The sequence below is a fragment of the Dreissena polymorpha genome, chromosome 1 (assembly GCF_020536995.1).
Source record: "Dreissena polymorpha isolate Duluth1 chromosome 1, UMN_Dpol_1.0, whole genome shotgun sequence".
NCBI lineage: Eukaryota > Metazoa > Mollusca > Bivalvia > Myida > Dreissenidae > Dreissena > Dreissena polymorpha.
This window is the reverse complement of record NC_068355.1, coordinates 53,090,928-53,323,605: the sequence shown is the minus strand read 5'-3', so window position 1 is coordinate 53,323,605 and position 232,678 is coordinate 53,090,928. Positions and strand designations below refer to the sequence as shown.

General features: G+C 35.3%; 3 protein-coding genes and 2 long non-coding RNA genes across 19 annotated transcripts; 4 read left to right on the top strand and 1 right to left on the bottom strand.

Moving 5' to 3' along the window:
• Window positions 1-7,046: 7,046 nt before the first annotated feature.
• Window positions 7,047-172,365, top strand: LOC127881013 (nuclear hormone receptor E75-like). Of its 15 annotated transcripts, none has more exons than XR_008049866.1 (13): window positions 11,825-12,101; window positions 35,668-35,696; window positions 56,759-57,018; window positions 114,896-115,028; window positions 117,340-117,481; window positions 151,704-152,471; window positions 156,619-156,845; window positions 159,601-159,709; window positions 163,131-163,272; window positions 164,474-164,604; window positions 165,391-167,543; window positions 167,596-167,630; window positions 167,683-172,365. XR_008049866.1 is itself a non-coding variant. In XM_052428594.1 (11 exons), exons 1-11 carry the CDS (start codon window positions 12,092-12,094, stop codon window positions 165,642-165,644), a joined length of 2,205 nt encoding a protein of 734 aa, XP_052284554.1. In that variant the 5' UTR covers window positions 11,825-12,091; the 3' UTR covers window positions 165,645-172,365. The 15 variants fall into 15 exon arrangements, 7 of the variants coding, with proteins under 7 accessions (XP_052284601.1, XP_052284609.1, XP_052284554.1 ...); XR_008049869.1 differs by having other exon boundaries at window positions 167,596-167,682; window positions 167,995-172,365; XR_008049861.1 differs by having other exon boundaries at window positions 167,596-172,365.
• On the top strand, window positions 94,467-97,273 carry LOC127881071 (uncharacterized). Its single transcript, XR_008049883.1, has 2 exons — window positions 94,467-94,645; window positions 96,554-97,273. It is a non-coding gene; the product is annotated as an uncharacterized LOC127881071 (long non-coding RNA).
• Window positions 172,366-176,703: 4,338 nt separating the features above from the next.
• LOC127881067 (gelsolin-like protein 2) lies at window positions 176,704-205,394 on the top strand. The gene is made up of 14 exons (XM_052428685.1): window positions 176,704-176,825; window positions 179,645-179,659; window positions 181,038-181,118; window positions 184,655-184,728; window positions 185,264-185,338; window positions 186,496-186,567; window positions 188,252-188,379; window positions 188,860-188,968; window positions 193,678-193,788; window positions 194,944-195,030; window positions 195,374-195,456; window positions 202,761-202,839; window positions 204,148-204,243; window positions 204,732-205,394. Exons 2-14 carry the CDS (start codon window positions 179,653-179,655, stop codon window positions 204,825-204,827), a joined length of 1,098 nt encoding a protein of 365 aa, XP_052284645.1. The 5' UTR covers window positions 176,704-176,825; window positions 179,645-179,652; the 3' UTR covers window positions 204,828-205,394.
• A 2,081-nt stretch (window positions 205,395-207,475) lies between these two features.
• LOC127879259 (streptavidin-like) lies at window positions 207,476-209,643 on the top strand. The gene is made up of 3 exons (XM_052426057.1): window positions 207,476-207,628; window positions 208,345-208,453; window positions 209,042-209,643. The coding sequence occupies exons 1-3, from the start codon at window positions 207,614-207,616 to the stop codon at window positions 209,419-209,421; spliced, it is 504 nt and encodes a 167-aa protein (XP_052282017.1). The 5' UTR covers window positions 207,476-207,613; the 3' UTR covers window positions 209,422-209,643.
• A 1,484-nt stretch (window positions 209,644-211,127) lies between these two features.
• Window positions 211,128-211,834, bottom strand: LOC127879150 (uncharacterized). Its single transcript, XR_008048950.1, has 3 exons — window positions 211,761-211,834; window positions 211,452-211,605; window positions 211,128-211,235 (listed from the first exon to the last, which is right to left on the bottom strand). It is a non-coding gene; the product is annotated as an uncharacterized LOC127879150 (long non-coding RNA).
• Between the last annotated feature and the right edge of the window lie 20,844 nt (window positions 211,835-232,678).

The following is a 232,678-nucleotide window of genomic DNA, read 5'->3' as shown; positions in this document are numbered from 1 at the left end:
TTGGAACAAACTATTATCGTTTTTGTCTAATTATCTTTCTGGTCGTAAACAAACGGTAATCGTATCGGGATCGTCCGGATCAACCCCAATGGAAATTCTCGACGGAGTCCCTCAAGGCTCTATTTTAGGACCACTTATGTTTCTAGTATGTATTAATGACATTAGTGCTGACATAAATGCACACATACATTTGTTCGCTTATGATACCAGTCTTTTCATGGTAGTTAATTCGCCTAACGAAACTGCAGTACTGCAATCAGATATTGATAAAATTTCTAGCTGGGCTAACAAATGGATGGTATGTTTTAACCCTTCAAAATCCGAATCGATGATTATTTCTCGCAAAATAAATATACCAAATCATCCACCATTGACTATATAGAACGTTAATATTCTAATTGTTGATGTCCATAAACATGTTGGTGTTTTTATGTCTAAGGACTGTACATTGCATGCGCATATATCCTTCATAAAGGAAAAGGCATGGGCACGAGTTCATATAATGCGTTGATTAAAAATAATTATTGATAGAAAACTCTCGAGAGGGTCGCGTAGCAATTACTCATAAAGAAATTCGTCACATCTGCAGCCAATTCAAGTGCGAACGTTACTGTATTCAAATTCGTTTTTACCGGCCACTGTATCCGAATGGAATAATCTTTCCGATGACGCCAAAATCGCTGAATCGATCCATTCCTTCAAAAGGCTAATTAACATTGATCAACCAATTCAAAATCCCATATTCTCGTACGGAGAAAGACGCTCTCAAATGTTACACACGCGTTTACGTACAAAGTGTAGCGCCTTAAATGACCATCTTTTCAGACTTAACATTACTACATCCCCGTTATGCCTATGCGGTCTTCAGGAAACGACGTCACATTATTTTCTCGAATACACTCCGTATGCATATGCTCGCGGCGAACTTCTTAACACAATATTCGTATATTCCGTCACCTGCATTGAAACTATTATTTTTGGAGAAAACACGCGTGACTACCTAACCAATTTAAAATAGCTGATGCTGTTCACAAATTTATACTTAATAAATAGTTAGTGATTTGATTGAGCTACAGAACGACTCTTAACCCTTTTCTCTTCTTTTCCCATATCAAATATTTCAAAACTACTTCTATCTTCTTCCCAGAACTCTTACACTCTACCTTTCACCTTCAAAAGTCAACTTTAAACTTGTTTTTTCCCAATTGAAACACTATAAACGGAGTTTGTCTCTTTCTTATACTGTTATTATTGTGTAATTATCAAAATCCAATCATGTTCGCCTGAAAAATATGTAATTGTATTTGTATAGGGAGAAGAATTATATAAAACATTGTCTTTCGTTCTAATTCTATTCAGGACCTATACAAACATAGGTCCCTTCCCTATTCAAACATGTTCATTGTTTCAATGTTACATGTAATGCTATGTAAAAACAATGCGTATTGCTTAACGTAAATATGTTTAAACTAATGGTGTAAGAAATCTTCTTTTCCAACATTGTATAAAACTGTGCAAACGTGCTATTTTGCTTTGAAAATTTAACTCAACATTTTTTATAAATCTTCATCAAATATGATGTCTAACAGTTTAAAATGTGTTGTGTCCCACTCAAGTTTGTACTTAGTTTTAATTGAGTGTGCGCTATATTATATTGTTTGAACTTATCCATATCAGATTTGTGTTGTCAAAGTTTATATTAAATCTAGACTTTAAAGCAAAACTATGTAATAACTGCAAAATAGTATTAAAGCGGGTATATACGATTTTTATATGTGTAAAATTGTAATATATTGATACAAATATGTTATCATAACACACAATATGCAAGAAAAATGATACATTTAAGACGAATTTCATAAAATGCAGCAAATACAAATTAGCGCCCCGAGCCGATTGTGACGAAGATAATTCGTACATACTTTCCTACAATAACCGATGCATTCGTCTTTTTAGTGAGTGTTCGTGTGTCGTATGAATCGATATCGCTGCAGGTATTTAAAATGAACCGTTAAACTAAATTTAGATTCACATCGTACATGCATTATATACATGCTGGCGAATTCGGCTGTACAGCCTTTTTCGATTTCAGAATTAAAAATATGGCTAATTTCGCATTTTTCGACACATGTTCTTCTTAACTTTTATTTTAGTTTATATTGAAATATATGTATAATAAGTTTTTTACACATGTTATATTAATTAATAAATATTTGACAAGATCGTATATACCCGCTTTAAGCGAGATATCAGAACCATCTAACAAAAGAGAGATGTCATCTGCAAATTGAGTTTCATTTATTAAACATTTTTTTTGTATTGCTTTTATGTTGTTGTTTTTTTGTATTTCGAATTAGAATAGCCAACATGTATGCAATAAAAATAAAGATATATGAGCTAATTGGGTCACCTTGACGGCAATCTCCTTCAATTTGTATGAAATCTGATAGAAACCAATGTATTGTGCCCCACTGAAGTTTGTACTTAGTTTTAATTGAGTGTGTGCTATATTATATTTTTTGAACCTCTCAATATCAGATTTATGTTGTCAAAGTTTATATTCAATCCAGACTTTAAAGCAAAATTATGTAATACCTGCAAAATCTTCTTGTATTCAACATTTTCTATTTTTATTGTTTTTATGTTTTTTGTGTTTCGAATTAGAATAGTCAGAATTTCTGCAATAAAATTAAAGATATGTGAGCTGATTGGGTCACCTTGACGGCAATCTCTTTCAATTCTTCTGATAGAATGAAATCTGATAGAATCCAATTGATCTGAATAGTCGTCATGGTGTTATATAAGAAAAGACGGACCCGATTTTTGAGCATAGTACCAAAATTAAAATGCAATAAGGTTTTTTCAATAAATTTAAAGGAGAGTGTGTCGAATGCCTTTTCAAAGCCCAATGTCATTAAAAGTCCACGAATTTTATTGTGATATGTGTATTTTAAATATCATATAGTAGTCTTGTGTTTTCTCCTATATATCTCCATTTAATAAAGCCGGTTTGGTCTTTGGCAATACGTTTATATAGAACAGTTTTGTAATCTATTTTCAATCGTATCTGAGGCTATCTTATAAACAACATTTAAAAATGCTTTATGTCTAAGATTTTGTAAGAATTGCCTTGGTATGTTTTCTTTTGGTATGCATCTTATGATTCCCTGTTTTTGAGTAATAGACAAGGCCCCTGCTATGAAGGCATAATTTATTGCCTTGGTATGTTTTCTTTTGGTATGCATCTTATGATTCCCTGTTTTTGAGTAATAGACAAGGCCCCTGCTATGAAGGCATAATTAAGTCTTCAAAAAAAAAAAATAATAATATCCTTTCAGAACATTTTGAAAAACTGTGTAATGAAGCCATCTGAGCCTGGGCTTTTCTCATTGTTCATATGTGTTTAGTGTAGCAGAGATTTCTTCAAGTGTCAGCAAGCATTAGAATGACTGAGATTCATCATTATTTAGTTCAACTATTTCTATTTGTTCTAGCTCATAAAATATGTCGGAATTACTATTGGTTTCATTTGTTACTGTTTCTGTATATAATATTTTGTAATTTATTTTGATCATAAATATTTTTGCCATCATTGTTTATAATATAAGTTATAGTTTTTCTAGATGAATTTTGTTTTTCCAAATTACAAAAACATTTTGTTGGTTTTTCATCTTCATCGATCCATTTTGCTCTTGATCTTATAAATGATCCCTTTAATTTTGATTCACGTATATTTGAGATTATTGTTGCAATCAGTTAGGTTCATCAATGTTTCTTTCATTAAAGGGGCCTTTTCACAGATTTTGGCATATTTTGAAGTTTGTCATTAAATGATTTATATTGATAAATGTTAACATTGGATCTTAAAAGCTCCAGTAAAAAATCAAGAATAAAATTTAAAAAAGGAAAAAAAAGTAGCCGGTATCAGGGCTCGAACCAGTGACCCCTGGAGTCCTGGAGTTACTCTGAAGTAAAAACGCATTAGCCCTCTTGGCTTTTCCGCCGGGTATACACAGTTTAAGTATTTTATACCTTATATAAGCAATCTTCGTAGTTACGTAAATTTAAACGACAACAACAGAACTCTCCAAATTATTCAATCGTATCGCGTTGCAGCGCTTTATAATTTTTAGGTTTTCAAATCGTCAAAAGATACATATAATGGCTATATTGGACTATGGTAAATGTTCAGTAATACTGTTTTCCCACAAATATCATAACTAAAACGAAAATTTGCGAATCCGAAACAACTTTTTTCAATTTTGTCAATTTACCAAACCGTGAAAAGATCCCTTTAATATTGTTTAGTGTTCCAATTTGATTTATAAGAATCAATTCCCTATCCTTCCTCTGTTTTGACTTGTTAGATGAAAAATATATTGTTTTTCCTCTGATTTTCATTAGAAGAGCTCCTACAAACAGTTGACCATTTAAAGTAAACTGCAGCAATTTATCATCAATCGTTTTTAGTAATTCGGTGTTATAATCAGGTTAGCAAAACTGTTTTTTAATTTCTTTTTTTTTTTATTTAATAATCTTTAGATATTCTTCATCATGTAATAATGAATTGTTGAAATTCCAAAGTTTTTTACCATGGGTTACCTCACAGAGATTTAAATCTAAAGTTATGACTGAATGGTCAGATTTGTAGCTAGCTTTAATTTCAGATTGTCTTGTGTGTTGCGGAAGAAATTTAGTCTGGCTTGGTGAAGAGTATTCGGTTTTCTTCATGTAAATTTATAATTATTAATTGGGTCCTTATAAAGTTCATATAGTAAATATGTTTGTATCAAATGTTAAATCTTTTAAACAATATGCATTTGCGATTTTTTACAGACCGAATGCTTGAGTATAAACTATTTAATGAGATTAACAGTTATATTATACTATTATTTCAAGTTCACGCGCGACATAAAACCGACTGGGAAGTAACTGCTGCGCGGAGTGGAACAATACGTTGGTATTGTGTTTTCTTTCTCTCCCATTAAGCTTTATAAATTATGGATGGCATAGAATAGATAGATGGGAATGTCAATACGACAGTGCTCGGGCAATTGTTTTAACCGAACAACCGAACATAGTTAGTCATCGTTAGCAAAGACCGTTGTATACACATTGGTCACGCAAAAAGCATAGTGTACACACCGTAGTGACGTCACCATCTATGTATAGAATGCGCAAAAAGAACATATTTCTATGGTGTACCCGTTTTGTTAAAATTATTATTTAAGTTGAATAATGGAATCGAAACGGCATATGGCGCGAAAAAAGCACGCTGGCCACCTAATTGTTTATTTGTCAGCGTGCAGGATCACGTGTCTTTGTGGGGTTCACTATTGAACGTTAAGGGATGTAAACACACCGGTATGTGATGCTTTTCTTCAAATAATTTTTTGTCCCCTACCGGTTTCATCAGAGGGAACTTCTGTTTTTCGCTCTGTGTGTCTGTCTGTCTGTGAGTCTGTCACACTTTTGTGGATGCTGCGATAACTTTAGAAGTTCTTAATATTTTTTCATGAAACTTGAACCATGGATAGATGGCAATATTGACATTACGCACGTCATTTCATTTTGTTCCTACGTCAAAAATTCTGGTTGTTATGGCAACAAATAGACTACAAATACAGCTGAAAATGGTGGTTTTCTGGATCCTGCGATCACTTTAATAGTTCTTTACATTTTTTTTTCATGAAACTTGAAACATGGATAGATGGCAATATGGGCATTATGCACGTCATTTCATTTTGTTCCTACGTCAAAAAATCTGGTTGCTATGGCAACAAATATATATAAAAAGTCTGGCAATGATGGAATTTTTGACAATGGTGCAGCCGGTAGAGGACATATATTGCTTGGCAATAGTCTTGTTAAAACATGTTTTCTTAAGAATTTCAACTAGTGCATACAACATGAAATACACCAGAATTTCTTTAATTAAAAAGCGTTCTTAGCCAAAAAATAAATGTGTAACGCATTCAGGTTCACGGTTATGCTGCACGCAACTTGAAATTGCGGCTACGATTTCAGACCTAGTCAATGATTAAAGATATCGTCACAAAATGCAAAAAAAACTGTCTGTTATGCACTAAAGATTTTTGCACATGTATTTCAATAACTTGGGGTATTTGCAAAAATAAAGTTGGAAACGGTGTGTTAACATTCATTGCAGCCCGTGTGTAAACCGTGTGTTGATCGTGCACCCTGTTATTGTAAAGCCAAGAAACGCTGCATCGAAATTGAGTGCCGTTGGTCATTTTCTTGTGTATTTTCTCATTCTCGAGTATCGGGTCGTGTGTCGCGAGTGTTTTCCAATGTAGGCTTGTCACGAAATTCAACGCAGACCTCTTTTGAAAATACGTACCATAGCTAGTCTGGTACTGGGCTTGCTCCGCCGTTAAAATTTTAGTATAATTGGAACGTCGTAGAATCAATTTTGTAGATCTATTATATAAGTACTACTACTTCTATTGCTACTTCTACTGCCGCTGCTGCTGATGCTGCTGCTGCTACTGATACTGCTTCTGCTACTGCTTCTGATATTGCTACTACAACAACAACAACTTCTACTACTACTACTACTACTGATATATACATTTCCGGAATATGAATATTAATTTGTCAACTAATCGTCTAATACCTTCGTGTCAATTCTATTATTATTAAAACGTAAAAGGACTCCTAATTTATATTCTGAATTCATAGTTAATTAGTTATCACGAAAGAAAACTCCAGAAAATGCAGTTAACTTCATGCAAAACGCTGAGAAGTACGTAATACTTAGCATTTTACATGTATTAGTCATCATTCAAGTGTAAAAGTTTAAAGTGTAATACAAATGTTCTAAGATGCAATTTCACAATCTATGTAATTAGAATGGAGTATAATTTGTGCAAACATAAAATTACTAATTCATGTTTTATTTCCGCAGCTGTGTACCAAATGCAGATAAGTATATGTGAATAATATTCGTACCGTATCAAATGAACATCAGCACATTCTTTCATAATTAGATGTATACAGTTTTTTTTCTGTTTTCATAACACATACTCCTATCTGTCAGTGTACTATCAGCAAGGACGAAGTACATATTATTTCAGTTCTTCGTCATATCACAGATACTTGACATCGTGTGAAGAAGGTATGTCGCATGCAAATCGTTTTTGAGTGTAAAACAGAGTGTAACATTTGGATCGTGCTCTGGGAAAAGGGGGTTTAATGCATGTGCGTAATGCTTACCCAGATTAGCCTGTCCAGTCCGCACAGGCTAATCAGGGACGATATTTTACGCCTTTATGATATTTTTCGTTTAAAAAAGGTATCTTCTGAGCAAAAATCCAGTCAAGGCACAAAGTGTCGTCCCTGATTAGCCTGTGTGGACTGCACAGGCTAATCTGTGACGATACTTAACGCACATGTACATGCATTAAACCCCTTTTTCAAAGTACGCGGTTCATTTTCATCTAGTGCACATGGATTCTTCCATTTGATCATTGTTCCTAAAGGACTTATTGGATGGTTACGGGTGAAACTGCGAATCTCGGAGTACCTCTTTTCCGGAAACGAACCTATAAGCACCCAGTGTGGATCACCTAGATCACTAGTGTGTTGCACGTTGTATATAATAACGAAATATAGTGGTAAGGGTCAGCGTGTAATCGAACCTGCGAACTGTAAATATTCGATACTGACGCTAGTGTGGAGCTACTAAACAACGGATCTGCTCAAGACGGCATTTTGCGGGTTTTAGTTGAAAAAATACGTAAACAAGTTAGTGGTTATTTAATAGCTCTTGGTTTAGTTCATACGCAAAATAAAGTCAAAACGACATCCACCAATCGAAAATGATCAATCGAAAAGCATGTCTTTATTGTACAACACTTCATGATCATTATTCATAACGCACATTTGTAAAGCTGAACGTGTGTACATTTAATTAATAATTATTTCCTTTAAGTATTAATAATATAGTATTTCGTCGTACACTTGTTGTAAGATGTCGAGAAAAGTACAGACACTACAATTGTTTTCTATGCAGCTTGTATCCCACTTATTTTGAACTCTGAATTATCGTTCCAACCTTAGTAAATTCGTGCCAACAACACTGGTAAATCTGTCACCCACGAGTTAAAAACCCGTACCCATTTTGATTGATCAGCACATTTTTAGTAGTCTATTTTTTAAGGCGTGACATTGTGCTGTATAGCTATATTTGTTGAAGCTCGCTTTCGCGTTTTGGTAGATTGACAAAATTAAACAAACAATTGTTCCAGATTCGCAGTGTTTTTTTTTTCAAATATTATTTCTCGATCCATACAAAGATATCACAATTTTTATATACAGTAATATGACTTTAATTTAGTAAATATAGCAGAATTTAACACACCAACAGTGTTTTTTTTCAAATAATATTTAGCATTTTCGATGCATGTCACAAATTACGTATACATGAATGTGATTTTCATCTATAGGAAATAGAGCTTCCATTAGGAATAGTGAAAGGAAGAATCCGTTCAAACTATTAACATTTGGCCTTTTTGTAGTAAACAATTTTGGCAAAATATTTTTTAACGTAAAAAAGATACACAAAATGTGAAATCGTCTTGAAAATAAAATACAAAAAAATGTAGGCAAAATAACGTTGGTCGTTACAGTCTATACCATTTTAATCGTCAATTTATTAAAGTGCTAACATCTAATTATAACAAACTCTTTTATGGATCAATTATCTAGCCTTAAAAAATGCTATTAAACTTTTATCTGGCCAACTGAGAAAAAATACATTTTGAAGTATTCGTTTTTTTACACCTTCTTTAAATGGCACACGCGGTTTGTGTATATACTTTGCAAACTGATCGAACATCAATTAAATATGTGATAATATACCAGTGCCGAAGTGACTAACTGACTGTCAATGCCGATCTGGTTAAACCCGAAAATAAATAATAGATCTAACTACACGATTTTGTCAACAGCTCATGTATTGTGTTTACATCGGATAATGCATATATGCTGAAGCGATATACCGTAATAATTCTAAGTTTTCGGACACTCTAAGTTTTCGGACACCCAATTTTTTAGCAAAAATAATTATTTTTCGTGACTAAATGTTCGGACATTCGGGTTTTCGTCCATAATTAATGTCTCTTAATTTTTGGACAGTATATTTTACCGCGCTTTTGTACAGACTTCGGTCCTGTTTTCGCTGATCTTGTGACACTTCGATCATGGATTTTTACAACGGGATCATAAAACCTTGCAGATTCATGCCTGAGGGCAATGGGCCATTACATTCGCGTAATTTGGTAAATAATCATGTATACCGGTAGAAGTAATGGATTCACCCAACAGCATTTGAAACCATTTCGTCCTATTAGGAAGCAGAATGCTTTCTGTTTTTACGTTTTTGTTCATTTCAAGTTAGAGTAGGCACAGCTGTGAAGTTGTATTTATTATTTTAAACAGAAAAAGAAGAGTTTATCACAATAAAATCATTTATCAGTTATTTATTGCATTTATATCAATATGATTATAAGTTTTGGACATCTTAATTTTTGTCTCTAAATTTTCGGACACCGGTATTTTTTGAATATTTTCGTATCTAAATTTTCGGAATGTTTTTTATTTTTAAGTGTCCGAAAACTTAGAGTAATTACGGGTTTGATGTTTGATGCACTGTACTACACTATATATACACGGTGATAAGGCGATTACCACAACTATTCCGCTCACCGTCAAAATTGTATACTTCTGACAAGAGCACCGTATCCTTCTGACGAAAAGATACATGGCGGACGAAGAAATATCCGTTAAGTGGGTGACACAATGTTTTATTATAATACACTGTAAAATTATTGCCACTTACGAAGCACTCCATTGAATTTCTGAACCAATATGTCGTCTATTTAAAAGTTTACCAGTCGTGAAATATTTAGCATGAATTTGAAAAAGTGTTTACAAAAGGCCGTGTCGCGCTCGACACCATTCGTACTTGTGAGAAAAAATGTAATAATCAGATGATTGTCGATGTGTCAGACCTAATGTGACAGACTTAAATCAGTGTATATATATAAAGAATATGCCATACGAACCTGCTTGATTCAATATCTGTTAAAGGCCTAATTTTTTGGTGAAAACATGCATCACTTACATGAATATCGACGCACCGCGCAACACTGATTATATGCACCGTTTTATATTCCGTGTAACTGAAATTCGTGGCACCGCTAACTTCTGCACATGGTTGTAAATGATAAGCTAGAACAAGCCATCGTGGGCTAAATTTATTTGAGATAATCTTCCATTTATCAAAGTTACATGTCCGAGAATTGATCTTGAAAATGATGGCATGCATGCACCAAAAAAGGTTCACCAGGATCGATTGTCTTGCTTTCCAGTACGTGGAGGGCACATCTTGAAGTCTCATGTTTCAATTTATCTATATTGTTTCGGTAAAATACAATCATTATTGATAATTATTATTTATTGATTTCAGATTTATAATCCATAAAAAAATGTCCAGTTACTATTGTATAAGCAAATGTTGGTGTAAAACTAACCGAATGAAATAATAAATTTAGTTATGTTTAGAGTGTTGCATTGGTTACATTTACTGAAAAATGAATTTGGCCAAAACCAAAGATATATACCAAAGATGCTCTCGACTACTTATATCAGAAACAAAGGGGTTACAATTATAAAAAAAAATGTTTGAAACTGTCTAAAGAAGCTTGTGAGTGCATGTTTCCATAGATAAGACATTACAGCGCGGTCTGTTTTAACGAGATGTAAAGGGTTCGAATCATATATAGTTATTTCCGTCGAGTATAAAAAGAATCCAAGGTGAAAACCAAATATTTTCAAAGTACATTGTAATATTGCTTTGAAACCGTTTGTACACTTGTTTACCATCGTATGTCAAATTATGAAGCCATTATTTGACATTGTTTTAATATTTTGCTTTATATTTGTTAACATCTAGTATCATCTTCAGCACCGGGAGGAAAAAGTCTCCTTTTCTTGTTTTTTGGTTTGTTCAAACATAAATTTGAACGTCTCTTCTTTCTGAAAGAAAAAAATATCAGAATAAAGCGGTGCCAAAATATCATAAAGATGCGGTGCTTTTACGGACATTGTGGAGCAGTGTCCATATTTCTATAATGTCAGTGTTGAGCGGTGCATACTTGCTAACACGTGTACATGTAAAAATCACAGTTATATTCAATAAAGCATGCCATAATGTGTTGTAAATTGATTCTTCTACCATAAAATACCGTTTAACACAAAATATTTCATTTAAAATGTTTAAAATCTGCAAAAAATAGGATTTTTTTGCGTCATGAAAGTCACTTCTTTCACGACATTCTCAAATTGTTTTCACTATTTTGAAGTTAACAGCGACTCAATTTTGATGCGGTAAACGGCAATTAGATGTGAAGTATATACTTCGTTCGATGGAATATCATTTTATTATCAACTAACCTTCTTTTCTCGTTTTTTTCTTTCATTTCTGGACTCGCCAAAAGTTTACGGCCATGTTTTTGACAGAAGGATACGGTGCTCTTGTCAGAAGTATAAAATTTCGACGGTGAGCGGAAAAGTTGTGGTATTCGCCCTATCATCGTGATATAAATATGTAACGTAATTGTTACGTAAATAAAAAAATGTCTTCCTTTGTTAAAAAAGAAATCATTAAATACAAAGGGGAGTAACCGCGGGAAGTAAGCGCTGAAATATATTCATCAGTGGTAACCTTATCGGAACACCATACTGTTCAAAGGCCTTCTGTTTACGCCTATTCAATTTAATGAACATCATCATGCCACGAGCGCATTGCTTTTGAATTGGAGCTCCGAACAAATCAAATGAAAATGCGTAATAATTATTAACTAAAAGCTTGATGATATTTCCTTCAACATATTAAGTCGGCGTTTTGATTAAAATGGGTTTTCCAAACTTTCGATTCGAATGTTTATCAACCATAAAACTAACGACCTTGACATGATTACGGAATAGTTGCCCGGATGATGCTATGTTTCGATGTAGAAAAACGTGTGGTGTTGATGGACATATTTCTCTAAATTTACCCTCTTAAATGTTAAATGGTAAGTTTCAAAGTAGTTTTATTAAATCCTATCTTAAATGGAGATAAGTTTCATTCAGTAGTTGCACTAATCTATCGTAATTCATGCTCAAAATTCGTGAATTTGACTTGACTTTTTCAATTTCATAGACACAACTAAGACGTTTGATAGTTAAACAAATGACAAACCTTTAGCAAACCTTATCAAAAGAAAAAGGCTGCTCTATTGCAATTGAAGCTTACTTTATCTAGCGATGGAATTGGCATTTCCGCAGTTGTATCATGGACGAACCATCTTTCGAACCTCTTAATTTTTTGATATGTCAATGTGACTCAAATATAATATTGAAAATAGTGAGACATATTAATAAGTACTCTATTTGATAAATAACTTGTTTCTTCATGGCTGGCAACTTTAATTGCTATGTAAATCCTCTTTTGATAACATATTTTTGCAAGTTTCCAGCACATCCATAGCATGTAAAACTATCAATGCCGCTAAAACAACGAGTACCTGCTTTCGAACCCTTCAGTGTACACCATTAAAAATAAATAAGTCACATGTTTAGACCAAGGTCACGTGACATATTGAAGCAGCCAAAATATGTAAATTGTCAAGCAAAGTTGATAACAAAAATTAGACAATGTTTAAAAAGCATAAAGAAATACGATGAATTTTACGTGTTTAATGATAATTACACTTATTCTTACTGTTTTTGAAGCATTTTCGTCGATTTGCCGCTACGTATGAGTCGTCATAAACAAATGACATATACACACAAAAACGGTGACGTAGTACGCATGCGCGTATGCGAATAAAATGTAAACAAATGAAGGGTTCGAAAAGAGGTGAGGTTCGAGAAGAGGTACTTTCACGATATAAATGTGATTGGCTAGCACGTGATTGGCTAGCACCCATTTCCTTGCACCATTTTCTGAACTCTTGTTGCTTGTGTTGTTGTTCCTAAATCATACCAAGTGGTGCCTTAGAGTATATTTAAGTTTGTTTTGTCTGACTATTGGATTTAGTATGATGCAAAGTTTAAGTCAAATCCCAGTCACACCGAGGGAATTGTCTTGCAAACATGCAGAATGCGCAGTTTAAGTCCATATAAAGCATATATATATTTTTGCATGTCTCTTCTTGATAAAAATATTTTATATGATCTCCAACAACTGAGATCATTCCTCGACAACCTAACACAGTAAAGTAATCAAGGTATACAAACTTACAAAATCATTATGAATTTTGCTAAATTAGCATTCGATAAAGTACCCCACCAGCATATCTTATACCATCTAGAATTAATACAATGAAATTGATTCAAATGCTTTCTTCTGGATATCTGACTTCCGAACAAATAGAACTCATACTGTTTTCCTGGAGGGAACCATGTCAGACAAGGTACCTGTAACCTCTGGAATCCCAGGGCTCAAATTTAACTTTTTTTTTCTACTTGCCTCAAATTTCGAGCAGCTTTAATACCAACTCGCAAAATCAAAAACATTCTCGCAAATTTTGATGGAAACATAAAAAACCTTGGACATTAGTTTAGTACTATTTAAACAAAATAAAGTACTTTACATGTATACACATTTTATTTCTGCAACCATACAAAGATATCAGTTCCTTGGACCATAAGGGCCCACATCAGGTTGATTGACCATCTTCATCTACAGCAAGTTTTAGTCTTATTTTAAGTTATTTTTTCCAATAATTCAATGTTTTCATAGAGGGATTTAAAATCCGTTTTTTCTAACTAAACGGTTAACTTTGCTTTATCTTTTGTATTATGTATATTTTGTGTTATTTCCGTCTGTGGGAATAAAGTGACAAGTTATTTTTCGCTTTAATGAACATGTGTGAATAGTCGACTGTTTCACTTCCTTTGTACCAATACCATCGGCGTATCTGTCAGCGCCCTCACACTACTTTGGGGGAAGGGGTCCGCAACCCTTAGGAGGGGGAATTTTCACAGCGTTTCCCTTTTTGGGGGATTTTTTTACTTACTCTCTCATTATTACATTTGTACATGTTTGCACTAAATTCATTGCATTATTCATAATTTAGTATGTTTAAAAAAGATAAAATTGAAATAGAAGAGACACATCTTTCTATAAAAAAAAAAAAGATTTGATCGATTGAGGGCCCTGTCTGTTTATACCAGTCTACATACAAGGTGCGCGCTTACGCATAAGGGTACTTGGGCGTTCTTTAAATTGACATAAGATTTAGCGATCATGACGTCGAGCAGCATTATACCTACTCATTTCTTTTCACTATTTATTTACTCGCAAAAAAATACTAGTGGCTTAAAACTTAACTCGCAATCAGTATTTTTTACTCGCATTTTGCGAGTGTGCGAGTGTTAATTACGAGCCCTGGAATCCCACAGGGCACTGTCTTGGGGGCCCCATCTTATTTCTGATCTATATAAATGACTTAGCTGATTATATAAATTATACTGGTTAGCTACCTATTATTCGCCCGTACCTATTATTCGCCCACCCCCTTAAACCAGTCAATGTAACGCTTAATCACAATTTTCCTTGTCACACATTTACGGACGCTTGTTTCATTGACGTTGACAGCAGCAATTTGTTAAATGCCAGTGTTATAAATAGACAATTGCGATGTTTACAAATTTCATCGCAATGTAATGTGACCTTTTCGCGGGATATATTAATGAATGTAAAGCCGCTTGCCCAAACATAAAATATCACATTAACTGTAAATCTCATATTTTTTTTAATAAAGATCAAAATGATACACCAAAAAACCTTTTTATGTCCCCCACTATAGTAGTGGGGGACATTGTTTTTGCCCTGTCTGTTGGTTTGTTTGCGCCAACTTTAACATTTTGCAATTACTTTTGCTATATTGAAGATAGCAACTTCATATTTGGCATGCATGTGTATCTCATGAAGCTGCACAATTTGAGTGGTGAAAGTTCAAGGTCATCCTTCAAGGTCAGAGGTCAAATATATGTGGCCAAAATCGCTCATTTTATGAATACTTTTGCAATATTGAAGATAGCAACTTGATATTTGGCATGCATGTGTATCTCATGGAGCTGCACATTTTGAGTGGTGAAGGGTCAAGGTCATCTTTCAAGGTCAAACGTCATATTGGGGGACATTGTGTTTCACAAACACATCTGGTTTATTTTTGAAGATTAAACAAAATGATTACTGCAATTAAAGTCTAATGAATGTCTATATTATAACATGCTCTTTGTTCTTTTTTGCACTTGCCCAGGCGGACAACTAGATTATAAATTAGCTTGCCCGGACCCAACTTTTACTTGCCAGGGGCAATAGGACAACCGTTAATGTTGAGCCCTGAGTTAGTGTTTGTGTGTCGTATGAATAGACATCGCTGCAGAAATTTAATAACAACCATTAAACTAAATTAAGATTGACATCGTACATGCATGATATACATTCTGGCAAATTCGACTTTACAGACATTTTCGATTTCAGAATTAAATATCTGGCTTATTTCGCATTTTTCGACACATGTTCTTTTCAACTTTTATTTAAAATTATATTGCAATGTATGACCTTGTTAACACTCTAGAGGTCACATTTATTTTCCAATCATCATGAAACTTGGTCTGAAGATTTGTCCCAGTGATATCTTGGATGAGTTCGAAAATGGTTTTTGTTGCTTTAAAAACATGCCGATGATGGCCACCAGGGGCGGGGCATTTTTCCTTATATGGCTATATATGGCTTTAGTAAAAACCTTGTTAACACTCTAGAGGCCACATTTATTGTCCAATTTTCATGAAATTTGGTCAAAAGATTGGTCTCAATGATATCTTGGATGAGTTAGAAAATAAATATGTTTGCTTGAAAAAAATGGCTTCCAAGGGGCAGGGCAATTTTCCTTATATGGCTATAGTAAAATCTTGTTAACACTCTAGAGGCCACATTTAATGTCGGATCTTCATGAAACTTGGTCAGAAGATTCATCCCGATAATATCTTGGTTGAGCTCAAAAATGATGCCGGTTGGTTGAAAACATGGCTTCCAGGGGCCGGGCATTTTTCTTTATATGGCTATAGTAAAACCTTGTAATACTCTTAGAGGCCACAGCGATTTTTTTCATTCTTTATAAAGTACCAGTAAACGGCACTTTCCCAATTATGAAAAAACTACAAATTTCCCAATTGCTGGCCAAAAAATTCCCAATTTAAGGTAAAAAAACAAAAACATTTTTTAATTTTTTTTTGGAAAATGCACATTTTGTTAGTTTCCCTGTGCAGCTCTATAGTTTGAACCTAGGTAATTGTAATATTGACAGCTTGAAAACACTTTATATCAATTTTAAAGTATTTGGGAGCATAAAATCAAACACCAATTCTTAATTTGAGGGTTTCAGGGCTCGATTTTTCCCAATTTGAGGGTTTTCACGACTCAGTTTTTCCCCATTGGACCGGTACGGGTACTTTTCCCAATTGGACAAAAAAAATCGCTGGTATATCTGAATTGCTTGCAAAATATACATTTCAAAGAAATTGAAAAAAAATCCCATTTCTCGCTATAAATCCACTGTTTGGATTTTCTCCCTTGAAAAAGGATAGCTTTGTTTGATCAAAGATCTATAAATAAACATGTTTATTTATAGATCTTTATTGCAGTGATATTGGAAAACAAGTTACCTGGTACAAGTCCATTTAACACAAGCAGAAGATGACATATTGCGACATCAAATAAATGTATTTACGTTATTTTAACGTTAATATTAAGAAAAGTTTCATTTAAACTCTTATTTCTTACCAAATTTTCAATTTCTATAAATGTTTGGTAAATACTTCTGTGCAGTGGGAAATTACCTCCCTTTTATGGCCACATATACGGCCCTTGTACATACGCAAGCGCCTATTAAACAAATATTTTGTAGGTCCAGCTAAAATGACTCCGTGAAGGGGCGTGGGACCTGTTAATAAACTCTTAAGAACAACACACAACGCAGTGCTCCAGCTAGGCCTAAATCGAAGGGCGCCGCGCCCTGCCCTCCCGAACCTCCGCCCTGCCCCCCCCTCCCCCCCCCGAACCTCCGCCCTGCCCCCCCCTCCCCCTTCAAAAAAAAAAAAAAATTTTTTTTTTTTACATATGATAATTCCTAAATCTCTTATTACATTGTAATTAGTTTAATCCTCATTGTAGACATTATATTTGAATGGTTTAATAATAATGGAAATAATACAATTATTTATAACATATAAATGAACATGCAATAGAAAGCATTCCAGAAACACCCGCACGCTCTAACGTGCCCTTTTCACAAAATACTGCGCGGCGAAAGTGCCCTTTTCACAAAATACTGCGCGTCGAAAGTGCCCTTGTGACAAAAAAGCCCCCTGTCCTTTTCAAATCCTAGCTGGAGCACTGCAACGAACACCAATATTTTGTTTACATTCGCTTGTAGATGACAAACCCAGGATGTTATCAGTAAATTTTTTATAAAATAGTTAGTATAATTTAGAAAGTTATTTAATAAAACCCCGACATTTCGACCAAGAAGTACTCGCTTACCTGAGTACCAAGTACTCAGTGAGACTTCTTTTCAGTTTGTTTGCACTAGTTTTGATTTGAATTTCACAATTACAGACTGTGTAGGCATCAAATATTGTTATGAAATAAAAGATCAACTGGATTTTAGCAAAACCTTGTTTTTATTAGGTGGGCGGATAATTGGTACAGTTCCAAGCATTTTTTATGTAAATATAGGGGTGTTTTTAAAGTGACAGTTCTCTGTTACATTTTTAAGATTTTCATAAAAAAAGTAATACTAAAATTGATGTTGGTTGTAAATCATTATTTCTGCCAAGTTTCAGTAAAATCGATCTCATTAAACACTTGTAAGGTGGTAAAAAGCTCAAATATATGGGCGAAAATGGGTCGCTAACCAGACTCTAAGCACTCTAATACTTTTTGCAGATGATAGCATCATCTACAAAAATATCAACAACCTCTCCAATGCTGAACCTCCACCTAGATATTGAAGCTTCTGGTCAATTGGATGAAATTCCTCTCTGAAAAATGCAACATCCTATGATTACTAAAAAAGAAACTCCATAATCTTCTCATATAAAATACACATATCCTTGGAAAAGTAAATCGTGTCAAATATCTAGGTTTCACACTCCAAAGTAACCTCAAATGGAATAAACATATTAACTCAATCACTAATAATGCAAACCAGTCACTAGAATTTCTTCGCCGCTTTCATCAAAAGTTAAAGATCATGCTTACAAAGCAATCGTGAGGCTTAACTAGAATATTCCTCCAGTGTCTGGGATCCACATACAAAAGCTCAAATAAATCAACTGTACAAATGACAAAGACGTGCAGCGAGATTCGTAACAAACAGAAATCACAACACAAGCTCAGTAAACAGTTATTTTATGGATGCGCGGTGAACAGTTAAAACTGTTGTCCCAAGGTAAGGGGCTGACTTTGGAACTGTTGCCCGAAGCCGACAGACCGAGGGCAACAGTTCCAAATGTCAGCCCTAATACCGAGCGAGGGACAACAGTTTTGACTGTTCACCAAGCATCCATGTAATAACTGTTTTATTACCTAATCGAATTTTAAACATAGAAAAAAGAACAAATTATAGATTAAGATCACGTAACCACTTGTTTTTATTTCGGTAATACCGTCGCTTTACTTACAACATAAGTACATATAATACTTCGGACATTCGGACAAGGAATTGTAACGGAAAATACCGAATGATGATAACGTAATTACTAAAAAAAAAAAAAAAATGGGAAACACAGGGTTACTCAGCTGGAGGGGGCAAAAGTTCAAACTATTGACCGGTCAAAAGTTCAAACTATTGACTGGTCAACAGTTCGAAATATTCACCAGTAACAGTTTAAAACATCGCAACATTACTTTTTCAACGAGGAAATAGCTAAACATAATTATTATTATGCCCCCCTTCGAAGAAGAGGGGGTATATTGCTTTGCTCATGTCGGTCTGTCGGTCGGTCTGTCGGTCGGTCCGTCCACCAGGTGGTTGTCAGACGATAACTCAAGAACGCTTGGGCCTAGGATCATGAAACTTCATAGGTACATTGATCTTGACTCGCAGATGACCCCTATTGATTTTGAGGTCACTAGGTCAAAGGTCAAGGTCACGGTGACCAGAAATAGTAAAATGGTTTTTGAATAATAACTCAAGAACGCATACGCCTAGGATCATGAAACTTCATGGGTAGATTGATCATGACTTGCAGATGACCCCTATTGATTTTGAGGTCACTAGGTCAAAGGTCAAGGTCACGGTGACCCGAAATAGTAAAATGGTTTCCGGATGATAACTCAAGAACGCATACGCCTAGGATCATGAAACTTCATAGGTAGATTGATCATGGCTTGCAGATTACCCCTATTGATTTTGAGGTCACAAGGTCAAGGTAACGGTGACCCGAAATAGTAAAATGATTTTCGGATGATAACTCAAGAACGCTTTTGCCTAGGATCATGACACTTCATAGGTACATTGATTGTGACCCGCAGATGACCCCTATTAATTTTCAGGTCACTAGGTCAAAGGTCAAGGTCACAGTGACAAAAATCGTATTCACACAATGGCTGCCACTACAACGGACAGCCCATATGGGGGGCATGCATGTTTTACAAACAGCCCTTGTTTATATAAGGCATCAGGTAATAATAACTAATATGATAGACACCCTAAATAAGCCTACTCTTGAAACACTAAGAATTTTTTTAACTTTTTAACATGTTATATAAAATTATTACATTAAATCCACCACATAGTTACCATCACTCCTCCAGATAATCTCCTTGTTCCTGTCGACCACAGATCCAGACTTAACAGTAACAATTGTTTTAGTCACAAGCACATTTAAAAAACTTCTAAAAAATTCTCATTCTACCCAAGATCAGTAATGCAATGGAATTTACTACATCTCTGCATACATGAGGCAGCCACACTATGGGAACAGTAGAAGCTTTCAAAACCCTTACTCCTGTGGTTGTCATTGTCAATCTTATCCAATTGTAAACACTTACAATGTAAATGATTTTAAACTTTAAACTTAAACACCCAACTGAGCACCTTTTGCACAGTTTCTTCCCCCTTAACCAATAGGCGCCAGCACAAAATCTTTTATTTAGAAGAAGCGCTGTATCAAAATAAGAAGGACTCCCAAAGCCTTTGATAATCTTTGCTATGACGACTCTGGGAGTCAATATGCAACCCTTCATATATCAGTCATCCTTAGCCCTTGCAGTGGTGATCAATAATTTTGTTATAATTTAATTATTTATTATTCAAAATGATGTTTTCACTAATAAATATCATAGTCACACGCTAACCACCTGTGTTATACATGTAAATACGTAGTTTGTAATTCTACAATGTATTATCCATTGTTAATAGACTCATGGATTGAATGAATACCTACTACCTTTTTGATGCCCATCATTTAATTCAATTGTTATTTAACATTTTTGCAGAAAAATCAATTTCTTTTCTCCAGTGTCTGTCAGCTAGTAATTGACATATGCAACAAGTGTGCATAGCACTATTTGTGCATAGCAATATTTGTCATCTCACATTTCAAAATTATGGAACCTATTGTGTTTAACAATAATTAGATTCAGATCAATATATTATCAGTAAGTATGGACCGGCAAAGAGTTGCCGTCGCACATGTTAATACCTTTTGTCAAAACATCGCAGTCTACATAATACCGTAATTACTCTAAGTTTTCGGACATTAATAAATTTGTTTCATGTCCGAACATTTAGATACGAAAAATATTAAAAAATTACAGGTGTCTGAAAATTTAGAGACAAAAATTAAGGTGTCCAAAATTATCATTATATTAAAATTAAAGCAATAAATAAATGTACAATTATTTAATTGTGATTTACTCTTGCATGAAATGATATAGAACAAAAACATAAAACATTCTGCTTCTCAATAGGACGAAACTGTTTCAAATGCTGTTGGGTGAATCCATTGCTGTCTATTCATAGCATTTTGTAAACCAGATTACGCGAATGTAATGGTCCATTGCCCTCAGGCATGCATCTGCCAGGTTTCATGACCTTAATTCGGTTGTAAAAAAACATGATTGAGGTGTAAAAATATAAGCAAAAACAAGGCTGAAGTCTGTAAAATAGTGCTGTAAAATAAACTGTCTGAAAATTAAGAGACATTAATTAATATGGACGAAAACCCGTACGTTAGAGAAAATTAAGTCACGAAAAAAAATTACATTTGCTAAAAAAGAGGGTGTCTGAAAACTTATAGTACGGTTACAAGGTCTGTAGACTTTCTAATCATGTTTTTACAACATCCAAGACTTAATCCAATTTTGTCTGGATTTTCTGTCTAATCTGTCAACAGTGCAATAAGTGTTTTAATGCTAATGTATCTAAAAGACTAATGATTATGATACAGCGTATTTTATTTGAAATAAATTAAGAGCAAATATAAATTTCAAGCCATGCACGATTTTTTTTCCAAATTAACTACAAAATTTTTAATGGAAATTACAACCAACGTTCTTTATGCTACATTTTTGTATGCAGAAATCAATACATGCGCGCTTGTTTGAAGTTAACGTGACATACATTTACCACACAATTTTTCGCGCTCTTTTTATTGGGACACAGGACCAACATGATATACATGAGCTAATGTTGATTTAAAGCTATAATTTGTTAATGTCGCGTAAACATTAAAATGTATTAGTGTGTGTTGGATCAAAGATTTAATTATGCTCATTGAATTTTCTACAAAATATTAACAGTTGTGTAAGGAATTCAATTATGATTTGTTTAAACGCTTTACGTCTTGAAATAAATGTTTTGAAAATATCATGCATGAAATGTGCAATTTCCACAAGGATTACGTCCGTTTGCCATTATGAATCTCTTAAGTAACTAACCATGATTTTATATAGGAGGTGTACACCACACGGAAAGCAAACAATAAACCACTGAAATTATGGAATTACATTGACTGGGGGTTATGCATGACTGATTCACAACCGTTGGCATCTTCAGTGCCTTGGGACCATACTCTTGTGCTATTCGGCTAACAAGTTCTGTCCAGAGGCAATAAAGATTCTATTGGTAAGGGCATGCTGCGGCTTTTGCCTATGAAAAGGGCAAAGTGACGCTTCAGATCAGCGGCGTCGCACAGCGCCAAGCTTAAAAAGGGCATGGGGAAATCACAAGTCATTATGATGATAATGAGTATTATATTTTTCCAAATGATGTGTTCCTTTTTAGAAGATTAATATTGATTATTTTATTTAGAATATAAGCAGTGTTAAAGATTTAAATCTTTGTGCCCAAAATATTGATTTTTTTTTTTTTTTTTATTCCAAACAAATTTCACTAAATTGTTCTTGGTGTAAACCATTTTTGGAAATCAATAGAAACTTATTAAAAATCTAAATCTGTGTGAACAAATTGGAATATTCTATCAGCTTTCAACACGTAATTTAATTTACATACCATGCTGTTAACTTCCCTTTTCCCTCCTAAATCTATTTGAGGATTTGTAATTGACCAAATAGAAACAATCTACTAGCACATGAAGTTTTTGTTGTAGGGCCATCATTTTCTATGATCACTCTTGAATTAAAATCGATATTCCTCCAAATCCAACAAATATACTCTATTTCATGAACTTATAATTTACTTATTGATAATCAGCGGTAAGGGAATTTTTCCAGAAAAAAAGGAAGATAAGAAAACAAGCAAATCTGACCACAAACGGTTGCCAAAGTTCTATGGCTCAATTTATCCCTGTCAATGACTACATGTATCTTGTATTCAGAGAAGAAAGAGTTTTGACGATGCTGCGAAGCATCGTCTAAGTTATCATATCATGAAAAAATTCTTCACAATGGCATCCTATGTAAAAGACCGAGCCAGTCCGATTTAGATAGCTCGATTTTTCTAATCGGCATACCTCGCTGATTATCATTGATAAAGGTATAGGAAGCTCAGCTATAAATAGGACAGCATATTCTGGGAAAAGATTTAATAATAGTTTGAAAACGTTAATTTTAAATCAGTTATATTCAATCCATTATATGTTTATAGATCAATTAAACAACTATGCATTTTCTGTATTGTATTTGACATTTGTCGTGATTCAGTAAATAAATTGCCAATTAAAACGTGTATAATTAACTTGCAACGCGATCATGAGTGTAAAAAAAACGAATTATTTCGAACCTGCCTTTTGTAAACGTTGTAGCGACTATGGTATATAAAAAGCATAATAGCCGTATCATAATTGTGATACTCGCTCTTCTGCGTGTGTTCTCATTTTGCATATTTTATAAACTTTTTAAACATAAATTACAGAGCCACATCAGTGCACATACTATGTTTGACAATTCATTCGTTTGTTGGATATTGTTTGCTGTTTTAAACACATATTAGGTCATATCGCGGAGATTTAGTTAACCTTACCATGTGTTCATGGGCGAACTCACGTATTCAAGTGCTCTTACGACTATGTGCTCATACCCACTTTCGATCGGGAATCATCATGAAATTATTGCCGTACTTAACGAACAAACATGTCTAAGCTTATTGAATTAGAGAAAAAGAACAATAATCAAAGGAGAAAAAGTATATGTTCATGCACATGGGATTGTGAAATCACGTCCGTACACATAGCATCATTAACTTAGGAAAGGAAACAACGAAATATAAAGTTTGGTATGATATACATGTGAAATTAAAGAGCATGGTGTAATTAAAGAGCATGTCGAGTTTTGAATTTATATGCTGAAACGTAATGTTACAACCCACAAATGTTTTACTGTAACAGACAGTTTTTTAAGATAAGTGGTACAGTAAATACACGTCGAATACCTTTTTAAAGATATTTCTTGTTATATTTGATCGAGAATGTAAGCCGCCTCCCAGTTTCGCTGAAAGGATCAAGTTCCCCACAGGTACAACTTCCCCGTACCCCCAATGTTTTTTTCGTACCCTACATTTTTCGTACCAATTTTTTTTCGTACCCAATTTTTTTTTTCGTACCCAAATTTTTGCTCGTAACCAAATTTTTTTCGTACCCAAGCTTTTTCGTACCCAATTTTTTTTCCGTAACCAAATCTTATTACGTACTTAATTCTTATTGGCATAATTGTTGTTCCCAAAATTTTCGTACCCATTTTTTTCCTACCCAAAATTTTCATACCCACATACACAATTGTGGTGATGTAGATAAGCTTAAATAGATGCTTTTATATCAATCGTCTTCAAAAGCATTGTCACACGAGTACTGTCAGTACTTTGATTATGAATAGGATCATAGGTTGCATAGTGCTATATTTAAAAAAACAAACTTTTTTCTTGTGAATATTTGGTCCCTGGAAAGGGCCTTGTTGTCAATTTGATGTTGTGAAAATGTTATTATATTTTTCTGCGATTTTGTAAAGATGATGGCAAAAGAATGTTTAATACAACACTGTTGAACTTTCAATATTTATTCACACTCAGCGCCTTCACAATACTTTGGGGGAAGGGGTCCGCAGCCCTTAGGAGGGGGAATTGTTTGTAAATGGGGGAATATTTATAATGAGAAACAGCAACTGTGTTGAGCTGTTATAAACATATATTTCTATTTATGTGACTGTATATAGGACAGAAAGGTGGACTTTTACTCAATCTATTTAACAGTTATCTTACTTAAAAGTCCACCATTATGTCCTTTTTGTTCCTAAAACAAGCTAGCACTGTGTCCAGTTGCATGCAAAGTTTGTCTTAAACTTGTATTCATACACTGCAACTCCAATATATCGCGGTTGAAGGGGTCCAAAGATTGCGACCGTAATATAACCGGCATGGGATATAAATAGTCAGGTTATTCATGCATGATAATGTTTGCATTAGCATATTTTGGAAATCTCAAAACATGCTATTTACCTACCTTATTGAAGTATGTGTTATATCCATATGTTATTCATTGGTGTAACACAAAACATTAGTCCATGTAAGTATTTTCAAATGCGTATAATTAAATTTGTAATACGAAAACAATTGCCAAGTTTTATTGTTCAAAAAAGCATGCACAAATGAGACCCATGTACAAAATGACGTCATTCATGATCATGGAAAGCATGGCCTTTAATAGTAGTCCAACTGAGGGATTTTTACCTCTAAATCAAAAGCAAGTTGTTTACACTGTATCTTACGCGCAAAGATTGTTGAGATAGGTCAGTATTGACTTGTGACATTTACTGTTATAATTGTACACACCTTCATGTGTGGTGTGTTTCGGCAGTTAAATTTTCAAAGCAAATTCAAGAGAGAATAGCAACACCTGAAATGACATGTGATGTTTGACAAGTGGGGTTATTGTTTATCGCTGTACGCAGGTGTTAAAGTGATGTACAATCAAAGGAAACAATCTGGTCAAAACTGGATTATGAATGTCGGATTAAACAGAAAATTAAAGTGGGTGAAAAATAGAGTAAAATACTAGCTTGAAACTGATTTTATCTCAGCAAATTCTCAATTTAAAACATGTTATTATGGGATTATGCTACAAAATCGTAACCGTGATATACTGGAGTCCATTTTCAACTATAAATCAGCGATTTTGTTTTGTTTTTTTATTTTCTGAACGGGAAAAAAAATCAGTTCTGAGGGGAAAAAATATACTTTTCAGGTGGGCGAATACCGCCAAAATTCAGCGGCAGATTTTGTAGATTGAGGGCCCTGACACTGAGGACTGTAATAGCATATTTTCCAATGTCAATTACAAAAAATGTAGTGCTCACACCTTCTTTTACCCATGAAAAAACAAAAACTTGTTTTCACACCTTCATCTTCTGTTATCCATCATGTTGACAACAGCGCTAACAAATGCTTTCCAGGCAGTAGTGTACAAGCACAAACAAAGATATTTTTGCATATTTTATTCAAACATTTATTTTTTGTCCAAACAGTTTTACCCCATTCATACCGAACGTTCGCAATTTAAGTTGTTTCGACAACAGCCCATTTTTAGCCAGTAATACAGATAATAGGCTGTAGTATTCTGGTATATGGAAAGTTACTGGCAGCCAGGATAGCGTTGCATCAATATGTAACGATCAACAACTACTTAAATTGTAACGTTTGCAAGCTTTTAATGATCTGCAATTACGAATTGTTTTGTTTTTTAAAAAGGCAGTGTGTTTTTTTCACCATTTTGGGTCAGGGTGCCTTTGGATTAGGAAAACTCATAATGTTTTGACTTAAATTGGGACATTCGGGTTTTTTGGCTTACAAATAAGTTGATATTGAGAATAAAAGTGTTTTCAATATTACATGTACATGAACCAAGGTCTTACTAAAAGAGGTTGATTGTAGATAAACTAAATGTTGAGACTTACTTGTAAAAAAATATTAATTATACTTTTTTTTTTAGACATTCAATTGGAAAATTGTAGGTCCCATTTGGGAAAAAATACTTTTTTTCATTTGGGATTGGTTCCTTCTACAGCCCCATATTTGAATGAAAAAAAGCGTACTAAAATGAAGCGTTACAGAAGTCACTGTCATTTAATAATAACTTTTTAGAAACCAAGAATGTTTACACGAGATTTGGCAAGTTTATTTGTATGATTCTTTTTTTTAGCTTATCTATTTTTTGAAAAAAAAACTATGAGCTATTGTCATCACCTTGGGGTCGGCGTCAGTGTCGGCGTCCGGTTAAGTTTTGCGTTTAGGTCCATTTTTCTCATAAAGTATCAATGCTATTGCATTCAAACTTGGTACAGTTACTTACTATCATGAGGGGACTGGGTAGGCAAAGTTAGCTAACTCTGCAGGGTCTTCCCCAGGCCATTTAAGCGCCCCTTGCCGGGGCGTTTGAATTTCGAAATCAGAGTCCCCGGGGCGCTTGAAATTTTCCGATCAGTGTATTCTTCAGTAAACGAAAGTGGAGAATGTCCAAAAAAATCAAGGTTTCCCTATCAATGTATCAATATTCCCTGTTTTAAAGAGCACTCGGTACCTACTTTCACAAGTAATCGCCATAAACACCACATGGGGTAATGGATAATCCACTGATAAGAGAATAGCATGACGCGCGTATCGATTATTCTAGCCACATTACACGGTCATTTAAATGCTGACAAGGATGTATCTGGTAACTTTCCAGTCGTCAAACTGTGAAATTCATCGTCCAATCGGTTACGCGAATGCTTATGAGGGCGGGGTTAACTATCGACCATTATTTTTGATTGACGTCGGGCATGAAGAAAGAGTTTATCGCAGCTTGATTAGCAAGAAGTTGTACCATTTGAGTAATATAAAACCGGTAATTAGTACAGTACAGAACATTAAAGACGGTTTCGGGCATCATCATCACACCTTTATACTGTAAACAAGTGTTACCGATGACTCATAATTAATACGAGAAATTAATTGCAAGTGGTAAACAATTAATTATTATAGCGAGTAAGTTGTGCAAATGACTCCCAGTTACAATTATGTGATAACAATTAATTTAATTCCAGTACATGTATATTTCGACATGTCCATTTATAGAACTGATTCACCTCGTTTTTCTGACATTTATTCGACACGTGATGCGCTTTAACAAATTTTCGTTGAATTAATTACGCACACTTGTAAATGTTTCGTCCGATAATCGATAGTTAGAAGACTGATGATGGCAACCGGCCGTGATCCTCGTGGACATTGTGAATTTCATGCATAATTCCGTCAAAACAATTATTCGACTCGTAAAGTGTGTAAACAAATTATCGTTGAATTTATAACGCAACGGTTAATATTTGTTGAAATCTCAAATGGTAATAATAAAATTTGTAATCCCAAACCCATTACCGTAAGTCGATGTTAACGCGTTTTTAATTCGAAACACACTTCCGAATGTAAATGTTACCGCAACGTTAAATATTTTTGCTTCAAATTAGCAGTGCAAATTAATTTTGTGTCGAATCTTTTTCTCGATTTAAAAGAGCGCGAAAATTATGCAGCATGTACAACGTCGCGTCGACAAATGACGTGTATTGAGCGTTTTAACAAGCACACAACAGGTCAGGGGATTGACGCATATTCAGAGGCAATATTTCATCAAATCTATAAATAGTCACTTAAAAAATTGCAAGGTTTGTGTTAAAGAAATAACTGAAAGCTTTTATCGTAAATATTTACCAGAAAGAGATTGATAAAAACGGAATAAACGGGATTATCGGGTAATAAATAGAAACTTGAAAAATAGTAAGTACACAGTAATAGAGTCGGGTTGAAACGGATGTATTGGGGAATCGTTCGAGTCGGGATTTAACTATTTGTGCGGAAAAGTTTTAAAACAATTAAACAATATAAAAAAAATATATTTTTAAATGACTGGGGGATTTTTTTGAAGAGTCATAGCGCACCAAATGACGTCTTTTGATGCTGTTTTTTTTTTGTTATAACGCACCACAGAACGTGAATTGACACGTTGAATTAAAAAAATCAAAGCGCTGAAGGCACTGAAGATGTTCGCTATTGCATAATTTAACACGCAATTCATTTTTCAAAATCAATCGCAAGTTTGAAATGAACACACGCCATTCAACTTTAAAAAGTGTGTGTCATAGCGCACGGGTCGAGTTTTGTGTGCACTTTTTATCATCCTTTTTATTTCATAGAAATAACTAAGACAAAATAAAAACAGCATGCTTTTTTGGAAGTTCTGAAAGCAAAGAAAGTATGATGAAAATGGTAATGAGAACCTAATATAAAGAAAATTTGCAGTCACCATCATATTAAAGGAATATTTTTTCTAATATCAAATGACTATCTCACCAAGAATATAAATTCATAATGAAAGTTCCGTGTACAAAACTTTTGATTTTTGACACCATATACAAATTCAAAATATACAATAATCTTCGTATCTTGTATATGGAGGAATAAAAGTATATAAACATTGCTTTTTATGCTTTACTTGTTACCCGAGCAGTTCACACGGTGTCAACAACGCTAACATAAACATAGGTATAGAGCACTAATGCGCTTTTAGGCGAAGCTGTTTCAGTTTTCATCTTAGTGACTTTAACATAACGCCAACAGACACGCATGAATATTTTCGAATATTTAATAAGCTGATTCGAGATACAACCTCTGAATTTTTGCTACATCACTGCGTATGTGCTCAATTCAAAGGATGTAGCACTGTTCAGTGTAAGGAATTCCGGACTACTCTCTGTATGCTCAAACGACACAAATTGTGGCCCTGTTACAATTACGCGTTACAATCCATCTCGCAGAATTTCAATTTCGCCTCCAAGATGAGAAAACAATCATTAGCGAAATAGTATAGTGTCACGATAGGAGAAAATCGTTTAATTATCATACCACAATGTTTGCCGTACTTGGTCAGCACGTCTGGAAATCATTCCTTAATGCGTCGATAGGCTGCCATTATTAACAAGTTTGCTATTTTGAATTCAATTTTGTATCAAAAAGCATTGTTTTTAAATGTGGGATTTTCAATTCGCAATGAGATTTGTAATGACCCTCGTCATGCGAAAATGGGTCTTATTCCATATGCGCCCATCATATAAATAGCCCACTCAGCTATTCCTCCTTCTGGTAAGGAGAAACATAACATATTGAGTGATTTTAAAGCGAACAGCGTCGCCTATGGCCTGACTGCGCAAGAGCACATGTTGGGTTTAACAAACGCTTGCCGAAACGCATAAGACCCATTTTCGCATGACGGCGCTATTGACGTGTGATTTAAATGTGACGAAAGAAAACTGCGTTTAAATCAAATATAAACATACGATATATTTCGATAATGAAGAAAGATACTCATAACAAGGCATATGAGGACACATATGAAGTGCTCTCCCGTAGTATATTTTTTATTTACTCACACTAATGTGTGGTTTGACAATGCTAACACACATTTCATGCGGTGAATATGCAGCTTACAAGTGAAAAACACAACACAATAGTTTAACTTTTGTTTAATTGTATTCAATTATTTAGAAAAGTAAATTGCTAACTTTATTTCAAAGTCGGCGTATACGCCGACTACATTTTTAAAAGACATGTATTGTTATAAATATATTTAATATAATATATTTAGTTGTTTTCGGTTTTAGCGATTATAAAGCATTTTCGAGGTTGCCTATAGTATGCCTGAGTAATTGATGAACTCATATCCAACTGTCAATGTATTGAGAACTGTGAATATAAACAAGCTAACCCTTCTACTAAGCTTCTACTATTGCGTTGCTAGCACCCGTAAATACAAAAGATCGCCGCTATGTGTTGAGAACCAAGAACGCTTTCCAGAAATACCCGATGTAGTAGCTTCAACGAGGTTATGAAACAGGTCATTCGTATTATTATTATAAATTATTTGTTATATTCGGGTTAAGTGATTATGATTTTTTTAGTCTATCGTATCGCTGAAGTTATTGTTGAACTTATGTTCAACGTTTTATAAATTGAGAATATAAATAAGCGTCAACTTTTTCCCAAATCTCTCAATTTACGACCTGTACTATGTCATTGAGTTGTATGTGAGAGCGTAACCTATTGCGTTGTTATCGCCCGTAAACTTTCCTTTGTTTATCGACAGGCGCATCTATTAATAGCCTCATATCATGAATGCCAAAACACCCGCGAAAAAGAACCACGTGACCAAATAGGACGCTAAACGCAAATACCATGCGACTACGACTTTAATTATGTAAGAACGCTCCGCAATTCCTCTGAAGCCGGGGCCTTGTGATTGCTTTTACGTAAAGAATTGACCTCTAACTGAAGTAAGCAAAGGAAACGCAGCACCTAATTGACCCATTCCTTCTATGTGCGAAGGCAGATTGAATTTTACTAATGTATGGTTTGCCTATTATAACACACATTATAATGCGGTAAATATGCGACTAAAAGTAAAAAACACTATAATTAAACTTTTGTTTTTAATTAAGTTATTTAGAAACCAAAATTCCAAACCTTATTTCAAAACAGCAAGACTACATTTTTTAGAGAATATTCTTGTTATATTTAAATGTTTTTTAACAGTTTCAGCGATAATGAATCATTTTTATGTTGTCTATCGTATCCCGGTAATAATTGTTGAACTCGTGGTCAACGTGTTATTAATTGAGACCTGTGAATATAAACAGAACAGAACAGAATAGTTTATTTTTTGACTTAAGCATGTGAAGCTCATCGTCATTAACATACATATAAATAACAGCATGCGTTGAAGTACACACAAAAACACACATCATTTTAAAGAATAAATAATCTAAATAAACACGAAATAAACATAGTTCGTGAACATATTTCGTGAGAATGGTACATGGATGGGTTTAATACACAGTGGTCACACAATGTTATGCATATAGGTTTACAAATATAGGTATAATTACATATTTCTGACCTTATTTTTTTTTTAAATGTATTTGTATTTAACACTACATATATATGACATTTTCTCTTATTTTAAAGCATGTTAAACAATACATGGCTAGCTTTCTTAATACAGTTTTGTTTGAGCTATTAAGTAGTTTAATAAACTTGAACATATTTGGCCGGATTCTATAATAGTTCGGAATTAATGCATTCCTAACATCATTATAATAAGGACATTTAAGAACAAAGTGAAATTCATCCTCGATGTCATTAAGGTTACATAATATACATTTGCGTTGATCTCTGTGAATATAAACAAGCGTAACCTTATACTAGTGCGTAATTCTCACCCGGACTCCCCTTTGTTTATCGCCAGCCTCAGATTTATGAATGAGATGAGCGAAAATACTACGTCACGCAGACGCAGCAGAAAGTGGACTATTTTAATCATTCATAAACAATCTCCTCCGCGACACGTGCAATACGATCATTGTTTTTTTTATTCTTTTCTATAAAACACCATTCTAAACTATTGCATTTAACACGATATTAATATAATGTTTCCATTTGTGAATAAACATAATTGGAGAACTCAAACCTCTTGCATAAATTATACAACTCTTTCTTCGCGCGTAGTGTAAGCGGGAATTGGGCTAATCATACCCAGGCCGTATCGACCTGAATTTTACATCAAGCACATTAGACGGTCGCTTAAGCGACCATCTAAAAATCAACGTAGGGAGGGAACACCCCTCCCGAACCCACCCCCGGGGCGCCTGAACAAATTCCTGGGGAAGGCACTGCAGTCTGGCTTGCATTTTGACAGAATTATGTGCCCTTTTTATACTTAGAAAATTGAAAATATTGGTTAAGTTTTGTGTTTAGGTCCATTTTATTCCTTAAGTTTCAAAGCTATTACTTTCATACTTGCAACACTTACTAACTATCATAAGGGGACTGTGCAGGCAAAGTTATGTAACTCTGACTGGCATTTTGACAGAATTGTGTGCCCTTTTACTTAGAAAATTAAAAATTTTGTTAAGTTTTGTGTTTAGGTCCACTTTTTTCCTAAAGTATCAAAGCTATTGCTTTCATACTTGCAACACTTACTAACTATTGTAAGGGGACTGTGCAGGCAAAGTTATGTAACTCTGACTGGCATTTTGACGGAATTATGGGCCCTTTATACTTTAAAATTTGGGTAAGTTTTGTGTTTTGGTCCACTTTACCCCTAAAGTATCATACATGTAGATATTGCTTTCATAATTGGAACACTCACAAATTATCATAAGGGAACAGTAAAGGACAAGTTTCATAACTCTGGTTGTCATTTTTACGGAATTATGGCCCTTTTTTGACTTCGTAACTTTGAATATATGGTTACATTTTGTGTTTAGATCCACTTTAGTACTAAAGTATCAATGCTATTGCTTTAAAACTTCAAATACTTTCATGCTATCATGAGGGTACTGTACCTGGCAAGTTGAATTTTACCTTGACCTTTGAATGACCTTGACTCTCAAGGTCAAATTATTTAATTTTGCTAAAATTGCCATTACTTCTTTATTATGATTAGATTCGATTGATACTTTGACAAAACAACTCTTACCTGACATACCACAATAGACTCCACCCAAACCATCCCCCCTCCCCCCGAATCCCCCCTCAATCCCCACACCCATTATTTATTTTAAAATTAAAGATCATCTAATAAATTACCACCACACCCTCACACTATACCCACCCCCTACCCCCAAAAAATAATTTTTATGCCCCCGGTAGGGTGGCATATAGCAGTTGAACTGTCCGTCAGTATGTCAGTCAGTCTGTCCGTCCGTCTGAAAATACTTTAACATTGGCCATAACCTTTTTCACTTTTGAAGATAGCAACTTGATATTTGGCATGCATGTGTATCTCATGGAGCTGCACATTTTGAGTGGTGAAAGGTCAAGGTCATCCTTCGAGGTCAAATGTCAAATTTATGGTGTCTGTCCGTCGAAAGCTTTAACATTGGCCATTACTTTTTCAATATTGAAGATAGCATCTTGATATTTGGCATGCATGTGTATCTCATGGAGCTGTACATTTTTAGTGGTGAAAGGTGAAGGTCAAGGTAATCCTTCAAGGTCAAATGTCAAATATATGGCGTTTGTCCGTCCGAAAACTTTTAACATTGGCCATTACTTTTTTAATATTGAAGATAGCAACTTGATATTTGGCATGCATGTGTATCTCATGAAGCTGCGCATTTTGAGTGGTGGAAGTTCAAGGTCAATGTCATCCTTCAAGGTCAAAGGTCAAAAATAATAATTTCAAAGCGGCGTTCTCATGAAGCTGCACATTTTGAGTGGTGGAAGTTCAAGGTCAAGGTCATTCTTCAAATTCAAGTCATCCTTCAAGGTCAAAGGTAAAAAAAATAAATTCAAAGCAGCGTAATCATGAAGCTGCACATTTTGAGTTGTGGAAGTTCAAGGTCAAGGTCATCCTTCAAGGTCAAAGTCAAAAAAAGTATAAAAAAAATTCAAAGCGGCGTTATCATGAAGCTTCACATTTTGAGTGGTGGAAGTTCAAGGTCAAGGTCATCCTTCAAGGTAAAAAAAAAATATAAAAAAAATCAAAGCAGCGTTCTCATGAAGCTGCACATTTTGAGTGGTGGAAGTTCATGGTCAAGGTCATCCTTCAAGGTCAAGGTTATCCTTCAAGGTCAAAGGTCAATTTTTTTATTATTTCAAAGCGGCGTTCTCATGAAGCTGCACATTTTGAGTGGTGGAAGTTCAAGGTCAAGGTCATTCTTCAAGGTCAAGGTCATCCTTCAGGGTCAAAGGTAAAAAAAACAACAATTCAAAGCGGCGTTATCATGAAGCTGCACATTTTGAGTGGTGGAAGTTCAAGGATAAGGTCATCCTTCAAGGTCAAGGTCATTCTTCAAGGTCAAAGGTAAAAAAAAATAATTTCAAAGCGGCGTTCTCATAAAGCTGCACATTTTGAGTGGTGGAAGTTCAAGGTCAAGGTCATCCTTCAAGGTCAAAGGTTAAAAAAACAAAACAATTTTTTTTCAAAGAGGCGCAATAGGGGGCATTGTGTTTCTGACAAACACATCTCTTGTTTTTTTCAAACATTGTTAAAAACACAAATATTTATTTTTATTATTTTATTTATGAAATACCGTCCAACCATCCCACCCAAGAATCCCCCCCCCCCCCCAAAAAAAAAAATAAATATTTTTTTGCCTTTTTTTTTCATTTTGGGAAGATAATGTAATAAATGACCACACCCCCACACTAAACACCCCTCTCCACTCCACCCCTCCCTCCTTTGTGATTGAAATTGAGATAGGTCCCTACACCTTTAAAAAGAAAAATAGATGAGCGGTCTGCACCCGCAAGGCGGTGCTCTTGTTCTGGGTTTTATAATTGCATAATCATATAAAGCTTAGTGTGAAGCCATGTTCTTTAATTGGTATGCTTGCTATTTACCCAAATAAAGCAAAACGAACACAATGCTGACTTTTATGACCATCATTCTATTGTATGTACTATTTGTTAGTCAATTGAATCACTCACACAATTGTAATAAAACTTTTCAGGTTTTATGCTGTTTGCTGCTCATCAGTATCTAAGGGTGTGACATGAAGTCTTAAAATCTTGGATCTAGTAAGAAAGGCCTTTGATATAAATTAAATTTCATACATGTAGAGAGTACAAATGCGTCAAAATACGTATCTTAGTGGTAAAGGGTTAACACAGTCAGAAAAGTTGACAAACTTAAAAAAGAAGCATAGTTACTGTTCCACATACATCTACATGTATGTAGACACTTAATCATGCATGTTGTCATCAACACAATTGTGTCTCTAATACATGTAAGATAAAATGATATCTTTTAGTGTTTATTACATAATTGTGCACGGTCTTATATCCTCTAAACAGAAGCTTCCTGCTCATGTTTACGTTGGATTTGATTTGTAGTACTATAGAAGGTTAGAGGTCACATTAACCTGTATTTCAGCCATTTAGAACACAGTAAAGTTTGTTTACATTCAGTTGTATGAGTAGCTGAGTTACATTACTGGAATGTTGTAGTGATTTTGCACAGGGTTTATCATATATTTAAGGTGTATTTTTGAGAAAATATTGTAAATAATGTTGTGTGCTGCCAATTTTGTGAATTTTTCAGTTTCATTCATCAAAGGAGGAAGACAGAGTGTGAGTCCTTTTTGTTTAAGTATTCACACACATATATATATATATATATGTATATATACAAACTGTATATATATGCTATTATAAGCCAAATACATTACATGCTTTTCACATGTTAAATATTTTAATATGGATGTACAATTTCAAGCTGGATTACAATGATACAAAACATATCATAATTGTACCAGACAGTCAAGCAGATTTATGTTTTCTTAAATTTAAAAGTGTGATGCTTAAATTGGTTGCATCATTTTGAGAGGGCAAAGCTGGCATTAAGGCATATTATAAGTAGTTTACTTTTGTTTTCTCCCTTTAAATGCCCCAACTAATTCCTGTACTTCCTAATCAAAAAGTGTCCACAGAAAATTTTGTTTCTGACAAGTTGTTATGATAATTCCCACATAACCGTTTGTTGAAGGGACTTGTTTACAGATTTTGCGTATATTCTTTAAAAATATCATTAAATTTATAAAGAAACAAAATCCTTTTTTATGTATAATTATGCAAGTAAAAAAGATAATAATTTCCTTCCCGGTATTCAAACCCAGGACCAGTGCTTTCCACAGGCAAATTAACGGCCCCTCAGTGGGGCGCTTAAATTTCGAAATCAGATTCCCCGGGGTGCCTGAAATTTTCCGATCAGTGTATTCTGACAGTTATTGCAGCTCAAGATCAAAGTGATATCGACTTCGCCGAAAAATTTTAAGGCCAATTTACGATCCTTTACCAAAGTTTACCCAACTAAAGGTGGAGCGTCGCTGTATTAGAAAATAAATATTGGCCAATGAGAGTGCACGCTTTGTATGAGCGACAGCAGTAGGCAGGCAATACCTGCAGTTAAATCATGCAGACTACTCGAAACGTACATGTAATTGCCACAGAAATCTTAGCCAGTTACTTAGAAGACTGATGCTGGCAACTGGTCGTAATCCACGTGGACAATGTGTAGTGTTTTTCCCAGGCCATTTTAGCGTGGCGAAAAGCCACGCCAGCCTCCCGAATCGCCACGCTGCCCTTTTCAAAGGCAAATTTCGCCACGCACCCTTCTTTTCAAAGGCAAATTTCGCCACGCACCCTTATCGATAACCTCTTTATTGCCTTACGATCTAACTTGGTCCGCAAAATCAGCGTCCTTGATTGTCTGTGACGCTCCGACTGTGCTTGATTTACTCGAGAGACGGCAACGTCTAATCAATTATATTATTTGAGCAGATTTAATCTATTACAGTATTTGATTTATAGGTAGACTGCTCCAAAGCCGTGAATTAGTCATGCGTGAATAACCCCGTGTCAGTATCAATCAATAATGCCAGAGGCTATGTCAATCTGAACGCATCGGACAGTGGGCTACACCACACCGTCAGACGATCGCCGTTATGGCGGAATTGTCCGAGGAGTCCGAGGAGTCCCGATTGAGGCTATGTTATACCAAGCGCACTTTTCGGTCGGCAATGTGTATTCCTTCCACGATAAAATCGTTACTTCGGAGACTTTTGATGAAAAACTCGATGTTATTCGCGTGACAATTGTGCATTGCATGCATTATTCAGTTATATCAAAACATATATTTTTACGCATAATTACATTTAAAAACACAAACAAATTTATTCTTTATGGCTTTCGTCTTTAAGATAATTAGATCTAATTATTGAAATAATTACTGAGACGCATACTAATTGAACAAAATGGGAATCGCGTATACGATTTAACGTTGCTATGCGCACCTGTCGCTTACATCATTTGACATTTGAACAACATGGCGGACTATACAGAATTAAAGGGATCTTTTCACGCTTTGGTAAATTGACAAAATTGAAAAAAGTTGTTTCAGATTTGCAAATTTTCGTTTTAGTTATGATATTTGTGAGGAAACAGTAATACTGAACATTTACCATGGTCTAATATAGCCATAATATGCATCTTTTGACGATTTTAAAACCTCAAAATTATAAAGCGTTGCAACGCGAAACGATTGAATAATTCGGAGAGTTCTGTTTTTGTCGTTAAATTTTGTGAAACTACGAAGATTGCTTATATAAGGTATAAAATACGTTCAGTTTGTGTACTCGGCGGAATAGCTCAGTAGGCTCAAGCGTTTTTACTTCAGGACTCTGGCAGGACTCCAGGGGTCACTGGTTCGAAACCTGCTCCGGGCAATGTTCTTTTCCTTTTTTTGATTTTATTCTTGATTTTTTACTGAAGCTTTTACGATCCAATGTTTATATTTATCAATATAAAGCATTTAATGAATAAGTAAAAAAATGCCAAAATCTGTGAAAAGGCCCCTTTAAATTGCGACTCGGCAAAAATGGCAAATAACGTCGTAAACGATCGAATTAACGATGGAGATTATACATTAAGAAGGAATTAATGAAATGTCTGTGATAATCAACGATGCATAAAAATGTTATAGATAGCAACAACATTATTTATTTATTTGTAATCTACTTGGTGGATGTATGTCACGGAAACAAGTGTTTGCATATTGTTAGCGATCAATTTACTCGCAATGTTATTTTAAACATCTGGCAAGATTATTGTTAGAAAATGGGATAAGACAACATGGTTTCATTTATATGTTAGTTCTGTGTAGAATCAGATTCATATGCATATATTGCTTTATTATGTTTGTCGTGCTGTACAGTTTATTGAAACAGCATGGAACTTAAATGTACATTGCAAGGTAAATATATTAATTAGGGATGGCAACGAATACCGATTTCGGTATTCGAATATTCGGTCACCCTTCCGAACGAATATTCGGATATTCGGTCAACATCTGTTGGAAAAAAAAGTCAACTTTGTTTACCGTACCATTACTCCATGAATTCTACTTTCGTTTTTACCGGAAGTTCACCGGAAGTGACTAAATATTGACACAGCGTTGCCTTCGCTAATTCGAAGCTGATTTTGTTGATTACTTTTTATTGTTAAAATTGAATGACAAAAACTGTTTTTAAACAATTAATATCGTACATCAACAATAGAACGAGAAACATAATATTACATGACGACAAAATAATTACATGACAAAACAGTTAGATCTACATATAATTAAAGCTGAACTTAATCGAATTATGTACATAGCCACAACACACTTTGAACCTGTTTAACATACTAAACAGTCAGTCTTTTAAAATTGCAACGTTTAAAAGACACTTGGATCGGCGACTTCTTATCGGATGATGTCGTGAAATACTTCCAAGCAGCGGAAGGCGTAGGTGGCATTTTGCTTGGACAGATATTTACTTTATGCGTGTAGCAATTATAATATTTTCAATTAAATGAGGGTGCAATACCAAAAACATTTTTTTAAGTATAATACCTGATTGAATATTGAGTAATTAATTAATGTTTGGACCATACGATCCGCAAATACTCATTAGAGGTTGAGTAAATTATTTTCTAAAAGCTTTTTTGATTGGACAACGTGATTATAACCATACGATCTGTTTTGTTTTTCACACCAAGTCGGCTCTTTCTTTACTCATTTAATCTTTGATCATGTTAAATGTAATTCGAGTTATTAGATCAAGACGGGTCGGTGGTTTAATTGCCATACGGTCTTATTTGTTTTTTACACAAAGTCGGCTTTTCCTTTACTAATTTAATCTTTGATAATTTTAAATGTAATTCGAGTCATTGGATCAAGTGCAGGTCGGTGTTTTGATTGCCGACGCGATTTGCACCTATCATAATTTTGACACAAAGTGTCTGGCTTTGTTAGCAGGATTTATGACCGGTATACTGTCATCACCATAGCGACGCATTATCGCGTCAATCGGAATAAACATTATGACACGAGGAACAACTTTTTTGACAATGTTTGAAGCAAATTTTACGAATACAAAGTCTTTGAAATTACTCGATTTTTTATTTTTTCTTCCGAATATTCGATTAGGAAAACAGTATCCGAATATTCGGTCCGGGACCGAATATTCGAATATTCGGATATTCGTTGATATCCCTAATATTAATATAAATCATAGTAAGTTAAATACATCAATTACCATTAAATGTGCTTGTTTATATGTTATTTTTTCCACAACTGCATCAGATGCGATTACATGTTGCCCCGTAATTCAGGTATTCAGGGAACGTTTTTGCCCTTTTTTGCCTAAACTGCGCGCTAAAATGCCCTTTTTGAAAGTAATGCGCCATGCCCCTTTGCCCTCCTGGGAAAAACACTAATGTGAATTTCATGCATAATTCCATCAAAACTTTTTATGGACTCGTAAAGTGTTAAAACAAATTTTCGTTGAATTTATACCGCAACTGTTAATATTTGTTGAAATCTCAAATGGTAATAATTAAATTTGTAATCCGAAACCTATTCCTGTAAGTCGTTGTTAACGCGTTTTTAATCCGAAACACACTTCTGAATGTAAATGTTACCGCAACGTTGAAATATTCTTGCTTCAAATAAGCAGTGCAAATTTATTTTGTGTCGAATCTTTGTCTCAATTAAAAGAGCGCGAAAATTATGCAGCATGTGCAACGTCACGTCATTTGCATATAAAGCGTGCGTGTATTGAGCGTTTTAACAAGCACACAACACGTCAGGGGATTGACGCATGTTCAGAGGCAATATTTCATCAAATCTATAAATAGTCACTTAATTTATTTGATACTGTAGAAAAATGGCAAGGTTTGTGTTAAAGAAATAATTGAGAGCTTTTATCGTAAATATTAACCAGAAAGTTTATTTTTAAAATGGAATAAATGGGATTTATATCGGGTAATAAATAGGAACTTTAAAAGTAGTAAGTATGCAGTAAATAGTCTGGTTGAAATGGATGAATTGGGGAATCGTTCAAGTTGGGATTTTACTATCTATGCGGGAAAGTTTTAAAACAATTAAACAATATATATTTTTTAATGACTGGGGGATTTTCTTGAAGAGTCATAGCGCACCAAATGACGTCTTTTGATGCCGTTTTCTTTGAGTTATAACGCACCACAGAACGTCAGTTGACACGTTAAAAAAAAACAAAAAATCAACGTCGGGAGGGAACACCCCTCCCGAACCACCCCTATCAGCCCCGGGGCCCCTGACAAAAATCCTGTGGAAAGCACTGCCCAGGACCTACTTGTTACCACTGCACTATTAAAGCCACAAACTTTGCCTTTGACCTTGAAATTAAATGCATGTAAATCAATACATATAGATGCAATTTGAAAGTGTGCAAAATTGTCATTAAATCTATAACCTAGTAAGAAGTTTAGTAATTTATTATTTTTCAAACGGTACCGCTTTTAAAACCAAAAGTAAGATTTCTATACGTATACGTCCATTTCGACAAATGCGATTATTTTAAAGTATTTAAGCGCAAAAAAGACTGATTGTTTTTAAGTTTTATAACGTAAAAAATACGGATTTTTACCTTGTAACCAACAGATATATTTCTATTGGATAGATAAAATTAAATATATAGCCTAGTTAGCAAGTAATTTATTATTTTTCAAACGGTACCGCTTTTTAAACCGAATGTAGGATTTCTAGACGTACACGTCCATTTCAACAAACGCGATTATTTTAAAGTATTTAAGCGCAATAAAAGACTGATTTCTACCTCATGTAAACACCAGATATTCTAATTGGCATAGATAAAATATGTTTCTTATTTATACTTAAATTTACTATGTCAAGTTGAGTGGCTTAAAAGGGGCCTTTTCACAGATTTTGGCATGTATTGAAGTTTGTCATTAAATGCTTTATATTGATAAATGTAAGCATCACATCTAAAAAGCTCAAGTAAAAAAACAAGAATAAAATTATAAAGAAAGAAAAAAATTAACCCTCAACCGGACTCGAACCATGCACTGACCTCTGGATTAGAAGTCTATCGCTTTGACCACGTGGCTATCCGTGCTCATGCAATGAGTAACGTATTTTTTACTTTATATAAGAAATCCTCATGGTATCACACAATACACTACGCGACCCTTGATTTTTGCCTAATTTGCGGAGTCACGGTGGACAGTTTGATTTTTTACTGGAAAATCACAGAGATTTCACGTAATTCGTCACTCTGCCGTCGCGCAAGAGCAAGATAATCTTCGCGGTGATTCTCCGCAATTTTGTGGTGTTTCGCCAAGATTAGATTCACCGCGATTCCCTGTGATTGCAGTGGATATCGGTGACATCCGTGTTTTGCCAATTCATGCATATAAACCGAATCATATAGATAATTTTTATACATACCACATTTCTAATGTTAACAATTATCTGATAATACAACATAATTACATCACTCATAAACAAATAATCTTAAACATTTATGACGACAAATATGTTGAGGAATTTCAGAAACACAACATATGCCTACGCCTTTTTTCAGAAGTGTAAAAGAGTACAGTGCATTATGGGACACAGCTTTCATTGGACTAGCGAATTTAAATTTAGATTGAATGCAATACAATCATGTACAAAAAATGTTTTATGGCGTCATACGCAGCATGTAAAAAAATGTGCTTCCTGTGGACTTTTTGCTAACGGGTAAAAATGAAAGTGAATATTTGTTACAGTTACACTGCGTAAGCATGTAAATAAATCGTCTGGATTATTTCATCTATTTTTCTTACATGTACTGCTCTGATAGGGAATACATATTGTAAACCCTGACTCGCAAGTTTTTCACACCTTTATTGATATTACACAACAGATCAACACCAATTAGCTGTCAAAGGTTGTTTAACCTCTAAGCGATTAAAATCGGTTAAACTGACGGTTAAAGCAATTCAAGCTGTGATCGTCGCAATCTTTATACTGGATTTTCGAATTTCAGATTTCCAGTTTGCCAAGTCATTTTTTACCAATTCCCAATGGGCGGAATATTTTTTATTTAGTTTATTTACAATGTTTCCTATTGCGTTTGTGGAATGCATATTTCCGATTGCCATGTTGTAGAATTCTTTGATTTGGCTACTTTTTTATTTTAATAAAAAACAAAGTATGTATAATGTTAGTGTACATTCAATCTTGTATTTAGAGACCACTAAAGGGAGTAACCAAATGTGGTCTCTTAATAAAATAGTCTTTAAATAAAAAAAGGCCATTTGTGATGAATGCGGACCTTTGATTTTAAATCCAGATATCGGATTATCTCCTTTTGACACAGTGATTTATGCTTTTGTAATCAAATGAATCTAAATATGAATAAAATGAATAAAACAATTTTTTCCTTAAAATAAGTTGTATTTGTTCTCTTTTATTCTAAATACAATGTAAATGGTTTGCAAGGAGAATGGGTTTTTCCGATTCCAAACTCATTTGTGATTAAATTTACGTGCACTTTTACTCTTTGACACTTCCAATACCCGAATTTTCTCATTTAACGTTAATACTTTCTGTTTTGACATTTTAATTTCTGCATGTAAGCTTATATATATCTGACTCGATTATGGTACATAGGGATATAAATAAAACACCTTGATTGAAAACTAAATAAACACGCCTGATTGGAAAATTTGCTGACACAAACTAATAAGCATAATAACAATTACATTTGTAATGAACAGATTTCGCTACATGTTACCGATTAATAGTAAATTTTTTACACCTCTCGAGAACACTGTGAAAATGTTTGTCGCATCGGCGCATTGTTTCTGCAATAAAATCGGCGATCAAATTTGTCACTTAACGTCCCAGATAGTAAACTCTTTAATCCGTAGACTGTTGGCAATACCTCACTGCATTATTCGACAACAAAAATTGATACGCAGTCAGCATTAACTCCGGTCAGAACCGGTCATCGAGACAAAGGAAAATGGCTGGTGTGAAATCAAAACAAAGTTGTAATCTTTCATGTTATCGGCTTAGATAAACAATCAACACTGATTTGTCTCTGAACGGTCAACAGATTGACCACTTTTACCTTAAAGCAGTCGCTTAATTCAAGACTCGGGCATCAAAATACAATAAAATCAGCGGTCGCTGGTCGCATAAGATAAAAGTCGCTTAATACAATATGAAAATTTAGTTAAAACACTCGGGCGGGATTTAAAGTGGTCGCATAAGACAAAAGTCGCTTAATTCAAGTGGTCGCAAGCACAAGATTGACTGTATATGTTAAATATAAGTGTAACAGTCAACACAAATCACGAAAATGGGGAATCATGGCGGTTCATGGTGATTCGTGCTGATTGCCTTACAGCGAGATACATAGCGCAAGGTCAACATGGAATCGCCGAGACATCACCCAAATGTTTCTTGTCGCTCGGAATCACTGCTATTTGTAACGTTGCATCGATCCCGGTGATGCGAGAATCACGACGAAAATCACAGGTTGCGTAGTGTACCTTTTTTAGCTCACCTGTCACGAAGTGACATGGTGAGCTTATGTGACCGTGTGATGTCCGGCGTCAGTATGTGCGTGTGTGCGTGCGTGTGTCCGTCAACAATTTGTTTGTGTAGACAGTAGAGGTCACAGTTTTCATCCAATCTTCATGAAATTTGGTCAGAATGTTTATATTGATGAAATCTGGGTTGGGACCGTATTTGGGTCATCTGGGGTCAAAAACTAGTTCACTAGGTCAAAAACTAGGTCAAATAATAGAAAAACCTTGTGTAGACAATAGATGTCGCAGTTTTCATCTAATCTTTATGAAATTTGGTCAGAATGTTTATTTTGATGAAATCTGGGTTGGGATTGTATTTGGGTCATCTGGGGTCAAAAACTAGGTCATTAGGTCAAACACTAGGTCAAATAATAGAAAAACCTTGTGTAGACAGTAAAGGTCACAGTTTTCATCCAATCTTTATGAAATTTGGTCAGAATGTTTATCTTGATGAAATCTGGGTTGGGATTTATTTGGGTCATCTGGGGTCAAAAACTAGGTCAAATAATAGAAAAACCTTGTGTAGACAATAGAGGTCACAGTTTTTATCAAATCTTTATGCAATTTGATCAGAATGTTTATCTTGATGAAATCTGGGTTGGGATTGTATTCGGGTCATCTGGGGTCAAAAACTAGGTCACTAGGTCAAATAATAGAAAAACCTAGTGTGGACAATAGAGGTCACAGTTTTCATCCAATCTTTGTAAAATTTGATCAGAATGTTTATCTTGATGAAATATGGGTTGGTATTGTATTTGGGTCACTTGGGGTCAAAAACTAGGTCACAAGGTCAAATAATAGAAAAACCTTGTGTAGACAATAGAGGTCACAGTTTTCATCCAATCTTTATGAAATTTGGTCAGAATGTTTATCTTGATGAAATCTGGGTTGGGATTGTATTTGGTAAGTCAGGTGAGCGATTCAGGGCCATCATGGCCCTCTTGTTTTACTTCTCTGTTAATATCTTTTTCTTGGTCAAGAATGTTATAGTTTTTTTAAATAAATAAATAAATAAATAAAATAAAAAACATTTTACAAAGTCCAGTTATGAATGTCAATTTTAATTTCATAAGCATACCAATTATCCTTATTTGTGAAATATATTGATTCTTTTCAGTGCTTTCCAAAGGATTTTTCAGGCGCCCCGGGTCTTATAGGGGTGGCTTCGGGAGGGATGTCCCCTCTTTACATTGATTTTTTTTTAATTTAATGTGTCAATTGACGTTTTGTGGTGTAGTTGACAGAGAATCGTAAATCGGCTTAAATTTTTTCGGCTAAATCAATATCGCTCTGATCTTAAGAATGGATAGTTGCCATGCAGTAACAGCAAAAATACACTGAATGGAAGATTTCAGGCACCACGCGGACTCTGATTAAGAAATTTAAGCGCCCCGGCGAGGGACTGTTAAATGGCCTGTGAAAAGCACTGCTGCTCACCTGATTGCCTGATAAGGGATAATTTTAGGTCTGCGTCCTGCGTCCTGGACGCATAGAAATTGTGGGGGACGCAAACATTTGCTATATATGCGTCCCGTGGACGCACAATCCTAAAAAATATGATACTGAACAAAATTTTGCGAACGGAGAAAAAAAGAATTTAAGACCGAAAATGTCTGTCATTTTACTATTGTGCAATCAATAATCCGGGTCATTGGAAAGCTTAATTTTGTATTCAACAATAGGAAGCGTCATCATGATATGGTCCATGGGTTGCATAGCACTATATTTTTCTGACAATTTTGTAATTTTCTAGCAACTAATGAACAGTCATCCTGCATTTCATGTAAAACATGTGAAAATAAGAAATACTGTAATTTATCTCTAGGAAAGCCTGGGCGTTTAATTTGAATGATAAATACAAACTCGTTATGCTTTGTTTTAAATTGGAAACTGTTTATGTTAATTTCGTTGCATCTAAATGGCTAATGTCTTTGAGATATGTCAGTATAATTGAAGTTAAAGTATCATCACAGCAACAGATTGACTGCGGTAAAAGCTTCTCCAGTCAACTAGCATACTTGGGCATTCACTCAAAAAACAATTAAGACTTAGATCAAAAGATGAAAGGGAGTGTCATTCCGCTGACAGTTTTGATAGTTTTATGTTCTGCAAGGCACAATTTAGTACACTAGGCGGAGTTAAGCGGTACATTAAATTCGATTATAACCAATTAGAACTCGCGCATTGTATATATGCAGAAGTTTACCTAAGCGATGAAATAACGTCGTTATGGACATGCATTTACGCGAAAAAAGTTAACACACGCAATTCATTTCCAACAGTAAATATGAATACTATTTACATGTACTTTAGTGTGTTCTACTGTTAACGTGTTTCTTGTTTCAAAACTCTTAAACAATAATTATCAAGTCAATGCGCATTTTTTTTTAAATTCATAACCATATAAACAGAAACTAACTCACCCATGCATAGTGCCTATTTCATTATTTGATATGTTGATACGTTAACGACTTTATTTTATATCCCTGTCAGTGTATTATGTAAGTAAATGCATACAAATCAAATAGAAGATATTTTTTCATGTCAGTGTAAGATCGTTTGTTATTTCACGAATGATCATAGAATTTTTTTTTCTATGATCACGAGTGAAATTACAAACGATTACACTGACATGAACAAATTTTCTGTTTCTTTTATGCCCCTTTTTCAAGAAAATAATTAACAGCTGTTTTCCTTTTGCTGAAAAGTTACCCTTTCTCGGAGTTTCTCCCGTGGCGTGCCTCAATACATTGATATGATGTCATTTTGTTGACGAAATTACGTCATTTTGTTGACAAAATTACGTCGTTATTCCAGGGATATTCTTCAGTTAAACTCTTTTACAATGTAAATAAATGGTAAAAAAGCATAAAACTAAAAGAAAAGTGTTGGATTCTGTGGAATATTGATTTTGCTTCACCCGTGATCATAGAAAATATAAACAAGGATATAAACAAGGGAAGTACATCTTTGATATGATAATCTAAAAATAGAAAAAAGAAATTCGAAAATTTGTTCTTTTCATCGGTGAAAAGAACAATTGTGTTATTTTCACTGCTGTTATTTCACTGCAGAAATGTCATATTTTATCATTAGGTATAAAAGAAAAATAGTTTTCAAAATATAATGATCAATTGAATCAAAACACTTGAACTCAGAAAACAAAGTTTTAACATTCTAGCTTATATGTGCACATTGGGTCTTATTAAACAAGACACGTGGGTCTGTAACGAATGTGAATAAGTGTCGGTATCGACGTAGTGCAAACAATTCAATACACCCTCGCTCTCCATGCGGCTAACGTAACTTTTGCACATGTCCCGCATAATTTTCGCACGAATGTTTTTTTTACGTCATGTAAACAATGAAATTCGGAAGTGTATTTTGATAGAAAATTTATTCATGCATGAAATGCTTCATATCCACGAGGATTACACCTGCTTTTCATCATCAATCTTAAGTAACTGGCCATGATATTTTCGTGGATGAATAAACCCGTGGTATATTTATTAAAGCCTGTATGTGACAGAAGAAATGAACACGGCAGGTATTTTGCCTGCTAATTAAAATAACAGTTTTCAATGGAGATTTTTAATTAGACACACACTCTACAATATGTAATCATCATGAACATTGATTATAATGTGAATAGGGTGTTGGATTGTCATGACAATATTAAAGTACTGTTGATTTTTATGATGCACATGGCAATCAAAGGTTTAATTTGCATTTATTTATTTATGTGACTTAATTTGTAAGGATTTATTGAATTTGAAAATAGTATTTGTTTGTCATTGATGAACATAGGCTGAGCCATGAAATTATTATCATTCCACTATGTTTTTCTTCTGCTCATAGATGGGACCCATACTTTTTCTCTGGGACCCATAGAATTAAAACCTATCAATCGCTGGGACTCGTACTTTTTATGTCCCCCACTATACATGTAGTAGTGGGGGACATATTGTTTTTGCCCTGTCTGTTGGTTGGTCTGTTGGTTGGTTGGTTGGTCTGTTGGTTGGTTTGCGCCAACTTTAACATTTGCAATAACTTTTGCAATATTGAAAATAGCAACTTGATGTTTGGCATGCATATGTATCTCATGGAGCTGCACATTTTGAGTGGTGAAAGGTCAAGGTCAAGGTCATCCTTCAAGGTCAAAGGTCAAATATATGGGTCAAAATCGCTAATTTAATGTACACTTTGCAGTATTTCAATATTCAAGATAGCAACTTGATATTTGGCATGCATGTGTATCTCATGGAGCTGCACATTTTGAGTGGTGAAAGGTCAAGGTCATCCTTCAAGGTCAGATGTCAAAATTATGTGGACAAAATCGCTCATTTTATGAGTACTTTTGCAATATTGAAGATAGCAACTTGATATTTGGCATGCATGTGTATCTCATGGAGCTGCACATTTTAAGTGGTGAAAGGTCAAGGTCAAGGTCATACTTCAAGGTCAGAGGTCAAATATATGTGGCCCAAATTGCTTATTTTATGAATACTTTTGCAATATTGAAGATAGCAACTTGATATTTGGCATGCATGTGTATCTCATGGAGCTGCACATTTTGAGTGGTGAAAGGTCAAGGTCAAGGTCATCCTTTAAGGTCAAATATATGGGTCAAAATTACTCATGTAATGTCACTTCTGCAATATTGAAGCTAGCAATTTTATATTTGAAATGCATGTGTATCTCATGGAGCTGCACATTTTGAGTGGTGAAGGGTCAAGGTCAAGGTCATCCTTCAAGGTCAAACTTCATATAGGGGGACATTGTGTTTCACAAACACATCTTGTAATTTCTAAAATTATCCCTGCTCAGGTGAGCTTTTGTAACCGGTCTTTGTCCGTCTTCCGTCTGTCCGTCGTCCATATTTGGTTTGTAAACACTCTAAAGGCCACATTTCATGTCCGATCTTCATGAAACTTGGTCAGAAGATTTGTCCCAATGATATCTCGATCAAGTTTTAAACTGGGTCATGCTGGGTCAAAAACTAGGTCACTAGGTTAAAAAAAAGAAAAACCTTGTAAACACTGTAGAAGTCACATTTCATGTCCAATCTTCGTGTAACTTTGTCAAAATGTTTGCCTTAATGATATGTTGGTAGAGTTAAAAAGTGGTTCCGGTCTGTAAAAAAACATGGCCGCCAGTGGGCGGGGCAGTTTTCCTTATTTGGCCATAGAGAAACCTTGTAAACACTCTAGAAGTCACAATTTTTGCCCAATCATCATGAGAGTTGGTCAAAACATTGATTTTATTGATTTCTCGGACGAGTTCGAAAATGGTCTAGATCGGTGAAAAAACATGGCCGCCAGTGGGCCGGGCATTTTTCTCTATATGTATATAGTGAAAACATGCGAACACTCTAAAAGTCACATTTTGGCCCAATTTTCATGAAATTTGGTCAGAACATTTGTTTTTCTTGATATGAGAGTTGAGTTTGAAAATGGTTCCGGTCAATTGAATAACATGGCTGCCAGGGGGGGGGGGCAGTTTTCCTTTTTTTGCTATAGAGAAACCTTGTAAACACTCTAGAAGTCACAATTTTTGCCCAATCATCATGAAAGTTGGTCAAAACATTGGTTTTATTGATATATCGGACGAGTTCAAAAGTGGTCCAGATCGGTGAAAAAACATGACCGCCAGTGGGCGGGGCATTTTTCTCGATATGTATACTGCAGGGATGTGAATTTTCCGCGGATTTCCGCAGATCGGGTTGTCCGGGGTCATTTCCGCGATTGGCGTAAAATTAAAAAAAAAATGGGTGAAAGTACGACCGAATCCGCGGGTGTTTTTCATAAGCGGCTCGAAAAATCCGCAAACTGTGAAACATCAGTGTCCGACAAATCCATTGCCCGGAGCCCGGGGGCTACCGAAATTTTTCATCGGGCTACTATAAATCCATAAGAGCGGTAGCCCGGTTTATTGACAGACATACGTAGAATAAACACGCTGACCATGTGTTTATAGACTGTGTATTGCTTAAAATCCGATAACAAAGTGCAATCAATTATCTAATCAGTCACCAATCACTTGTGGTAATGTCTTAAACAGTAACAGTGTATTTTAATCATCCAATCAGAATCAACATTTGTCGTCTGCTAATAATATAATGAGAGCCGGTTGGATAGTTGGCGCACACGATGCAACATCATTTCGCAGTTTGGAATTCTTTGTTAACCGCAACAATGAGTTATAGCGACAACGTTTTTGATGTCGTTCAATATCCAAGGACGCCGAACATTAAATAAATCAAAAGAATAGCGGATTCTTCAAAACGGTAACGAAACCGAAAATGAATATTAATAAAAAAGATGTGAACGCGGTTAACACCTGCTAATTAGTTTGCATTGTCAATTAATAATTGGATTAATCGACTGTTAATCAATAATCCCAGGGGACAAAAATTCCACTCGTCCGCTCGTATTGACGAGTGAAATCTTGAAAGTACGAGTGAATTTTCCTAAAGCTCTCGTCCTATAGGACGAGTGAAAAAAAACTGATGTTAAAATATGTATTTTCTGACCAGTAAGACTCTTTTTCATTAAATAAAATCATTTCTTAAAGCATATCTATTCCGAAAGTAGAACGAGAATGAACCGGAAATCGTAATTGTAAATGTTTATACAGCAGGTGCGCGTTGTTATGCGAGACTGTGTCCCGAGTAAATATTGGCTTTTTGGTGTAAACTCTGCACGTCCATGTTGACAGGGAACCATCTGACTTCATTCACTGTAAGTATTGATTTTTTTAAAGAATTATTTTACTGCGAAGTACGGTTTTAAACCAGTCTAAATTTCATCTGAAAAATGTCTGACATACGAGCGTTCTTTAAAGGGGGGCAGGAGCAATGTTCAACCATCCGAAATGGAAAGCACGCAAGCATTAGAAAAAGTAAAAAAAAATATTGTCTTCATTTATTTATTTTGTGTTCCTCATAAATAAAGTAAGTTAAAATTTCTTCTGTGATCAGCTGGCATGAATAACTAAGTAAGCAGCATTTTAGCAGTGATATAGGAAACATTGTTAGTAATATCAGTCCTTTGCCATCTTTCTTTCACACATATTTAAAGGACAAGTGCATGTGTTTGCAGGACGAGTGAAAATTTTAATGCACTTGTCCTGCAGGACGAGTGCAATTTATAAATATTTTTGTCCCCTGAATCCCATATATGCCCGATTTATATTTTTAAAACCAAACTACGGGTGGGTAATATAGACGATACGAGTCATAAACACAAACGTTTGAAATTTTCTAAAGCGTCAAATGAATTTCGGCATATGGTTCTATTTAAAGATATGATGAAATAAGCTCCCAATCAGGACCGTTGTATTGCAACATGCGTAAATCACCTGCCACGGTTTGCACGCGTTGTGTACAGCTATTTTAGGTTACAAAATTCTACATTTAAGAAATGAATTCTTTTGTCCAGATAAAAAGCGCGCGAAAATTGGCGTGGGTGTATTTATTTGTAAATAAAAATTTCGTAGCGGGTACAACATTGAGATCATTTAATTTCCATTAAAAGTTTCGTTGTGAAATTCAACTAAAGTACCGGGGTATCTCGCGAATAATTTTGCATTGACATTTCCTCTGAATAAAATATAATGTAAACACGCTGTATGGTTACCGTTACGCTGTATCAGTTCCTTCATTATTGAAACAATTGTTGTATTGTATACTGACTGCACACAAGTGTCGTAACATACGGATGCAATACGTAAATTCGGACAGTACTTAAAGTCAGACACGAGTAAATAAATGATTTAATACTCTTTATTTCTTGAAACTCGGTATTTGTTGTTAAAAAGGGCAATTGCATTGATTAACACCACACAAGTCAATCGTATTGATCATCTAAACGCTTTATTTACGTTTACGACTTAACGTGCTGTCCGAATTTAAGTACACATACATGCGCACATACATGTAATATCTACATGTAGTATATGATTTTCTTTGGTACATTTACATTTACGTACATAGTGCCTGTACTGTAACATTAATTTACGATATTGACTGTGTACATCAGACTTCTTGCTTTTTTATGTATATGTATGTATACATATTATGTATATGTAAATGAAGAAATAAAATAAAGATGAAAACCTGCCTCTTATCATTTTGTAGGAAATTTTTTTTATGGGCTACCAAATATTTTTATTGGTAGCCCAGTGGGCTACCTGAAAAAAAAGAAATTTGTCGGACACTGGAAACATCTCCGCATTTTACACTGGTATTCTGTCATAGCATATTTTTTAACGAGCGATGTCATTGGCTTTCATTTCCCAATCTTCCAATTAAAATTGGTCTTTTAAAATGTGTTTCATATTTCGATTGCAAATGGCGCCTTTGTGAAGCATTAATGAAGACGAACGAACGAATCACTCAAAATCTCGGAGATTTAGCAATTATTGAAAAACAAAATTAAATGGGAAAGAGAAGAAACAACAGTGGATATAAATCAGAAAGCGCTGAATGGGTACGGAAGATCGACTGTCTTGGTAAGGCTGAAGTCATATTTTATTCAAGTGAAAAAATCTTGAACTACGTAAACTCAAACTGTAGTAAATTGTCGTTAGTTGAACACTGTAACATTGTTGAGCTTATGTAGAATTTAAAAGCATTGAGCTCAAACGAAAGATTGCCGCCATCGTTCACAGGTATGATGGAACACTCATTGATTTTGATCACAATTAATACTGGTGACTTTGCATAACATGTTTAGTGATTTTAAAAAGATTTTCATAAAAGAAATCATGTTGATAAGTTTAAGATGGTGTTTGTTTAAATATCTGTTTTATATACGGTTCGTCATTGTGTTATGCATGCGATTCGGTTAGTCAAAATCAGTCTACAGAATTTTCCTCCCCTCAGACACAACCTCAATCACACCCCTGATAGTGAAAACATGTGAATACTCTAGAAGTCACATTTTTGGCCCAATTTTCATGAAATTTGGTCAAAACAATTGTTTCTTTGATATGAAAGTTGCGTTTAAAAATGGTTCCAGTCAGTAATATGGCCTGCAGGGGGGGGGGGGGGGGGGGGGCAGTTTTCCTTATTTGGCTAAAGAGAAACCTTGTAAAGTGTAAACACTCTAGAAGTCACAATTTTTGCCCAATCGTTATGAAAGTTGGTCAAAACATTGGTTTTATTGATATCTCGGACGAGTTCGAAAATGGTCCAGATCGGTGAAAAAAACATGGCTGCCAGTGGGCAGGGCATTTTTCTCTATATGTATGAAGTGAAAACCTTGCTGTGAACACTCTAGAAGTCACTATTTTGGCCCAATTTTCATGCAATTTGGTCAGAACATTTGTTTCCTTGATATGAGAGATGAGTTCAAAAATGGGTCCGGTCAGTTGAATAACATGGCTGCGGGGGGGTGGGTGGGGGGAGGCAGTTTTCCTTATTTGGATACTTTGTAAACACTCTATAGGTCACAATTTTTGCCCAATCATCATGAAAGTTGGTCAAAACATTGGTTTTATTGATATATTGGACGAGTTCAAAAATGGTCCAGATCGGTGAAAAAACATGGCTGCCAGTGGGCGGGGCATTTTTCTCTATATGTGTAAAGTGAAAACATGTGAACACTCTAGATTTAGTCACATTTTTGGCCCAATTTTCATGAAATTTGGTCAGAACATTTGTTTCCTTGATATGAGAGTTGAGTTCGAAAATGGTTCCGGTCAGTTGAATAACATGGCTGCCGGGGGGGGGGGCAGTTTTCTTATATTTATGTAGTAAACAAAGCTTGTGAACACTCTAGAAATCACATTTTTGCCCAATCATCATGAAACTTGGTACAAAGATTGGTTTTATATATATCGCATAATTAATGCCATAATTATTGCCCTTAGATTGTCCAAATTTTCATTATGTTATACAAAATCCTTGTAAACACTCGAGAGGATGCAATTTTTTCAGATTTTATGAATCTTGGTCATAATATTTATTTTTGTAAGCAAAGTTTGATGTTTAGTAAGGGGGGGTCAACTCAAAATATAGGTCACCAGGTCAAATATTACAAAAACAAAAACACTCCATATGCCAGAGTTTTGGTTCAATAATGATGAAACTTGACCAGGATGTTTGTCTGGACAATATCTAGGTCAAGTTTGACGTTTGGTAAAGATTAAATGAACCGACTATTCTCAGGTGAGCGAACTAAGGCCATCTTGGCCCTCTTTTTAATATTAATTGTGTTTTAAAAATTATAGTGCAATATTTTTAATTTCTGCCCTTTATATATTCATTTCATCATGCGCATTTATAACAACCACAAATAACAAAATATTAACTTCAGTTCTTATTTCAGTGTTGAGAAATGTGGTTCTAATTTGGTACAACACATTTTACAGGTTAATAAATATAATACATTCTGAGGGAAATACCCACTAAAAGCTTAATGTGCAATTCTTTGAAAATGACTCATAGGTTAAAGGCTGTATATGCACAGGTCATGTACAAATGTAAGTGACAATATGTGGTTTTATTATTTCCTTCCCTTTCTTTATAGTCAGGAAAAAAATGATTCAATGTGTATTATTAGCAATGTGAAGTCGCTACATTTATCAAACGATGTATCTACATGTACATGTGTATATGATGCAACATTATTTCTAGGAACATTACAATTTTTGTTAACATGTAGTTTCTTGTTTAAATTTTTAGCCGGATTTTTTTCGAAAAAATCTCGGCTTATAGATTGATGTTGTCGGGCGGGCGGGGGGGCAGGCGGGGGGGCGGGCGGGCGGGGGGCGGGCGGGCGGGCGGCGTGCTCGAAAATGTTAAAGTTCTTATTTCATGGTATAACTTTTGTATGCTTGGACCTAGAGTCTTCAAACTTGACATGAAGGTTGGCCAGGATTAACAGATGACCACTGGTCATTTCAAGGTCATTCATTTGAAGGTCAAGGTCACTGTGACCTTCAATATAAAAAATGTTAAAGTTGTTATAACTTTGGTATGCTTGGACCTAGAGTCTTGAAACTTGACATGAAGGTTGGCCATAACTAGTTAGTAACCACTGGTCATTTTAAGGTCATTCATTTGAAGGTCAAGGTCACTGTGACCTTGAATGTAAAAATGTTAAAGTTCTTATTTCATGGTATAACTTTGGTATGCTTGGACCTAGAGTCTTCAAACTTGACATGAAGGTTGGCCAGGATTAACAGATGACCACTGGTCATTTCAAGGTCATTCATTTGCAGGTGAAGGTCACTGTGACCTTAAATATAAAAATGTTAAAGTTGTTATAACTTTGGTATGCTTGGACCTAGAGTCTTGAAACTAGACATGAAGGTTGGCCAGAATTAGTAAGTAACCACTGGACATTTCAAGGTCATTCATTTGAAGGTCAAGGTCACTGTGACCTTGAATGTAAAAATGTTAAAGTTGTTATAACTTTGGTATGCTTGGACCTAGAGTCTTGAAACTTGACATGAAGGTTGGCCAGAACTAGTAAGTAACCACTGGACATTTCAAGGTCATTCATTTGAAGGTCAAGGTCACTGTGACCTTGAATGTAAAAATGTTAAAGTTCTTATTTCATGTTATAACTTTGGTATGCTTGTACCTAGAGTCTTCAAACTTGAAATAAAGATTGGCCAGTACTAGAAGATGACCACTGGTCATTTCAATGTCATTCATTTGAAGGTCAAGGTCACTGTGACCTTAAATGTTAAAATGTTAAAATTGTTATAACTTTGGTATGCTTGGACATAGAGTCTTCAAACTTGACATGAAGGTTTGCAAGCACACTTAGATGACCACTGGTCATTTCAAGGTCATTCATTCTAAGGTCAAGGTCACTGTGACCTTAAATGTTATTGTTGTTCATGTATATGCATGCATTCAAAACATAACACAAGGTTTGCTCATGCCTTGAAAAGTACTTACATTTCATTTTGACCTTTGAACAATATTTCAGTAATTTAAGTATTGCATTGACAAAAACACGAAAGGTACTTTCCTGTCATTTAAATCAAAAATCCGGCTTCAATGCGGTCATCTCCGACCGCGGAACTCTTGTTTATTTAATATTCAATATTACATGTATGTTAGTCCAAGTACATTCTGGAGCTCAATGTGGTACTTAAATGCATTCATGTTATTTAAAATGTTGTTGTGTTCATTTAAGGCTGAGCAATGTACATTGTGTTATGGATAAAGTAGGATTTATAATGCATTACAGTTTGTAACCTTTTAACTTGTTTGCATGTTTGAAATGTTAATTATTCAGTTTTTTTATCTGATTTTGGGGAAATGACCTGGCCTTTTTTGAAGGGAAAAAAAATCGCGCGGAACATCAGATTTTGGGGAAAATAAGGAAAGTCTTAAATAATCAAATTTAACATATATTACTTCTTTTAAAACAAATTCAAGGCAACAGATAATTTAATTATGCAATATTTTTTCTATTTTCTACACTGGATCAGGTTAACTTATATAATTAAAGGTTTAAAAAAAATATAATAATAATAATTATTTTTTTTAAGATATCATTGTTTTTGGAAAAATCGCTATTAAAGGGAAAAAAATTGTATAGGGGAAAGGGGAGAAATTCGGCTGGTCTCAAAGAAGGAAAAAAAAAACAGTCATTGAACCTTTTCAATGTCATACAAGGAAGGCATGTTTCAGATCTATTACATGTATAAGCTGTAAGGCATTTTACATTCAATACATGCTATCAAAACCTTGTTGGTTTCAGGTCAACGGCCTTCCAACATGTGAGTCAATGGTTTTGTATCAGTTGAATAAACCCTTGAGCACTGAAGCCATGGATGGGAAAGCACCGTCATCATCATCAACAGCAGCAGCACTGACAACATCAGCAGGTCTAGACCTCCCAAAGAAGTTGTCTCCCATTATGCCCTCTATTCTGTCCCAGCAGATCGAGAGCAGTAAGCTCCCAACGCAGCTAACCTTGGCAGTTGTGTCCAGTTCCTCGGCTGCATCAGCCATTAATGGGTAAGTGTCAGAGATGTCTTAGCTAATGATCTATGTTTTACAACAGGGATCCAGGCTTCTTTTCCTTTTGTGAGAATGGTCGTTATTCACAAATTTGGGAAATTCGCGACTCAAATGTTCACAATTTCAAGAAGTTCGCGACTCAATTTTCACAATTTTAGAAAGTATGCGACTCTTTTTTCACAATTTTGAACAGTTCGCGACTCATTTTTTACAATTTTAAATAATTTGCGACTCTTTTTATCACAAAGTGGGGGGGCCAAGGCCGCTTCACAAAAACAGGGAAAAAAGCCCTGGGGATGCAAATTATAAGAGGCTGAATATCCAGTGACCGTAAATCACTTATGGTTAGGCTCCTAGATTTTCAAATATTCACAAATTGGAACTTAACAGCTGCACCAGCAAGAGAGAATCATAATTGAGGGTGTGATTCCATGCCTAAGTCTCTAACAATGTCATTCAGGGGTTTTTCTGCCTATTTTGGAAAAAGGAGTCTGACCAAATTGGGAATTTTTTATCGACAAAATTGTCCATTTTGGGAATTTTTGCTTTGATGAAACGGCTCATTTTGGGAAAACATTGTGAATTTATCATGCTTAAATAAGTCAGTGGTTTAACAAATAAATTTGTTTTTATTTGTTATTTTGTCTTCTTTATATAAACACATGCAATATTGGGCATGATAAACGTTAATTCAAGTACTGCAATTTTGTTTTTCAGTTACAGTTACACTCTGAGATAAGAACTGTACAGTCAAAAACATTTAGCAGATATTTTTTACCAAAACACACTGGTTAGTCACACAAGTTACAGCATAATTTTTCTCTGCGTTTTTTTTTTAAAGCGTCACACAGCTCCTCCAATGTTTTGTCAGTAGATCTAGACCTTCAATGCAGGTAAGCATCAGATGAGTAAGGCCAGAATTTTTTAATCAAATGATTTTTGGACCCGCCGACTCCAATTTTTGACAAAACCAAAAAAAAACAAACTTTTCGGATGCCAAAAGATGGCTTTTAAACACCAAACGCTTGCCGGGTTTTAGAAAAAGTTCAAATGAGTTATAAATCATCATAATAAACCCAGTTTTAATTACCCACATTTATACGTGAACCTCCTTCATCGTGTACATGTGCTGGAATTTACCAACAGCTACGCCATCATTGTTTGTGCAAGAAGTTGAAGAACCCTACAACGCTTTCATCAGCAAAGTCTGCTAATTTCCCAATAATTATGCAACTGTCAAATGAAATCCAGAATGGAATCGATTTGTAAGTAAATATTTTATTATTTCTTTACAATTTTATAAAATTGATAGTATTAAAATGACTAAAAAATATTATGAAAGCAATAAGAAAAGAACGATTTTAATTTAACAGGTGCTCGCAATGCGAAACCCATTTAGGCCTATCAACTTTAAACATTCCATATATTACGCACAAATACGGTCATATTTTAGAGAATACAATTTTATGAATTGTTTAATGTAGTTGAAGTGATGAATTTGTGCATATAATATGTGTTTTTTCGTTATTTTCAATGGGTACGAAACTTCGGTTTGTTCCGAACTGGTTCGTACCAAAAGTTCAAAAATTGCAAAATCAACAGTTTTTAAAACGATTTCAAACCATGAATGTCCAAATAAAAAAGTCAAGTTTATAGGGGTTTTTATCGGATTAATAGCTCCTTTATGACATTGAACTATCAATTATGTTATCCTGGGATAAACTGTCACGAAGATCAATAATTATAACGATTATTAGGGACGCTATTTCTTTAATCAATACCATAACAAAAACACATGTTAACTTGTTTCAACAGTCATTTGTGTTTAACAGTTCTATTATTAAAATGTTCTGGGAACAATATATTTTAATTAAGATACCAACTATTTCTGAAATCAAAAGTAGGTCCTTCACTCTATGTACTATATTTCGGATAAGTTAAAATTCGGACATAGATAAAGATACTGACATTTATGTGTTGATTTGTTGTATATAGTTTGTACAAATATGTTTTGTGTTATTTCAGACAACAAGAATGGATGGTGGCAATTATCCTGGGCCTTTCTGTCAAGAAATAGATGTGAACAAATATTCATTTAATTGAACCTGGAAATCAACCACCACAACTAACAGAAAACCTTTTAACAAAAGGTGTTGTTTTAGAATTTTTAAAATTTGATAATAAACAGAAGTTGATGTATATCATGTCCAAATGACCAAATGTATAAACTGTTTAACAATTTGAATTGAGATGCTTTATTTTCTGATGTATGATTTATTTTTCCTTTCAGATGATATATATTTGTGTGATTCTAGGTTTTAATAAATAATTCTCAAACATTTATGCAGCATACTGTTACATTATTGTTATTCTATTATGTTGGTTATCTGGTTTATCAAGTTGAAAAAATTTTATTTATATAAAAATAAAGCTTTTAATATTAAGACATATGAAGGTACTAATTGTTATTTATGTATTAACATACTTCTCAGAGTAATACAAATATAGTAAATGCCATTATTCATGAATGTAGTAAGGTTCCTTAAATGATTGTCCTTATTGAAAAAGTTTGAATTACGGGCGGTTTTTACACCACGATAAAGTGGCGACAACTTTTTTTGGGCCAGTGAAACCCCTGAAAAGCGTTCTATTATGCTATTTGTATTTGTCTGCTGTAATGATTTTTACTGGACAATAAACTATAAATGTTTCTTTTAAACCTCAATAGCTTATTGGTTGTTTGTTGAGATAAAGTATTTTGATGCAACATATGGATTCCTTGTGAAAAAAACCCATAAAAAAATCACCAAAAAGTTTATAATAGACAAGTGAACAAATTGCATAACTTTTGAACTAGTTAAGATATTTTTAAAATTCAAACTAATTTAAAAACTGCACATCAAGACCTACAGTCTGATTATGATCATTTTGCACATCAACATGTTTGAAAAAAATCACTGTGGTTGCTTAGTAAAAAGAACTTCATACAATAACATTTTTAAAATGAGTGCATATTTGGTCACCCATCTTTTTTTTTTTTTTCCATCCTCCAACCCGACACTTTTAGAAAAAAATTTGAAAATCATTTTAATAAAAAAATTTGGCCTAAGTTTGGTTTGTGTGAATGTGCTGAGTAATGGGGAGCACAGCTGCAGGTTCATGGTGCTGAATCCTCGCTCAACCACAGCAGTGCTTGTTGGTATGATACACATCAGCTGGACATTAATAATCTAATAATCATAAGTCATAAGACACTTCTTTCTAAAAAAATAAATAATTTTTATTTTTTTTTTTGGAAATTGGGATTTTTTTTAATAATTTCGGTTTGGGATCGGGCCCGTTTGCTTTGGGAACGCCTCCGTTTTCCCGAGGCGCAGACAGTGCTGAAAACCCCCTGTCATTTTAGAGAACTACCATTATGTCTCATCAGGCTCCTAGATTTTCAACAGGGTTTTTTCTTTTGTTGCTACCCCAGTTCATGATCTGCTGACTTGTTGTTGTTTCGTTCATGATCTGCTGACTTTTTGTTGTTTCGACAGCAGCTCCTTCATTCTGTAGGATTATAGGGTGTAGTTTTCTGGATTAAAAAAAATGCTATTACTAAAATTTTGGATTAAGAGATGAATTTTTCTCAATTTAGCAACAAGGATAGCCTTGTATACGTAACAACTTATGGTAATAACAAACTTTAAAACATGCCAAAATCTGTGAAAAGGTCCCTTTAAATGCAGTATTTAACATTTAATAAATGTATGACTTTGGATACTTTTCCAATCTTCAATTGCATAGGCATATCATGTTATTACCTGAAACAACCAAATGTGCTACATTTATTGATAAATAGGCTTCCACAGATAATGGTTGATTATTATTGGCTGCTGTTTGTTGATCAAAACGTGCAAATCTGTGTGGGAGGTCAAGGTAACTGGATTGGGTTAAAAGTAGATCAGCCTGGTGTTGCCTAGACCCTACAATTTGATTATAAATGAACATTTTCTGAAATGATATGGAAGGTGTAAATTACAATTCGTTCTGTGGCGTCTCATCTGGATCCAAACTGTTTGCAAAGGCCTCCAAAATTTCGTTCCAGCACTGAAAGAGTTAAATCAACCAGTATTTGGACACTTGATTATGAGGCTTATTGTTGGTCATGAGTCAGTAATTTCTTTAATGTTCTCAAGCTACATGTATGTGAACTAATAGGCTATTATGTAAATAATACGTAACATATATCATCGCTGACATGTGGCCTATTTATAGACCTTGGCTACTCTATGTAGATAGCAGCATGTTAACTGGCCTTGTGCTAGTTTGATAGCTATGTATAGCAAAACAGGGGTATGCATGATAAATAGAAATATTCAGAAAGCTTTAAGCTCCATTGTGCGCCTTGTTTAAATTCTTGTTTAAGTGTGTACATTATAGTTTTATACATATCCTTTTCAAATAATGTTGCATAACATTATTTGAACAAAAATTTCTACTGTTAAGTACAGAGGCACTTATGCAAACACACAAGCAAGTTTATATATTTCTTTTGAACTTTTTGTTTACAAACACCATGCTAATTAGAGAGGTGACTTGACTAAGGATCCCCTGACCTAATTCACTCACTTTTCTAATGCCAAGCGGACACATATAATTACTAAGTATATTGTGCAAGATGGTTGTGATAGAACTTTGAAAGTTTGTTTTGGAACTTATTAACGTTGTGACTGACCATGGTAGTATTCATCTCTGCGTAATAAGGATTTGACTATAATACTTAGTAGGCTCTATAAAAATGGTTGAATAATTATGGTTGAGTGAAGTATTTTTGGTTGCCAATAAAGGGAACTTCGTCATGTTTTGAAAGCTTAAACAGAGTTCATTACCTTATTTCTTTGGGAAAGTTCAGAAACGTATAACAATAAAGTTGCTGAAATAAAAAATATATGAAAAAATCATATTATCAGTGAACATAAGCAAAGATGATACAAATTGGATATTCAATTTTATTGCTCATTCCCTTAACCATATAGTCTCTGATTGTTGCATCTACATTCTTGGGTTTATTTCATACGCTGATATTGATTGGGCAATACCATACTGTTACAATTGCATGCTTTTCATCCATATAATCTTGCAGAGTGTAGGAAATATTGTTGTTATTTTGAGATGAGTTTCCGTCTCTGCCAGCCTCTGCCTTCGGTGATTGACTGAGCTTGGAAATCAAATCCAAGAAATTGTGACTGGTTCAATATTTTTGATGCAATCCAGGGCTTCAGTTTACTTGTCCTTTGTGGTTTTTCGGTAATAAATTTTACACGTGTGTTTAAATACAAAATAAACTGGAGAACTGAAGGCAGTTATATGAGATTATCTTTTTACAAGTAATTCCTACATTAACAAAACAACACATACACTTGCTTAACTTACATGTAATAGGTCTATTTTGAGAAATTGGTAATTAAACCTTTAGCTTTAGGTTTTGAAGAATATTAATTTAACATAATAATGTCAAGGACAACCAAAACAATTTATTATTTGGGGAAAATTGTAGGACTTAAAAGAAATTTAATTTGTATCTGCAGACAAAAATTGCAAATGTCATGCTTTTAGGTGTTGATACAATGTTTTATTATGGTAAATTTAAATTAAAGTGTACAATGTGCAACCTCAAAATTGCTGAATCTTATTAAAGAAGAACCGCTATGTGCCAAAAACTTACACATAAAAGCCTGCTCAACAACTTTTCTACTGGTTTTGCAAACACATTGTGCTTAAAAAAACCTTCAAGCAGAATTGATGTTGAATATTAATCTTGAGAGATAAAAATACAATCGCTTAAATTAAATGATATGTCTTCGATATATAATGTATAGCTTTAGACACATTTGGGAGTAGTCCTTGGAAGCAACAAACTGTATGTGTGTACTTAAAGTTCACATAACCTTGCATGTCTGGTATTCAGGTTTTACAAGTTTATTCACATTGTTCAGTGGTTGAAAGCCTTGCAATATTGTTGATCCTGCCAGGAATTTAATGGAATCTAGCAGACCATAATCTGTTTCTCATTCTGGCTAGCCATCAGGAGAAGTCGTGGCTCCGGCTATTACAAACTTAACAATCCACGTGTTTAAAGACATATATCATGATTGCTGTCTTGAAAAGCAACAAGAAATCTTAATGACCCTCTGTAAAAAGCCTCCTGCTTAGGTAGAAGGGCTTGTTTGCCCATGCAATTGTAGCCCACATATTATTGACATTGCTAAGTGCAGAGTGCTTGTCTTTATCTAGGACAGAACAGTCTATTTTTTAACCTAGCTCAATCAGCTGTTGATCATCTGTTAAACACAAGGGAAGTCAAGGGCATTAGCAAACAGGGCTAAAAATAGACCTGCTAGTAGTACATTGAGTTGCTTGTGTTAAATTAAGTTTGATATTGTGTGGAGCAAAATGAAACCAGATAGATAACATTTAAGTTTCATATTTAACCAATTGCCAATGGGCAATCTTCGGGACATGTTTACATGTTTGTGTGTTTAACAATTCCCTGTTTAGACATGTTAATGCTTACACATTGCTCAAGTTAAAGTCAAAGCGTTGAATGAACTGCAGTTGAGGCCAGCATTTTTATGCCCCCCTTCGAAGAAGAGAGGGTATATTGCTTTGCTCATGTCGGTCTGTCGGTCGGTCGGTCGGTTAGTCTGTCGGTCCGTCCACCAGGTGGTTGTCAGACGATAACTCAAGAACGCTTTGGCCTAGGATCATGAAACTTCATAGGTACATTGATCATGACTATCAGATGACCCCTATTGATTTTGAGGTCACTAGGTCACAGGTCAAGGTCACGGTGACCCGAAATAGTAAAACGGTTTTTGAATGATAACTCAAGAACGCATACGCCTAGGATCATGAAACTTCATGGGTAGATTGATCATGAATCGCAGATGACCCCTATTGATTTTGAGGTCACTAGGTCAAAGGTCAAGGTCACGGTGACCCGAAATAGTAAAATGGTTTCCGGATGATAACTAAAGAACGCTTAGGCCTAGGATCATGAAACTTGATAGGTGGATTGATCATGACTCGCAGATGACCCCTATTAATTTTCAGGTCACTAGGTCAAAGGTCAAGGTCACAGTGATTCGAAATAGTAAAATGGTTTCCGGATGATAACTCAAGAACGCTTAGGCCTAGGATCATGAAACTTGATAGGTAGATTGATCATGACTCGCAGATGACCCCTATTGATTTTCAGGTCACTAGGTCAAAGGTCAAAGTCACAGTGACCCGAAATAGTAAAATGGTTTTCGGATGATAACTCAAGAACGCTTATGCCTAGGATCATGAAACTTCGTAGGTAGATTGATAATGGCTGGCAGATGACCCCTATTAATTTTCAGGTCACTAGGTCAAAGGTCAAGGTCACGATAACCCGAAATAGTAAAATGGTTTCCGGATGATAACTCAAGAACGCTCATGCCTAGGATCATGAAACTTGATAGGTAGATTGATCATGACTCGCAGATGACCCCTATTGATTTTGAGGTCACTAGGTCAAAGGTCAAGGTCAAGGTGACCCAAAATAGTAAAATGGTTTCCGGATGATAACTCAAGAACGCTTATGCCTAGGATCATGAAACTTCGTAGGTAGATTGATAATGGCTGGCAGATGACCCCTAATTATTTTCAGGTCACTAGGTCAAAGGTCAAGGTCACGATAACCCGAAATAGTAAAATGGTTTCCGGATGATAACTCAAGAACGCTTATGCCTAGGATCATGAAACTTGATAGGTAGATTGATCATGACTCGCAGATGACCCCTATTGGTTTTGAGGTCACTAGGTCAAAGGTCAAGGTCACAGTGACCCGAAATAGTAAAATGGTTTTCGGATGATAACTCAAGAACGCTTATGCCTAGGATCATGAAACTTCGTAGGTAGATTGATAATGGCTGGCAGATGACCCCTATTTATTTTCAGGTCACTAGGTCAAAGGTCAAGGTCACGATAACCCAAAATAGTAAAATGGTTTCCGGATGATAACTCAAGAACGCTCATGCCTAGGATCATGAAACTTGATAGGTAGATTAGTCATGACTCGCAGATGACCTCTATTGATTTTGAGGTCACTAGGTCAAAGGTCAAGGTCAAGGTCACGGTGACCCAAAATAGTAAAATGGTTTCCGGATGATAACTCAAGAACGCTTATGCCTAGGATCATGAAACTTCTTAGGTACATTGATCATGACTCGCAGATGACCCCTAATGATTTTCAGGTCACTAGGTCAAAGGTCAAGGTCACGGTGATTCAACATAGAAAAAATGGTTTCCGCATGATAACTCAAGAACACTTACGCCTAGGATCATAAAACTTTATAGGTACATTGATCATGACTCGCAGATGACCCCTGTTGATTTTCAGGTCACTAGGTCAAAGGTCAAGGTCACAGTGCCAAAAAACGTATTCACACAATGGCTGTCACTACTACTGACAGCCCATATGGAGGGCATGCATGTTTTACAAACAGCCCTTGTTTTTATTTGTATTTGTCGAAAAAAAGGGTCGGGCGCTCCCGTAAAACAAATAATAAAAAAATGCTGGCCTGAATGTATACACTAGCATTTAAAGGTAATGAACTTGAACATTTTATAGTAATCAAACAGCCATGAACAATACAAACATACTGGTAAATGTAATTTCATCTGTCAACAGGGGGCAAGATTTTGCTCTTACAGGGATGAGATTTTGCTTCTACAAGGGTGAGATTTAGCAAACACCTCAAGGGAGAAAAATTTCATTTGCAATCTCTTATAATTTGTTTCAGGATTCACACAAACTTTTTGTGATGTAAAAGATTAAGTTTTAAAAAATACTACAAAGTCATATACAACTGTACTGCATCTCAAAGGGAGGAATTAGAATCTTCACAGTGAGGATATTGTACCCCTGTATTTAATAAGTAGGCTTAGTAATGCTTTCATAAGGTAAATAAAAAGAAACAAACTATTACCTTCTATTATATGTATTGTAAAAATTTCACAAAGGTATGTGAATTTATCAACAAAGATATAGGTCTAAATTGCTTGTTGTTTATATAAATAAACTTAAGAAAGTGAACACCAAGTCTGTCTTTGACAAGAAAACTATAATATTAACATGATATTATTTGTCAAGATAATAAAAATTGCACATTTTGTTGGTTTTGGGTGAGCTGTACTATGGTTTTGGATGAGTTGTACTATGGTAACAATTCTCACTTAAATGTTTGTTGGAGAAGTACAAGAACATAAAAGTGCTGCAATAGGAAGTTCTATATCATAATGGAAAACAATTTATGTAGCTGCAAATTGCTTGGTTTTGATGTCACAGGATTCAACTATACTGGTGCAGTTCAGTGCCTAAATCTGCCACATTTAGAAATATTGTAACCATATTTTGTTGAAGTTGTTATATGATTGTCTAAAAAAAGGTTCGATATTCATTTGCCGGCATATTTTTGGAAATTTCTACCATTATATATGATATAGAAATAAAGTACAAATCAAGAACCGGCTGATGAACTTATATTACTTAATGTTGACTTTTAAGTTATAATGCCCTTGGAAGGATGATATTTGGCAATCAGTCAGTCAGTCAGTCAGTCAGTCAGTCAGTCAGTCAGTCAGTCAGTCAGTCAGTCAGTCAGTCAGTCAGTCAGTCAGTCAGTCAGTCAGTCAGTCAGTCAGTCAGTCAGTCTGTCTGTCTGTCTGTCTGTCTGTCTGTCTGTCTGTCTGTCTGTCTTTCAGTCTGTCTTTCAGTCTGTCTGTCTGTCTGTCTGTCTGTCTGTCTGTCTGTCTGTCTGTCTTTCAGTCTGTCTTTCAGTCTGTCTGTTTGGCTGTCTGTCTGTCTGGCAGTCTGGCTTTCCAGCTTTCCCTTTCTGGAGATGTTTTCTTTAGCGCCTCAAGATATTTACCAGATTTTTGGTATATGAGTCTCCCTGCTGGACTTACAGATTAAGAGTTTGCACTCACTTTATATTTAGATGCTGATATTGTGTAGCTGGGTTAGTGAAGGCTTATCAAGCGAGGGATTGCATTTGGGTAGGTTGGTTACAGGCTGATCTAACTCCATCAGTGGTGGAACTGAATTTTGAAGGCCTTTGCAAATAGTTTGGATCCAGATAAGATGCCACAGAACGTGGCGTCTCATCAGGATCCTAACTGTTTGCTATTCTAATAGTATTCTTTGAAAAAAATTCAAAGAAAATGCTAAGTTTAGAAATTCATCAGACAACATTTTACAGTACAGGCAACGTGTACTTTGACAAAAACACGTGTCCGCGGTGTTCAATTTTGCCGATGGGTGACATTTCGCGGGGGGCGGACACGCTACTGACCGCGGTGTTCGGCGAACACCTGAAATCGCCGCAATTGCACGCTATCATTAACTGGAACACCCGTGATCACCGCAATGCCGCGCGGCCATTGATACATGTAATACCTGTCTGCGATGGTCATTCAAGAGTTTTAAATTTACATGTACATGTACAATGTACAAATGAACATAATAAACTTCATGTATGTGCAAATTTATGCGTACTTAAAGTGATATTATGGGCAACTAACAGTATTTGCAATATACAATGTAGGTGTGTATCGTAACCGTTGTTTATTTTTTGTGTTTTCGCTCGATATACACTTGTATTTGTTAATGCAGCATCAACATAATTAAACAATATCCTGAAAAGAAAAATAATCCATTTGAATATCAACCGTACTTTCGTTTTGACAACTTACGACAGAAATGAATCGATGTACGATGCGAGTCTAAATGTAGTTTTCTAGCAGATTCTTTCATACGACACAATGACACAATTTGGTTTTACGGATCATTTCAGCTTAGAAGGATGGGTGAGTCATGTAACATATCGAAAATAATATATATTTTTTATAAACAACGGGTAACAAGATGAGTTGTAGATAATTTCAGATACCACATTCATTATAACTTATTGTTTTCACCCGTTTCTTTTCAGCTCAATTCAACAGTAACAAAATGCCCATCACTTTAAATTCGGACAGCACGTAAAGTCGGAAACGTAAATAAAGCGCTTAGATCATCAAGTCTATTAGCTGGTATGGTGTTAAGCAATTCAATCGCCGTTTTTTAACAACACATATCGAGTTATAAAGAAAGTGAGTATTAAATAATTTATTTATTTGCGTCTGCCTGTACTGTCTGAAATAACGTACTGCATCACTATGCTACGAAATTTAGAAATTGTCAACTGTCGATTGCAACGACTGCAATCATAAACTGTTGGTTTTTTCTATTCATATTATACACATGTATTTTAACAGATTATATTTTGTGTCTTTCAGGTTTCTTCCATTTCAGAACTGGACTCGTTTGTTGAAATAACGTTCTTTAAGATCTTTGAAAGAAGTTCAAAATTAGTAAATATATCGCACAAATTAGCGCCCCGAGTCGATTGTGACGTACATATTTTCCTACAATAACCGAAGCATTCGTCTTTGCATTAGGATCGAAGTTAGTGTTCGTGTGTCGTATGAATAGATATTGTTGCAGGAATTCAAATAAACCGTTAAACTAAGTTTAGATTCACATCGTACATGTATGGTTTACATGCTAGCGAATTCGGCTGTACAGCCGTTTTAAAATTCAGAATTAAATATCTGGCTTATTTCGCATTTTTTGACACGTTCTTCTTAACTTTTATTTTAATTTATATTTAAATATATTTATAATAAGTTTATTACACATTTTATATAAATTCATAAATATTTGACAACAACGTATATACCCGCTTTAAATGAAAGGGATCAATAATTTACGTTTATATTTAATTATTTTATTTTTAGCAAACACGATGAACACCGCGTTAGATATAATGGGTCCGCGGTGATTCGCGGTGTCCATCTTATTGAAAACGGCCCCCGCGAATATTTGATCTGAACACCCATCGCGGGGGTCGTTTGGTAAGCGAACACCGTAAAATGAACACCGCGACGAGTGGCGTTTGTCAAAGTACACGTTGCCTGTACTGTAGCTGACGACAAATTTCCCAGCATGCAAAGGGTTAATATTATATAACTAATATAATGTCAATATAGCTGTTTGCAACTTCAAGTAGGGTTGATGTGCAGAATCTGTTGCCATGAACAGTGAAGGCTAGTAAATTGTGACAAGATTGTCATGTTACACTTCATGATTAATCTCCCTTGAGTTAAGTTTACTTTTATAAGTATTACTCAGTATGTCAGTTTGTTATATAATTGAGTGTTGTGCATTCTTGTTGTAGTAAAAATAATCAATATAAAAGATTGGTGCAAAGTAATACATTTCCAGAAGGTATGCAGAAAATAGTTGCAGAATATATTCTGCAAATAAGGAAGTGGAATGAGATTAGCAATTTATGTTTAGACAGTTTTGCAAGATTATAAACTTCATGCTTTTACATAAAGGGTAACATGAACAGTGTTCTTTTGTGGTCGAATGGGTTCCGTCCTGGCCCAATTTCCAATATCAAAAAGGGAATATGTGCCCAAATGATTGCCTTTAATTTCAATTGAAAGATTTCCGCACAAAAACCTATATTTTGTTGTAAAAAAAATCATTTTGTCAATTTACCTATGCAGTTCTATGGGTTGAATCGTAGTAAATAAAATACTAAAAACACTTATCCTCAAAGTATTTGTGAGCCAAAAATAAAGTACACCAATTGACCAATTTTAGGCAAAACAAAAGGCCTTTGCCCCATTACCAAACTGTTGAAAAATACACACCGATTAAGCAAAGTGCACTACTCTGTGGGTAAGCAGAGAGTGTACATTACAGCCAATGCAGAACAAACATATTTCATGATCCGCGGAGTCAAGGCGCAACAAGTCGCTGCCGAGTCGGCCGTTGGAGCCACATCAGTATGCGGCGGCACGTCACTTTTCGCCTCAATGCTTTGCATCTGTCTGCCGAGGCAAGCTGCGATATGATGCGCCGAGTGATGCGCATCATAAAATAAAAATCTTTAAAAAATTATAAGTCAATAAATTTTAAAAGAACAATTATAATAATACTTAAAATCATAATTAACTTAATGTATCTATTACTGCATACTTAATATTTTTCCCATTGCTACTCATTACCCGATAATCCCGTATACTCAGTTTTAAAGTAAATTCTGGTAAAGATTTACGATAAAAGTGCTCCAGAACTTCAAGAAATACAAACATTTGCCATTTTTCTTAAGTATCAAATAAATTTTGACTTTTGTTTCTATTTAAAGATCTGATTAAATAACTTCCAATCAGGGCAGGTTTTTTCCCACTGAACACGCGTAAATTGCCTGACATGATGTTCATGTTTTTGTACAACACAAAATACACACACACTTTCCATGTGATGTTCTACATGTCTGCATAATTTTCGCGCGCTTTTTATTGAGACAATGGATAAAGCAGTGTTTATTTGACGCTATAATTTAATTGTTAATGTCACGTTAGCATTAAAATTCGGAGAATAATGCTCATTTTAGAATCGAATGAAACATTAACAGTTGTGCGTAATTAATTCAATGACAATTTGTTAAAGCGCATTATGTGTCGAATATTTTTATGCCCCCGGATCGATAGATCGGGGTATATTGTTTTTGGCCTGTCTTTCTTTCTTTCTGTCTGTCATTCTGTCCCAAAACTTTACTGTACAGTAAAGTTTTGCAATAACTTTTGAAATATTGAACATAGCAACTTGATATTTGGCATGCATGTGTATCTCATGGAGCTGCTCATTTTGAGTGGTGAAAGGTCAAGATCATCCTTCAAGGTCAAAGGTCAAAAAAATTATGTCCCAAAACTTTACTGTACAGTAAAGTTTTGCAATAACTTTTTAAATATTGAACATAGCAACTTGATATTTGGCATGCATGTGTATCTCACGGAGCTGCACATTTTGAGTGGTGAAAGGTCAAGGTCGAGGTCATCCTTCAAGGTCAAAGGTAAAAAAATAAATAAGCAGCGCATTAGGGGGCATTGTGTTTCTGACAAACACATCTCTTGTTTAGGACATGATATTATATAAATAGTCAATAAAGCATCATATAAAAATCATATCCGCTTATTAAAACATGAAAATAATAACTATGAAAGTAGCGTAAATCTAGGTTTGGACGCTACAAAAATGTACATGTAGGTGTATATCTTTGCACTCGATCGGCCGCGTACGCATGCGGCGGATTTATGCTGAGAAAGTACACAAGGTAAAAACAGACTCAGCGTCGTTGCGCGAATCGATGCCGCGTGCCTCGGCAATAAGCCGCGTTAATACACGACGCGGCCACCTAGTACTTATGGTTCTGGCCGTGGCGTGACAGAGGATTATGTTTGTTCCGTGTTGGCTGTACTGTATGTCTGCACATTGCAATTTATTGTCTAGCCATAACTTCCTTTCTTATCAGATAACTTTAATAACAACTTGCCAGAAATGATCACACTTTACAAACTGTTTGTCATGACACTCATTCAAAGGTCAAGGTCAATCCTAAAGTAAAAAAGTCTTATGCATTCAGTAATGCATATTTTCCTGGCTGAATCATTTATCGTGCATTTTGCAATATCTGGTTACAAAAATGGCATGTCGTATGGGACACATGTTCTAATTTAAAGGTCAAGGTCACAAGTAAAGGTATTTGTAAAAAGAGCCTTATTGTAGTTTGGCTGTACTTCATCATTTATCATGCAATTTTAAAAGGCCTGCGTTCAAATGCAGTCAAGGTTTAGGTTACATGTAAGCTTTCAAATAACTTGGAATAATTGCACAGTATGTAAATTGTAATTGTCACAAGAAACAGATCCCCATGCATATACACGACTGTGTAGCCTCAATAACAGCTCAATGTCAAAGGTTGAAATAAGAAGTCAACTTTTTGTCCAGCTGGGTAACTGCTTAAGGTCAAAGAGTAAAGAAATCAAAACCTTACTGTTTGTAGAGAGCATAAATTTGTCTAGCTTGAATTTAATTAAAAATGACTAAGCAAAATCAGAATTGGGCACCTGCAGTCTTATAATGTGCAGGAACCCAGTTTCTAGGTCCAAGGTAATACTCTAGGTTAATTTTTTCCAGAATCATTGGATTTTTACTGACCAAGGGACAAGCATGGTGAAATCCAGGCCCACGTTTAAAATTACAGCACAATGTTACATGTTGACCCCTACTTTTTAGCTCATTTGAGCACAATGTGCTCATGGTGAGCTTTTGTGATTGCCTTTTTTCCGCCGTCTGTTGTGCGTAGTGCGTCGTGCAGCGTCAACATTTGCCTTGTTAACACTCTAGAAGCCACATTTATTGTTAGATCTTCATGAAACTTGGTCAGAAGATTCATCCCAATAATATCTTGGACGACTTCGAAAATGGTTTCAGTTGCTTGGAAAACATGGCCACCAGGGGGCGGGGCATTTTTCCTTATATGTCTATATATATGGCTTTAGTAAAACCTTCAGGGCTCGAATTTAACTTTTTTTTCTACTTGCAAAACATTGCGAGCAGCTTTAATACCAACTCGCAAAAACAAAAACATTCTCGCAAATTTTGCTAGAAACATAATTTAATTTTTTTTTTTTTATATTCAACAGTTAACTTTGCTTTATCTTTCGTATTGTTATTTTCATCTGTGGGCAAAAAGAAACTAGTTATTTTTCGCTTCGACGCCATGTCTGGTCAAGTTTAATGAACACGTGTGAATTATACGACTGTTTAACGTTCTTTGTACCAATACCATCCTCGTATCTGTACTATAAGTATACTAGTCTATATACAAGGTGCGCGCTTCCGCATACTGGTATTAGGACGTTCTATGACCTATGGTTTAGCGTTCAGGACGTCGAACGCATTTAGCAATATTACTGTTTTTTTTTCACTATTTCTTTACTCGCAAAAAATTACTAGTGGCTTAAAAATTAACTTGCAATCGGTATTTTTCACTCGCATTTTGCGAGTGTGCGAGTGTTAATTTCGAGCCCTGACCTTGTTTACACTCTAGAGGCCACATTTATTGTCCAATCTTCATGAAACTTGGTAGGAAGATTTATCTCAATAATATCTTGGACAAGTTCAAAAATGATGCCGGTTGGTTGAAAAAAATGGCCGCCTTGGGGTGGGGCATTTTTCCTTATATGGCTATTATAGTAAAACCTTGTTAACACTCTAGAGGCCACATTTATTTTCCGATCTTCATGAAACTTGGTCAGAAGATTTTCCCAATGATATCTTGGATGAGTTCGAAAATGGTTTCGGTTGCTTTAAAAACATGGCCACTAGAGGGCGGGGCATTTTTCCTAATATGGCTATATATTGCTTTAGTAAAACCTTATTAACACTCTAGAGGCCACATTGATTGTTCGATCATCATGAAACTTGGTCACAAGATTTGTACCAATGATATCTTGGATGAGTAGAAAATGGTTCCGGTTGGTGGAAAAACATAGCCGCCAAGGGGGCGTGGCATTTTTCCTTATAAAGCTACATGTATAGTAAAACCTTGTTAAAACTCTAGAAGCCATATTTATTGTCCAATCATCATGAAGTTTAGTCATAAACTTTGTCCCAATGAGATCTTGGACAAGTTCGAAGATGGTTCCAGTTGCTGGAAAAACATGGTCACCAGGGGGCGGGGCATTTTTCCTTATATGGCTTCATGAATCTTCATGAAACTTTGTCAGAATACACTGCAACGCCGATATATCGCGGTTGGTGGGGTCAAAAGATTGCGAAAAGATATCCGCCACGCGATATAACTCGAGAAATGTCTAACTTAATTGTATTGCGGTTAATTTGTCAAATTTCCCCCAATGTTTTCATTTTATATACGGCGCTGCTACATATTTGTTTAGTAATAATTGCAAACCAATTCTACAATAAACATTTTCATAACTGTATAAGTATCTGTATTTATTATAAAAACCAAAATGTAATTTTTTATATTTTATTTTCATGTACAATCGCTCGCAAATCAGCCAAAAAGAAGAATTCTTGCCGTAAAAAACGTGTAAAATATAATTGTGCATAGATTCGAATTTACCCTTATAAATAGTCCTAATGAAGGAACTGAAACAGCGTAACGGTAACGATACAGCGTGTTTGAATTATATTTTACTAAGAGTCAATGCCACATTATTGCGAGATACCGCGGTACATTAGTTGAAATTTACAACGAAACTTTTAATGGAAATTAAATTATCTCAATGTTGTACCCGCCATGAAATTTTTATTTACAAATAAATAACCCACGCCAATTTTTGCGCGCGTTTTATCATAACAAAGAAATTCGTGACCTGTACTGAAATTTAACGATTTATATACCAGTAAACTGCCATTATTACCTTTGCAATGACGCTAATTGGTTATTTCCTATATGTTAAAAACAACCCCAGCTGTGTGTAAACAATACTGTCACTAATGGACTGTTTTTCACGCTTCACTGCGTGCCATAGTAAGCCGCTAAATATAGGTTTTTAATACAAGCTAGAACTGGTTGTTTGCTTAAGTTAGCGAATTCTCAGATTAAAACATGTCATTTAGTGATCATGCTCGTCGGATTTTTGGGAGCCATAGCCAAAGCGCGATATATTGGACAGCGCGATATACCAGTCCGCGATATATTGCGTTGCAGTGTATTTGTTTAATTGATATCTTGGATGTGTATGAAAATGCTTCTGGTCTGTTCATAAACATGGCTGCCAGGGTGTTGTGTTGTAATTCACTAGTCAGGAAAGTTGGTAAGAACATTTTGTTCTAATGACAGCTTGGGCTGCACAGAACAGGTCAGTTCCTTTGAATCTCAGGTGAGCGACTTTGGGCCTTTGAGGCCCTCTTGTTTGTTCTTAGCATTAACTTGCCAATATCTGGTGGATTTTATATTTGGTGGTTACGATAAATGACTCAAGCATTAAAGTGAGAAAGAGTGTTGAGCGCAAGAGTCAGTGCCAAATCTGTCTTTTACCATCCTTGATCATTGCATGTTATTTTAACTCTGATTAACAATTGCAGATGTGCACAAAATGGGTTAACAGCCAAAGTGAGGTTTTATGATAATCATCAACATTTTTCTGATGATTTATGGAGAATTATAATTTTCAATTATCAGATAGACACTACTACAATTTCATCTGTTCTAAAATACATGTACCTGGCAGTAGTTTTCCTCACGGTCAATATAATTGATTTGCATAGAATAAAACTTTTAAACCAGATGCTGATACCAGGTCATCATATTTTTATCTCACCTGTGCACAAGGTGCTGAAGGAGAGCTATTCTGTGTGATCACCTATGTCCAGTGTCCTATAGGATGCTGATTGCGTGGTCAACGTAGCTTCAAATCACTCTAGAGGCAACATTTTCATCCAATCGTGATGACACTTATCAGAATGTATGATATATCTCGATAATAAAAGAGACCCATTTTAAATCTGGGTCAAATGCAACCAAAACCTAGGTCACAGGGTAAAATCTTGGAAACACCTTTAACCACATTTACATTTGTGACTAACTTGATAAAAACTGGTCAGAATGTTTTATCTTGACACTTTTAATGCAGAGTTTGAATCATGATCATGTGCATCAAAAAACTAGGTCACCTGGTACATAACCTTAGCTACCTCTGTTGAGATGACATTTATAACAATGTCTTAGAGTTTAAATTTTATCACAAATCTTCTTACAACATAGTCAGAATGTTTGTATTGACAATATCCAGAATGTAGTTTACTTGAGTCAAGTTCATCAACATACAAGGTCACAGGTCTGATCTTTAAAAAAGGACTCAAATGGGCCATATTTATGACTAAATCTTAATGAAACTTAGACTGTTTATTTTTGCAATTCCTATGCTGAGTGTCGATCTAGTTCATGTGCATCTAAAAAATAGGTCACCAGGTCAAATCATAGAAAAACCTTATTACACCTTTTAGGCAACAATTATGACTCAATCTTGATGAAACTTTATCAGAATGATTATGGTGCCAATATCAATGCCAAGTTCAAATCTTGTCATGTGTGTCTTGAAACTAATTAACCAGTTCAAATCTAAAAGAACTTCTTACTAATGTAGGGGGAAACGTTATGCTTCAATCCTAATGAAACTTGTTAAGAATGGTTATATTGACAACATCTTGGCCAAGTTTGAATCTGGGTCAGCAGCATCGAAATACTTGGTCACCAGGTCAAATCATAAAAAACTTAATTCCTCCATATAGGCCACATTTTTGTAAAAAAATCTTGATGAAACTTGGTCACAATGTTTATCTAGAATATATTTAAATCTAGGGCGAGTAGGGTCAGAAATTAGACCACCAGGTCAGGTCTTCAACAATTGATGTGCATGAACTCCGGTGAAAGCTTAAAAGCCATCATGGCCTGTTTGACCAAGATATTGGTACATATAATTACATAAGTCAGGGGTGTGATTGAGGCAAAGTCAGAGGGGAGGAAAATTCTGTCAACTGATTTTGACTACCCGAATCAGGCAAGCATAACGCAATGACAAACCTTAAAACAGACATTTAAATAAACAACTTCTTGAACTTTATAACAATATTTCTTTATAAAAACCTGTTAAACTTCAGATTTAACATACTGAGGATGCAAAGTAAACAGTTAAGTTAGTATTTATTGTGATCAATAGCAGCAGTTTTTCAATGTATTGAATTACAGTTAATGGACTAAATATAAACAAACACACTTGAGTGTTCTTCTTGTGTTAATGATGTATTAGAAATGTAACTGAGTTAATATATTTAATTTGTTTACCTTTCAATATCTTGCATTTCACATCTTCACTCAGTTCAACGCTATTTCAGTTAACTGAACAGAGTGACACACATTATAAAGCAGAATATGCATATGAATCTGATTATACACAGACCCACAGACATATAAATCAAATCATGTTTGTCTATTTCCATGTTCGAACGATACTCTTCTAAATTGTTTTACTTCGCGAGTAGACTAAACTCCAATTTGCAAACACTGGTTTCCGTGACACAAATTCAGTGGGCACATTTCTTAACAAAATATTTGTTGCTTGTATCTAAAACGTAGTCTTTTATGTTGACAAACACATTTCTTTATTCCTATCAGACTAGGTGATGTCAGTCGTTTGTTCGATTGCTATTGGTCATTTCAATAATCTTAATTTTCTCTGCACTTGGGCGCCATTTGCAAACAAATCAGCTGAGTGCATTTTAAGAAAACGACTTTAATTGGAAGATTGGGAAACGACAGCCAATTATATCGCTCGTTTTAAAAATGCTTAGGCAGAATCTACCAGTGTAAAATGCGGAGAGATTTCGCATGCTGCTGATATTTCGGGCCGCTTATGAAATACGTCCGTGGAATCGGTGGTAGCCCCTCTCCCCCACATTTTTTAAAACGGATTTACGCGAATCTCAGAAGTGACCTCCGGGACAACCCGATCCACGGAAATCCGCGGAAAAATCACACCCCTGTAAGTGGAAATCAATCCAGAAATTTGCCTTTATGGTAATTGTTTAAAATCATCATAAGCAAGATACTGGTACATACAGTTACAAAAGTGGAAATCAATTAACAATATACAAGGTTTTGTAATTGATTGCAATCTTATGACATGCTGATTGCAATGTCTAACTGCTCCAGTTGGTTTCATGTTCGTCCTGCACTTTGGCTTAGTGAACAGTGTATCAGTAATGTCAGATTTGTTTACAGATAGAGGCAAAGAAAAGTTCAAGTGCATGATACGAAAATATGCGATAAAATAACATGCATGTTTTGGATGACATCTTGTGTACTGTTTAGCTCACCTGAGCATAATGTGCTCATGATGAGCTCTTGTGATCACCTTTTGTCCGTTGTGCCTTGTGCCTCAAGCAGCGTCAACATTTGCCTTGTTAACACTCTAAAGGCCACATTAATTGTCCAATCTTCACGATATGTACATTTCCAGATAGGAAAATTCATGCATTTCTGCGTTGAATAAGACTGAGTTCATGAAAGTTGCTGCAAAATTCATGAAGAAATGGCGCTGTTCAAAGCGATGCACCCTGTTTTGGGGTCATTTCGAGTTAAATTGCTTGTTATATATAAATAATTAATATTATACTTGACTGTGATTTATTTTTCTGATCAGTTGATTTATCATTATAATTTGCTTATTTTTCATTCAAAATGATGTTTTCACTAATTAATATCATAGCCACACGCTAACCACCTGTGAATTGACCGTCACCAGAAGTTATTAAAACTGTCACGAATCCAAATCCATCCTGAGATAATATTTTATAACATTTTATTTAGAAATTTTATTTATTTTCAGAATGAATGCAAAAGTTTTCGTTATAACGTCGCAAATCATACTAAACAAAACAGATCTTTGCAAACTACCAAGATGAAATTGTCCAACTCAAGGACTAAATTGACTCAAGGGCCAGTAACCCTACACTGTCTAACAGCTACGGAGCTTTTGGCTGTCCCTATGGAATTATTATACCCCCTTTAAACAAAGTTTAGGGGGGTATATAGCACAGGTGGTTAGCGTGTTGCTATGATATTAATTAGTGAAAACATCATTTTGAATGATAAATAATCATATTATAACGAAAAATTAACTTTTCTGAACAAAAAAAAAATCACTATCAAATATATATATATAACAAGGTATGCAACTCAAAATCACCCCAAAACGGGGTGCATCGCTTTGAACAGCCATATCTTCATCAATGGTGCAGCGGTTTTCATGATCTCGGTCTTATTTAACGCAGAAATGAATTTCCTTTCTGGAAATGTAATGTCTTGCAATATGTTTACAAATGCTGGGTCAACTTTTAAGAAATAACACCATACACAACTCACATGACCCAGTTGACAATGATCATGCAGTCTTTATTGATGAAATCTCCAGTTGTAAAGTCACACACCTCCGCATTGGACCAATGAAATCACTCGTTTGTTTAAAATGTCAGTTAGTTGAAATGTATGTAAACAAAGGTTTCAAACGGCGCTGGACAGTTAGTCTTGATGCATAATGTAACGACAAGAAGGGTAATAATGTTTTTTCATAAGTTTAATTGAATTATGGTATTGAGGTACATGAACTTTGTAGGGAAGATATCCTTTACTCCATGAAGATTTCAGTCTTAAAGACTGCATGATCATTGTCAACTGGGTCACGCGAGTTGTGTATCGTGTTATTTCTTAAAAGTTGACCCAGCATTTGTAAAAATAGTGCAATACATATACATTTCCAGTAAGGAAATTCATTTCTGCGTTGAATAAGACCGAGATCGTGAAAATTGCTGCACAATTGACGAAGATATGGCTGTTAAAAGCGATGCACCCCGTTTTGGGGTGATTTTGAGTTGCATACCTTGTTATATATATATTTGATAGTGATTTTTATGTCCCCCACTATAGTAGTGGGGGACATATTGTTTTTGCCCTGTCTGTTGGTCTGTTGGTTGGTCTGTTGGTTGGTTGGTTGGTTTGCGCCAACTTTAACATTTGCAATAACTTTTGCAATATTGAAGATAGCAACTTGATATTTGGCATGCATATGTATCTCACGGAGCTGCACATTTTGAGTGGTGAAAAGTCAAGGTCAAGGTCATCCTTCAAGGTCAAAGGTCAAATATATGGGTCAAAATGGCTCATTTAATGTACACTTTTGCAGTATTTCAATATTCAAGATAGCAACTTGATATTTGGCATGCATGTGTATCTCATGGAGCTGCACATTTTGAGTGGTGAAAGGTCAAGGTCAAGGTCATCCTTCAAGGTCAGATGTCAAATATATGTGGCCAAAATCGCTCATTTTATGAGTACTTTTGCAATATTGAAGATAGCAACTTGATATTTGGCATGCATGTGTATCTCATGAAGCTGCACATTTTGAGTGGTGAAAGGTCAAGGTCAAGGGCATCCTTCAAGGTCAGAGGTCAAATATATGTGGCCCAAATCGCTAATTTTATGAATACTTTTGCAATATTGAAGATAGCAACTTGATATTTGGCATGCATGTGTAGCTCATGAAGCTGCATATTTTTATTGGTGAAAGGTCAAGGTCAAGGTCATCCTTCAAGGTCAGAGGTCAAATATATGGGTCAAAATTGCTCATGTAATGTCACTTCTGCAATATTGAAGCTAGCAATTTTATATTTGAAATGCATGTGTATCTCATGGAGCTGCACATTTTGAGTGGTTAAGGGTCAAGGTCAAGGTCATCCTACAAGGTCAAACGTCATATAGGGGGACATTGTGTTTCTCAAACGCATCTTGTTTTTCCATAAAATTTAATTTTTCGTTATAATTTGATTATTTATCATTCAAAATGATGTTTTCACTAATTAATATCATAGCCACACGCTAACCACCTGTGGTATATAGGAGTGAGCTTGTCAGTCGGTCTGTCTGTCGGTCGGTCCGTGTCCGCTCTCTAATTCAAGTAGTTTTCATCCAATCTTCACCAAACTTGGTCAGATGTTGTATCTAGTTGATATCTAGGCCAAGTTCGAAAATGGGCCTTGCCAAAAACTAGGTCACGGTGTCACTTAGTGCGTTTTAAACATTGAGCATGGTGTCGGCTCTCTAATTCAAGTAGTTTTCATCCGATCTTTACCAAATTTGGTCAGAAGTTATATAAAGGATGCTAGATCAAGTTTGGATATGGGTCATGCTGGTTCTAAAACTAGGTCACTGGGTCACTTAGTACGTTTTACACATTCAGCATGGTGTCTGCTCTCTAATTCAAGTAGTTTTGATCCGATCTTCACCACACTTGGTCAGAAGTTGTATCTAGTTATTTAAGTAGAAGGACTGATCATAAAGCAATAACCATAAAGCGAGGGGTAAGGGCCAGAACGTGATAAGTGCAGTTTTGAAGGAAAATCTGGTTTTGCAAAAGAAATATGTAATATTTACTGCCGCATCTTTTGCCATCAAAACCAGGCTTATATTCAGTCATTTAACATAATTATTGTATAGAACTCCATTGCACTAAGTGTTATGGAGTATTTTTGTATTATGCCAGAACGTTATATATCCATTCCTGATAGAACCAGACTGTAGTAAATGCACTTGATACAATCTGGCTGGAAAAAAATAAATGAAAATGAGACAGAAAGTAGGAACCAAAATGATATAAGTGCACTTGTATACAAATAGAAAGAAACATACAAGGATTTTTCAGAGGCATAATGTAATAAGTACACTTATGCCTGTTTAGATTAATATGTAAGGCAACACTTGCAGTGTGATAATGTTTCAAGTGCCTATACCTAATTATCTGATAACACCTAAGTATCAAGTTAAACAATTAAACAAGATAGCAGATGTTTTGTCTGGTACCTGGAATGGAATGTGAACATAAAAGCTTATGTTTTCATCAAGTAAGGAAGGCAATGTATTAAATAATAGGTGAGTATTGATTTAGTTCTTCAATTATTTAGTAGTTTTTACTTCATTATTTTGTATAGTAAATGTAAATTAAGTAAATCATGTTATTAGAGCCTATCATTTTCTTCGAAATGAATAAAGTTTGTTATTACAGATTGATATTAAAATATTCTTAATTTACGATTAGATAATTATTAAAATATATTTGCAGAAATAATGCAAAATTTACACTGAAAAGAAAACGCAAGGCACAGCCAGAAAAGTGGAAAAAAAATATTAGAAAGAAACGACGCATGCTTGGACTACAGTACACAAATACAAAAGGGAAGACTGTTGAAGCAAAGCGGCTTTTAGATGCTCGTTGCAACTGCAGATATAAATGTAGAAAAATCTTCACACATGAGCAAAGAGATGCAGTTTTTCAAAACTACTGCAATATTGGATCCTACAAACGCCAAAAGGACTTTTTATGTTCCAATGTGAAGGAAAACACTCCTGAGAGAGTTCGTTCAAGTGCAAAGAAGAGACGTGTGTGTTCAAGAAGCTTCTACCTTGACAATAAGCGAGTCTGTAAAGATTTTTTTCTTAGAACGTTAAATATTGGAAATAGGGTGGTAGAAACGGCTTTGAAGTCCTCATCCACTGGAATATTTGCTGCATTTGACAAAAGAGGGAAACATACACCACACAATAAGACCCCAGAAGCAGTGATTAACCAGGTTAGACAGCATATTGAATCTTTCCCTACGGTTGAGGCCCACTATACAAGGCAAGACACAAGGAGAAAATTTCTTGGAAGTGATCTTAATATCACATAGATGTATAGGTTATATAAAGAGAAGTGTGTAGCAGAGAAAAAGAAAGCTGTCAGTGCATCAAAGTACAGAACAGTATTCTGTGAGGAATATAATTATTCATTTCATGTACCTAAAAAAGATCAATGTCAAACATGTGTCGTATACCACCAGAAAGAGACAGATGGTGAATTAACAGAAACCATCAAACAGGATTACGAAGAGCACATTAAAAGAAAGTTAAAAGCAAGAGCTGAGAAATAAAACGACAAAACTAAACCCAAAGAAGATAAATCATACTGTGTTGCTACTTTTGACTTGGAAGCGGTGTTGCCAGTTCCGTGTTGACTTGACAGTCAAGTCTACTATAAGCGGAAACTAAGTTGTTTCAATTTGTCGTTCTATTCTTTGGCAGATGCAAGTGTGACTTGCTATCTGTGGAATGAAACCGAAGGCAACAGGGGATCGTGTGAGATAGGAACTTGCATACAGACTTACATACAGTCATTGCCAGTGACAACAAAACATCTGTGCCTTTACTCAGATTGTTGTTCAGGACAGAATCGAAACAGGTTCATTTCATCAGCTTTGCTACATGCCATCAGTAAAAGTCCTAGTTTAGAAACAATCGATCAAAAATATCTAGAAACAGGACACACTCAGATGGAGAGTGATTCGGTGCATGCAGCAGTAGACAATGCTAAGAGGCGTACTTCAGTCTTTGTTCCAAGCGAATGGGACACAATCGTTAGATTGGCTCGGAAGAAAAAATCCTATACAGTTGTGCCTATGAAACACTATGACTTCCATAATTTAAAGTGTCTAGCAAAGTCTGTATTTCCACAAAATATCATTGATCTTGAAGGAAGAAGAATTCAATGGATGAAAGTTAAGTGGCTCCAATTTCGAAAAGCAGACATAAGCAATATTTATGTCAAGCATGACTTTGACGAGGAATTCCAGTGCATAAAAATCAAACAGTCACGAAAAGGTATTTCTCTCAGTTCAAAGCTACCACGACTGTATACTGAGAAACTGCCAATAACAACTGCTAAAAAGAAAGATTTAATTTCTTTGTGTAGAAATGGAACAATACCCTCGGAGTATCACAAATACTACGAAGACATACCAGATGACAAAAATGTGAGAGACTGCTTACCAGATTCTGACCACTGGAAAGTGATAGAGACTCCGACCCAGATTAAGGATCAGCTTGATTGAGTTTTGTTACAATACATGCATAGGTGTTGTATTCAGTGGACAGTTGAAATCAGTAGACAGTTAAATTGGTACAAAAGAAACAGTAAAATGTATAGTGACAGAGGTTTCTTCATAAACAATATTTACAGAGAGGACTATTTGAAAGTTTTGTTTGACAATAAATGTTACTTGTGACATTTTTAGTGTTTACCCAGTATACAATTCAGTGAAATTCTTATTCTTAGTACACTTAAACCATTTTCTATAGCATGCACATGTGCAAAGTGTTTTCTGCTAGTTTTCAGTAAGTGCACTTAAAACTATATATACATAGATAATCAGACATAAGTTCAGGTACATTTGTAAACAAGTGCACTTATTGCGTTAATTCACTAAATGGCTCGACAGACTAGTTTCATGCCAATAAGATATAAGTACATTTTTCTTTAAAACACCATTTTGTATTTAACCCTGCTTATTCTAAATTTTAGTGTATTATCTTATGAGTATTTGCTAGTATATAATCAATTTATCATATACCTATCTTATTTCAAATAAAATATATTAATACTCAAAACCTTATTTTTGATTTTCCCAAAAGTGTGAAAAGTGCACATATCACGTTCTGGCCCTTACCCCTCGAAAGGTTATACAGTAATTATGATATTGAGCAAGTGTCCTTCAAAATTAATGTTGTCATAAAATAGTTCCTTGTACCCCACTCCTCTAAATAATGCATAACCCTTTCCCCCAAAAGAAGCAAAGTGAAAATAGCCTTTGCAACCAGCATAAAACCAGAACAGCCTGTGAGTAACTCGCAGTCTGTTCAGGTTTTATGCTGTTTGCTGCTCATCTGAGTATCTAAGGGTTGGAATTGAAGCCGTTAAAACTTCAATCTAGTACGATTTTAAGGTCTTAAATTAAATGTAACTTTCGAAGGCACTACAAATGCGTGGAAATATGTATCTAAGTGGTTAAGCAATAATATTCTAGGAGCATTGTAGCTTAGTCACTATGGTGGTTTCTAGCAGGACATTGGCCCTGTTGTAAGACAGCATGTTTTACATTTTAGACTGTTCTACAGACTGCACGATTTATTAAGTTCATATCTGCTAAGTACACTGATCTGTCTTATTGAGTTCTTAAATGTCGCCAGTTATTTGTTGGTTGTCTATTGATGTCCTATTTGAATTGTTCACAAAACAATAAGCTGATCATGTATAGTGGATTAAATTGTACAATGATTTGAGATTAGCAGGGATTTTGATTTTGAAAACTTGAAAACTGGCAGTCGCATGACTACATTTGTACAGTGCTTGTGTCAAAACAATGAAAGGCAGATTATTTGCACAAGTCAAAAGTTAAAAAATCAAAATGCTTGCATCAAAAAGAAAGGGTCTAGTTCAATTGAAATCCCTGCTAAGGTTTAATTTTGTTAATTGAATGATATTACAGTTCTCATGATTATTGAAAACGATTGTTATAGTTATAACAGACGGTTCACTAACAGGTGATTATTTTCATGTGCTAGTTACAAGACAGTCTTGGTGAAAATATTTAATGTCAACATGATAATTTATTGAACCTGCTATGGGACAAGTGGTCAATGCATGATTGTAGATAACAATGGCATGTTGCACATATACTTAAGTGTTAAAGTACAGAGTTGTTCACAGGTGAATATCATTATTAAAGTGACTCTTAAGTATAGCATTTATATTTGTTTTATGACATGTTATACTAGCAAGAAGTTTTTATTTGATCTATAAGTTGTCGTCAAATGAAGTCACACTGTGTGACCTTTTTCTGCCATTTTTTACCATGTCAACTTTTAACCTTTTAGAACTTTAATAGTATTACATATTAAGACAAATAGCGCTAGATTGTAATCTTTTATGTTTTGACGTCACTTGTTTGTTGCATGGTTCTGATTATGCAGGACAAATTGTTCATTTAATATTTTTGGTTTTACGCTGCTATTGTAACTCAGAAGTTTAGAAGGAATTAACAGACTGATGATAAATATTGCAATAATCTATGTAAAGGCAATTCATAAACAGAGAGTGAAATAATAAACCTATAAGCTATTTCTTGATCGATGCTTGGTCAAATCATTGTCTTGTGATTGGTATCCTATGAAGCCATGAACGGTGACAGTCTGTGCCTAGGGGAGTGCGTGGATCATCGATACAGATTGCATTGCAAGTATGTGATGCTTATGGGCAAGTACCCATGGATTAAGAAGTTGGCGCCAGTGTACCTTAGGTATGACTTGTTGGATTTTGCATTAAGAACTGTTTGTGTCTAGCTATTTTGGATGGAAATACTACCTGTTATTGCTTTTCATTGGCCTTGTAATCATTGTTTTAAAGGGGCCTTCTCACAGATTTTGGCATATTTTGAAGTTTGTCATTAAATGCTTTATATTGATAAATGTAAACATTGGATCTTAAAAGCTCCAGTAAATAATCAAGAATAAAATTTAAAAAAGAAAAATAAGGAGCCGGTACCAGGGCTCGAACCAGTGACCCCCGGAGTCCTGGAATTAGTCTGAAGTAAAAACCCATTAGCCCTCTCGGCTATTCCGCCGAGTATTTTATACCTGATATAAGCAATCTTCGTACTTTCGTAAATTTAAACGACAACATCAGAACTATCCAAATTATTCAATCGTTTCGCGTTGCAACGCTTTATAATTTGTAGGTTTTCAAATCGTCAAAAGATACATATAATGGCTATATTGGACTATGGTAAATGTTCAGTAATACTGTTTCCTCACAAATATCATAACTAAAACGAAAATTTGCGAATCTGAAACAACTTTTTTCAATTTTGTAAATTTACCAAACCGTGAAAAGATCCCTTTAAGATGTGACCAAAATGTATTTGTGTAGCTTGCTTAGTGAAGTGCGCCTGATAAAATGAGCAGCGTGGTGCCAAAATGTACCTTATCAGGATGACATTAGATTTCATGTCAATTAGTTTTCACTTCAACTAAAGCTTTCTGTAACTAAGTTTTTTTTCCCAAAACACTATTTGTCAATTTCTTGTACAATATGATCACAACTTACAAATATTTCTGGATCAGATGAACACTTTAATTTGGCAATTGATATTCAGCAATTCTTATTCCAATGAAATCATTAAAAATTCATAGTGTAAATAGTTGTTTGTAACTATTAATTGTCTTGTGACATAAAATGATAAGTCATTTTGTTTCATGCAATTTCAACAATGCCCTTCAGTCTCAGAACACAATCACATTTCAAAACCTCTCCATCAACAACAAGTAAGTGGAAATCACGATGTTATTAGTTTTCCAGACACAGAATCGTCATGGTGTTTTGAGCCTAACTTTTCGGAAGCTGTCAGCACATGCGCTTTAAAATCTGATAGTAATAGTACTCTTTTTGCGACGTTGTGGATCACATTAACAATTGTAAATGACAGTTTCTTACATGTAGCCCATCCGCGTTTAGCAGCTGAAAATTTCCAGAACTTTACAACCGAAGTAAATTCAAACCAGTGTCTATGTAAACTTACTACAAATATCACTGCCACACTTAAGGTCACAATATCCGTATTCTAAGTAAACGTGGTACAAAGTGAAATGGTAAAACTAAAACAATGACAAATCAATTGATTTTTTTTCCATTTTCTGAATCGTTTTCATTACGATGGATTTTTAGCTCGGCTGTTTTTCGGAGGAAACCCGAGGTATTGTCATAGCCAGCTTGTCGTGTCGTCCGCCGTCCACTGGCGTCGTGCTAAAACCTTGACATAGGCTCTAAAATCAAAGTGCTTCCACCTACAACTTTGAAACTTCATATGTAGATGCACCTTGATGAGTTCTACATGCCACACCCATTTTGGGGTCACTAGGTCAAAGGTCAAGGTCACAGTGACCTCTAAAAAATAAATAAAAATTCTGACAAGCTTTCATTTTCAAAACTACACCCGCAGCTGAGCGTTGGCACCCTTTATGCGTTGCTCTTGTTTTATTTCCATTTGTTTTCTGACAAATACAAATTTAAAAAATGATAAAACATTAACCTTATCTGCTGCCCTTTTTATAATGCCATATACGACCTGAGCTACTGATCATTCTGCACATCCATGCAATTGGGACCTTCCTTGTCTGTTAATGAGATCGCTTAACCCTGGGTGACTTTTTAGTTAACAGCCAAGTTCCTGACCAGACTTAGATGCATCAATAACTATTTTAGTGAGCTTTGACACTTTTATGACAAATTTTAGTTTCTTAATCAACTCAATTTGTTTGTAAGTACCTTAGCTGTGACAGCATATTAATTATTCTTAAATTTATTTCATCTCTGATGAAGCTCTGGTGCTGTTAATAATTCACTATTATAAGACAATAAGGAAGTCTTTTTTTATGTCCCCCACTATAGTAGTGGGGGACATATTGTTTTTGCCCTGTCTGTTGGTCTGTCTGTCTGTCTGTTTGCGCCAACTTTAACATTTTGCAATAACTTTTGCTATATTGAAGATAGCAACTTCATATTTGGCATGCATGTGTATCTCATGAAGCTGCACATTTTGAGTGGTGAAAGGTCAAGGTCATCCTTCAAGGTCAGAGGTCAAATATATGTAGCCAAAATCGCTCATTTTATGAATACTTTTGCAATATTGAAGATAGCAACTTGATATTTGGCATGCATGTGTATCTCATGGAGCTGCACATTTTGAGTGGTGAAAGGTCAAGGTCATCCTTCAAGGTCAGAGGTCAATTATATGTGGCCAAAATCGCTCATTTTATGAATACTTTTGCAATATTGAAGATAGCAACTTGATATTTGGCATGCATGTGCATCTCATGGAGCTGCTCATTTTGAGTGGTGAAAGATCAAGGTCAAGGTCATCCTTCAAGGTCAGAGGTCAAATATATGTGGCCCAAATCGCTTATTTTATGAATACTTTTGCAATATTGAAGATAGCAACTTGATATTTGGCATGCATGTGTATCTCATGGAGCTGCACATTTTGAGTGGTGAAAGGTCAAGGTCATCCTTCACAAGGTCAAGGTCATCCTACAATGTCAAATATCATATAGGGGGACATTGTGTTTCACAAACACATCTTGTTTTGCTTATACAGTAGAATTGCATTAACTCGAGCTGGCGATTTCTCGAAAACTGGCGATAACTCGAGCATTAAAGTAAGTCCCTAACATTTTCCTTTAATTTCTATATAAAAATATCCGCAATAACTCAAACATGCGATTTTTGATTACTCGAGGACGTATGCCGGTCCCTGAAAGGCATTTCACACCTAATTAACAAGCAATTATTCAAGGACACTTTTTCGTCTGGTCGGTGCTAAAAATATTCGAGTTATGAAAACAGCGCAATCAAGCAGACAAAAGACACTCAATTAGGTGTGAAGTTAGTCGATAAAATGTATGGTATAAAACAGAGCGTATCAGATAATTTTTCATGTGCATGTATGTACCTTGTATTCTATTTAAATATGCTACATGTACATTGAATATGGATTGACTATTTTTTATTATATAATGTGTTTTGTATGTATGTTGATTAAATGAAATGAATTTACGATCATCCTTATTGTTTAGTTTATTATACTGTAACCTTAAGCAATTTTTACAAAGACTTTTCTTTCTCTAGCACCGTCTTACATGTAAATAAAGCGTTTGCGGTCAGAGTTAAGCATCATCAACCGAGACAATGAAAACAAATAATATCATGGATTACTTGAAACCTGCGATTACTCGAGCATCGAGGTCAGTCCCGTGCGTCCTCGAGTTATCGCAGTTTTACTGTATTGTATTTGTATGTCCATAGGTCCAAATACCTATGAGAGTGTCTAGAATTTAATGTGCTATATCCAAGCTGTGTCTTAGATTATTCTGCAGCATCAGGTGGTCCTGTTCACTCAATTCTTAGACATGTACCCCATGCTCACTTCATCAGTTTGGTTGGTGCATGGTCACCATACTGGGCAGGTGGGGTTTCATCAATCTGTTTCCCCCTTCAGCATCGGATAACACTCTAAATAAAATATTTCAGTAAAAAATAAATAGCTGTATATTGTAGCTCTGATAAAAAAGAAAAAGAAAAGGCACAGTCTCTGGAAAATCAGAGGAGTAGACAGGTGATTAAATCGTAGACCCAGAGGAGTAGACAGGTGAGTAAAGTGTAGCCCCAGATTTTTATTTGCAGTGAGTGTAATGCAATATCAGGGATGACACTTTCTGCTTTGACAAGATTTTACTTTAGAAAAGATTTTCTTGAAGTGAACAATTGCATTAAAGTGGAAAGTATTCCTGATTATCCTGTGAAAGCTTACCGGGATGTCACATAATTAATGCACATGAATCAAGCCTGGATTTCCAGAGATCAACTCAAAATGATCTCATGGTCTTATTACACACCTGAGGCCCTCCAGCACTGAAAGAAGCTTATAAAGTTATTATCTTATGTATCTGAGCTGTGCTCTGTGAAAAGGGGGTTTAATGCATGCTTGTAAATAATTGTCATCCTAGATTAGCCTGTGCAGCCCGCACAGGCTAATCAGGTACGACTTTTTCTACTTAAACTGGATTTTTGCTGTGATGAGACTTAATTGAAACACAAAATATCATTAAAGTGAAAAGTGTCAGCCCTGCTTAGCCTGACTGTGCACTGCACAGGCTAATCTGGGATGACACTTTACGCACATGTTCTGTTGAAATTTTTAAACAATCGTGGTTTATTTGTAACTGAAATGTTATTTTGCGATCTGGCTGTTATTATTATTTTGTCCTTGACATGTAAGACTGTTATTAATTGCAGTCTACAAAACTGTTTCACAGAAAAATGATTTTGTACTTTTCTACATTTTAGTTATAATTAATTTGCATTTTCTTAATAGCTGTCAATTTCTCCAGATATAATATTGTTGCAAATAAAAGCTTAATTGTACTAAAAATTGTTTTATTACATGCATGCAAAGTAAAATTATTTTCACATGTTTGTGAAAAAAATATTTATAATTATTTATAAATAATAAAGAATCCATTTGTTGAAAAATAAAAGTATCTGTATGTCCTCAGGGTAAAGTGTGCATAATGTAATGTAATTTTATAATACTTTGTGATTTCAAACAGAGGTCTTAATAGCTAATATTAGCAAGAACAACTTCCTTAATGTGAATTGTTTATGTGCTTCTGCAATTAATAATTCACAATTCATATTCTATGCATGGTGTATTTTGTGAATGCACTGAATGTCATTACAAAGTGAGGAGGCAAAAAACCCATATAAACTGTCACAACATTTGCATTTTTAATTCACATGGTTTGTTTAGATAAATAAAAGCAAAACTTGATTGATATGTGGCCTGTCAATTGGTTTTATAAGCATGAAGTATATTACATGTAACGCGTGCTTATTCAGTTGCTGATGATGAGACAATTAAAGTGAGCATTTCATTTTAAATAAATATTATAATTTGCCATTCCTAAGATAATTGATGTGTCAAGGACTTGCTAAAGGTTTTGCATGATTAAAATTTAACAAAAAATATTGTAGCCGTGGTAAAGAATGTATTAATTATATTCAAACAAACAAAATAAATAGGCTTGACTAAGAAACATGTTAAAAAATATGTATTCCTGTATTGATGATCATAACTTGAAATTATTAAAATAATAAAGCTTTTGTATTCCATGTTTTATTCATATTTGCAAAATACCCATATTACAAAAATATTGTTCAAAATACGCCTTAAATTGCTCAAACCTGTGAAGGGTCCAGTGTTAGCAAGTAAGTCTTCTTCTGAAGGTCCTAGGTTTGAATCCCTGTCAGGGATTATTTTTTTATTATACACTTTTTTGTGCTGAAATAATAATTTCGGAATAGTCTTTAAATAAAAGTTTTGTTTCTAGTGAACATATTTAATGTAATCTTTCACAAATGGGAAAATATGTAAACAAGTCCATTAAAAATTTCCCAAGAGGTTTGTAAAAATACAAAAGAACACAACTTCAATGTTGGATAATTTAAACAATATTGTTCACTCAAAGACCCTATCAAGGCCATCATTCTGATTTACTGGGGATGCCTCTCTCACAGACATCAGAGAGGGAAGTTTTCTTGAAAAGTTGTTGTTTTAATAATAATAACACATTCAATAATACTACAATGATAGGTGTGGATGAATATTTAAGAAATAATCGACGGGTAATCGTTGGTTATTGCGGTAATAACCAACGGAATGAAGTTCCGATGTGTAGGAATTAAACCACGAGGGCGTAGCCCAAGTGGTTTGATAACAAGCATCTGAACGACATACCGTTGGTCTTTAACGCAATAACCAACGGTTACCTATCGATTATTTCGATTATAACATGATTTCATTAATAAGTTATCCGTGTTTAAAGTTTATAAATAAGAATTATATTAACCAAACTTCCTCCACTTTTCCGCGAAAACATGACGTCATCACAACAAATATAATAGTGCGCGGACAATCAAAGTGATGTCACTATAAACAACCGTTGGTATATCGGGGTAATAACCATCAGTAGTTTTCCTTCTTTGTATATAGAAAACAAGTCACGCCCCTGCGAAGATTATTAAAACTGTTCTATAACATTTCTAGAACTGTACTGGAACTAATGACTAGAAGTGTTCTGGAATCATCCTTAAAATGCTCTAGAACGATTTAGAACAGTTGTTGAACGTTAAATGAGAATAATTTCTAGAACAATTTGTTCTGAAACAGTTCTGAAGGTGTGTTCTAGAACAATTCTTGAACTATTGTTCTAGAACTATTCCAAAAATTTTCTTGAATAAATTTCCAGAACTGTTATAGAATTGTTCTAGAAATTTTTCTCATTTAACGTTCAACAACTGTTCTAGAACAATTCTTGAACTATCGTTCTAGAACTATTCCAGAATTTTTCTTGAATAAATTTCCAGAACTGTTCTAGAATTGTTCTAGAAATTTTTTCTCATTTAACGTTCAACAACTGTTCCAGAATAATTCTAGAACATTTTCAGTATGATTACAGAACAGTTCTAGCCGGTGTGTTCCAGTACAATTCTAGAAATGTTTAGAACAGTTTCGAAGGGTTGCTTCAAATAAGTCTGGAACAAATGTTCTAAAACAGTTCTGAAAATGTCCGTAAACAGTTCTTTTCAATCTCTTCGGAGGCATCTGATGGGATCAGGCTCTTCTGTGTACAAGCAACTTGTCACGAGGCTCTGTAGGTGTTTGAGCACTTTGCTCTGAAATCATTTAGATAACAAATGTAGTCACATCTTAAACTAAACAAGAAGTCTAAATGATCCAGCTGGACAGTATTACAAATATAGACATAACGTCTTTTTATTTAGTCAATATTGAGTGTACTTATTATCAAAGTATTCAAAGAAATTATTACACATTTGATCACAACATTAGTATTTTCAAATTGAGAATGCTTCAATACAGCAAACCTTGTAAGTAAACTGGTGATGGATAACACAATTTGACATTCAGCACCAACTTAAATACGAACGCAATATATTCAAGACACTGTTGCAGGTTTTTATGATTTGAACCCATTAAATACTGGATTTTATATATTTTTAAGGGATTAAAATAAAAAGTATTAGACAACCAACATACTACTGAGATTTTGCTTTGCAGCATTGTTCGTCAGGTCAATCTCTTCGGAGGCATCTGATGGGATCATGCTCCTCTTTACAGGCAACTTATCACGAGGCTCTGTTGGTGTTTGATCACTGAACTCTAAAATCATTTATGAAATGTGTTGAAAACCAAACTTAAGCATTGTGTCATGCGATCATGAATACTTTGTTTTAGTCCATCAAATTTCACATTTGGAAATTCTGGCTAGTCTGAGTAGTTACCCATACAAACAATTAGCTAATGTTATCGAACGTTTGTTCATCAGATTTTTTTTTTCAAAAAAAATTCACTCACCCCTGGCTAGTGAGTGAGTGTGAAATTGGATAACTGTGAACAATGTGTTCATGTTTCATTTATAACAGGGAAAAAATCATATATCTATAGGCAGAGTTGACCAACTGATAAAAAAATACTTAAAATAACACTTATTCGATGGAGGAAAATTGAATTTCTTGAGTCTCATTCAAGTGTCCAACTCACATTCATAAATATTAAAGCCTGTAATTTTGGACTGCCTGCCTGTCACTGAACTGTGAACATGCCTTGAAAATAATACCTACCTTGAGTTTTTTTCCTATCTCGTGTTGCCTCGAAAGCATGCTTAGGCGGTCGCTTTGCTTGCTTTAAGAGAAACCTCATCATCTGTAATCAACAGTATATACAAATTTTAATATTATTATTATGATAATATATTTATTTACAAGATTATTTTTCGTTATCCGAAAATATGATTGCCCGAACCTGTACTATTTACAACAAATTGTTTAACAATGATCAGGAAGACCCCTTAACTTGAATATTGATTTATTTCAATACTTTGTGTTTTTATCAACACACAGTGTTATAAACAGTAAGTGAAATATACTTGCTCTACGGCGATTGAAATATGGACATTTTTTAGGGGATATTGTTAACCGAGACACCGCCTCGTCAAATTGGTCCGCGTTGAGCGAACTGAAATATCATTTTGCGGTATTCTCGGGCAGGACTTTATTAACATTAGTGACGAGGCGGGCTTAACGCTTTCAGTCATAAAAAAGTGTTCACCCCATTCAAGAACCTTTTAGATTGGTACCAAAAAGTTTGGCTATCAAACGAATTTACTTACGATGGATTTCACTGATCACCGCATCGTATGTTTGTTTTTGGTAAGTGGCTTTGATGAGATCTCCCTCCTGGTAGTGAGCAACATCTATTTTGGGTGCGACTACATTTTGTGGTTCGATAAAGCTCATAACGCGATTGAACAAGAAAAGAACGTCTGCCATTTAAAAAAAGCGCGCTTATATGCACCCGACTGTTTTTCGTTAATGCTGCTCCACTGACATTCTACGTAAATAAAATAAAAAACCAGTCAGCTCTGTTTTGTGAATTTTGGCCAATGAAATTATCCATTACATTTGGGGTTAGGCTGGGTAGATTTTCAGAGACCCGTATGATGCGGTGCTGAAATAAGCTTTGGAATTTAATTTTCCAACTTAAAATTAATCCCTCCTTACTAAATTCATATCTTCATGTTAAGTAAAATGACACATCGAAAGGAAAACCATCTTCATGTATCGGAAAATGGTAAGTACCAGTGCTTGATATGTGATAAAGAATAATCAACCAGACAGAGAGTTCTTACGATGCTGTCCGGTAATCTTGCGCAGTTAAGGGTCAATTGGTTTAAAAACATGTTCTTTTATAAATTGGCAACATAATATCTAAATTTATTATGAAAATTATAAGTTTAAGTGCTTATTAACACAAAAATATCTGATTAATTCAGTGAAGAATTGTCAGATTTGATTTCAAAACAAACATGACTCACCTCATTTTCAAACTATCACAGTGTCCGGTAATCTTGCGCACTTTGTATAATGACCTCGTTTAGGCAAAATTGTAGACATATGGTGTCCAATTATTGATAAAAAAACATTCCAGAAAAATATTTGAAAAATCAGTTTGCAAAACCATTGAAATTAAATGTGGATTTCTAGTGCAGTTTTTGTTCACTACAAATAAAAAAAAATATAATCACTAATAATAGTGGACAATTACAACAATGTAATAAAAAAGTACCGGTATGCGTGAAAAAAAATGCATAACAGGTTTGATACAACGATCATGCTTCCATAGTGTACAGAAAATATCAAAACTAGGCCATTATGCATGCGGAGATCATACCAAATTGGTTTGACAGAATGGCGGGAAATGATGACTATGTCGTCTGATGCGATATATTTTCATGGCAAAAAATACCATAACTGATCGGATATTGTGCAATGGAATGCTTAATTACACGTTGGATTTATGAATTCTTAATTTAAAGTATGAAAACGCTAAAGACTGCAGGGAATTTGTGATTCATTTTGAATTTTTCGTAAGAAGGCCAGTGTTTACGATGTATAGGGATGGCGCAACCGGTATATAAATGTAATGATCGAATTTAATTTTGCATGGAATACGTAACTTTTAAATCCGTTAATTCTTTAAAATGTGAAATTCCATCTTTCATCACTTAAAAGAAAACCATTTGTCGTCTGCGAGATTTGCAAATGCGAAGTGCGCAAGATTACCGGACGCGCAAGATTACCTGACTTAACTGTACACATCGAAACACGGGTTAAGTAAGTCAACGTGTATTGTGGGTCGAACACTATTCTTAATACAGCTGTTATTACAATTCATAAATGGTCCATTTGCTGAAGGGCGAGTATAAGGCAAATGGACGCATTTTTTTCTGTTTTATAACTGGTTATCATTTTTTTAAACCACATAAACACCAATGCTTATTTTTTTGAAGATTACACTGCAAGTTAGGCAAGTGATTTCAGTATTTAACAATGCTCAATGTTTACATTGAAAGTCTCATTGCACGCAACTTCAGGCTGGGATTATAGACCTGTGATGCTCACTAAAATAACTTCTTGAGGCCTGGGAATAGTTTATTATGAGACTTTAATCTATCGATGACTACAAGAAGACGAGACTTGGCAAAACATTAAATAATCTAAAAATTTGTGAAATTAACATTAATAACATGCAAGAGTAAAATGGCATTGGTCACCTTTACACCCATGTATACTGGAATGCCTGACTGAATAAGGTAAATTACTGAAATTTTAAGAAAAGCATATTTCTAAAACATCATTACAGAAGAAAACACTTTGTTTACAGAAAACGAAAAAACAAGTGTTATTTTGTCCAAATTATGTTGCCTTCCAGAAGTAGTTTCACACTTGGTAGTGTGGCTCACACATGAGGTAGAATGGCGGTGGTAACTACTTGGGAGGCAAAACAACTAGGGGAAAGGAAACTACTTGGGAGCAAAACAACCTGATACTGTACAGAATTTAATTTTGTTTGAACATGTTGATTTTTGTAAACCACAATCATTTGCTTGTGAATTAAGTTTCTGTAATTATAAACCTGTTAATGAGTTAAAGAGTTTATATTTGTTTAAAAATATACATTCATATGTCTTTTTTCCAGGTCCACTGAAGCGTGTGAAGAAACTGTATTTTGATGATGAAACACTTCCAGTGCCACATTCTACGCACTATTGGAGACAGACTACACAAATAAACTACACAAATATCTGAATAATGTTATGAAAAAGATGGATGAAATCCACCTATTACAGTTACCAGAAGCTCCTGTAGTTAGTCACCTAATTCCAGTTTAGTTCGTTGAGATTCTTGTGATGGTGAATGTTGAGGAACTCTGTGAAGTCCTAGTGTTTTAATTGACACAAGATTACATGCAAATTCAGAAGACACTAAGTATGCAGAATTCCGAACAGATACAGTAATTTTTTTTTTAAATAATGTGTAATTTGGTGACAAATTATAGTCAGTTATATACATGTATATGTATGTGTGTAGCAGAAGATTTTGTAAGGACTTAAAGGAGAAGTACTTTTTGGTATTTCAGGGATAATTTTCTCCAGTTCTCCATAAAAGCTTATGTTTGGATACTCATTAGGAGTGCCTCGTAACATTGTTTCTAGTGAGTACCCACATAATGTTTTAGGATTAGAAATAAGACAAAGTATCCCAGACCTATCAACAAACACTCCTCCTTAACATTAGTCCTCTGTTTGTGTATGATATATATATATCTCATGATATGACAGCAATATCTTGCAGACACCACAGCAAGCAAAGTTTCAATGTGAAAATTGTTTTGAAATATAATTTGAAAGAAGTCAAATTATCATTGTCTGAACTAGTTTATTTTAAATATGTAGAACAATTGTAGGACAATTGTAGACTTTGGTTCTAGACCTGTTCTATATGTGTTCTTATTCCCCATTAGAATGTTTGTAGAACTTACTGGTTCTTAAAGAGTGCTAAATGTGTTCTAGAACTACAGTTAAGAACATTTTTAGAAATTTCTTGAACTTATTTTGTTCTAGAAATGTTCTAAAAATGTTCTTGTGTATTATTGGAACAGTTTCAGAACTAAGCCTTGTTCCACAAATGTCTGGAATTATTCTAGAAAACAGTTCTGGAACAATTCCAGAACATAAGTTCTAGAACGCGAATATGGAACATTCTAGAACTGTTCTTGATGTTCTAGAACAGTTCCAGAACCGTTCCAATTTCTAGAACAAATCTTCGCAGGGGCTTGCCGTGGTAGAATAGAATACAATCTATACTGTCCAAAAATGATAAGTAAATCATAAGAAGTTTCTGGAAAAATAAAATTTAAACATCAGCTCAACTAAAAGGAAAAAAATAAATAAATATATTTTTAAGTTTAGATGTACTTTACTTTCCACAACCATTAGTTTGTTGATGTGAAGTGTTAGATTGGTGTGGTATATTATAACCTTGACATTTGAATCACAAATTTCATGTTTTAATTTTAATCTTGAATGTTCTCAAAATGCAAACTAGAAGCTGACAAAATCAGTTCACCCAAATTTGTGTGCAGTCGCACTTAGTTTTAGTTGCAATAAGCGATAATACTTCATTACATATAACATATGTGTTAAGGATATTAGTCAACATTCACTGAACTTTGACCACGCTTTAAGCATGATTAAAATTGCTCCCTTAAGTCATTCTAAAAGTCAGGTAACTCCTACTGATATTGCATTGAATTTTCCATAGATGTCTCGGGAATAGTGAATGTGAGGTCACAAACCACTAATAATTACACTGACCTGCAATGTTGTGGAATTATGCTCATTAATAAAGTTTATGTACTTACAGAATTTAAGTAAAAGTGTGCATTCAAAAACTATCTTTTTCTGACATGCAGGTTTAGCATGGGGTTTCTCTGGTTGCCAGTTGGTTTGGTTGACTCTGACACTGCTTTTCCAGGGCTTTTTTTCTTCTGTGAGATTATGGCCGTTTTTCACAATTTTTGGAAATTTGCGACTCAAATTTTCACAATTTCAAGAAGTTCCCAACTAAACTTTTCACAATTTCAGAAAGTTTGCAACTCAAATTTTACAATTTAGAAAGTTTGCGACTCATTTTTTCACAATTTAGAACAGTCCGTGACTCTTTTCAACAAAATAGGGGGGCCAAGGCAGCTTCACAAAAACAGGAATAAAGCCCTGTTCTCAAGTGTATCTCAAGAGCCTTACAGTTTAACTGATACAAGCAATGTCCCGCCTGCTTGGCTGTTCTACAAATCTAATCATGTGTAATCTGCTCATGAATTGTTATTATTATCAGACCTGCATATTAATGAAACAATAAAATCATTGTAACCAACTAACCTCAAATTAAACAGCCATGGAAGTACATTAAACCACGAATCTTGGCATGAATGTTGGTCTAGTTTCATTTGTACTGGTGTGTGTTTTGGAAAACATCAAAGTGTTATGAATAGTCATTATTAGAATTCAGAAAAAGACATAGATCTATCAACATTTCCAACCTTATGATCAATTAGTGAACAATAAATCCTAAGTTTATTTTTCTATATTTATTACACCAATTTTGCGTGAAAGCATTTTTAAATTGACAACCTACCGCTTATTAACCCATTTATGCCTAGCGTCAAGAAAAAAGGTCTTGGCAAACAGCGTAGACCCAGATGAGACACCGCATCATACGGCGTCTCAGGGTCTGCGCTGTTTGCTTAAACGAATTTCTGTAAGAAATATTCTAAATATAGAAACTAATATTCTAGACATCCCTAATTTTTAAAATAAATTGAACCAAAATAGAAGGATGGGAGAGTCCACTAGGCATAAATGGATTAAAACAAACTTATTGATATCCGAATAATTATATGAGCTCTCAACATGCCAATGGTGCAATCACAACAAGGGCCATACAACCAGTTAAAGGGATACAAGCTATACAACCAGTTAAAGGGATACAAGCTAGTCCGGACCCCTACTTACATGTATTACATCTACACATGCATCTAGCTGACACTTATTCATTAGTTAACTATGACAGTTGCATCCTGAAATGGACTTTGACAAATAGACTCTCAGGCAACACAAATTGTAATTTAATTGAGACTCATACAGATGACTAGCGCACTAATACCACTATAGGGCATGGACTGGTGCCCTTGCCTCCCCATTAACTACGCACTTGTGAAAAGAAATTCATAAAATAATAATGTTGCAAGAGGTCAAGGTCATACATTTCACAGTGGAAGAGGATCACATATAACAAGTTTGGCTCTTTGCAAATATTAAGTTACTTCATATATCGGTAATATTTGGGGCGGTTACAGCTGAGTAAATGTAAAAAACAAAAGGAAGAAAGTCCATTGTGTCTTTTGATCCCTGATCAGAAATAATTGTGCCTTTTTAAAACAGTTTTTAGCATTATAAGGTGCAACGCACCTATGCTTAAGGTATATACCACATTTCGAAAATGCACATGATACGGTTGACCATTATGAAGCCTTACCTGATCAAAAATCAGACGAAATTTCTATTTAATAATTAGTATATGGTAATTCTACAATTTTTTATTTGGAAACATTTTTCTAACGTTTTCTTCCAAGAATATTGCTGACACCGTTTTTAGTGAATATTTCTAAGACCGTTTTATGTCAAAAAATCTTCTTATAACCTAAAACAAATTTCATTCTTAAAACAATTCTATCTGCACTATAAATCTCAATCTCCTACGCAGTGGTCTCCCTTATACTAGAAGTTACTGACCGGGCGAAGCAAGGGAAGTAACTGCTGTGAGGAGTTTCTATAAAAATCTGCATTCAGAAATCTGTATTCAGAACTAAATCTGTTGTGCACGTCTGCATCTAACGCTTCCCACAATTTTTACCACAAATTATTGACGCAGACGAATAGGGTAGCGTCTATTTTCATTTGTGAAAAGAATAGTTCGATACAGATCTGTCCGTGCTTAAATTTTGAAAGGCTTGGGTAATTATTATGCCCCCCTGCCTAGAAGAGGGAGTATATTGCTTTGCTCATGTCGGTCGGTCCGTAGGTCGGTCGGTCCGTCCACCAATTGGTTTTCGGATGATAACTCAAGAACGCTTGGGGCTAGAATCATGAAACTCCATAGGTATATTGATCATGACTCGCAGATGATCCCTATTGATTTTGAGGTCACTAGGTCAAAGGTCAAGGTCACAGGTGAAGGTCACAGTTACTGGAAATAGGCATTATAAATGTATAAGGATTTAGCATGGTTCAAACAAGGGAAACAACTACGGTTTATGCATGTTCTTTTTATTACAGATTTGCCTCCCTTTAATTCATTCAAAATCTCATTTTACAGCAGAGATTCCAAATCTGACCTGTAAATGAGCCCCATATTTACTGCCAGTGCTAGGTTACCTTTTCCCATTTGATCATTCTTAAGTATTGGTATTGTAATGCTGCTACTGCTGCTGCTACTGCTACTACTACTACTACTACTACTACTACTACAACTACTACTACTACTACTACTACTACTACTTCTACTACTTCTACTACTACTACTACTACTACTACTACTACTACTACTACTACTACTACTACTCCTCCACCACCACCACCACCAACACCACCACCACCACCACCACCTATTCTACCATGTATACTAATACTACTACTACTACTACTACCACTACTACTACTATTTTTACTACTACTACTACTACTACTACTACTACTACTACTTCTACTACTACTACTACTACTACTACTACTTCTACTACTACTACTACTACTACTACTACTACTACTACTACTACTACTACTACTACTACTACTACTACTACTTACTACTACTACTACTACTACTACTACTACTACTACTACACCACCACCACCACCACCACCACCACCGTTCACAGTGACAAAAAACGTATTCACACAATGGCTGCTACTACAACTTATAGCCCATATAGGGGGGCATGCATGTTTTACAAACAGCCCTTGTTTTTCATAAGCGTTTCAAACACTGATGTAAATGGAAAGATTATCTATTTAAATAGTCAAAATTACCGACAATTTTTTTCCGAATGAAAAAGTGGTTCTGCCTCGCACATATTAATGATAACGTTCATTACCACATTGTACAAATATCTCTCAGGAGCATGTAATTGTTATGAGTTACTTCATCTTTTCATTACACAAACAACGGACACATCTGTAGGAAACTATTCTTGTCCAAATTAAAACAACAACAGAAATAAACGTCCAGCCAAAAATAACATTTACATCCGGGCATTTACTTTCTCGCAAAATACCAAGCTCACTTAATACGTGTTCCTGATGTTCCGATTGTTATAGGAAGATTTGCAATATTTCCTCACTTCCTGTTTCATTATTTGTACTTAATCTTAAAAATAACTTTTCTTCTTGATAGCCTTTTAGTTTTTCATTCAGTCAACTGTTCCCTTAAAGCGGGTATATACAATTTTTATATGTGTTAAATTGTAATATATTGATACAAATATGTTATCATAACACACAATATGCAAGAAAAATGATACATTAAAGACGAATTTCATAAAATGCAGCAAATACAAATTAGCGCCCCGAGCCGATTGTGACGAAGATAATTTGTACATATTTTTCTACAATAACAGATGCATTCGTCTTTTTAGTAAGTGTTCGTGTGTCGTATGAATCGATATCGCTGCAGGAATTTAAAATGAACCGTTAAACTAAATTTAGATTCACATCGTACATGCATTATATACATGCTGGCGAATTCGGCTGTACAGCCTTTTTCGATTTCAGAATTAAATATATGGCTAATTTCGCATTTTCGACACATGTTCTTCTTAACTTTTATTTAAGTAGTTTATATTGAAATATAATTATGTATAATAAGTTTTTCACACATTTTATATTAATTAATAATTATTTGACAAGATCGTATAATTATACCCGCTTTAACATTTACTTAAGCAGCAACTTCCCTGTATCTTGCACCTATGCTTTTAATGCCATCGGCGCTCTCATTATGTATAGTGGGGGACATATTGTTTTTGCCCTGTCTATTGGTCTGTTGGATTGTTTGCCAAAACTTAAACATTTTGCCATAAACTTTTGCAATATTGAAGATTAAGTAACTTCATATTTGGCATGTATGTGTCACTCTCATGGAGCTGCAAATTTTGATTGGTGAAAAGTCAAGGTCAAGGTCATCCTTCAAGGTCAAAGGTAAAAAAAAGGTCAAAGCAGCGCAGAAGGGGACATAGTGTTTGTGACAAACACGTCATTTGTACATATAGTGCAATTCTTGTCCGGGCTATTTCTCAGCAACTAATGACCGGAATTCAATGAAACTTTATGGGAAGCTTCACTACCAAGAGGAGATGTGCATATTATCAGCAGGTTCTGGTCAGATGATTTTTTCACAGAGTTATGGCCCTTTGAAATTTTTGAAATTGTCCATTAACTGTACATATAGTGCAATTCTTTTCCGGGCTATTTCTCAGCCACTAATGACCGGAATTCAATGAAACTTTTTGGGAAGCTTCACTACCAAGAGGAGATGTGCATATTATCAGCGGGTTCTGGTCGGATGATTTTTCACAGAATTTATATAATGGCCTTTTTAAATTTTCTATAAAAAAATTATTGTCCCCCTCAACTACTGTGCCCTCAAGACGTTTCCTTTTATTTGAATATATTGTTCAATATTGTGACAAAAAAAAACCTTTGGGGAGCATCACCCGTCTCCGACGGTTTCTTGTTTTCTGTATAATGTCATTAAATAAAACACATACTTTCCATGCATTTTAATTAACATTTAAATCAACACACAAAAGACATGACCTCAGTGAAGTAATTGATCGATACATAAATTCCGCCATATTTATTAAGAGAACAAGATATAATTTTACTGTGGGAAATGTCTAGTGGCATTCCATAAACAAGGTAAATTGATATTGAGACAGTCTGCTATAAACACATCTAGTGAAATTATGGAAACATCCTTCTGGTATTGTGATGTGAAACAACTGCATTCCGATTGGACAATTTTTTGCCAATTAGTTACTTGTTGCCTGGCGATTGAGAAAAATGTCAGCGTCAATGAGTTAATATTCATTTTTACATCCTTACTTTCATGCAATAATGTTATTTTGACCCAGTGTGTTCACTATTTATGAATAGGTTACTTTTTGTGTTGAAATTTATAAAATTAAAGAAACCTCAAACTTTCAGAATTCCAATATAATTGCCCCTTGGCAATGAGACCATCCAATGTTCCAGCAAATTTCGTGTTTAACCCTTTCAGCGCTGGAACCGAATTTGAAAGGCTTTTGTAAACAGTTTGGATCCAGATGAGACGCCACAGAACGTGGCATCTCATCAGGATCCAAACTATTTGCTATTCTGAAAAAAACCCGAAGAAAATGCTAATTTTAGAAATTTAGCAGACAACATTTTAGCAGAAGGCAAATTTCCCAGCATGCAAAGGTTTAACCACTTGCAGCTAGTGCAAAAAATAGTCCCTGTGTCTGAGGCTGATTTTGATCAATGCTTAAACTGATTGAATTGTGCATCCATGGGCTTTTATTTACTAGTGAACTCTTATGTCATTTATTGGCCACCTCAATTCTTCACAGACAAGTCACCATTTTTGTCAATGTTGGCCTCCTGTATAAATTTGTAAAGTTTATGTGTTAAATAGTGCTTTACACTAAAGTGTTATAATATATTGCAGTTACAGTAAGACTGTTGTGTATTTGCACTGAATTGAATGAAATAAGTGTATATATTAAATGTGTACCTGCCTGTACTAAGCAGGAAATTGTGGCATCAACTTCTTCTCTCTGATTTAGGTAGCCCTTTCTATGTTGCAGAGTATAGAACAGTGAGACAAATTCATTGCAACATAAAGAATGTAGAAAATGTCTTACAGCAGTGAACTGGATTAATAATGGATTCTATAATTATTGCTTAATATTATGAAACTATCTGTTGTCATCTGGAAATATTGAATTTTTTATTGAAATGGTAAGATATTTAAGTCAATTGCGTAGTAATTATAAAGATAACATTGTGATTTTGTCCTTAAGTAAACATTGCTCTAAAGCGTGTTTACATACACACATACAGTTGGCAGTAATCTAGGTCATCCACACTTTATGGAGGAGAGGGATAAGTTAAGTAGTTATATAAATGTAAACACATAAAGACACAAATAATCAAAAACCTATTTAACTTAGCTTAAGGATACTTCTATTCATGGTAGATGTAGTTGTGTAGAAGAACGTTAGTAAACGAGTTTAAAACATCTGTCACAAACAGTTATAGCTGTTGCAAAGAAAGATATCATTTACTGGTAGGCGGCTGTTTCGTTTTACATTTTCATTGTAAGATTTCATCATCAAAGTCTTCTAGAATGCTTTTTATTACATTTAAATACTCATGGTGAGCTTTTTGGATCACCTTATGTCCGTCGTGTGTCATCATTGTTGTCAATATGAAACTTGTTATTCAACACTCTAATTGCAACATAATTGTTTTGTCTAATCTTCTTGGTTTTTTCATCATTTTGGTAATGGGGCTCTGTCCCTTTGGATTGGGAAATATCACATCCTTTTTACTAAAATTGGGAAATTAATGTTGTTGATTTTATGTTTACAAATACTTTAATATTGATGAAGTGTTTTCAATTTTATATTTGATAAGGCCACGACTTTTTTTTTTATTGGTTTACAAAAATTATTTTGAAAATGGTCCATCGGGCGGTCGAAAAAAAAAAAAAAAAAAAAAAAATCATTGGAAAAATAAGTTAATACTAATAACATCAGAACAAAGACATCATATCTTTTATAACCTTAACACAGAGATGAAAAATCAAATTATGCAATGAAACACATCTATATCTTCAAATGAAATGAGTCACCTAAAAGCACCTTTTGTAACATCAGGCAATTTTTAACACTCCATTAAATGACATGCGTTCTTCTCCCATTAAAACGAAAAACTGCGCTTCATTTCCGTAATTCGATGCGCACCATTATGCAATGCGATGCCCGTTGCATAAATCTTATATAAGATAAACTACTCATACACAAAGTATGTGTTTGCTCTTATTGGACTTATGACATCGTCCATGAAAAAAAATCGAGGTAGATCGATCCCCGCGTCGTCGCGGTTAAGTTGTTGTTGTCATGAAAACTCGTTGATTTACAAAGCAAAACGTCTTATTTGAACTGACGCGAATTAATACAATCATATTTGTCAACTTGGCTTTTGCTTTATTTTGATAATTTAATCCAAAGTTTAATGTTAGCAAGTGTTTTTACTGGAATTGTAAACAAGGAGCCAGTTAAAGTCTTACGAAAATGTGCAGTCTGTGTGAATTGACAGTTTGACGTCATCAAAGGAAAGCCGCTTGCTGTCTGAAGCAATAAAGCGACAATTCGCGCCGACAAAATTGGCTTCCTTTGTCTAGCAATCAACATGCCGAACCAATCGTGCGTTTGTTTCTCAATTGCAATCCTCCAATTAAATTATAATTATAGCACGTGCATAGCTCCGCCTTCGAATCTTTTGCAGAGAACGGAGGCGGAGTTTAACGGTTAATTGAGCTAGTTGAGTTCCGATTTGCCGAAATTACTCGGCCCTAAGCATTAAAACGACAAATACATTTATCAATGATTTTCCGAGATATACCGATTTGTTCCGATTTCCAAACTTTCTGTACAGTTCCTATAAACTATGGCGGACGTGTTTACAAAATTCCTAAGCACATATATCGTAAATAATGGCAGTATTTTATTGGATTATTTATACTAATTATCAAATTGCAAGGTAATACTTTTTTATCTACTATAATATCGGGTTTGTTTAATATAATAAACATGTTAAACAATATAGTTGCGTCACAGACTTGGAAATAAATTTTGATGCGGTCGACATTTTACTGACGCTGATTTTCCTATTGTCTGTAATTAAATAATTTTTGAGAAGTGCCCATAAAAGGACTGGTACATACTGTGTCACATTGAAAAATATCCCGATCTCTGTAATATATGTAAACCAATCGTTGATTGTACTTACTTGATTTTATTCGCAACCGTACTCAAACCGGATCGTTTTTTTTCTCGTTTCGCTCGTTTTTCAGTGCGGTCGGGAATAAAATATATATAAAAAAGACGATTTTCCGATTTTATTTTTTTTCCCATTTTCCAAAAATTAGGGTCGGCGGTTTTGTAAACCAAGAAATATAAAAGTCGTGGCCTAAGGTTCAACTTAAAGAGCCAGATTTGGAGATGAATTAAATGTTTAAACGTAATAAAAAAAATAAATCTTCTACTTAAACCTTTAATTGGGAATTTTTAGGTCGCATTTAGCGCACACGTCATTGCTGTAACATATGAAAACATATTTATAGTGCATCGCTGTAATAAATCTAAAGTACCGCACAGCAGTATCTTTCTCATTAAAAAAACAAACACTAAAAGCTTTTAAAATGAAAAATTAAAAAAGGAATTTTTATAACAGAAGTTTTACATGATAATATGTCCACTTGCATAAATGATGAAAGTTTAAGAAAAAAGTTGCAATTCGATGTCTGTTGTGCCAAAATAGACAACGTCTAATTCTTTTATGACCTTCTAAAACAACACTCGATCCCTAGCTATGTGTTGTTGTTGACACCTTATAATCAGCAACAAAGATATATTGATTTTGTCATGCGCTCTTACTATGGCGTTAGAACTGGGCCGCTAATTGCTACCAATGCACATTGTTATTGTTACTTGCACATGTTTCATGGTTTTGGAAATTAACTCTTTGATAGCTTGTAATAATGTTTTAGAAAATAGCCAGATACACTATGGAATCATTCACATGTCGTCATTATACATACAAATGAAAATGTACAAATAATTGAACAATAATTGTACGAACCAGTCAAGGATGCACATACGGCGACCATGATGCTTTGTTTCGAGCGCTTGCCACTAGCCTAAGTACCCCCTTCTCAACACCCTGTTTAGTGTTGAATGTTTTCTCTCAGTGGGCCACACTAATGACATCAATGGCAGTTGCCGCACTGTCTATATCATCACCACCGGAAATAGATTACCAGCGAAGCGAAAGTAAACAAACCAACCTGTTATGATGTTCCAATTTTATACAACACAAATACACCCACACTTTGCACGCGACGTTCTACATGTCTGTATAATTTTCGCGCGCTTTTTATTGAGAAAAAGAATAAAGCACTTTTTTATTGTCGCGTTAGCATTACATTTCGGAATCGTGTTTCCGAAATTCGGATAACAAATTTAATAATGCTCATTTCAGAATCGAACGAAACATTTAGTTGTGCGTAATTAATTCAATGATAATTCGTTTAAAGCATAGAATGAATGCTCCCATGTAACAACGCTACTCTGTATAATAGACTTTTTAGAATGCCATTTTTACGTAACAATTTATTTTTACAAAATACCGATTTGTTTTGTTTACCTTGATATCATTATTTTGGATGGCTTTTCTGAACGAAATTAAGATGCATGTTTGTAAAATTTTCGTACCGGTATGACGAAAATCGTATCGCAATACAATATGCGGATTGCGTATTGCGATATATACCGATATACTGGTATATTGTTGCAGCACTAGAAAGTATACAGTAATAGAGTCCCTCAGTCGGGTTGAAACGGATGTATTGTGGAATCGTTCGAGTCGGGATTTTACTATCTGTGCGGGAAAGTTTTAAAACAATTACACAATATAAAAAAATAAAAATATTTTTTAATGACTGGGGGATTTTCTTGAAGAGTTATAGCGCACCAAATGACGTCTTTTGACACTTTTTTTCTTTGAGTTATAACGCACCACAGAACGTGAATTGACACGTTAATTTTAAAAACATCAACGTTGGGAGGCGACACCCCTCCCGAACCAACCCTATCAGCCCCGGGGCGCCTGACAAAAATCCTGTGGAAAGCACTAATTGCTAATGCTTGGAAGATTAGTTTCTTAGTTATAACAGTTCATAGTTCATTAAATTAACTAGCTTCATTCTTTAATAACTTTATTGAACGATTTCATATTCATATAATGAATGCAACATATTTACAACAACTGTCAATTGTATATTATTCACTATTTATATTTTGGTTGATGGTAAACTAGGTTAATATGTATATCTTACATTCAAATATCTGTTTATGTAAAGTATGATGTTGCATGGATAAAACCAGCACCTTGTCCCATTAACTGGGGCACTAATGGGTTTTATTTGTTTACAGCTCTGTTTATGTAAAGTATTATGTTGCATGGATAAAACCAGCATCTTGTCCCATTAACTGGGGCACTTGGGTTACATTTGTTTACAGCTTCATTTTTTCTGATTTATACCAGAAATTTTTCAATTCCAATTCAATCAAAATAGCGCACCTTTATCATGATAGAAAATAATGTCAACAAATAACTGGAAAACATTGATATATAAATGCAGGTAAGAAAGATGTGAAAACAGTTACTTGGGTATTGCAAAATTCATCTTCTATCTGTTGATGGTATTTTCAGGGACTATTGAGTGTCATAAGCAATAACATATAAATGTGTTAGGATGTGTAGACTGAGGTTATATGTACCATTGTTGTTGACTCATAATTTTGCAGTATATTATTTCCAATTATGTTCTGCATGCATCATGCATCTGTTACAATGTGATTTATTTACTTGCTACTTGTAAATTTACTGAGTGAATATAATGAAGGAATGCATACTGTTCCATACAATCTAGTCCCTGAGGTATTTGCTTTGTGACATAATGCTTTAATTAATAAATTGATATTTTTAAGCACATTAAATTGGCAATTATTCAAGAAAGATGATCCTTGTATCTTTAGATTGTAGTTGTTACGGTTATTACATTCAATGTAAGGTGAATAATTCTAGTATACTTGCTATAAATAGTTATCTGGATTTGCTCATGTTGAAGAAACAAAACAAAACAAAAAGAGCCTTATACTGTGAAGATGGAGCTTATAATGCATGTGCGTAAAGCATCGTCCCAGATTAGCCTGTGAAGTACAAACATGCTTATCAGGAACGTCACTTTCCGCCTGAACTGGGATTTTGCTAAGATGCGACTTCCTTTAAACAAAAATGCAATGAAAGTTGGAAGGGTTTTTGCTGAAAAGCCTTTGCAGACTGCACTGGTTAATCTGGGATGACACTTTATGCACATGCATTAAGCCTTTGCAGACTACACTGGTTAATCTGGATTGACACTTTGTGTACATGCCTTAAGCCTTTGCAGACTACACTGGTTAATCTGGATTGACACTTTATGCACATGCATGAAGCCTTTGCAGACTGCACTGGTTAATCTGGGATGACACTTTATGCACATGCCTTAAGCTTTTGCAGAGTACACTGGTTAATCTGGGTTGACATTTGTGTACATGCATTAAGCCTTTGCAGACAGCAGCTCTGGCTTAAATCTGCCTGGGATTACACTTTATGCACATGCATGAAGCCTTTGCAGACAATACTGGTTAATCTGGGATAACACTTTATGCACATGTATGAAGCCTTTGCAGACTGCACTGGTTATTCTGGGATGACACTTTATGCACATGCATGAAGCCTTTGCAGACTGCACTGGTTATTCTGGGATGACACTTTATGCACATGCATGAAGCCTTTGCAGACTGCACTGGTTATTCTGGGATGACACTTTATGCACATGCCTAAAGCCTTTGCAGACTGCACTGGTTATTCTGGGATGACACTTTATGCACATGCATGAAGCCTTTGCCGTCAATACTGGTTATTCTGGGATGACACTTTATGCACATGCATGAAGCCTTTGCCGTCAATACTGGTTATTCTGGGATGACACTTTATGCACATGCATGAAGCCTTTGCAAACTGCACTGGTTATTCTGGGATGACACTTTATGCACATGCCTAAAGCCTTTGCAGACTGCACTGGTTATTCTGGGATGACACTTTATGCACATGCATGAAGCCTTTGCCGTCAATACTGGTTATTCTGGGATGACACTTTATGCACATGCATGAAGCCTTTGCAAACTGCACTGGTTATTCTGGGATGACACTTTATGCACATGCATTAAGCCTCAATTTAATTGACAGGTAAAAGAGTTGACAAATAGTAGCTTAATTATTAACTGCTAGGTAGTTAATATAGCCCAAGCATGTAGAGCTTTAGAGTCTTCACACTACACAGATTGAAAAGGAAATACATTTTGCTGCTGCAACGGTTGTTAAGCTGGACTATAAAAAGAAAGTCACAGCTATACTTCTCACCAAAATGTTGGCGTCAATGTCTGCTTAGTGTCTGGTTTATTGAAACATGCAAAATGTCCATATCACTGTTTGTAATACAGGTATTCAATTGAATTTTTTTAATTGTACAAGTTAACACATCAAGCTTTTATCAAGTACTTGTTTTTTTGGCAATAAAATGTTATGCCCTGTGCATTCACAAGTCCACTAGCTTAAAAAAACATGAGACTGATACAAGGACCATTGAATGGATTAGAAAGAAGACAATGCAGTGCAGTGTTTAAGAAATCTTGAAAAATCCGTCCGTCATTCAGACTGACTGACTTGAAAAAGTTGTCAGTCTGAATTAGTTTCTGTCAGTCCGACCAAACTATAACAGAAAAAAAGAGAGAGTAACCTTTTAGATGCTTTATTTTTAGGTTAAAATATATCTTAATGTAGCCTTTTTATTATGTAATTAAAATTATTATTGCATTAAAGTATTTTTAGCTCGGCATTTTCGGAGAAAACCCGAGGTATTGTCATAGCCAGCTCATCGTCCGACGTCCGCGGCGTGCTAAAACCTTTACATTTTATAAAGGTTTTGAACATTAGCTCTAAAATCAAATTGCTTCCACCTACAACTTTGAAACTTCATATGTAGATGCACCTTGATGAGTTATACATGCCACACCCATTTTTGGGTCACTAGGTCAAAGGTCAAGGTCACTGTGACCTTTAAAAAAAATTATTCTGACAAGATTTCATTTATCAAAACTGCACCGGTAGCCGAGCGTGGCACCCGTTATGCGGTGCTCTTGTTATATACTACATCACATACACATTCAACCACTAAGAAAAAGATGTAGGATCCCAAAAGGTACAGGGTAAGGAAAGAAGACAGTGCTGAGTCTAGGTGTGTTGGTTATCAGTGCTGAGCCTAGGAGTGTTGGTTATCAGTGTTGAGCCTAGGAGTGTTGGTTATCAGTGCTGAGCCTAGGTGTGTTGGTTACCAGTGCTGAGCCTAGGTGTATTGGTTATCAGTGCTGAGCCTAGGTGTGTTTGTTATCAGTGCTGAGCCTAGGTGTGTTGGTTATCAGTGCTGAGCCTAGGTGTGTTGGTTATCAGTGCTGAGCCTATGTGTGTTGTTTATCAGTGCTGAGCCTAGGTGTGTTGGTAATCAGTGCTGAGCCTAGGTGTGTTGGTTATTTTTGCTAAGGTTAGGTTTGTTGGTTATCAGTGCTGCACTTAGGTGTGTTGGTTATCAGTGCTGAGCCTAGGTGTGTTTGTTATCAGTGCTCAGCCTAGGTGTTGGTTATCAATGCTGAGCCTAGGTGTATTTGTTATCAGTGCTTAGCCTTTGTGTGTTGGGTATCAGTTCTGAGCCTATGGTGTGTTGGTTATCAGTGCTGAGCCTAAGTGTGTTGGTTATCGGTGCTGAGCAAGGTGTGTTGGTTATCAGTGCTGAGTCTAGGTGTGTTGGTTATCAGTGCTGAGCCTAAGTGTGTTGGGTATCAGTGCTGAGCCTAGGTGTTATGTTATCAGTGCTGAGCCTAGGTGTGTTGGTTATCAGTGCTGAGCCTAGGTGTGTTGGTTATCAGTGCTGAGCCTACTGGTGTGTTGGTTATCAATGCTGAGCCTAGGTGTGTTTGTTATCAGTGCCGAGTCTAGGTGTGTTGGTTATCAATGCTTAGCTAAAGTGTGTTGGTTATCAGTGCTGAGCCTAGGTGTGTTGGTTATCAGTGCTGAGCTTAGGTATGTTGGTTATCAGTGCTGTGCCTAGGTGTGTTGGGTATCAGTGCGGAGCATAGGTGTGTTGGTTATCAGTGCTGAGCCTATGTGTTTTGGTTATCATTGCTGAGCCTAGGTGTGTTTGTTATCAGTGCTGAGCCTAGGTGTGTTGGTTATCAGTGCTGAGCCTATGTGTGTTGGGTATCAGTGCTGAGCCTAAGTGTGTTGGTTATCGGTGCTGAGCCTAGGTGTTTTGGTTATCAGTGCTGAGCCTAGGTGTGTTGGGTATCAGCGCTAAGCCTATGTGTGTTGGTTATCAGTGCTGAGCCTAGGTGTGTTTGTAATCAGTGCTGAGCCTAGTTGTGTTGGGTATCAGTGCTGAGCCTAGGTGTGTTGTGTATCAGTGCTGAGCCTTGGTTTGTTGGTTATCATTGCTGAGCCTAGGTGTGTTTGTTATCAGTGCTGAGCCTAGGTGTGTTGGGTATCAGTGCTGAGCCTAGGTGTGTTGGCCCAGGTGTGTTGGTTATTAGGGCTGAGCCTATGCATGTTGGATATTGTCCCCTACCCATGAAACCTGAGGGGTTTTATGGTTTGCGCTCTGTGTGTCAGTCAGTCAGTCAGTCTGTCTGTCACACTTTCCTGGATCCTGCGATAACTTGAAAAGTTCTTCATATTTTTTCATGAAACTTGAAACATGGATAGATGGCAATATGGATACTATGCATGTCATTTCATTTTGTTCCTACATCAAGAATTCTGGTTGCTATGGCAACAAATATTTTTATGCTCCCCCAAAATTTATTTTGGGTTTGAGCATATAGTCGCCGCTTTGTCTGTCCGTCGGTCCGTGCGGCCGTCAGTGCACAATTTTTGTCCGGGCTATTTCTCAGCAACTAATGACCGGATTTCAATGAAACTTTATGGGAAGCAGTACTACCAAGAGGAGATGTGCATATTATCAGCGGGTTCTGGTCGGATGATTTGTCACAGAGTTATGGCCCTTTGAAATTTTCCATTAACTGTACATATAGTGCAATTCTTGTCCGCACTATTTCTCAGTAACTAATGACCGGAATTCAATGAAACTTTATGGGAAGCTTTACTACAAACAGGAGATGTGCATATTATCAGCGGGTTCTGGTCGGATGATTTTTTACAGAGTTATGGCCCCTTGAAATTTTCCATTAACTGTACATATAGTGCAATTCTTGTCCGGGCTATTTTTCACAGCAACTAATGACTGGAATTCAATGAAACTTTATGGGAAGCTTCACTACCAAGAGGAGATGTGCATATTATCAGCGGGTTCTGGTCGGATGATTTTTTACAGAGTTATGGCCCTTTGAAATTTTCTATAAAAAAATTCTTGTTCCCCCAACTACTGTGCCCTCAAGACGTTTTCTTTTATCTGAATATATAGTGCAATATTGTGACAAAAAAACAACCTTTGGGGAGCATCACCATTCTCCGACGGTTTCCTGTTTTAAAATTTGACAATGGTGGAGTTTCACCGGTACTGGGGACCATATTGATTGGCAATCTCTTGTTTTTGTTGAGCTTAGGTTTGTTGGGTATCAGTGCTGAGCCTAGGTGTGATGGTTATCAGTGCTGAGCCCTGGTGTGTTGGTTATCAGTGCTGAGTCTAAGTGTGTTGGTTATCAGTGCTGAGCCTAGGTGTGTTGGTTATCAGTGCTGAGCCTAGGTGTGTTGGTTATCAGTGCTGAGCCTAGGTGTGTTTGTTATCAGTGATGAGCCTAGGTGTGTTTGTTATCAATGCTGAGCCTAGGTGTGTTTGTTATCAGTGCTGAGCCTAGGTGTGTTGGTTATCAGCACTGAGCTAGGTGTGTTAGTTATCACTGCTGAGCTCTGATGTGTTGGTTATCAGTGCTGAGTCTAAGTGTGTTGGTTATCAGTGCTGAGCCTAGGTGTGTTTGTAATCAGTGCTGAGCCGAGGTGTGTTGGTTAGAAACATGCATGACCTATTCATACTTACAATAAATGTATGGCACTGAAATGATAAACTTACAGATTATGTCACTGCTTTAGCTAAGACATTTCAAGAGGCAAAACACCTGAAATATGTTCTTGGAATGGCCTCTCTACTTTCTTCTGCACAGTAATTCATTGACACTATAGGTTATTGATAATTCTAATGCACCACCATCAAGTAACAATGACGCCAGCTTTGTTTTAAGGTTGTTCTTTTTTCCCACTGTATTGACTAAGTGTCAAAGAATTTGCCAAAGCCCTATGTAGTGTTGAAAAAAAGAGAATTGCATGGAAATAATATTTTGTGGCTTTGTGCAAGTATGAATATAGACAACAATTTTATATCCTTAATTTGATCAAATTGCATGTTGATTAGTTAAAAAGTAGATATGTTAAAAACGATCTGGTATGCTGGTATCATGATCAATAAAGTGCATAACTTTTTTCAGATGTGAAAGTGCGATGATCAGCACTAGTAGTACCAGAATGAAGAACACAAGCGGGAAAACTCCGACCTGCAAAGTGTGCGGGGATGAATCATCGGGATACCACTATGGTGTTGACTCGTGTGAAGGCTGTAAGGTGAGAAGATTAGGCTACATTGGCCTCTTGGTGCAAAAAGGTACTATGTGATATCAAAATTAGAAGGCACATGGCACCTTTTGCACCAATAGGGTGAATTAAATGTCAACCATGGCCACAATAGTATTACATTGATTGTGTTGGTTGTTCATGTTTTATCATGGTCAACAATCAAATTCCTTGAAAAAACATCGTGGTTCAGGAACATGGTTTCCCCATAGTTAGTCATGGTAGAAATATGAATTCCAGACTGATCATTGCTTGTCGACCAATGTATTCAACGAAATAGACTATGGTTTTAAACATTCTGACCTTTACTTAAAAATTGTCAAACAAACATAATCTTATAAACAAACCATTATTTATTACACGATGAAATTTAGATATTAATTATTCTACAAAATGGTTATCAAGAAACAATTCATGCATTATATTTAGAAATATATCACAATATCATTGAAATGTATCATTATTTTGTGCGACTGCATTAATTCTCAAACACATAATGATTATACATTTTCTTAAATTAACAAATTACTGCGGCAAATATCATCAATCAAAGTCATTATTTTTTATTTGGTAAACATATTTGAGCTTCCAGCTTTTTTGCAATCATGTCTGGTAAAAGGGACATCAAAATCTGACCAGACACTCATGGGACATAAACTGACAAGACTGCATGAATGCACTGACAATTGCATCCAATATGCTTATAATATGTCATTGTTTTATAGAGGAAATGAAACATTGCAATATTAAAACCATAACTAAAAATATATGTGTATTGGCGAAATATGTAAGCTAGGCTTGAATTAGTATTGGCTTGGCATCTATAACTTGAGTTATTGCTCCCAAGTTATTCGCAACATAATAAATGCCCGATTGGTGCAAAAAGGTACCATGTGACATTGAGGGGCTTTTCATCAGGAAATTGGGAAGAGGCCAGGGGCCTTTCAAAATGAGAATTTCATGCGCCATAACTACTCATTTGGTGAAGACTGTGTTTTAAAAAGTTTGAAACAGGGTCTTTTCATTGTGCAGAAGTATTAAAAGACACATTGTGGTGCATTCTTAATCATATTAGAGCTTATTGCTTTCAATTTGAGAGATGCCCAATATGTCTTATTAAAAAAAAAGAAACACATTTTTTTTTTACAATTTGGGATATTCCTCTATCAATTTTGGGAAAAAATGACCTTATTTTCGATTGGGCAGGGGCCGAATTTCGGCCCCTGTTATATAAGGGTGAAAAGCCCTGAAGTAAGAAGGCACACAGTACCTTAATTTTTGCACCAATGATCATATGGAAATTAGCATTATTAGATTCATTGTTGTTTGTATTTCTTGACATGAACACCCATCTGAGTCTAATGGGTATTAGATATCTCATCTTTATTAACAGTATAATTTTTAATTGTTGATCAACTGTACATTTTGTAGCATCTTTTGATATTACTGATTAGTGGTGATATTTCACAGACATAGACAATCTAATTATAAATGTATAACCTTTAAAGAATAAATCAAGAAAAATCATTACTAAATTACTCTAAGGATTGTGCCAAAACAAAAGGTAAATTATAATTATGTGGAGGCCTATTTGTAGACCTTTTATCAGACCAAAAAAAAAGATTTGTGCGTAGTAAATATTTGTCCTTTTTGTGAAATTTATGTTTTACCGCCTCTAGTTTGAACAGTTAATATCATTCTGTTATTTAAAGATTTAAACAGATTTTTAATAAACTTTGTTTGTAAGACATTTTTAATTGTTACTTTTGTGGGCTGCCTTTGCTAGGTTAGCTTTGATATCTGAGTGCATTATTTTATTGATGACTTGTTTGTTTATTGCACCATGACATCATCACCATCATAATGACCTCGCACACAGAGAGGCAGTCCCAGTTATTTAAAAGGACATTAAAATACATGCATTTGTCCATGTGACCCGGCAGTAACTTTAAAGCTTGGTCATGTGTAAAAAAAATGAATATTTTGTATAGTCAAAATATCAATGTTTCCTTAGTAATGAGCTTTGTGTCCTCATATAATTATGACAGCCAGTTTTTATGGAAATATTCCCAATGATACATAAAGATGACATTCTCAACTTGAATGGAAATAAAACCCATATCAGATGTGTCAAAGTCCTTACCATTCAGGGTTTAAACATACATAATCATAAAATACCTTGTATTTTTTCCATTTAAAAAAATGAATTTAACTATGATAACAATAGTCACGGACAAAGTCCTATTTGCAGTGAAAAGGGTCTTTGATCAAATACTTGATACTTGATATATTGTACTTGCAGGGCTTCTTCAGAAGATGTATAACACAGGGAATGACTCATAAGTGCTCAAATGAAGAAAAGTGTGACATTACTCCATTTACACGGAATTCTTGCCAGTATTGCAGATTAAAGAAATGTTTTGCAGTAGGAATGTCAAGAGAAGGTAAGATACCAGTATAGCTTGCTTATATGCATCTGATGTGATGCACCTTTTTCTGTTCAACTCTTTCAGTGCTGGAACTGAATTTTGAAGGCCTTTGCAAACAATTTGGATCCAGATGAGACGCCACAGAACGTGGCGTCTCATCAGGATCCAAACTGTTTGCTATTCTGATAGTTTTCTTTGAAAAAAATCAAAGAAAATGATAATTTTAGAATTTCAGCAGACGACATTTTAGTAGACAACAAATTTCCCAGCATGCAAAGGGTTACAGAACAGAGGGAAAACAAACAATACCTGAACAGAAATCAGGATCTGTACCCCCCCCCCCCCCCCCTCCCCCCTTTATAATTACCCAGCTTGTAAAAAAAGCATTGTCTTGTTGACAGTAAATATATAGAGCAGGGGACAAAAATATTTCTAAACTGCTCTCGTCCTGCAGGACGAGTGCATGCAGGACGAGTGCATTAAAAATTTTACTCTTCCTGCAAACACATGCACTCGTCCTTTAAATATGTGTGAAATAAAGATTGCAAAGGGCTGATATGACTAATAAAGTTTTCTATACCACGGCTAAAATGCTGCTTACTCAGCTATTTATGCCAGCTGATAACAAAAGAAATGTTAAACAGTGACATAAGTTACTTATTTATGAGGAACACAAAATAAATAAATGAAGACAACTATTTTGCTAACTTCATCTTGTATAATTTTCAAAACTTAACATGTAACAGAAAAAGGACTGAAAAAATATAAAATTAAACTTTACTTGATTAATAAGGCTTAATTATTTAAACTATTTAAATTTTGGACAGTTCGCGAACGTTTGGTCTTATCGTACACGGACTGCTTTGTTTTCCTTTTTTCTAATGCCCGCGTGCTTTCCGTTTCGGACCTTATGTCAGACATTTTCAGACGAAATTCAGACTGGTTTAAAACCGTACTTCCCGGTTCAATAATTCTTTAAAAATCATTACTTACAGTGAATGCAATGGGATGGTTCTCTGTCGACATGGACGCGCAAAGTTTACTCCAAAAAGCCAATAATTACTCGATACACAGTCTCGCATAACAACGCGCACCTGCTGTATGAAATTTACAATTACAATTTCCGGTTTATTCGTGTTCTACTTTCGGAATAGATATGCTTTAAGAAAATGATTTTATTTAATGAAAAAGAGTCTAACTGGTCAGAAAATACATTTTAATATCAGCTTTTTTTCACTCGTCCTGTAGGACGAGCGCTTTAGGGAAATTCACTCGTCCTTTCAAGATTTCACTCTTCAATACGAGCGGACGAGTGGAATTTTTGTCCCCTGTAGAGGACATTATTTATTGGCTTTGATGGAAAAAAACGATTTAAACTCACAAGAGATCATGAAAAAAAAGAATCCTGAGTAAATTAAAGTAGATATTCCACCAAATCCAACCCCCTCTTTTTAATGCTTACAAATGATCGTTTGTATATTTTTACTGAAATAATGACGTAACGTCATAAAAACGACGTCATTTCACTGTACAACAGTAAAAATTATCAAATGTTCACTTTTAATTTTCACTGTTTCAAACAGTGAAATATCAGTTTTAATTCACTGATATTTCTTTATAAACCACGGGAAGGCATACAATTAAATAAGAATTCTGTATATAATTACTGTATTGACAATAGTCACACAGTGTGTTGTACAATTATAGACTAGGAGTTCAGTGTTAGATTCTGCATCTCCTGCCAACAAACAGTTGATGTACTTTTCATCTAAATTATCATAAATGTCATTGGTGTAGTTAAAGGTTTCATTTCCAAGCCATACAGGAATAATCCGGCATGTTACAGCTTAAGTGTAAGCTAATAATAGCTTTGTTGAGTCAAATAATCTTAACAGCTTAAAATATTGCCCAGTAAAGATGGTTTGTTTGTTTCGAGTTTTCTGATCCATATGTTTGATGATGAACATGAAGACTTGATTGAGATAAACCTGTTTACATTCACAGTAATTGTTGGATATTAAATTACTACATTTTCAAGTTCAACAGTGACCTAAACATGCTTTCTAAGGTTCCTGATAGTTTGTTTAACTTTTAGCAAGAGATGTTCTTTTACATTGGCCATATTCCATCATAGACACTAATTTTTTTGGCAAAGTCTATTTTAGAAAATTTCCTTTCTGAAGTGTAGACCAGAGCAAATTCATTTGGCAACTATAAATGAAGTAGATAGAAGTGTTGTAGGCAGCCACATTCTGGCAAGGTCAATAAAATATGCTGTTTGTCTTAAAGCTTTTTATCCCCACGCTTTTTGAAAAAAAGGTGGGGATATTGTGGTTATCTCCGCCGTCCGTCCGTCCGTCCGTCCGTCTGTCTGTCCGTCCGTCCTGGCCACTATCTCCTCCTACACTAAAAGCACTGGAACCTTGAAACTTACACACATGGTAGCTATGAGCATATGTGCGACCCTGCACTATTTGGAATTTTGATCTGACCCCTGGGTCAAAAGTTATAGCGGTTGGGGTGGGGCCGCGTCAGAAATTATCACTCATTTTTTTAGGTTATTTTACATTTACTTCTTTATTTCTACACCGATTTACTTCAAATTGATACTGGACCTCTCTTATGACAATACGGTCAATCTCAACCATGCATGGCCCCATTCCCAACCCTTGGGCGCCCCGCCCACATAGGCCACACCCACCAAAAATTTCCATTTACTATAATTTTTTCATTTCTACACGGATTCACTTCAAATTGATACTGAACTTTTGTTATGACATTAGGGTCAATCTCAACTATGCATGGCCCCAATCCCAACCCTGGGGCGCCCGCCCACATAGGCCACACCCACCAAAAAATTCCATTTACTATAAAAAAAATTTAGGTTATTTTACATTAACTTCTTCATTTCTACACTGATTCACTTCAAATTGATACTGAACCTCTCTTATGACAAAACGGTCAAACTCAACTATGCATGGCCCCGTTGCCAACCCTGGGGCGCCACGCCCACATAGACCACACCCGCCCAAAATTGCCTTTTACTATAATTTCTTCATTAATACACTGATTCACTTCAAATTTATACTGAACCTCTCTTATGACAATACGGTCAATCTCAACTATGCATGGCCCCATTACCAACCCTGGGGCACCCCGCCCACATAGGCCACACCCTCCCAAAATTGCCTTTTACTATAACTTCTTTATTTTTACACCCATTCACTTCTAATTGATACTGAACTTCTCTTATGACAATACAGTCAATCTCAACTATGCATGGCCCCATGATCAACCCTGGGGCGCCCTTGGGTCAAACATGCGGCGTGGGGATACGCGTCGGCCTCTGCCGCGCCATTTCTAGTTAAGTTTTCTTCTGATGTCAAAAGTCTACTTATTCATTATGCTAACTTTTTCAAAATTTTATCCCAAATATCCTATAATAACTCTGGATAGTGCTATACTAGCTTAACTTCTATTATATTGGAATATCATTCTAAAATGGACTTTTTTTTTATTTTCATTTATTGGAAACTGGCTGAATAGCCGATACGGATCGAAACTAAAACAATTGTTAAGGACTAAATCATTAAGATTTGTATACACATTACAAAAGTTAACTATATATATATATATATATATATATTTATATATACTGATAATTATGTATTACAGTTTGTTGTAGTTTACAATCTTAGTGAAATTTTTTGTCATAATCTGTTTCTTATATTCATCTCAGTATAGTGAGCACTGAATTAATTAAAACACTGCCAGTGTCACTATAATATTTTCTCTCATAAAACATATCCTAATACAGTGTGCAACAAAGCTTTATGTTTCCAACAACAGAATATAGCAAATGTAAGGCTTTATATATTGACTTACCATTGCCTGAACCATAATCACTGGCTGTATGGTTTTACTCTGAAATGTTGTCTACAATTTAATATTGGCTGAACTATTAAAAAACTTCAATCAGTAGCAACAAATTATTTTGCGTGCAAAATTAGGAATGGATATTTTCTTCACAGGATTCTTAGAAGGATGTTAGTTGCCAAAGAAGACTTATACCGAAACAACGGATGTTTTTTTCAGTAACATCTTGCACACCGTGCAATCGACTAACACATCATCTGCGGTTCATCCATCGGCTGCGGTACTGTATACATGTCGGGTAAAAGCGGAGTGTAAGTATTTCCCTATTCTTTATACTTTATGTATTGAATTGTGCAGATTTGCGTGTGTTCTTTCAGAGCCTAAGTAAAAATGACTTTGTAAACGTAATCCTTACCTTCCCTGCTTACTTTAAAAGAAATCTGTTAGAATGTGGTCAAAAATCAAACAAATAAATAATAAGTAACCACGGCCGTTGGCTTGAGCCGTTTTTCCAACCCCACTCGAATTTAAATATTGATAAAAATGTTGTGTGTTCATGTGGGATGCTGTAATTTGGAATAACCGAAGAGAAATGATTAAATATTTCAATAAAATGTTGTTCATATTTATCTGTGGTCTAAATCCTTTGTAATTAGAGTTTGACAGAAAGAGTGGTGAATTTTGTTTGATTTTTGACCACATTCTAACGGATTTCTTTAAAAGTAAGCAGCTAGGAAGGTAAGGATTACGTTCACAAAGTCATTTTAACATAGGCTCTCAAAGAACACACACAAAACTGCTCAATTCAATACGTAAAGTATAAAGAATAGGGAAATACTTAATACTCCGCTTTTACCCGACATGTATACAGTACCGCAGCCTATGAATAAACCGCAGACGATGCGTTAGTCAATTGCACGGTGTGTCTTGACAAACAAATCAATTAATTTTGCATTCTAGCAGTTAAATGACAACCAAGACTTCAAATATATTTAAATCATGTTTACTATGATTATGCTTGTTTATCTTGTATATGACCTTTACAGTAAATTGGATTGCAGCTTTCTACATCATTTAGAAATGGTTAAAAAAAACATATGGGCAGTGCTTTGTGAAAAGGGGGTTTAATGCATGCGCGTAAAGTGTTGTCACACTGGTTAGCTCGTGCAGTCAACAAAGGCTAATGTAGATTGACATTTTCCGCTTTAATGATATTTTTCCTTTTAAAAAAGTCTCTTCTTGCAAAAATCAGGTTGAGGCGAAAAGTTTCGGCCCTGATTAGCCTGTGCGGACTGCACAGGGATGACACTTTACGTACATGTATTAAGCCCTGTTTAAACAGATTATGGCCCATATGCAGGATGTCTTGTCCATGTAATTTGTATAGTAGAAACCCACTTTTATTTGAGTGAGCAATTCATGTTATAAAACTCTTATTTAATGATACCAAAAATAATTATAATAATGTAGCACTTTCAATTATTCGTGACATTATTTTAATTCAAAAGTGTCTTTGCTATAATGAAAAGGTATATTGAAAAAAAATCAATACAAATATTAATAAATATGCTGTCACCCTTGGTTGAGGGGCAGAGGATCACATTCATTGTTTCTTCCTTTTTATGCTCCCCCCAAAAAAAATTTGGGGGGGGGGGGGAGCATATAGTCGCCGCTTCTTCTGTGTGTCCGTCCGTCCGTGCACATTTTTTGTCCGGGCTATTTCTCAGAAACTAATGACCAGAATTCAATTAAACTTTATGGGAAGCTTCACTACCAAGAGGAGATGTGCATATTATCAGGCGGTTCTGGTCGGTTGATTTTTCACAGAGTTATGGTCCTTTGAAATTTCCATTAACTGTGCATATAGTGCAATTCTAGTCCGGGCTATTTCTCAGCAACTAATGACCAGAATTCAATTAAACTTTATGGGAAGCTTCACTACTAAGAGGGGATGTGCATATTATCAGGGGGTTCTGGTTGGATGATTTTTCCCAGAGTTATGGCCCTTTGAAATTTTCAATTAACTGTATATATAGTGCAATTCTTGTCCGGGCTATTTCTCAGCAACTAATGACCGAAATTCAATGAAACTTTATGGGAAGCTTCACTGCCAAGAGGAGATGTGCATATAATCAGCCGGTTCTAGTCTGATGATTTTTCCCAGAGTTATGGCCCTTTAAATTGTTCATTGTACATATAGTTCAAATCTTGTCCGGGCTATTTCTCAGCAACTGACTGGACTTCAATGAAGCTTAATGGGAAGCTTAACTACCTTGAGGAGATGCGCATGTTATTAGTGGGTTCTGGTTAGATGAGTTATGGCCCTTTGAAATTTTTAAGTTGGTAAACCATCCATCGTATTATTTTGTCCAAAGATATGACCCTCAAGACGTATCCTTTAATCTGAATATAAAGTGCAATATTGTGACAAAAAAGCTTTGGGGAGCATCACCCGTCTCCGGCGGTTTCTTGTTACTTAAGTTTTCATTAAATCTTCAGCAAACGTTCTTTAAATGTTTGTTGACATAAAAGGGATTCTTAAGTTTGATAACCAGCCAATGCAAAGGAGGATTTTAATGTCCCCAACCACTATAATGGGGGACATATTGTTTTTGCCCTGTCTGTTGGTTGGTTGGTTTGTGTGTTTGTTTGTTCCAACTTTAACATTTTGCCATAACTTTTGCAATATTGAAGATAGCAACTTCATATTTGGCATGCATCTGTATCTCATGAAGCTACACATTTTGAGTGGTGAAAGGTCAAGGTCATTCTTCAAGGTCAAATATATAGCTTCAAAGTGGCGCAGTAGGGACATTGTGTTTCTGACAAACACATATCTTGTTTGAGTTTGCATTTTGTTTAAACTAAATTGCCAAATATGCCATTTGTGCTCTCTTACTTAAACACTTTTAGTAAAATCTTCTTCACACTTTCTGTAAAATGTTTGTTGACATACATTGGAAACAAAGTTCAATAAATCGCTAAATTGCACTTGACACTTCACAGTTAATTCCCTTTGTGTATATAAAATAAATGCAAATTTGCGAAAACAAAGTATAATTATTGTTTTTGCCTAAAGAGTAATGACAATCCATGTTGTTCTTTTTTTAACAACGGGCGTATATTTCTGTTAATGACTTAGTGTAAATTCTGTCCTTATATAACTCAGGTAATAAAGAAGAAGGCATTTTGTATTATAGACTCAAGTGTATTTCTGGCATTAATGCAACAGTGTAATTGTAAGCCTTGTATCTGATCACAGACACCTTGATAAATGATGTGCCTAAAATGATATTGCTGAAACTGAACCTGTTTTGTTCAGCAGATATGGAACATATGAAATAGAGATTCATGGATAGATAAAGGGTCTTCTCATTTTGTTTCGTGTTTTGTTTTGTTTATTTCAAAATTGCACATTTTCACAATATGTGAATAGAAGGAGCAATTTTGTTTGGTCCTTTTGTTGAGTGCATTAAATGTTATTGTAAATATTTATTAAGTTTTATAAAATCTAAAGGGTTATTATCTTCTGTGGCAATACAAAGAGGTGAATGCATACTTAAACTAGAAATGGCGCGGCAGAGGCCGACGCGTATCCCCACGCCGAATGTTTGACCTAGGTGTGCCCCAGGGTTGGTAATGGGGCCATGCATAGCTGAGATTGACCGTATTGTCATAAGAGAAGTTCATCATCAATTAGAAGTGAATTGGTGTAGAAATGAAGAAGTTATAGTAAAAGGCAATTTTGGGTGGGTGTGACATATGTGGGCAGGGCGCCCCAGGGTTGGTAATGGGGCCATGCATAGTTGAGATTGACCGTATTGTCATAAGAGAGGTTCAGTATCAATTTGAAGTGAATCGGTGTAGAAATGAAGAAATTATAGTAAAAGGCAATTTTGGGTGGGTGTGGTCTATGTGGGCGGGGCGCCCCAGGGTTGGTAATGGGGCCATGCATAGTTGAGATTGACTGTATTGTCATAAGAGAAGTTCAATATCAATTTGAAGTGAATCGGTGTAGAAATAAAGAAATTATAGTAAAGGCAATTTTGGGTGGGTGTGGTCTATGTGGGCGGGGCCCCAGGGTTGGTTATGGGGCCATGCATAGTTGAGATTGACCCTAATGTCATAAGAGAAGTTCAGTATCAATTTGAAGTGAATCCGTGTAGAAATGAAAAAATTATAGTAAATGGAATTTTTTGGTGGGTGTGGCCTATATGGGGGGGGGGCCCCAGGGTTGGTTATGGGGCCATGCATAGTTGAGATTGACCCTAATGTCATAACAAAAGTTCAGTATCAATTTGAAGTGAATCCGTGTAGAAATGAAAAAATTATAGTAAATGGAAATTTTTGGTGGGTGTGGCCTATGTGGGCGGGGCGCCCCAGGGTTGGGAATGGGGCCATGCATGGTTGAGATTGACCGTATTGTCATAGGTGAGGTCCAGTATCAATTTGAAGTGAATCGGTGTAGAAATAAAGAAGTAAATGTAAAATAACCTAAAAAAATGAGTGATAATTTCTGACGCGGCCCCACCCCAACCCCTATAACTTTTGACCCAGGGGTCAGATCAAAATTCCAAATAGTGCAGGGTCGCACATATGCTCATAGCTACCATGTGTGTAAATTTCAAGGTTCTAGTGCTTTTAGTGTAGGAGGAGATAGTGGCCAGGACGGACGGACAGACGGACGGACAGACGGACGGACAGACGGACGGACGGACGGCGGAGATCACCACAATATCCCCACCTTTTTTTCAAAAAGCGTGGGGATAAAAAGAAATATTAATGTTTATTTACCATTGTTTTTTGCTTTTTACAAACACTGTTTAAGCCATTGGAAACAACAGAAAAAATATCACGAATGTCCTCTTTGTTTTGGAATTAACCTAGTTATGTTTGAGACAGTATTTTTAGCTCGGCTGTTTTTGGAGAAAACCCGAGATATTGTCATAGCCAGCTCGTCGTCCGGCGTCCGCCATCCACGTCGTGCTAAAATCTTAACATAGGCTCTTGAATCAAAGCGCTTCCACATATAACTTTGAAAATTTATTATGTAGATGCACCGTGGTGAGTTCTACAGGCCACATCCATTTTGGGGTCACTAGGTCAAAGGTCAAGGTCACTTCTGACAAACTTTCATTTATTCAAAACTGCACATACAGACGAGGGTTGGCACCCGGTATGCGGTGCTCTTGTTTTTAACATGTTCACGGTTACATAGAGTTTCAGTTGGGACAAATTTTTCCTAATTCTGTTATTTTGCAACTTATATTTTCAGAAGCTGTCAGCATGTGAGCTTTTAAATCTGAGAATATACTCTTCCCAATGTCTTTTCGCGACGGTACGGTTTGCATAATGAATTGATAATATGGGGTTTATGAATGTTTCCTTGCCCATGCACCAACGTTAAACAGCCAACAGAACCAGAATTTCTTACGACGGAAGTACATACATGGAAACTTGGCTTAACCGGTGTCTATATAAACTTTCTACAATTATTACAGCTGCTCTAAAGGTCACAATATATATATCTTAGTAAGGAGAAAAATGATGAAACTAAAATAAAAAAGAATCAATTGCAATTTGTTTTATCATTTTCATAATCGTTTTTGTATGGTTGATTTTTTTTATTTCAATTTGTTTTCTGTCAAATACAAATTGTAAAAACTATAAAAGGACCCTTATCTGTTGCCCTGATGATCTCCGTTAGGAGACTGATTATCTCATGTAACACTTCATGGTCAACCTACATCATAAGTCAGTCTCATTCAGAGTTCAAAGGTAAAATTTAAAATTGGGTCCCGTATTCGGCCCTATTCTCAATTGAAAAAAAGTATTCATTTACCCAAAAGAGACATATAAGTTCTCAATTGAGAAAAAAGAAAAATATATTATTTTTTTATTTCAACTTTTTGTTCATCTCTCATCCATAAGTTCAACCCTTATTAAATATAATTTACTTAAAACAATTCTCAAATACTACATGTTGTAAATTCATAATTTTATTCAAAATGCTGCATTATTTTAAGGGACCCTGCCCTATGAACCAAATGGTTAAAAAACACTGTTAGCCTTAAAACAGCTGTTCTGGAATAAAACTGAAAATGTCATTCATCATGCAGGTTTACAATAACCTACTACAAATGACCATAAATAGATGGCATGTCATCTGTATCACATGTCTCACTATTTCAAAGGTCACACAAATGTCATGTTTAGCTACAATTCATCTTGTCTGGACTAAAAAACATTCATGCATGATGCAATTTTGAAATAACTTGCTATAAATGGCAACAATTAGGTAAATGCTTTTGCGTAGAAAGGTAAAGGTCACACTGAAGACCAAAGGTCAAACATGCATGGGTGAAAGTGTTCCGTATTATTACGGAATTCCGTATTTTTTGGCTTCTCAGAGGTCGTTTTCGTGAATCATGTAAATCCGATGAGATTTTGTTGGGGGGGGGGGGGGGTACGGCCATGTGTTCAGCAATGCCGACAAACAAAATAAACAAAATACGCTCGATTCCAGACGTGATAAAATCATATTATAGATTCGACGCGTCTCATGAATCGTTCTATCCCTCTGGGCACTATTCGCCCGAAATAACATGTCTCCCGCAAGACCCTCCGCGTGTTCAGAAGGCAGCATGGCCCATTAGAATATTCTGGCAAAATCTGCCGATAATTTACGATTCCTTTGTCTATGAAATGGTTTACCGCACGGAATAACTCGGGAATCTGACTTGGTTTCCAAAAAAGCGTTTTGATTGGTTTACGTAAATCGGTCAACCAATGGAAATTGACGTTATGAAACGGTCTTATCTCTCAAAAAAATATGGCGGACAAGTCAAAATAACTTTACTTCCGAAACAAAAAAAACACGATCAAATCATGTATTTACCTCCGGGGTTCGACACAAAAGAACTTGAAAGTGATGTGAAAAACAAGTGGCGATGGGAATGGCTCCATAAAAGAGACTCTCGTGGAGAGAAATGGGGGAGATTGGTTTAACAAACAAACAAAAAATCATTCCGGGTAGTGCATATGCTATTGTGATATCTGTTTCAAAACGATCAAGTACCAATCAAATGGGAAAAAGGCGTTCAAGTCTCACGCCGAGGACGTTACGCATGTTAAAAATTACCGGACGTGTAAATCAAATCATTAGTAAATAACTAGTTAAGATATAAAAACAAATTACTTTAAAATACAAGACAGAAAATGTATTGCTATATTATGTTCATTGATCTATATTATACTGTAAATATTTGTATATAGTTGAGAAAGTTTAGTGTTATCTTAAAGATTTTGCCTTTTACATTTGATCTACATGAAATGTTAAAGGAATAGATTGTGATAAATTCTAGCAAAACTAACTGTTTTCTCTGTTTTTAATCACTTACAAATACAGGTGTCTTTAAGCTTAGGAGAAGTGATTTCTTTGTTTCAAATAAGCTAAAATGCAGGAGCTTCCTGGACCCCTAGCCAGGGCCCTGGACCCACCGGGGGCCCTATCCGCCCCCAGATTTTATTTTCAGTATTTTGGGAATTTCCTACTTTCACCCATGAACCAGGTTTTTTTCTTCCACTTTTTGGGAAGATAGCCCATGGCTTTGGAATTGGGAATTTTATCGGCATATTCATGAAATTGGGAAAATAAATTCATTAGCCTTTTTTCCACACGAAAAGTCCACTGATTAGGGAAATACTAAATTTGATATAACCCTTTATAATCATTCAAATTAAAAGAACAAAATCATATCATTATTTGTTAGATGTAATTGAATTAAAATTGAGATAAAATACACATTAGACTTCTTCCTTTTTTTTGGAAATTGGGAATTTTTTGCCACTTTTTGGGAAAAAAGTATACTTTTTGGGATTGGGAACATAGCCGAATTTCGGCTATAAAATCGGGCCAAAAAAAAACCTGTGAACATGTGCATGGTTCAGCTTATAATTACCAGCATTAATTACAATAGATTTGACATGTTGCGGACAGGTATCAGCTATATACAAATTACAATGTATAAGTGATTGAAATTGAGGCTTTCAGTTCCATATCAAATGAAATGTAGCATGCAATTAGTATGTGAAGTACTGTAAAATTATTCCATAAGACATTGTCTTGGCCTTAAAATATGGTCAGCCTCATTAGGCCAATACATTAGTTGGCAATAAAGGATAAAAGCTGATCTCTGAATAGTTGCTTTGTTGAAGATTATAAGAATGAACAAATCACCAAATTTCTTCTAACCATATTTTGTAGTTTGAAGATAACTGTTTCATCATATGATTGATTTAATTCTGGCATTATTGGGTTTACTTATATGTACTGAGTGACTTTGCAGTGCTTGCATCTGCTATTTAGCAATAAGAATGTACATAATATGTAGGAACTGCTAAATATTAAGCTGTAAGGGTTAACCTCATATTTTGGTATTAAAATAAACTGTAAGGCTCTTTTTTTACATTTATCTTATTTTACAGTTGAACTTAGAAGTTTTAACGGTGATTAAACATTAGTTTTATTTTATATTACATTAAATGGGAGCTTATTAAATTTCTTATTTGCTTTCAATATTACAAGGCTAAAAAAAAGTCAACATAAATGTTATGTACAGTGTATCCAACATTTAGGACAAGCAGACTGTTATCTATATTTATGTTGTGAATGATGTGATAAACTGTGTACAGAGCTACCTTAGTGTGATTGATAGTGCAAATAACCTAAATATTTTTGTGTTAAGGTGGGAAGTAACTCTTAACAATTCTGCTTTTTAAACTGCTGTTACAAGCCAATCGGGACTCCTCGGACAATTCCGCCATAACGGCGATCGTCTCTCGGGTGTATTTGGTGGAAGGATATGTCTAACGCCTCTAGGCGGAAGATATTACACCGAAAATATAGTTCGGGTTACACACCAATAAATTTTCACTAAATCAACCGATAATATAGATATATAAGGACCAATATCTTTAAGGAGTAATATTATAGAATATTCATTAATGTTTTTGTTTAAAATTAGATATTATTGCATGGAAAATATTAAAATTTTAATAGAATGTTAAGAAAGCCAATTAGTTGATATTGAAGTGAAAACAACGACATTATTCAAACTTAAAAGAATCAGTATATCTTAAATTATATTCATTGCAACATTGCTGATGTTCGGCTGCAGGCGACAAACTTTGAGATTTAATCAATATGTTTATTTCTATACCATAAACAATCGTACAACACTGTACAGTGGTATAGAGAAAACTCTTCGGTGTAATATAAGAAATAGTAAACTCCACGTTGGTCCCAATAGCATTATAGTGACCAGTCAGGCAGTTACAAACTGTATATGGACCATAGCCATACGACCCTCAGTGGGGCTATTATCAGTATTGAGACACCTGAAAGGTTTCATGGAATGGAATGAGTGGGGCTTGATTGAATTTGAAAAACAATTCTTTCTGTACATTTGATGATGGCAACCACACATTACTTCTGGCAGATATTGTTTATATTTTATCCTAGGCATTTTAATTCCAGATGTTGTTATCCCGGCCAGGCAACTAGCTTTTCAAAGCCTTAAACAATCCAGTGCCATTAAAATTAGGGACAGTGTAACAATGTAAAGTTTGGTAATATTAATATATTAAGGCATAACTTTGCCCTTGGAAATGAACTCAATTCAGAATGGCCTCTCAAAATAAGCCATACTGTATTGGAAATGTTAAAACTGGGCAGAGGTGTTAAAATTTATATTATTTATCTTTTAAGAAACTTTAAGATACACATCACAGGCATGCCCATGGTTTTGGGTCGGTACTCTTTAGATGGGAAACAAAAACACTAAATTAATAATGGTCGACAGTGCAGGCAACAATTGTAAAAAGATATTTTCCATCCCTGACTGCCATTACTGACATGAAGTAATTTAACTGTAATATGTCTGGAAACAGTGTCAGTCACACTTTTCTTAATATTGATTTATTCATGCATATGTATATATATGTCATACAAGTACAGATCATACAATACAGTCAATTTACAACATTTAACAATTGGAAAACAATTATCACAGGTTTAGGATCACAATGCATTGATATATCACATTTTGAATATCACAGTCAAAGTTAATCATTTAAATTGAGTTACAAGTAAATAGTCAGTGTATTTGGCAGAGATCTGAAATAACAAGTAGTTACAAGATGTTGAAATCCAGACATGATATATATATACCACAGGATGTCCCATGAAAGGTTTGCAACTTATTTCCAATGGCGCCCTAAAGATAGGTGGAAAATGTACAAAAATGGTGGCATTAATACGCATAAAAATATCATTTATTTAAACTTGAGACTATAGTCTTGAGATCAAATAGTAATTAGCATATATTATTAGGGAGCATAAGTTACACAATGTATACTACTATTTTGTCATCACATTCAAATGTACGTACAAATACTATATTGATGACTTATTTGAACAACAGTAATATATATATATATATATATATATATATATATATACCAATCACATAAAACATGAATTTAAACAATATGACTACTAGTAACAAATAAAATCAGCATCTTCTTTCAATTTTAATCATATTGTCTGTGAGAGAAGTTTTCACTTTGTTTTCAAATTCATATTTATTCTTTTATAACCATTTTTACATCAGCAGGTAAACAGTTCCAGTCTCTGATCGTTTATAATTAAAAGTAGTGCTGGTAAAACCATTCACTTGAGGACATTGAGGTAAATAAAAGTTATCTTTACTATGTCTACTGTTATCACTATGTATATCAGACACTAAACTAAAATTATTATACAAAAAAGATCATGTTAGAAGGACATTTCTTGTTAACAATTTTATAAACATGGTTGAGTGTTATTTGCTTAACTATGTTTTGAACATTTAACCAACCAATACTACTAAAATCTTTAACTTTTTAAAGATGTTCTAGAGAATAAATGAATAAATTTAACAGCTTTATTCTGTACAACTTGTAATCTATTTTTTTAACTGTTTACTAATACCATTGTACTATGAAGAGCTAGCATAGTCAAAATGGCATTGAACCAATGAGTTACATAACAATTTTCTTAATTCCATATTTGAACAGTGGTTTTGTCTATACAAGAACAGGGGTTTAGCTGCTATTAGGCACAGCAGGCCCGGGCCTACAATTTTTTTTGAAACCTGAAAAAAATCAAATTGCTTCAACTTCGAAAAAGGCTTTAAAATGTTGACCCTGAAGGTGGTGAGGTGTAAGAAATCTGCATTTCATATTGACATGATCCTCAGGCAATGGATTCTGGTCTTGTTCAAAGGACATATCTTCCAATTATCAACTCTACTTCTTTCTATATAGACATGCAGACAGTATTATAGGAAAGAATTCCCATGGTTTGACTTGTGAATAAGTGAGTGTTACAATTTTAAATGTTTCTCTGTTCCATATTGTTTTAAAATTTAGTTCTCTGGTATAAAGATAATACAGTAAAATTTAGTTCTCTGGTATTGAGATAGAACAGTAAAATATCAAAGAAATACAGGCCAAAGTCTTATATTTTCTTACCTTATTATTTTGGGGGGGGGGGGGCCGCACACACACCCCGTTTTTATGTAACATATACGGGCCTACAGCTAAAAAAATGCTAGCTACGCCCCTGAAGAATCTTATTCTTGAGTTCACCTTTTTAATAATATTATTAACAATAGATGTAATTGAAAGATCAGTGTCGAATATTTAACCAAGGTGTTCAACAGATGTTGAGAAACAATAGTGTGATCATTACATTTTACATTAAAATTATGAAGTTTAGATAATTTCCTTTTGGAACCAAACACTATACATTCAGTTTTTCCAAGGTGTAAAGACAGTTTGTTATCCACTAACCATTTAATACAATTTTCAAGTTTTTTACAAAAAACACTACTGATGATACTAGGATCTTTGTGAAAATAAAGAATGACACTTTCATCAGCATATAGAATAAGTTAACATAAATACAATAACTAAAAATCACTAATATCCTATATCAGTGTTAAGGCATTATGAAATGGAAATGGGTGTGACAAGTAACAAGAACCATTACACATTTACATCACAAAACATCTGATATCTACAATTACTGGATATAACATGTATGTTGAAAGTTAATATAAAGAGGGCATTACAAAAGAATGTACAAAAGTAGTAATAAAGACAAAACAACCAGTTTACAATTTTAAGATTTATGCAGTTGTTGGCAATAAGAGAACAATTACCATTCTTAACTTTGAATTTTGCAAGTGTAAATACATGTATGTAAATCAGAACACAAGAATTTGTTTCCCGGTCACTTTGAGTTATATAAGTGCCCATTATGTTTACACTCAGTGAACTTGTAAAACCAACTTATATGTGCTAACTGTCTGTCCGAAAACGTAAACATTTCCTATAACTTTTGCAATATTGAAGATAGCAACTCGATATTTGGCATACATGTGTATCTTATGGAGCTGCACATTCTGAGTACTGAAAGGTCAAGGTCATCCTTAAAGGTCAAATATACGGCTTCAAAGCGGCGCAATAGGGGGCATAATGTTTCTGACAAACACATCTCTTGTTTTTACATGAAAAACCACAGACATTGTTGGAATTTGCCAAATATAAGGCATTGTGTATACATTTTTAAACTCATTTTTCCACACAATGAAACAACTTTTTAAAAAGGCACCAACAAATGTTCCTCCATCCCCGTTGCACGCTAAACAAAGAAACAGTTTTAAGCTCCACTGGCCAAATTTGTTCAAATTATGCCCCTGGGTCAAATTTGACCCTGCCCCGGGGGTCACAAAATTGAAAATTGCTTATTTAAGGCCTATTTTGTGAAAACTTTCAAAATCTTCTCGTCCATAACCATTGGGCCTAGGGCTATCAAATTTGGTATGTAGAGACATCTAATAGTCCTCTACCAAATTTGTTCAAACTATGCCCCTGGGGTCAAATTTGACACTGCCCCGGGGGTCACAAAATTGAACATATGCGTATATAGGGTCTATTTTGTGGAAACTTTACAAATCTCGTCCATAACCATTGGGCCTAGGGCTTCCAAATTTGGTATGTAGTGGCATCTTATAGTCCTCTACCAAGTTTGTTCAAATTATGCCCCTGGGGTCAAGTTTGACCCTGCCCCGAGGGTCACAACATTGAACATATGCTTATATAAGGCTTATTTTGTAAAATCTTTAAAAATTTCTTGTCCATATCCATTGGGACTAGGGCTACCAAATTTGGTATGTAGTGGCATATAAAGTCCTCTACCAAGTTTGTTCAAATTCAAATTATGCCCCTGGGGTCAAGTTTGACCCTGCCCTGAGGGTCACAAAATTGAACATATGATATATAAGGCCTATTTTGTGAAAACTTTATAAACTTCTTGTCCATAACTGTATGGCATAGCCTAGGGCTACCAAATTTGGTATAGTGACATGTAATAGTTCTTTTCTTAGTTTGTTCAAATAATGCCCCTGGGTTCTAATTTGAAACTGCCCCGGGGGTCACAAAATTGAATGCTTATAAAGTGCTTATTTTGTGAAAACTTCAAATATATTCTTGTCCATACTCATTGGACCTAGGGCTACCAAATGTGGTATGTAATGACATCTTATAGTCCTCTTCCAAGTTTGTTCAAATTATGCCCCTTGAGTCAAGTTTGACCCTGCGCCGAGGGTCACAACATTGAACATATGCTTATAAGGCTTATTTTGTAAAAACTTTAAAAACTTCTTGTCCATAACTTAGTATGGCATAGGGCTACCAAATTTGGTATGTAGTGACGTGTAATAGTTCTCTTCTTAGTTTGTTCAAATTATGCCCCTGGGGTCAGATTTAAAACTGCCCCCGGGGTCACAAAATTGAATATATGCTTATAAAGGGCTAATTTTTTGTGAAAACGTTAAAACCTTCTTGTCCATAACCATTGGGCCTAGGGCTACCAAATTTGGTATGTAGTGACATTTTATAGTCCTCTACCAAGTTTGTTCAAATTATGCCCCTAGGGTCAAATTTGACCCTGCCCTGGGGGTCACAAAATTGAAAATACGCTTATATGGAGCCTTTTTTGTGAAAACTTAAAAAACTTCTTGTCCATAACCATTAGGCCTAGGGCTACCAAATTTGGTATGTAGTGACATCTTATAGTTCTCTACCAAGGGGGTCACAAAATTGAACATATGCTTATATAAGGCCTATTTTGTGAAAACTACAAATATATTCTTGTCCATAACCATCCGGCCTAGGGCTATCAAATTTAGTATGTAGTGACATCTAATAGTCCTCTACCAAATTTGTTCAAATTTTATCCCTGGGGTCAAATTTGACCCTGCCCCGGGGGTCACAAAATTGAACATATGCTTATATAAGGCCTATGTTGTGAAAACTTAAAAAAAAATTCTTGTCCATAACCATTAGGCCTAGGGCTACACAATTTGGTATGTAGTGACATTGTATAGTCCTCTACTTATTATGTTCAAATTATGCCCATGGTGTTAAATTTGACCCAACCCAGGGGGTCACAAAAGTGAACATGTGCTTAAATAGGGCCTATATTTAAGTATTTGCACATGCCAAGAATATTTGTTTCAGCCTTTTTTTCAGCAGTGGAGTGATACAGGGCCATCGTGGCCCTCTTGTTTATAAGAATATGTCAAAATGGGCAAAAGTCAGGGACAATTTTGTCTAAATGCCCTTTTAACAACTCTGGTGACATGCGGCTGTAGTATATTTTCTCTGTAAATTTACAGTGAAACACATAATGTCATCATCGTAAATGTATAGCTTACATCTATATAAATATGTTACGAGGTCTTACCCGGTATTTATACAAATTAACCTGGATATTTATGAAAAACACCATCTCCCTGTAAAGTGTAAAGAGAGAAGGCATTTGTTCACCAGTAAGGTTATGTTCAGTACCGGTAAATTGCAAGCAACGAACATGAAAAATTCAGTTCCCAATTCATCGAGTTTTTAAAAAGTTCAACTTTGCTTAAGTAATAATGCATCAATGTTGATTGTAAAGAAAAAGAGTAATCATTTATGCCTAAACTGTTCAGCTGTCCAGAAGCAAGGACGTCATACACAAGCTTTACAAAATTTATAGTTTTAGTTACCAGGGTACTTAACAATCTAAAATGAATGTCCATTCTAAGTATGCTGTCCTATTCTTCCCTCAAATCATACATGTTTCTTGCAAAATTGAATGTTCATGTCCATGGCTCACAATGTTTATAGAAACAAACATTATTTTGAATTATCTTTCACAGTTATCTATTTAATATTAGGTTAATTTTGGGATACACTAAAGCAAATATTAACATTTGTCTCAAAATGAATCATCCTCTGAAGCCCCCGATGGGATTCAAACCCATACCTCTTTCCTCTGGAGAGGAAAGTATTCTATCTTAAAATACAAGGGCATGTAAGAGGAAAACTAGCTATTTCAAAGGGACGTTTTCACAGATAAGACATGTATTGAAGTTTGTTATTAAATACTTTAAATTGATAAGTAAACATTTGAGCAAAATATCTCAATAAAAACAACAACAATACAATTTAAACAAAAAAGAAAGGAAGTCTTCCTTAACTGGGCTCAATCCACTGACCCTTTGAGTAAAAGCTTAACCCAATGGAACATCAGTGCTCCCATATAGTGGTTTATTTTATACTTTATATAAGGTATCCTTGTAATGTCACAAAATCTTACTAAAACATAAGAACTCCCCAAATTATTTTTTTCATTATAGACCAAGCTATATTGATAAATGCAAACATTGGATCTATAAAGCTGCAATAAAAAAAAAAACAAGAATAAAATTGAATAAAAATATAAAAGTAACCCTTCAAATGGGCTCGAACTAGTTGCAATAATCCAACTCCCAGCTATTGACCCTCCGGGTCCTGGGAGCTGTACGTATGTACTCATAAAAGCTCAGAGCATTCAAGAAGAACTAGGGCTCGAACCATTGACCCCATGGAGTTAAAGTCTACCGTTTAGACCACTCGACCATCCATGCTCATATAATGAGTGACCGGTCCATGGAAACACCGAATTCCACTATTCACCGAATTACAACCGAATTACACTTTTCACCGAATTACAACCGAACTACACATTAAAATGATCGTTGGTATCGATTAGATACGGGTTCTTCACATGACGCCGGGCTGTCACCGAATTCTACTTCCACTAATCACAGACCGACTGGCCGAGTTTCTATCAATTGTGTTTTGACGTGTTTCATACTTTATCAAGTTTATGTAAGCAATCCTCGTATCTCACAAAATATAACGAAAACAGTCCATTTAATTTTTTAGTTTACTTTGCTAAAGAAACGTCAGCATACAGTTTATATGGTATTGACAGACCTGTAAAGTCGCGCCAGTCAAAAATCATAAAAAAGCGACATTTAAAGTCATGGTAGCCACAACTAAAATTAACTCGATGTCAATACTATAAGTACTCCTATCAGTATGTCAGTAATGGCATCTTTAAATTTCAACAAGTTTTTAAGTACGTCGTGGGAATTCACAGATCTACATTAAATTATTACTTAAAGAATGTTATATTGAAAAAGACGAACTAAAACACACATTTAAATTTTATCCTCTTTACGAGGGGGCCGCCATCTTGTTTTCTAAAGTAGTTCCAAATCCAATATGACGGCCGCCTACATACATCAGAGAGGCGGTGTGGTGTAGCCCACTGTCCGATGCGTTCAGATTGGTTACAAGCATCTCACAGTTATCTCCCATGATGTGGTACTGTATTTCAGAATAGTAATATAACATGACTGGCTAATAAACTGTGTATTTTAAGGCTGCAAATTTAGTTGGTAAAAAAAGTGTTTTCTTGTGTTTAACTGTGTTTAATTAAGCATAATATATATATAAATGAGACGTGATCTGAGAAAACTGGGCTAAATGCATGTGCGTAAAGTGTCGTCCCAGATTAGTCTGTGCAGTCCGCACAGGCTAATCAGGGACGATACTTTCCGCTTTTATAGAATTTTTTTCGTTTAAAGAAAGTCTCTTCTACAAGAAAATCCAGTTAGAGGGGAGACATGTTGTCCCTGATTAGCCTGTGCGGACTGCACAGGCTAATCTGGGATGACACTTAACACACATGCATTGAGCCCAGTTTTCTCAGAACGCGATATATATATATATATATATATATATATATATATATATATTATATAATATATATATATTATATAATATATATATTAGTGCTGCACCAAATCCAAAATTTCAATCGGATCCGAATTCGAATCCAAAGGCTCGGATATCGAATATCGGTTTGAATCCTAATTTGAAAGTAAAAATACGCAAAATAAATTATAATTTATATTGTATAACCAAAATTATGTTTTGAAACACTAGAACGTATATTTGTCTTATGAGAAAAGTAATTAACTTTAATTATTATTATAAACTTTACAGCTACTAATATTTATACTACTTTAGCAGCATTGGTAGATGCAGCTGCAGCCGCAACAGCATAGTGGAAGCAGAAATAACGACATCAAAAACAAATACTAAGTAGATGACAAAATTGAATTACGTTGTTCAAACAAAAAATTATACCCGGGTCCAGATTCCGCAAATTTCTCAAAATCTCACATACACGAAATAGTGTAAGCATTTTAACGACAAACATTAATAATAATGTTTCATATTAAACACATCTATGTCAGTCAGATATAATATGAATAACTCTGTATTTTAACAAGCAATAAACGCATCACTCGCAATCTGCAATAAGTATCAATAAAATACTTAGTAACGACCACTTATATGCCAGAATTAGTATGCTGATAAAACCCAAAATGCTTTCACACCGAGGATTTGAATTGTTTATGTGCATTGCGATTTTTCTTTTGCACCATTTTGCACCATCGAAAACGAAAGTAGACTGTGTAGTACCATGTTTTTGTCGAAAAAGTAGCGATAATTGTGACAAACTACATACCAGTCAGCCTTTAAAACAGAAAGAAACAATTTTACGAAACGTATTAGGGCAAAAGAAACAATGAACGCAAACAAAAGGTTTAACTCAAATAAGATCCGGATTCGAAACCGACTTTACCAATCACGGTTAGATCCGGGAATCCTCGTTTGGATCCGCGAATCTCGGATATTTCGGATATTCGGTGCATTTATTTATTTACATTTATTTGTTTTGCCCCCCTTCAAAGAAGAGGGGGTATATTGATTTGCTCATGTCGGTCGGTCTGTCGGTCGGTCGGTCTGTCCGTCCACCAGGTGGTGTCATACGATAACTCAAGAACGCTTGGGCCTAGGATCATGAAACTTCATAGGTACATTGATCATGACTCGCAGATGACCCCTTTTGATTTTGAGGTCACTAGGTCAAAGGTCAAGGTCACGGTGACTCGAAATAGTAAAGTGGTTTTTTGAATGATAATTCAAGAATGCATACGCGGCCAACAGGGCACACTCTGAACAATATTACTGAAGCAACTGGTCTGTAATCCTAAATCTATAATTATCAGTCCAATGAAACATCATCCTTTTAGTAAAATACAGTGGATCAGTAAAAATATTATCAGAATATGAGATTTTTTGTATATTTTGTATATTAAATATTGTGTTAATGTTTAATTTTGTTGATTAATATAAATATAAGCAGGACAGGGGAGGTAATACACTACAGGGGAAACTAATGCAATAAGTTTACATTTATTGTTACATATTTGCCTCCCTTGTAATATATTTAAATTTTACCAAATGTAAGGCTAACTGCATTTTTGTAATGCATACTACTACTACTACTACTGCTACTACTACTGCTACTGCTGCTGCTGCTGCTGCTGCTGCTACTACTACTACTACTACTACTTATTCTACTACTACTACTACTACTACTACTACTACTACTACTACTACTACTACTACTGCTACTGCTACTACTTCTACTGCTACTACTACTACTACTACTACTACTACTACTACTACTACTACTACTACTACTACTACTACTCTACTACTACTACTACTACTACTACTACTACTACTACTACTACTACTAATACTACTTCTACTACTGCTCTACTACTACTACTACTACTACTACTACTACTACTTCTACTACTACTACTACTTCTACTACTACTACTACTACTACTACTACTACTACTACTACTACTACTACTACTCTACTACTACTACTACTACTACTATTTCTTCTGCTACCACCACCATCACCTACTACTACTCTATTACTACTACTACTACTACTACTACTACTACTACTACTACTACTACTACTACTACTACTACTACTACTACTACTACTACTTGTACTACTACTACTCTACTACTACTACTACTACTACTACTACTACTACTACTACTACTTCTACTACTACTACTACTACTACTACTACTACTACTACTACTACTACTACTACTACTACTACTACTACTACTATTTCTTCCCCCACCACCACCACCACACCCACCCACCCACCCACCACCACCCACCCACCCACCCACCCACCCACCACCACCACCACCAGTGACAAAAACGTATTCACACAATGGCTGCTACTACAACTTAAAGCCCATATAGGGGGGCATGCATGTTTTACAAACAGCCCTTGTTTACACATGTGTTATGTTTTCATATTAACAGTCAAACATTTTTTTGTAAACACTGTGACATTTAAATGGCATGGGAAAATTACAACTTGTAGTTAAATAGACTTGAATAAAGTGTTCATGAAGGACTGCTATGCTTGATGTTGTTATGGGAGATCAGTGCACTTTTGTAGAATGATTTGAATTCACAAGCGCACATTTTGGAGTTTTGCTCTGAAAATGAAAATGTTTATAAATAATTAAGTTATTAATCCATGTATTAATTTACAGTCATAAACAAAATAAGATTGCACATTATCAGCTGATATTTATTAATTAAGAAACAAAGGCTATTTTAAAGAAAGGCTTCCCAATTGACCAGTCGCCAAATAAGCAATTGTTCCGGCCACTAAGTTGTGTATTCATAAATGGCTTATTCCATTCCTCCGACAGTCTTTGTTTGTCGGACCATGTGGCAACAATAAACGAAATCTGATTGATTATTACGTAAGTTTGATTGACAGCTGGCGCTGTGGTCAATTGTAAATTGTTTAAATTATTCCCCACTTTTAATTAGAGGGGGAATATTGTTTTGCTGGATGTCAGTCTGTCCGTAAACCAGTTTGTTTCTGATAAAAAAATGTAAAAGGATTGACCAATTGGCTTGATAATTTCCATGTGCATTGCCTTTTGCCAGTAGATGACCCCTATTGAAATTATAAGGGTCACTAGGTCAAAGGTCAAAGTCACTGTCACACTAAGAGTGAAAAATAATTTTCCGATCAATAACTTGTGTACAGAGGGACCGTTTGGCTTGATATTTCCCATGTGCATTGGTGTTGGACAGTAGATGCCCATATTGAATTGGGGTCACTAGGTCGAATGTCACTGTCACTGTCACACTAAGTGTGAAATTGTCACCAAAGGCATAAAGGATTCACCATGAACAACTGCATATGCACAACATATACCTTTTAGCAAGATTGAGCACAATATTTTGCCACAATACCACGAAGTTGTAATATTGTTTGGATTCAATTTGTGGCCTGTTGGGCTAAGGTTAAGTGTGCTGTTATTAAACTAAGGTTTTCACTCTTATTCACATTCAATCTTTGACAGACCTGTCTGGCAAGAAAATAGCATTATCTACTAAGTACACCTGGTTATAAATAGACCGTTCCAGAATCGATAAATTGACTGCCACCATATTGTCAATCACGTGACTGTCCGCCATTACATTTCTGCTAAATTGTGCGAGTCTGCGATTCCAAAAGCCAAAGATGTAGAGAATACCGGCTTCGCAGATGTCGGATAAATAAATTACTTAATGAATGATTTTCAGACGATTATCACATTTTTGTTGTTAAAACGATTGTTTGAAGTTGACATTGATTGTTACAAATAAAATGCTTTCCTGTATTTATTTTGTGTGTGTGATCAAGTGGTAATCATCGGCGAAAATTTGCCGGTTCAGTCGCTCATATAATGTCTTTGATTAGACATTTTACTTTTAACTTGTTACACAATTCACGCACGTACGTATTGTTGCGTTGATTTTAATAGCCGCAACATCAAGCAGATTATATTTTAATTAATAGTTATTAAAGATTCTCGCGAAATTAATTACCGCTAATTGTTTGTAAGTGGTCTTAATTGGTAAAACTCTTTTTTCTAAAATCATAGCATATTATATTAAGTATGATATTTTTGATACGCCTTCCATTATTTTTCTTATTCTAATTGAAATCAGAGATAAAAAAAAAATTGTTGTTTGGATTTAAATTAAATTTTGTGAACTGGAATTATGTCACGTAAAAAAAAAAACTTTATCACGAGAGAGTGATATTGATCTTGAAGATCTTTTAGGTGATTATACGGAATTATAATGAAGAGAATGTGAATATATCTAGTTGAATAGATTTTCATCTTGAAATCCTTTAACAGCTGTTCAGCTAAAAATACTAAAAAATGTATTTTATAGGTCTTTGCAGTAACGCAAAACATATGGATTACGACACTTGTTTAGTCAATTTATCGAAAACAAACTCAGAAAAAACACTTAATAATATTTCAAAAATATATTATTTATTGCAAAACGAATTTATTAATACATTTATTTGCATCTTTAAAAAAAACACGGCATTAGCATCAAAGTAAAGATTATCTGAAGACTGAAAAGCCGACAATTTGACACAACAAAGAGCTCTATGCATAAGCCGTATTGTTTTTTTTGCAGAAAAGCTTCAAGAAATTACAATAGTAATACATCCAATGGCATGAGTTCGCTAGTGTGATAAACAAATGAGTGATAGAAAGTTTAAGGAGTGCAATGGAAATAAATGTACTACAATTAGCCCTATTAAAAGTGAAGTGCATGCCGGTATTTACATGTAATTTTAATTTGATGGGTTTTGTACAAAGAATGACGCTATTGAGGAATATTAACATAAACTGAAAAACACAACTTCACATTATGCAAATTGAACGGTGAACTCATGTATATTGAAAGCTCGTTACTAGTGAGTATAATTGTCAAATATTTAACTTTTTAACACACATATATTTATATACATATTTTTTTTAAACATTGTTTACCTCTGTTGGTGTCAAATGTAATTTCTTGTTTTTATGATGCCGTTCGTGCATGCCGTAACATTAAATCTTCATACGGAATGACGTAGTTTTAATTGAGCGATACCCGCTAAATACGTTAAATATTTTTACGTAAATTTTATAATTATTAAATGCTTTATTTTTTCATAAATTAAATGGGCTAGTATCTTTACGGTGTACAATTTCTGATATTTTATATTGGACATAACTTTTAATTTGTACAATACGTAACATATCTAATGTACGCAACTGTTAAGTATGTCTGGGGTAAATTATCCAACCAAATGACTGCTAAATACTACCAGAAAAAGGAGACATGGTGGCATCATCAATCGTGTTTAATAACCAGACTGTCATCTGCCACCCTATGGAAGGGTATTTAGGTAAAAATTACACTCTTCTTTGTGACTGTGTCATGATTCTTGATGGTACTTTCAATTTGTATGTAGACACCTTTTTATGTCCCCCACTATAGTAGTGGGGGACATATTGTTTTTGCCCTGTCTGTTGGTCTGTTGGTTGGTTGGTCTGTTGGTTGGTTTGCGCCAACTTTAACATTTGCAATAACTTTTGCAATATTGAAGATAGCAACTTGATATTTGGCATGCATATGTATCTCATGGAGCTGCACATTTTGAGTGGTGAAAGGTCAAGGTCATCCTTCAAGGTCAAAGGTCAAATATATGGGTCAAAATCGCTCATTTAATGTACACTTTTGCAGTATTTCAATATTCAAGATAGCAACTTGATATTTGGCATGCATGTGTATCTCATGGAGCTGCACATTTTGAGTGGTGAAAGGTCAAGGTCAAGGTCATCCTTCAAGGTCAGATGTCAAATATATGTGGCCAAAATCGCTCATTTTATGAGTTCTTTTGCAATATTGAAGATAGCAACTTGATATTTGGCATGCATGTGTATCTCATGGGGCTGCACATTTAGAGTGGTGAAAGGTCAAGGTCATCCTTCAAGGTCAGAGGTCAAAAATATGTGGCCCAAATCGCTAATTTTCTGAATACTTTGGCAATCTTGAAGATAGCAACTTGATATTTGGCATGCATGTGTATCTCATGGAGCTGCACATTTTTAGTGGTGAAAGGTCAAGGTCAAGGTCATCCTTCAAGGTCAAATATATGGGTCAAAATTGCTCATGTAATGTCACTTCTGCAATATTGAAGCTAGCAATTTTATATTTGAAATGCAAGTGTATCTCATGGAGCTGCACATTTTGAGTGGTGAAGGGTCAAGGTCATCCTACAAGGTCAAGGTCATCCTACAAGGTCAAACGTCATATAGGGGGACATTGTGTTTCACAAACGCATCTTGTTATGCTTGATGATGCTTACATCTTGCCTGATGACCAATGTCTATTTACATTCTTCTTAATGGTATCATGCATGTGTACAGATGCAACATTCTTGTTCGTAAATTGCATGTTGGGTATTTGTACGTTGGTTTGTGCAGAGAGACTTGTGCAATATGCGCAGTGCATAATGGAATCAAATATTGATGCGTTGAATACATTAACGCGATGGCAAGACGTGAGTTTCACCCAAGCACAAAGCAACATACAATCATGCGTTATACATTGATGTCAATTGACAGTCGTTCCGATATGCTACGGACGACTTCGGTAATTTACGGGGTTTAACGGAAATTGTTTGTTATAGCAGAAGTTGCTTTGTGTGATATTTGCTACTAAACCCAAGTTAACCGCGTATTTGTGGACGTAACTTTTTTTTGTTAATGACTAGACTATTGATATATTTCAATATATGCTACTAATGCATGTATGCAGAGCTCCAGATAAGACACTTAGAGTCGTAAAAAAATGAATTAAATTTAGTAAAAAAAGTAGACTTAAATTCTGTGCGTATGGTTACACATTGGACAAATAAAATAAGAATTCAAAATTTGTGATCATGCGTAAAACTCAATATCAATGCATATAATGTAAACATTTCATCAATGAGTTCCCACTCGTCTAGGCCCTCATTACAATTATGAAATCAACAGCTCTTTAACGTTATTATGAATAACAGACCATCTTTAAAACAGTCGAAAAGCCAAACATTTTCCATTATCTGGTCCTTTTATCGCAAAAAGTCTGTTGTAACCCGGCAATTGTCATGAGCTCTTCTTAGACTATAAACCCTAAATGCTGATGTGCCAAAAATTATACTAACCTGAAAAATGAAATTAATAATAGACTTTAAGGCTGGATTTTCTTATAGAGTGTAAACCAAGATTTTGCTGAAAAAGTTATCTGGAACTCTGCATGTATGTTGAGAAGATATCCATTATATAATTTCAAATTTATTAGACTACACTTATATTGCACCACATAAAATGCTATAAAACTAATATTGAAGTGCACATATAAACTTTATTATAGATGGGTAGATATTTCGTGTCGATCTCTTTCACATATGAAAGAGCTGTTGGTCAGCAGCTGCTTAAAGTACATATATATGTATGACATAATTTAGATTAAGCAAAATAAAACACTAGGTACTGGCCAAGATTCATAAGAGTCAAATATATACGAGCAGTAAGAGCGTAATCATGCGCAGGGAGACTTGCTCGTGTAGAATTGAACCTTTTAATGTATTCTTTCTAAATAATTTCATGTCTCCGATCTTATATGCAATATGCCCGGTGTTTTTTTTAATGCGGATTAATGCTCCGTTTTAGATCCATAATTAGTGAACGCCTCAATATTTTCAAAAATAAACAACGGATTAATGTTCACCGACATTTTTTTCATACAGATTGGATATAAATATTACAGAGCTTAACAAAAAAATACATAAAGCCCTGTTCTCCCGGCACACGGGCTGGACATACACCTTTAAAAAAGACTACACCAATTCCAGTACTTATGCACTTAATTGATTGTAAACAATGACGGTTGAAATCCGTGCGTGGGAATTTTTCTGGTAACCTGAGAGCGACGGCAACGTTTATGACAGACCTGTTTATATTAATTTGTTTTATTTATTTTTTCCAAATTGATTGAAAATTATGTTCTATGATATTTTAATAGTAGAAGTAGTTGTTTTCTCAACGAGGGGTACAATAGTTGTTCTAGACACGAGCATGGTAAACAAACTAGAGAAATCTGAAAGTAACACACGCAGTTCTGTGGCAATGGGGGTCTGGGCTACTTCATAAATATGAGGTCGATATACAATGAACATCGGTAGATTACGTCTACTGTAATTATTTGGACTAGGGATGGGCCACTGTGACTTCCAACACATCAGCCCCGTTATGTCCTAAATAAAATACATGTATATTTTCTTGAGTGTCAACTGCAACTTACAAATATCAAAAATATTCACGGCAGTCAATTTATTGTGTAGGCCTACTGGTCTTAATGGCAATAATAAACGTATTTAGTTCATTGGAGATTATATAACAAAGGGAACTAATTTAGCTTATTCAGTATACTAGTGAAAATGATTCAGATGTTTTCGCTTTTTTCGGAAAAGTAATGTATTCAACATACAGAAAATAAACGTGCGCCACCTGTTGTCATAATTTGGTAACTTGCATTCTGCTTAGTTGCATTCTGCTTACTGCCTGTTTCTAACTGCCGTTGTTAATGACGCTTAGTGGCAAAGCCGATTATGACTCGTTTCTGGAATAATGAACACACACACATTGGATAAACACCAAGCATATTGCAACAATTATCAAGTATAACAGAAAAGAAAAAGCATGTTAGAATTGTCATGAAGCATGTTAGAATAAACACCACGCATAATGTAAATATTCATCATGAATGATGTAATGTAATGCAACAATCATCAAGTATAAACGAATAGACAACAAGCATGCTGGAATTTTCGTGAAGCATATTAGAAAAAGCATCAGTCATAATGTAAATATTCACCACGAATGATGTAATTTTTACCTAAATACCCTTCCATACCACCCAGTGTGGTTTATGACACCATGTTGTTAGTTAAGTCTGGACAATATCTGATCAAACAAGATAATTGGATAATGCAGAACAAAGGGGCATTTAAACACTGGAATGCAAAGGCTTACACGATTTTAAGATTGGTGCAAATAATCAAATGAAAAATATTTAATTAAATGCTTTTTTTTATGTGTAAATGTGTTAGTTTTCTTAGACAAATACCTAAAAATGCATGTTTTCAAAACATTTTTCCGTCATAACACTAGCGTAACATCTCCCCTGGCAGAAAAAACTTTATTTCATACAACCAAGGTCATGTCATGACGGCCTTAGAATTTAGAAAGAAATTCATCCGTTGAATAATCGGTGCTCTCTTATATATGTTACCGGTTGTAAGCAGCAGTGTAATGGCGGACGCGGAGAGTATTCAGGGGAGATAATTGGGTAATGACTAAATTCTGGAACGGTCTATACTACATGTAGGGTCTCAATAACATAAAAATGCTCAGGTGTTTCCACTAAGCAGCAATTATTTGTTTGTCTCAGTCAAGGATGTACCTGGAAAAAGTTTTAATTTAGGAGGCATGTTCCTGATAATTGTTTCATATCTCTAAATGAATACCTCATGGTTTTGAACAGCTGATGTTTGGGAAGTGTACCATTTTTTTCTAGTGATATATGTCAGTTTTAAGGAATAATTCTGAGATTGGCATCTAATGGGTAAAAACCATGGCTGCTATATTCTCATACCAATATCATCTTTGTTATTTATTTCATTTAAAGCCTGCAATTTATGGAAAGTAAAAGGTCAATAAAAGTCTAATAGAAATGTTTCTTTTAACTTGTATTCATTAGTGTCAGGCCTTTTTCTGCCTATCTCACGTGTCCGATAGTCGGACCCATTCCCTATTCCAAATATGGATGTTTTTTCCAAATTATCAAAAAAAATCCTAATTTCCGACCGAAATAATGGAAGCCGAAAAATGCGTTTCCCAGTAGGTACCGTGTTCTAAATAATCGGGCGCTGTATTTTAGGGTGCCGATTTGAATTCCGCATAGAACGTCATCATATTGAGTGTTCCATAATGCAATTTTGCGATCTTGACACTTCAGACAAAATGGCGGCCGCTTGTGTCAATGAATTTCTTAAGACACATTTACGGTCATTTTCGATCAGAATTAGCTTTTAAATATTTAAGTGCTGGATTATTCAGAATTATCACGTATGTATACAATAAGTGATAACCATGTGTACGCATTAATTATTTTAAATTGGTTGAGAATCGATATCGATGGTCTGAGGTAAATAAGTGTGGACTGGTTTCACTTTCAATGTTACTGTGGTTCAAAAGAATAACTTAGGGTGAAAAAAATGCGGAAATCGCATCATTCTAAGTACTATCAGAGTAAAATACAAAAAAATGACTCAAAATGCACACACAAACTGAATATTCATAAAAAAAATCCTTAATGACTTATCGAGCTATGTATTTTATTTGAACTTCAAGCATAACAAAGCCTGTTTTTTTTTATCAAACACACACTAACCTTAGCAGTGGACAATCGTTAATGACTGTTGCATGGTTAAACAAAACAGTTACATACGTTTCTTAGCATTTTTGGGCAATACCTGTGCATGAAAACATTAGATTTAATAAGAAAAAATCTGAAAAATAATTTCCCAAATAATGCTTTTGTCGATGAAAATTCTTCCCAATTTGGAAGATTTCACGTCTTGAAAAATCCCAATTTTGCTAGGTACTTTTTCCCAAAATAGACAGAAAAAGGCCTGAGTGAACATTGTTTTCCTCTAATTATCACTTTTCAATCATCCATCAATATTATGCCTATAGGTAATTCCCATGTTTCTGTGAACACATTTTGTCAGACATGATATGTATAGCAAATGGCAGCATAACCCAATAAATCAGAACTGATACCAATCCATGGGAAAGCCACTTTGGTGTACTGAAAGTTGACTTGAACCCTTTTCCCCATAATAAGCAAAGTGAAAATGTCTTTTAAACCAACATAAAACCTGAACAGCCTGCGAGTAACTAGCAGTCTTTTCAGGTTTTATGCAGTTTGCTGCTCATCAGTAACTGAGGGTTGGAAATGAAGCCTTTAAAACTTAAATTTGGTATTTAATTAAATGTTACTTTTAATGCCCTCGGATCGAATGATTGGGGGTTTATTGTTTTTGGTCTGTCTGTCATTGTATGTGTGTGTGTGTCTGTCCCAAAACTTTAACCTTGGTCATAACTTCTGCAATATTGAAGAAAGCAACTTGATACTTGGCATGCATGGGCATGTCATGGAGCTGCATATTTTGAGTGGTGAAAGGTCAAGGTCATCCTTCAAGATCAAAGGTCAAATATATGGCTTCAAATCTCAATAAGGTGCATTGTGTTTCACAAACACAGCTCTTGTTAAGGGGCTACATATGCGTCAAAATACGTATGTATGTCAGGTAAAGGGTTCAACAAATTTTCTGTTCGGCTAATAGTTAAGTTGGTCAGTCAGCTGTATTGATCGTACTATGCTCTTTGCAATTACCTGTCTCAGACCTATATACTGACTACTAGATTAGCATTATTTAAGTCAGTGAGTGTTGACTGTTAAATTTTGCAACTGTCAAACAGACAGGTATCTTAAGCCAGTTGTAAATTTTATTTATTTTTATTGTGCCAGTCAGCGTTATTTTTTTTGTTCAAATTTGGGTCCGGTTGGGTGACCCATCCCCAATGAAAAAAATATTATTATTTCTCCCAAATGGGACCTGAAAATTAACAATTGAAGGTTTAAAAAAAGATTATTTTTTTTTATAAGTCTAAACAGTCATGTCATTCTTCTCAAAATCCTGCTCCATAACTTGAACCTTAGAAAATATCATATTTAAATCACTTAGTATCAATTTTAAAGTATTTTTTGGCATAAAATCAATAACATGAATTTCCCAATTTTAGTCAAAAGGACGCAATTTTTGCCAATCAATAGGGACCTCAGGCTCCAATTCTAAAATGGTGAAAAAAAATCACTGCCAGTGATGTTTTATATTGGTCTGCAACTCTTATGATTCTTTAACAATATCTGTCTTTGGGTTAGTAATTCTGCTATGCTTTAATTGAAAATATACATCTTTGATGGTTGAATATTTAACTTGCTTTAAAGGCCCTATAAAGGTGACAAATCCAATTATTATGCATATAAACTTGCCTAATTTTTACCGGATTTCAGTTACTTTTGCATAAAAAATCCTAATAACACAGCTTAGGTGCAACGTTGTCAAGAAGTATTGAAGATATACCCGTTTAATAATTGGAAGAAATGTTTACAACTTTGCAACTAACGTGATGTGTAGCCCCAAAGCGGTGACGTATGCTTAAAATAGCCAAAATAACATTCACTGTTAATTCTATTAAAAACAACTTTTTACCAGCAAAAGGTAACTAATTAGATCACTACAAACGTTTTGACCATTATAAGAAGAGACATACTTTGTGAGTGATACCGGAAAACATTGAAAATCAACGATATATTTTTGGTGACCTGAGTCACTTTCACTTTCCCGAGTAAACAGCGATGTAAATAAACTGATTGTTTGTAAACACGATTGACTTGGAGGACACTGTATTTTGAGCTCAAAACAAGTTGTATTGCTCATATTTTTATGGTAATGTCCAATAGCATATACATATTGTTTTTTGATAACCTTTATATATAAAATACAGAAAAAAATATTTAAAAATCGGTAAATAATTACGGATCTTCACCTTTATAGAGCCTTTAAAGCATGAAATGTTTATGTTTTGATTATGAATCAAGCATATAATAGATTTGGCTCCAGGTACCAGTAAAAAAAATATATTTGGCTCCAGGTACCAGTAAAAATAATATATTTGGCTCCAGGTACCAGTAAAAATAATATATTTGGTTCCAGGTACCAGTAAAAATAATATATTTGGCTCCAGGTACCAGTAAAAATAATATATTTGGCTCCAGGTACCAGTTATGTAAAAAGCATGATTTCAGGCAAGTCATGCAAGTCAATTTTAACTTAAATGCTATTTACATAGGGTGGCATTATAAAATAACAATTATACAATTTATATTACATAAAACATCAAATGTATTGCATTATATATTTTTTATGTATATTTCGTATATTTTAAGCGTCACGGTTAGGGCGAAGACCTAAGCGTTTGAAAGACTCAAGCGGCGAACCAAAGCGAGATACCAATGTGCCTATTGCTCCATACCCGACATCCCCTGCAGAACTCTACAAGTTGAGAATGGCCGAGCTACAGAAGTTACTGCAGCAGAATGGCACGTTCAAGTCGGAACTCATGCAGGCGTTCTTACAGGCGGCCCAGCATAGCTTCCGCGAGCACCAGCGAAACAACAACACCAATGAAAATCAGAAAAACAATAAGAATGCACAGCATAACGGTAAAACCAGTTCTGAGTCCGGGAACACATCAAGTGTGACCAGCAGTCCTGGGCCGTCGGGGTCGCCGGGCGATCCGACAAGCGTCATGAATAGGAACCGACAGAGTATAGACACTAAAGTAGGAATAATTGAGGACACTCTGGACAATTTCAGACTTGACTCGGACAGTTCAGACACCAAAGACAATTTCAAAACCGATAACCTGACATTAACGCCAGCGACAACAATTGACTACGGTCTGTTCTCGCCAACCGAGCTTCTAAAGAATGTGACGGAGATAAAACAGGAAGTACCGGAACTGGACAACAGCCAGTATTCGATGATGGACAACATGATGGGGGGTTTCCCAGGCATGTCTAGGTCGGCCTCGCCCATGTACATGATGTCGGAGCTGTCGCCGGAGACCCTGCGCATGATGCCGGACATGATGGAAATGATGAAAAACATGGATCCGGCCATGATGATGGAGGGAGGCATGGCCATGATGCCAGGTATGTACTGTATTACGCGCAACCATGTCTAATGCGCACCCAAAATGGGGGATAAAAAAAATTAAGCAAACTGTTGAATAGCCGCCATTGTTCTAATGCAGAATAAGTTTCATCTTTTTATTATGTGAAAAAAAAATTTAAAATGAAATTGGGGTTGTATTCAACAATCCATAATACATGGTGAAGTGCAGTTATTAGCATGATTGGGGGATTTATGACTGTAAATGATTATCGTCAGTTGTTGTCCTGCCCTGATTATGTCCTGTTTTTCTTAGGTCTAATTTAGTTGACATTTCTTACAAATTGTATTTATTTGTTGATAAAGAATATTGTGGTATTAAAACAATTGACATTGGCAATTAATAGTATATTTTTATGCCTCTGGTAGGGTGGCATATAGCAGTTGAACTGTCCGTCAGTCAGTATGTCTGTCTGTCCGTGCGAAAAAAAACTTTAACATTGGCCATAACAGCCTTCGAAATTAGCTTTGAAAAGTTACATGCCAGTCGGGCCAGTTACTTAAGAATTTTTACATGCCCAACATATTTTTTACATGCCCAAACTTTTTTAACCAAAATTATAACAAATCACAACATTTTAACTCACATACAACTACATCTAATCATTATCAGTCACTAGAATTAAGACGGTCGATCGTTACACCAGTGCTCTTGAAAAGAGCGTTCTCTGGTGTCCTCGTACCATTTCTTGGCTTCCTTTTTCTCTAAATCATTGTCAATTTTCTATTTTGGAAGTGCTTTATTGGGCTTAGCCCAATCAACATACCTAAGATACTGCATAGCCTCTATGTCGACAATGACATTTGTTTACATTGACAAAAACGGAAGCGTATTACTTGATTGAAATGATCGGTTCAAAAAGCATCTTCTCGATTAATGTCTAGAGAAACCGTCGATAAGAACCAAATGTGACCGAACTGCATCGGTCAAAAACAATAACGATGACGTGTGCAAGCAGGTGTGTGTTGTTAAACCAATCGAATTTCATTGTTTTACAACTTACGGCTAGGTGTTTGTTCGCAAAATTGAAAAATAGATCTGCAAATATCAAGAACCGCTTACGATTTTTTTTTATAAACTGTCAATTGGCTTCAATAATTTACATGCCCGGCGGGCAACAAACGTGAATTTTTGTATGTGCCCGGCAGTAATATTACTTGCCACGGGCAATCGGGCGTGTGCTAATTTCGAAGACTGCCATAACTTTTTAAATATTGAAGATAGCACCTAAATATTTGGCATGCATGTGTATCTCATGGAGCTGCACATTTTGAGTGGTAAAATTTTACGGTGAACATCATCCTTCAAGGTCTAGGGTTGAAAAAACAAAGTCAAGGGAAGTAATTATCTTTAAATGGACATATTTATCTGACCTGCCCACGTATATATTTTTGTTAAATAAATCAAAGCGGTGCAGTAGGAGGCATTGTGTTTCTGACAAACACATTGTGGTAAAAGGTCAAGGTCATCCTTTACAGTCTACGGTAATAAATACAGATTTAAGGGAAGTAATACTGTAATAACTCAATGTTTTCGGACACTTAAAAATAATTAATATTTTTGTGTCCGAAAACTTAGATTCGAAAAATATTCACAAAATTCAGGTGTCCCATTACTTAGAGTAGAAAATTGTACTGTCCGAAAATAGCGTCAATTGTATCTACGACTACCAGTAATAGCACGCGCTTGTAAAATACCATGCCGAATAGTATAAATTACAGTTAAATATGTTTGCAATCCATTTTAAATAATTTTAAATGCTTGATTTATTTGACAGAAAGTTACTACAAGGTTGTACTTTGACCATTGAGTTCAAAGATGAGCATGTGATGTACCGATACTCGCTAGTATGAACCTGTAATTAACGCAATTAAAGAGCAAACTATGAATTCTTTGTTTGTTCATTTCCGATAGTTGTTGTCGAACACCTTCCGTTGTTCGTAAAACTTGGGTGAATCACACTTTGAAGCGTTTAGTATTTGTCACAGTTATTTTACTGAGAAGGGGTAGTACCATTACGGTAGATAACTGAACTGTTAATTGGCACTAGGTAATTGTCATAATGCTCACCCGGTATGCTATCAGGCGAAACCATTGTTTAATACCGGTTAACAAGGTTATTTACCCAATTACGCAAATGTAATGGTCCGTTGCTCTCAGGCATGCACCTGCCATGTTTTACGATGTTATTCTGGTTGTAAAACCCCATGATTGAAGTGTCATTAAATATCGAAAACAGGACTGAAATTTGGTAAAATATAGCTGTAAAATATACTGTCCGAAAACTTAGAGACATTAATTATGGACAAAAACTCGTGTGTCCGAAAATTAAGAGTCATGAAAAATAATTATTTTTGCTAAAAAGGGGGTGTCCAAAAACTTAGAGTGTCCGAAAACATAGAGTAATTACGATAAGCTTTAAAAAGGGAGAAAATATATATCCAATATTGAACAAAGCCACTTTATACAGGGTTTTTTTTGGCCCGATTTTATAGCCGAAATTTGGCTATGTTCCCAATCCCAAAAAGTATACTTTTTTCCCAAAATGTGGCAAAAAATTCCGATTTTTCCAAAAAAAAAAAAAAATTTTTTTTTTTTTTTTTTTTTTTTTTTAGAAAGAAGTCTAATGTGTATTTTATCTCAATTTTAATTCAATTACATCTAAAAAAGTATTATATGATTTTGTTCTTTTAATTTGAATGATTATAAAGGGTTATATCAAATTTAGTATTTCCCTAATCAGTGGACTTTTTGTGTGGAAAAAAAGGCTAATGAATTTATTTTCCCAATTTCATGAAAATTCCGATAAAATTCCTAATTCCAAAGCCATGGGCTATCTTCCCAAAAAGTGGAAAAAAAAACTGTGATATATTTGGCATGCATGTGTATCTCATGGAGCTGCACATTTTGAGTGGTGAATCTACAGTCACGGCAATGGCTTTTAATTATTTGCTACTAAAAATAGACATTTGTTACAGACAATTATTTTCAAGGGAAGTAATTTATATAATTATAAATCTCATATTATATATTTCCTTACCAATAATTGAAGTTCTTTTCACAGTTACTGTACAGATTTATTATTTTGATTATTTATAACCCAAATGATTGATTTGTCAAAGGTTTTTTTTAATGATATAATTATAATTTCTTTGATGTTCATTACATACCTGTGGCCTTATGTCCATAGATATATGATCAATTCTGGCTATGATCTCTTTTAAACCACAGGCCTTGGTTGTCAGTGATGTCTGACATGGTCATAATTGACTGTGAGACCCTCCCCACCCCCCCCTCACCCCCCACCCCCCCCCCACCTCCCACCCCCCCCCCCACCCGATTCGATTATACAAAATTCAAGGGAAGTAATAACCTTTAAAGGGAGATGATTTCTATACCTGCCAAATGATAAATAGAAATTTTATTTCAATGCGGCGCAGTAGGGGGCATTGTGTTTCTGACAGACACATCTCTTGTTATTACTCTACTTATCTGTGTAATACTGAAATACTACACATGCTCTGGGTGTAAATGATTATTAAATGGTAATGCTATGGAATTTTTTTGGAACAGCTATGTGTATACGAAGTTACTTTATCAAATAAAGAATTGTTGGTAACCTCTGTTTGATGGCTTGTTGTAACTTGTTAGTAATTCTATAAGTAATCTTATGAAGTTGTGCATAAGCAGTGGAGAATTTGCTATCAATGTTAGAGTTGAATCATTACTTGATGATCATGTAAATACGAATTTTAATTGAAAATTTTGAAATTAAATTAAAAAATTTGTCAATGCTCCAATAACATTTATATGCTCCCCGCACACTTTTCGTCACACTTTCGTTACAGTTTCTCATAGCGCCTTTAATATTTTACCGATCTCTTACATATTTGGCATGTAGGTACCTTGCATGGACCTCTACCTTTTGATGAGGTTTGAGGTCACTGGGGTCAAGGTCAAGGTCACCGAGGCTTATAATAGATTTTTTTTAGGTGGTTACACAATTAACAAATTGATTGACAAAGCACATCATCGGGGAGCATCCATCAGTTTCACTGATATTCTTGTTACTTCTAACATTGCAAACAATATCTTTTTAATTGGTAAACAAATTTTAACTCTGACAGACATGATGGCCATGCATTTCCCCGAACCTGATGACAACGCGAATGAGATTGATGTCTTGCGAATCCTGGAGGAGGTGAAGCAGGTGCCCTCGGCGCTACGACAGCAGCTCATTGACCAGGTGGTGGAGACCGTGGGGATCGCTCACCTGGAGACCGTGACACCAACCAGGAGGAAGGTGGCCGAGGCGAATCAGAAATTCATGATGAAGATGCAGTCAGGATTGATGGTGAGTCCCTGCAGAATGGTGTGCCCTATTGTAAAATAATAATTTGTTAACAGGTTTCTCCATTCAATAACATTTATAACGAAGAAAGTATTCATTTTGGAAATGGTTTGGCCTGTATGAAGAATAACTTGGTTTTGTTTTTATGTCCCCCACTATAGTAGTGGGGGACATATTGTTTTTGCCCTGTCTGTCTGTTGGTCTGTTGGTCCGTTGGTCTGTTGGTCTGTTTGCGCCAACTTTAACATTTTGCAATAACATTTGCTATATTGAAGATAGCAACTTCATATTTGGCATGCATATGTATCTCAGGAAGCTGCACATTTTGAGTGGTGAAAGGTCAAGGTCAAGGTCATCCTTCAAGGTCAGAGGTCAAATATATGTGGCCAAAATCGCTCATTTTATGAATACTTTTGCAATATTGAAGATAGCAACTTGATATTTGGCATGCATGTGTATCTCATGGAGCTGCACATTTTGAGTGGTGAAAGGTCAAGGTCAAGGTCATCCTTCAAGGTCAGAGGTCAAATATATGTGGCCCAAATCGCTTATTTTATAAAGACTTTTGCAATATTGAAGATAGCAACTTGATATTTGGCATGCATGTGCATCTCATGGAGCTGCATATTTTGAGTGGTGAACGGTCAAGGTCAAGGTCATCCTTCAAGGTCAGAGGTCAAATATATGTGGCCCAAATCGCTTATTTTATTAATTCTTTTGTAATATTGAAGATAGCAACTTGATACTTGGCATGCATGTGTATCTCATGGAGCTGCACATTTTGAGTGGTGAAAGGTCAAGGTCATCCTTCACAAGGTCAAGGTCATCCTTCAAGGTCAAACATCATATAGGGGGACATTGTGTTTCACAAACGCATCTTGTTTTAGAAGAATTTTTTTGTATCTTTCCATGATAATAGCTGAAGGGCATTTAGAGTGACCCCTGTCTGTGTGTGCATGTGTTTGTTTGTGTGGGACATTTCATGTCTTGCTCACAACCATCTCCTTTGCTTTAAGGCCAAGGTCACAGTGGACACTTGGAGTTAGTGCATATTCTTTTTATTGCCAATAACTTGTTGTGAATAATGGGATTTGGAAATACATTTGTACAAATAATGATAATATCTCAATGATGTGTTGCGTGAAACAACTGTGTTTGTCCAGGAATAATTTTAGGTCTGCGTCCTGTACGCATAGAAATTACAGGGTACGCAAATATTTGCTCTATATGCCCCCTGCGGATGCACAATCCTAAAAGTTTATAAATAATGATACTGAAAAATATTTCGTGAACGGAGAAAAAAGAATTAAAGACCAAAAACTTGCAAATCGACCAAAAATGGCTGCCATTTTGCTATTGTGCAATCAATAATCCAGGTCATTGGAAAGCTTAATTTTGTATTCAACAGTAGGTAGCATCATTATGATACGGAGCATGGGTTGCGTAGCACTATATTTTTCTGACAATGTAATTTTCTAGCAACAAATTAAAAGTTCTCGTGGATTTCATGTTAAACATGCGAAAATATGAAATCCTGTAATTCTTCCTCGGAGAACGTCTGCGCTTTTAATTTTAATGATGAATAAAAACTGGCAGTGCTGGGTTTTAAAGTGGAAATTTTTTATGTTAATTACGCTGCATCTTAATGGCTACAGTCGTTGAGATATGTCAGTAAAACTGCTCATCTATTATAGTGGTCAAGTGGGGTTATTGTTTTTCGCACTACACACGCGTGAATGTGATGTACAATGACCTGTTTAAGTATTTAAAATAATCCAGTCATAAAACTGTTGAGTTGCCTTTTAAAGTTTCCTGTTTAATTGCGACTATATAGCCATGTGATGTCATTAAAATGTTGAAATACCCTGATTCACTATGCTTTTCTTCTGCTCATAGATGGGACCCATACTTTCTATCTGGGACCCATATATTTAAAACCTATGAGTTCCTGGGACTCATACTTTTGATTTCTAAAATTATCACTGTGGTCACTTCATGGTGAAGGTCACATTGGAAACTTACAAATGTTCATAGTTCTTATATGGTAATGGCAAGAGGAGATGTTCATAACAATTTCACTTCTATTCCTTTATACTACTTTGGATTTTTTTTTATCGTTTCAAAATGTTATATGTTGTATGCACCAACTTTGGTGCTTGCTTAATGGTCAATGGCACATTTGTAAAAAAAACGTATATGTAGTAACAGTTGCAAAAGAGTGGTACATATATGCTAACAACAATTGTTTCTGTTTTCAGTGAAATATAGCAGGGACATCAATTGAGTTGTGTTCTGAGAAAACTGGGCATAATGCATGTGCGTAAAGTGTCATCCCAGATTAGCCTGTGCAGTCTGCACAGGCTAATCAGGGATGACACTTTCCGCTTTTATGAATTTTTCGTTTAAATGAAGTCTCTTCTTAGCAAAAAACCAATTTAGGCGGAAAGTGTCGTGTCTGATTACACAGGACTGCACAGGCTAATCTGGTACGACACTTTATGCACATGCATTATGCCCAGTTTTCTCAGAACACGACTCAATTTATTCAAACACATTTCTTGTTTGAGAGGAGTGTTTTTAGTGATTAACATGTCAATACGCAAAGTTCTTTATTCATTTATTTGGAAGCAAATTAATGCATTTAACTTGTAATATTATAAAATAAATGATATAAAATTCTTTTATTTATTATGAGAGAAAATGAATTTGTGTTTCAATATAATTTTGCTTCACACTAAAGTTATCTATTTGTTTGCAGCCTGATATGTCGAAAATGCCCGCAGATACTCATAAAATCTGGGAGAAATTTGTTGGCAGCATGGTCTATGAGATTACCCAGGTAGTTCGCTTCTGCAAAAAACTGCCAGGTAAGCATTACCGTTTTAAACTCTTAAATGCTCATTTAAGCCAATTTTTTAAATAAAATATTTTTGTAATATTTGCTTTGTAAATGGTTTGTGAAACACCTTTTATGTCTGACCGCCAATATTTCCTGCCAGTGTTAAAGTACCGGTAGATAAACATTTCTATTGGGTAATTAGCTTGAACCCATTCCGTACGCAAGTTAAGGTGAATGTATCAAGGAGTTTGGCAGTCTTCAACTTGCACCTGAAAGTGGAGATTTTTTGTTCTTCAACTATCAAATAGGATACGTATAGCTTATAGTGCTATAAAATCAAAGTTAAAAAGCCCAAGTATTATCAAATAGGTGATTAAAAAAAGTTCTATTAAATGGGGGATCTAAAAACCAAATTACCATGTACCCCTGCAGGCTTTAATTTAATAGTTATACCCCCACAAACGAAGTTTAGGGGGATATATAGGAGTGAACTTGTCTGTCGGTCTGTCTGTCGGTCCGTATTAAGTGACCGCTCTTTAATTCAAGTTGTTTTCATCCGATCTTCACCAAACTTGGTCAGAAGTTGTATCTACATGATGTCTAGGCCAAGTTCAAACATGGGCCTTGCTGGGTCAAAAACTAGGTCACAGGGTCACTTAGTGCGTTTAAAACATTCAGCATGTTGTCCGCTCTCTAATTTAAGTAGTTTTCATCGGATCTTCACCAAACTTGGTTAGAAGTTGAATCTAGATGATCTTAAGGCCAAGTTCGAAAATGGGCCTTTGTCGGGTCAAAAACTAGGTCACGTGGTCACTTAGTACGTTTTACACATTGAGCATGGTGTCGCTCTCTATTTCAAGTAGTTTAAATCCGATCTTCACCACACTTGGTCAGAAGTTGTAACTAGATGGTGTGTAGGTCAAGTTCAAACATGGGCCATGCCGGGTCAAAAACTAGGTCACGGGGTCACTTAGTGTGTTTTAAACCTCACCATGTTGTCCGCTCTCTAATTAGTCCCCTACCGGTTTCACCGGAGGGGACTTATGGTTTTGTCTCCGTCCGTCCACCACACTTTTCTGGATCCTGCGATAACTTTAAAAGTTCTGAATATTTTTATGCCCCCGTTCGAAGAAGAGGGGGTATATTGCTTTGCTCATGTCAGTCGGTCGGTCGGTCGGTCCGTCCGTCCACCAGGTGGTTTCCGGATGATAACTCAAGAACGCTTGGGGCTAGGATCATGAAACTTCATAGGTACATTGATCATGACTTGCAGATGACCCCTAGTGATTTTGAGGTCACTAGGTCAAAGGTCACAGGTGAAGGTCACAGTTACTGGAAATAGGCATTTTAAGGATTTAGCATGGTTCAAACAAGGGAAACAACTACCGTTTATGCATGTCCTTTTTATTACAGCATTTGCCTCCCTTTAATTCATTTAAAATCTCATTTTACAGCAGAGATTCCAAATCTGACCTGTAAATTAGCCCCATATTTACTGCCAGTGCTAGGTTACCTTTTCCTATTTGATCATTCTTAAGTATTGGTATTGTAATGCTGCTGCTACTGCTACTGCTACTGCTACTTCTTCTACTACTACTACTACTACTACTACTACTACTACCACCACCACCACCACCACCACCACCACCACCAACCACCACCACCACCAACACCACCACCACCGTTCACAGTGACAAAAAACGTATTCACACAATGGCTGCTACTACAACTCATAGCCCATATAAGGGGGCATGCATGTTTTACAAACAGCCCTTGTTTCATGAAACTTGGAACATGGATAGATGGTAATATGGACATTATGCACGTCATTTCATTTTGTTCCTACATCAAAAATTGTGGTTGCTATGGCAACAAATAAACTAGAAATAGTGCTGAAAATGGTGTTTTTTTCTGGATCCTGCGAAAACTTTTAATTTTCTTACTTTTTTTCATGAAACTTGGAACATGGATAGATGGCTATGTGGACATTATGCACGTCATTTTATTTTGTTCCTACGTCAAAAATTTTGGTTGCTATGGCAACAAATAGACTAGGAATAGTGCTGATAATGGTGTTTTTTCTGGATCCTGCGATAACTTTAAAAGTTCTTAATATTTTTTAATGAAACTTGCAACATGGATAGACGGCAATACGGACATTATGTACGTCATTTCATTTTGTTCCTACGTCAAAAATTGTGGTTGCTATGGCAACAAATAGACTAGAAATAGTGCTGAAAATGGTGTTTTTTCTGGATCCTGAGATAACTTTAAAAGTTCTTAATATTTTTTCATTAAACTTGGAACATGGATAGATGGAAATATGGACATTATGCACGTCATTTCATTTTGTTCCTACCTCAAAAATTGTGGTTGCTTTTGCAACAAATAGACTAGAAATAGTGCTGAAAATGGGTTTTTTCTGGATCCTGCGATAACTTTAAAAGTTCCTAATATTTTTTCATGAAACTTGGAACATGGATAGATGGCAATATGGACATTATGCACGTCATTTCATTTTGTTCCTTTGTCAAAAATTGTGGTTGCTATGGAAACAAACAAAAAAAATCTGAAAATGGTGAAATTTCTGACAATGGTGGAGCCGTTTGGGGACTTTTATTGCTTGGCAAGACGTTCAAGTAGTTTTCATCAAATCTTCACCAAACTTGGTCAGAAGTTGTATCTAGATGATGTCTAGGTCAAGTTTGAATATGGGTCATGCCGGGTCAAAAACTAGGTCACGGGGTATCTTAGTGTGTTTTAAACCTCACCATGTTGTCCGCTCTCTAATTCAAGTCTTTTTCATCCAATCCTCACCAAACTTGGTCACAAGTTTTATCTAAATGATCTCTAGGACAAGTTTGAACATGGGTCATTCCGGGCCTAAAACTAGGTCACGGGGTCACTTAGTGCGTTTTTTAACATTCAGCATGGTGTTCGCTCTCTAATTCAAGTAGTTTACATCGGATCTTCACCAAACTTGGTCAGAAGTTTTATGGAGATGATCTTAAGGCCAAGTTAGAACATGGGCCTGTCTGGGTCAAAAACTAGGTCAAGGGGTCACTTAGTGAGTTTTAAAAATTGAGCATGGTGTCCGCTGTTTTTTGTGAAGACGACATGCAAAATATGTGTCAATGCGGCATGTGGGGGTATTCGTCACGTCTGTGACAAAGCTCTAGTTCATTCTTGTTCCAGAAAAACAGAGCTTAACACATTTGCGTAATCTTTTGTCCCAGATTAGCCTGTGAAGTCAGACTAGGCTAAGCAGAGATGACACTTTCCGCTTTAAAATAAGTTTGCGTTTAAACGAGGAGCAAAAATCTAGTTTAGACGGAAAGTTTCCTTCCTGATTAGCCTGTTAGCCTGTGCAGACAAGAATTAACTCACATGAATAAAACCCCATTTTCCCGCAGCAAGTCTTATTTGGTGTTCTGCCGGTTTGGTTGCAGGATTTGGTGAGATTCATCAGGAGGACCAGATTGTGCTGATCAAGAAGGGCTCGTTTGAGATACTCCTCAACCGCATGTGCTTGCTGGTGGATCATGTCAACCACGAGATGTTCGACCCCACCATGGAGATGAAGTGTCCACGGTAGGCTGACAGCGATTTGTTTAGCCCAATTTGGGAAATTACTGGCACCAGCCCAATTGGGAAAAATATGCGCGAAAACCCCTGAAATTGGGAAAATTCGCGTCGTGAAATCTTCATATTGGGAAATTGGTGTATTAGATTTTTTTGGTCCCAAAGACTTTAAAATTGATAACTAAGTGTTGTCAAGTTGTCAATACTATATTTACTTAGGTTCAAGTCATAGAGCTGCATAGGAAAACTAACGCAATGTTATTTTAAAAAAAAATTACAAAAATGTGGAAACCTTCAATTGGGAATTTTTTTTTAATATTTTGGAAATTTGTTAGTTTTTTTCCTAATTGGGAAAGTGCCGTTTTCCGGTACTTTATAATTAAGGAAGAAAATTGCTGGCTGATCACACAGTTGTATCATTTGGCATTGTAGCAGCAGTCTTAATCATCGCCTTTCCTTCAGAACTTATAAAGTGCTATTAAGTTATTGAACTGAGGAATCAAAGTGTTTATTGGTGTCTGTAAAAGATATTGTATAAATCTGAATGCTTAAAGGAAAGTTTTTTGGGTCAACTTGTATGTTTTATGATTATGATTATTTTGATTCTGAACTTTTTTTTATATTATTTATTTATATTTTTATTGATCAATAAACAATATAATTACAGGCATGTAGTTATATATAGCAATAAAAAAAATACAAAAAAACAATACCACAATTATATCTGTCGAAAGTCTTACACAAGACAGCAGCAAGATAATAATTATATTAAATTTGACAAACAGATCGATGCATAAAAATGCATATTCAGACTACAATTTTAAAGAATTATGTTAAAAAAACTGTTCCCAATTGTTCTAAAAGTTTCTATTTGATCTTAATTAATGCAATTATCTCCTCAATTTTGAGTCTTTTCTGAAGATTAGTATTAAAATGATTTATATTTAGTATGCTGTTCTGATACTTAAGACAATGAAAACAAGCTCTGTTGGGTGTTCCTGTTAACATTCTTGTAAAACCAATGAGCACACTTCACAAATTTACTTTCAAATGGCAGATTGCTTGATGATTTGATGTATTTTTAAGAGACGTGATCAAGTTATGACCTTCAAATTGCTGATTTCTTAATAATTATACGTAGTTTCCAGAGGCAAGATCCAGGAATGACCTCAAAATGGCTATTTCCTTGATGATTTGATGTATTTTTCAGAGACGTGATCAAGAAAATGCCGATGGGTTTCTTCATCGTGGAGTTTTTCAGCATTGCTGCCCTGATAAACCCGTTAAGCTTGACAGACGAGGAGACTGGGCTCCTCTCGGCGTGTTTGATCATGTCACCAGGTAGGGAAATATCTACGCATTGAATGGTTATACATTTATCTGATTTAGGCTGATGCAAGTGTAGCATTGTGAATGTAAGAATGATAGCTTTGCCCTTCTAGTGCTTCAACTGCGATTTGAAAATGACAGGGTTCTCGTTTTGTCAATAGGACACTTTAGCGCACATGTTTATATTATCCCTGTGGCTTTTTTCATATTACCGGGTATATTATTAATAATTTGTAAGAGTTTCATGCAAAACATGTTTCCCATTATTATTATCCCCCGCCATAGGCGGAGTGATATTGTTTTGACGTTGTCCATCCGTCTGTCTTTCCGTCCGTCTTTCTGTCCGTCCGTCTTTCCATCCGTCCGTCCGGAGCCATATCTTAGAAGTGCTTCGGCGGATTTCATTGAAACTTGGTATGAGTATATATTATATGGATAAGAGGATGATGCAGGCCAAATGGCATTGTACACCATCTGTTAATAACGGAGTTATGGCCCTTTTTATCTTGAAAAATTTCTTTTTTGATTGTCAAATATAACACTTTTGTGTCCAGAAGCAAATTGGCGGGGGATATTAATTTAACGAATTTGCTTGTTTAAACTAGTTTAAATGTGTAAAATAGATAATTTATTGATTGCTGTACAATAATGTGTTCATATAAAAAAAGGCCATTGCGGGGTCTGAGGGGACAGAGTGCGACTTTTAGTCAGCTATGCCCTTTCATTAAGGCCTAGATAGAGCAATAACTTGTTATTGTGGAATTTATTGCAATATAAAATGTTCTCCTTTTACTTCAGAACGGGAAGGACTAGAAAATGTTGTTGCCATAGAGAAGCTTCACACACTCTTCCTGCAGTCGCTCTTCTTTGAAATGCGTAAAAACCACGAAGACTATGAGAACAAGTTTGTCAGTCTGCTCGGCATCATGCCCGTGTTCAGGCAGATCAACCAGAAGCACTCCAGCATGCTAAATGCATTAAAAATGCAGAAAGATCCAGTCATTGAAGAGTACCCTCTCCTGCCAAAAGAGATTTTTGATGTGGAAAAATAGTTACTTGCCCCTTCCTGATACAGGTTTAGCCTTGATCTGTTGTTTCTATAAATAGATGGTTCTTAACATAGAATGGTTCTTAAAATAGACTAATTATTTTATTAAGACCAGATTGAGGGTGAAACACACCTTTCTTCACAGTTGAAGTCAAGTTAATAACCGATTTCTGTATGAAAAATTCACCCCCCCCCAAAAAAAACTGATTGAACAATCATTGTGTATTTTGCATTTGGCCTGGTGTCAGAACTAGTTGTGTGGAGAGATCATCTTTTACATGTACACAGACGGTTCTGATGGTGGTGATCCAGGCACTATTCAGAGGTTTTTGATGTGTACTACATTGAAACATATACTCATCTCTCGGGCAACCATGAAAAATGGTTGCCTGATGATTGTGATTTGTAGCCTTTTACGTGATGTTGTGGTGACACTTGTGTTAAGTGTGTGAATGAGATATCATTGTACCAAGGACACAGATGGTATCTCGTTTATAGATGCAGATCGTTGTTAAGAAATTGAAGCTTTGAAATTGATATTTTGTTTTATCAATGCAAATGCTGCTTTAATCGAACTGTTTCATAATATGATAATTATTTCTTTGATACCTAATGATAAAATAAGACATTTCTGCAGTGGAATAACAGCAGTGAAAATAAACACATTATCAGTACTACTTTTTCTATTTTTAGATTATCATATCAAGATTTACTTTATGCATTAAGCTTTGTTTGCTTAGAGCGAGTCACATGTTGTTTCCTGTTTTGAGGCACGCCACTGAAGAAAGGGTAACTTCAGCGAAAGGGAAACAGCTGTTAATTATTTTCTTGAAAAAGTGGCATAAAAGAAACAGAAAATGTGTTCATGTATATTTTCTATGATCACTCGTGAAATAACAAATGATCTTACACTGACATGAACAAATATCCTCTATATACTGGTATCTGAATTAGAGCGGCGCACTGGGAAAACCTGACCTATATTTGTGCGTAAAGCTTGTGTGATAAGAATGCTTTGTAAAAAATGCTTGAGTCATTAGCAATAAACGCTTTCATTGTTACCCATTATTCAAGTTTACAAGATGGTGAAGTCATCAATATATTGATTGATAAGTCTTACTACATTTAGTTACTATTTCTTTACTTATAACAGTTCTTTCTTAGTATTTTTTCTTTGAAGTTTAATTATTTTTTCGCAGATTAACAGAAGGATTTCAAGTCAACTATTGTGATTAACGTATGTCCAGCGTCGTGCTTCGTCAACTTTTAGCATGTTACAACTCTAGAGTAAACATTTGTATCCAGTCTTAATGAAATTTGTGAGAATGTTTATCTGGACGATATGAAGTCGGAGTTCGATTCTCTGTTAAGTGTGTCTAAACAGGTCACCAGGTCAATTCTTCTGAAAAAATGTTGCCACTCTAGATGCCACATTTATTAATTGATCTTGATGAAACTTGGTCAGAATTTTTATCTTGACAATATATCAGCCGAGTTCCAATTTGGGTCATATGCATGAAAACAAAACACTAGGCACCAGGTCAAATCTTTGAAAAAACACTTGTTACCTCTCTTGAGGCTACATTTATGACTCAACCTTGATAAGACTTGCTAACCTTGATGAGACTTGCTCATAATGTTTATCTGGATATTTTCCGGAGTAGGTTTGATTCTAGGTCATGTTCGTCCAAACACTAGGTCACAAGGTCATAGCATGAAAAAACACCTTGATACCACTCTAGAGGCCGAATTTATAATCAATATTGATAAAACTTGGTCAGAATGTTTGTCCTGACAATATGAAAGTCCTGTTTGAATCTGGGCCACCTGGGTCAAAAACTGAATCATCAGGTCAAGTCTTCAACAATTGGTGTTTGTGAACTAAGGTGAGCACTGAAGGGATGTCATGGCCCCCCTAATTGGTGTTTGTGAACTAAGGTTAGCACTGAAGGGAGGTCATGGCCCTCCTAATTGGTGTTTGTGAACTAAAGTGAGCACTGAAGGGATGTCATGGCCCTCCTAATTGGTGTTTGTGAACTAAGGTAAGCACTGAAGGGATGTCATGGCCCTCCTAATTGGTGTTTGTGAACTAAAGTGAGCACTGAAGGGATGTCATGGCCCTCTTAATTGGTGTTTGTGAACTAAAGTGAGCACTGAAGGGATGTCATGGCCCTCCTAAATGGTGTTTGTGAACTAAAGTGAGCACTGAAGGGATGTCATTGCCCTCCTAATTGGTGTTTGTGAACTAAAGTGAGCACTGACGGGATGTTATGGCCCTCCTAATTGGTGTTTGTGAACTTAAGTCAGCACTGAAGGGATGTCATGGCCCTCCTAATTGGTGTTTGTGAACTAAGGTGAGCACTGAAGGGATGTCATGGCCCTCTTGTTTAAATTTCTGGATTTAAGAAAAAAAAATTGTATAGTCAAAGAGCAGTGAGCAAGCTTATCTTCTTTAGAAAAAAAATCTTAATGAATTTTAATGTTTATTTATTGATACCATCTGAAAACTTAACAGTATATATGATACTGATTTTGTGAAATCACTGTTTTTGATATGATATAGATGGTCACTATTTCAACTAGCATGTTTGTTGACATTGCTTTGTGTCCATTACTCTTGTGCTTTGTTACATTTTATTTGAAATTTTATTATATTATCTACCACAACATTATACTTGTTCGAGACTGTTATCGAATATTTTAACCAATTTTAAGTTTTATACCTTTATTTTGAAGTGTTTATTTTGGTTTTATGTTTGTTTTATCGTACTGATTCGAGTTAGTTTTCTAAATGTCCTACCTTTTTGATTGTAAAGTAAATATTTTTGTCAGCAAATGTTTAAAAGAACATTAAAAAATGTTGTATGGAAACATGTCCAACAAAATATTTTATAAAACTACCAAAACATATTTTTTTTTACAGATTGGCATACATGCATTTTATTCAGCAATTGCATAAATGATATATTGGCTTTTTGTTATCATATTTGTAAAATCTGTATTTATCAAGTGCTTTCCCACATAAAAGACCCATTGAAATATTGTACAAAATAATTCTTGCTTACGGTATTGGGTTTTTGAGAGTTTTGTTCATTCATGTCACATTGTACAAGATTCATTTTAGATGCATTTGAATTTTCAATTTGTATAGTGTTATACAAATTCTGTTAACATGTATATACATACATACATGTGTATGTATTGTTTTATTGATAAATAAAATTACTCAATGTTTTTGATGTTTTTTACTCAATTTAACATTTGATTTATGAATTGACACAATAGGTATACTGTAAAACTATCCTTTTTTTCATTTAAGTTTTTTTTTTAATTGTTTAGTCTTTTATCTCAAAAAGAGATACATTTACTTGTCATAAAATAGGGTTTAAATTGCGATTCAAATGGATTTGAGTCAGTATATTAAAATAGGTAGGTATTGACTAATGGCAAGTTGAACTGAACTATAAGATTCATCCAAATCATTGACATGCAACTTGTATTTAGCCACAGTTGAAGAAAAATCTTTCAAATAGGCTTATAACTACAAAATAAAATTTTGAGTCATTTTTATGTCCCCCACCCACTATAGTGGGGGACATATTGTTTTTGCCCTGTCTGTTGGTCAGTTGGTTGGTTGGTTTGCCTCAACTTTAACATTTGCAATAACTTTTGCAATATTGAAGATAGCAACTATATTTGGCATGAATGTGTATCTCATGGAGCCGCACATTTTGAGTGGTGAAAGGTTAAGGTCATCCTTCAAGGTCAAAGGTCAAAAAAACAAAAAAATAAAAAAAAGCGGCGCAGAAGGGGACATAGTGTTTCTGACAAACACATTTCTTGTTTTAAATTAAAATTAAGGTAATGATGGTTTGTTACCATTCACATAAATAATGTAAAATGGATCATGTAAAATGAAGGCTAAGGAATCTTCCATAAGTAATGTTGGAATGTATTCATTTAGGTTTTATTATTTTACTTAAAGCTGTCAATCTTTGAGTCTTCAAAGTATTTCTGCCAGATAAATGTAAAAAAAACTTCAATATGAGTTAAGATAATTTTATCCCCCAAAATCAGTAATTGATTTTTTTTGATGCAGTAAATCTAGTTGCAGTGTAAATTCAGTGTGTTATTATTTTTAAGCCTAGTGCTAGAAACACAAAAATGGAATCCAAACAAGCTTGAAATATTGTTAAGTAAATTGCAGAATTGTGAAAGAAATCATTTACAAATGTGGTCTCTGATACATTTACAAGATTCCAATGGTGTTACTGGATAATAAAAACTAATTAATTGAACTGTGATGTGATAAACAAATGTAATAAAGTTTAATTATTATTGCAAGTAATCACCCAAAATTGAAATCAGGTTTTAATTCTGTTTGCTGCCCATCAGTACCATTGGGTTGGAAATGAAGCATTTAAAACTGGAATCTATTAAGGAATTACTTTAATTTGATTTCTGATTGGTATCTTAGGGGTAAAGGGTTCAAAGTTGTGATGTCCTGTTCAACCACACTATTAAAATATGGAAACAGATTTTCATGCAACTTCATGAATTGTTATGTACTATTTTTTTATGACCCATAATTTGTTGAGACAATAAAATGTGTACTGTGCTTATACACATTAGCATATTCTGGCAGGTTCCATGTCTGATTTGTAAACTACTTTTATTTTTTACTATAATATCATATCTTTATACTGTTCTTTTATTAACATTTGAAGCCAAACACATTTTCATTACAGAAAACATTGTGGTGAAAACACATCTACCTCGGGTCAGATTTAAAGCTTTATAACATTGCTGGTGTTCCTTCACTCAGAAATGTGAATCAAACTTCAATTTTGTTTGACCATGCTTGATATTATGTATCCAATATAAATGTTAAGACAGTACTTGTTGTAATATCAGTACAATCAATAGATAGATAGGATTGATTTTGCTATTTTAAATTTAAAACATTTAAAAAATTTTAATTTATGGTTGTGCTTATAGTTTTTTTATGCAAATATGTACTTTTGAAATAATGGCAATATAATTATATTTTAAGATAAAATAGACTTTGTTGGCAAGGTAGAGTGTAATTGCTTCTTACTTATGTGTGCTAACATTAAAGTAAAAATAATATTATGTTAAGTTTTCTTGAAACTAATAAAGGCGTGGACAATAAGGTAAAAAAAAAGTATTTATTGTTATGCTATATTATTACAGTTAAAATTAATAATTATGTTGTTAAGTTTTCCTTGAAACATCTACAATACAGCAAGGAAATAAAATGTGTAACTTAATAAGTTTTGTTCATGGCATCCACCCCCTGCCCTCTGGAAAATAGTTTTTATTTTATTTTCCTTTCCTGTGCTCACTTGGTTAGGTGTATTAAATGCAATGTGAAGTTTGGATTTTGTAAATGTATGTTGTATTGTGAAAATAAATTGTGATTCCTGTTAATAAATAATATAGGATCAAAATATATAACTATAACACATACTAAGTACAGGGGAAGATATGATTTTCTATATTAAGTACATTGTTTACACCATAATCTGGTAGTATGTGAGGTTCTTGTCAGAAGATATATGTTTGATTTTCATACGATATGGAGCACTATACTAATCTTTTTATCTTACTTTAGCACAAAGTGCTCACAGTAAACTATTGTGGTCAGCCTATGGCCAATTGCGGCATCATTTTTCATGTGTAGTGCATTATCACGTGTTTATTCCAGTCAGGATGACACTTTGCCAAGATGTATCTTCACAATATCAAGTTTGAATTTGGATCACATGAGAATAAAAGCAGGTTGGTAGGTCACATTTTTGAAACACAAGCTTGTTACCCTGCTAGAAGCCACATGTATGCCTCCATTGTGATGAAACTTGGTCAGCAGGTTTATCCTGTACTGTCGTAATACAATGTATCTTAGCCAAATTTGAAACAGGTCATCTGCATCCAAAAACAGTCTCAAGGTGAAATCTTAGGAAAACCTTGTTATCACTCTACTGGCCAGATTTATAACACACTTTTAATAAAGCTTCGTCAATATATTCATCATGACATTATCTAGGCTAAGTTAGAATCTGGGTCACGATCATCCAAACACTATCACTCGGTCATAACAATTAAACAATTTTAACTGACAAATGCCCTACATGTGGTTATAGAAATTCTGCTTATCAGACCTCAAAATGACAAAAACCAGTCATATATGTACCAGTAACTATATTTATTACAACGTTTTGCATTTTCACATTAACACTGCAATCTGAAATGATTACGTGATCTGTATTTCATCGTGACTGGTGTACCCTTACAATAATATTAGGTATATTTTGATTATATATCTTTTATTAAGTATAATATATCAATTTCAATAATGCAAGGACTGCATTGTGCATTTCAATCAGTATTAACATCTGTGTATGATTATATGGTCTACTATTAAGTTACAGTCATTTGGGCATTTCATCTAACAGAACATAGCAGCAATTTTTTTTTTAAGCCACATGTGCATTTAGTGTCATCCAAATATCTTTTTATGTTTAAAAAAATTACGAAAATTTTTACAGACATGCTCAGTTTACTCTTTACTCTAATTATTATCAGGGTTTTATCATCATGAAGTTGATAACAATATTTTAGTTGTGATATCAGTAAAATGAGAACGCATGTGTGAACATATAAACATGTGTGTTATGTGAACTGCAATAAATACTGAAAGAACATACTCTGTAGTTTAATTATGATGTAACAAATGTCTTCTTAGAGCTGTGAATTTAGAGCAAATGTGAACTATGCTAGTGGCCCCCCAAAGTCTACCATAAATAGTCGAAACAGTATAGAAATAATGTTTAAACAATTTGTTATATGCATCAAACACAGAATGAGAACATAAATATACATCTAAAATTGCAATATACATTATTGATGAATTATGTCAAAATCTTCATTACACTGATTAACTATTATGTTGCATAGTGAATTTGGATAATTGTTTATACATATAATTATGCCCCCCTTCGAAGAAGAGGGGGTATATTGCTTTGCTCATGTCGGTCGGTCGGTCCGTCCACCAGGTGGTTTCCGGATGATAACTCAAGAACGCATACGCCTAGGATCATGAAACTTCATAGGTAGATTGATCATGACTCGCAGATGACCCCTATTGATTTTGAGGTCACTAGGTCAAAGGTCACGGTGACCCGAAATAGTAAAATGGTTTCCGGATGATAACTCAAGAACGCATACGCCTAGGATCATGAAACTTCATGGGTAGATTGATCATGACTCGCAGATGACCCCTATTGATTTTGAGGTCACTAGGTCAAAGGTCAAGGTCACGGTGACCCGAAATAGTAAAATGGTTTCCGGATGATAACTCAAGAACGCATACACCTAGGATCATGAAACTTCATGGGTAGATTGATCATGACTTGCAGATGACCCCTATTGATTTTGAGGTCACTAGGTCAAAGGTCAAGGTCACGGTGACCCGAAATAGTAAAATGGTTTCCGGATGATAACTCAAGAATGCATACGCCTAGGATCATGAAACTTCATGGGTAGATTGATCATGACTCGCAGATGACCCTTATTGATTTTGGGGTCACTAGGTCAAAGGTCAAGGTCACGGTGACCCGAAATAGTAAAATGGTTTCCGGATGATAACTCAAGAATGCATACGCCTAGGATCATGAAACTTCATGGGTAGATTGATCAAGACTCGCAGATGACCCCTATTGATTTTGAGGTCACTAGGTCAAAGGTTAAGGTCACGGTGACCCGAAATAGTAAAATGGTTTTCGGATGATAACTCAAGAACGCATATGCCTAGGATCATGAAACTTCATAGGTAGATTGATCATGACTTGCAGATGACCCCTATTGATTTTGAGGTCACAAGGTCAAAGGTCAAGGTCACGGTGACCCGAAATAGTAAAATGATTTTCGGATGATAACTCAAGAACGCTTTTGCCTAGGATCATGACACTTCATAGGTACATTGATCGTGACTCGCAGATGACCCCTATTGATTTTCAGGTCACTAGGTCAAAGGTCAAGGTCACAGTGACAAAATACGTATTCACACGATGGCTGCCACTACAACGGACAGCCCATATGGGGGGCATGCATGTTTTACAAACAGCCCTTGTTTAATGTTAAATGTAGATTCTTGCCAATTTGTGTAGATTTAGGTATTTCTAGTAATTGTAAGCACACTAATATACCTCATATGTAGCAGAAATCTGCGCATGGAATCATGTAGTCGCGTTCTGAGAAAACTGGGCATTATGCATGTGCGTAAAGTATCGTCCCAGATTAGACTTGCAGTCCACACAGGCTAATCAGGGACGACACTTTCGGCCTAAATTGGATTTTTGCTAAGAAGAGACTTCATTTTAACGAAAAATGTCATAAAAGCGGAAAGTGTCGTCCCTGATTAGCCTGTGCGCGCTGCAGAGGCTAATCTGGGACGACACTTTACGCACATGCATAATAACCAGTTTTCGCAGAACACGACTCAATGTCTGTTCTGTAGTTTCCTCCCTCGTTGTTTCCAACGTCATTGTTGTGTCCCTCGTCTGATTGTTGTAGACAGTTCTATTTACTAAAGTTTGGATAGACTTGTATGCTTTTATTTTGTATGATTAAATAGGCTTTCTAGTGTATGTCCAGTGAATGTAGATAAGCGATGGAAAAGTCATATATTATTTTTGAAATGTCAGAGTTAAAAAAAAAGAAAAGATATTCTACCAAAGACAAACATTTTTAAAAATAAGAAAATGAATTTTCCATCGCTTATCTACATTCACTGGACATACACTGGAGAATAACGCATAGATTATAACGCCAAAACGTAAAAAACAATGCCATTTTGACGTATTTCGATGCAAATTATCTATATTTTTCACTTATATTTTCAACGTTTGAAAACCGTAAATTCTCGCGTCTAATCACGTTTTTTTCATATAAACCACAAAAAGCTTTACATAAACGTTGTGAGCACATAGCACTGGTGATTTAGTTGTTAGTAAATAGTAACTAACGGTGTGTGAACTGTTCACCAAAACCAGCCCAAACTGTGTTACAGTATTTTTATGCCCCCGGATCGATATATCGGGGGTATATTGTTTTTTGGCCTGTCTTTCTTTCTTTTTTCTGTCTGTCATTCTGTCCCAAAACTTTACTGTACAGAAAAGTTTTGCAATAACTTTTGAAATATTGAACATAGCAATTTGATATTTGGAATGCATGTGTATCTCATGGAGCTGCACATTTTGAGTGGTGAAAGGTCAAGGTCATCACTCAAGGTCAAAGGGCATAAAAATTCTGTCCCAAAACTTTACTGTACAGTAAAGTTTTGCAATAACTTTTTAAATATTCAACATGGCAACTTATATTTGGCATGCATGTGTATCTCATGGAGCTGCAGATTTTGAGTGGTGGAATGGTCAAGGTCAAGGTAATCCTTCAAGGTCAAAGGTGAAAAAAGCGGCGCATTAGCGGGCAATGTGTTTCTGACAAACACATCTTTTTTTATACTAGTAAACATGTTTACATGTAACGTCAAAAAAGCCACATATTTCCACTCACACTAATAACAAAGAGTAGACCATTAAAAACAAATTACGTGGGAGTCACACGATTTACGTTTGTTGTAAGGGAAACAATGGTCATGTTTCTCCAGGAAACAAAAACAGATTTTAGGTGTACGTGCAAAATCTTCATTTGACGTTAATTGTTGTTTGAACCTGAACGCTGTACTTAATATGATTTAGTATAAAAACTAAAATCGTGTTTAACATCTTGTTGAAAAAATACTTTTAAACTTGCCACAAGGCGTAACTAACGTTAAATCGTGCATGATTGTTAACTTTATTTTCATACTCACAAGCGCATATTAGAAACAAAGCCAAACAATGACGATGATACAACAAATTTCTAGATTGATCGATCGTGTCCAGCACTTTCCATTATTTTAATCAAAGCGCTGAAGGCACTAAAGTTGTTCGCTGTTGTCCTTGATTAGCTTGTGCGCATTGCACAGGCTAATCAGTGTGCACGGGCTAATCTTATTTGACATGCATTGAGCCCCGTTTCCCTGAATGCAGCCAATATGTACAGATTTCAATGATAAACACTAGACTGGCCAATGTCGACTTACAAGCTAGTAAATACACCCACTGCAGTGGTATAGCAGATGCTCCTAAGCATTCGTCGTCTGCAGTGCAGACAGGCAGCGGTAATCGTTCCTAGCATAATGAGTTACATTCCTTAGCGTAGCTAATGCTCTGTAAATTGTAGTCGGCTGCTAACGCGACCAACTAAAAACCAACTTTGTACGGTCAATATTAAATGTCCGGTGAGAAATTCAGAAACGTTTTCGACGGTTAGGTCCCACCCTTCGCAAGCCTGCATTCAACACGACAAGGCAATCTCTTGCTTGGAACCCCTATGGAAGAGGAAAAGAGGGCCACACAGACACCCCTTGTGTCGAGACTTCGATGCAGAGGTCAAACAGATGGGTAAGACGTGTAGGCAGCAGGAGAGCCGCTGGTCGGCGGCCATGTCCCAGAAGGGACCACAGGCGAAGATGAGATGAATGGGAAATGTGCCTAGTATTTTAGAGCCATACTATTCCATGTGCAGTAAATCGACGAGCAACTTTAACCCTCGCAGCGTTATTGCTGTTTCACGGCAATAAATACGCCAAGAGACGCACGTGCAGTTACATAATGTAGCTCTATCAATGACACAACAAGTACAATTTATTTAAAAATACACACATAATGAACCATCAGCTAATGCGAACTTGCCAACTCAAAATTGCCAATCAAAATATAAATACATGTAGACGGTTTTATGTAATAAATTGTGTTCAGTAAAACCATGCCTCCGTAATTTCCATTTCCGACTACAAGAACGGTCAGGGAGATTACTCGAATATGACTATAATGGCACACCCGATGAAGTTGCCTCCCCTACCATTTATCCCGTTTCGCATGCTCCAAGTATTCCTCATTCTGCAAAGAATCAGGTGAACACAAAGTGCATTGATACGATTGGACGCAGATATACCTGACCCCGAGGTCACGTGCCTTACAAGGATATCCGGAAGTAGCGTCAGACGCATCAGTGTCAATCGGAGTGGACGTCGAACATCTTCATCCTGCCCGCCGAGAATGTAAGTAGCATAGTTCTTGTCTGTTTTGTCATTTATTAGACGCAAATGTGTGTTATTAAGATGCTTTTTCGCAGATAGATCATTTAATATGTTAAGACCGCTGTTTCTACCGGTGTACCGACTGGCTGTTGCAACACCATGGGAATAATGTCTGTTCCAGTTAAATGTATAAGTGTTTGTTTTTCCATAAATATATATTATACTTGTGCTGTGCTATGTAATAATACGTTGTTCTACATCGACCTGTGTAGTACAAGGCTGCAAATAAAAAAACATATGAGTCGCGTTCTGAGAAAACTGGGCATAATGCATGTGCGTAAAGTGTCGTACTTTCCGATTTTATGGTAATTTAAGTTTCAAGGAAGCCCCTTACCGAATATCAAGTTTAGGTGGAAGGTGGACTGCACAGGCTAATATAGGTTGACACTTTACGCACATGCATTAAGCCCAGTTTTCTCAGAACAGGGCTCATATCGTTTAACCATTTAAACATGCACCGCACACGTTACGTAACGCTGAAAATATTTTGAATGTACTTGATGGTTTGGGTGAAGTCTTTTATTTGATATAAGGTATTTTACAGCAAAGGTAATTGCAACATATTTATGTTCATATTGGCTTGCGTCTATAATGCAAATTTATTTTAGTCTAAATCACGGACTCTAGATACGATCAATATGCGCTCCGTGTCTAAATCTATGTTTATGTAACACAGACGTATCCTTTGTGATAACAGTGAATACTATTCCGTTATTTTCAAATCATCACATAGTATACACAAATTACGGTGAAATCTGATTCCAATAGTTTGTGATTCCTTTACATAAGTTTCAACTGCTAAAAAACTTTATAATATAGATGTATGTTTCATTTTCATAACATGATCACATTATTTGGGAAAAGTATACTATGAATAAATCCCTTAACATGAAACCAAATTCGCTGAAAATAGTATTGTTATATAAAATGGCCGTTTTGCTTATACGTGTTACCTTCAAAAAGCTCCGCAATACAAGCCAGACGAGCAACTGTTGACTGTTAACGTCTGCTCTTGTTTGAAGTGTAAACGTATGTGCACCTCAATGCGTTCGCTATTACTTCCGTACACTCGTTTCCATGGTAAATATCTGTTTTTATGACTTTTATCACTTTTACAGCCTGGGGATTTGGGTCGAAAAAAGCAATATGATTCCGCAAAAGAACTCGTGTTATTGTTCTGGGGGTTTGATCAGTTATCGTACATATAAAATCTGACACGACTTGCCATTTCATGCCATATTTAATAACACGAGTTCGAGAATTGTGTAAATAAGCGAGCCTATGGCTAGCCTACTAACACATTTTCCTGGAAGTGATATTTATGATATTATGATATTTGTGAGGAAACAGTAATGCTGATGATTTACCATGCTCTACAATATCAATTATATACATCTTTTGACGAATTAAAAACCTAAAAACTATAAAGCGTTGCAACGCGAAACGATTGAATAATTTGGAGAGTTCTGTTGTTGTCGTTATATTGTGTGATACTACGAGGATTGCTTATATAAAGTATAAAATACATCATTTAATGTATGAGCACTGATGGCCGAGTGGTCTAAGTGGTAGACTTTTACTCCAGGGTTCAGTGGTTCGAGCCCAGTTGAGTATTACTTTTTTTCTTTCTTTAATTTTATTCTTGTTTTTTTTTCTGGAGCTTTTAAGATCCAATGTTTACATTTATCAATATAAAGCATCAAATGACAAACTTCAATACATGCCAAAATCTGTTAAAATGTCCCTTTAATAAATCATAGGATGAAAAGCATCTTACAAGTTATTAATTAGGCATTAAGTAAATGTGATATTCTGGTTTGTATGGATATGTGTATTTTGTAAACGTAAAGAAACATCCCATTTAGTTCCAGCGTATTGGTACCTAGCTCTGTTTATGCCGATCTTTGATCTTTGCTTTCCTACTAAACAACATTTGCTGTAGTAATTAAAATAACCCACAGGGAAATATGTACTTGTATCCCCGTGTAATCGACGTTCCGGTACAGCTTTCCTCCAAAAATTGATCCATGGGGTTAATGTTTGGAAGAAACCTCTCAATCGCCTGCTTTCTTCAAAGATAGTGTTACTCACCGTAGAAAACTGCGTATATGAGCAATATGTTCAGTAGCGCCGTCTGGTTCAAGGTGAACCGCATGACTCATGTCTACAAGATCGTTCCCAGTTTTTCATTTGGCAAATTACCCCTGATGTTACATATTTTGGCAAATCATGAACACGTTGGTCTGTGCAGAATTACCCCTGATGTTACATATTTTGTTAAAAATGTTCTTTATTACGGCTCGTGTACATGTGATTATGAGTTTTGCTTACATTCAAGCAATACATTCGTTGCCTTTGTCAGTGCAGAGCATACCCGTCTTAACAACATTCGGTTGCATTATTTTTATTGTGTTTCATTGTCACGACTTCGTTTGTAAACAAACAACAATTATACGTATCATAAGCACTTTTTGTTGTTTGTTGTTGTTGTTGTTGTTGTTTTTATCATAATTCAAAAGCATTTTAAACCTTTTCTGCAATGTACCGGTTAAAATCGGGTTTCGACATCTCGACGTCGAATATAACATGCCAAGAGAAAAACAAATGCAGATCAGCGGCTCTACGCAGGTTTAGATCCATTTATATAATCTTAATACCGTTGTGTGTTTTTTGTGTTTTTTTTTATCTAAGTATAAAGATTTAACGGACACATTCTTTATTTCCGTTGAAGTGAACTAATATGAACTTAGTATACGTATAGTGTTGTTGTCTCATTTCAGCTGCCAACATGCCAGGTACGTTACGAGCCATGCCAGCGTTCTTATTAACACAGGCAGTACCCATTAATGATTTGTTTTACCAAGTACACTAATATTAGTGTTTCGCAATATGCACATGATGGTACTTATACGAAGGCTAACGTGTGTCTTTTATCCACACTAATTGATTTGGCTGATCAGTAATTAATGAAATAGTCTTGTTCAGGTATATTTTTATATAGCACCAATTGCGACATATTACTGTTGTTATGTTATTACGCTTTAACTATAATACCTTTATGCCACAGACTTTAAAAGCTATTCAAATTAAATTGAATCGTGCTTCCTTCTGTCCATTAAAAGTCAAGTCACGGTTTAGTTTTTAACATTTTAATACCTCACATAAAGCTGGGTTCCCACTGCCGATCAGATCAACTCGATCAAGCCCGACCAAGCGGTCGGGTACTGGTCTGGTTCGGTCGGCATTAGTGGTCGGGGCGGTCGGGTTGGTCGGCATTGGTCGGTCTTCCTACCCGATATTTTTTGACAAGTCAAAAATATCGAGTAGCGGTCGAGTAGGAAATGGATCGAGAAGCGCTCGGGAAGTGGTCGTGTATTAGTCGAGTAGAAGATCGAGTTGATCGTGAAGCAATCGTGTGTCGATCGGATTGACATCTTTTACACGATCTGTACCCGATCCGCTCGACCTCTACCCGAGTTATTGTAGATCGCAACACGATTCACTCGACCTCTATTCGATTTGATGTGCATATTTACTAGAGTGCTACCCGACGGCTACTCGACCGTTCACGATCACTTCCCGATTGCTATTCGACCATACACGAGCTCTGTACCCGATCCGCTCGACCTCTACCCGAGTTATTTTAGATCGCTTTGTACGACTGTAGTACGACCATCACGATCTGGTCGTGTGAAGATCTGGTGGCGATCGAGCTGAGGTCCACTTGGTCGAGCTGAGATCGTAAAGGGCTCGCGTATAGGTCGAGATGATCGAGCGGAAATCGGAAAGATGGTTGAGTGGACGTCGTGAATGAGTCGTGTGGGGGTCGTGTGTTATCGACAAGAGGTCGAGAAAAAGTCGTTTATACCATTTTTAGTCGAGCTTGGTCGGGTTTGGTCGGGAAACTTCGGTGATCGGGATTATCGAGTTGAACGGATCGGCAGTAGGAACCCACCTTAACGCTCACGCAACGAAGGACTGTTTTACATGTTTATGAAGCCTCGTTTTGTGAAAACTGCGCTTAATGTATGTGTTTTAGTGTCTTCCCAGATAAGCCTGTGCGGCCTACACGGGCTTATCTCGGACGACACTACGCACATGCATTAAGTCCCGTTTTCACAAAAAGAGACTCAACATGTATTTGAGTCACACGTCATCTGCTTCTTAATTCAGGCCTGAGGAAAGCAAAACAGTACAACTGGAAGGACTCGAACATGGCGCTGTTCGGCAGCGACCTCGAGCGCCAGGTGAAAAGTGAGTACGTCTTCTTACAAACTATGACCCATGTTGCTGAATTGTGTTATTATAAGTATTCGATAACCTCGGACAATTTCGTAAAGTCTTCGAAATATCCAGACGTCTTGATATTTATCGTAATTCAATTTCTTTACATTTGGCGCAGATGCAACGCAGTGTAACAAAAGCAATATTTCGAGATGAAACAAAAGAATCTAATCGGGTAACATTGCAGTTGATATAGGAAACCAATCAATGTACGGTACAAATGATTTTGCGTTCAATGATGCATATCTGTTTCAGTGGGTTTTCTTCGTTAACGTAATTCTAACATATTTTTGCTAACTTTATTATTTTGATATTGGCAGTAACTACACCGTAGACATCACCTGTGAATGTAAAGGAATATGAACGTGATGGAACCCAGACGGTCAAATTGCCCACACTCATTTTGACGCGGTATTAACCGTGTTGGCTTGAAAGTGGTTTCATGAACTCTTTAAGTGCTGGAAGCGAATTTTGAAGGCTTTTGCAAACAGTTTGGATCCAGATGAGACGCCACAGAACGTGGCGTCTCATCAGGATCCAACATATTTGATATTCTGATAGTATTCTTTGGGAAAAAAAATGGAAGAAAATGCTAATTCTAGAAATTCAGCAAACAACATTTTAGCAGACGACAAATATCCCAGCATGCAAAGCGGTTAATTGACTGGCCGTTTGCATTGGACGATTATTCCTGGTAGTTTGAGTAGCACGTACATGTGATGAGTCCATTAAGTATCGTTTTATGAGACGTAGGTTCGCCGTTGGTTGATTTGTTGCTGGGCTTTCAGGGTCAGATTGGTTTTCGTTTGCTTGATATATTGATACCTTATATCATAACCTCGACTCATTGCGTGTGTGCGGTGGGAGGGGGGGGGGGGGGGGGTAAAGGTAAAAATTACCGTAACTTGAACTATACAACAGTTTCTTTTCAATCACTCAAGGTCGAATATACTTTTGCAGTGCTCCTGCTAGGCCTAAATGGAAGGGCGCCCGACACGTCCTTCCGAAGCCCCGCCCTGCCCTACCGAGGCCGCGCTCTGCCCTTTTAATTCTCCAAAAAAAATATGAGACACATTATAATTCTTAATATCGTATAACATTGATATTTATTTATTACTGATTGTAGACATTTTATTTGCATGGTTTTATAATAATGGGAATAATATACTCTAACAATTATTATAATATAAAATTGAATATCCAACAGGGAGCATTCTGTATAGTAACCGCGCGCTCGAAAGTGCCCTTGTGACAAAATACTGCGCGCTTGAAAGCGCCCTTTTGACAAAAAAGCCCCCATGCCCTTTTCAATCCTAGCTGGAGCACTGTAGATACGGGTGGAGCCCCGTGCTTTTTTATTAGCTCACCTGATTGCTCAGGTGAGCTTTTCTGATCGGTCTTTGTCCGTCGTATGTCCGTCCGTCCGTCCGTAAACATTTGCTCGTAAACACTCTAGAGGCCACATTTCTTGTCCCATCTTCATGAAACTTGGTCAGAAGCTTTGTCCCAATGAAATCTCGGCCGAGTTCGAAACTGGTTGTGCTTGGTCAAAAACTAGGTCACTAGGTCAAAAAAAAAGAAAAACCTTGTAAACACTGTAGAAGTCACATTTCATGCCAATCTTCATGTAACTTTGTCAAAATGTTTGTCTCAATAATATCTTGGTTGAGTTCAAAAGTGGTTCCGATCCGTTGAAAAACATGGCCGCCAGTGGGCGGGGCAGTTTTCTTAATCTGACTATAGAGAAACCTTGTTAACACTCTAGAAGTCACAATATTTGCCCAATCATCATGAAAGTTTGTCAAAACATTGGTTCAATTGATGTGTCGGACGAGTTTGAAAATGGTCGAGATCGGTGAAAAAAACATAGCCGCCAATGGGCGGGGGCATTTTGGCTGTCGAGAAACCTTGTAAACACTCTAGAAATCACAATGTTTGCTCAATCATCATGAAAGTTTGTCAAAACATTGGTTTTATTGATACCTCGGACGAGTTTGAAAATGGTGGGGATCGGTGAAAAAACATGGCCGCCAGTGGGCGGGGCATTTTTCTTTATATGTATATAGTGAAAACATGTGAACACAGTAGAAGTCACATTTTTGGCCCTTTTTTCATGAAAATTGCCCAGAACATTTGTTTCCTTGATACGAGAGTTGAGTTCAAAAATGGTTCCGGTCAGTTGAATAACATGGCTTCTGGGAGGGGGGCAGTTTTCTCATTATGCCCCCCCCCCCTTTCGAAGAGGAGGGGGTATATTGTTTTGCTTATGTCGGTCTGTCCGTCCACCAGATGGTTTCCGGATGATAACTCAAGAGCGCTTATGCCAAGGATCATGAAACTTCATAGGTACATTGATCATGACTCGCAGATGACCCCTATTGATTTTCAGGTCACTAGGTCAAAGGTCAAGGTCACGATGACCCGAAATAGTAAAATGGTTTCCGGATGATAACTCAAGAATGCTTATGCCTAGGATCATGAAACTTCATAGATACATTGATAATGACTCGCAGATGACCCCTATTGATTTTCAGGTCACTAGGTCAAAGGTCAAGGTCACGATGACCCGAAATAGTAAAATGGTTTCCGGATGATAACTCAAGAACGCTTAAGCCTAGGATCATGAAACTTCATGGGTACATTGATCATGACTCGCAGATGACCCCTATTGATTTTCAGGTCACTATGTCAAAGGCCAAGGTCACGGTGACCCGAAATAGTAAAATGGTTTCCAGATAATAACTAAAAAATGCTTATGCCTAGGATCATGAAACTTCATAGGTACATTGATCATGACTCGAAGATAACCCCTATAGATTTTCAGGTCACTAGGTCAAAGGTCAAGGTCACGGTGACCTGAAATAGTAAAATGGTTTCTGGATGATAACTCAAGAACGCTTATGCCTAGGATCATAAAACTTCATAGGTACAATGATCATGACTCGCAGATCACCCCTATTGATTTTCGGGTCACTAGCTCAAAGGTCAAGGTGACGGTGACCTGGTATAGTAAAATGGTTTCTGGATGATAACTCAAGAACGTTTATGCCTAGGTTCATGAAACTTAATAGGTATATTGATCATGACTCGCAGATGACCCCTATTGATTATCAAGTCACAAGGCAAAGGTCAAGGTCACTGTGCCAAAAAACGTATTCACACAATGGCTGTCAAGGTCACGGTGACTCAACTTAGAAAAATGGTTTGCGGATGATAACTCAAGAATGCTTACGCCTAGGATCATGAAACTCCATAGGTACATTGATCATGACTCGCAGATGAAATAATGATGAAACTTGACCAGGATGTTTGTCTGGACAATATCTAGGTTAAGTTTGACATTTGGTAAAGATTGAATGAACCGACTCCTCTCAGGCGAGCGAACTAGGGCCATATTGGCCCTCTTGTTACGCAATCCATATTGAACAAGAAACTGCAGTTGATTTACTTACATTTAACGTCAATTGTAGTATCACGTGCGTATTTTTCTGTCCATCCTGTTTTAGAGGCGGCCGCCCTGGGAGAGCCAGCGTGGAAGAACGCAGGCGTCCAGCCGGGTCTTCAAATCTGGAGGATAGTTGTAAGTACACGTGAGTACACGATCGTGATATATCGTCTATCTCCGGAATGCTCCGTAAGACAGAGGATTTCTTTTATGACAACGTCTGTGCACCCAGAGTGGTGGTTACAGTTGGCGTCATGTATATATTACCGAACGTTTGTTTGCAAAGGTTATTGCTAACATAACGGTTGGAAAGGCTTGATTTAGCCGTTTGAAATAAATTGTATTTGTTCAATGCAATGCTAATAAAAAATAACCATGCATAAGTTTCAAAAAACGTTTTTTTCCATCCGGCCATGAGTTTACAAAGATTAAACATTTGCCTTGTACTTGCCTATGTTTCATCAAAGAGTAGAATTATCTTTATAAGCGGTCCAAACAATGGGCACCGAACATGTCTATACTCGAAGATATGTTTTATGAATGAGTTCTGAATAGGCACAACGACAATTTTAACGTAGTATTAAAATGATAATAATTTTCTGACTTAAATGAAATCCATTTGTAATACATGTCGTTCAGCTCTGATGTAGAAGTCTTGTATTTTGTTTAGAAATTCATCGTGACAGAATGGCCTAAGGAGGATTACGGCAAGTTCTACAACGGCGACTCCTACATCATCCTGAACGTAAGTGGTTCACGTGATAACGTAACCTATTACAATCGTCAACGTGGGTGGTTTTCGTGATAACGTCACCTATTGTTATTGTCAACGTAAGTGGTTCACGTGATAACGTCACCTATTATGATCCTCAACGTAAGTGGTTCACTTGATTACGTCACCTATTATAATCGTCAACGTAAGTGGTTCACGTGATAACGTCACCTATCATAATCCTTAACGTAAGTGGTTCACGTGATATCGTAAACTATAACAATCGTCAACGTAAGTGGTTCACGTGATATCGTCAACTATAATATTCGTCAACGTAAGTGGTTCACATGATATCGTCACCTATCATAATCCTTAACGTAAGTAATTCACGTGATAACGTCACCTATTATAATCGTAAACGTGAACGGTTCACGTGATAATGTTATCTATTATATACCTCAATCAGTGATTCTCGTGATAACGTTACCTATTACAATCGTCAATGTAAGTAGCTCACATGATAACGTCACCTATCATTATCCTTAACTTCAGTTGTTCACGTGACAACGTCACATGACGGTTTCATTAAATGATGTTCCTGTGATATTTTCTTGACATCCCGACAGTGAGGTTATACATTAACAATGCTGATAGTACAGAGAAGATATTGCTAATTATGTAAATGAGCCAAGCTGTGCAAAGGCGGGGCTTATTGCACGAGCGTAAATTGTTGTCACGGAGAAGGTTGCCGGGATCGTGGTGGATATGGTGTCCGCCCAGCGACCGGGAGGTCATGGGTTCGATCCTAACTTTGGGAGCGTTCTTTAGATTTCCCTAAGCCACCAAGTACCTGTTCTGGTACCAGGAAACGGACTCGAGAGAGTTTAAAGAAGCCTTCGGCTTTGAATGCAATCGAGCTCAGCTAAATAGATTTATACAAATCTGGAACTCTTAATGTACATGCATTCAGCCCCGTTATATCAAAGCGAGGCTCAACTGTGATCCGATTTCGTAGGTGTGACATTACGCTCAGCAACTTGTTATATACATACCTTATTATATCGACTTGTCAAAATCATCGTGACTTTAATGAGTGAGATTATTAAGGCCATGTGCCTTTATTTTTTAGGACAAATACCTCATCACACAAAACATGAGCGCCATAGGTAGTGAATTTTTTTTTATTTCAGACGTACACCGAGGGTGGCTCAGCAGACCTGAAGTACGACGTTCATTTTTGGATCGGCAGCGAGAGCTCCCAGGTAGGTGCAGCTATATAGACCGCAACCAACGATAGCTTGAGGGTTTGATTGTTGTTGTTTTTTCATTGGAAAAGGTGGGAACAAATAATAGCTAACAGTGTTAGTTACAGTGGAAACATATTACCGAATGATAATGTGCGTTTAGGTCACGATGGGCTATCGTCGCAATCAACAAAGGCTAACAACAGCTTCTGTGCAAGTTACGGCGAGAAAAACACTTTAAGTTAATTGAGCTCGATTGGTCATTGTCGGTTCAAGTACTACTGAAAAGCACCCAGTGTACTCATAAGTATACTACAAAGAACCCGGGATACGGGAAATATACCAAAAAGTATCTTGAAGTATGGCCGAGTGCCTTTTAGCGTATTTTCCGTACCATGGGTATATTGTAGTATACTTAAGAGTACCGGGGGTACTTGAGCCGACAACAATTGAGTGCAATTTGCGTCTAATTGAAAAGCCGCTACATGTAAATTAATACAGATTGCTGCCCTATTTTGCGATACAATTTTAGAGCATTGATTTTTGTATCTGCATTTGTAATTCATTCTTAAGATCTTTTATAAAAGTCATCATGACATGTATATCTGCAATTTTTGTCAAAAAGGTATGTACATTTTCATAGGTACGATATCAAACATATAATTTCTTCATAGATCTAGTCTTATTTGTTCTTGTTTCTAAATTGTTTTACTAGTAACGAACATGTTTATCGGGGTGTTATAAATTGTTTAGCTGTAGAGGTCTCATCATATGAGCTTTTTCTTGAATGTGCGGAATGCTTATGGATTATCCAGTTAATTCCGCATAAAGTCAAGCCATTTCATGCTGCTACATAAAAAAGATCTACAAGAATCTTATTGTTCATTCGCCACGTAAGAAAGCAAGTAGCTGCGAGATAAAACAGATGGTAATTTAATCAACATGGGCAGTGTGTATGTGCGATGGAGATACACACTTTTTTATTAATAATTATATATCGTATGTGTTATGGTTCAAACTGTTTAGTGTTTTTATCAAGATTGCAGCTCTATACTTAATTCTCGTTAAAACAAGTTTCTTTTATACCTTCTCCATCACTCTAACTGTGCAACCATGTATTGGATCGGAACATTTAGTCGTTATTTATCCAAACATATAGATGCATCAAATAAACATTGCAACAGCTGCGGACTGTAAGACCAGATGCTGCGCCCTTTAATTTATAAGTGCACATTTTATGAACTAATTGCATTAATTATTTTGAACGAATGCCCCAAAATATATTTCACAAACCTAAAGTTATTTGAATAAATATGTACATAGGAGTTGTTACTTCTAAATTGCTCGTTCATATCAGATATGCATGATTCATTTGGCGTATTAACTGTGTATTCCATATTACGTCTGTTAAATCATTTACTGTGTTTCCATATTAATAAAATGAAAACGTGGTAAATCATAGGTACGATAGCGAACCAATCCTAGGTTGTTTTTTTTCTTAAACCTTACTTCTTTATTATTCGTAAAATGCATTAGAAATAACGATTATAAAAACCCTTAAACATGTAGACACCTCAGCTCGTATTTTTATAAATACGACGGTGTTACTCATATTACTATCCAACTTTTACAAAAAAGACTGAACTCTAAGACGAGTCTCCGTGCTGTATGGTTATGGTTGCTCTGGTCTCACGTGTTTAAGGACGAGTACGGCACGGCGGCCTACAAGACGGTGGAGCTAGACACATTTCTGGACGACAAGGCCGTGCAGCATCGCGAGGTTCAGGGGTTCGAGTCCGAGCTCTTCCGAAGCTACTTCAAGGAACTCGTGTGAGTACCACTGGCGGACTTCCGGTAAATTGTAATCGTCTGTTGAAAGTGCTTTGTATTGTTTTATTACTCATATCATATTTATTTGTGATATGAACTTAAACGAAACGGTACGCTATTTATTGAGACTTTTCACAATAATTATGTAGCACGCAAACCTACGAAATTCTGTCTTGTTTAACCCATTTATGCCTAGCGTCTAGAAAAACAGGTTTTGGCAAACAGCGTAGACCTAGATGAGACGCCGCATGATGCGGCGTCTCATCAGGGTCTGCGCTGTTTGCTTGAAGGAATTTCTGTTAGAAATATTCTAAATATAGAAATTAATTTACTAGACATCCCTAATTTTGGCAAATAAATTGATCCAATGTAGAAGGATAGAAGAGTCCACTAGGCATAAATGAGTTAAATCACAAACCTGTTGTTATTTGCTGAGCACCACACCTATAAATACATTGAACATGGATCATCCATATGCAGGACGATGGAGGGTGGCGCGGAGACTGGTTTCCGGCACGTTGAGCCCACCAAGTACAAGACCCGTCTGCTGCAAGTCTTCGGCAAGGGAGCCAACCTGCAGATCAGAGAGGTACACTCGTATAGAGACACAGTCTAGACTGCAATTGACTTTTTCACATGCATTATATGTTGCTAGATTGAAAAAAGGTTATTCAACCTTCAGACCCGACTCCAACACGCATAAACAGACTCGCATTGTCTGTTTAGCTAAACTAAGCACCTTGTCATGGTGAGCTTTTAACATCATCTTTTGTCCGTCGTGCTTCGTCCGTCGTCAACAGTGGGCCCTGGTCGTTGAAAAATATGACCGACAGGGGGCGGGGCAGTATTACTTATATGGCTTTAATAAAATATTGTTTGCATTCTAGAAGTCACATTTATAGTCCAATCTTAATGAAACTTGGTCAAAACATTTGATCTTATGATAGTTTTGCTGAGTTCGAAAATGGTTCCGGTCCGTTGAAAAACATGGCCGCCAGGGGCGGGGCATTTGTCCTTATGTGGCATTTGTAAAATCTTTTTAACACTCCAGGAGTCACATTTGTTGTCCAATCTTAATGTAACTTGGTTAGAACCTTTGCTCTAATGATATCTCGGCCCAGTTTTAAACTGGTTTCGACAGTTGTTTTGAAAACATTAATTTGCTAATTTCTTGCAAAAATAATATGTTTATGCTACAGTTTGTTTGTGGATTTAAATTACAAAATAGTTTAACTGTTGTTTTGATAGCATAATTTTGCAAATTTCTTCTTAACTTCTATATTTGCACATTTGTGCACATATATTTAAGTTTGATATAGATCGAGTTTCAGATGTTTGGTACCTTAAAAAAATCAATGGTGAATTTCTAGTTTGTCCATATTTATGAGTCAGCTCGGTTAGAATTTTTAAAATAAATATCTCAAACGAGTTGAAAACAAAAAATGTGCCTAGACATTTAATATCTATGTTTCATAAAGTACTTTCAGTATTTTCAACTTCGCTTTCTTAGAATAGTCTTGTTCATTCGGGTTTCAGGTCAGCGCCTCTGGGCCGATTGTCTTCTTTTTAATGCCCCCCTTCGAAGAAGAGGGGGTATATTGTTTTGCACATGTCGGTCCGTCGGTCCGTCCGTCCGTCGGTCGGTCCGTCCACCACATGGTTTCCTGATGATAACTCAAGAATGCTTAAGCCTAGGATCATGAAACTCCATAGGTACATTGATTATGACTGGCGGATTTGTTTCAATCTCAGCTGAGTTCAAAAGTGGGCCCTGGTCGTTGAAAAATATGACCGACAGGGGGCGGGGCAGTATTACTTATATGGCTTTAATAAAATATTGTTTGCATTCTAGAAGTCACATTTATAGTCCAATCTTAATGAAACTTGGTCAAAACATTTGATCTTATGATAGTTTTGCTGAGTTCGAAAATGGTTCCGGTCCGTTGAAAAACATGGCCGCCAGGGGCGGGGCATTTGTCCTTATGTGGCATTTGTAAAATCTTTTTAACACTCCAGGAGTCACATTTGTTGTCCAATCTTAATGTAACTTGGTTACTAAACCTTTGCTCTAATGATATCTCGGCCCAGTTTTAAACTGGTTTCGACAGTTGTTTTGAAAACATTAATTTGCTAATTTCTTGCAAAAATAATATGTGTATGCTACAGTTTGTTTGTGGATTTAAATTACAAAATAGTTTAACTGTTGTTTTGATAGCATAATTTTGCAAATTTCTTCTTAACTTCTATATTTGCACATTTGTGCACATATATTTAAGTTTGATATAGATCGAGTTTCAGATGTTTGGTACCTTAAAAAAATCAATGGTGAATTTCTAGTTTGTCCAATATTTATGAGTCAGCTCGGTTAGAATTTTTAAAATAAATATCTCAAACGAGTTGAAAACAAAAAATGTGCCTAGACATTTAATATCTATGTTTCATAAAGTACTTTCAGTATTTTCAACTTCGCTTTCTTAGAATAGTCTTGTTCATTCGGGTTTCAGGTCAGCGCCTCTGGGCCGATTGTCTTCTTTTTAATGCCCCCCTTCGAAGAAGAGGGGGTATATTGTTTTGCACATGTCGGTCCGTCGGTCCGTCCGTCCGTCGGTCGGTCCGTCCACCACATGGTTTCCTGATGATAACTCAAGAATGCTTAAGCCTAGGATCATGAAACTCCATAGGTACATTGATTATGACTGGCGGATTTGTTTCAATCTCAGCTGAGTTCAAAAGTGGGCCCTGGTCGTTGAAAAATATGACCGACAGGGGGCGGGGCAGTATTACTTATATGGCTTTAATAAAATATTGTTTGCATTCTAGAAGTCACATTTATAGTCCAATCTTAATGAAACTTGGTCAAAACATTTGATCTTATGATAGTTTTGCTGAGTTCGAAAATGGTTCCGGTCCGTTGAAAAACATGGCCGCCAGGGGCGGGGCATTTGTCCTTATGTGGCATTTGTAAAATCTTTTTAACACTCCAGGAGTCACATTTGTTGTCCAATCTTAATGTAACTTGGTTAGAACCTTTGCTCTAATGATATCTCGGCCCAGTTTTAAACTGGTTTCGACAGTTGTTTTGAAAACATTAATTTGCTAATTTCTTGCAAAAATAATATGTTTATGCTACAGTTTGTTTGTGGATTTAAATTACAAAATAGTTTAACTGTTGTTTTGATAGCATAATTTTGCAAATTTCTTCTTAACTTCTATATTTGCACATTTGTGCACATATATTTAAGTTTGATATAGATCGAGTTTCAGATGTTTGGTACCTTAAAAAAATCAATGGTGAATTTCTAGTTTGTCCAATATTTATGAGTCAGCTCGGTTAGAATTTTTAAAATAAATATCTCAAACGAGTTGAAAACAAAAAATGTGCCTAGACATTAAATATCTATGTTTCATAAAGTACTTTCAGTATTTTCAACTTCGCTTTCTTAGAATAGTCTTGTTCATTCGGGTTTCAGGTCAGCGCCTCTGGGCCGATTGTCTTCTTTTTAATGCCCCCCTTCGAAGAAGAGGGGGTATATTGTTTTGCACATGTCGGTCCGTCGGTCCGTCCGTCCGTCGGTCGGTCCGTCCACCACATGGTTTCCTGATGATAACTCAAGAATGCTTAAGCCTAGGATCATGAAACTCCATAGGTACATTGATTATGACTGGCGGATGACCCCTATTGATTTTCAGGTCACTAGGTCAAATGTCAAGGTCACAGTGACTTGAACTTGTAAAATGGTTTCCGGATGATAACTCAAGAATGCTTATGCCTAGGATCATGAAACTTCAAAGGTACATTGACCATGACTGGTAGATGACCCCTGTAGATTTTCAGGTCACTAGGTCAAAGGTCAAGGTCACAGTTACTAAAAACAGTAAAATGATTTCCGGATGATAACTTGAGAATGCTTACGCCTAGGATCATGAAACTTCATGTGTACATTGATCATGACTGGTAGATGACCCCTATTGATTTTCAGGTCACTAGGTCAAACGTCAAGGTCATAGTGAATCGAAATTGTAAAATGGTTTCCGGATGATAACTCAGGAATGCTTACGCCTAGGATCATGAAACTTCATATGTACATTGATCATGACAGGTAGATGACGCCTATTGATTTTCAGGTCGCTAGGTCAAAGGTCAAGGTCACAGTGACTCACACAGTAAAATGGTTTCCGGATGATTACTTAAGAATGCTTACGCTTAGGATCATGCAACTTCATAAGTACATTGATCATGACTGGTAGATGACCCCTATTGATTTTCAGGTTACTAGGTCAAAGGTCAAGGTCACAGCGACTCAAAATAGTAAACTGGTTTCCGGATGATAACTCAAGAATGCTTACGCCTAGGATAATGAAACTTCATAGGTACATTGATCATGACTGGCAGATGACCTCTATTGATTTTCAGGTCACTATGTCAAAGGTCAAGGTAAAAGCGACTCGAAACAGTAAAATGGTTTCTGGATGATAACTCAAGAATGCTTGCGCCTAGGATCATGAAACTACGTAGGTACATTCATCATGACATAACTCAAAAATGCTTGCGCCTAGGATCATGAAACTTCATAGGTACATTGATCATGACTGGCAGATGACCCCTATTGATTTTCAGGTCACTAGGTCAAAGGTCAAGGTCACAGTGACTCGAAATAGTAAAATAGTTTCAGGATGATAACTCAAGAAATTTCATGCCTAGGATCATGAAACTTCATAGGTACATTGATCATGATTGGCAGATGAACCCTATTAATTTTCAGGTCACTAGGTCAAAGGTCAAGGTCACAGTGATTCAAAACATTTAAATGGTTTCCTGATGATAACTCCAGAATAATTAGGCCTAGGATCATGAAACTTCATAGGTACATTGGTCATGACTGGCAGACGACCCCTATTGATTTTCAGGTCACTAGGTTAAGGTCACAGTGACAAAAAACGTATTCACACAATTGCTGCCACTTCAACGGACAGCCAATGTGGGGGGATGCATGTTTCTATAGATTTCCAATAGGTTGATAATGTTTGATTAAGCATCTTTTTTCTTATCATTTTAAAGTGTTCGTCTGCAGCCTAAAAAAGGCTGACGCAGAGGAAAGGCAATGCTTTAAACCTACGAACATGATATTTGGACAAATAAATGTATTGAAATAAATACTGTATAAAGTAAGGTAGCTTCAATCAAAATTTAAAATACTTCCACCTAAAGAGAAACACGCCATTGTGTCGCTCATTCTATAATGCCATTCATTTACATAAATGGCCTGACTTATGACGTCACTAATCCGCTTACGCCAGGTGCCTCTGAACAAGAAGAGCCTGAACTCCGATGACGTGTTTATTTTGGACGCCGGACTCACTGTCTATCAGTTCAACGGAAACCACGCCAGCCCATTCGAGAAGGCCAGGGTAAGGTCATTTGGTCAGGATGCCTATTGATTTGTCAAGTGTAATATATAAACTGTATGTATTAAGTTTGAACAATATGTATTTTGTGTATGTGTCTATCATCGTGATTTGCTTTTTTGTTTTTAGTTACATGTAATCATAAAATAGTTCTATTTTATGGACGAACTTGGAAATAAATGTTTCTATAAAGCAACTTTTTCCTCTATTATATTTCTTTGCAACAAGTTATATTCTTTAATATTCTCTTCGCTTTGTGTTTCTAGACAAACACATTGTCTACTGTGTGTTGCTAAATAACAATATTTTCTACTACGTGTTGCATATTACATACTAAGTGGTGCTTTGCATATTTACTTTCTACTGTTTAATGCCATACAATCATAATAATTTCTCGGCCTGGCTTGATGTAATATTCCCGGTATGTATCTTTAAAGTGTAGGTTGTATCGTTACGTCAACTGTATGTTACCATAACATGATATCCTCTTTTAAATGTAGATGTAAAATGTATACCGGTTGTTGTCTCTTTTGCAATGTTTATTGTTTGTTTTGTGTTGGAGGTCAATATTAGTATAGTATGTAAATTGTTTGGCATATGATGCATTTTCTTTTGTTAATTCTGTTATTGTTAATCTCTTTTGTTGTAAGTAACTTTGTTTTCTACCCCTTGTGTAGTTTTGCGTGGGAATCGATTGGATAGGCATCAATATTACCTTCTGTATGTTTTTAATCATATTCTCTTTTTCATATTGCTAGCCAATCTTATCTTCATTATTGCAAGAAATCAAAGTGTCTTCTTCCTGTTGCTATGTGACCATATTCTTGTTTGTGTGTTAGTAGACACCTTCATTCTTCTCTGTGTGTGGCTAGGCGACAATATTATTTATATGTTTCGCGTTTCAACCATTTCATCAAATGTTTGTTGCTTGGCGACCATATACTTACTGTATGCTACTATGCTACCATATTTTGTAATTCGTGTTGTTAAACGACCATATTGTCACAAATTGTTTGCTTAGCAACAATTTTGTGCTATGTGATCATATATTCAACTTTGTGTTGCTCAGCAACCATATACTCTGCGGGGTGTAGCAATATAACCATATCGTCTTCTCTGTGTTGTTTGGCGACCATGGTCTCTTCTATGTTTTGCTAGGCGATGGAGTTCCTGCAAAATATCGAGGGAGAGCGTGCCGGAAAAGCCAAGGGCGTGACGGTGGATGAACACAGCATTAGCGAGGCCGTAAGTAGATCTGACGCAGGTTTATACGTATGTTTGATATGAAATTCTTTAGTGTTTAAATTGGAATTTATTAAAGCATTTTGTTACCTCAATGGGATGCATTCTTTTTATGTGTGAAGGCTATGCAGATACATTTATTTGCACATAAGAGCGTATCTTAATACAAATGTATTTGCATTTACCTCTTTGACATTTAATAATAGTGTTGTCACTAGGAGTACAATATTTTGTTGTGTTATCTTAAAATTATAATTGTCAAAGATGATTTCGGGTTTTATTGTATACTGTACAGTTGCAGATTAAGGTAGCATTTGACCCTGCTCATCGGCGTTCTCTGTTCCAGCACGAGTTTTATAGCTACCTCCAAGAGGACGCAGACGACGACGGTGATGACACTGATTTTGGCGGACAGAAGAAGCTTTTCCGGTATGGATATAACGCATGAATTAATACAGTTCTCCATCAGATACCTTTAGTTGTTTGATATATAATAAGAACATCAACGACCGCTTCGTGAAACTTGTTAAACATAGAGACTACGGAATTTCACTGTCGGACGGACGGTATTTAATAATAGCATTTTTAATGACAGCAGAAATAGGTAGCTGCAAACTCAACACCAGACCAAATTACTAAGGTAATTCTCCATCGCAAACTTCTCCATCTCATGTTTAATAATGGATCAGTGGGAATCGTGGGACCTTACGTTGTTATATATTCCAACCATTTGTAAGAATTAGGACTACATAATGTCAATGTTTTAACAATGTTTTTATGTTGAGTTATATTACTGCATTTAATGTTTCTAATTTCAAAGATCATTTTTCATCTGTTTAATTAACTTTTTAATGACATAAGCGACATTGTTCGTATCTTTTATAATATACAACAACTTACGTATATTTGTTAAGTCAAAGCTTTGTTCAGTTCCATTACTGCATTTAACGTTTCTAATTTTAAAGATCATTCTTCATTTGTTGAATACACTTTTTAATGGCATAAGCGACGTTATTCGTATCTTTTAAAATATTCAAAAACTTAAGTATATTTCTGAAGTCAAAGCTTTGTTCAGTTCCATTACTGCATTTAACGTTTCTAATTTCAAAGATCATTCTTCATCTGTTTTATAAACTTGATAATGGCATAAGCGACGTTATTCGTATCTTTTATAATATACAACAACTTACGTATATTTCTGAAGTCAAAGCTTTTTTTTATATCCCCATGGAGTTGGAGTCATAAAGATTGGTCCGTCAGCTCGCTTTGATGTCCGTACGTCCTGAAGCTTATGTTTTCAACTGTTCTTTTACCCTTTGCATGTTGGGAAATTTGTCGTCTGCTAAAATGTCGTCTGCAGAATTTCTAAAATTAGCATTTTCTTCGATTTTTTGTTCTAAGAATACTATCAGAATAGCAAACAGTTTGGATCCTGATGAGACGCCACGTTCTCTGGCGTCTCATTTGGATCCAAACTGTTTGTAAATGCCTTCAAAATTCGGTTCCAGCACTGAAAGAGTTAACAACTTGTTAGTTATTGCACAAACACACACAGTTGAATGGCCATAATATGTAGCTCTTGCTGAGACGAGTTCTAGCAAAATTATGGCTCTTTGGCTGGTTTCCAGTATAAAATATATAGTCCCAAAATCGTGTGTTTTCAGCTGCTCTTTAAGTGCTTGGCGTAAAGTTTCAAAACTGCATGGCCTTAATGTTCAGAACTGAATTAGGGCTCTTCTATGTCCAATGCAGCATATATCGTGGATTTGTATGCGTCAAATATCTTATCTGGAAGGCATTCGTGTCTGTGACTCATTGTTAATTTGTATTGTTAAATTATTTAATATTGGCGAATACGGACCCATTCTAAGAAACATGAAATGTCAGATGTTATGTTTTTTCTTAATGCACACTACTAAACCATTGATGTTATTTCCTATTTTGAGGTTTGAGTTTGCGATTGCAAAACATTTAAAGGCCTTAGAGGTTTTTTACTTCTCATAAAATTGATAAATTGCAGTAATATTTTTAATCAGTTTTGTTTATTTCAATGCATTTTTCAGGATAAGGTAAGTGTGATCTCTTGTACAAATGTTGTACGCAATTGTTAATTGCCAATTGTTTGCAATACTTTGCTCTGTCTCCATGCAAGTTATGTTAGGCCTGCGATTGCTTTACTTTACAAAACAACAACATAGCATCGTATTAAGAATAGTGCTTATACAATATGATATGGGTTGGTCTTTGACTTTGCATTATTCAAATGAGTAAATTCAGGAATACAAACAATAAAATTAATGCTGTGTAAACGTTTACTCAGTATATCTAGGTGTTTCTAAGCTTATAGAAATTTGAATGAATAGCACTATTAGTGATTTAATTATAATGTAACTATATTATTATGGAATTCATTTGTATAAATCAAAACAACAAAGATGAATTAAACTATAATAACCATACAGATCATTCCCGTATAGAGTTGAAAGGCTTACCTGCTTTCGTCCGCCATCCTAAGATGCAGAGTAGAAAATATGCAGTTTTGTTTAAAGCGAGATTATATGATTTATGTGTTAAATAGTAATACTTTGATAAAATATGTTACACAAAATAGGCAAGAGAAAGTATACATTGAAGACGAATTTCATAAAATGCAGCAAAGACAAATTAGCGCTCCGAGCCGATTGTGACGAAGATATTTCGTACATATTTTCCTACAATAACCGAAGCACTCGTCTTTTTATTAGGATCAGAGTTAGTGTTCGTGTGTCGTATGAATATATATCGTTGCAGGAATTTAAAATGAACCGTTAAATTTAGATTCACATCGTACATGCATGATATACATGCTGGCGAATTCGACTGTCCAGACATTTTCGATTTCAGAATTAAATATCTTGCTTATTTCGCATTTTTCGACACATGTTCTTCTTAACTTTTATTGTCCCCTACCGGTTTCAACGGAGGGGACTTATGGTTTGCGCTCTGTGTGTCCGTCAGTCCGTGAGTCTGTGAGTCTGTCACACTTTTCTGGATCCTGCGATAACTTTAAAAGTTCTTTATATTTTTTCATGAAACCTAAAACATGGATAGATGGCAGTATGGACATTATGCACGCCATTTCACTGTGTTCCTATGTCAAACATTCTGGTTGCTATGTCAACAAACAATTCTTCTGACAATGGTGGGGCCAGTAGGGGTCATATATTGCTTGGCAATAGTCTTGTTTACATTTATATTTAAATATATGTATAATAAGTTGTTTACTCATTTTATATAAATTCATAAATATTTGACAAAATCGTATAATCTCGCTTTAATGCTTATAAAACAGTGACACTTCACAGAAAGCAGCAAACATAGACATATGCGCAATGCTCAAGTCGCTGGAGTGTAGTTACGATTGCACAGAGTTGTCTCCTAAATCACAAGATTCAAACAATTCATTGACCGTTCATTAGGGTGTTTTGTCCCTGCGTACATCTGATATATTTCTGTCCTATTAATTGACCACATATTCTGCTGCAATCTCATACTTATGGAAGTCTTTGAAAAATTATATTTACATATTGTCAAATTGCTTTAGATACCTGTCAATCAACAATAGAGTCGAACAAGCATGGGTTTACATTTACAATCGTAAACAAAAGCACATGCCCGAGTAAACAAAAGCACATGCCCGAGTAAACAAAAGCACATGTCCGAGTATAATAACCAATTTGCTCCAAACTTTAAGATACACAGCCGGAAAGCGGAGCGACACATTTTCTATCGAAGCGCATGTAGCTATTGTTAATTAGATTCGCATTTTATTTGCGCATCTATAATATAATGTGTGCGTTCTTTTGTAGCGTAGCTTAGTACATGTACATCATTTGTGTACGTGATTCATAATTATACATTTGTAAGCGTTCGAGTAATACGAGTCATGTATTGTGTTATTTTTGCTGTTTTGCTTTATGTTATTGTTTTCAATATGCTTCACTATTAAGTTTATAATATGTGACGCAATAATACAAGTTTAAAGTTGTAAAATTAATGGACATAAAAAACCTGTGATTTGATCATTGTTTGCCATGTAATGCATCATTCGTATTTATTTAAATTGATTTGCGTTATATTTAAACATTTTTCTGAATGCGTTACATAGACCACTACGAAAATAATGAGTTAACAGTTGATATTTTCACACACAGAAAAAAGACAGCTATATCCCCCGCCGAGGTTTGGGGGTTGCGGGGGGGGGGGGGGCTTTCATTAAAGTGGTGACATTGATGTTGAGTTAACGCATGACATTACCTTTTCGTAGTTATTGGAGATATAAAGCAAATCAAATAAAAAATAAGACTAAAGTATTGACCTTCAAGTGAGACATTGACCTTGAGCCAGTGTGGTGCCTTCTACAAATGCTCTAAATGGCCTAAACACTATAGCCAAGTTAAAAAATCAACTTCAGTAATTGCAGAAGATATACACCGGACAAGAAATAAGGGGCTCCATTATTTGACCAAAAATGATAACCTTAACTTTGACCCGTCATGACTGATTCATGCCCACTGCGCAACGCCTCAGATATTTAATAAAAGTCCTTCATAAGAGTATATAAGTTATGAAGCGGACACACACATGAGGGCCAGGGGCGTAGCTAGCATTTTTTGCTGTTGGCCCGGATATGATACATAAAAACGGGGGGTTCGGGGTCCTCCCCTGGAAAATTTTTAAATCCTATAACGCCTGTGGTGAAATTTAAAGCATATCTAGACAAATAATAAGATAATACATTGGCCTTTGATATTTTACTGTTTTATCAAAATGTCAGAGAACTAAATTATACTGTATTATCTTTATACAAGATAACTAAATTTCAAAACAATATGGAACAAAGAAACATTAATAGGTGTAACCCTCCACTTATTCACTAGTCAAACCATGGGAATTCTTTCCAATAATACTGTCTGTATGTCTATTATTGCATAAACTCTACCTATAATGCTCTCTGGCGGGTTGCAGAAACTTGGCAAAAGGAGGGCTTGAACGGGAGAAATCGTGTATTAACAATATAAAGAAGTGAAACTCCAGCTGCTGGAGTAGTATTTAATTATTATTATAAACAATTAGTACCAGGTAGGTCCTTTATTTAAGGCAAGTGACCGATTGCACAAACAGTACAAAACAGCACAATACAGCACAATACAAACCAAAATAAACACACATAAGAATAAAGCTGGGGTCACCGCCTTGGAACGGTCAATGCAAAGCATTGGGGGTTTAAACCGGTTTTGGAGCGCGCAACCTAACACTTGGCCCAGCAATATTCATAATACATTTAAGTGTAAATAAAATTTAACCTCATAGCATTGTAACTCAAATTAAACAATAATAAAAGGGAATTAAAACGCATTCAATTTAATTACCATTTAATTATTCAATGGTATTGAAGATACCAGAGCAACAGAGTTACAACTTTTTGAGTAACGATGGAATGCAACTATGAACAAGTGTCAACTACATTCCTTCTTTATAGAAAAAGATTAAAAAATATAGCATCATAAAGTTTATATTTCAAATCATCATCGCACAAATACAGGAAGAAGCAGCAATAATGGGCGTAAAATTTCATATTACATTGCTTGGTTGTTTATGTATTGCTAAAAAATAAATCAAACAAGAAACGCCTGTCACAGAGAAAATAAAAATAAAATTATAAACCCAATGACCTATGCATGTAGATTACAACTGGGAAAGTTGGTCGTATGACGTCACAAAAATCAATGTACCCAGGAACAGGCGATTCACGTGCCGTTCAAGCCCTGTTATGTGTTTTTCATATCCATAATCTTGTCCACGCGCAGTTACTTCCCTTCTCCAGCCTTCGACGACTTTCCAAGCATAAATGGGGAACTGAATAAGCACCAGTTTCCTCATGCATGCAGGGATAATTACTATTTCAATCCACTTTTCAAGTTATACCATCTGCACTCTCTTGACAACAGCTTTATTCTATTTGCAACGTCAATGAAGTTAAGGTTATACCCAACACTTTCTAAAGACTATGCTGTAAATGTAAGTGTTTATGTACCTTCAACGTTCCTGCTGTAAATTCCAAAATAATTCCTCATTTCTTACTTTATGCGACTGCATTTAAACCTTGCATTAAGCCACTGTTTAAACACATTTTAAATCGAAAATTGCCTATCCGAAGGTAAAGCCTCGTCATTTCGGATGATGACCGAGTGAGGCATATGTAAAACACAACCTTGAACTGTATTGAATAATCGAATTATTTTGTCGATGTCGAATGAACAAAACATATTGTTTTCAATGTTATTTAAAAATTATTTTGGTAAGTGTGATTTGTTTATGCAATAACCGATTAATGTCGAGATAAAGAGCGAATATTACTATGAAATAAAAGCCAGTAACTGCGCACTCAGGCAGGAACGGATTTATCGAGCGCCCACAGATGATCATGCCCTCCAAAACGTGTATTATCCCTATATAACAGAACGTTTTTGTTCGGCATCAAGGGACCGAACCGACCCGGATTCAGTCAATAGATCGGGATACGGGGGCAAATGCTCCATTATAATTTTCCGCGGTCATAAACATCATCCGGATTGTTTCTTAAAAATTCAATGATAATCGATTATAACTTACTATACTGTTGCAAGGGGGACAAGTAGATCTACATGTAGATCTATGTAAACTTGTTACAAGTCGCGTGAAAAGTAGCGAGCTAGAATCTATGCACATAGAAAGAAGTAGAGTTAATAATTGGAAGATATGTACTTTGAACAAGACCAGAATCCACTGTCGGAGGATTATGTCAATATGAAATGCAGATTTCTAACACCTCATCCCCATCAGGGTCAACAATTTAATGTGTTTTTCGAAGTTGAAGCATTTTAAATTGTTTCATGTTTAAAAAAAATGTAGGCTCGGGCCTGCTGTGCCTAATAGCAGCTACGCCCCTGAAGGCTAATGCTTTTGACGTTGCATTGTGAAATTGCCCTTAACCCGGCAAGGCTGAAGAATGCCTTTTGCACAAGTGCACAATAATTTCCATATACAATGCAACTTGAATGAATATCCTTCTATAGGTATATGAAATATGGACTAGACCCCAAAAGAGTCTCAAACTTTTGGCCTTGAAGTATGACGGTGAAATTGATCCAGCGTGATTGACTAATGTCTACGCATCGTCTCAATGGCATAAACGTTATTACCCAGTTTTAAGTAACTCCTTTTATGAGTATTTTATATATATTCCGGACATGAAAAGAGGCTCGACATTTTGACATGGAAGAATGACATTGACCGTGAGCCGGTGTGAATAACATTCCATGCCCGCAGCATCTAAGGGAACCGTTTACCTTGAATTATGATTATGACATTTAGCCGGCTTGTGTTCACATCGTCTCAATAAACTAAACATTGTAACCTATTTACATGAAAACTAGTAAATAGGGATATGAGATTTGTACGGGAAATTAAAAGCCTAGGCTCAAAATTTTGACGTTGAATTATGACCTTGACCTTCAGCCGGCGTGACTGACTCCTTTCTTCCAAACATCATGTCAATGCCATTAACATCTGAAGCACCTTTCATGATTATCAACCAATATTCAATGTTTGATGTAACACCCTTTTCAGTTATGTTGTTCACAATATTATTGTTTATTTCGAATGAAACTTCGTGTTTTGCACATCAACGCATATACGTGTCGTTATTTCAGAGTATCTGATGCTTCCGGTAAGGTGGAGTTCACGGAACTGAAGACCGGAAATATTGCCAAGGCGGACCTTGGCAGTGACGTAAGTTAGCCTTATGATTGGTATTAGGTTATCCGGAGTCACGAGTCATATGCATATATTTCGGATACGCATTATTTAGTATAGTTAAGTTTTCAACGCCGAATATGTATAAAAATAAGGCATACGATTCAGACCACATGTATCCTCGTTCATCCAAATCCGTTGTGCTTCCATACTATGTGTTTTCAACAAATATTGCGCTGTCGGTTTGCGTCGACAATTGACCATACGATACCGAGAACATCTAATTATGTTTAGCCCTCTTCCCACAAAAAACAACATCACATATGTCGTCGCTTTTTCCGTTTGTACGTCCTTCATTCACAATTTCACGCCTCTGGCATATCTAAGTGTTTGCTGGCAAGAATTCGACGAAACTTCATGGGAAGCCTCATTATCAAGATACGGTTATCATAATACCAGTACGTCCCGCTTCAGTGATTTTTCTTACGATTATGTTACTTTTATATATGTCTGGATATAATAATATTATGGATTTCCGAGCTAATTTTCTGCAACGGTTTTTTTTATTTTACATGATAATATAGGGACACTTCAATACCAAAAAGTTTACTGTCTACGAAGTTGTTACGCTTTAATTTATTTTATCCGAGTTATTCGAGTTTATTCTGTAAAAAAAATCGTATACGTTCAAACATGTATCTTCATGTTTGAGATTATAATGTATGTTCGTTTGCTTGCTACGGAATCGATGCCCTGATGTGTTTTTTGGCAAGACGGGCTATGCAGGAATTCAATATACAGAAGGGGTAATCACGTGACAAACAAGATGGCGACGTCCATGCCGAGGCAGGTATTTTTCGTCGTTTTATACCCTTTATTACTTATAATATTTTTTCTTTTCCGCTCACTTTCCAGCCATATTAGTAAGAAAGTTACTGGCTTTTATTTCATAGTAATATTCGCTCTTTATCTCGACATTAATCGGTGCGAAATTTCTTAGCGGGATGACCTAATTAGGGCTCCATTAAAAAAAGTTGCGGGAAGTACAGTCGAGATATAAAGCGAATTTAAATACGAAATAAACGCTAATTACCTTTTTACTGATAAAGCTAAAAAATAAATAGAAGTAATAAAGGGTATAAAACGTCGAAAAATAACTGTCTCGATATGGACGTCGCCATCTTGACTATCACGTGATTAACCCCACTGATATAGAGCAAATATAATTTTCTAACAGAAAACATCAAATAAGTTCTTGAAATCCTTACGATAAAAATAAAATTAGTTTGAACTTGTCGAATCCATGAGAATGGCAAAGCGCTATTTGATTGGTTTTGTTTTCAGGACGTGTTCCTGTTCGATTCGTGTGAGCAGATCTTCGTCTGGATCGGTCAAAATGCCTCCCCGGCCGAGAAAAGGAACGGCATGACATATGCGCACGTAAGATGTCATTCCATGTCTTTCCCCAATGAATTTTCTAGGTGCCGATGCATTTATGTTCAAATCCCCATACCCGTAGAAAACCTTTCCCATACCCATCTGTGCCTGCGCACGAGTCTCCGCCCCATCCGTGTAGAACATAACACTTTTGCACTAAGCAGGGGTTAAAAGCCGGTTTATTTAACCTGCAGTACTGCCGCGCTGAAAATGTACCTTTTAAACATACGATCTGCGCTCACATTTAAGAGTGTAACATTTGTCTCTGAACTAAATGATTTAATAGTTTTCTACAGCATACTCAGTTCAACGCTAGGATAGAATTGCTACTATTGCCTTTGGTGAAAATCTTTCAATGGTTTGAATATACTCACCTGCTGACATTTTCGAGTCGTTTTTGATGAATTAATATTTGTTACAATGCCTAGGATTTCCACCATTCCTTGTGGGATCCATATTTCATAACATCTTTATTAATCTTGATCTCTCAGAATCACTGCATGAAGACGAACCGCCCGTTCCTGCCAATCCACGTGGTGAAGGAGGGTCGTAACTACGCCACGCTCGACATCGCTCTGTCAGCTTAGACTAATGACGTCATAACGCCTGCCACGTCATAACTACAGTTCGCACGCAGTGCTGCAAATGATGACGTTATTGGCTACGCATGTTGGTCGTGTTCTTCACTTCCAAAAAGCATTGGTGTTCAATATACATTACTTCTTCTTCTAATATTATTTTTTAATAATTTGAGGTGATATATATTCGACGTTTTGACGTTCACAATCTTATGGTGTGTTCGAAGTAAGCTCGCTGTGTCTAAAACATGTATCAATCTTAGTATCGAAATCTACACATGTTAACACGCATAAGTGTTGACTAAAGAACGCTTTTTCTTAGACATTTGGAGAGCCATGACCAATCATTTTGCTATCGGTCTACAATATCGTCGGTTAACACCAAAACTAGTTTCCAATTATGTTTTAAGCAACATAAATAATGTTCACAGAATTCAGTTAATTCATGGACCAAGTGTGTTAAGCTACCATAGTTGACTCTAAGTTATTGCATTATACGCTTTGTCTTGTTTTCTGTGTTCTTTTATTTATATACTCCAGTATATGTGTGTTGTAAAAAAAGAGGAATATAAAGTATCTAGACTTGTTATTATTTCACCAACTCCTGCATTGAACGATTTTATGATGCTCGACTATCAGATCAATAAACGGTGGGAGCGTTCTTTAGATCTCCCCCATAGACACCCAGTACTGGTTCAAGTCCCAGGAAACGACGGATGATATGGTTTGTCAATAAATATACAACGACTTAATTTGTCGCGCGCATGAACCAGGTCCCTAGCTTCAAGGTCGATGGCACAATCCAATTTCTGTTTTCAAGTTTAGTTATCTTAAGAGCATGGATGCATATGTATGGAACAGGCAAGACCGTAATTATTATAAGTAATGGTACATGGCATGTTCTTGTTCTATAATCTTTTGCTAGATAAGGTAAAGTCGATTTTCTTCTAACCATGTTACATTCTTTAATTTGATTCTCAACAGTATACATAAACAAACGAAACGCGCTATGACATCTTAGAACATAACTATAGAGGAGGCGTAATAACATTGTTTCGTAAACTATTATTAACCATGTATACCGACGCGATTGATTCAACAATACATAACCAGCCAAATTGTAATAATAGTTATAAAATGTATGGACATTATTAATAAAATATGAAAAAATTATTAAGTGTATTACAAAAATATATAAAACTATAATTTTGTTATTGCACATCTTACTTAATTCTTTTTCGAAATACATTCTCAGTAACACAAACTATAAAAGAAAAAATGTAGTTTTTATAAAATTGTATAAATTGACACAGTCAAGGTCATGTCAAAACATGTTTAGCAACTATATATAGTTGTGCTTGCACTTTTTAACCATCAAGTTTCGATTTCTGCGAAACAATTGTGCACTCACTTTCCAACCATCAAGTTGATATCGGTGAAACAATTGTATAAGTGTTGGGATTGAGTCATAAACACAATATAATATTAAAGCTACAGGGCGTTGAGAAACTTCCACATTAATCGAATAAAAATATATCTAAATTTCGCGTAATCAACAAAGCATTATACAGAAAGAAACGGACAGTAAATGATGTCATTGTTTTCATTTTTATGGCGTAAATTGTATTTTAGTGTTGTTTCCAGCCAATTTTATTTAAAAAAAAATATAATAGAAAAATGTTCCATTGATTTGTACACGCGCTTCTCTATTAAGCGACCCGGGATCGATCACTGTTCCGGGAAGCATTAGCGTTAAGAAGGTTATCACAATATCGAACAGTAGGGTTTTCTCATGGTACTCCCCCAACCCACAACTCAAGAAAAAAATGGAAAATCCTTCAACAACTAAACAACTATCGGTACTTTGTAGATATAATGGAAACAAAAACTGTGTTTGTGAAACACAATGCCCCCTACTGCGTTTTGAAGCCGCACGGCAGCTATTTTAGAAAAAAAGACCTTTGACCTTGAAGAATGACATTGACCTTTCACTACTCAAAATGTGCAGCTCCATGAGATACACATGCATGCCAAATATCAAGTTGCTATCTTTAATATTGCAAAAGATATGACCAACCTTAAAGTTTTGGGACAGACACACACATACAATGACAGACAGACAGGCCAAAAACAATATACCCCCGATCACTCGATCCGAGGGCATACACAACTTGTACCATCTCTTGTGAGTCTTGTAAGTGATTAGGTAGATTAGATAGGAGTGACGTCACTCATTCCGGGCCCTTATAGAATTCAGCTTTATGAACTGAAAGAATACTTCGAAATACTAACACCCTGGCGACACTTTTTAAATTGTCTTAAAAGCTTGCATTCATAAACAAGAGGCTTTGAAACTTTGAAAATAGGCATCTATTTCATCTAGATTCGGCTACATGCAAGTAAGCCGCAATCTGAATCGAGTGGTTGAATATATACATGCGTTGGATCAAGACATAACACTCAAAACATATTTCGTCACCCGAGTTGACATAAATTAATAATAATTGCAACACATTAACAAACATGTTTTTATTTAATATTCCTTTCTATCTAAGTGAGCATTGTATTTATATTGTATGCACATTAAAATATCGATTTCCTTTTTTATGTTATGCATTATACAATATTTATAGACAACGCCAATTTTTTCAACTAGTAAAATGTTTCTTTAATATGTGATTTACATAGACTTTCGACATTTTTGTTCCGGTTATGTAGCAGGAAGTTTGCTTTAACTGCGCAGTTAAAGTCAGATCGCGTTCTTTACGGGCCAAGGAACATAAACACTGGAAAAGATGATTGGATTTTTGGTAAACGTTTTTATGTGATTTAAATATACACATTATTTAATGTAAATTCCCATATTAACTAAGTAAATGTTTTTTTTTAAATATTCAGTTATTCATGAACACTAATTAAAAAAAACACGATTTGCTGTTTCTTATTATGTTAACTGTTGTTTTTTTTTTATATTTAAACATTTTCTCTATGCTTAAAACAAGATTGTAGTGGAGGTACTATTCCCACATGAGATTCTATGATTTTGAATAAAGAAATAACACAATAAGGATGGTGCATCTATTAATTTACAAACAATATTCAATCGACATGTAACTCATATAGTGCCACTTTCAATGGCACCGAAAAGTAATTAAATCATGTAATGATCGCAATTGTTTTCTAATTATCTTTAGTCACAGGTAAATAAATATCACATTGTCGTTTGATGCGTTGCATGAAAAAAACTTTCTTACGCGTGGTTTAATTCCTACGCATAATAACTCAAAATCGGTGTTTTTTTTATAATAATTATCAACGTTATTCACGAATTTTCGATTCCACGTTTTTGATTTGTAAAACGATTACAATTGTAATATGTAAGAATTAAAATGAATGCCCTCAAAACGCCAAATGATGTGGAACATCATACAAAACACGGTAGGCCGGAAACAAAAGTCAACCAATTGGAAAAACGGACAGAAAACAAGGAAATTAACCAAATACAAAATGCCCGCTGTTTTTGTAGGCCGTGCTGCTTGTTCTACGTCTGCTGTTCGCCGCTAGTGAGATCCAGGACACAAATAAGATGTATACTTCCGGTTCTGATGCTCTGTATAACTGCTCATCCGTCGAAGGTACTGTTCCGCATATATGTTATGGTAACCTTCCGCATATAAGTCATGGTAACCTTACCGTATCTCAATACATTATGCTACACGAAGCCATTAAAAATTGAGGCACATTTTTGATAAGCCGCTATTTAATGTATATCAGTTTTTATATGCATTGTATAACTGATTAATCACTGGTGGGTGAGAGTTAACTGTATTATAATATCACAGGTCAAATTAACCGCACGCTATATGTAGTTTCAAGCGTTTCTTGCATGCATTTATCTTAACGAGTGATTTAATTGCATACGCTCAGCACTCGCAAAAGATATAACACATAGCTGTTAAAGCCTGCTATACACCAATTCATACGGCCATTAACATACTGCTATTGGTGATAACTATAATTAGATTGTACGCATATTAATACGCATGCCATATGTGCTGTGGATTATATTTCTTGAAACAATTTGTTAACTCCAACTATCTGCTTCTTAAAAGTCGTTCATATATACATGTGTAAAAAAATTCAGATCGCTCGATAATAAAAACCTATAATCTTAGGAATCAAACCAATCAAGAAGCTATTTCATTCTTCAACACTCTTTACAGAAATATGCAAAGTGCCTATTCCGAGTTCGTATAACAACTGCTCGAGGGCTGGGGTTTGGAAGAACGAGCTCCAATCAGTCATGCGAATCACGTGCATTCAAGGGCAAATAAGGGGCTTCTACTGTAGCGCCGTTGGGAAGGCGAAGTCCTACTATCCGTTGTCAGGAAGATACTTGGTTGCCAGGGGTAACTCGGTCATCATGGGATGGACCGTCGCATGGCAGAACCCCAGTGGAAATAATCAGTCGTCGACGTCATGGTCCGCCATATCGTACACGGGTGACGTCATCGAGAGTCAATGGCTGCTGACGTCATATTCGACGGAGCTTTGGAGAACAGTCATGAGCAATCGCGATCGGTTCATGAAAGTTAGATGTTAGTCTTCTCATCTGCGAAAACAATGTATCTTTCTTGAGTGGACGTTCTATAAACACTGCAAATATTTAAAAGGGCTTGACTGATATACTCTTAGAAATAAGCACTATTATGACTGACCTTGATTTTAAAAGTTCTACGAAAATCTAGTGCAATACTATAATTGCATGCAAAATGTATGTTCATTTCTTATGTATCTTTATTTGCAATAAATCTTTAACGCTGAATTGTTTTCATTAATTATTTATGCGTGTTTCCCATAGTGCCGCCCTTGCTATCTACTCTTTATATGGTGTTTACATGTACATATCACAATAAGAAGAAGCACAGTGCACATACTTTCTCATCTGGGCTTAAGACACTCTTTAATTTATTTCTCTTTGTTCACTATATACACTTTGGGTATTGACAGGATGATACAATCACAACTGTAAAATGCACCTACTTGAAACTTCATATGCCGAATAGTTTAACTGTAGAGTAGTACAGACAAAAGGAAAACGTTCCTCTTTTGATATAATGGAGTAATATTTTTGACGGCGCAAACGTAAACATTTTAAGTGTTTATGCTTTGTTCTTAAACTTAATAGCATTTCCGCTATTAACTTACTGTGGTTTGATATATCTCATTCAAGAAATAAGCATTGTACACGAACCATAAATTCGCACTTCATAATATTGGAGATCTTGTTTGTACTTCGTGTTTGCCTGAACAACACCCTTACGAAGGCGGCTTCATTTATAAAATTAAATTGCAATTCACAAAAGCAATGACTGCAATTCCTTTTAACAGTGTTATTATATCATGTAAAAATGTGGCGTCGTCGTCTAGATTGCTCTCTTACTGCGAACAAAATTTTCAAGCGAGGCATCATACTATGAGTCATGATATAGCAAACATCAAACTAGCTAACACGAGGGTGACGCTCGATCGGGGAGATTTTGTTAGAATATGAAATATATTCCACCACAATTTACGCCCGACTTTTGATTGTAGTGCCCGAGCGAAATGGTTCAATACACTAGGATTGAAGTCGGAAATCAAGCTTTCCATAGTTGCACGTCCTGTTGACCATTCTAAATACAATGTCTGAAAGCATGTGCAGTGTAATACATTAAAATGATATATAATTTGTAAGGATTCGTATGCAATCATCAAATTCATAAATATGAGAAGTACACGGACTGATTGAGTTTAATTGGTTTGTTTCTTACTGACATATGGAAGTTCATTCTGAGACATTTCTTCGTGTCGTTCTCAGCTTGGCATATAACATGCTCGGCTAAAGTGACTAAATTTCACTCTCTGAACTAATTATTTTTAAAGTGATCATCACATTTGGCAGTAATTTACGGCTATAATAGAACAATCGTTCAGAATTAAACGTTTGTCAATATCGTGTTGTATGAACACTTGATATTACTTGAAGATATACGCCAGTTGTGTGAGATACCTCAATCATAGTTGAATATCAAGTTATGTTTACAACTACAGCAGAAAACAAAACAGACACAAAGAATGAATTGATTATTCAACGGATTTTAATCGCTTAAAACGTAATTGTATGATATCAGATCAGTCATTGAAATTCAGATTTAAATCTACAAGCAAGTCGGGCTAGTACTATGGGAATTTGAACAAGCCCGAGTCAGATTTTACTAGCCCAAACATTTTTGTTAAAAATGCAGATAAACATAACATAAAACATCCAAAGAAGCATTCATTTATTCAATCTTTAGAATACAATACAAATCTCTTATTAATTTCATCACCATCCAAGTTAGCTTCCTCGTCATCTGAGCCAGCCTCTTTCGGATCCTGAAATAAGAAGAAATTAATTTCACAAACGGATTTCAATCTAATCACAATTATAAATATATACATAAAGTTTAGGTAAAAAATTAGCAGAAATTTATCCCATCTATCCATGTGAAAGAGAGAGCAAACCTAGTGAACCACCAGAAAATATATAAGCAATTAAGTGCCAGGTTATTCTACAAAAAGCCAGTTGACAAATGCGTCAATCACAGTTACCTCAGATAAGCATTCCTCAACGACGTACTTGAATGACAACTGTTCGGCCATCATTCTATACATAGATGGTGACGTCACTACGTTATTGTCACCTCTATTCTTAGACGCATCACATTCCCCTGGTTTGGGGAATTATGCTTCCGCCAAAATGGTTCTGCGTAGGAATGAAAAAGTTAATAATGAAAGAAAAACCGTTCTTTATTGTGTGTTTAAAACGTAATGTTGTTTAAAGAAATGTTATTTAATTATGTTAAAATGTGATTTTTAATCTCTATCCAGACTGATAGCGATTATTAGAAGTATGATTACCTGACCTTCTTTCGCTTTTGCCTTGTAAAAGAAGTGCTACCCACAATTCCTTTCGCGTAAGTACACAGGTCAGTAAGACCGGTGTGTACAAAATGGTTCGGCCATTAGATCTACTCTCTGTGTCCCAAATGCAACGCAAAACATTTATTGTACATAATAGCAATCCGGGAACCACAAAACCATGCGCTGTATGCGCAGTGATTGCCCAGCACGTGTGTGCAGTGTGTTAAAACATAAGCGGTTGTTGATTTAAGCTGCTCAAAACTTTGTTTACAAATAATTAAAATGAAAGCGGAACTCGTTTTCTGTTTAATGAATTGTACAAGCACGTCGGGCTTGTAATATTGGATTTCCTACAAGCCCGAAAGAAAAAATACTAGTTTTTTGCTGTCGGGCTAGTGCGAATTTCGACGACTGTCAGATTATGAATATTCAACAGAACGTATATACGTAGACAAGTTTGTTGTATAGATTTCGAATTTGTTGAATAGATTAAACCGTTTCTGTTATTGAAAACAAAGACAACTCCACTCAAAAATTATCATCTACTTCAAATATGTTTATCGAGGTTAATCAGTAAAAAACTATTTATATATGTATCAATTACCTAACGCTAAATATATATATATATATATATATATATATATATATATATATATATATATATATATATATATATATATATATATATATATATATATAAAGGTATACATTGAAGGTGTTACATTAGTAAAAATATACAAGGAGATGTATTTCTATTAAAAAGCATTTTACAATATTTTGTTGAAATTGTACAACACTTGCACATCAAGATATATGTATAATGTTTATGGAAGGGTTGTCCTGACGCCCGAACAACGTGTCAAATCCATTGATTATCGTAATATGATAAGAGGATGCAGTTAGATTTAATGTCTATATTATATATCTTTTGTTACCCTACAACAACTAGTTGCAATAATGTAACTCTGCTCTCCGTTAACACTACGTTTCGATACAACAACATGTTCATTTTTTTAAAGGAGCATCCTGTATTAATGATGAAATCATTAAAAAAACGTTCATTAATATACATAATTTCTACATTGAGCGCTCTTTTATTTTTTTAATAAACATTATATTTCTCCCCGCCTCTTACGCAGATGTTTTGATGACTTAAGTTATTGTATGTGGTTAATAATCAAATCAGATTGCCACGCACAAAGCATTAGGTACCACGTGTGGATCGCAAATGTGGTCACACATAAACGTCACGATGTATATTTTATATTATATATTTTTAATCATTTCCGATCCCTCATGACGCAGCAATTTAAAAACAAACTTGGATCGACGTGTGCTATTCGGTTACAACAACAATTAAAGTGATTATGTATTTGGCATTTCTGAAGACTTTTGAAGGATGTGCTGAATAAAAAGTTTCGTAACGCAATTCTTAAGACATTTGTTCCGTCAGAGAACGTATCATTCACAGGGTTTTCAACCAACTATATTGTATTCCGGTTTGATTCCGGGGTTGTATTCACGTTAGCACCCATTTCGATGGTATCATAAAGAACTTGCTTCTGGTCGTTGCGATTAAGTTGACGAGATCTATAGAGTTATTGAAAAAGTCATTACTTAAATCAAATGAATTAAATAATATCATATTCATAAACGTGTTATCGATAATATTGAAAAACCAGTAAAAACAATATTAGTCAATACAAAAACAAAACGAAATCAGAATGAGAGAAAAAAAGTGCATATGTCTGTTTTATATAGCACCGTAAACCCATACGAATTCTGGTTATTTGAGAATGTACAATGTTTAAATCGACCGTCCTCACCTGTAACATATGTAGCTGACAACAACAATAACGATAAGTAAGACAACTGCGGCGACTGCACCAATAATCAACACATAACCTATACCAACAACGCTCTCTGTATTATAAAATGAAATAAGCTAATGAACAAGGTACAATAAAGATGTTTGAATTCGGTAAACGTTGTTTTTACTTTAACTTGAAATAATGGATTAAATTTTTTAATGGTTGAAGATACGGTTGAAATTGATTGTTGCTTATCCGAACTTAATAAACGAAAAACAAAACATGTCATTGGAATATTTCTCTTTTTTTGGTCTGCGAATTATTTTTACCTTTCTGTAAGTTCATGGTCGTACTTTTGGGCGGCAAATTGTTTGAAGAAAGATGTTAAGTAGTAGGTGCTCGTTGGGCAGTATGAGTGAAAAGCAATCCTCTAATAGACGAGTCTAAGGGGGATATTAGTGAAGAAGACGACAATTGATATGACGACTTCGCAACGTTTGTTGTCAATACTTCTGCAAGAGAAGCTTTTGATATCAACGACTTTGTAATATCTGTCGTCAAAGGACATTCAATGTCACGATGTTAATTTTTGTCTAAATGCACACTACAAAACCAATATTTCGTATTTTGAGGTTTGAGTGTGCGATTTCAAAACAATGAAAGGTCAATGAGTTTTTTACTTCTCATAAATTGCAGTAATACTTTTAATCAATTTTATTTACTTCATATATTTCTATGGATGTTTCTGGATAAGGTAAGTATGATCTCTTGTACAAATGTTGTACCTAATTGTTTATTGCCAATTATTTGCAATACTTTACTCCGACTCCATGCAAGTTTGTAAGGGCTGTGGTTGCTTTACCTTACAAAACAACAACAGAGCATCGAATGATATTGTTGCATCGTATTCAGAATAATGCTTATACAGTTTGAACTGGGTTTAGTCTTTTTATTCAGATGAGTAAATACAGGAACACAAATAATCCATTTTGTGTTTAATATGTAAACGCTACCTGTATATCTAGATGTTTGTATGATTATAGAAATTTCAAAAATAGAAATAATATGTTTGATTGGACCATGATATTGATATGGAAATCATTTGTATAAATCCCAGATACAAAGAAGCATAGCACTTATATGACCCAAAATATCATTCCCGTATAGAGTTGAAATGCTTACTTGTTTTTAAGTCCGCAATCCGAAGATGCAGAATAGGTAATATGCAGATTTGTTTCGTGCATATAAAACACTTAAATTTCACAGAAACAAAGAATAATTCGAAATGCGCAAATCTCTGGAGTGTAGTTGAGACTGTCTTCAGTCGTCTCTTTAATCACAATATGCAAACAATACATTTTACGTTCTACTCATGAGGGTGTAACGTCCCTTCGTTCGTCTGATATCTTTCTATCCTATTAATTTACCGCATCTCGTGCTTTAAGCTAAAACGTCTGGAAGTCTATGAATAATTGTATTTATACATTATATGTATTTCAAATTATTTAAAATACCTGTTAATCAACAATTAAGTCTAACAAACACGGGTTAACATTTACAATCGTAAATAAAAGCACACGACCTTCTCGCTCCACACCGTTATAAACACAGCCAGAAAGCGAAGCGAAATTTTTTCTGTCGAAGCGCATGTAGCTATTGTTAATTAGAATCGCATTTTATTTCCTTATCTATAATATAATGTGTGCGTTCTTTTTTAGCATTGCTTAGTACACAATTTGTGTATGTGACTCATAGTTATACATTTGTAAACGTACCTTTTCCAATACGAGTCATGTATTGTGTTATTTCAGATGTTTTGCTTTATGTTATTGTTTTCATTATGCTTCACTATTAAGTTTATAATATTGAATGCAAAAATACAAGACAAATGTTATAAAATTAACGGATATAAAACATCCAGTTCGTCATTCATTACATAGAAACAATACGATTATTATGTGATAACATTGGCACACACAGAAAAAATGAATACTTATAGTTGTATGACCATTTAAGAAATAAACTTCGTTCGGTAGGATATTAAATTCCGGTTTAAATGCCACAATATGCTCATGGTGAGCTTTTTTGATCGCCTTTTGCCCGTCGTCCGTTGTGCGGCGTCAACATTTGCCTTGGTAACACTCTAGAGGCCACATGATTTGTCCAAACTTCATAAAATTTGGTCAGAAGAATTGTGGCAATACTATCTTGAACGAGTTAGAAAATGATTCCTATTGGTTAAATAACATGGCCGCCAGGGGGAGGGGCGAGGCATTGTTCCTTATATGACGATAGTAAAAACTTGTTCACACTATAAAAGTCACATTCATTGCATAATCTTCATGAAACTTGGTCAGAAGATTTGGTTTAATCATATCTTGGATGAGGTCGAAAATGGTTCCTGTCTGTTGAAAAACATGGCCGCCAGGGGGCGGAGAATTTATCCTTTTATGACTTTAGTAAAACCTTGTTAGCACTCTAAAAGTTACATATATAGTTCACTCCTCACAAAACTTGGTCAGAAAATTGTTCTGAAGATATCTTGGGATGCATAGAACATGTCAGTTCTTTTCTTTCCCAGGTTAACGACTTCACGCCCTCTTTTTTAACGTTGCACTAGGAAATCCAAGATACCGCCATATCCCCCGGCTAGATGTTGTTTTTACATTAAAGTGGTGACCTTGATTTTGAGAAAGCGTGATTCACTCTTTACTACTGGACATCTTCTGGATGACATTACATTTTTTTACATATTGAGAATCGAAAGCAAATACAATAAAAATTCAGGCTGAATTATTTTTACCTTCAAGTGTGAAATTGACCTTAAGCTAGTGTGACGCCTTCTTAAATTGACGAAATGACCGAAACATTATAGAAAGGTTTTATAAAAAAAAACATTCAATAGGTGTAGAAGATCTAGACAGGACACGAAATAAGGGGTTCCATTATTTGACCCAGATAATAACGTTAACCTTGACCGTATTAACTGATTCATACTCTTTGCACATCGTCTCAGACAAAAAAGGCCAAAGTTGATGAAACTCCTCCATAGGATGTACGAGTTGTGGAGTGGACACAAAAATCGAAGCTTATACTTTTGAACTTGCGTTGCGACATAACCCTTGAGCAGGCGTGCCTGAAGAATGCCGATTGCACAACTTCACAATTTCCTCAATAGTATAGGCGACTTTAATGAATATCCTTCTTTGGGTATAGAAAATATGGACTAAAAGAGTATCCAACTTTTTACGTTGAAGTATGACTGTGATCTTAGTCCAGCGTGATTGACTAATGTCTACGAAACTCCCTTTGATGAGTATTTGATGTTCCGGACATGAAAAAAGAGGCTTAATATTTTGACATGTACGTATGCCCTTTACCGTGAGCCGGCGAGACCTACATTCCATGTCCGCAGCAACTAGGAAAACGTTTTACCTTAAAGTATGACCGTGACATTTAGTCGGATTGATTGATTCTGCACATCATTTCAATGGCCTTAACATTTTAACCAAGTTACATGAACACTTATTAATAGATATTTGGGATTTGTACCGTTAATGAAAACAGGCTTTAAATTTTACATTAAATTATGATCTTTACCTTGAGGCGGCGTGACCGACTCATCCATTCTACACATCATTACAATGTCCTTAATATCTGAAGCACCTTTCATGAAAATAAACCAATATTTAATTGTTGCTCTTACGCCCTTTTCAATAATGTTGTTCACAATATTAATTGTATACATTCAATGTACGCATATACGTGTCGTCATTTCAGAGTATGTGATGCTTCCGGTAAGATGGAGTTCACGGAACTGAAGACCGGAAATATTGCCAAGGAGGACCTCGGCAGAGACGTAAGTCAGCCTTGTGATTGGTATTAGCTAATCCAGACTCACGAGTCACATGTATATATTTCGGATACGCATTGTTTAGTAGTATATGTTTTCAACGCCGAGTGTGTATAAACAAAATAAGGCATACGGTTCCGACCACATTCATCCTCGTTCTTTCCCATCCGTTGTGCTTCCATACAATGTATGTTTCAACAAATATTACGCTATCGGTTTGCGTCGACAATTGAATATACGATAACGGGCAAATTTATTTTGTTCAACCCCCCTCCCAACACAAAAACACATCTGTCGTGGCTTTTCCGTTTGTACGTTCTTCATTCGCAATTTCAAGCCAGATGCATATCTAAGTGATTGCTGGCAAGAATTCGACGAAACTTCATGGGAAGCCTCAATATCAAGATACGGTTATCATAATACAAGTACGTCTCGCTTCAGTTTTTTTTCTTAGGGTTATGTTACTTCTTTATATATCTGGATATAATAATATTATGGATTTCCGAGCTTATTTTCTTCAACGGTTGTTTTTATTTTAAATGTTTATACTGTTTAAATCGTATACGTTGAAACACGCATCTTTATGTGTGAAGTTATAATTTATGTTCATTTGCTTGTAATGAATCGATGTCCTGATACTTGAAGAAATTACCTGAAACAAATTGCAAAATAAATTAAACAACGTTTATCGCATAGATATATGCAATATGTACATTGTATTAAAATTCGCCATCATGCCTCCGTGCCGTTTACAAGATAGCCGCGCTACATTTCCCGATTTTAACTACAATTTTGTTTGGTATGTTTGGGCTTCCATAGCCTATTATTTCTTGACAATGTTTATACCAGAAGTTGCAACCATTCTAGAACGAAAGGCCGAGACTCGATACTTTCCACGCTGTTTGGTCTTAAACGGTGAGTTAAAACCTAAAATGAAACATTGGTATATACATAAACACAGGACAATTCCTCCAAATCAAAACCCCGATTTATCTTTGACTGTGCTTTAAATAGATTGAAATTGACCGCTGGAAAACAAGTCATGACGTCATAGCGTTTGTAAATATTTGTTTATTAATTTTTGTTATTTAGGCGCTCTGTATTGTGATAATCATGTATAAAATATATTTAAAATCACGTATAAAAGTTATTTAAAATCACGTTTGCTAAAAATACCAAAAAAATAACTTTTCTAAGGGAGACTTACGCTCGAAAAAAAATAACTATGGAAGACCATTCTTGTCAAAATTCAATTTACGGATTTTTCATTTTTTAGTTCGTTTTAGCCCGTGTGTTATGTATTGGTGTGCAATTTTGTTTGTTTTTTCATAAATTATTCAGATAGATCTATAATCTATATAATGAATAATCTTTTTCTATGTTTTCCTTTACTTTTTCTTTGTTTGAGTTTGAGCAAGACAGTGGGTTATCATCAGCATAATTGTATATATTGCCCTCAGTTACAAATTGAAAAATGTAATTAATAAATATAATAAAAAGTACAGGGCCTAATATTGAACCTTGTGGAACTCCTTTTATAATGTCTCTGAAACTACTTTTACTGGTCCCTAATTTAACACATTGTTTTCGATTTAAAGCGTAACGTGATTATAAAGATATAGCATTTTTGGAAACACCATATGATTGAAGATTTTATAAGAAGATCATGTGGAAGACAGTCAAACGCCATGGACAGGTCCATTAACACTGTAGCTGTATATTTATTTTGGTCTCAAGCTTATTTCCAATCCTCGATTACTTTTAAGAGTGTAGTTTGGCAGCCACGTCCTGGTCTGAATGCTGAAAGGTAAATGTTGAAATGTTTGTTAAAAAATTCTAGTATTTGTGTATTAATTAATATCATGGTGCAAACACAGTTAACAAACATGTTGCACTCATATAATAATACATAAAAATACACACATGAGCATGTCACGCAACACAGTTCCAAGGATAGCACAAAAAAGAGAGTGATCTCTTATCTCCAGTGTGGTCCTTGTTGATGGTGGCATGACAAAGAAAGACATGAATTGTTGCTTAATAATATATCACAGATTTAAACTGAAAATTAATTATACTTGAATTGGTGGACATTTTTGTAGGAATATCACAATTAAAAAATGAGCAAATACAACATGAAGTTAATAAATTACTTAAGTAATTAAAAAAGTTATAGCAAATACAAAACTATCACAGATAATTCCAACATTAACATCACAAACTGACTAGTAAAATGTAATTAAGAAGCGGAATGTATATAGAAAAATTACACATGCTACCGATTACTTAGTAAAAGAATATTATAAAATCTGACTTAAAAAGTGGGTTTTGATGGCAACCTTGAACCTATGGGACTCAGATATACTAGTAATAGAAGGAGGTAACCCATTCCATAGTTTACAACCCACAAACGCAAAGGATTTGATACCAAAACATTTAATCTTCGGAATTGTGAAAGAACCTTTTTCACGGAACCTTGTATTGTGACCATGTGTTTCCTTAACCGGAATAAAATGCTCACCCATATAATCCGGGGCTGTACCAGCAACAATCTTAAAAACTTGAATATTCTGTAGTATAGTATACTCGTTTGGATACTGGGAGCCAATTTAATAATTTAAATTACTCAGGACCAATGTGTGACCGTGGGTCTGGATTCAAAACAAATTGCCCTTTCATACAGTCTTTAGATTATTGGAAGAATGCTGACTGGCCTATAATTGCTTTTATCTAATGTACTGTTTTTCGGCGTAAGCTGTATTAAGCCAGCTTTTCACCCTGACTTGACCTTTGTAATTGTCCAATAATACTCAAATAAAATTTCCCGCGGCTAGGTACGAATGAATACACTTCATTTATTCCATTGGCTGATTTGAGTATAACACCAGAACATTGGAAACATATCCGCGTCTTTGTAACACTGTTTTACTGCATGAAACAATTTTATCTCTAATGAAAAGGCTCAATAGATAGAACAGTTTTACAATCAATTTTCGACATAAATACAGTTTGTGCGTTCACCTTTTATTTTCAGAGAATTACCAGCGCAAAAGCGTTTATACTAAAGGCTATGTTGTCATATTTAGTACTTACTTGCATTGCATTTCAACTCGCGAGGTTTCGGGTCAATTCGCGGCCATTTGTGAAAGTCAGAGTTTATATACAGTTCATCTGCGGAGTTCGCAGAAGGGGTTGCGAAGTGTTACACCGGTCGTACTGACAATAACGTAGTGACTGTAATGCATTGCATTCCAATCCGCAAGGTATCAAGGTCAGTTTGCGGTTAGTTGCAGAAATAAACGCCGTCTCGTAAACTTTGTGCACTTGAAGTCTGTTTTGATCAGAAAGATACTAAATAAAGATATTCGGCGATATTATTGTGGTATGTCAATCATCGATTTTTAATATGGTTTCAACATTTGCATGATAAGGACCAATTTTGATAAAATTAATTAGAAATATTTATCCATTTAGACCAGTTAATTTATGAGCACAATAATTCACTATACTATAATTATGCAATTAAATAAGATTCGAGTATTGCCGGCTGACCTATATGCACTCGTTTATTTTCATGTTTCTTGTGTTTTTCTATTCTGTAAATATAGATATCTGAGTAATAATATCACATAAAGCAAAATAAGCCACGAAATCTGGCGCAACACCCCGTAATTGATTTGCTTATGATGTAGCTAAGAACTGCGCAGAAAAAAGGCATCCGCTACTTTTTATCTCATAGAGATTACTTTTGATCGTTCATAAACATCGACCACAATCAACGCCGTATATCTTTTTTTAAAGATATTTCTTGTTTCTTATGTAGGGGACTTACCAGCGCTATTTTTAGATTATCTGGAAATGTTGCTGTGGAAAATGATTTATTTATTAACTTTGTAATTGGTTAAGTTGTTGACGGTTTGGCAAGTGTAACTATATTAGAAGGGGTGCGGTCATGGCATGTAGCTTTTTTAGTACCTAGTTTGTCTATTTGCTTTTTAATGAATTCTTCATTTACAGGTTTATAATCAAATTTTACTGAAGATAATACATTTTCTTCTAGTTTAGTTATATACTAGGATGTGAGAAATCTATTTGAACTGAGTCATCACCAATGTTTTTCGCAACATTAGAGAAGAAGTCTTTAAAAATTTCGCCTAACTCGGTTTGATCATTTACTAAATTGGCATCTTTATATAAAATAGTATCTGTATGTGTTATTGTGCCTTTATTTGTTAAAAATGGTTTTACTGGTGTCTAGGAATTTTTTATTTACATCCGCCAATACATCGGTCCAGAAAATATTTGTTTATAGATTTTCTCCTTGAGATTTTACGATTTTTAAATATGTTAAATTGTAATATATTGATAACAAGAGATGTTTTTTTTCAGAAACACAATGCCCCCTATTGTGCCGCTTTGAAATAAAAATTCAATATATCATTAGGCAGATTTGCAAAATTATCTCAATTTAAAGCTTATTACTTCCCTTGGATGCTATTTTTTTACTTATGACCTTAAAGGATGACCTTGACCTTTCACCACTTAAAATGTGCAGCTTTATGAGATACACATGCATGCCAAATATCAAGTTGCTATCTTCAATATTGCAAAAGTTAGACAGACAGACAGACAGACAGACAGACAGACAGACAGACAGACAGACAGACAGACAGACAGACAGACAGACAGACAGACAGACAGACAGACAGAGAGACAGACAGACAGACAGACAGACCGACCGGCAGGCAGGCAGGCAGGCAGGCAGGCAGGCAGGCAGGCAGGCAGGCAGGCAGGCAGGCAGGCAGGCAGGCAGGCAGGCAGGCAGGCAGGCAGGCAGGCAGGCAGGCAGGCAGACAGACAGACAGACAGACAGACAGACAGACAGACAGACAGACAGACAGACAGACAGACAGACAGACAGGCAGGCAGGCAGGCAGGCAGACAGACAGGCAGGCAGGCAGGCCGGTCGGCAGGATGGCAGGCCGGTCGGAAGGCAGGAAGGCAGACAGACAGACAGACAGACAGTTCAACTGCTATATGCCACCCTACCCGGGGCATAAAAATATGTTACAATAACACAAAATAGGCAAGAAAAAGTATACATTGAAGACGAATTTCATAAAATTCAGCAAAGATAAATTAGCGCCCCGAGCCGATTGTGACTAAGATATTTCGTACATATTTTCCTACAATAATCGAAGCATTCGTATTTTTATTAGGATCGGAGTAAGTGTTCGTGTGTCTTATGAATAGATATCGTTACAGGAAATTAAAATTATCCGTAAACTAAGTTTAGATTCACATCGAACATGCATGGTATACATGCTGGCGAATTTGACTGTACAGACATTTTCGATTTCAGAATTAAATACCTGTCTTATTTCGCATTTTTCGACACAAGTTCTTCTTCACTTTTATTTTAATTTATATCGGATATATATGTATAATACGTTTTTTTACACATTTTATATAAATTCATAAATATTTGACTAAATCGTGCATACTCGCTTTAAGCAAGTAACTAGATTTCTTTGTTTTCTATATTTATCCCAGTTGTTTGCATTCTTGTACTTGTATTTATTTAACAGCATTCGTTTTTTATGTATAGCTTGTTTTAATGTCTTATTCATATAAGGTACTGGTTTATGGAGCATCTTTTTCTGTTTTAAAGGAGCATGTTTATCTGTTATATTTAGAAGTACATTGCTGAATTATTCATAGTCAGTATTTAAATCTCCATTTATATCAAGAGTAGACATTTTATTATTTCATACATGATTAAACTTATCAACATCAAAGTTTTTTAACTTATATAATAACAGAATTTAGTTTTATTTGTCTGATTTTCAAGTTCATGTTGACAACCATTAATGTTTTGAACATCGTAAAGACCACATAAAAAAAATCATGATTTAAAAACTAAAGATTTACAGTTTGTTAAAATGACATCTAAAAGTGATGGTTTTCCATTTACAATAAAACATGTAGGATTGTTGACAATATTATCTTAATCAAAAGTATCACAGACATTTTTTAGTGGTTGCACGTTCCTAGCTTAGACAAAAAATAATGTTGTCGCTTCCACCGCGTGTAAATGTAATACAGACTTTACATCTGTGCAAATGTAAACTTGTAAAATTGCAAGATGTATAGGTACGCGTTGACCAATCTAGACGCATTTACATGCTTACAGTGGAAATTGGCAGTTCGTAAAAGTTACTGTTTCAAATTTGTATACTTAAGTAGATCTATTCACCTTTGTAAAGACGCGTTAGAGTTGTTACTAATTTTTGTGCGTTGTGTATGCGATTAGAAAAAACAAGTTAATGTATATTTTACATTTTGAACATTTATTTTTTTATTCATTGAACAGTTTTAATTGGACATTGCACAATATGAACATATGAGATTTCTCCATCTTCAAAACTAACATTGCTGAAAATTGAAACATAAAATATCAAACCTTGTTTATTTGAACGAATATTTTTTGACATGTATGTATAATCAATAATTGCAACATGGAACATATCAGCTGAATACTCAACACGTGCAACATTTCTGGTGATATATATTATTGGCGGCCTTTCCCTTCCATAATCAGATAGGTACAATATATCGGCATGTCTTGATTTTATCATTAATACAATCTTAGGCTCTCACAATAGACATTTTGATCCAGGATAAATGATAAACCTAATGACTTCGAGTTAAACAAGAACTTTATTTCAAATATTTACATTTTACTGTACAGAACTTCATTGTTATCAATTAATAATAGTTGCAAGCATTATTTCGCAAAATGTTTTCGTAAAGTTTGACTTAAATATAGCAAAGTTATAGTTGCAATAATCCAACTCCCAGCTATTGACCCTCCGGGTTCTGGGAGTTGCAACTGGTTTCACGATTTACAATAGCAATTTTACCGCCTGGATTTCGGGCGCTGATTTATTGGTAAAATTAGCAACATCAAATATTTTCTGGCATGAATTAACACAAATAGATCGTCAATATATCTATAATGAGCAAATTAAGATAACTTACATGATATTGTGTGCTCGCAGAAGAAAGATTTTAATCAAAGTTTCAAACACGTCAACCGTAAATGTAAATGTCAACTTGTTTGCATATGGAACAGTTTTTATTAACCAAAAGAAAAATTAAAGGAACGCACGCGCTGTGTTTACAACATGTACCAATAAACGGTTTACCTATGCTTTTCTCCGAACATACAATTTGTGTTTTTAAGAAAGGTTATTTTCAAATATTAAATAATTGTTTTAAATGGACAGAAATTTTATATATAATTTGTTCAAATTTTAATTAATACTTATGTTAATTGTATATGGATAGCGGTCAGACAACAGACATTAGGAAGAAACAAAAGGAACGATGACCCTTAGATCTGCCGCAAGGGAATTATAATACAACATATACAGCAGCAACATGTATAGCTCTAAAGCATACAATTGCTTTTAGCCATATACAAAATAAAAAATAACAAAAGTGTAATGCATGGATTATAAGAATTATGATTTCCCCAGGCGATTTTAGCCCAGCGGGCTAAAATGCGTGCACTTGAAATTCTCACAAGCGCTTGCTGTCTGCATTCGGCCAATGTTCAATCAAAACATGCACGCTCTTATCAGCGGTGTGTGCATAAGGGGCTTAGATAACACGTATGAACGATTTACGGGTCGTTCATGGGGATCAATTATGGTGTTTGTCCCCTAATAATGGCCGATAATGATCTATTATTACCGGTACATGTGGAGTAAGAGCAATTACAGATATGCTCAAATTTTTTGTTTTACTTTAATTAGTTTAAACCTATTTATTGTAGCTCGATTGCATCGAAAGCAGTAGGCTTATATAAACGCTTTCGAGTCCGTTTCCTGACACTAGAACCAGTACTTAGTGTCTTTTGGGGGAGATCAAAGGAACGCTCCCAGTGGGTTCGAACCCGTGGCCTCCCGATCTCTAGGCGGACACCATATCCACTACGTCACAGCGATCTTTTATAAATTTTAATTGTTTACGTAATTGCAGAAAATAAAAAAGTATAAAGAACTTGCTTCAAAAATAAACCGTAACTGATGTGTGTTGCGGTTGTGCGTAATTTAAGTTATAAATACAATTAATTGGAATCAAACGTCTTATTTGATTGCTACCGACAATTTAAAGTAACATTACTACTCAAAATCAAAGAACATTTCATACAATTGTTCGTAAAATAAACTTAACCAATTAAAAATTAGTGTTCCTTATGGCAATTGCCGAAATTTCAATGCCTGATGTGGACTGGTAAAATAGATGTTTGTAGATACAAAATGCTCGTTTTCATTATTGTTTTGCATATCTATTCATACGACACATGGACACTAAAATGGTAATCGTGTGTCGTATGAATGGATATATTCGCGGGAAATAATTGTGGCCACAAATAAATAAACACGAGCATTTTGTATCTACAAAAATCTATGTAATCATACCACATCTTGCGTTGATATGTTGGATATTGCTATAAGGAACACTGATTGTTAAGGTGTTAACTTTATTTTACGAAATACTTAACGAAATTTTCGTTGATTTTGAGCGTTATAGAGACTTAAAAATTTGTTCACATTATTTTCTTAACGGCGACTATAACTTAACAGTACCAATATTTAATATATTCAGATCCAATAGATATATAGTTTCTTTCATATTTACGAAATTCGCTATATACCTGCAACAAATTTTTCTTTAGTCTTTGTGCATGACAGAATACAATCTAATAAACGACCAGTAGTTGGAAGCAAAATTTTCCATAGGTCACAGAATGTTTTTCAATATTTTTTTTTGCTTTCTGTTTATTTTGGTTGTTATTTATATATATATATATATATATTTATATATATATATATATATATATATATATATATATATATATATATATATATATATATATATATATATATATATATATATATATATATATATATATATATATATATATATATATTATTCGCTTGTTATTTTTGTCTGTTTATCATAACATTTTAATCAGTGACAATAATCAAATGAAAAAACTCACCAAAACACCAGCACATCCGCATTTTGCACAGCACCTCGAACAACACTGACAAAGATCACACTCACATACAGAACAATTTTTTAAAACGCATCCTTCCCTACGCATAACACACTTTCACCCATCTCTTTAGTCAACAAAGTCTTTAATACAGACAGCCTCAAGCACTCAACACTCTTAAACGTCTCTCTCAGTCCACTGTCTTCCACTAACGAACGACCATACGGATAGACAACTGCAAGGGAAGGGTTCTATATGCTTTTATTTTAATATGTATTTCAATATTTAAACACATTATCAAAGCTTTACAATATGTACACTAGGAGACATACAAATATGCATTTTTATTTTAATATTTATTTCATAATCACACACAGTATCAAGCTTTACAATATGTACATAAGTAGACATATATCTATATACGTTTATACATTTATTTATTGTATTCCGTTAATTAATTAAATACTAAATTGTATAGTATGAAAAAATAAAATATTTATTAAGTATTCCATACTACAGCCTTATATCTAGGCATGTAAGAACACCCGACACTACATCCAGTTTTTTTCCGGATTTTTAGTTCAATTAGTATACAGCGCAATAACTGTTTCTACAATGCCGTATCTAAAAGCACGGACTCTACCACTTATCCGATCGCAGCGAGAATAATAATAAGAATGTGTCCTAATTCAAACTACACTGTTATACGCAATACAATTTCAACTGCTACCATAAGACCAGATCGTCAGATACTACGGTGAAACAATTTGTGCAGTGTAACCTTTTCTTTCGCTTTGCACTAATCGACAATTCACAACTTCCGCCATAAACGATTTGTTATCAAGTTTATGTTTTGAGCATTTCTCAACAAAATATACGCAAACGGGTGTCGATGGTAACATTTATTGTGTTTGTTACGATGTATTAGGTTGATTGAACTCGATTTTATGGACATATGTGAGACATTCTTTTTTATATTGAATTAGCCCTTATCAAGAAGAACTATGAGCTGTACGTATGTACTCATAAAAGCTCAGAGCATTCAAGAAGAACTAAGCAAAGTTAGTATTATGAGTATATAAGGTAAAACGTAATATTAAACCAGGTTTTCTTGGAAAAAAAGAACACAATAAATTGCAGTTATTCATACAAGTAATGAATGTGTGAACTTGCCTAATATACATTAAATGTAAATGTGACATTGCGGGGTTATGTTTATCGATGAGATATTGCATTTAACAGTATTTGTATACAGTATTTGAACATTACGACAATGTATGCATGCACTCTAGCTAAAAATTACCAATAAAGGTATGATTATTGATACTACAAACCATCATTAGTCATGTCCAGGCCATACAGCCAAGGGGGTAATGAAGCTTTCCAAAGCGGGACCCGGATTAAACATAATTAATGAGCCAAGTATGACCAGCCAATAGCTGATATAATGCATAATTAACTACAAAACAATTCATATGAATGCTGTGACAGGATGCAAACAACTTTCACTATGCATATTGACCTATTCTGGCAATGAGCACGTTCATATTCAGCTTGCAGTGATCCTTACAAAAAAAACTTGCTGTCAAATATATGAGCCGTGCTCTATTAAAAAAGGGGTTTAATGCATGTGCCTTAAGTTTAAAGATTAGCCTGTGCAGTCCGCAAAGGATAATGATGGGCCACACTTTCCGCTTTTATGATATTTTCTGTTTAAATACATACTCTACTTAGCAAAAATCCAGTTTAGGCAAAAAGTATTGTCATTGATAAGCCTGTGGGTACTGCATAGGCTTATCTGGGACCACACTTTACTCACATGCATTAAACACCCTTTTCACAGAGCATGGCTCGTATATGTGTGGCCTCTGTTTACTGTTTACTGCAGAAAGGCTATCTATTATAAAATCGCTTAAGAATTCATTCATTGGAAATTTGTAACGCTAGGTTTTGTGTGAAGAGGGTAATAATACCTTCTTTTTTAAATAATCTTAGTCGATTTGTTAGCTCTTATTGAATCATGCACCCACTTAAATTTTCAATATTTTCTTTGCTTAGGTCGTCATTCCTATATCACTAAATGTTTGTATCGGTGGGTTGTTATTTATGGTTTCTTGTTAGATAAAGTGGCTGTGTGCGATACTTGTGGTGAAGATAAGTTTGTTTATTTTTATAGAAGGATTGGCATTCCCTATTCAGGTGTGAAAAACGTTCAATGAGATATGTAGATGGCGTAGACATAAAATTTGGTTATGTGTTTCTTGATCAACCAGGCATGAAGTCAGTGTCCCAAAAATTCTTATTGCAGTATTCATCTTTTAGGAAACGCATTTATATACACATTTATTATAATAACGCAACGACCTACATTGCAATAACTTTCAATATTTCTTTCACCATAAATGGTAAACAGTTTTGATCTCTTTATCAAGGTCTGTTTACAGGCATTAATATTTTATAAAAACAAACTACAACAACACTTGAATATATTATTGTAATGGAGTAACATACCAACACTTTATAAATGTATTAAGTTATTACATCATGTTTATTATTAGATTCACTATGTACATAATATAAATTGCATTTTGATTATAAGCGCATTAATTGTATATGCTCTTTTTCATATAAATGTTTCATATTTTAACTAATGTACCTTTTTCTTCTTTTTACTGTTTTTATTAAAATCTCATTTGTACAGAGTAAAATGAATATTGTTTGAAATAGCCATTTAAATAATGTTAGCTGTAATATGTATACAGGTGTCTCTGCATATCAGCCATGAAAACATTAAAGCCAATATAGGTATGCAGGCTCAGTAGGTACTGTTTAACCCTATCCCACTCAGAAGCAAAGTGAAAATGGCTATGTACAAAAAGCATAAAACCAGAATAGGTTCAGGTTTTATGCTGTTTGCTGCTCAGCAGTATATAAGGGTTGGAAATGAAGCCTATAAACTTGAATCTAGTAAGAAAGTCTTAATTAAATTGAACTTTCAAAGGGATAACAATTACGTCAAAATACGTATCTAAGTGGTAAAGTGGTATGTATTTCGCCACCATTAAGTCACATGAGGGTCAAGCCTCAATGGATCTCACCTCTTGAGACTTGGGAGGGAGAAGGAATACCCATAACAATCCGACCACCATTCATACACAATATGATTTAACCTTTGAAACCTTTCAACATTGGTTGTTATTGATGGATCTCACCTCTTGAGAATTGGGAGAAGGATTACCCATTGGCAAATCTTTTAATTGCGATGATAAGTCATTGAAACTGTTCAATACTTGTAATTGTGAACGTATTGTTTATATGGTTGTTGATTCCGGAAGTGAAACGGATTTGTTGGTTTCGCCCACGTGGTAATTTTACAACTACCAAATTCCATTTGTTTGTACACTCGAAGCTCACTTTAATAGTGAACCGGGTTCGATCCCCGTTCTGGAAAGCATGTGTGTTTAGTAGGTTTTCACAATATCGTACAGGTGGGGTTTTCTATTGGTAACCCGGTCACCCCACTCCAACAAAACAAGACTGCACTTTATTCGAAAATCCTTCAACTAAGCAACTAAATAGCCGGAATTTGCAGATATAATCGAAAAAAATGCCACCCATGCAACTCTTGTGAGTTTAGTAATTGATTAGGTAGGAATTACGGGACACATTCCGGACATTTATGTCATGCAGCTTTATGCATTGGAGTACCAAATAAAATTCGAAATACACACACCCTGGCGACACTTTAATCTTCTTAAAAGATAACGTTCAAATGACACAATCAAGGATTTCGGAACGTTGATAATAGGCATCTATTTGCTCTTAATTCGTTGATAAGGAAGTGAACCGTCAACTGACTCGAGTGGTTGAATATATACATGCGTTGGATCAAGAAACAAATTACTCTCAAAATATATTTTTTCACCATAGAATAAATCAATTAACTATAAAGGCAACTCATCAACGACCATGTTTTGAATGTATTTTCATTTCTATCTTAGTGTTTGCCGTAGTACTATTATGTCAACATTAATATTACAATTTCATTTGTTTGTAATATATTATACACTATTTTAGAAATCACCAGTTTGTCAACTGGTGAAAAGGTGTCTTTAATATGTGATACTCAAGAACTTTCAACATTTTTGTTCCTTTTGCATCAGGAAGTCTCAATCTACTTAGCGTTTAAATTCAGTTAGGTCGTGGTCTTTACAGACCAAGTTTTTGTGAGATCATACAAACTTAAAAAGATGATTGGATTTTTTTGGTAAACGTTTTTGTTTGAGATTTACATTACCAATTATTGTATTTAAACTCGCACAATGCTCTTGTAATATTCAGTTACTTCTGTTTTTATTTGAAACAAAAGTACTCTATGTTTAGAATAAGATCGTAGTGGAGATACTATTCTCACATCAGATTCCCCGATTTTGAATAGACACAGGATACATATAAAATTGTGTATATATTAATTTACAAAATTCCTCAAATGACCATTAAACAAATATATTTCTCTTTTCAATTGCACTAAAATGTAACGTCATGTAATATTCGCAATAGTTTTCTTATTATCGTTAGTTACAGGTAAATAAACATCTCAGTGTCTTTGATACACCCAGCCCTCGTAAAATATGTTAAGTCGGTAAGTCAATAGCTGATTACTTAAATAACTTGAACTTAAAACTTTTTGTTCGTCCATAAATTAAAACCGTGTAAGATGTTGAATTTAAGAATAGTAATCTTAACCTGGGCATCACACAAAGGCTGACAACAAAGCCGACTTGTAGGTGAGTAGTATAGGTCTAACTAATTGATGAATAGTCAAGTTATATACGGTCATTTTCATGCCTGTTTTCTGCCAGCGATAGAAAATGAAAGCGAGCTTTATAAAAACAAACGTGGACCAGCCTGATAAATTAAACGTTTTTATATTTGCCTAGCTAGATATTTGGGCTGGTGGCCTTATAGAAGTTTATCGCGCAAGGTATACACGAGTTGAGCAGTGGCATAAAAAAACACATCTAGACACGATAAAGTTTGATAAATAACACTCAATATGTAAGCACGCTATGACAGGATAATGCCACAAGCAGTGTTTCATTGATGGACAATTGGCAAATAAATCAGAAAAACTCTTCACTTGTATGCTGTAATTCGGCACGTTGGTTTGTTGGTTTATACTTGTTCACTCTGTATCATTTTCAAAATAACAGAAGAAATCACAATCCTACGTTTGCTTTTACATCAGCGTAAACTATGATGACTTTGTATTTTAATATTGAACAATCACCAAGTAGTCCAAGCTTAATTACTCACTCGTGTGCATGTTTTAGATAGTTTTATGTTTATTTGATAATACAATAGGCAATAAGCCCACGAGTATACATGAGATGCCACATACAATATACATAAAACAAAGTCACTGGCCATTCAAATTATAAATATTAACCGTTACATTTAAAAAAAAAGTATTGGGTATTTAAGAGAAGACAATATACAGCGAGAGGCTGTGCATAAATATATACATAAATCCTACCCTTATCGTAATATGTATTGTAAGTATTTCTTATTTCCCATGCTTTATAAATAAACATAGCTTAAGTTTTAACAATATTACTATTTTGAGAGGTCAATAAATATATAAACTTTAACATATTTGGTCTTACGTAATAACATGACATTAAATAAGCTTCTTTCATCAGTATATAATTTACAATCCATAACAAAATTGTTTTCATCTTCTAAAACATTGCAATAAGGACATTTTCTTTCTTCATAAGGAATATATATTGTGTTTTGCCATATACCCGTTTTAACTTCAAGAATATGTGCAGAGACTCTTAATCTAGAGAGAGCCATTCTGTACTTTGGAATATTAACATCAATCAAATACGATTTAAATTTAAAATCGGATATTTATATGCATGTATTTCTATAGTTGATTTATTCAATTTGGTTTTCCAATGTTGTATAAACATATATGTTACTCTTTCTCTAATTTTTTTTAAGTTTGTCTACATCCCCTACCCTCTGATTCAGCCACACATCGTTAAAACCATAATTACCTAATAGACGTTTTACCATGTAGACCAAAGATCTGTTATTGGGGTATGTTTCTAATTCTCGGAACATTATATTATAAACTAAACAATATCGTCGGCATATAACATTATGAATAGTT

Excerpts from the sequence above, each read along its gene's own strand:
- LOC127881013 (XM_052428594.1), top strand. Across the intron at positions 152,472-156,618 it reads AGGCATGGCCATGATGCCAG|ACATGATGGCCATGCATTTC; the intron begins GTATGTACTGTA and ends TAACTCTGACAG. Across the intron at positions 163,273-164,473 it reads ATGGAGATGAAGTGTCCACG|AGACGTGATCAAGAAAATGC; the intron begins GTAGGCTGACAG and ends TGTATTTTTCAG.
- LOC127881067 (XM_052428685.1), top strand. Across the intron at positions 181,119-184,654 it reads CCTCGAGCGCCAGGTGAAAA|AGGCGGCCGCCCTGGGAGAG; the intron begins GTGAGTACGTCT and ends ATCCTGTTTTAG. Across the intron at positions 195,457-202,760 it reads GGACAGAAGAAGCTTTTCCG|AGTATCTGATGCTTCCGGTA; the intron begins GTATGGATATAA and ends TCGTTATTTCAG.
- LOC127879259 (XM_052426057.1), top strand. Across the intron at positions 208,454-209,041 it reads TAACTGCTCATCCGTCGAAG|AAATATGCAAAGTGCCTATT; the intron begins GTACTGTTCCGC and ends CACTCTTTACAG.